This window comes from Myotis myotis, unplaced genomic scaffold (genome assembly GCF_014108235.1).
Source record: "Myotis myotis isolate mMyoMyo1 unplaced genomic scaffold, mMyoMyo1.p scaffold_m19_p_1, whole genome shotgun sequence".
Classification (NCBI taxonomy): Eukaryota; Metazoa; Chordata; class Mammalia; order Chiroptera; family Vespertilionidae; genus Myotis; species Myotis myotis.
This window is the reverse complement of record NW_023416313.1, coordinates 72,132,752-72,421,109: the sequence shown is the minus strand read 5'-3', so window position 1 is coordinate 72,421,109 and position 288,358 is coordinate 72,132,752. Positions and strand designations below refer to the sequence as shown.

Below are 288,358 nucleotides of genomic sequence, written 5' to 3'. Positions count from 1 at the left end.
AACTCAGGAGGCAGGAGTGGGGTGTGGCCTCTATTCTCCTATGTGTGAAGTCTTTGCTCAGCCAGTAACTGACTGCGTGACCCCTTGCCCTCTCCTGACCTTGTTGGGGAGCACACGAGACTTGGTTGGAAAGTTTGTAAGGAGGACATTCTGAGGAAAGGGAAGTGTGTGGAAGGCTGCCTGCCCTGTTTATCAGAATTCCACCTTAGGGGAGACTTAGGGGAGTGTTGAAGGCGGTGCCCCTAAGTGGCAGGGGCTGTGCTGCTCTGCAGAACAGTACCACCAGCGCTGCCCACGCTAGAACAGAAGTTACTTGATTTCACCGGGACAATTGGCCAATGGCCAGTTTTCCTTCTCCTGTGCCTGTCCCCAATGAACAAGTATTCTTTTACAATCTTAAAAACAACAACAACAATAAACAAACAAAGGAGAAAGCTGAGACTCAGAGAAGTCAGATGGCTGGCCCAAGATCACACAGCAAGCCGGGTACCGGTCTGGGATTGGAACACAGAGCTGGAGCCCCCTCTCAGCCCTGGGCTTTCCACAAACGCCCCAGGAACCCAGGTCTGTGGACTCTCCTGCAGGCCCTGTTCACGCTAATGTGCTGCTTCTGATGAGACTGGAAAGTCAGCTTCTTATTGGAACCCCTGTGGGCTGAGCACATGAAAGGGGAGAAGGAGCCCACTGGCCCTGCAGCCTCCACAATACACTCAGCCCCTGGAAGAAAAGTAATTAAAGTTATGAATCCTGGGAACAGTGGCGGCATCACCGTTCACACTAGCTCAGCCCCCACGAGATCTCTCCCGGGGCCACCGGACAAGGAAGAGCTGATTTGCAACCCGGCAAAGACTACTTAGCTTTGGATTTACAGTTTGATAAGAGACCATCCATCACGTTTATGGGGAGATAATCACCTACGAGCACCAGGAATAGCAGTCTGAGTCACAGCTGGAGGCCAGCCCAGCCAGGCCTGGGGACAGGCCCTGATGGGACCATCTCTGGAGGCAGAGAGAATGACCATGGGGCAAAGGCCACCTGGGGAAACGGGGAGTAAAAGCCTCCCCCATTCCCCATTGGTCTGTCTCCCAATAAGGCATGCTCATGCTGAATTCATTCCCCCACAGGAGAAAGAAGTCAGGGGGAAATTAATCAAGCAAGGAACACGTAGGAGAGTAACCCCTATGTTCCCAACAAAGGAGAGGAGAACTCAGGAGGCAGGAGTGGGGCGTGGCCCCTATTCTCCTATGTGTGAAGTCTTTGCTCAGCCAGTAATTGACTGCGTGACCCCTTGCCCTCTCTGGACCTTGTTGGGAAGCATGGGAGACTTGGTTGGAAAGTCTGTAAGGAGAACATTCTGAGGAAAGGGAAGTGTGTGCCTGCCCTGTTTATTGGAATTCCACCTGAGGGGAGACTTAGGGGAGTGTTGAAAGTGGCGCCCCTAATTAGCCCCTAATTATTCCTTGACCTTTCCAAACAAGTCTGTGCATGTGTAGACCCCCGGGTGTTTACGGGAATCCTTATGCCTTATCTTTGGGTGTCCTTGCCTAGAGGACAATGCAAACTGCAATAAAAGCCAAAGAGGCAGGCAATCGGGCCTGCCTGGTTCCTTTGGCCAGGCCATCCCTTAGCCCTCTCTTTCACAAACGCTGTAAATGAATGGAGTAATCCATTCAACCATCACTCAGGGTCTTCTGGTCAGCTCTGGCAGGACCTCATTTATAGAGTGACCAGGTCAGACCACGCTCTGACACGCTGTCACTCTGAGGCCACAGCAGGAGAGCCGGGTGCTCCAGAGGGAGCAAGGCCCCCGCTGGCAGGTTAGGCCCTGGACTCCAGTGCAAGGACAGAAACGGCACCAGGGCCTCCACCCAGCCTCCGAGGGGTGAGGACAAGAGCATCACGCCCCCTGGGAAATGTCCCTTTAGGCTCTGGGCTTATTTGGGGCTAGAAGCACGGGAACCACAGAGGGCTCTGGATGCCAGTGTGGGGCACTTCAATTCTACTCCTTGTGAAACTGGGGACTGGCTTTCTGAAGGCAGTGACACCATCCTGCCCGTTTCAGGATGGTTGCAGCAGGAAACTGGGGGAGAAAGGATCCAGGCTCAGCCCTTTCCAAAGGCGAGGGATGGAGACTAGAGGCCTCTTGGAGCCCCTCCAGTCAGCCCTATTCATTCCCATTAAATTTGAAAATTTGAAACTGCCTACGGCTTATTATTCTTGTTATTTTTTAGCCAATTTTAAAGACTGAAAGGCTTGAAGAGCTACGGCGCAAGAGAGCACAGAAATGTGCGTCCGGCAGAGGGAGCTCCATCTGTCGCCCTGAAACCTCTGCTTCGCCTTAATTAGAGGAGCCCAGACATCACCCTTCAAAACCTGGCTCTTCAGCCAGAAATGCCAACTGCTCAACCTTCCTTGGAACCGGGCTGCTGGCCACCTCTGGAGCCAGAGCCCTGGGTGGCGAAGTGCCCCAGCCACGCGATTGAAATATCCATTTGGTGCCACTTCTGCCTGTTAACTGCCCTGTGTGGAGTGCTCCTTGCTGGCCCTCCCATCCGTCTGCTCCAGGAGCGGCCCCTCCTGCGCTCCTCCCTGGAGCCTGGCTGGCTGAGCGGCTGCCCCCGGTGCCAGGCACCGCTGCCGCTCCTGTCCTGCTTCCAGCAGTGGCATCTGGATCTCGGTCTGGCTCCTGTTCCGTTCCGTGGCTGGCTCCGCTCCTGGCAGCGCAGAGCAGAACAGCTTGGGACGCCTGGGTAGCAGGTGGTGGCAGCTCCGGCACTGGCCCCCCAAGCAGTGACCTCCTCTCCCGCTCAGCTGCACGTGGGTGGTCTGAAAGCAGAGGACAGCACAGGGTGGCCACCAGGGGATCCTGGCTACTTTGAGCTGCCAGACAACATGTGATCTCTGCCCGTGGAGGGCAGGGGAGGAGAACCTTAGGATGAGGCTGCCACCACAGAGGACTGTGATTTAGAAGAAGAAATACATATTTGCTCCTCTCCCAGTTGGAGGCACAGAGCTCAGAAAGGCTAGGAATTTTCTAAGTGAAGAAGTCATGAAGGGCTCTTTGTTATGTTTATGTAGTGGCTTTTGGAAACCCCTAGGTAACCGAAGGGTGGGGGCTGTTGCCAGGGGAACCAGTGGCTGGAAGGTTGGAACTTCCTGTCCCACCAGTGGCCGATGATTTAATCACTCATGCCTAAGTAATGAAGCCTCCATAAAAACTAAAAGTGTAAGGTTCCGAGAGCTTGCAGGCTGCTGAACACGTGGAGGTTTGGGGAAAGTGGAGCACCTGGAGAAACCGTGAAGCTCCGTGCCCTTCCTGCGCATCTTCTCCACCTGATGGTCCTGAGTTCCATTTCTTCATAATAAACTGGTAATCTGGTAAGTGTGCTGTTTTCCTGAGTTCTGTAAGCTGCTCTAGCAAATTAACCGAACCCGAGGAGCGGGTCATGGGAACCTCCCATCTAAAGCCGATTGGTCAGAAGCAGACTTTCTACTGACATCTGAAGTGTGTGTGTGTGTGTGTGTGTGTGTGTGTGGGCGGGGGGGGGGGGGGGGAGTAGTTGTGTGGGGCCCAGTGAACCCTTAACCTGTGGGTTGATGTTATCTTCAGGTAGAGAGTATCAGAATAGGGTTAACTGCTTGGTGGTGTGGGAGGGGAAAACAATGAAATGGGTGTCAGAATCAGGGTTGTTTCCCCTGGAGAAGAGAAAATGAAAGGGACAGACCTCCAGCTTCCCATGAGAACTTTGGCATGGTAGGAGGGATCAAAATGACTCTGTATTGACCCTGAGAGGTGGAGCATCTTGGCGAAAGCAACAGAAAGACAAATTTCGTTTCTATAAAGCGGTGGTGGGGAACGTCGGCCCGTGGCCTTCTAAGGCCTATAAAATCATTTGGTCTGGCTGCCAAAGCATTAGTGGTGAGTTAATGAAATGTTTGATCAAATATAGCAGGCTAATTTTTAAGTTGATAATTTTGTATGGTCCTAGAATGATGTTATAAATATCCAAGTGGCTCTTGGCAGAAAACGGTTCCCCATCCCTGCTATAAAGGAAAGTCGTGTTAACACAGGTGTGTGGGATGCCTCTGCAGATGGTATATTCCCCACAAAATTGTCAGAGGAGGCCAGGTACCACTGACAGGGTGTCAAAGGACAAGTCCACCTCATTTGAAGACTCTGAGTGCTGACTGGCCCCCAAAGTGTGCCTGTCTGAACAACTTATCCTAAAATTTATATGGAACCACAAAAGACCCCAAATAGCTAAAAAAAATCTTGAGAAAGAACAAAGTGGGAGGTATCACACTCCCTGAAGTAAAATTATACTACAAAGCTACAAAGCTACAATAATCAAAACAGTATGGTATTGGCATAAAAACAGATATGTAGCTCAATAGAAAAAAATAGAGAGCCCAGAAATAAATCCTCAATTATAAGTGTGTTATTTTGGGAATCAGCGAGCTAAACAAAGCACGCCTTCATCAGTAAGCCAAATTTGGAGTCTTTATTATGCCAGGGTCTCAGAGGAGTTGCCTCTCAAAGTCTGAGCAAAATAACATGTAGAAAACTTTCCCTTTATACTTTCCTAGTGTCTTTGTCTCCCAAATATGGGATGGGGCTTCTGGGCCTTTCCAAGGCTTTGCAAAAAGCCCTATGTGCTGGGATGAGGGCAGTGAGACTATACCTCAAGGCCTGGCCTGGTGCAAGTATTAATAACTCTGTCTGGGGGTTGTGTATTGTTCATGATTTATGGCCTCTCTAAAATGGGAGTAGTACTTTGGGTAAACATGTCTTTCAGGACCAGATAAGTGAGCTCATTTTCCCTATTATTCAAGCAAGCATGTTTCCAGAAGCCAAGAATATCAGAGTTAATTCACAGAACAGAGGGCCATTTTAGTGGAAAATTTCAAATAGTAGTTTTTACAACATAAAGGTTATGGGAACAAGATGGAGTGCCTATGCTTCAAGTGATGCTGGCAAAACTGGACAAATACATCCAAAATAATGAAATTGTACCAATTTCTTACACCATATGCAAAAATAAATTCAAAATGAGCTAATGACTTAAATGTTACGCCTGAAACCATAAAACTACTAGAAGAAAATGTAAGCAGTAAACTTTTGACATTGTTAGCAATATCTTTTTGTCTATATCTTTTCTAGCAAAGGAAACAAAGGAAAAATAAACAAATGGAACTATATCAAACTAAAAAGTTTTTGCACACTAAAGGAAACCATCAATAAAACCAAAAGACAACCTACTGAATGGAAGAAGATATTTGCAAATAATACATCTGGTAAAGGGTTAATACCCAAAATATATAAAGAATTCATACAACTTAACACCAAAAATCAAACAATCCTATTTTAAAATGTGCAGAAGACTGAATAGACATTTCTCCAAAGAGGAAATACAGTTGGCCAACAGACATATGAAAAAATGCTCAACGTCACTATCCAGGAAATACAAATTAAAACCACAATGAGATAGCACCTGTAACCTGTCAGAATGGCCATCATCAATAAATTAAAAAATAAGAAATGCTGGCAAGGATGTGAGAAAAGGGGATCACTTGTGCACTATTGGTGGGATTATAAATTGGTGTAACTACTACAGAAAACAGTATGGAGCTTTCTCAAAAAATTAAAAATAGAGCTTGCATAAGATTTAGGAATTCCACTTCTGGATATTTATCCGAAGAAAACAAAAACACTAATTCAAAAAGATATGTGCATCCCTATGTTCATTGCAGCATTACTAGCAATAGCCAAGATATGAACGTAACCTACATGCCCATCAGTAGATGAATAGATGAAGAAGAGTTTGTAAGTATATATAACAGTATTATTCAACAATTAAAAAGAAGGAAATTGTGTCATGTGTGACAACATGGGGGGGACCTGGTGGCTATTACACTAAGTGAAATAAGTCAGATAGAGAAAGACAAATATTGTATGATCTCACTTATATGTGGAATCTGAAAAAAAACCCCAAAATCAATTAAAAAAACCCAAACACCCAGAACCATTGATATAGAGAACAAACTGATGGTGCCAAAGGGGAGAGAATGGGGGATAAGAATTTTAAAAAACTGGTCTTAAATATATAATAACATTCAAACAATCCTTGTATTCTAAAACCAATTCAGTTTTTTAAAAAATATTGAGCGAAACATGACATAAAAATAATAAAAATAGGAAGTGTGCCTGCCTGCAATGTGGAAGGGACTGAATGAGCAGGGGCTGGAGATTCAGATGGGATGATTCCACTCCCAATTCTGCCACTAATTTGTTGGCAAATCATGTCATCTCTCCGAGCCTCAGCCCTCTCGTCTGTCTGTAAACCAGCAGGTCTCAGAGAAGACCACTTCTGAGTATTTCCAATCTTAAGCCTGGCAGCGCTGCCTGGCCCCAACCGTCACCCCTCTCCTATGGCCAGAGAAGAGCTGGACATGGGGCCCTTCAGAGCCAAATTAATGGAAGAAGGCTTCACAAAGTAACCCAACGCCAGGAAGGGCAGGGGTGCAATGTGGAGAACTTTTTGCAGCATAAGGTCAATGTTATGCTAGCAGAGAGGCTCTGAGGCTCACATGTGAAACCGATGCGGGCTCATGGCAGAAATCAGCCCTTGCAATTTGAGATATATCAGATTGGTTTTAGGAACTTAAGGTAAAGAAAAGGAAGAGACGGCTGCAACTAAGAGCAGAAAGTTACCACCGCCCCACCCCTTCCGTTCCACCAGGCACAGAATGGATGGTGTGTCCAGCTCACATGGTACCCAGTGGCGGTAAATGCTCACGTGATAGTAGAAGAAACTTGAAATGTCTCAAATTCTGGTGGAGGCTGGGGGTGGGGTGTGGAGAAGGAGTCTTGGGGAAAGAGGAAGGAGTTAAAAGTGCAGAAAAATTGTGTGGGAAGGAAATAAATAGCTAGTAGAGCAGAGAGGATGCCACATGCTGACCAAGGGGACCTCCATTGGGGTCACCCCAAAGGTCTGAGCCAAGAAGATGCCCTCTCAGATGACAGAAAGGTACAAGATTGCTACGCAAGGATGGAGTATGGGGAGCAGCCACCTTACTCCCTCACATGGCCTCTGTCCATTTGTTCTCCCCAAAAGCTGCCCAGCCAGCTTTCCCGACTCCTGCTTGGCATAGACCGGGAATTAAAAAGAATTCCCTGAACACATAAACAGACGGTGTGATGTTCCCAGAAACCCAAAGGAGGGGAGTCTAATGAGTGTTAAATATGACACAACATTTACAACCACTAATTAAAAATCCAATAATAAAAAAGAACTTCTTATTTGATTACTTCTCTTGGAGAAATCACTTTGAAATAAATATTTTGATAAGTCACTCATGTGAGTGACGTAATTATCAGAGATGACTGTAAAACTGTCTTTTATGGAAAGTGGGTCCAGGTAAGCCCGTAACCCTTTGCTTCACGTTGGTCTATATGCTTTGGTGCAACTTGGGGACTAGAAGCTGGGCAAAGCTGCTTTGCTATACATGAACGAGGAAAGGACCCAAGTCAGGCACTGCCTGGGGGTCAGGAAGTAGAAAAACTCTCAGAAGATTCTAGAGAAGTGAACATCTAAAATGAGTCTTAAAGTAGGTAGCTGTGATGTAAGCCCCTGTGTCTGCCTCCCCAGTGAGAGCCTCTGTAAGTCCTCCTCTCTCACTACTGCAATGGTGGGAAGGCATTCCTCCACAGTCTGCTCCCAAGTGGTGCAGGATAGAAACACAGGCACTGCCAAGGTCAGAGGACGAAGGACAGCTGACATCTGGCCCGAGTGGATGGACCATGGAGTCAGCGTGCTGGATGCGACCTGAAGACGTCCTCCGGGGGGGACACGGGGCTGAGAGAGGCAGGATTGCGGATGTGAAGACCGTGGTGGGCGGGTGTCCATGGGCAGCAGCTGATGGAACCCCAAAGGCACGTTGACCTGTCAGCTACCAAGGCCACACCTGCCTGTGCCCTGTTTTCTCCTTTTGTGCCAAAATTTTTTATTCTCCTAAGTCAACAGGCCAACAAGGCATGGGGAGGGCAGGAAACCAACACCACAAGGACGCAAAGGAAGCTTTGTCATGGAAAAATAAATAAGGGTGGGCTTTTACACCAAGCACCGCTCTGGGAACCCAACTGTTCCAGCCATATTTGACGTGTACGTTTACTAAAAGAGAGAAAAAATAAACCAGATAAAAGCAATTGAAATCCTCCTGGACAGAAGGCTGCCCCCGCTTGGACCCAGCGGCCACTTCGCCCTATGGCTCTCTCGAGCTTCCAACGGCTAGCCACAGAAATGAAGACTGTAATTAAAACAAGGCTGCTGATGCTGCTGCTCAAATTAAACTCCTTACAAAAAAAAAAAAAAAAAAAAAAAAGAAGAAGAAGAAGGAAACATGTTCGATAAAGAGAGACTAAACTCAGCATGCTTCCTTACTGTACTATTTTTCTTCCAGGAGGATTAGCAAATCTGAAGTATGGGGCCTTATAATTTTGATCAAGCAAAGTGTTTTAAATGGTTTTGTTTCCTTCCTCTTTCATTAAAACTGCACTACTGTGGTTCTATTCTGTATGTAACAGGGGTTTAGACATGCATGCTGTGGCGCTCCAGCACCGTGCAGACAATAGGACCCTCCGCAGGAGCTGATGTCGCTTTAGGATCTGTTGGGGAAAAGCCATAGGTACAAACATATAGGTGAAAATGGTCTTAGATATAAGTATGTAAAAACAAGTGCTTATTCCATTGCCCAGGTGGTGGTTTTGAACTTGGGAACACAAGAAAAGTACATTTATTAGCTCAAAGAGGCAGATCTGCATGAGGGAGTGTGTCCTATGGGGGCCGGAGAGAAGGCTCCCGAGGCCCCTCTCCCAGCGGCTGACCTGAGAGGAACTGAACCCAGGGCTGCAGAGGAGACCAGGAGGGAGGATGCTGATTGCTGCAGCCTGGAGCGCCTGCTCCCAGTAGTCCACCTCTCTGCAGCCCAAAGACTAGAAAGGAAGGAGGGAGGAGAAAAAGAGAAAGAAGAGGAGGAGGAGAGGAAGAGAGAGGCAGGCAGAGAAGGAAGGAAAGAAAGAAAGAAAGAAAGAAAGAAAGAAAGAAAGAAAGAAAAGAAAGAAAGAAAGAAAGAAAGAAAGAAAGAAGAAGAAGGAAGAAGAAGAAAGAAGGAGACGGGGGGGGGGGGGGGGCAGGGGGTTTGCAAGGGGCCTCTGGTCCCAAGTTAGAGAAACCAGGTCAGCCAGCGTGAGAGAAAAAGGGTGGGTTCTAAAAACAGAGGGGGGAGGGGCCTCTTGGACATGCACATAGGCGGGACTCCGGAGAGTTCTGGGACAAGGGCTTACACAATCTTCAGGGAACAAGGATGGATAGAGAGTGGCTCTTGGGTTTATCTACCTGGAGGTCAGGAGAGCAGTTTCTGGGGCCTGGAAGGCTGGCAGCCAAACCTCTGTAGGAAGGGTGGGGAGGGGGGAGACAATCCTGGCACATTTGGGCTGGGAGGGGAGCAGAGGGAAGAGTCCCAACTGGGAAGTCTAGGGATCCCAAAGGAGCTTTTTAAGAGGGAAAAGGTTTGAATGATGTTGGAAAAGAGCCAATAGAGAAGGGCACGGCATTCAGAGGAGGCAAGAAAGAGAAGAGACAATTCTTCCATTTCAGCACAAAGGACGCAGGAAACAAAGAGCCATCAGAGCCTATAATCAAAGCGGTGGAGCCCCAGCCAAGGGCTGTGTATGGGACACGTTTGCAGAGGAGGAATATGTTATGTAGATCATGAGTGTAGGTGGGATGGATGAGTTAGTAAAAAGAATGAACTGATGAGTGAATACCCAACACGTTTGGCAACAGACATGCAGGGCAGGCCTGCTGTTTTTGTACAAGGTCTGTCCTCAGATAGCCACCTGGTCCCCTTGGCCATTTGGTGCCTAGACTAGCAGACAGGACCTTCCCATCACCACATGGAAACAGGCCATCAAGCTGCCCACAGCCTAGCCAAATATCCCCCAGGACACTTTGGATTAACTGTAAAAGCTGAAGGAGTGTGATTTAAGCCCCGAAAGCTGCAAACCACAGAGCAGGCACGGACTGATGCCTGGGCCTATTTTAAGGGCCATTGTGATGAGCAAAAGCAACTGGCGGGGTTCCTCTCCACAAGGTTTCTCCCCCTCCCTCCCTCCTCACCTTCCTGCCATTGCAGGTACCAACTGCCACAGGACGCCCCACTTGTGGGCCCTGGGGTCCTGCGTAAAGCCCACTAGAATAACTGGGCCATTGAGTTTCAGACTAAATCGCCCCCACAGGCCCTCCTCCTCCCGTTACTGGGCTCATTAGAGCTCAGAGAATGGAACACCTCCTCCCGCTAATGGCCCATGAGCAAGTGAAGGAGAGAACCAGCCCCTCTACTGCGCACTAAAGAGGAAGCGGGAGGAAAAGGTCACTGGCTACAGCCCCGAAGTTTTTAGTGCTTCAGGAGAACTTTCTCCTGACCATGAGAGATCTGGAGCGTGAAGAAAGAAGTTACTGCGACGTGCTGGTTATAAGCAGAACAGACACCCTTGGTGCTGCCAAGTGGCCAAAGTCCAGAGTTCTGGAATTTATCATTCGAGAAGCTTCCATGCCTGTCTCACCGGTGGGCAGGGGGCCTTCAGAAGCTATGGGAGTGGTGCACAGAGGAAAGTGAGGTCCGCTAGGAGCTGCCTGGTTTGTGCTGACTCCTCCCACCTGAACAAGGGCAGCCCCTCCGGGGCAGGAGAGAGTTTCCCGGGGCAGGTGGAATACAGAAGTTTCCCAAGATGCACCTAGCATTTAGCCACGTGGGCAGCGCTGGCCCCACATGTGAGCAGCTGCCGGTGAACAGGCCACATTCTGGTCTAGGAGCACCTCCCGGCCAGGGCTCCACTGTGCCTCTGCCAGGGACCGTGCCAGGGCCCGCGGGAAAAGGCCGTGCTCCTGTCGCCCACCTGTCCCACTCTGAGCCCTGCCCGCCTCTAGCCACGTTTGCTTGTCTAGAAATCAACTGACTTAAGAAAAGTGATTGCTAATAACTCAAAGGAATTGGGTCTGGGGTCCCAGCCACAAGAAAGCTAGAGCAGCTGCTGATTGCATGTGGACCCGACAGACTTTCCTTAAAGGACAAGAGCAGAATGGTCATCATCACAAAGGAGAGTGGTCACGGCCTTGCACACACAGGTGAACTGTTTCTAGCTGGCCCCCTTAAAATCACTAAAATTAATAGAAACAGACTCATAGTTCCAGGCCTCCCTAACCCACCAGTCAGGCAATCGTTTCCAGGTGAGTGACATCAGGAATAGAGGATTGGGACTCAACCAAATTTCACTGCAATCTCTTTGCTGCTTATCGCCATTCTGAGGTGGGGGTGGCTCTTTGGGGCCAGCTGAGGACCATAAGCAGGTCATTACTTGCTGGCCCCTCCCTCCCAGCTTCCCATCCACTAGGAAACTGCAAAGGCACTGCCAAGAATGCCCACAGTCTGCCATTGGAGGAAAGGGGATTTGTGGGGTGTGGGGTCGCAAGTGGGACACACGAGTTTCACATCTGCTGTCTGCAGATGTCCCTTGAAAAGCTGATTTGAAAAAGCAGATCTGATGACAACATTGTCCCGTGGAGGCTGCAGAGGGAGCTAAACCGGAGGAATGCAACTATGGCCTTGGTGAGCTCAGCTACATCACAAGATAGAGAACCATCACCATGGCAACCAGAGGGAACACAGTTAGGGACCAGGAGGGCCCTGTGACACGGAGGTCTCCTACTGTGCCACTCTTGTGGATCCCCTTACAGCCACCAGGCAGGGGAGGCAGGCGGGGGGCGGCAGGCGGGGGGCGGGGGGCGGGGTGGGGAATGGGGGCACTGAGCGGAGACTCAGCAAAGACCTTCTTCCTCTTGTTTCCTGGCCCCCACCACCCACGCTCACCCATCATCCTACTCCCCCCACTCCATCTCTCCAAAACCCTAAGGACCTCTTGAGGCCCCGTCACCCAGCTGAAGGAAAGTGAGTGGTTAATAAATGATGTTTAGGACAATATGAGAAAGCTAGTGTTTGTTGAGAACCATCTTTGTCCCAGACACTCTGTAATCCCACACAGATTACTTCATGCTCAAGAAAACCCCAGTGATTTGGCACTGTGCTCATTCCCATTTTATAGATGAGGAAACTGAGGTTCTGAGCAGTGAAGCAGCTGCCAGTATGTTAAACCCAAGCCATCTGAGCTTTCATTCTTACCCTTTCTCTTCGATTTAGCTCCCAGGAGCGCTTGAGAACTAAACTTAGACACTTAGGAAAAAGACAATGCTTAACCCCAAGCCTTAATCACCACCGTGAAGGGCACCTACATGAAGACATATTTTGAGAGAGAACCGCTCTGGAATCACTCCCAGGTAATCACCTATTGCCCCCATTGCTAATTCAGAAGGATGAAAGGGGATTCAACTAACCTCTTGCTTCATTCTTTCATTTTTTTAGCTGTTCCTTTTCCAGACTCCCTGCCCAAAGTCACACAGGTGGCCTGAGCATGGCCAGGCTGACGGCCCCCCCCCCCCCCGCCCCAGCAGGCTGCTGCCAGGTGGCCCCACACCCCATGTCTGTCCCTCAGAACCACAGTCCTGCTTGCTCTGACCCTCCTGAGCCATTCTGCCCTGAGCTGAGTGGGACAAGTGGAAAGGGAGGCCCCCATCACCTCTCACCCCACCCCCAACAGCTGTCCCCAAGGAGTCCCGGCCCCGCTAGTGGGGACAGGGCCAGGGGCTCTTGAAGCCAACTCAACAAGGCTAGGCTCTGCTCTGTCTCCGCCTTATGAGACAGCTTCTAGGACCATGTTGTCTGCAGATGTCCCTTGAAAAGCTGATTTGAAAAAGCAGATCTGATGACAACATTGTCCCGTGGAGGCTGCAGAGGGAGCTAAACCGGAGGAATGCAATTACCTGCTTGGAGTGAGTCCGAGACATCAGCTCCCACAGAGGCCATAGGACTTCAGAAGCAGCACAGGGTGGCGCCGCCAGCAGCCCAGCTCCCCAAAATCTGAGCAAGGAGGGGGAAGCATACAGCCCCCCCCAGCTGCCTGTCCTGGAGGCACTCACCTCTGCACCCCCAGAGCAGAGTTGGGGCACATGGCGTACCTGGACCCAAGCCTCACCGGTGGGAAGGACCTCTGGGAGCATTTTGGTGCTCGGTCCTCAATGCACTTGACTTTGAAAAAGGGATTCAGAGGAAGCAGCTCATGGCCATGGAAGGAGTGGGGGGTCTGGATTCCGGCTGAGTCTCCTGGCCACGATGAAGAGGCAACGTCACACCTCATGAAGGGCAAGGCTGTCCCTTCTTGTCCAGCTCCCTGCCCTCAGCTTTCAGTTTATGGCCAGTGCCACACTGTCCTCGCCTGCCTGGGGAACTAGGTGGGACAGTCTGGTTCATAACCAGGAGGCAGGTTTGAATGCCCCCATGTGGAGAGCTCTGTGCTCCTGTGTGGACCCTGCCCTGGGGGACCCTTGGCAGTGGGGACAATGGACTGAACACCACCTACTGACTGCAGGTCAGACTGTGATCCAGGCATCTCTGATGGAGGAGCCTGAAGACATGATTGCTCTGCCCAGGGGGCTCTGGGAGATTTCACGGAGGAGGTGACCTAGGAGCTGGGAATATGGAGCAGATCATTAAGAAATGGCAGCCCAGGCAATATAGCTCAGTGGTGGGGCATCGACTCATGAACCAGGAGGTCACAGTGTGATTCTTGGTCAGAGCACATGCCAGGCTGTGGGCTCGGTCCCCAGTAGGGGGCGTTCAAGAGGCAGCCGGTCTCATTGACATTTCTATCTCTCTCTCTTTCCCTTTCTCTCTGAAATCAATAAAAATATATTTTAAAAAAAGAAAGAGAGAGAGAGAGAGAAGAGAAGAGAAGAGAAGAGAAGAGAAGAGAAGAGAGAGAGAGAAAGGAAGAAAGAAAGAAAATGGCAGATAGCTCTCCAAGTAGGCTGGAAGCAGTTTTCAGCCCCCACAAGGCAGAGGAGCTTGTCCGCAGACTGGGCCTGGCTCCCTGGAGCCGGGGTCATGCCAGGCCACATCCCTGGCAGCATGCTGACGGGCGTTCAGGAGCTTGCCCTCTACCGTGCCCCGCCCTCTCCCTGGTGCCGGGATCCAGCTCTGATTCAGTCATCTTTCCCTCCTTCATCCCCCCGGCAGCAATGTCGCCCCACTTGAAGCACATTTTTAAAACATGCACAAAGTAGAGAACATAATGCACCCCTATTATCACCCAAGTTCAATTATTTTTCAAGTCAGTCTTCTTTTATCCATACCCCCTGCTTCTTTCCCCCCACCTCACCCCAGACATCATATTTCATGCGTAAACATTTCAGGAGGTATCTCACACAGATCAGCGTTTTCCTAGCACACAGCCACAGTATCATTGTCCTTCCTTCAAAAGTGTTATCAATTTCTGAACATTATCCAATATCCAGCCACTGATCCCGCAGCCTGGATGCTGCGGAATGCATCTCCGAGATAACACTGGATATGTTCCCTGTCCTTTGAATTTCCTGTAAAGAGATATTTAGATCTAAAAACTTAATCCGGGTCAGTACGATTATTCCTGGCAAGAAACATCAAAGGTGGCCGAGTTCCTTCCCTCGGAGACACGCGGAGTCTGGCCGCTCTCTGTGACTTCGGTAGGCGCTGATGACCACTGCCAGACCCAGCCAGCCTTCAGAGCGGCCACTTGGTGATGTCCTCCTTCTGGAACTCTTTCGTTTATTGGCTAGAATGCTTCCAGAAAAGAGAAACTTCTTAGAAAAAAGAAACTTGATTCTTTCCCTTCTTCTACCAGTTTCCCAAAGAATGAATTGCTTCCGTTCCATTCTCCACAAGTGACCAATGAGAGCTGTGTTTTTGCATCATTATAAAGGCTTGGGTGTCAACATATTTGACGTGCTTTCATCCACTGCAGTCGATCTCTTGCAGCTATTATCCTAATTGATGTTTGAATCCCCTTGTCTTTGGCTCACAGGAGCCACTTTGCCCGTGTCCACTCTGACAGCTCCCTTGCTTTCTGGTGTGACAACATGTTCCAGCTCATCTTGCACATTCATCTCACTCTTGTTTATTTCAATAGCAGGTCCCCTGACCCCACCTCCCATCTGTCTGTCTTCACGGCAGCCAGATTGATCTTTCCTTAAATTAATGGTGGCTCTTTTTCTCTTCTTGGGAGCAGGGTGAGACAGGGAGCAAAGATGAGCTTCGGAAGTTGGGAGAGCTGAATTTGAAAACTGCCCATGCCAGTGACAAGCTGGGCACCCCTGGGCTGCTTACATCATCTCTCTGGGCCTCCACTGCCAAAATAGTAATATCTTACTTTAGAGATCATGGTAAAGATGACATGTAAAGCACTCGCTTAGAATCTGGCAAAAGTGAGTGCATGTCAATATCCATTCCTTTTCTTCTTGTTCTTTTCTAGAAACATCCTAGTGCCCTCCCTATTGTCCAAACTTTCTAGCCCCCTCTAGTCTGACCACTTTATCCACCAATCCTAGTTCTGTGCCTGTTCTCCCCAGCCACCTGCCACTCTGGTCCCGCCAGCCTGCTCTCACCCGATCTACTAACTCCCTCACCATCCTCTATGTACCCTGCCCCCATTTCTTACACGCCCACGTCCTTCTATTTATTCAAATCCTACCTCTGTATGAAGACCCAGCTCAGTGCCTCTGTTTCCCCCACCCCTTCAGCCCTCATTTCTTCCCATCCCATGAAGCCTGATGGGGCTTCCTGCCCCTCAGGCTCTGAATCATAGAAACCTGGTGGCCCTGACCCCCCCACCCCCCCACAATAGACTTCAGGCAGGATGTGGGAGGACCCTGGAACCTGATCTTTACAGAGACCTGGGGGGGCGGTGGGGGGGCTCAGTTTTCTTGACCAGAGGTGGCCCCATCGGAAGGAGAAGGGCCCTAAATGACGTCCCCTAGGGAACGCTTCCCTGTCCAGATCTGGCAGCTGGGTCTGAAGCCAAAGCACCGAACTTTCCAGGGAACAGCCGTCCGCAGTGGCGATGAGTGGTGACACTCAGCAGGATGGCCTCTGTTCCCCGAGACAGGACTTGACAAACTGCCCCCAGCACCACAAAGTCCAGGGAGGCAACCATGCCACGTGATGTCCACCCATGGCCTTCCTGACCCCCAGGGCCGGGCTGAGGATGGAGCCCACAGGCAGAGCCCAGTCACTGCTGCACAGAAGGAAGAAATGCTGCTCCAGTGAGATGCAAATGCAGCTCAGGGCCAGTGGCCCTGGGTTTCCGAAAACAGCCCTCCCTGGGCTTTCTTGGGTCTTTGCATTTAAATGAAACCCCTGCTCCTTCTCTCAAAAGGCATCACCCAGGTAAAGGGGTTTGGCCAAGCTGGGGTCAAAGCTCAGCATAAAACAGCAACAATGATCCAAGCAATGGATGTCCCCAAGGACTGGAGGGAAGGGGAGCCTGGGACAAAGATGGGCTGGACAGCAACCCAAGAGGAGCTGGCCAGGGAGGACATTCTGGAAGCACTGGCAGGGCCCCTCTGGACAGGGATGGACCTTTGAAGTGCCCACCTGTCAGCTCTGCACTGTCACCTCCGCTGCCCCACCACCAGGGCGCACACCTGGGCTGATGTGCTCTGGGCACGCGGGAGGTAGGCAGCGTCCGGGCTGGTGGCTCTGCGCCCAAGGCATCAGAGAAGCCGGCGGTGAGCCGGGTGGCCATCGCTGGAGCAGAAGTGAGACAACCCCAATTATTCTGGAGCAAAAGTGGCCTGCGGCACAAGTGGGGTGCGCTCTGCTCTTTCGACAGTGGGGTAAATGGGATCGCGGGTTGTTTTAGGAGGTGTTAAGGGAATGGTGTCAACTTCCCCTCAAAGGGGAGGGGTGCATGGGGACGTGTGTGGCCCTGCTCTGGTCTGAACCCACCTTAGGGCTCTGTGCCGGCTGAGAGCAGGAGGAGGTTCCCAGTGGGGGACGCGGCTAATTACCTCTTGCCATCACCTAATAAATAACACTTAACAGCAGCACAGACACCCCAGGCTACATTCCAACAGTGGCTTGAACATGCCAGCCCCCTCCCCTCACAGGCTTGTGGCAGGAACAGCACCTGGGAGTGTGCAAACACCCCTGCCCCGGCTCCAGAGCCGCTCCCGGAGGCCCCACACCCAGCCCTGCGGCGCTATACCAGGAGGGCTGAGACAGATGCCGGTGCACGTGCCTTTAAAGAAAACTGGGACCTCCCTCTACTGCCAACGGTATAAATAGGATGTGCTCCGTGTGTCTTTCCGGAGCAGGTCACATGTGCAGGCGCTCCTCCCTCGGCCAGCCCTGCACCCGCCTCTCTCCGGGCACTGGAGTCACTTAAAAGAGGAAGCCTCAGGGCCAGGCCCCCGCAGGCTCTGACCTGGGGGTCCTTAGAGCTCTTCTCCCCTCGGCCAGCCCGGGAAATCAAGGGCTAGAACGGCTGCTTAGGGCACCCTCGCTGGGGTTCCAGGAAACTGGTGCCAGCTTGCTTTGTATTTCAGCTGTCTTTAAACACCCCTCTTGGGCTCGCTCATAAGGCTGTGCTTGTCCACAGGAATGCCGCTGCCCCCCCATCTCCCGCCCCTGGTTACCAGGCCATCTTCCCCTCCGGGGAGGGCTCACAGCATCCCAGAAAGGGCCACCTGCCATCTCCAACATCACCTGAGCAGGATGGCCACACTGAGCCCAGAAGCAGGGTCGTGACTAGGGTGAGACAGGGACCTCACACTCACTGGGCACAACTCTCAGTGCTGCCTGGGTCAGCACCTCACCGCCCTCACCGGACAGCCCTGCTGGGAAATGAGCCTGTCTTGTGCTGCGTCATCCATAGGTTCTGGAAGTTCCCCCAAACATCCACTGTAAACTCACCTGCTTCTAACTGAACAGGCTTGTAGCTCTTGTTGAGAGCAAGACGGACACAGAGATCACAGAGACCTGCAGACAGGGAGACCGAGAGGCTGCCCCACTCTGCCCGATGCCCTTCCTGCCTCACACGTGGCACGTGGCAGCTTTCTCCTCAACCCAACTTTCAGTCCTGACCTTTCTGCTGGATCTCTGCACGTCCGTCAAGCTCTGCTGGCAGGATGAGCTCCGTGAACCTGCCCACGAGCATCCCCATCATCATGCGTTTTATTCTCCTTATGCTGTAATCCCTGAGTCCCTTCCCTCATTCATTCGGCACCAGGCACAGAAAGTTGGAGCGGGCAGGGTCAGTGAGCTGGGCATCATGACATCCGAATGATCCTGGGGTTTCTAAAAGTCAGAAGCTCAGAAGGGACACAGTTTGCTGGATCTATCTGTCGCCAGGACCTGCCTTTCGGACCATAAGGAGTGGAGGAAACAGCACCCTGTGGGAAGGTGTACACACACAGGAGGTGGAGAGAATATAAAAGGTGCATCGGAGAGAGAGAAAAGTCTCAGGAAATAGTGAGTGGCTGGGAGGGGCCCTGGAGTCCTGCCTGTGCTGCTGTGTCCAGTGGGTTGGGCCTTTTGTGCACAAGGACCCTCGGATTCTACAGGCCAAGCTGACTGATCCCCTCCTCCCAGGGGGCACCTCTGACGCTCCAGCTCTGGCTGTCTGAGGAGGGGCCATGAAGGAGAGGTTGGGGGTTCTGACTCTGAAACCAAAACTCTGGGAACAAGCCAGGATGGGGATTCAGGGCCAGAAGAGACGGGTGAAGGCAAACGCATCTCTTTAGTTAAGAAAGCCCTTGGGCGGCCTGGCCAGACTGTCTCAATAGCTGAGCATCAACCTATGAACCAGGAGGTCACGGTTCGATTCAGGTCAGGGCACATACGGGTTGCAGGCTTGATCCCAGTGTAGGGCGTGCAGGAGACAGCCGATCAATGATTCTCTCTCATCATAGATGTTTCCATCTCTCCCTCTCCCTTCTTCTCTGAAATCAATAAAAATATATTTATCTATATATATAAAAAGCCAACGACTGGAACGACTGGTTGCAATGACACCCACTGCGGCCAGCGAACCCAGGCCAACTTCCCGTGGCCTCTCCCCCTGCTGGCCCCACCCCTGAACGGCCTCTCCAACCCCAATTGAGGGCAGGACAGCTGGCCAACCCTGCGGTGGCCCCTCCCCCTGACCAGCCCCACCCCTGATCAGCCCCTTACCCCAATAGGGTGTGGTGCCAGCTGGCCAACATCCTTCAGCCCCTCTCCCTAGCCACCACACCCCAGATTGGCCCTCTACCCCAATCGGGCAGGGCTGGCCAGCCAACCACCCATGGCCCCTCCCCCAGCCACTGGCCCCCAGTCAGCCCCCCCCCAATTGGGGGCAGGGCCCGCTGGCCAACCTCTGGCGGTCTCTTCCTCCCGACAGGCCCAGCCCTGATCCGCCCCCATTGGGGCCAGGCCGGCCGGATGCCCCCCCCCCCCCGCACAAATTCATGCACTGGGTCTCTAATATATATATTAGAGAAAAGAATATATATAAAAGAAAGCCCTTGGGAAGTTCTGCAGAAGAGACTCAGCTCACACCACCCTCAAGGAGATAAGGGACTCTGGGCATGAGAAACCCAAAGTGGGAGTCAGGCCCAGTGTGAACTCGGGCGCATATACCACCAGTCTGTGCGGGGCCTCAGCTGTGACTGGGGCCGCCGTGAGCATTAGATCACATCTCTGGGTTCTAAAGTAAATGTCCTCTGCTAGATAGGAAGGTCCTGGAGAGGGACTTTGTCTTTTTCTTTTTTTTTCAAAGTGTGGTAAAATACACAGAAGATAAAATTTACCATCCTAACGATTTTTTTTTTTAAAGAATTTTTTTATTGATTTTGAGAGAGAGAGAGACATTGATTTGTTGTTCCACTTATTTTTTTTTAATATTTTATTGATTTTCTACAGAGAGGAAGAGAGAAAGATAGAGAGTCAGAAACATCGATGGAAGAGAAACATCGATCAGCCGCCTCCTGCACATCCCCCACTGGGGTTGTGCCCGCAACCCAGGTACATGCCCTTGACCGGAATCGAACCCGGGACCCCTCAGTCCGCAGGCCGACGCTCTATCCACCGAGCCAAACCGGTCTTGGCCATCCTAACGATTTTTAAGAGTACAGTGCAGTGGTATTCAGCACATTCACATTGTTGTGCAACCATCAACACCACCCAGCTTAGAACTTTCTCATCTTCGTAAACTGAAACTCTGCACCCATTAAACAATCACTCCCTATTCCCCTCCCCCCAGGCCCTGACACCCCCATTTTGCTTTCCATCTCTGTGGATTTGAGTATTGTAGGGTCCTAATATAGGTGGACTCATACAATATTTGTCTTTTTGCAATGGTTTATTTCACTTAACATAATGTCCTCAAGGTTTATCCATGTTATGATATGAGTCATAATTTCATTCTTTTTTATGGCTGTATACTATTCCATTTTTGTATAGGCCACATTTTGTTTCTTTATGGGACTCTGTCTTTTCTGTCCACTGCTGTGCTACAACATATAGAACCTTACCGGCATATAACAGCTGTTTAAATGTGCATTGAAAGAATGACTTGCATGAAATAACTCATTAAAGTACTTCTTTTGAGCACATCGTAAACTTTCTGAAAGTATTAGCCATTGTTGTGATTTAGCACCTTTATCCTAAACTCATCTGTATGAATATAACACGAAAGAGAGCAGGTCTTAGCACTGCCAGGAAGTGGCTCCATTTCCTCACTGCCACCATGTGCACACACTGAGCGAGGCAGCAGAAGCCATGAGTTGGAGTGAAACATCACCAGTGCTTTTGAGCTTTCAAGTTAACTGGAAGTTCTACCAGCTTCTGCCTGGGGAGGCACTTCCTGGTCCTGGCCACCTAGGCAACATTTTTCTAGGTACACACTCTGGTGGGAGCCCCTGGTCGCTGCCTTCTGTCACCTCCCATCCTTCTCAGGGGCCGCTGCTTTCCTCATAGATGAACTACCCTTTCCCGGAGGCCCAGTGTAGCACAGAGCATGCTCTCAGCACTCGTTTTTTATCTAATCTTCACCCAAGGAAATGGTTTTGATTTTTTAGAGAGAGGAAGGGGTGGGAGGGAGAGGGAGAGAGAAGCAGAAACATCGATGTAAGGGAGAAACATTGATCAGTTGCCTCCTGTAAGAGCTCCAACGGGGGATGAGCCTGCAACCTAGGTACATGCCCTGACAGGAATCAAATCCACAACCTTTTGTTGCAGGGAGGATGCTCCAACCAACTAAACCACCGGTCAGGGCTGTCAATACTCTTGAACAACAGCGAATGAAGCGGCTGAGGCATGAAACCATGGCACCCTTGTTCCCCAGGTGCTATGCCTGAAGAAAAGCTGGGGGTTTGGGTTGGTCACTTTCCCTTACGGGGAGAGAGGAGCCCTCTGCACTTCCTCCTTGAACATATCTGATACCGACTTCTGCACATGGGCCATGAAGTTTCAATCGCACTGTACGTGCACGCCCGCATGTGGTATTTTGTGGAAGAGCCACACTCACGGGGCCAAAGAGCCGCATGTGGCTCGCGAGCCGCAGTTTGCCGACCACGGTCCTCGGAGATTCAGATTACTTGTCCTGAAGAGGGTGAGCGAGCAGCCCAGGCCATCTTTCTTGTCACCGTTTAGGCCCCAAGATGATGCCATTGTCTGAGGCCCCTGCTCCAACGCTGGGCAGGTGAGAGCCAGAAGGGAGCATGGGAAAGAGGCTGCTATGTCTTTACACAGAAAACTCCAGAACCGTCAACCCTCCACTGGAGCCTCATGGCCCGGAGTTTGATGGGGGCCCCTCCACCTTCTCCTGTCAGATTTGGACAGTTCAGCGTGGCGGCCTTTTGACATGAAGTAATAACTGTCAGAGAGGGTCAGGGCTGCTCCGGCGGGGAGAACGCCAGCGTGACCCTTGAAAGGAGCGCGGGCCCTGCCAGGTCGGGATGCAGCCCATTAGCGGGTCAGAGGTTCGTCCCCGCTGACACGGCTGCACTGCCGCCTCAGGAAACCTGACCTCCGCGCCGCCACAGCCCTCCTCGGAGTGGCGCTGAGCAGATGGTTTTAAACATCATCATAAAAACACAATCGCAGGCATTTCATGGTTATTGTTACCATAATACAAAAGGAATAAGTAATCCTAGAAATTTTGGAGATTACAGAAGAGTAGACAGATGGAGTAAATTGTCTATAATTTCACCCCCTAAAAGATTAAATGAGATCTGTTGCCACTGTGGTGTAGAATCCTCCAGTCTTTGTCAATGCCTATGTGTGTGTGAGGTATATATGTATGCACATGTATGTATATGTATGCGTGTGCATGTATATATGTATATGTGTGTGCATGTGTGTACAGTATATATGTGTATGTATGTGTATGAATATACAGCCATCCCCCTTTATCTGCAGGGCACACATTCCAAGACCCCCCCAGAGGATGCCTAAAATCCAGGATAGCACCAAACCCTATACAATGGGTCCTCAAACTACGGCCCGCAGGCCACATGCAAATACAAATATTGTATTTGTTTCTGTTTTGTTTTTTTACTTCAAAATAAGATATGTGCAGTGTGCACAGGAATTCGTTCATAGTTTTTTTTTTTAAAACTATAGTCCGGCCCTCCAACGGTCTGAGGGACAGTGAACTGGCCCCCTGTTTAAAAAGTTTGAGGACCCCTGCCCTATACTATGATGCTTCCTCTGGATACATACCTTTGGGAAGGTTTAATTTGTAAATTAAGCACAGAAGAGATTAACAATCACTCATAATAAAATAGAACAATTATGGCAATACACTGCAATAAAAGTTACGTGAAGGTGATTTTTTTCCTCCAATAATTTTTATATTTTTCAGTCCAAACCTACTCCTGAATCTGTGTAGCCTTCCCTTACTTGCAGTAAATGGCTTGCCGTCACTCATTTCAGGGGGTCCTTGGCTGACATCTTCATATAAGCTCAATGCTTTCTGGCACAACGCGGTGTTCTAGCAAAAATAATTCCAAAACATTCACAACATTGTTGTGTTTGGCTGTTCCTCGATGCATTTAGCAAAGTAAGTTTGCAAGCAGAGAGGGAAGGCCACGCTCTGATAAGGCAAGCCACTCTGCCTGTGGCCTGCAATTGAAATGGACCAAGCAGGTGGCAAAGCCAGCTGCCTCGGGCCCCAGCAGCAGTGGGCCCTGCAAGCTCAGGGCACTTCTCAAAGGCCGCCTACAGGGACTGCGCAGCAGTCAGGTGAAAGGCATTGCTTTCCACTCAGATTTAACATTTCAGATACTTCAGGAACGCCACTGTGCTTTGGCAATGGAAACTGTTACATAAGAGAAGAGCTAGCCCTAGCTGGTTTGGCTCAGTGGGTAGAGCGTCGGCCCACAGTCTGCAGGCTCCCGGGTTCGGTTCTGGTCAAGGGCACATGCCTGCGTTGCAGGCTTGATACCCAGTAGGGGCGTGCAAGAGCAGCCAATCAATGATTCTCTCTCATTGATGTTTCTATCTCTCTCTCCCTTTCCCTTACTCTCTCAGATCAATAAAAAAAATACATTTTTTTTTTTTAAAAAAAGAAGAAGACCTAGGGCAGGCTGAAGGACTGTGTCAAGGAGAGATTTTTGAGTAGACGTTCCACCATGGAATGAACCAGAAACAAACTGAAAGTTTGGGGTGGGGGTTGACAAACTCACTCTGACAGAGAGCCCACACCTTCTCCCATTTATGGATGTTACTAATACATGGCAAAGAGCTGCAGCTTTGTTTTACTCTGCTCTCCAAGTCAAGCTCTTCAAATCAAATGTCTAATGAAGGAATGTTTACCCACATGTCTTCGAGGAGGTGTTTCTGGTCTTAAAGACAAACACGTCCCACAGCCATCGAGGGCTGATGGCACACGGCAGGTGTAATTCCTTTAGTTCTCACAGCAGCCTGTGAGGGGCCACTATCCACATCACCTTTTACAGGTAAGGAAATTGGGGTTCAGAGAGGTGAGGTCAATTTTCTATCATTCATTCCCTGAAGTAGCCCTCAGATGCCCAGCCGGCAGCAGGGGGAGCTCTTCATTGCGGCCCTTTGGCATGATGTCAGCATCTTAGGAACCCCCTGCTCTGTGGTACCCACAGCCTGAGCAGCCTGAGCGCAGCGTGAACATATCCCATCCATAACTGGGAAGAACCCTGCTTCTCCGGCGGGAAACGGTTTCAGATATTTAAACACACTGATTGGGTCTTGGGAGTGTTCACTGTCTCCAAGCCTCTTAATTGGACAAAACCATAAAATACTTTTCTTTTTAAAGATAAAATACAAGAGTTCCTACTAACACCTCTCTGTCTCTCATCCTGTCTCTCCCCCTTCCACCCTCCCTCCTTTCCATTCTCTCTCTTTTTTAAAAAAATATATTTTATTGATTTTTTATAGAGAGGAAGGGAGAGGGATAGACAGTTCGAAACATCGATGAGAGAGAAACATCGATCAGCTGCATCGATCAGTTGCCTCCTGCACACCCCCTACTGGGGATGTGCCCGCAACCACGGTACATGCCCTTGACTGGAATCGAACCTGGGACCCTTCAGTCCGCAGGGCGATGCTCTATCCACTGAGTCAAACAGGTTAGGGCCATTCTCTCTTTTAAAAAAGCAATGGAAAAATATCCTCAGGTGAGGATTCACACACACACACACACACACACACACACACATGCCTGATACCACCACAAACAATAGAATTAGTGAATACAGTTTTGAAAAATGTTTTACAGTTCTTTTTGACCTCAGAATGCAGCCTAACTCAGGATGTCGAGTTAAATTATTGCATTTTATAGTCACTTGACACAGTATCTCTCTGGGTAAGTTATGCTACTGGCTCAATACCCAGTTCAGTTCACTTGTTTCATTTTGCTTTCAACAGTAAGGAGCTACTTCTTAAAATTTAATTTTATTTCATAGATACATAAACTATACGGTTCCAAAGTCAAATAATACAAAACAAGGTGAATTTAGTGGGCTGCCCTTAGCAGTTGTGGGCCCTGGGACAAGGTTACAGACAGGGGCCCATGTCCCACATAGACATGTATTTTAAAGTTCCAAAAGCCAACAAAATCTTAAATAGAATAGGTCCTTTCCTGCTCTTAGACAAGTCCTTCTTCACATGGACCTGGACGTGAGAGTCCAGTTTAGAATCCTGGGCTCCTGAGAGTTCTCCCCTGAACATAAGGGCGTGAGAGAGCCTGCCCTCCTCCCCCTTCTCTTCCCCTTCCTCACACCCCCCCCCGACCCCCACCCCGCGAGGGGCCGCCGAGGGATGGGGCCTCCCACATGGGCTTGGGGCCGGGCGGCAGGAAATCCCAGAGTCCCGCGATCCGGAAAGGAGGGCGCTGTCAGCTCCAGGTGCCGAGGCCCCTGGGACGCCTCGCCCAGCGGGAAGGCGGGCGGAGGCGGCCAGGCAGCCCTGGCGGAGAAACGCGCTTCTCCTTTGTCCTCTGCACCTGCCAGGTTCGGCCTCTCGTTCCTTCTTACACATACGAGTAAATTGTAGATGTAAGTATACTGATGTGCACACACCTTTACGCACAGACCCTGTCGGGAGGGGTCGGCAAACACAGGGTCACACCACCAGCGTCCTGTCTGAGCAGCCCGGGAAGTGCCCTGCGGAGCCGGCAGCAGCCATGGGCCGGCCGGCGGCCAGTGGACACGGGACTGCGTCCTGTCGCGTAGAGGCCGTCCTCAGACACAGCCCGGTTCCCTTTAACCCGCAGGAAAGCACCGCCTCCACAAAACAAGACCCGTTCAGGCTCGCGAAACCACAGCGCCACCACCTTGAACTGAACCGCTGGCGGGACCATCTCCTCTTGTCCCAAATACCTACGTGTGATCACGCCCCTGCCCTTTCGGGAGGGGGAAGGAAGCTTCTCCCACCGCCCTCTGCGCTGGGTTGGCGGAGCGGGGGGCGGGGGGGGGGGGGCGCGGGGGGAGGGAGGGAGGACCCTGACTCGTTCACCCCACCATCCGCCCTCCGCAGCTCCTGGGTTTTTTCGCCGATGCAGTCCCATCGCGCCCCCTGGGTTCCGAGCGGAGCTTCGCGGCGCTGCAGCTGCCCTTCCCTCCGCTGCAGGGAGAGACCTTGCACTCTGCCCGCCGAGCGAAGGAGCGCGCAGATCAACGTCTGCTCGAGTTAGGACGATGGAACCAGGAAAACATAACTCAGAGCCCCAGGCGTGAATCAGCCGTGAGACTTTCTAGAACCAAAAGGGAGCGGGACCGGTCCGGGACAGCCTGGGGGGAGGGGGCACGACTTCCCTGGGACACCGTGACTCATGAGGCGGCCACTAGGGGGCCTGTGGGTCTCCCCCAGAAAAGCGGAACCAATAAATCCACGAGCCAGTGGGTTCTTTTTTTCACTCTAAATAAATAAACATATATATAATTTTAAACGTACCATAGGTTATATTGATAAGAACAATGTAGTGCCCACTCACTTAAAACTCTACCTGCAAACCACCACCTAACTTTATTTGGGGTTGAGATCTTTCCAAATTATTTTAGAGTTAGAAATATGAGAAGCAATGTTCACTCCATATTAGCCTTACAGGAAAGAGGTCTCCTTAAATAATAATTAGCAGAACTTTGCTGGAGGCTCTCAAAGTCCCTTTCCTGAAAGAAAACCAACAGCCCCTCTGTGGTGGGCTCTTGTCCCCCAGCTTTTGTCTCTCCATTTGTGCAATTAAAAATAAAACCTACATGGAAGCAGCCAGGTGCCATGCCCCGGTCATGACCAGCTACCCAATCAGGAATAAGGTTCACCTCGGTTACCACGGGCAACCACCACTTGTCCCTCCCTCTCTCAGGCCTTGTCACAAACACCACACTGAGATTGAGAACATTTTCTTTGTTAAAGAAGGACTTCCCTCCTTCATACCTTCAACTCCATCCTGACACCTCAGACCAATCTGCTTTCTTTCCTTTTCAAATACGCCAACGTTTTATACAGACCAGCGGTGGAATATAAATGATTCCACAGCGAGGTCAAACCACAGGGCTGCTGGGCTGGGATGTTAGTGTTATCACTTGTAGAAACAACTTTGTCTACATCAGACAGATGGTGAAAAGAACCTGTTTGCTCTAAAGATGATATCACAAGCTAATCTTAATCCAAAATACTCTGCATGGAGATGGGACTCTCAAAAATAAATTCCAACAAAGCTACAGCATCCATTCTCCATTTCCTTCCTCTTTACCACGGTGGCTACATGCCCGGCACCAGATAATGAACCATAGCAGTCCTGTTTTTTGATTTCCCAACTTCTCTCACAACTAAAGGTGGCCTATGACCACTTCTGGCCAATGAGATCTGAACGAAAGTAGGTTGAGAACACCCAAACATTTACTTTTCCTATTAAAGGGACAGGCATGGCTGGTTCTACTCCTCGCCTCCCTTCTTTCGGCCTTGAACACAGACAGGTGTCTGGAGCTATAGCATTTCTCTTGCAACCACGAGGCAAAGAAAGAGCTGGGTAAGCATCAGGGATAAGCAGCACCAGCTGTGGCAAATGCCTGCCTCCGGACACTGACAAGAGCCTTTATGCTCAGCCATTGAAGCTGGCTTTCTGCTACTTGCAGTTTAACATGATTCTAAGCACGGCGCACCATGCTTGGCACCCTTGCCGTCGATTCTGCTGGCCCTGAAGGACTCTGAGGCATAGGGGCAGAATCTCACCCACCTCCGCTCTCCATCACCTCCCCTTTGCAGGGCAAACCCACCAACACCCAAGCTGGGTCGATGCGATTGTGAGATGTTCCCAAGCCAGCTCAGGGGTTTTCCTTGGACTTATATCAAAGATGATGTTAATTAAAGGGCCAGTCTGTTCCAAGGCTGAGACATCTACATCCTGGGTGGGAGCGACCCCTGGGAGCCAGGAACACAGTGCCCTGACCAGCTACCCTCCTGACCAGGTGGCAGCACCCGCCCAGCGGCCCCAGCGGCAGCACCACAGGCCAGCAGGTGCTCTCTGTGAGGAGAATACGTTTGAATGGGCCTGAGTGCATTATTTTGAAGAAATCCTCAACATCACCTGATCCCAGCAGCTTATTCAGCCCCAATTTCAGAGCTGTAAGGAAAAAGGGGTAAAAAAGTCCTGGAATTTATGTAGCAAATCATACCCATCTATTATGGTTTCTGATGATATAACCTCCTGTGGGGGCAGCCTGGGTTATTATTAATCCCACTTACTGACTTCTTACAATGAGGGTCATCGGTGTCTCTTGACCAGGAAGGCATCCGTGTCTGTCTGTCCACTGGCATCCCACTGCACTCACCGGGCTCTCTACACCACTGAAGCGGCCAGATTCCAGGACACAGACCGGGCCAGGCTGACCAGGGGCAGGACGGCTGGTTTAGGGTGTGTGGCATCCTTTCCTCTTCCACTCCAGCCAGCCTGTTCCCTGATCCTTCTCCCACACGCTCCCGTGGGCACCCCAAACACCACCACTTCCTCTGAGTGACATGACAAGATCTGAGGTGTGGTGTCTCTGTCTAAGATGCTCCTCCTCGTGTCTTCACATGGTCTTCCCTCCGTGCGTGTCTGTGCCCTAATCTCCCCTTCTCAGGCGGTGGTACTGGATTAGGGCCTATTCTACTGACCTCATTTAACCTTAATTGCACCTTAAAGACGCTGTCTTCAAATACAGCCACATTCTGAGGGGTTAGGACTTCAGCATGTGAATTTTGAGGGGGCACAATCCATCCCAGAATAGTACTCATGTGATTACATTGGCCCCACCCAGATAATCCAGGATAATGTCCCCATTTTAAGGTCTATATTCTTAACTATACCTGCAAATTCTCTTTGGCCTTGTAATATAACACCATTATAGGTTCCAGGGATTCGGATGTGGACAGCTTTGGGGGCGAGGCCCTTCTGCTTTCCACACTGTGCTGAGTGCTTTACATAGGTTATCCTGTTATCCCCAATTCACAGCTACACCAACGACCTGAAGCAATTACGAATGACCCAAAGTCGCAAGGTTGGTCAATACTGGGCTGTGGTGCGCCCCTGGCCGAAGACAGGGCCTGCCCGTTTTAATGGCCGCCCTGTGAGGCCTCACAGCAGAGCAGCTTCAGGTCCAGAATCTGAGGGTGGTTCTCCCCCAGCACAGACGTGGGGTAAGTGGACACACTCCTCCTCGCTCCCTCCGAGACGGGCTACATCGGTCTCCCTGTAGCCAAAGTCGTGGTTCACAGCATAGATCTGACCTCATCACTCCTCTACTTAAAATCCTTGAATGGTCCATGGCCCTCAGGTGGCGATGGTCTGAATGTGTCCCCCCAAATTCATAATTAGGAAATTCTAACCCCCAAGGTGATGCTACTTAGGAGGTGGGGCCTTTGGGAGGTGATTACTCATGCAGTTGGAGCCCTAATGAAGGGATTCGTACTAAAAGAGGCCTGGGAAGCTCCCTCATCCCTCCCACCATGTGAGGACACAGCATGAAGTCCGTGACTTGGCAGAGAGTCCTCATCCAACCATGCTGGCACCTTGATCTTGGACTCTCAGCCTTCAGAGCTGTGGGAAATGCATGTCTGTTGTTTCTAAGCCACCCGGTCTCTGGCATTTTGTTATAGCAGCCCCAATGGACTAAGACACAAAGACCAAACCATATGCTGCTTTTGTAGGTGCTCTTTGATTTAAAGCTATGAAAACCCAACTCCACTGTGGAAAACAGTATGGGAATTCCTCAGAGAGTTAAATACAGAGTTTCCATATGACCCAAGAGTTCCACTCCTAGGCATGTTACCAAAAATAATTAAAAACATATTTAAACAAATACATGTACACACATGTTCATAGCAGCATTACTCACAACAAGTGAAAACAACCCAAGCGCCCATCAACAGATGAATGGATAAGCAAAATGTGATCTATACATACCATGGATATCTTTCATTTATAAAAGGGGATGAAGCACTGACGTATGCTACAATGTGGATGAAACTTGAAAATATTGTTTTCAAGTGAAAAGAATCCAGACACAAAATGTCATGTATTATATAATTCCATTCATTTGAAATATCCAGGATAGGCAAATCCAGAAGGTTGTTTAGTTCACAAGGGCTTGGGGGAGGGGAGAACTACTCAATAGGGACAAGGTTTCCTTTTGGGGCGATGGGAATGTTTTGGAACTAGTTAGCCGTGGTGGATGCACACACTAAGAATGTTCTAAATGCCCTGCATTGTTCACTTTAAAATGGTGTGTGAATTTTACCTCAATTTAAAAACAAGCAATTGAGAGAAGCAGGAAGGAAGGAAGGAAGGAAGGAAGGAAGGAAGGAAGGAAGGAAGGAAGGAAGGAAGGGAGGGAGGAAGGAAAGAAGGAAGGAAGGAAAGAAGGAAGGAAGTGGGGGGAGGGAGGGAGAGGAGGAATTTATTGGCTCTTGTCACTGTGAAGTGAAGAAGGGTGCTCAGCTGAATGATGGGCTGAAATGGTGCATGAGGGCGCTCCATCCTTGTGCCCTGTCTCTGATGGCCCCGTTCTGCCTCAGCCTCCACTGGACAGACAGGGTGACCAGCCTCCAGCCCCAGGCCTGAGGGCTCCCAGCTCAGAAGTCCAGCAGAAAGACGCTGTTTCCTGTTCCCTCCCTGTGCCCACCGTCGTACTCCAAACACCCCAATGTGCAGTCAGGGAGAAGTTGGGGGGCTGTAGTTTCTTTGAGGGTTTAATTTCTTTAAAGAGGGATTAATTTTGAACTTTCATTTTCCTGCAGTAAAGGGAGGAGTATGCATGCATCAAGGTCTGGTCAGAAGAAACACAGCCGTGGTCATTGGAACTGGGGAGATTTAACGTAGGGAACTGACCACTAAACTGGTAGAGGGGGTGAGAGAGGACTGATGGGGGTCCAGAGTGGCACGTGCATGGGCGTGGCTACTTCTCAGTTGAGGGAGAGTGGACATAGGACTAGCAGAGAGGCCAGCACACCCAAGGCCATTCTGACCTCTCCAGAGATGCCAGGCTGCGGGCACAGGCTGAGACAAAGGCGCTTGCGGGAGGGGCAGCTGGCCTAGGCCCGCGCTAAAGAAAACAGCAGCGCAGGGCACAGCCCGAAGGGAGGCTTCTTCCTGATGCCCTGGCCTCGCGGGCCCTCTGTTGCCCTCTGTGCATGAAGCCTGCCCTTCCTCCAGCCAGCAAAGGAGAAATGCCCGCAGGGCCCAGCCCGTGTCCCAGTCAGAGAAAGAAGGACGAGAGATGATCAATTAATAACTGAGACAGGTGATTGGTTTGTGGGGCCTTTGGTCTCCCTGGTCAAACAACGAGACGGGTTCCTCCTGCTTGGGCTCTTTGGGGACCTTGGATCTGGGCTGCAAACAGTCATGGTGTCTCTCTCTCTGGAAAGGCAGGTCGGGCATGGAGCCGGGCAGGGGGTTTGAGGGCCGGATGTAAAGGGTGTTCTTAGCTTTCATTCATTCCCACTCTGACCTACTTTGGAGGGACGGGAGCTGAACTTCTCCCTTCACTGCGAAGGAGATAGGGATTGCAGAGTACCGGAGGCGGCAGCGATGCCCCGTCCACCAGCCTTCTAGGGAGAGGGATGCTGAGGAGCGCACACCGGCTTCACGCCGACCGACCGGACCGCGTCTGCTGCGGGTGGGCTCCCTGTTTGTGTGGCCCCCGGCGCACCGTTCGGCCTCCTGTGGGTCAGGGTCGCGGCCAAGCCTAGGACCGTGCTCTGCTCTCCTCTATCAAGCCTTCTGGCTGAGCTCTGCGTTGGTCTCCTGCACGAGGCACCGGATAGAAGGGGATAAGTCCCTTGTTTTCAGTTTGTGGCTACAGGGAAACGTCTCCTGCAGAACCCAGCCCAGCTCTGTCCCAGTGGTGCCTGCTTCCCCCTCACTCCTGCTCCATGTCACCACAGCTCTTGTGAAGCTCGCGGCCAGGATGGAGCGTCCCTGAGTTCCCTTCACCCGACAATGGCCACCCTGATGCTTACGCAGCTGCTGTCCACAGACCCGGTTCCAGTCTAACCTTCAAGAGGCCAGGCTCCAGAGCGCGTGCCCTGTGCTTGGAGGACGAGTGCGTTTGCATTGCAGTTGCATCAGCATTTCCGGGACACAGGATGCAGCATGGTATTAGCACACGCCCGGCCCTGGACTTGCACAGAGGAGGTCCTGTGGAGAGCAAACATGGACGGGGAAAGAACGAGCATCGGGGCGCCGGGGGTGCTGCCCAGCGTGTGCCCAGGCTGCTGGAGCTCTGAACAAAAGAGGAACCACTAAGCCTCCATCCATCATCCAGGCAGAAGGCAAACCGATCTTTTCCCCAAACAGCACTTCTCTCCAACAAACAGCGGCCATAAAAGCAGAGGCTCCAAAACTTTAAGAGGCCATAAACCTTTTGGCAATGGCACAGGCTCTGAGAATGCACACATGAATAAATAAAAACCCAAAGCTGCCGCTGAGACATCGCTGCGTCTGGAAGCACACGGATCAACAGACTCTTAGAGGAAAGAAACACAGGCCGCTCCGCCTGACAGCATTTCACATGAGCCGGGGAGCTGCCCTCCAGGCACTGGGTCCCCCCAAGCCGCGAGCCAGCTGAACAGGGAGGACGCATTGCGATACAAAATCGATGCCAATTTTTGGTGGCCGAATAGAGACCTCATTGAATGACCCGTAGGCTTGCAGACACTCTGCTCTGGGGAGGGAGAGAACAGCCGTCTGTGCCTAAGGAGGCAGACACACATCACCCTGAATTACCAGGTTCAAGTTCACATTCAGCCTCCCAACCAAGCGCTTCGGGGCAGAGAGGCCCGCGTGTCAGGCCCTGCATTCCGTGGTGTGCGTGGGAAGGCTTTCCACGTGGAAAGGCGGACATTAAATGCTGGTTTCTCCTCTGAGAGCCGTTACGAAGACCCTGCAGCCTGCTCGCACCAGGTTTCATCCTCGATTTAAAAACGGTCTTTCCCTGCGGCCCTCTGAGCGGTGACTGGGAAGAATGACAACGAGGCCCTTGGGATCAGGTAGAATTCATCCGACTCGCTCCTCCTGCTGGTTTTCGCCGGGGCACTCAGCACCCAGGCGGCATCCATGCTGCCCCTTCCCCTGGACCGCTTGCCACGGCTGTGAGCTCCGTCCAGCTTCGGGGCTAATTTGTAGTGGAATTAGAGTTGAGGGTGTTTTCCTGGGAGTGGGGGGTGGGGTGTCTTTCTTTTCCTCGTCTTCTTCTCACCTGCAAGCACAGCTTTCCAATCAAGTGCCCAAACACACGTATCAGGGCTGAAAAATGCACATAAGCCAGGACTTGGAAGAGGCTAGACAGAGACTCCATTAAGCCCCTGGAAGGAGGCAGAGTGTGGCAAGTGGGAATAAGGCAGCATGAGAAATGAACCTATTAGATAGTTGCTCTTGGTCCCCAGAGCACTTTTTATGTGCCGGTGCCATGCTGGGTGATGGAGACATAGCAATTCCGGGGCAGAGGAAAAAAAGACAGGAGGCGTTGGAAGGCAGTTGTGCCCTTGGGATGATGGACTGGCCTCCTCAGAGGGGTGCGTATGAGGACAGGCCTAATCCTTCACCTTCTGGGTGAGGAAACGGATGCACAGAGACAATAAATTCAATGTAGCCTTTCCAAAAATAAGAATGAAGCCTGTGACTGCAGAAGCAGGACTACTATGTCTGGGTTCAAATGAGCCATGTGAACTTTCTTAGGCCAATCAGGCTGCTATAACAAAAATACCATAGGCTGGGTGGCTTAAACAGCATTCGTTTCTCACGGTTGTGGAGGCCAGCAGGTTCCATGTCTGCTGAGGGCCGACATCCTGTTTGCAGATGGACACCATCGCTGTTCCTCACAGGGTGGCCGCGGGCAGGGGGCTCTCTGGGGCCTCTTTAATAAGGGCACTAATCCCATTCATGAGGTCTCCACCCTCATGACCTGTTCACCTCCCAAAGGCCTCACTCCCAAACATCATCACACTGGGGATCAGGATTTCAACATGTGAATTTTAGGGGGACAAAAACATTCAATCCAAATCATGAACCAAATAAGCAGCATGGCCTAAGGATCAGCTGATGAAGAGAGGAGAGGCTATTGTTTTTTGCGGGGAGTCAGAGAAGTTCGGGGGTCCTGTGATATCTTTTTTTACATCTGCTGATAGAAACAAGCCATCTAATTTTTTCCTACTCATGAAAAACTCCCACTTTTCCCAAATAAACACCTTCTCCCTTATTCCAAAATAAGTCCACTTACTTGTTTTAACGCCTCCAGGCACCAAATGCTTTCTATGTAACCCTCACAACACTCCTGCGAGGCTGGCATCCCATTTTGTGGGTGAGGATATGGAGGCTAAATCACCTGCTGAAAGTCTCACAGCCAGCCATGATCTAGCCATGATCTAGCCATGATCTAGCTATGGTCTAGCCATGGTCTAGCCATGGTCTAGTCAACTCCAAACCAGACGTGTGCCCCTTTCAGTATCCGCAAAACTCAGATTCATTTGCCGCAATGAGCAGGCTCTCTTGTCTCCTTCCACAACCGCAGGAACACAGGGAGCCGATACATACACTCAACTCACTGGCTTTCTCTGGCAAGGCTGCCCTCAGAGACCGGCCGGAACAAGCGATTCCCTGCTGCACACAGGAGGGGCCACGGTGGGGCAGCAGCAGCCCCCTCTGACGGCCGCACCCAAAGGTGGCTCAGACTGTGAGACTCCAAGGGACCCGGAGACCGAGTGGAGGGATGGCAGCCACCGTGTCCGGGATGTCACAGGCTCCTTGTAAATGCCCAGCCTCGTGTTCCCATAGGATGGGGATGGCATACCTGAGTTGATCCCTGTGCACCTCCCCCAGGGTACGTCTGCTCAATGCAGTGGGTCTCATCAGTCACTGGTGTTGAGCTGACCTCCATCACAAGCGGACAGCAATGTATGTTTATACCCCTCTACCACAATCCCCTGCTGTTTCTGCCCTAAAACCTGGTGGCAGAGCCGACTTAGAGGAATCCATTCATTCACTCATCAAACACTGAGGGGTCCCCTTTAGACAACCTGCTGTTGATGTGGTAGAAATGTTACGGGCTTCCAAGAAAGACTTGTTTTCAAACCTTGGCTCTGCCACAAGATGTGTGACCTTGAGAAAATTACATACCTTTTCTGTGTCCTCTTCAGTATATCTTCTGCATGAGGCTCTGACGGAATGAAATGGCATAGCACCTAGAATGACAGGTGGTATGATGTGTTCAGCAATGGGAATGCTCCCACACTCCCCCTGGGCAGGGACCCCCCCCCCCCCCCCGCCGCCACCACCACATCCACATTAGACATGGACCTCCGGCGCTTCAATTCTTGGCCAAGAGTTTAAGAGTTGTGACATGTGTGTAAAACAAGAAGACGAAAGTACACCAAACAAACTAATCATGTGCACCCCTCCCTCCATGAAAAGAGGGAAAAGAAGGGCGTTTCCAGGGAATGAGACATTTGCAGGGCGAGAATGGGAGGGCGTTCTGTAGGGAAGTTTCCAGACAGAGCAGTTTGTGGACCTGAGGGGAGAGCCTCCCTGTGGCTTTGGAACCTGAAGTGAGCAGAAGCGGAAGGACTGTGAGAAAGTCTCTGTGAAAACTGAAGAGCCTTGAAAAAAACTACCTTTCCTTTGAGATATAGATGATATATAACATATTAGTTTCAGGTGTACAACATAATAATTCAATACTTGTATATATTGCAAAATGATCACTGCAATAGGTTTAGTTAAGATCTGTCACCATGTATGTTACAATTATTTTTTTATAATGGGAACTTTTAAGACCTACTTTCTTAGCAGCTTTCCCACATATAGTATAGTACTGCTAACAATAGTCACCATACTGTACACTATATCCCAAGACTTATTTATTTCATAACTGGAAGTTGTACATTTTGACCTGTTTATAGAAACACTAGAGGCCCGGTGCATGAAATTCATGCACTCAGGGTGCGGGGGGTCCCTCAGCTTGGCCTGTACCCTCTCGCAGTCTGGGAGCCCTCGGGGGATGTCCGACTTATGGCTTAGGCCCGCTCTGGGGACATTCTTAATGCTCCTGCCACTGCAGCCTAGCTCACCAGCTGTGAGCTCAGCTTCTGGCTGAGTGGCGCTCTCCCAGTGGGAGCACACTGACCACCAGGGAGCAGCTCCTGCATTGAGAGTCTGCCCCCTGGTGGTCAGTGTGCATTCATAGCAACCACTTGTTCTGCTGTTTGGTTGATTTACAAATTAGCCTTTTATTATATAGGATGATTGTCATTGAGGAAACCTCAGGTAAAGGCTTAAAAGAAAAAGAAAAATCTCATTGGACACTATTGTGTAGTAGTGGCAGAAAGCTGACCAACACAGTTGCCTGAAAGTAAAAAGAGTACCTTACGCACAAGGTGATTTGGCTAAGGAGAGGGTCCAAGCAGAGCACTGAAGGTGCCATCTGATTTCTTCTTGCTGCTGCTGGTAAAGGTGAGAAAAGAGAGATAGTTTAGGAAGGACTGTTAAACACAAGAGAGCCAGAACTCTCTGGAAACTCTTAACCTCCCCAGATGGAAAATGATATTAAAATCAAGAAAGGGCTTCCAGGCAAGAATCAAGTACATGGCACTGTCAGAAAAACCTGGTTTAAATAAGAAGCCAAGGGTGCCACTGGGTCTCAGCCTGCTTGAACCATCATAACAAGTAACAAATGCCACAGGCTGTGTCGCTTAAACCACGCTCTCCTCTGCAGGGCTTATATGGAAGCCACTTGCCACTGAAGCTTTTTCCTAATGGAGGGAGCCCAAGGTTTTTAAGAAAGTTACACCAGAAGAAACATTGCCAGCTTGCGGTGAAAGCGACAGACAACACAAATAGAAAAGATGATTTTGGAGTCAGAAACTTCTGTAGGCAGGAAGCAGGCTGAGAAAATGACACAAACACAGGAAAAGGAATGGTAGCTCAAAGGCTGGAAACAAAAGTCCATGGAAAAGCCGAGAACCATGACAAATTATTCTGAAGAACTGTCAGTTTGTACTCAGCTGGATTTCAGAATTGCTATGAACCAGTGACCAGTGCATCCCTAATTTCCACCCTTGTGGAACAGGAGGGTCTACAGTAATTATCCTATGCTTGTCCTACAATTGTATGTTCTTGGGGGGTAGGGGAAGATAACTAGTCTCTCTAGTTCACAAATTTCTGATAAAAAAGAGCTGGATTTGAAGACTCAAAGAGCCACACCCAGGGAGCTTCAGCAATAATATATGGCCCAGGTTTGGATAATGAGATTCTGGACCTCAAACTGATATTATATTGGGGTGAGACTTTTGGGGGCTTTGGGAGAGGCTGATCACATGTCATGTGTGGGAAGGACGTGAGTCCCTGGGGAACAGAGGGGGGGCTGTGGTAGCTAGTTTCCAAGATGTCCCCTAGTGACCCCCACCTTCTGCTATTCTCTCCTTTGTGTCCTCCTTCCCACACAAACTAGAATTGACCCACGGAACCAATAGGATGCTGAAGAACAGAAGGATGTGACTTCCAAGGTCAGACATTGTGGCTTCCTCGCATTCTCCTTTGGGTGACTTGGTCTGGGAGGAGCTAGTTGCCATGTCATGAGGATATTGAAGCAGGCCTGTGGAGAGGCCACGTGTGAGGAGTGGGGCCTGCCGCTCACAGTCCTGTGAGGGACCATCTTGAAGCAGACTCACCAGCCTCCTTCATGGGCTGCAGCCCTGGCTGACCTGTTGTTTGTAACGTCATGAGAGCACCTAAGCTAGGTCATCCTACTGAAATGCTCTTAAATTCCTGACCAACAGAAACTGTAAGGTAACGAATGTTTATTATGGGTTTAAGCCACTAAATTTGGGGGTAATTTGTTACCTGGCAATAGAGAGCAGTGACAGGATTAGAATGAGCACATGTCAAAGATTTCACTCAATTCATTAATTAATGATGGAAATAGAAATATAGTTCTATTTGAGGAACTTGACATTTATTGGCAATTTAATGAAGAACATTTAGAATTTGAGTGTTAGGTTAATATAAAATAATAAAAACTGGTTAATGTCCTACAAGGTAATAAACCGCAACCTTTGGGTTATCTATTCTACCAGATAGAAAGTATGTTCATCTCCATCAGTCAAAAATCTAAGTTCTCACAGAACTTCTAGGACCTCTAAGCAACAGTGCCGGGAGTGGAATAATTCTGTGTTGTGAGGGGCTGCTCTGTGCTTTGGGGCAGGTTTGGCAGCATCCCAGGCCTTTGTCCACTAGTTGTCAGCAGCACCCCTTCCTCCCCACCAGTCACGACCATCCAGACATTGCAAGTGTCCCCGAGGGCCCCAGGATTGTGAACCACTGTCATAGGTAATTAAATAATCCCTGGGCAGACCTATCAAAGGATGCCCCTTTGACACTAAAAGGACATGCCAATCACCCTTTCCTCTCATTTTTATCTTAACAAGCATATGAACCAGAAACTGAGAAAGGGAATTCCCTCCCACGTGGCTGACTTGCTTCCAAAAGAGGGGGCCCTGACAACTGCTGCCACATGGGCTACACCCAGGCATGACCTCCCTCACCTCCGCTCAGAGACGATAGAGGTGAATGATGAAGAGGAGGCAAACGTGGCTGGAGTAGCGCATGGGGTCAGAGCGGTCCCAGGGCAAGCAGCAGAACAGCCTATAAGGACCTGTCACAAAGCGGCTGGCAGGATGATGGGTTGTTAGATGGTAGAAGGTAGGCGAGAAGGACAGGTGGGCAGGATGCCCAAATAGCATCCCAGGCCCTAACTAAGATTGTGAGGGTTTTGTTTGTTTTGTTGCCTTTTTAAAATCATTTTAAATGTGCAAGAAGTATTTATCTAATAAAAAGAAGAAATCAAATTCACCTTTGGGGCAGATTCTTTGTTTTGAGAAGAACCACTAAGTAAAAAAATTACTAAATATGAAACCAATACTCACATGGTTCTTGTGGAGTCCAGTGGCCCCAGTGCAGACGTATGGGGCTGAGGAGCTCCATAGTCTGTGCTGAGTAAATGGCAGAATCAGAACTGTTTCTGAAAAACAAATTAGTTGGTGGCTAAGGGCTCAGGAATGGGCTGGCAGTGGCTGTCCCCGCAGCCAGGGGTGGCGTCTGCAGCAGGCCAGGCTGGGCGGGAAAACGCCACCCCAAAGGAGGAGGGGGATCCAGAGCAGGGCTCCGGTGGGGCCTTCACGGTGCTGTGGCTTCCAGCTTGTTGCTTCAGGCTGAGGTTTGGTGAGTGCTCATGCTGGACAGTCATGGTCTAATGGACCAGCCTCGCCAGGGACCAGATGGCCAGGGAGCACTCCTGAGGTTAAGGAGGTAACTCCCCAACATGGGCGTATTCTGTTCCAGTCATCCTGTAAGGCTGGTCTCCAGACAGGAAGCAAAGATGGGGGGGGGGGGAGCGGAGGGGCGGGCTCTATCTGGGCTCCCAGCAGCTGGGTAGGACCCTGATCAGGGACATGCACAACGCCTTCACGGAGGCCACCTGGAGGCTAGGTGAGGAGCCCCGCAGAGGACTCCAGGGAGAGCCACATCCAGTCGGCCTCTCAGGTGCCTGAGCTGCACGTCCTCCCCACCCCCCCTTCTTTCTCCACTCCTCCTCCACACAGTCTGTTTCTGTTGCTGTTTAGGGAAAAGCCTGCTCTGTGCCTGGAACACCAACATGTTGGTCAGGACAGGAGCCTGAGGGAGGGGTGGCAGCCCAACTCAAGTACAGAGCATGCATGAGACATCCCAACCCCCAGCCCAGGCTCAGAAGGACTGGGATCGGGCAGGGAGGGCACCCAAACTTAACAGCTCACAAATTAACAAGCATCTCAGAATTTCTCCTGTTAATCTGCCTTACATCCATTTCATTCTTATACCCAGCTGAAACCCAAAAAGGGGAAAGGAGAATTTTTCCTCCCCTACAATGGAAGGATGGATGGATAGATAGACAGACAGATAGATAGATGTTAGATAGAGGATGCAGAGAAAGAAAGAAAGAAAGAAAGAAAAAAAGAAAGAAAGAAAGAAAGAAAGAAAGAAAGGAAGGAAGGAAGGAAGAAAGAAAAAGGGAGGAAACATTTATTTATTATATTTCTAAAATGTGGACAAGGGGCAAAGAAAGGTCAGAAAACATAAGTGAATGAGAACCCAGAATGCAACTTACTTGCTTGAGCTCATCGTGCTCCAGGCGAAGTTTAGAGGCAAAGTTCAGTGGTCCCAGTTTCCCTCTGTCCAGATACCTGTGATGGGTGTATCATAGCCATTTCACCCAACACCGACCAGGAGATCAGACAGCCTGGAATAGAACCCCGAGAAGCAAAAAGTGCCCATTATTGCCCCCCACATCACATAAAAAATGGAAGAAAAGAAAGTTGTCCTGAGGGGCGTGGGGAAAAGGCTGGTTCTCGAGATGTCACCTTGAGCTCCCCACCCGCAGCCATGTGGCTCCCTCCGTCTGGCTCCTGTGTCCCTCACTTGGCCCATACACCGGGTGAAGGGTGGGATATTTTGCCTCCTTCCTAGGGTGTGTCAAGCAGCTCAACCACTATTCCAAAGAATGTGATTGTTTGGGGGTCACGACCCCATCCAGGACTCACCACTGTCAATGAATAACAGCCCAGGGCTCCCTGAAACGTGACAGCCAAATCGATTCTGTGGGAGCAGGCGATGAGATGGAGCCCGCTGGGACGTGGGAGTCTAATCCTCTGTGAAAGCCTCGCTGGGAGCCCAGCCACATCCAATGTGCGTATTTTTCTATGCTTAAAGCTGATTATCCACCATGACCTGGGAACAAAGAAAAATTATTTGTAATTATTCTAGACTGAAAAGTAGTGGCTTCTGGACGTTTTTTGATTCCCCTCCTACAACTCCCATTAATGGATATGAAGAGGGAATAACACCACATTGATTTAGAATAATGCAATAGATCAGAGCGTGATTCGCGTCTTAGGAGGCAGGCAAGAAGGATCTACCTTTAAAGAACTCCAATTAAAGTAATTACCATTGTTACAAAAATTAGTGTTTTTAAAAGACTGAAGTCTTCTATTGGAGAACACTTCAGACAGCTGGGGGGAACCTCACATGACCGGCAAGATGAAGGAGAACAAAAGCCAATCATTGTTTAGACGGAGCTGCTTAATCCTCCCGTGGCGGGAAGTCATCATTCCTGAAAGCTCGTCAGACGTTCAGTTTCCAAAGAGCTGTCAGCGTGTTCCAGGGGGACAGGGGGACCGCCACGTGAGCGCTGCTGCTCGTGGAGGGCGACGGCTGTCACCTGCTTCTCCTTCTGAACTTATGGCCGGCAAGGTGGCATCCTGCGGCTCCTCATGGTGCACCAAGGAGAGGACGGACCACGGCGGGGGGCCGGGTTGGAGACTTCACACTCAGCCCAGAAAATTACAGAAGAAATAGTAGCAGGCAGGGCCAGCAGCCCTGCGGGGGTGGGAGCACGGAAGGTGGTCCCAAGTCTGTCTGCATAGCCTGTGTGCTCTCGGCTGGATGCTGCAAAGACCTGATTGTGGGTTGATGTTGGTGGAGATGCTTTCAAATTAAGAGGGGACGAACTGTTAGTAAATTTTTTTTCAGTATGCTGCAGATGGATATATTTTGTAAAGCACCCTAAAAATGAATTACTAAAAACATTAACTTTATAAAGAATTATGAAATATTAGAAGCCCAGAGCGTGAAATTGTGCGGCCCTGCCCATCCGCGCCGGTCTTTGGTCATTACAGCGTTAGGGCCACTGGGTTTTTATAATATAGATAAGCCCCATGACTTTTCTAGTAGGCTCAACAGGCAATAAAAATTACTCTGCCCAGTAAGTTTAACTGTTCGGCTATAATTAGCTATAAACGTTACTAAAAGCTTACTCTCTGCTTCTGTACTTGCATCTTTGCAGACCACCAGTCCACATTTTAAGCATCTCTGGTCGATAACAGCATATCCCAAAGTTGTCACCAGAATGACTAAGTTACCAAAGTGCTCACAAAAAAATGGTTCTGATGGTCAAACAAGGTTTGGAAAAAGCTACAGATCCTTCTGAACATTCACATGCATGTTAAAGCCTATGAGACATTCTGTATTGAAAACAAAGCAAAAAATGACTCACTTTTATTGAACTCAGTTTTCCAAATTTATTTGCATTCTCTCTCTCTCTCCTTTTCAATTGTATTTGTTTTCTTATTAATTTGTTTTTGCAACATTTGCCCAACTACATTCCACCAACAGATGGTAAGAAATGCTTGCCCAGGGTCTGCCCCCAGGACTCGGCATCACGGGGGAGAAGTCGGTCAGTAGTGCTGGGCCCGAGTGGACGGTCCCCCGCATCAGCAAGCCTCTGCCAGCCTGAGTTGCCCTGCGATGGTGATGCTGGACCCACCTGCAGACCTTGCCAAACGACCCAAGGAATTGCTTCCAGGGACACTCAGGTGCCTCTTTACTTGTTTAGCTGCAGCAGCTAAGAATCCAGCTGTCAGTACTGCTGCACTTTGGCAATGCCCTGCATGCTGGGACACGGCAGCCTTTCGCAGACGCCTGTGCATGGAATAAACTCAATCAACTGGAAGGAGACTCCGAGCTACACTGGGAGCTCCAGGCACCAGCTGGGGTGACGCCATTTACCCTGTCCTGGGCTCACTCGTGTGAGACACAGAACGCGTTTTCCTAATTAGTTGGCATCAGGCACACATCCCGTGGTGCAATCCATGTCCTTACGGGAGGCCCTGGAATACTGCTGGGAAGGCCATTAGCGTCACCAAGCCTCCCGATTCCCCTCCAACAAAACAATTCCAGTTTCTGCACACAGAGTCCCACGTGCTGTTCACATTGGGGCAGTGGAAGGAGGGGTCTGGTTGTATCAGAACTCGACTCGCCATTGGTCCTAACAGTCTTGGAGGCAACTGGCTACTCCAGTCAGTCAAGGATACAACTGTCTTTCAAATATTTAGGGTTTCCTGCTCTTGTATCACACATCAAAGGCACGCCAAAGTCCAGGCCATGTTCTTGTCCACTCCCCAGTCTCCTCACTGGCCCTTGACTTACTAATTCTATTTTGTATCCCCGTGGGATTAGCACTTTGCAGTCGGCCTGATAGACGCCATCCTGAGTGGCAGGAAAAATGATCCAGGCCTGGGGGTTTTCCTGGTGACCACAGAAAATATTTAGTCAGAAAATGTAGCCACTTGTCCGCATGTTACACCAAGTCCGACAGGAACTGCCAGCCACTGCAGGCACCCAAAGGCTGGTGTAGCTAGGAGGCCCCCAGACTGTGTCACAGCTTCTTGGACACGCCTCCCAGGGAAGGGCGGGGTCCAGTTTCCCTCCCTATGACTAAGGGCCAGCCATGGGCCCTGATTCAAGCGGCAGAAGAGATGGCTGCCCGTCTCAGAGGCGAGGCCAGACAGGAGTGTGGTTCCGTCCCGGTTGTCTCTCTGAAACACACGGCTTTGGAACCTGAGCTGCCACCTAGGAAGTTTCGCTCCCGAAGTCATCGTGCTGGGAAGACCATGAGTGAGGCCACAGAGAGAGAAATGCCTGAGGGTGAGAAGCCCTTCCTATTCCAGCCCAAGAACCAGGTCTGGGCATGGAGAAACCTTTGCAACATCCTCAGGCTGCTCCTGTCTTGTGAGAGGCAATGAATGCTTGTGGTCAGCCACTAATTTGAGTGATTTGTTACCCAGCAGTAGATGACTATTACATTTCTTAAATGGGGTACGACTGGAGCCCTTTCTACTTCTGGACTTCCCAGCACACCCCATTGGCCTCTTTCAGACTCCCAGCTAGTACGGCTCACATACAAAGCACAGCTGGTCTCACAGAGTAGCCCGACCCCTCACACCTGGCTTCTGGCTGCTCATCTCCTCAGTGCTGACTCCTGTCCTCTATTGTAGATGCTTCTAGTTCAGAAGCCCGCTTGGTCACTTGGTTGCTAACCATGGGCACTCCATTCTCTTGATTTATTCAGGGCAGATCTCCCATGCACCTACCATGAGAGATCTGGTGGGTGGATGTTCCTCACCCTTGGGCGCACCCTGAGGCCGCATTCCTTGGCTTCTCCCTCATAGGAAGAGGCACTGTTGGACCCAGACTTGTGGCCGTCCCCTACAGGTTCCGCATGCTCACTCACTCACTCACTCACTCACTCATGTATTTATGAAGCATCCGTGGAGCTCTGGGAGCAGAACAAAGCTGATAATCGCTCACTCTCTGTAGAAGCAGGGAGAGCACTCCTGTCTCCATTAACAGTGGAATGAGCCAACACCAGCCAGGGCATTGTGCAGCTAGGACAGAAAGTTTAAACAGGAAAGATTTTTTTCTGCTGTTGTGAAGATGTGAATGGGCATAACTACTAATTTTCTTAGAGTGCTTTTGTGAGGATTAAATGACACAACACAGGTAAGATGCTTCCTCCAGTGCCTGACATATAGGAAGAGCTCAAGAAAGGTAAGCTATTCTTACTGCTATTACATATCATTGAGCTTAATATGCCCAAGACTGAGCTCTTCACATTCCCTCTGCCCCTCCCACATCTTCTCCATATATGTTATCCTTTGAGTTACTCAGAAAAACAAATAAAACAAGCAAACAAAAACCAATAAAACAACCTAAAGTCGTCCTGTCTCCTTTCCCTCTCTCTCATGTCACACCCAGCCCAGGGGCCGGGCTTTGTGGCCTCGCCTTTAAAACAGATGCAGGACTGGCACTCCCACCCCTCATGCTCTCTATGCACGCTCTCATTGCCGCCCCTCAGCACAGCCAAGGTGTGCTAGCCCCTCTGCTGCCGTCCACCCTCCACCCCACATCACCCTGACTGGCTTTTCAACCAGCTGCCAGGAGAATTGTGTTTAAAGAGAGGTGATAGCAACATTTTTGCTCAAAATCCTAATGACCTCAGGCTCTAACGATCTGGCCTGGAAGAGTCAGAGCAGAGCTGGAGGTCAAGTCTTTCTGGGATGCAGTTCTTAGGGAGGCCCTTTAGGTGGTCAGTGGCAGGTTTCCATTTGTTCCCTACCGCTGGCTTGCAGTGGGGTACACATGGGGTGTGCACATTTCCCTGACAGTTAAAAGTCATGTTAAGCTGGAGGGTGGGGGGATGGCAATAGGATATGAGTTTTAGCCCCGGCTCCGCTATTGACAACCCAGAGGAGACCGCTCCACAGCTGAGGAGCCTACCAGGAAATGAGTTGCTCTCTACCTGCTCGGCAGGCTCTGAGCACGGCCGGCTCCGCAGCCCCAGGCGTGTTTAGGACAAGAGCGTTTTCCATCAATGGTGGGAAAACAACCAGAGCATTCGTGGTGACGCCTGCTTCATGTACAATAGCTTTCTCCTTCTTGCTTCTCTTGTTTCACTCACTCATTCATTCAACAAACACTCAGTGAACATCCATCTAGGCTACAGAAGTAAACTGGCGATGGGTCTTACCTCCAAAGGGCCCTTATTTCCTCTGTGTCTCAGCCTCATTTTTCTTTCTCCCTGAGCTATACTAGTATACCTTAGGCCAGTGATGGCGAACCTATGACACGCGTGTCAGAGGTGACACAAGAACTCATTTTTTTGGTTGATTTTTCTTTGTTAAATGGCATTTAAATATATAAAATAAATATCAAAAATATAAGTCTCTGTTTTACTATGGTTGCAAATATCAAAAAAATTCTATATGTGACACGGCACCAGAATTAAGTTAGGGTTTTTCAAGATGCTGCCACGCCGAGCTCAAAAGGTTCACCATCACTGCCTTAGGCTCTTAGGATGAAGCTCAAGGCCTCAAAGGCAAGAAAGGTGGCTGGTTCCTGTGCCAGGTGGTCAACACGAATGTCCTCTCTGGGGAAGTTATAGCCCTCCCAAGGCCAGCTGGTATCTGCTGGCAGCCCCCAACATTCTGCAACCCCATAGGCGCAAAAAATGGGTTGAGCAACCTGTCTCAATGTGGACTTCAGAAAACACTTGAGAAGAGAGCAATGGGGGATGCAGGAGAGCAATGACTACAGGTTTACTGGAAACAAACATGTCAGGAGCTGTGGGTTCTGCAGGGATGGGTTTGTCAGAGTTGGCATCTAGGACATGGCACAAGGCCCAGGCATAGCAGGTGGCCTAGACACAGCCTTAATTGATAGCTTAATTAAGGAATTCGGTAGGTTATAACTTCCAACCTACAGCTTGGTTTAGCGAAATTTTGTCTTCCTTTCCCACAGAAACACACACACAGAAGTGAATGAGGAGCGGGTGTCATTGCCTGTTGCTGACCTGGGTTGGCTACCAGCGTGCACGAAAAGGAAGAAAAGCAACGTGCGCTGGAGAAAACGTCCAGAGTCACTTCCTCCACCTGCCGGGAGCTGCTCCAGGAAACCCCAAGGGCAGGATTTACCCTTTTCCCATAAGAACTTGCTGAATGGAGATGAGAAACATCATCTCCAACAGCCAGGCGAGCGCTCTCACACAGTCCAGGCCTGTGAAATAAGTGGTCTGCCAAGACACGGAGGAAGAAGGCGTAGAGCCATTTCATTTCTGTCCACAGCTCTGCAGAGGCAAACTGCTCCGTGCTTCAGGAGCCACACTGGGTGGCTGGATGGCCCCAGGAGGCTGCGTGGCCTCCAGCATGGGCGTGGTGGGTCTCGAACTTCCTTTTGGTTCTTTTCAAGGAAGCCTGGCTTTGATCTGTGATGTAGTGTGGACCTGTCCTAACAGCATCAGCATCACTGGGGAGCGTATAAGGACTAGAGAATCTCCGAATGAATCACAAGCTGATGGGGTCAAGTCTGCATTTTTAGCAAGATTTCCCAGGTGATTTCTAGGCACATTAAAATTTAAGAATCAGTGACCCAGAAAACTAGATAGTACAGTCCAACTTCTAGTTAAAACAAACCCTTTCCTTAAAAAATTCTGTGTAACTTGTAACTAAGAAGAGCAAGCTCTATGAAAATCATAGGCCACTGGATAGAGACCCATGACCGAGATGTGACACCCTTCTTTAAATCTAAATGTGATGCTGGGGTCCTAAGAGAAGTGATAGCCAGGTGGTAAGAGTCTTAATTAGACATGGGAGTATACAAGAAAGGAGTGGGACACTGAAGGCTTTGTAATTCTGCCACCAGTAGGGTGGGCAATGTCCCCATGGGCTCCCCCTGGGAGGGCTGGGGGCTCTGGATGCTACTAAGACCTGCAACCCACAGAACTTAGAGACCAGCTGTACCCCTTTGTGGATCTCTTATGCCAGCAACGTCCCTTAGTTATTGTCACACAAACATCCAGCTTTGCTACTCCCACACCCACCACTGCCTGAGTTATTTCCAGGGAGGCCCTGGGCCACTGGAAGCAGAGATAGGAAACCCCGCGAGGAGGGCACTGATGTCACGGACAGCTTTGAAGGCCAGCTGAGTGACCAGGGCAGCCACTGAGCTGTCTGAGCAGAAACAGGGCATAACCCACGTTGGGCACTGAGGGTGTGATTGGAGATTGTGCAGTGGAGTAGAAAGTGATGGCAATAGTCCAGGCAAGTGTTACTGAGGCCTTTAATGAGGTTTTTTGGTTTTTTAATTGGGGTTGTAGTGAACAAATGTAACATTATCCTGACAGACACTTACGGTCCATCACAGACATTCAGTAACACCAGACTAGGTGAACGAATGTGACATCATTACACAGACCAAGCTACACAGTAACGCAATTAAACCTTACATTTTGTTGAGCTCTGTTCACCTGTGTGAACTGGACCAAAATACCATTTCTTGAATATCTGCACCTGGTGGTTGGTGGCTTTTCCATGTCACGAGGTTTTTGTCGCCTTCCCTCCCTCTCAGGTGAGGGCTGTCCGGCTGCAGGCAGCTGCACAGAGTGCCCACCTGCCCCTTCGAGGGGCTGTGCAGTCTGCTTGGGATGTAGCACTGGAGAAAGGTCAGGGCTGGCTCTCTGCTCAAGGCCAAGGCACTGGACGATTCTGGGCTCTTTTCTTTATCTATAAACTGCCCACCAGGAAACGGAGAGAACTTTAGAAACAGCCCAGCTCGGTCCACTGGAGACACGAATGAGCCTGCGGGACTGAGGTGTGGTCCGTCCTCCCGAGGGCTTCCCCGACAGGCACAGCGCTGGGCTCTGCTGCCCTAAGCGTGGGACGTCCACGTGGCGAGGCCAGGGCCCTGTGGCTTCTCCTCCTCAGGCAAAGCTGCCAGGTGCCCAGATTCTGGGTCGGTAAGTTGTCCCTGCTTCTCATCGACACACTTCATCGTAAAAGAACATCTGGTTTTCTTTGCATGTGTCATAACTCCTTGTATCAGCTTCAATTAGGTCCTACTTTCCTATAGTTCACTCAGCTTATCTCACACGTAACTCAAAGATCACAGTGGATTTTTAAACACATTGCACACATTCTATCTCAGGACTCTGATTAAACTCACACTCTCCATCTGGCGTCTCAAAAGCTGTTGCAAGCATGGAGTCCTTCTCTGAGGTTATTTGCCAACAATCTACCCATAAATTAATAGTTATGGTATGTTTATTAGTCTCCAGGACTTTAATAGTTTATTGATTCTGGCCAGAAGGTTAGCATCTGGTTTGGCTAAAGACTTTAATTTTCTACAAACCACACAATCTAATCATATCATCTGGTATCGAAACAAACACTAATTCAATGGCTTTTAAATGCTGATGTGTGCACCAGGGCTGAGCCATGCGGAGTTGTCACCAGTCCGCCATGAGGTGTTTACAAAATAAAAATTAAAAGGTCAATATAGTGGATTTTTTAACATGGTAACTCTTCAATTTAAAGGTTGTCCATTTTTCTGAGTTGATGCTCTTTCTTCTTTTCATGTGTACTACCTACCAGTCTTCAAAATATTTTTCTTTTAATAAATGTATTTGACAAAATAAAAATGGACAACTCTGTGATAGTGCCTCATATCTTAAAGGATATTTTACTCATCCTTGAAACCCAAAGGAATAGGCTATCCTGGCCTAATGGAGCATCCAGTGATTTTTAAAAGATGGGACAAATCCAGATTTAAAACCTGCTCCACCCCTTTTTGGTATCAATGAACACCTGCCGCTGTTTCTGATCAGGGCCGGCCAGACAGGCTCAACAACAGAAGACCAAGTCTAATATTGACTTAGTCAGCAGGAAGGGAATATGAGGCGAGTGACCCCCCCATGCCCCACCCCACCCCACGTTCCCAGGTCTTCATATTTCTAAATAATTTTCAAAAAGAATTATTGCTGCCCTGACCGGTGGCTCAGTTGGTTGGAGCATTATCCTGTACACCAAAAGGTGGTGGGTTTGATTCCCGGTCAGGGCTTGTATAGGAGGCAACTGATGGGGGTCTCTCTCTCTCTCTCTCTCTCTCTCTCTCTCTCTCTCTCTCCTCTCTCCTCTCTCCTCTCTCCTCTCTCCTCTCTCTCCTCCTTCCTCTCACTCTAAAATCAATAAACATATCCTCGGGTGAGGATACAAACAATTCATTGCTAACTTTCACTCACTGGGCATTACTGACCTTCAGCGTCACTGGTAAAAGTAGGACTGCACCTTCATCCCAGGCCGCACCAGCCGGCCACCAGGGCAGGCCTGCTACTCACTGTCCCCGGTTTTGGCGACCAGCCTGTGACCAGCTGCTGCCTTTGGAGGCTGTCCCCAGGAACCTTTCTGATTTCTTACCCTCCTTCCTCCCAATTGATAGCATTGGAAGGAAATAAACAAGGCAGTTCAAGAGGAGGGAACAGCAGCGGTTTGAGTCTGTCCACTGAGGACCTGCAAAGCCCTGTCATGCTCGTTCTTGGTTAAAGCCTGAACGGTGACCCAAGTGGGGAGTGTATGTTCGCTTCGCTCCCACCTCCTAGTCCTACCACCTGGGACATGCCCTGCCCTCACCTCAGGGGTCCTTCTCCTCCTCACCTCCCTGTTTAATTTCAACATGGTGATCCTTACATGCCAGATGCCTGCATGCAGTTCTAAAACCTTCGTCACTGCATGAAAGGCTGCAAAGCCTTCATGTAAACAGAACTGCCACGGGCTCTTTGACAGCCCAGGGTTCCTAAACCCGTGGTTAGCAACCCCGTCCCCCACCCAGCCATGGCCTCCGCCACCACATTGCTGAATCTAGCTGCAAGGCTGGTCTGGGGGAAGCAGGATTAGAATGCCAACCAAGGGCTGTGTGAGTACTGCTTTGCAGCTTTTTCATTTAACAATAAGTCAGAGACATCTTTCCATGTCAATCACATGGGTGCATTTTTAAAGGGTGAACAGGATTTTTTTTTTTTTTTTAACCTTCACCAGAATATATGTTTATTGATTTTAGAGAGAGGGAGGCACAGGCCATTCATGGTTTTCATCAAAGGTTTCAAGGCCAAGGCTCTGATTTCTTGTAGGATATTCCTTTACAATTGCTTTCCATGGTTAGGTTCTAAGGGACAGATTTCAGAACCATGAAATGTTGGCCTGTGTAAGTATTTAACTTAAAAAGTACAAACCCGCCTTGACTGGTTTGGCTCAGTGGATAGAGCGTCGGCCTGCGGAATCAAGGGTCCCAGGTTCGATTCTGGTCAAGGGCATGTACCTTGGTTGCGGGTACATCCACACTAGGGGTTGTGCAAGAGGCAGCTGATCGATGTTTCTCTCTCATCGATGTTTCTAACTCACTATCCCTCTCCCTTCCTCTCTGTAAAAAATCAATAAAATATATTTTAAAAAAAAGTACAAACCCTGCCCTAGCTGGTTTAGCTCAGTGGGTAGAGCATTGGCCTGTGGACCGAAGGGTCCCAGGTTTGATTCTGGTCAAGGGCACATGTCCAGGTTGTGGGCTCGATCCCCAGTAGGGTGCATGCAGGAGGCAGCCAATCAATGATTCTCATCATTGATGTCTCTTTTCTCTCTCCCCCCTTTCCTATCTGAAATCGATAAAAATATATTTTTTAAAAAAGTCCAAACCCTAATTCCTGGCCCACCCCAGGAGATTCCATCTTAATTCATCTGGGGTGGGTCTGGGAATATTTTGGCAGCTCCTTAAGTAATTCTTATTCACAGCCATGGTGGGGACCCACTGTTTTAGGTCATTTCCATGACCCTTTCTAGCTCTGATGCCCACATTTCACAGCTGAGAAAACCGAGACCCAGAAAGGGAATGTGACCTGCCCGAGGTCACCCAGCTGATGACCAGCAAATGCAGCCTACAGTGCAGGTTTGAAGGCCTCCAGTCCACTCTACCAAAGGGCCAATGTCCAGGGAGGGCCACGGCTGTCCTTCCTTTTCAAAGGCAACTCAGCTAATTCATGGGTACTATTCATGGGTGCAGACATGTCTTCATGTTAGCGATTCCGGCTATTTGTGCCAATATTTGTTACTCTGTTTTCTTTGCTCCCAGGCTGCACTGAGAGTTGCTGCACCCCCCAAGTCTGTGAGCGGTTTCCTTTGCCCCTTATCAGGACCCACATCTTCCTCATGAGCGTCATCTTCGCGCACGCCACTATCATAGGTGCTAGTGCACTGGGTCCTCCTCCTAGTCCTGGCCAGCATGTGGGTCATGTGTGTTGGAAACCACACAATTAACATCAGCCTTCTCCACGGACTGTCCACTCCATGAGACCAGGGGCCATCTGGCCTTTGCTCACCTCTGCTTTCCTAACACTTGACATAGGACAAAGCACAAAGACAAACAGGCCTTCGGTTGTGAGACTCTCCCCTTAAGAGTTTGGGCCAGAAGCCTTTACAAAACTACCCTCTACCTCCAGAATTTACAGATCAGAAAATGTGTCCCAGACAGAGCCCAGGGACCTGCCCAAAGTCACACTGTGAATGTGTGAACACTGAGTTAGCGTTTGAGGGTGCAGTTTGTTGCTGAGAGAGAAGCCAGCCTCTCCACATATGCTACTTCTGAATCACACTTCGTTAGCGTACATCATACGAAGCAAAACTTAAATACGTGCTCATCAAGGTCAGTGATGAGCAGGCACAGCATTAATAGTTTTCTTGATGCAGCCTGCTCTATACTCAGGTCATGCTGATTTTCCTCCAAGTTTAAGTGAGAAGTCTGAATTGCAGAAAGTTTAATAATGGGTGTTTTAATACTCATCAATACATAAAGTAACAAACTGGAATAAAACCAAGGGCTGAACTGCAGAAAGATTTGAATGTGTTTGAATGGTCAAAACTGATTTCTAACTAGCATTACTTTTTCCATGTAAATACATCTGCTCCCCAACTCCTGCCCTCATCCACCTTCCCTCCAGCTCCTAGTCAGTAACTGCCCATCCTGTCTCACTCACACGGCCGGAGAGCTGACCACCTCCCACTGGTGCCTGTGCCCACTATTATGCTCTAAGGACAGCAATGAGCTCCTAATTGTCAAATCCAAACCGTCTTTTTAGCCGTAGTTGCTGTGTTTTACACTGTTGATCACTTCCCTCTTCTTGGAACTCCTCTTCCTTCAGCCGCCCTATGTGCCTTCCCTCTCACCTGCCACGTGTGACTACTGCCTGTGTTCCTCACCATGGAGTCACGGTCCATGCCCTCTTGCTCACTAGGACCTGGCCCAGTGGAGGAATGTGAGTCTAGTCAATGTTCCAAAGCATTACTGTGTGCTGATGCTGTGTTGAACACTTCACACAAATTAATTCATTTAATCCTCACCAACTCTCTGAAATAAAAATACTACTGTCTGTCTCCCTTTTATAGTGGAGGAAAAAGATCAAAACGTAAGCTCCTTGAGGACAGGGATTTTGCTGTCCCTTACATCACAATTTCACCAGGACCAAAAATAGTGGCTGGCCCATCGATGCAAGGTTCAAACTGGAGTCTAACTCCAGAGCTGTCCTCAATCACTGGGCATTTAAATACTGTGGAACCAGCCCATGACTGCTCCCCCCGAGTTCTTCATGCACTCCTTTCCCTCTGGTACCTCTTAAATGCCGGAGATCCCCTAGGCTCTCCCCTTCCTCAGCTCACTCCTCTTCTCCCTCAACAAGTACTCTCTCATGGCTTTGCCTCCTACATGCTGGCAAACCTTTCTGGAGTTGCCAGCTGCCTGTCAGACACCATCTGTCAATAACGAGTCCTCAAATTCTACATGTCAAAACATGCCATTGCCTCACTATAAACCTATACCTTCTCCTTCCCCGAATTCCAGGGGGTGACCCCACTATTTACCCTATGGTAACCCAACGCGAGAATTGTACAAATCAACCTTGATCCTTTCTCTCCCCTCAACAGTACAGATTAATGTTTAAGCACACTGGCTCCAAAGAAAACAATTCCATTCACAGAGCAAGAAAAATAAAATACTCAGAAATAATTTCAAGAAAAAAACGTCCAAGATATATACTAAAACTACAAAACATTGCTGAGAGAAATTAAAGAAAATAAAAACACATGGAAAGATATTCTATATTTATGGATTGGAAGACTCATATTTTTAAGATGACAATTCTTCCAAAATTGATCTGTAGATTTAAAACAATACCTATCAAAATCCCAGCATTTCCCCCCAGAAACTGATAAGGAGGTTCTAAAATTTACATAAAAATGCAAAGGACCCAATAGCCAAAACAATTTGGGGGGGAAAAAAAGTTGGAGGCTATGTACTTTAGGGGAAAGTGTGGTCTTTTAACAGAATGCTGAGACCACTGGATATCCACATGAATTTAGACCCGTACCTCACACCATATGCAAAAATTAATCTCATAGACTGAAATGTAAGAGTTAACAGTATAAAAGTTCCAGAATAAAACAGGAAAAAAATCCTTTGTGACCTTGGGTTAGGAGAGAAACAATACCAAAAGCGTGATCCTTAAAGAAAAAAATTGAAAAATTTGACTTCATTAAAATTAAAAACACTTGTTCCTTAAAAGGCACCATTAAGAAATTGAAAATACAAGTCACAGACTAGCAGAAAATATTTGCAAATCATGTCTTACAAAGGACTTGTATCCACAATACAGTAAAAACTCTTACTATGACATAAGAAAACAACACAATTTTAAGTGAGCAAAAGATTTGAACAGACATTTCACCAAAGAAGATATACAAATGGCCCATAAGCACATGCAAGTATGGTTGAGATCATTAGCTATTAGAAAAATACAAATTAAAGCCACAATAATATATCATTTTACACTCACTGGAATGGCTATAATAAAAAAAATACAAACAATAAGTATTTATGTTACTGGTGGGAATGTAAAATGGTGCATTTTGGAAAAGTCTGGTGGTTTTTCAAAAAGTTAAACATAAACTTACCATAAAAGCTGGCAATAGCACTCCTAGATATATGCCATGGAAGTGAAAGCCTGTGCACACAAAGACTTGAACACAAATGGTCACAACATGCAGACAGTCCAAATGTCCATCAGCTGATGAGTGAATACGCACATTGTGATACAGCCACACAATGGAATACGATTCAACACAAAGGAAAGCACTGATACATGCTACAACATGGACAAGCCTTACAAACATTATGTAAATGTGAAAGAAAGAAGCAAAAATAAACCACACATTACCTGATTCCATGTTTATGAAATGTCCAGAAAAAGTGAACCTGAAAGATAAAGTGGATTGGTGGTTGCCTGAGGCTGGGGGCAGGAATGGAGAAGGAGTGCAAATGGGCATAAAGTATCTTTTTGAGGGGATGGAAATGTTCTAAAATTGGGCACAACTCTGTAAATTTCCTAAAAAATCATTGAAGTGTACACTTAAATGGGTAAAATGTTACGGTGGTTACATTACTCCTCCTATAACCTTATTGGTGTGTGTGTCTGTGGGGTCGGGGGGCGGGGGGCGGGTAGCACAGGCTCTGGATTCAGATCACTTGGATTCAAGTTCTGGCTGTTACCTACCACTGTGTCACCAAGTTACTTCAACCCATTTGTGTCTTAGTTCTCTCATCTGCTCACTGGGAATTACAATAGTACATACGCCACAGAGTTGTTGGAAGAATTAAATGAGTTAATATGGGTAAAATGCTTAAGCAAGGACCAGACACATAGTAAGTATTCAGTAATATTAGCTACTTTTCTTATGATTATTATGATGACATTCAAGCAGTTATTAAGTTTTGCCCATTTTACTTAATAATTAGTTCCCAAGTTAATCACCTTTTCTTTGAAACTTCTTCCCTGGCCTTCAGCTCTGTACCACCTTTAGAAGAGCACTTCCTTACTTCCTTTAGGCTTGTTCCCTCACAGCTAGCCTCCAGCGCTTCTAGGGGCCACACAGGTAATGTAAACATACCCAGGGAAAAAGCCACCTCAGGACTAAGTTCAATGGCATACAAGGCCCTCCAAAATCTGGTCTCTCAAAACCCCACACCCACACATCAAAGTGGCAAACTTTCCCCCACAGACCATGCAGTTGCTCATGCCACGCTGGGGAGAAATGCCCCCTTTCCCTCCCTATTTCCTGTCCTCTCAAGAATCCTCCCAGGCTCAGCGGAGGCACCTCCCCCACAAGCCTCCCCAATCCTTTCGATCTTCGGCCTGCTGTGCCTGTAAGAGTCACCTGTGCGGGTCTCCAACACTGCCTGGAGACACGGATTATAAAACACGTCTCTGTTATTGAAATATGAGTCCCTAGGACAGCTAGTCCACTGTGCTCAATTAAGTGCTGACCGGCCAAGCGACTAAAGCATTTTCTCAGCCCCTCACATAGAGAAATGCATGCAGGCTTCCGGACAACGTAGGCCTTTGTTTAGCATGTCACTTGACAAAAACGAGAGGTTGTCTAGGGAAATGGAAATCTTAACAGGGCACTAGCTATTTTGTACAACTGTTGCCAGCCCTAGTGAGAGACATTACAGGGTCATGCGCCTTTCCATCAGAAGACATTTATACTTTCCACCACTGTCAGTTCATCAAAACTTACAGATATTCCTGGTAATGTTCATCTTTCCAGTGGAATTTTTCCTAACTTACTCAAACTGACCTGTTAAAAATATTTGGGACAGCTCATAGTGAGAATATAAGACAATCAACTTTAGAGGGATTTTTGGAAATAGCTTAACTGACAGAAGGGAGGAAAATATAAGCACCTGATACCTGGGATCCACCCCAGCCATTCTGATTTAAGGGGCCTAGAGTAGGAACCAAGGAAAACATTTTTTAAAAGTTCCCCTGAAAATTCTAAAGCGCAGTAGGGGTCAAGATCCACTCCTATGAAATCTAAAATTTGCTCCTTTCTCAGTGTTCTCATCTATAAAATGGTGACACGTATCCTTAGATTTATGGTTAACTGAAACTCTTTCTGAAGGTACAAATCGTAAATACATATTAAATAGAATCCTTCTTCCTAATCACAACCCCTTGATTATAAAAGTAAAGTTTGATTATTAAAATCACCTTGTCCATAAGCATTAATATCCATATTAGAAATGGACATGTACAATCCATTAAAGGACAGTTAAAACAAAACAACAAAATCAGATCTCAAAACCATAGTCTTAACCTACAATTAAGGGCATACTAAAATAAAGTGTGAGTATAAAAGATAATCGAGAGCACTAATATTTCCGTTAGACTAAGGTTGGGTGTGCTGTGAATAAGTCCCTATTTCTGGACATGGCATGTTTTGCTCTAATCATGAAAATAAAAGAGATCTCAGCAAAGTATTGAGGAGGTACTGTTTTTGTGCCTGAATCATAATAGGTCCTGAGAGGGGGAGAGAGAGATCTTGAGATAACTGTAGGCATTAAACTCAATCTTAAAGTTACACTAAGTATGATATAAAATCTTCTTAAAATGAAAAAAGTTAAAACAATCATTCTGTAAACATCCATTTTTCTTCTCCAGAAATGTCCTATTGACTAAATTTTTTTCCCCCAAGAAACACTCTTTGATGCTGAGGGTATCAGGACATGCTACCCCAAAATATGCCACTTTGGTATAAGAAAAGTTTTCAGCTGAAGGCATTTGAGTTCCCCAAATCCCTTATCTGTCTAAAGCAGAACCTCCCCCAAAGAATTCAATAGTCATAATCCCCTCCCTGGGCAACTCTCATCTCTTCTGGCACCACACCCAGACTTGTCACAAACTATCATATCTCTTGTTTATTTCCAAAAGGTCTATTTATTTACCAAAAAGTAATTTACTTTTCCACAAGGGCCTTTCTCCCTCTCCCTTCCCCACTAAGTAAGGTACCATGACCCACACCTGCCCTTCTTAGATACTCATCACTGGATCCTCTCATTAGAGTGCAGGATGCAGATGTCAATAAACTTGTCTTTTCCTTGTTCACCTGTCTTTTGTCAGTGCCTGGCCAGAGAACCTAGAAAGGTAGGCAGAAAATATTTTTTTCCTCCCTACAGTTGATATCTGATTTTACATATATCTCCCAGCTTTAAAAAGCTGTCATTAAAAAAAAAAATCCTATTAAAAAACGTAAGCACCGGAAAGAGTTAAAGTTTAACAATCCTTTGAGACTATGGTTCTAGTTTCTTTAACCTTTCAAACTAAACATTAAGAAAATATATAAAAACTATACCAAAGTGCTTAGTGTTTTAGGCAAAACTGCTATGAAGACTTTAACAAAACATTTACACCAAGTACATGCAGTTACAGAGTAAAATCAGTCTTCACACCATAAAAATTCTTACCAAATGTTTTTCATAAATATATTTTAACCCACTTTACCAATATTATTTCATATTTTATCACTATTTCATTATTTATCTTTAGTGAAAGATAAATCTGAAAGCGTGAAATTGTATGGTGGCAAAACAACTTCAAATAGAATTTTCCTACTTGAAAACCTACCACAGCTATACATTATAATGGGGAAGACTAGAAATAATATCTTATTGCTATTAATAATGACAGATTACATAAAATAAAGGTGCTGTAATTCTAAACACAGTACTACAGGAAATTAATAACGCATGTAACATAGAACTTGAGTATATAAAGCCATGTCAGCAAACACTGGCAGTATCTACTCAATTAGAAGAGAGTTAGCTTTAGAAGGCTCAGGTATGCAACACTTCTGCCATATGAAAAAAAAAGCACATAAAAGACACAAAACAAAATATATGTATTACTTTTAGCATGTTAAAAACAATCACATCAAAAAAAGTATACAGATAAAAAATGTCATAGATGACATAAGAAAATAGTGTGTGTGTATACATATTTTGCATACATACATATATATATATATAAATCTACAGTATTTACCACTGTTGATATATAGATTTTGGAGCAGCTCAGATGCTGCTATCATGAACTAAATTGTACAGCTTGATTTATTACAAGTCACAGAATCATGATTTAAAAATTAGAATTAATGTCCTCAGCTACATTTTTACATACATTTATGTCCAAGCTTCATATGATCTGAATCGAGAGCCCAGTGACATCAGGATTTTGTCTGAGCTTCCGTGTAGTGCTCACCTGCTAATACACTGCCTTTGTTTTGTCATTTAATAACATCATTACCAAGATGATTAAGATTACATTAGACTCATTATATACATAAAAGTTATTGTCACATTCACTAGCTAAACAAATGTTACTTTCATTTTAAAAGACATACTTCTGTACCTTGAAAGCTTAAAGCCACAACTTGCAACGAGAAGAACCCTCAACGTTAGGTTTTCCACTCTATTGTTCAAATGTGAACAAATAATGTTGAAAACAAGCTCTCCAATTAAACACAAAGTCATATTTTCTTGGCATGCTCCAAACTTTGTCAGTGTTTTGCTAACTGTAGTGTAAATAGAATATTGTAAAAGACATTGCTAATTTTTTTTTTTAACATGGACCTGAATTTTTGTCCCTGAAAAAGAAAAATATTTTTGAAATTATGAAAGTCACACTATTAAAAAAGGCCATAATTCAGATCATTTTTACAATTTTACATGCTGATAATTTAATGGCCTAAGCGGCAGCAATATCCATTGACTATATTCTTGAAAGAAAAGAGTGCCAGGAAAAAGATCATGTAAAGGACCACCCAGCCCTTTGTAGTGAGGCCCTGCAGGAAATGAGGGGCAGAAGAAGCAACCATATTGCTAATCCTGCTTTCAAAGGAATTTCCGGGAGTGCGCTCTGCTGCCCCATGGGAACTTGCTGCCTCTCCCACGGACACCCACGGGACAGCTGCAGCCTGGGCCACCGCACTCCCTTCACATCTGGCAGGAGCATTCTGCTCTGAGCTTTGTGAGCAGGCCAGAGCAAGGGCGCAGAGGCAGGAACAGATCTCGGTGCCCACGGATACACTGAGCCTGCACCTCTGGCCACATGGATACTTACACCTGTGGCCTTCAATTTACTTTCACTGCCACAATTTTTAAGCACCATTAAGTGGTTAGACTTTGCCTCCAATGTCTTTAATTTTCAGATTGAAAGAAAATGGCAGCAGAAAATGAGTATTCTGTGAGATCTGAATTAATCACCTAAAGGCAAACCCTTACGTCAATTTAGGACCTGGGTTAAAAAATATGAGGGGGTGGGGGGACTTGACTTAAAGACCAGTTAAAGAAAAAAAGGAGGATAAATTATTTCATGGATCTAGATTAAAGCAGGTTTTTTAATGTTTCATTAGTTCTGTGTTGAAGTGTGTATGTGTAGATGTCTATATCTATTTAAAGACACATACTCTACATAGAGCCTTAAAAATGTCTACTATTCATAGACAGTTTTTCAGTACTTTGTAACATTACTCAAAGTAAAATGGGCTAATAGAGTAAAAGTGTTAGGTGTTGAGAAGTTATAAATGGAACTGAGTAATTAATTTATTTTGTGTGCATCCCTAAATGCTATTGCTATGTTTCCACGGTAAATTAATAGATTCAGTGATGATGCAATTACAATGCTCATCTTCAGCAGCATCTACATGGGGATGAAAACACTCCCATCTATTCTTATTACTAACATGAGAATTGTGCGAGTTGTTTACAATGGTACAAAATACTGCTTTGGCAATTACAAACATAGCAATGTAGATTCTGGGAGATTTCCACTCTCGTCTCCAGCAAGTATAGATGAATTCTCACAGCAATACCGATTCTTGAATAGAAAGTCCATCCCGCTTTCTGTAGTGATACACTGGAGCCGAGGGCCCTGAATACTGATACCCAGAGGAGCTGGCATCTTCTAAAGCCGGGGAAGTTCTATACCGCACTGGGCCATCCACGGAAACTGGGGGGAGACCATGGTCCTGAAAGGGTACATGTTGAAAGGCAGAATATTTTGTTAAATTGCTTAAGTGGCTACGGTTAGCATCCCGAGTCCATGACTGTTCAGGCATATCAGGTCTGTATGTGTAACTGACTTCTGACCATTTTCTGTTATCTGGCAAATAATCCACTGGAGGAATGAGGAATTTTCCATTCTTTGGTGACCCTGAATTGCCCGAATATCCCCCAGCACCAATATCAATGGGAAGAACTTCTATGCGACTAGATGGTAGGACAACAGGAGCTGGACGGCTGTGAGATTTCTCTGGAGAAACATTGATGGAAAGAGTGGAACCATGAGGTCTCCTGGAAGGATTCATTTGAGCCCCATGGCTAAACTGTGGTGACACAAAGCTGCTGTTAGTGGTGGGGATGTGCTTTGGAGAATTTCCGTGGTAAATAGGGGGATTGCTGTAAGATGGGGGGTGCACGGGCCCTCGATCTTCCCCATCTAGCTGAGCTGGATATTTTGCATAACTTGGAGGCTGCATTTTAAAAGTAAACTTGTTTGATACTTTTGATGGACTAGAACTTGGCTCAGGATGCTTCCTTGGACTGTGCGTGTAAACAATATTCCTCGGACTCTGAGAGTAAGCCCTTTCTAGTGCCTCTTCAACAGATGGGCCATTTTCATTTTCAGGTACATTATCATACTGTGATGCATTCGAGCCCCGTTTCCCTTCATCGGCATCCCAGACCTTCATCTTCTGCCTTGCATTTGACACCCGAGGATCTGCAGAATTCGGGATGGTGACTGTAAGCGTGGGGTGTGCAAATCGACTCTTGCCTTCAGTGGCATATCTGGCAGTTCTTTCAATAGCTGAAACATCTGATGGTTTATTCCATTTGGGCACAAATTCCTTCCTGATATTTGAAAGAGCATTGCTATTTTGGTTAGCAGATGCATGGTCATATTGCCTAGTATTGTCTTGTGGACCTGATGAAGGTTTTCTTTGAAAGTCTGCTTCATCTTTAAGCTTTTTACTGTCCTCCTCCACTGATGCCCGTCTTGGCTGCCTCGCTCTTTCTGGTGTACCAATTCTGCCTTGATGGTGAGGGGAATGCTCGGGCTTTCTGTGAGGCGATGAGCCACTCTCTCTTCTGATCTTATGGGGACTTGATCTGCCAACACTTTGTCCATTGCTCAGGTAACTAATGCCAGCTGACTGAGGTTCAGGTGGAAGCTGTCCCAAAGGCTTCTTTGGAAATTCATCCTCTTTACCTAAAGGAAAGATATATTTATGAGTAACATTAACACATGAGTAAACAGTACCAAATATAAGAACCATGCTATGAATAATTGTATACTTTTCATATGTGTACTCATACACATGCACACAGAATTATAGTTACAAGAGAAGCACTTTTTAGAGAGACTGACTGTAAAACACACCAAAATTCAAAATCTTATTAGGCAATGTGCAGGTGGTGAAAATATTTTATAACCTTATGTGTAACACATGATTCTTATATTTTGTTAAGACATATTGTTACATGCTTTTTTTTTCTTCAAGAATGAAAGGCTGATAGTCTCATTTCTATTCCTAAAACAATCCTGCTGTTCAATGTCTTACCATCACCTTCACTTTAACTTACTTGAACTTAACATGGCTTTGAAATCTCAGTAAAACTTTTCTTATCAACTTCAAGCAGATCTGCCAAATTTAAAAGCCAGCTGTGATCTAAAGTTGTCCCCACATAGTTTATTATTAAGCACCTTTCACCATATTACTGCAAAAAAGAAACAGTACTCTCTATTTTAAAGCTAATATTCTAAGAGGATCCTACTTTAGAAAAAAAAAAAGAAAGAAAAAAAAAAGAAGGAAATCACATTGGGCACTTTTAGTTTTATATTTTACTAGAGGCCTGATGCATGAAATTCGTGCACTGGGGGGGAAGGGAGGGGTCCCTCAGCCTGGCCTATACCCTCTCACAGTCCAGGAGTAAGCTGGCAGTCAAACATCCTTAGCGCTGCCGTGTAGGCAGGAGAGGCTCCCACCACCTCCACTGTGCTCACCAGCCCTGAGCCCGGCTCAGGGCTTCTGACTGAGCAGCGCTCCCCCTGTGGAAGTGCACTGCCCACTAGGGGGCAGCTCCTGCATTGAGTGTCTGCCCCCTGGTGGTCAGTGCATATCATAATGACTGGTCGTTCTGCCATTCAGTCAATTTGCATATTACCCTTTTGTTATATAGGATTTTATTTTGGAGACAATATTCTTAACCCAGCCTGTTTCTGGTTTCTCTCAGTGCCCTCCTTCCTCAAAGCTGCAGTCTTCTGTGTTGTTGATGATGACAGTGATGCCAGAAATTCTCCATCAACTTGAGTTTCAGGTTGAAGTTTATGTAGGAACTTCTCAAAGTCATCTGCAACTTCGTAAGGTTTCTTGGTAGCCTTTGTTGGAATCTAGCAACCTCTTTGTCTATTCTTTCCTGCTGCTATCTTAGGAGTTCATTAATTCTGTGCTTATCCCAGTCCCGCTGTGACCTCTTCTGTAAATCCTTGGTTATAAGATCTCTCTTCAGCTAGTCTTCAGTTGGTTATTCAGGATGATTGTTCTATATCTCAGTTGTACTTCTAGTCTGGTCCTGGAAGGAGATGAGTGTAGCTTCCATCTACTACTCTGCCACCATCTTGGATTGAGAGTTTTATGTTTTAAATAACTAACATTAGAAATGAATGAGGAATTAAAGGAAGGTGCAATAAATTTGCCATTTAGCAGACACTGTGTAAACATGACCTATTACAATATCAACATTCAATAAATATCATCTTGAAAAAAAAACAACTTGTAAAAATTCCATGATTTAAGATGTGTTTTCACTAATTATTACAAAATATATTCTCCCTTAAAAATAAGCTGCTGCTCACTTCAACTATCCACTTGTCCATCCAACAAATATTTATTGAGTAAGCTCTGCTTTGGGACTGTGCTAAGCAATGCACACATTAGTAGTGAGTAGGCAGACCTGGTCTTTGTTTTCATGTAGTTCATTGTTGATGAGGACAATTCTGTTATTTACCTACATATCTTAATTTTCTTTAAGACATTTGAAAAAATAGTCAATGAGCTTTCCTTTGGGAGGGGAGGGTGCAGAGAATGTGAAGAAACAATATGCTTTAAATAGGTAAGCTGCCAGAATCAATTAAGCTAAAGATAGCCTTTGTGCTCTTCTAATTTGGTGGGTTTTTTTAAAGAAACAGACTTTTTTTCAAACCAAATTTCATATGAAACCCCAGTATATAAAGGAAACCTAAACAACGCTGCTCTAGTTGAAGTGGAGGGGATCAGGTGCCTCCCCTCACCCTTTTTCCCACTTCCCTCAGCGGGGCAGCTTCTCAGAGATTTCCAACCCTGCCTGCATTTTATAGGCAGGAGAGCAGTCTCAGAGAAGCCAAGTGATCTTTAGGGGCAGGAAGAGAATGAGAACCAGGACCCAGCATTTTCACTCCGGGTCACTGTTTTCTTCCACCCTGCCATGTTCATTAAATTCCAGAGAAACTTTGGAATGGTTTTAACCAAATTTAATTTTACTTTGTCAATATTTGTGCAAGCTCTTTATTTTATACATGTGAAAGCACACAAAGTATTAGGGTTGGGAATAGTTTGTTTCATTCATTCACCCATTCAACCAATAGCTATAGAGCAACTACTATGGACCAGGCACTCTCGTTGCTGGTGATGCACAAACAAAACAGGGTGAAGCCCCGTCCTATGGAGCTGCTATGCTAGCTGTGCAGGGCTGTGAGAAGAGCACCAGGACAAGGCAATCACAGTGATTTGGGTGTGGCGGGGCAGAGCAGGGAGAGTCCCGGCAGGAACAAAGGTGCCTGTGCCAGGTGGAGAATGGCTGGGGACAATGAAGAGTCACATCACACAGGGCTTTGAAGACTACAGTAAGAACTCTGGATTTTTTTTCTTTTTCTGAGTTTACTATAAACTACTGAAGGCTTTTCAGCAGGAGAGTAACATGATCTGATGTCTATCTTATAAAGTTCACTTTGAAAGGTGAGTTGGACTTAGATTGTATAATAATTAATGAAAGTAACAGTAATAGCTAACACTCATTGAGCCCTTTTATGTCAACACTGCTCAAAAGCTATACATACAGTATCAGCAATAGGCATATAACATAGCTTACTACTACTGTTCTCATTTTATAGATGAGAAAACCAAGGCAGACGCGTCCTTGCCCAAGGGCTCATAGCTAGGCAGTGACAGATGGAGAATTCAAACCCAGAGCTGATTCCAGAGCCTCTTCTCTTTACACTTACACTAAGTGTGAGGGAAGCTGTGAGGAGAGGTTGTGCTAGGATATGCCTTAAGGCAGAGCACAGACACTTGCTCTTGTGCTAGGTGTGACCTGTGAGTGATGAGCGGAGTAAGGTATGGCTCCTGGTTTAAAGACAGTTAACAGCTCGGTGGGTGTTGCTCAGTGGCTGAGCATCTACCTATAAACCAGGAAGTCAGGGCACATGCCTGGTGGCAGGCTCAATAACTAATAAGGGGCATGCAGGAGGCAGCCAATCAATGATTCTCTCTCATCATTGATGTTTCTCCCTTTTCCTCTCCTTTCCTCTCTGAATCTATAAAAATATATTTAAAAAAAAAAAAGACAACAACAACAGACAGGTACTACTCAGGAACAGTAGGCATACCACATTGTTCTGTGTCTTTTCATAATGAAGACATTTTATAATAAGTGACAAGTGATTATAAGTGATAGCCCAAATTTTAAAATGCTTGTCACTGGGAAAAGTTTCCTTTGTTCATGAATGCTGCGTGTAAAGTAACCCTAAGTATTTCAGTTTAGCTCTGACTAGTCTCATAGGAAATACTGAAATCAGGGCAAGAGAGTTGACTCAAAGGCAGCCCAAGTCAAGAACTTTCACAAGTAATCAGCCTCTCTGGTTAAAAACTAACAATAAAAATTAAAATCTATTTAGTGTCCCCAAAATGTTTTTATCAGCTCTACAAATAATGATTCATTAATTCCAAAAATATATGAATTCCTTCCTACAGGCAACTGACCCCAACAAACACAAATTATCAAGAAGATATAAAGACCCATGTAATAGAAAAACTGAATCTAAGAATTTTCGTTTAGTCCTCTGGTCATTTTCTAAGGGCATGCAACTCAGTTAAGTGACTGGCTAAGTCAATGGCTGGTTGATATTCCTTCAGATAATAATATCAGTCAATCATCAAAACACCCTTTTCAGGTTGGTGCATGGGAACCTGATGAAAAACATAACCATTAAAAAGAAAAGGAAAACAGTGGCGCCCAGAGAGTGGTTAATTTGTGCCTGCAGATGCACTGTTCCAGAGACAAAACTGGATCAGTTGTAGTGATCGTCATGCTGAGCCCTTTAAGCTGCCCTGCTTCTCCAGCATTCAGTGGCTTTTAGCAGCCTGCAGAGAGAGCCTCGTGCATAGAAAATAATTTCAAATATATATTTTAAATTCTCCATACCAGTATTGTTAAGAAAAAAATAAAAGAATTGCTGCTGCAACTTGCATGTGTACTCCCTAGAACTCAGGCTGTTGGTGAAAGCTTCTCTTAGTCCAGACTGTGGCTACTCAGACTGTATCAATTCACAACTCATGAAACCAAATCCACTTGGAACTGGATTTTTCAAAGATTAGCTAACTACTGTAGATTGAATGTCTGTGGTTCACCTCCGCCCCCGAATTCATATATTGAACTCTCAGTATAACGTTAATGTAATGGCATTTGTAGGAGGGGCATTGGAAGGTAATTAGGTCACAGGATAGAGACCACATGATGGAATTAACATACCAACACACTCAGAGTGGAGTACAGATAGGGCCTCAAAGAGAGGTGTGATCTGCCCAGTGTTCACTTCCCTGCCTGTGAAGGCTTCTAAAAAGTAGCCATGTTGCACCACAGGGACTGTAGCCCTCAAGGTCCATGAGTTGTGGTCAGTAGTGGGGTGAGGGGAGGCCCTGGCGGAGCAGGGAGGAGCACCCAGTTGGAGAAGTGGTCAGAAAGGGAGTGCTGGACCTCGTGGGGACAGCCATCTTTTTGCCATCACCTCTTCTCAAGTACACAGAGAGAGGCGACACCTAAGAGGAAGGAAGGCTGTTCCCTGACTAATGTGTGGAGTCCTGGGCAGTGACTGGCACAGGGTGGCCTCGGTAAAGAGCTGCACTGCCTGGGTCCCATGGGTGGACGGGGCACTAGAGTTGGTGATGAGTCACCTGAGAACAAATTGGTGTTTTTCCTCTTCTTCAGCAGGGACTGTGCCTAAAACCACCTCATTGTTACGGGCTGAATTCTGTGCCCTCGGAATTCGTATGTTGAAGTGGTAATCCCTAGTAACTCAGAATGTGACCGCATTTGGAAGTAAGGCCTTTACTGAGGTGAGTAGGTTAAATGAGGTCACTGGAGTGGGCCGTGAATCCAATATGATTCATGTCCTTATAAGAAGAAGCCATTCGGACACAGAAAGAAACAGAGACAACCACGTGAAGATGGCCATTTAAAGCCAAAGAGAGAAGAATCCAACTCTGCCAACACTTTCGTCCTGGACTTCCAAGCCTCCAGAATTGTGAGAGAATAAATTTCCATTGTTAAAGCCACCCAGTCTGTGGCGTTTTGTTATAGCAGCCTGAACTGACTAAGACAAGACCCTTAGGTCTACATCCTAAATCTGAAAGCTGACTTGCTTTATTAAGCACCCATTTTATGGATTGCTTTTTTTCTGTTAGTAGCATGCTGCATATTTCATTATTTATGATCATCTGCTTTTATGGTCCTAGCACATTTTCAATGTCCACAACTATAGTAATTAAAACTTATTTGACATACCACATCAAAGAGGCAACTGAACAGAACAAATGTGGAAGGTGGACGTAAGCGGTACCACATCCAAAGGGCAACTAGAGTTCCATTACTTTGCAGATTCCTGTATGTCATTTTCTAGTCACCAACTTATTGCTCAAACAGTCAGTCTGGGGTTGGCATCCATAAGCATTTTCCATAGACATCAGTTCCAGCTACTTATTGACACTGATGAAGATGAAAGGGCATCCTTGTAAGTGTGGTGCCCAGAATTTAAGCAATATTCTAGGTTTGGACTAACTGAAGCAGAATAAAATAGGGTATAAAAAGGAGCCAATGAGGGGAAAGAGGTTTTGAAAAACACTTTAAAGTAGGAGTGGAAGGAAGAAAGTGGGGAGGAAAGAGAACTAAGGGAGAAAACTGAACATCTTTGGGAAAAATAATACCATTTCACATACTGTTCTTATTCTAATATTCACGGGCTTTTCATTCTGAAATACTTTAGATACATAAAAGGCACACATCGATAAAAACTAACAGGACACACAAGTAAAGTGTAGGATAGGCATGTATTTCTCAGGACAAGCAATAGAAGAACTGAGAAGGAAGTAATGGAGAGGCTGAGGTGATAATTTCATGCACGAAACAAAATGGAAAGGTATGCATCATACCCAAGTGGGAGATTTAATTTTTCAATATAAACGGTAAGAAAAGTATTTACCTTATACTTAACACTACTTTATATTCAGGTCAATACAGAAATTTCTCTTAGGAAGAGACATTAATACTCTATGCATCTACACATCATATTAGAATAATAAGAAAAAGTTAACATGTTCCATTTACTGAATAGGCAAGAGGCCAAAATCCACATTGGGGGAGAAATCTGCCACTATTCTAAAATATCCAAAAGGCAGCATCTTCAAGTTATTTCATGCAATACATTTCCCTTTTCGACTAGACAAAAACCTACTTAAAGTGACTTTTTGTACTCTTTCCTATAATATCTAAAATAATAACAGAATTGTGTGTAAGGTGTTGACAAAATGCCCATTGGTATGTAGTAAATATACATTATAGTAATGACACACTGTTCATACATACACTACACATGGTTACAAATACCTAAGATCTGCATAGCCAAGAAACTAGGTATAGCAGGGTTTGTAGGGAAAAAAATTCAGTGCAAACAAAATGACACTGTATCTAATTACTTTCTAAATGTCAATCTCTTGTTAGGAACTAGAACTCTATAAGAGGTACATGGTGAATACCTCAAATGTATAAAGACATTTAAAGACTATGGTCCTTTGCCCCCATAAAGATTTTCAATAAGTACAGAAGAAGATAAAGCAATTTAAAAAGAAGTAGTAGACAACAATGTAAGAAAGACCCTCCTAAAATGTAAGTGCTTAAAAACCCTAATTCCGCCTGGCTGGTGTGCTCAGTGATTGAGCATCAACTCATGAACCAAGAGGTCCCAGTCAGGGCACATGCCCAGGTTGTGGGCTCAGTCCCCAGTAAAGGGTGTGCAAGAAGCAGCTGATTGATGTTCCAGTCTCTCATCAATGTTTCTATCTCTCTTTCCCTTCCTCCTTCTCTTAAAAAAAAAAAAATCAATAAAAACATTTTTAAAAACCCTAATTCCTCCCCTTCTTAAAGATAGTAATACCAGTTAGGCTAGGAGGCCTTACATGATAGGGGTGAGGGCCAGACCAATGTGCTGGGATTTGCTTAATTTAAAGGTGTAGGTCACATCTACTTTCTATAATGATTTGTGACCAGGGAACAGACTAAAGACTAACAAGAGAAACTAATTCATGGCTCAGGATCCCGTCTCGACATCTATCTTCCATAAGTATTTGTTGACTGATAACACTGTTAGGTTATGCCATGTACAAGTTACTCTCATTACTGACCCAACACCTCTGAACAGTGTAAATTCTACATACATTGTTGGCACTTCAGCAAAGGCCCTGGGGGGCCCTCAGGACAACCTCATTTGTGGAGAACCGTGTCTCTCAAAAGATGAGGATGAATGAAAAGTGGTGGAAAGAAGTGACCAGAGAAGAAAAGAGGGGAAGAAAGAGAAAGAGAGGACAAGAGTGGGCGATTGTGGTAGGTGAATCATGGAAATGACCGAAAGGAAAAGAAAGGAAAGACGGCAAGGGGATCGGGAAGGCAGAAAGTGGAGATGGCCACAGGGAACCTATGAGGGAGCTTCTCCCGCCTGAGAGCAGGCTGTAACTCCCAAGTCTGAGTGGGGACTTGCTCATGTTACACTGGGCGGGGCAGAGGCCTTTGAACTCCAACAGCAGTACCAAACTCAAGGACTCTGTGCCCGGGCAATCTGACCTTTGCAAATATGAAATTAGGAAGACAACCTACTTGACTTTGTTATAAAGGCGATTCTTTTAAGAGATTAATTATTCAACTTTCACTGAGCTAAAGATATACAGCATAGATCCTGTGAGGACAAATGCCATCACTAGCAATATTTTCATACGCTACTAAATGTTCTCTGCCCTTTTTTCCACAAACATATATCCAATTAAGCATTAAACATTATTGTATAGCCTCTTCTTTGATCCACTGTAACCTACTCGAGCACACACACACACACACACACACACACACACACACTGCTGCACTTGGCCTTTGTTTGTATTAACTCTCCTTTCACCTCTAAGCAATTGAGTACAATGAAAGATTGAAACATAACTGATGTCAAAACAGATGACTAAAAATAGGCAATAAGTATTAATATTTATAATCCATACTTTCATTCTAGACTTCTTTTCAATAGGCATAGCATTGTTTTGCTCACCCCATAATAGCTCCATGCCTAAAATTTTATTCTTTCCTTCTTCCCCCCAAACCACAGGAGTTTTAATGAAGAATTACCGCCCTACTCCTTAAAGGGTAGGAAAGCACCACAATTCTCATCAGATACAACAGGGGATGTTTTTGTGAAAATATCACATTAATAATATTTTTCGCTGCTGTTGTCATCATATAAACGGTAAATATTTTTATGCCAGTGCCAACAATTATGATATTCTACTCAAAAAGGGAGATATAACTTGATATATTTAAGAATAAAGGCAATAATATTTAGTAGGTTTTTTAAGCCAACAAAAAGAATACTCTAACCATCCTTAAAAATATAAGGGAAAGAGTCCCTCTTAAGTCCCTCCAGGCTGGTCCATCTTTGATTTTATTCAGTCTCTGTCACCACCCAGTGGACAGCACACTCAACTACAAGCCTTGAGATTAATTGCCTCAGAAGGCATTAACAGGTTTTTGCACCCAATGAGACATACAATTACAGGAAAGTGCTCTAAGTGCTCTTTCTTGTGAGCAACATTTTACTTTTAAATTTCAACAATAGGAGAATATACATATTCTGACTGTTCTAACAGTATTCACTAAGAAATGGTGGGGGCCACTGTCAGGAAAATTATCCTCAGAGAGGCATCTCATTCCCTTCCAGATCAAATATAACTCAGTCCAACTGAGTTTTAAATTACAGTCACAAAATTCCTTTTAATATACTATCAGCCAAAAGAATATGCAATTCAAACACTATTTTAGCCTCATAACTGGTGATCAAAAGAGTACAGTTTGCTTTCTAAATTATTGCTAGGCTATTTTACAAATTAAAAATAAATTATTGTAGTTAGGCTTATGGATTGAATTCCCCATGCTCCATCATATTAAATCTGAAATATAAGGGAAGCAGAAAGAAGACAATTATTTAAACATTTATCATTTATACACCTGTTTAACACCACATAAATTCAATAGATTTTTGTGAAAACAATAATTTTTAAAATCTGCACTTTGTGTTTCCCAACATTTCAATTCACATACACATACATTAAAATTGTTGGACATATGTGACTAACACTAATTTCCATTATGTAAATAAATAAAAGTGAAAACACACTCAAACACTCAAAAAGTGGGTCAGAGGTTTCTCTTTTATAAACTAACAATAAAATGGGCTTATCTCTCTCTCTCTGTGTATGTATTCAATCAGGATACAAAACAATTCCATCACTTCAAAAAACGTCAGTAATGCATTCTGTCCTTTGCATTTTATTTTTGTAATGGTAGTAATAAACTTTGCAACATATGAAGAAAATGTTTGTAAGCTGAATTAATAAATTTAAAGAACATTAGTAAGCAAAATACTAATTTCACAAACCTATATAATGCTGTATATGGAAACTTATCCTTGGGGATACTAAAAAACAAACAAATTTACATTGACAAATGCCTTATTCCAAAGGGCTGCTGAAAAAAATAACTGAAATGTGTATGTAAAGAAAGCATTTTGTAAGGAGTCTATTATAAGACTCAAAATTTGCTGTTACTATTACTCTTTAAAAGTGGCCAGGAGCAAGAATATCCCAAGAAATCAGAAACACCAATCAGAAAGAATATATGCACCCCTATGTTGATAGCAGTGCAATTAACAACAGCTAAGATTTGGAAACAGCCTAAGTGCCCATCAGCAGATGAATGCTTTAAAAAACTGTGGCACATCCATACAATGGAATACTACGCTGCTCTAAAAAAGAAATAACTCTTACCATTTGCAACACCATGGGTGGACCTGGAGAGCATTATGCTAAGTGAAATAAGCCAGTCAGAGAAAGATAAGTATCACATGATCTCACACATTTGTAGAATACAATGAACAACATAAACTGATGAACAAAAACAGATCTAGACACAGAGAAGCATCAAACAGACTGTCAAACCTCAGAGGGAAGGTAGGGAAGGGTTGGAGAGGCAGGTAAGAGATCAACCAAAGAACTTGTATGCACATAAGCATAACCAATGGACACAGACAATAGGGGCTGAAGGCCTAGGCTGGGGGGCCGGGGTAGGCTGGGAGAGGACAATGAGGTAAAAGGGGACATATGTAATACTTTCAATAATAAAGAATTAAAAAAAAAAAAAGTGGTCAAGAGGTGGGATGGGTTGAAGTAGGAAAACAAGCGGGCCAAGGGAGTCTTATCTGTCAAACTAAGGAGTTTGGATTTTCTCCAATAAGCACTGAAGCCTCAGAAGGGCTGGCTGTCCTACAAAATCACTCTGGTTCAGCAAGGATGTAAGCAACACCAGCACCAGGGCTTCCAGTGTAGCCAATGTGGCTCTGTGGTTGAGCATCGACCTCTGAACCAAGAAGTCAGGGTTCGATTCCCGGTCAGGGCACATGCCCGGGTTGCAGGCTTGATCCTGGGGGGCGTGGTGGGAGGGGGCGGGGTGTGTGTGCAGGAGGCAGCAGATCAATGATTCTCATCACTGATGTTTCTATCTCTCTCTTCCTCTCCCTTACTCTCTGAAATCAATAAAAATATATTTTTAAAAAAGAAAAAGAAGCACAGAACTTGGCAACTATATGCAATAGCTAAATGGAGAGCCATTGGTGAGGGCAGCAGTGAGAAGGAGATTTTGGATAACTAAGAGGATGAGTGAATGCTGAGTACTTTACCATGATAGGAAATGCAATGCAGAGGAAAAATGGGAAAAGTTAGAGATGGGACAGGAATTTAGACATTAAGTTTGAAGTATCTGAGGGGCAGGTAGGTGAAAGTGCCCGTTTACAGGATCAGTTAAATGGGCCTGGAGCTCAGAAATTCTAGTACAAAAATCTGGGTGGAGGTTCTGAGCTGGATGTCCTTGAAGTGACTGCATACCAGGGAAATGATGAAAGCACCTGGGGTAGTGTACAGAATGAGAAGATGGCAAGAACACAACCTCCCCGAGGTCATTGCAAAGACCAGCCCAGGAAAAGGAAGCCGTGGAGGAAAAAGGAAGGAACGGTTGGAGAGGCAGAGGGGAGAAAGTGAAAAATAGCAGTTACCTGGAAGTGAGCCACAAAGAACTCCAACTGTAACCCATACAAAGCCCTGCTGGGGCCACGTACAAATGAACATTTTCTTCCCATGTTCCAGCAAAAAATCTGGACTGATACCACCAAAAAGCAAACAAACAAACACACAAGAAAACAATGTAATGCTGAAGCTGGAAAAGTTTTCTCTAGATAAAGAGAATAAAATTCACAAATTACTCTAGAAAAACACAGGTCCCAGAGCTAAAAGCAATAAATGTTTTCTTTCTTAAAAAAGGTTCCTTCAGTTTCCTATTTTCTCATATCTAAAATAAAAGATAAACTTAAAATGGCCCTCTCAATTATTCTCAGAAAAAGTCTCTCTCAATTGTTCTATATAGGTCATAAGCTATAAATGTGGACCAAACTGACAGCCATAGTAGATCAACATAGGCTTTCTAATCAGAATGACTTCCTTAAGTGACAAAAATCTCTGCCAATGGCTTTATTTGAATAGAAGATAGCTGACAAGAATAGAGGGATATTTCTGTACAAATAATCACTAGTCAATGGGGTATGCAAGACACCATCTGAGTCATTTTAATACTTCACTTGTCAAAAGTACTTTTATTTAAATTGATGTCTTCATAGTTGATTCACTTGAAGGGATGGAGAGCTAAAACATTATATCTACTTACACATGTTTATTACTAGTGGCCAAAAAGAAGAGCATTATAGAATTAGTCAATAAAACAGGAAAATGGTTGAAACAGGACAGAATGGTTGAAGTCAGATTAGGAATATAAAGGAAAGGTTTGATACACTCACAATAAATGAAGACTAAAAACACAAATAGTGACATAAGGATAAAGTGTTAGCAAATTAGGATTAGAATGGAACATTTGTTGATAAACGCCATCTACAAAAAAGCTACATTCACTTATGTAAATATATGAAAAGGTTTAGAATATGCCCCAAACTACTGGCCAGTAATTTCCTTTGAAGGAAAGAACAAAAGTATAATGAAGTAATGGGAAGCCTTCATACATAACTCAGCATACTTCAATGATTGTCCAGAGTTCACATGTGGGTATATTTGTGTATTATTTGTGCAATAAAACTTGAGGAATGGGGGATTTTTAGGATAAGCCCAAGATATCTTGTTGCACATGAAAGCAAAGAAGTATTCTAAGTCTACTAGTGTTGGATCAAAAGGACACAGGAATCAGTTTAAGAGAGATCCCGATGACCAAATGTACAACAATTTGAACAATAAAACAATAATAATTATATCTAATTGAAACATTTAGAATAAATCAAATTCCACTAATTCACAATGAGAAAGCAAATGAAAAGGTCATTTGTTGCCACTGAACATAATCTAGAATATCAACTTCTAATTTTGAAAACTGACAAAGAGAAAGCAAGCATTTATTCTGCCTTTTTAGTAGGAAACACATCTATAATAATAAAAGCATAATATGCAAATTGACTGAACTACTGAACAACAGAACCATTCGGACAACCTCCGGCACGAGGGCGTGAGGGCATGACGACTATTTGCATACTAGCTCTTTATTATATAGGTTAAGCAAAGCCGAGCCTTTACATCCTTCTTTAAACAAAAAATAATTCTAGATGGTTAAAGAATCAAGCAAAGACCTGGCTGCTAGGAACTGTGTCATTGATGACACACTTCAAGTTAAGATACAGACAATGTCCTCTCCAGAGACTTGTTCCCCATGGACTATCATTGTCGGGGGGACAATGAAAACAGGCCAGTACAGTGGATGGCTCTGGAAAGTCTGGCTAATAATGAGTTTTCCAGTGCTAGTAACATGTGGGCCTTCAGACTGACACTGTGAAAGCTCATGACTCTGGGCCAAACGCCCTATGTGGACATTGACCCTTTTGAGATGACTGTGTACCTGAAAGACGGTTATGAATAGTCCAGCCTATTAACTGTCCTGATGAACTATTTGCTGTGATGGCTTGTTGCTGGGCCTTGGATCCGGAGGAGAGGCCCAAGTTCCAGCAGCTGGTACAGTGTCTCAAGGAATTCCACACAGCCCTGGGGGCCTACGTTTGACTTTCACATCCCACAGTGTCCAGGACGGATGGTGCCCACCAGGCTCACTGGGAGCCAGTAATGGATGTTCACCCATCCTACGACGTCAGCAGAAGCACATTCGTCTTCTAGAACACTGTGCCTTAGAAATGCGTTAGAATCTGAACTTTTAAAGACAGGCCTAATAATGCGGAATATTTTTTAGATATCACTTTTATTAGGTTGAACTGAAAAGGTTTTTGTAAAGTTTTTGGCCAAAAATTTTTAAAACATAGTTACTTTGGACTAGAGGTAACTTCTTACAAAATAAACAAACAGTTTTTAAAATTGTTTTAAAAAAAGAATCAAGCATAAAAAATAAAAATGTAAATGCTATAAGATAGAATAAAGGTAAGTAAAAAAAGTTTTCACTCACTATGTAGAAAATCCTTTACAGAAGACATAGAAGTGAGATGCCATAAAGAAAAACAATGGTTAAAATTTTTAAAATTCTATATGAAAAGCATCTGCAATGCATATATTAAACTAGCCAATCTCTTTAATGTATCAACAACTTGTATAAAAAGGCCAATAGAAAAATGGGTAGAAGATGAACAGGGAAGTTTACAGAAAATAAATAAAATGCCCAATTAATACATAAGAAAGATACTTGATAAAAATGAAAGAAATGCAAATCAAAACAATAATGCAATACTCTGTCCAACCAGCAAAAAAGTTAAAAATTTAATAGTGCTATCTTGTGTTTGTGTGGGTCTAAACAGGCCCCATCACACATTACTGGTGAGAGTTCATAGTAATGCAGTACAAGGAGCCAAACAGAAATAACATGCTCACAAAGGTTTTTAAAACTATACATATGGCACAAGAACAGACATATAGACCAATGGAACAGAACAGAGAACCCAGAAATTGACCCAAGCCATTATGCTCAATTAATATTTGACAAAGGAGGTAAGAGCATACAATGGAGTCAAGAGAGTCTTTTCAATAAATGGTGCTGGGAAAATTGGACAGATACATGCAAAAAATTGAAACTAGACCACCAAATTACACCACAGACAAAAAATAAACTCAAAATGGAAAAAGAACTTAAACAGAAGGTGGGAAACCATAAAAACCTTAAAAGAATCCATAGGCAGCAAAATATCAGACATATGTTGTAGCAATATCTTTACCAATACAGTTCCTAGGGCAATGGAAACTAAGGAGAAAATAAGCAAGTGAAACTACATCAAAATAAAAAACTTCTGCACAGCAAAAGAAACCATCAACAAAACAACAAGAAAGCCCACTGCATGGGAGAACATACTTGCCAATGTCATATCCTAATCTCCAAAATTTATAGGGAACTCATACATCTTAACAAAAGGAAGTTAAACAATACAATCAAAAAATGAGCAAAGAACTTAAATATACACTTCGAAAGTGGACACACAAAAGTCCAAGAGACATATGAAAACGCTAGTGGCCCAGTGCACGAAATTCGTGCACATTAAAAGGGAATTAATTAGAAGAAACATTTTAATATTGCTATTTGCCCTTTATAATAGAAGTGTCAGAGATGAAAGAAAATTAGTGAAATGTATATGAAAATAATATGTACACATATTAATAAATAAACATGACATAACAACAACGAAGACATGATATGAAAACAACAAAAACATGATATAAAAACATTGATACAAATGACTGATAAATTAATTAAACTTGTTCTAATATCTCCCTGTATACCACATTAAAAGTAAAAACACTTTCAGAGTGCTGACTAATTTCCCTTGTGATGGAGTATTTACAACTTTAACTTTAATGTCACACACTGTTTGAACTCGAGAGAAAGCAACATATAACTGACCATGTCTGAAAACGGGATTCAGGTAGGAATATTCCTACTCTGTCTAGAATTTGTCCTTGTGATTTATTAAAAGTCATTGAAAATGCTGGCATCATGGGAAACTGTCTTTGGATTAATATAAATGGGAGGCGTCATATGGGGACAAATCAATTCTTAGAATCAGAACGACCTCTCCTGCAGATCCTGTTAATACTTCAGCTTCGATTATGTTAGGTTGCAATCTTTTGATAATCAATCTAGTACATTACAAAGACCCCATTTACTGTTGAGATTTCTCAATAGCATGATGATTACACCACTTTCAATTTTAATTTATGACATGGCATTCCTGAAGGAGTAATACTATTAAGGAATTCGACGGGAAAATTTTCCTTTTTGGCATCATCTGTTGAATCAATGGAGTCATCATTCAAATATGTGTGAAAATCTCCATCAAGTATATCCAAAATTTCTTCACTTAATTTATGAACGTGCTCATTTTTTGGACAAAGAATCACATGTTTAGATATATTTTAATATTATCTACAGATACAGTATTTCCAAAGGTAGCTTCAATAATAGATCCGTTACAAATCATTTCACAGGGGATTTCAATAATATCCATTCCTAAATGAAAACTGCTAGCAAGTTTGCCATCTCCAAGTTTTACTAACCATCCACTATAAGCAGAATCCTCTGATCTCATATTTGTTTTAAGAAATAACTTTCTGAAACATCCCCAACCACTACAGTACTTTAAACTCATTTGTACTATGGCTGATCGCATAGCATGCAGCACAATACTGAGACAGTGTCGAAAATCCCCTCCAATAAGGAGAACTTTCCCACCAAATGCAACATTCAAATTCATAATTTCTCTTAGTAATCTGTCTATGTTGTTTATAGCGTGACTGGATGCCATGGTGCATTCATCAATAATGAGAAGTTTGACCTTTTTAATGGTTTTAGCAACTTCTCTCTTCGTATTGAGTCTAGAAATTGAAGCTTCATTTAATGGAATTGGTAATTTATATTGGGAATGAAAGGTTCTTCCACCGAGAAGTAAATTTGCAGTAATTCCTATGGACGCTGTGGGTAAAACAGTACCTCCTCCCTACTGTCAGGGTCAGGAGTGGGGGGGGGGGGGCACGCGCAGGGCTGGTGGGGGAAAGGGCCTATCGGGGTTTTCCTTCCCCCGGCTGCCAGAAGCTGGCCCCACCCCTGAGGCTGCCACTGCTTGCCATCTGTGCGGCGTTGCCCCCACTCCACCACTGGTTGCCTCCCTCTGCGGGCAAAAGGCATAGGGTGCCATCCTTGGCTGGCCTGGGCCTCCGTCTGTGGAAAGATAGCTGGCAGGCCCCACCCATCTGCCACAGTGTTGCTGGCAGGTGACCTGGGCCTCCCTTTGTGGGGCGATGGGTCACGGAGCCCCCAGATCAATGCCCCACAGAGGGAGGCCCTTTCCACCTGGCCTGGGCTCTGCCATTCATTGCCACCCACAGAGAGGCCCTCCCCACCAGGCCTGGGCTCACCATTGATCCCCACCCTCAGGGAGGCCCTGCCCACCCGGCTGGGTCTCTGTGATGGGCCTTCACAGCCTTGGCCGTTTGCCTCGGCCCTCGCAGCCACAGCTTTGTCCAGAAGGTCATCCAGAAGGTCTCCCGGTTTAATTAGCATATTACTTTTTTATTAGTATAGATGCTCAAAGTCACTAATCATTTGAGATGCAAATCAAAACGACAATGTGATACCATCTCACACCTGTCAGAATGGCTATCATCAACAAATCAACAAACGATAAGTGCTGGTGAGGATGCGGAGAAAAAAGAACCCCTGTCCACTGTTGGTGGGAATGCAGACTGGTGCAGTCACTGTGGAGAACAGTATGGAGTTTCTTCAAAAAATTAAAAATGGAACTCCCATTTGATCCAGTAATCTCACTTCTAGGACTATGTCCCAAGAAATCAGAAACACCAATCAGAAAGGATATATGCACCCCTATATAGCAACACAAGTTACAGTAGCTAAGATTTGAAAACAGCCTAAGTGTCCATCAGCAAATGAGTGGATTAAAAATCTGTGGTAGGTATATCTACACAATGGAATACTATGCTGCTGTAAAAAAGAAAGAACTCTTACCATTTGCAACAACATGGATGGACCCAGAGAGCATTATGGTAAATGAAATAAGCCAGTGGGAGAAATACAATTATCACATGATCTCACTCATTTGTGGAATATAATGAACAACATAAACTGATGAACAAAAACAGATCCAGAGACAGAGAAGCATTGATCAGACCATCAAACCTCAGAGGGAAGGTAGGGAAGGATGGGGGTAAGGGAGAGAGATCAACCAAAGGACTTGTATGCATGCATGTAAGCCTAACCAATGGACACAGACACCAGGGGGGTGAGGGCATGAGCGAGGGGGTGGGAGAAAAGGGGGGGAATAAGGACACATATGTAATACCTTAATCAATAAAGAAAAATTTTTTAAAAAGTTAAAAAAAAGATCATAGTGAAATGATTCTAGGTAACACTGTACCATAATATAAAGCTATAGTCAATATTAAACTCTTCTTCTGATTAGAAATTACATTTATTTTTGCCATATGATTCCTTTAGCTAAAAATTTTCTGAATTTTGCATTCTTGGTTATTTATAAAGTGCTCAATTACTTTCTAAAAGAAAATCATATTTTTTTTGTTAAGAGAATTACAGAATCATAAAAATAAAAAAATCTCAGAAATAAACAAAAGAAAATTAAATGATTTAGTCATACCACTGTGAAGCTAGTAAATCCCATAATCTGGGATTTTTGTTGTAGAATTTGAGGCTCTTTCTACTATATTCCTACTGCTGCTTCCATCATTAATATTGTCAGAAATTTCAAGGGATGTTTAGAAGGAAGTAATTACAGAATACAAATCAGTCAGAATAAGAGTAAGCAATGAAATCTTACCTTATCCAACATTTCATTTTAACCATCTATACCAGTGATGGCGAACCTTTTGAGCTCGGCGTGTCAGCATTTTGAAAAACCCTAACTTAACTCTGGTCCCGTGTCACATATAGAAATTTTTTGATCTTTGCAACCATAGTAAAACAAAGACTTATATTTTTGATATTTATTTTATATATTTAAATGCCATTTAACAAAGAAAAATCAACCAAAAAAATGAGTTTGCGTGTCACCTCTGACACGTGTGTCATAGGTTCGCCATCACTGATCTATACTAATAAAAGGGTAATATCCTAATTAGACCACACGTCTTCCGGACGTCCTTCCAGACAAAGCCACAGTGGTGAGGCAGAGGCGGTTAGGGGTGATCAGGCTGGCAGGGGAGAGCAGTTAGGGGGATCAGACCAGCAGGGGAGAGCAGTTAGGGGGATCAAGCAGAGTGGTTAGGGCAGGCAGTCACGTGAGCGGTTAGGAGCCAGCGATCCTGGATTGCGAGAGGGATGTCTGACTGCCAGTTTAAACTGGCAGTCGGACATCCCCCAAGGGGTCCCGGATTGGAGAGGGTGCAGGCCGGGCTGAGGGACACTGCCCCCGCTCCACCCCATGCATGAATTTCGTGCACCTGGCCTTTAGTTTTCAAATAAGTATAACACTAAGAAGTGTGATGCCTTTATATGACAACATAGAGAAGAATGTGGACTGATACCCACCAAGTTACTGATGATGAAAAGTTGCACTGGTGAGTAGAGAACTGTAATGTTTTACCCTGCATATTTGGCATGGCTTGAATCCTAAATAATAAAAGGCTAATACATAAATAGACCAAATGGCAGAACAACCGGTCGCTATGACGTGTGTGGACCATCAGGCGCGTCAGCAGGTGCAAGCAGGGCCCAGCGCCATCAGCAGAGGGAAGCGGCAGCAGCCAGAGTGGGGCTGCCGGCAGACAGGGAATGGGGGTGGGGGGGAAGGCCACAGCAGTAGGGGCTGGGCAGGGGCACGGAGGATGGGCTGAGACCCGCCCCTGTGCCCACTGTAGCCTCGTGGCCCACAGATTCTTTCAAAGTGCACAAATTCATGCACTGGGCCCCTAGTTTTTTTTTTTTTTTATAACACCTGTGTCTTACTTTTGTAATTATGTCAACTTTAAAACTCATAGACTTCTGAGAAGATTTTTGCTGTTTTTAAACTGTTTAAATTGTTTTTGTTAATTTCCAAAACCAGGAAAATAACAACACACACAAAAAAAAATACATAGAGACAGAGAAGCATTGAACAGACTGTCAAACTTCAGAGGGAAGGTGGGGAGAGGGAATGGTAAGAGATCAACCAAAGGACTTGTATGCATGCATATAAGCATAACCAATGGACACAGACACTATGGAGGTGAGGGCATGTGCTAGGGGGTGGAAGTGGCTGGGGAGAGGTCAATGGGGGAAAAAAGAGACAAATGTAATACTACATGTAATACTTTAAACAATAGAGATTAGAAAAAAAACTATACATGTGATACTAAACTTTCTTGTTATAATGTTCATCTAATTATTTTAATGTTCCATTTTAGCTTACAAAAATGTAAACAGGTAACAATAGGCAGGCTTCAAGACAAAAAGTCCAAAAGGAAATGTTGTAGAAGTATAGGTGAAAGAGAGATTGTCGTAGTAGAAAGTGCACAGCCACCTGACCATGTTCAGCCTTAACTGCCAGCATGATCAGAGCAAAACAGAGCCAATGTTTCTGGTCTTATTTATCTATATCTCTCCCTTAACCCCCTGTCCCACTCTCCATCCCCATTCTACCATTTCCTAGTAAGGAAATCTTAGAAAGGACTGCAAGATTCCTCATGTGTAAAATGAAGACAAATACTTCCTTTTAAGTTAGGTTTAGGGAATAACTGAGATAGTCCATGTAGTAGGTGGAACACAGTAAGTATTCAATAAAGATTAGCTGCTGAATTACACAGATTTTGATATTTCATTCCCATGTTAGACAGTTCTACTCTATGCATTTTTCTCTATATTACTTTTACTAAAACTTGCCTTAAACTCTTTTTAAAAAGTAGGCAAGATACTTAAAAATAAATGTTAAAGTAGCAAGGATGTAGTTAGTAATTGTGTTCCAAATGCATTCCTGCTACAAGGAAGAATCAGTAGAAACTGGACATTATCATACTGAACAAGAGAGGACTGACCTCACTTAGGAAAGGTGATGGTTTCTGTGCCCACACTCCATTATTGCTGTAATGTTTTGTTTCCCACTGAACCTTGATGACCCAGACAAACGTCAGAGAAACACTAATGATTAGACCCCTTTAATAACTAAAAGCAGAGCATCTTGGTTTTCACCAAAGGAGAAAAGATATACTTGTTCATTAATATATCTCTGCTTTTTCTGTACACACACATCCAAGGAGACATCCAAGTATGGGTCGTCACATTGATTGGAAATGCTAAATCCAACTGCACCTGAGGTCTTAAATAACTGACCACATTTACTTTTTGTCTATCACCATGGTCTTTCACTTCCCGGCTCCCTTCCCACACCCATCCATGCAAAAAAGGTAAGGAAAGGAAAGGGCAGAATAACTTATTGTCAAGCAGTATCTAGTCAAAACTCTTAAAAGTTACTCCTACTGTGATAGCTCTGCATTTCCTTTGTTCTTCCCACTCATCCTCCATTCCCCTTCCTCGGGGCCTTCCCCATGTATCCTATACAGTGGGGCCTTGACTTACGAGTGTACCGACTAACAAGTTTTTTTGAGATACGAGTCGTCTCTCGGCCGATTTTTTGCTTTGAGTTGCGAGCTCAAAAAAATTCGGGTTATGAGCCAGCTTCAGATACCCCACTGCTAGTTGGCGCAGCGAACGTCACAGTGATTTGACATACGAGTAATTCGAGTTATGAGCTCCGTCACGGAACGAATTAAACTCGTAAGTCAAGGCCCCACTGTATTTATCTAGCTCTATTATTACCCCTTCACAATCTATTTATCTTTGTGTAAATCCCATCTCTCCTGTGTGTACCCTGAAAGCAAGAAGCATGTCTTTCTTTTCAGTTGTTCATCCCTCATAGCACCTAGCAGGAAACCCAATAGGAGGTACTAGAAGATGTCTTGAAATCTATAATAATAGAAGTGTAATATGCTAATTAGACTAAACAACCTTCTGGATGAAGTCACAGCGGCGGAGGGGCTGAGGCAGAGGCAGCCGCGGTAGTGGCAGGGGCCAAGCCCCTCGCACAAATTTCGTGCATTGGCCTCTAGTAAGTAAATAAAATATATCATCTTACAGTGTAGTACACTGCAAAGAGCCCTGGATTAATAGTCAGAAAACTTGCACTCTATTGTGAATAATGCTCTCTGCTGGTCCTGTAGCTTCATTTATAAGCATTTTAGTATCAGTTTCCTCTTCTATAAAACTGGACACTTACTTGCTCTGTAACTGCATACGGTTTCATAAATTGAAATGATGAAAGTAAAAGAGCTTATTGTTACTCTATTTTAAAGCTATATGATTATTTCTGTTGAATAATATTACTTGTCAACCAAACTTGCTAAATTTAAGTAGGGATAGTACAGTTATTCTATTAGGAAATGCAGATTTAATTAATACATTTATTTGCTTTTTCTTAAAATAAAGTCATAAACAGCTGGTAAAATACTGATTTACAGTACATCATCACAAGCATGTATAATAATTATGTTTGAAACAGAAATGGCCCGTGTTAACTGTGTCGTATTTCCCAATTATAATTATGATTTGGATAAAGTGTTTGGATATTTCTTACCAGGTTCTGGAAGATCTAATTTTGCCCGCTTTAGTTCTGCCATAGAAATCTGAAGTTGATCTATTACAAAGTCATCTTCAAAGAAAAAGTCTTTTGCCAAGGTCTCCTGAAGAAATTCTACAAGTTCTTCCATAGACAATTTCATTAAATGTTCTAAGAAAAGACAAAATAAAATACTATGTCAGCAGCTACTTTAGGTTGAGAAGATAATGTATTCTATTCTGGTGTAGTATTTTTTTTTAAAGGGGCACAACAAACAAATTAAATATGGTATTGCGAATATCACTGAAATTCAGTATGACAAAACAGTCACAGAGAAAAGCAGGTACTCTTAGTGTGGGGGATGAGGAACTGCATACTACTAAACACCTTCTCATTGGTTTAATAGTAACCATACCTAAGCATTCATAGTAATCCAGAGCAAGAGCTTCTTAGATACAACAGACATAGACCACCTACGATGACATGAGATCTTTCTGTTTTATTGACATGGAGCTCCAAACTCACTTTTAGGTCTATAATTTTACTGTTTCAGAATTTCAAAAAAATATGGATTACTAATTTTACTTATATTTCTACTTATGAAATTAATTTTATAGGAGAAAACTCAAATTACAGATATAAAACAAAGTAAAAATGACCTAAGATCCCATAGCAACTGCCCTACAAGAAGATGTGTATACATGTGTATCAATTTAAAAAGTAAGTAACGCCACCTTGTTTCCCCCCACTCAATAATCTATATCACAGATATCCCTTATTTCAACAAGTATAATTGTACACCATCATTATTACTGTGTGAATGTACTATAATTTTTAATATTGGGCACCTAATAGTTTCTTTTTTTCTCTCTCTTTTTTTTTACTGTTAAGCCCACTGTGTGGTGAACCTCCAGGAACAATGTCTCAATAGTGTTAAGGCAACTGGGAAATAACCTAGAGAAAATGTTGGGAGCTTCAACTAACTATTGGTTAAGGGCCCAGACACAGTTTTTGAAGCTTTATATGGCAGTGAATGAACTTCCTGTAAGTCTTTGAGCTTTCTCTTCCTAAGAAAAAATACACAGTAGCAGACAGACTTCTTTCCACAGCTTTAGACTACTGAAATGATAGCACAGTAAGTAATTGTTACACTTAAAGTTTACTTACAAAGGGTGACGAAACTTTTTACTTATGAAAATTAATCAAGAGACATATAAATAAAACATACTTTAAGAGGGAGAGGAGCACTATAGAGAAATACAACTTCATATTTCTACTCCTCATGTTTAGGGAACATTAAACTAATAAGTAAAAATCTTAATAAAAAGTTTACTTTTGTTTTATATCTTGGTCAATTCATAATACAGAAAGAAGAAAGGGAGAGAGAGATTTAGAGAAACTGAGGGAGACTGATTTCCTGTGGTTATAGGAGAGTCTTGGAGACAATTCATTGTCAATTGTTTTGGTTGGTGCTGTGGTTTGTGTGTTGGGGGAGTAAGGTTCTGGGTGTAAGAGAAACAAAACCGCAACACTTCTGAATCCTTTTCTTTCAGAGTAAACAATACAAATGTGATTTTAAAGGGGATTTCCATTCCTGTCTAAAGTTTGGATAATCTGGTGCTCATGAAGTTTACGCTTTTCAGGTAAGCAAACAAACAATCTTATATTAAAGTATCTAACGTGTGCTTAGAACAATGCTAAGCACAGCATGGGAAAAACTACAAAACATGACCTCAAGTACTCAATCCTTTATAATAAAAGGCTAATATGTAAATAAACTGAACCGGTTGCTATGATGTGTGCTGACCACCAGAGGGCATGCGCGGAACATGGCAGGCATCAGCAGCAGGCTGCAGAGCGTGGAACATGGCGGGGTGTTGGCTGTAGCAGGATAGTGGAGCAGGTGAGCAGGGGCACCAGGTGGAGCACCGTCACTATCATCGGGGCGAGTCTCTGCTGTTTACTGAAAATTCTTTGCTCCTGTGCACCTTGGTCCCACTGGTGCTTGCATCTGCTGCCAGTGCCGGCCCTGGCCCCGCTCAAACCTGCTGCTGGCCCCGACTGCTAGGCACCATCAGCAGGTGCGAGCAGCAGCTGCTGGCCCTGACTGCCCCTCAGGGCTTCCCTACCTCCCCTTGCTCCTGAGGGGAGATTGGGGCAGCATCCACCACTCACACCTGCTGCTGGTGCTGGCCCCTCTTGCACCCACTGCTGGCACCAGCCCCAATTGCTCCATGCCGTCAGCGGGTGCAAACGGGGCTGACACCGTCAGCTTGTGGGAGTGGTGGAAGCAGGAGTGGGGCTGCCAGCAGACAGGGAGCAGGAAACTATGGCAGAAAGGGCCGGGTGGAGGCACAGAGGATGGGCGGAGACCTGCCCTTGTGCCCACCGCAGCCTTGCGGCCCACAGTTCCTTTTAAGGTGCACAAATTCATGCACTGGGCCCCTAGTTAGATTATAATTTAGTTGGGAAGCTAAACAGATGAATCATTTGAGAACAACATATGAGAGTGAATACAATGAACATAAAACTATGTTGTGTGGCCTAATTAGAAGTGCACATGCAATTCTAAAGTTTTCAGTGGTTCTCTTCTCCCCAAGTTACAAAAGGAGTCATAATTTTTAAGGTTGAATTGAGACATTAAGATGAATAAGGTTCTTCATTTTATGAAGAAAAACTCTCATTTCTTGATTTTAAACAAGGCATAGCACATCAAATTTACTGAGCCCTAGAAATATTGCAGCTGCAGACTTTTTAAAGCCTTGTTGCATTTAGGCAACTATAGACATGGGCCATGCTTTCCCCAGAGGCCACAATGCAGCCAAGCAGATAGATGAGCTGGAGTGTCCCCATCTCTTGTCTACACCTAGGAGCTGGATGCTTTTCTTCCTGGATAAGAGAAAGAGTAATGGAAAATATCCTCTCTAGACCTTTAGACTAAGGCGCCTGGTTTCTTTGGTCTCCCTCTTCTCTTATTACAAAGCTGAGATTCAGACTGATGAAAAGAACAGGGTCCCAGTGAAAACAAATACTTAATAAGATTATTAATTAATTAAGATTAATTAATTAATCTTAATTAAGATTATTAATTAATACTAATTATTAGTATTATTAGCAAAACCAGCACATTGTATCCTACTGTTTAAGTATGAAAATGAAACTGATATAGAGAAAAGAATCAAAGACCTTTGCAATGAAGTAAACTTCTTCATAAAAACCAATGAAAGTAAATTATCAACTGAAGATAATTTGTTCACTGATTTTCAGGAATTTTTAAAAATCACTACTAAAAGAAAATGAAGTTGAGTAGGAAATGAGAACTCAGAGTTAAAACATGACTAGACTTTTGTGAAATCTTTATAGTTAAACTTTTTCTTACTTTTGTGTAACTTTAAGATTGTATAAGACATAGCAGTAAGAACTCGTTCTCCTTCAAAGATGTAGATATCCCATATTCTGAGGTTTAGCGTAAAGGGAGTCTATAATTAAAAACGAAAAAGAAATAAGATTAATAGTTTGCCCTGTCTGATATTTATAATTTCATGATTGGGTTTTGTAAATAAATACTCACACGATCAAGGAAACATTGAAAAAACCATTTCATTGTGTAAAAACTTGTGTAGATTTCTTGAGAATCCTGAAAAAACAGAGACTTCATAATTTCTGGATTGTAGCAAACAAAACATGACATATAACACTAAAAGTTACAAAAGCTGTAGGGGGTTGGCTGTCAAAGCTACACATAAAACCATTTCATTACAAATCTTTTTTCATGTTGCTGGAGGATTTCTATTTTTCCTCTTTTTGTTTCCTCTCCTCTCTCATTTTTTACTTTTGAAAATCAAATGCTTCTTATGACAGGATTGTAATACAACATTTTGATTCTCTTTAATATAGTTTATAGTGAAGTATCTTTGCTTTAATAAACTACTGTTTTTTATCATAGATCATATATATGGTTCACTAAGGATGAGTTTATATGACCTTTAAAATATTTTTTGTGCAATAAAAACACCTTCAAGCCCTGGCCGGTGTGGCTTAGTTGGTTGGGTATCATCTCGTTTACTGAAAGATTACTGGTTTGATTCCCGATCAAGGCATATGCCCAGGTTGCCATTTCAATCCCTCCTAGGGGGCGTGCAGGAGGCAGCCAATCAATGTTTCACTCATATCGATGTTTCTATCTCTCCCTCTCCCTTTCTTTCTCTCTAAAATATCAATAAAAATCTTTTTAAAAAAATACCTTCAAAATTACTGAAATATCATAGCTTCAAAGAAGTTTGAGTGAGGGCTGTGATAGTTGATCAATATTGAATTTCACAAACCCAATGTTCTTTAAACAATTGGGAATTATAACTGCATACTAAATGAAATGGACAACAACATAAATTGATAAGGTAATTGGGACCAAAGGCTGCACTCAATTCTGCTAGCTTTATTGTTGGTGTAAGTGGGTTTAAGTCAATGTCACGTCTACCTACCAAGTGTTGCTTAAGCTTGGACAGAAATTTATTCAGTATTTTTTCATGATGTTCTTGAAACCTCAAGAGTTTAGGAAAACCATGGACAAAAAAGCCTAGAATACAAACATAAAAATAATATTTCTTAAATAAGACCAATAAAAATTCCTATTTTAAAATACAATCTTTTTTTCATTTTTAACTGTCAATAACAAAAAATAAATCCAGTAGTTACCAAAATATTTTTCCTCCCCACCAAAAAAATAATTGTGTATGAGCTTTGATTAATAAAACCCTGTAGCATAGTATTTGTTTTTTAAAGATCTCCTATAACCTAATAAAAATATAAAAGAGAACAGAATATTTCTGAATTAAAAGGAAAACGAAGAAGCTAAGAAAAAATGAAAACTGAAGTCATTTATCAAGATTATTTGTTCTCTTAAAGTATTGGGCCATATCTTTAATGTACAAATTTTTATAGGTTATTCTAACTCTGATTTCTTATCATTTTGTTTTATTGTTAATATATTACACAACAAACATTTCATTACTTTTTCAAGATTTACTCTTAACAATTTAATTAGTATCATGCTTCCAAAATTTTTAACACTTTTAATCTTTTTACAAGTGATATTTAACAGCAGATAAAAACATTGGCACTATGTGATCAATGTTATATCAAAAATGGAATTTTATTCCAACTGATTATACAATACCCTATATAATAAAACCATAGTATACAAATTATCCCCTCAACTGAGAGTTTGACTAGGTGGTGGGGCTGGCTGGGGGAAGGGAGGAAGGCCCTGGCTTGTGGCAGGCAGCCGGGGGAAGGGAGGGAGGCCCCAGCCGGCTGCCGCCAGCTGCTAGAGACCCTACTAGTGTACAAATTTTGTGCACTGGGCCTCTAGTAATGTATAAGATTTCTAGGTGGCAACTAATTGTAAACAGTAAGTCAGTATTAGTTTTGTGTATTTAATTCATGGAATCTTACATCTATTTTTATTCACAAGTTTTCTTTTAGATATTCTACACATTCCATTAAAAAGGATATACACTTAATGGATTCACAATTTTTCCATATTTGTATTTAACAACCTGGGTATGTAACTTTGAAAGATGTTAATATTGTTTTTGAAAAAAGAATCCAGGGCAAATACTGTGTGTTACATATGCCCTCCCTAGATATCCCTGATGTATGAGCTTCTTAAAGTTTCTCAGTTGTTTTATAGACTACAGAAACATTTTTCTTTGCTTAACTCAGTCTCCCAGACTTATTTGATCTTGAAAACCGCTTTTACCCCACAAAACATCTGTTTCCCCAAGTAAAACCATGTTCCTCACACACTTTTGGGAAACACTGCTTTATATATTTTGGGGGCTATTTCATAACTAATTCTGTTTGCTAAGGTGTGTGTAAAAATTTCCACAGAGATTCTATTCCTTCCCTAGTAATATTTTCCAGTGAAATGATTTCATTAAAAAATCCATATCTCTGTCTGTGCCACTTTCATGGTCAATTTGATAGTGATGGAAACTGGAAGAATCTCAAGAAGTCTGTATTTTAAAAGTACTGCCCTTCAATAACAAGCACTAGCAAAGATACCTAATATTCCTTCACTTTTCAGTGATATCCCAGACTTGATATTTTAAATCTCATTTCTTCAGCCCTCACTTTATTGTATATATTTATAAATGATACTTCCATATATGAAATGCAAAAAAATAACTTTTCTAAAATAGGGCAGTCTTCTACATATTTAATATACTTAAATTATAACATTCCACTGTATCTCAACATATATCAGCAACACCATCTCATGGTAAAGCAAAATAAAGACTGACAGGCAGTTATTTTTCCTTTAAGATGCTTTTTAAATCATGCTATTGAAAGGCATTTAATGTAATATGTCAGACTTTTGGAGTCTGTTCATGGGGTGCAGAGTGTCCAGAAACAGTTGCTATAAATATAGTATTTATCTTTTAAAAATTCACAAGGAACACTGAAGGAAATAGCCAAATGCTAACACACACGAGTGTACATGTGCACGTACACACACATACAAAATACACCCCAGCCAACCACATAGTAAGAATGTGAGATTTAATAAACTATAAACTATGGGAGGTCATGTGAGATTTAATAAACTGTGAACTAGGGAAGGTCATGTTAAAATGTCACTTTAAACATGTGGCAGGTTCCCCAGAATATAGGTTTAAATATTCACCAACAGAACTTACATGACCCATTCTTGGAGTGATTGGTGTTAGATTTTGCTTTTATTTGGTATTATCAAATGAATGGCACTGGGAAAATAATTTTGCACTATTTGGGACATATGTCACTTTTATTTCCAAGACAAGTTGGGATCCAAATTCTTAAATAAAATTCATTGCATATGCTTCACAAAGAAAAGGACATGGTTATTAAAATCAATCTTCTAACTTAAAAAAAAAAAGTATCGAGAATGTGTTACCAACCTTTTATGTAAAATGGAATCAATTTTACAGCTGAAAAAACTAGAACATACACTTGTTACAAAACTACTTAGTTCTTATGTACCTTTTCTTTAAACACTTTAAGCACCATTTTTCAATCACTATTCTTTGACAAAGAGTTATATATCACAATATCCAGTCAATAATAAACAGTTCACTGAAATGATATTTGTATGACTATTTAAAAGTTTTGATCAAAAGGCATCTTTTATTTCTCCCAATAATACAGCTTTTCTAAATTCCTCCAAACATAAATTAGTTTATTCTGATTGGAGGGGCAATTAAAAAAAGAATTTTTAAATGCCAACAATATACTCTGGGGTAAACACAAAGGAATATAAATGTGAACAGAAAAAAATTAGAAGAGTTCAATAAAGAAGAGTGAAATAAAAAATTAGTAACAAACACTAATTAACTGAATAAGCCCCCAGAAGTAAGTTTTTGTACTTAACTCTACCAAGCATCTTCCAAAGTTTGTGCTTTAATTTACTTTCTTTCACTCTCCCTTGCTTATTATTTATGACTAGAGGTCCGGTGCATGAAATTCATGCATGGGGGGGGGGGGAGAGTGTCACTCAGTCCAGCCTGCACCCTCTCCAATCTGGGACCCCTCGGGGGACATCCTTCTCAGAATCTGAGACTGTTGGCTCCCAATCGCTCGCCTGCCTGATTGCCCCTAACCGCTTCTGCCTGCCAGCCTGATAACCGCCTAGCCACTCCCCTGCCATATGATTGCACCCAAATGCCCTCCCCTGCTGGCCCGATCGCCCCCAACTGCCCTCCCCTGCCGGCCTGGTTGCCCCCAACTGCCCTCCCCTGCCAGCCTGGTTGCCCCCAACTGCCCTCCCCTGCTGGCCTGGTCCCCCCCAACTGCCATCCCCTGCCGGCCCAGTCCGCCCCTAACTACCCTCCCCTGCTGGCCTAGTCACCCACAATTTCCCTCCCCTGACGGCCATCTTGTGGCTGTGGGCGCCACCATCCTTGCAAGGTGGGGCAGTCAATTAACATATTCCCTCCTTATTGGCTGTGGGCGCCACCATCTTTGCAATGGCATGAGGGTCAATTAGCATATTCCCTCTTTATTAGATAGGATAACTATGGGGCTTTCTTACCATGCATGGCATGTTTGGGGCCTGAGAAGAGTTTGACCAGGGCCCAGAAGGCATCTTCTTCATTCATATACATAAGGAGTAAAGCTGTGATCTGGCTCATCCCCTGACAGTATCCAACTTCCTGAAGAGCAAATGAGAACAAAGAAACTGGGAGTTTTAAGATCAAATTACATGCATTTGCACATATAAAACTGACTTATAAAATAATCAGAAAATGCCTAAATACATTATTGAATGAGCAATTCTTGAATGAGAAAAATATTAAAATCTTCATAGTACTGAGCCACATACTATGAAAGAATAAAATTGTGTTCAAGAATAAATGTAGAGGTATGAACAAAGTCTCAATCTAATTTTTTTAAAATGCCAACAATATACTCTGGGGTAATACTGTTCAATACTGTTATACCTTGTATAAAAAGCACTAGCAGTGTTTTGTTTTGTTTTTCTTTTTATGTATGATTCTCAGTTCAATATTCCTCTTCTTTGCTCAGATGCTGGCAAATCTCTCTCCTCCTACAGTTCCCAGTTCACTGTCTGGCCTTCTCTAGATTTCTGGACCTTTATGTACACACATTTGCAGCCTGTGCCCCTCTCTGAGAACTGCCTACTCGCCCCATGTCCCCTGCTCATCAAGTGACCGTAGGTGTACATGAACCAAAGCTGATGGAGCAGAAGAGGACCTCTGACCCCAGGGGAACAATTAATTGGCTGCACTGGCTAATCACAAACTCTTTCCAGGAAATCTGAATGAAGCCAGAGACTGTAACCAGATGGTAGTGTGTCCTTGAATAGAGTGGTCACGGTGAGTCTGTGGATGCAATTTTGGCCATGGAAAAACTGATAAGTAGGCAAAGAAAGCAACTGGAGAGAGAAATACTGAAATAAACAGTTTACAGAGGTAATCAGTCAGCTCAAGAGGAAGAGAGAAAAAGTATAGCTCTTTCTCACCGAAAGCTTCGCACCAGCTTCAACACCCAGGAGGCCCAACTACTGCTTCATTTCTATGAGAAGTCCCTTTAATAAACTCCTTTTTAACTTGTCCTAGTTTGGGATTTCTGTCCCTTGTAAATTAAAGGTTTTCATTATAATAAAAACTAGAGGCCCGGTGCACAAAAATTTGTGCACTCGGGAGGGGGGGAAGGGGGGGGCCCCTCAGCCCGGCCTGTGCCCTCTCGCAGTCTGGGACCTCTCGGGAGATAACGACCTGCTGGCTTAGGCCTGCTCCCCGGTGGCAGAGGGCAGGCCTAATCCCTAGGTGCAGCCCCTGGTTGGGCTCAGAGCAAGGCCAATTGGGGAATTGGGGCACCGCCCCCTGTCATGCACAGAGCAGGGCGGATTGGGAGGTTGTGATGCCACCCTCAGTCACGCTCAGGGTAGGGCCAATTGGGGGGTTGGGGCACCGTCCCATCACACTCAAGGCAGGGTCAATGGGGAGGTTGCGGCGCAACCCCGTCACGCACAGAGCAGGGCCCATCAGGGGGTTGGGGCGCTGCCCCCTGTCACCCACAGAGCAGGACCAATCAGGGGGTTGGGGAGCTCCCCCCTGTCACGCACAGAGCAGGGCCGATCAGGGGGTTGGGAAGCTCCCCCTTGTCACGCACAGAGCAGGGCCCATCAGGGGGTTGGGGAGCTCCCCCGTCACGGACAGAGCAGGGCGGATAGGGGGTTGGGGCGCCGCCCTCTATCACCCACAGAGCAGGGCGGATCAGGGGGTTGGGGCGCTGCCCCTGTCATGCTGATCCCGGTGCCAGGAGACCTCGCAGCTCTGCTGATCCCAGTGCTGGGAGGCATATTACCCTTTTACTATATAGAATAGAAGTCTGGTGCATGGGTGGGGGTTGGCTGGTTTGCCCTGAAGGGTGTCCCAGATCAGGGTGGGGGTCCCCACTGGGGTGCCTGGCCAGCCTGGATGAGGGGATGATGGCTATTTGCAGCTGGTCACACACCCTTCAGGGTGGGGGTCCCCACTGGGGTGCCTGGCCAGTCTGGGTGAGGGGCTGAGGGCTGTTTTAAGGCTGGGACTGAAGCTCCCAACTGCTCCTTTTTTTCTTTTTTTCTTTTTTATTCTGAGCCAGCTTTAGCTCTGAGGCTCCAGCTCTTAGGCCTCTGCTCCTGAAAGCAGGTATCTGGTTTGTTTAGGTTCTACAATCGAAACTCTGTATCAACTCCAGGTCTGAGATCCCGGCTAGCTTAAAGCTGGTCTCTGGGGTTTTGTTTAGCTTCTATTTTTGTAACTATGTTTCAAACTGCAGGCTCAGAGGCCTGCAGCGGCAGGCGGGGAATGCTGGAGTCCTCTGTCACTGAAGCAAGCAAGCCTCATGTTAGTTTCAAGCTGCCTGGCTGCCAGCCGCCATCTTGGCTGGCAGTTAATTTGCATATTGCCCTGATTAGCCAATGGGAAGGGTAGCGGTCGTACGCCAATTACCATGTTTCTCTTTTATTAGATAGGATGACATATCTCAATGTCTAAGGCTGTCCTGCCTGAAACCTAGTCAACAAGCATTTACTTAACATACAAATTAGGCTCAGCCTTAATTGATCTTGCCTAAAATTATTATCTCCCCCAGAATGATAAATATCTTTTAAGAACAACATGTTCCATTACCAGAAAGGTTAGTCTTAGCCTGCTCTTTAGAATAGCAAGTAGGCACAGGCAGTACTGAATGTATAAAGTGCAAAGCAAAAATTAATCTAGCTACCAACTTCCTGTCCTTCTACTGCTGGTCATTCCCAGTCCTGTTTGCTTAAAATAAAAACAAAACAAACAACACAAAAATAATAAAACAAACAGGCTGGAGAAAGAGGGAAAAAGTGAGATTCACTGATATGCTGTGATTTTTCCCATTTCCAAATCAGCTAGACCCAGGGTCATTGTAAGGAGCCCTGAAGAGATCCGCAGAGATCAAAGGCTGTGGAGACCATCTAGTTCTGACATGAAGAAACTCAGCACAAAGGGCCTTGTTAGGAAGGGAGTGCGGAAAGATTCTCCTGTTCCTCAGAATACTCCCCAAAGAGCTACAGGCAGGCATGCTCCAACTTACCGTATTATAAATAGAATATGCAGCAAGAACATGGAACAGGGACTGTTGCCTAGAAGGGGGGGAAAAAATCATAGTGAACACAACCTAGTTATTTCACACATTTTAAAAATTATAAACTTAAAAAAATAGGTTGACTGAAAACAGATAATCCACATAAAATTACTAATATAATAAAGAAATGATCCCAAGCTCAAATTTTAACAATTTCTATATGGTATAAATTTGAGGTTAGATAACATTCATTTTGATAGAAAGAATTTATGCCAAAAAACACAATAGGCTTCACAATTACTTAAATTCGTTGCCTTCTTTCACTGAACTATTCTCACTATAAAATCATCCCCATGGAAGCAACAGACCCTACAGAGCCATGGAATGGCCTCAGTTACAGTGCCAGCCAGCTAGGTGTACAAAACTGTAAGGCTGAGCAATGTCTTCCAGGAGGTTGTATATGCTTTAAATCAGCCTGCAATATATGGTGCCGTCTCCCATAGCCAGGATCCAGGGGTCCAAGCCTGAAGGGGTGGAAGTGGGAAGGGCTCCACCCACTATTATCTCTGGTATTTTACTAGCAAAATGTTTGTTTCTCTTCCCATCAACCTTAGGCTCTCTGGCAGTCTAAAGGTCTTAGTTTCAAAGAGAGGAAGTCTTCTACCAGGAAACACAAAGATTCCACTGAACTGGAATTTGAGACTGCCACCCAGACACTTTGGGCTCCTCTTGCCTCTGAATCAAAAGGCAAAAAAATGGCTGGGATGACTGATCCTGATTATTGAGGGGAATCTGAGTTGCTACTACATAATGGACATAAGGAAGAGTATGTCTAAAATACAGGACATTTAGGATGTTAGCATTACCAAAACTTGTGATTCAAGTCAATAAAAAACTACAACAATCCAATTCAGGATGGGTTGCTAATGGTCAAGACCTTTCAGGAGTAAAGGTTTAGGTCACCTCACCAGGTGCATAACCACAGCCAGGGGAAGTACTTGCTGAGGGAAAAGGAATTAGGGACTGGATAGTGGAAAGAGTTATAAACCAGCTCTGACCACATGCCCAATCGCAGATATAAAGATTATAAATTAGTACATTTTTCTTATTTTGGTATATGTTTGTATATGTTAAAAATATTTTTTCTTCCTTCTCTTTTTCCTTGTCACCGTATGAGATATAGTAACAACAGTTAATTTTATATCATAGTAATTAGCTGATAGAATATTAAAGCAGAACAGTAAACAGACATCCTTTTTGGGAAAAGAGTTAACATATTCAGTCATAAGCAGTCAGGGCAAGGTATAACTTTGTTATTGTCTTTATATGGAAATTAAATTGACAAGGGTTGACTGTGATGGTCAACTTTGTCAACATGGTGAAACTACAATAGGTGTTGCTATAAAGAAGGTATTTTGCAGATGTGGTTGAAATCTATAATTGGTTGACTTTAAGTAAGAGCAGATCATCTTTCAGGGGTGGGCAAACTTTTTGACTCGAGGGCCACAATGGGTTCCTAAGCTGGACCGGAGGGCCGGAACAAAAGCATGGATAGAGTGTTTGTGTGAACTAATATAAATTCAAAGTAAACATCATTACATAAAAGGGTACGGTCTTTTTTTTCAATAGTTTTATTCATTTCAAAGGGGCCGGTTCCGGCCCGCGGTTGATAGTCTGGGTGGGCCTGATTCAATCAGCTAAAAGGCTTTGAGAGCAGATCTGTGGCTTCTCTGAAGAGGAAATTCCTCCTGTGTCAACAGTTTCAGCTCATGCCCAAGAGTCCCAGCCCGCCCTTTGGACCTCAGACCTGCCTAGTCAGCCCCAAAGCTGTGAAAGCCAATTCCTCACAATAATTCTCTTTAATATATAGTGCCCCCCTCCCCCAAATATGTACACACACTTTGAATAATTATAAAGACAGTGTTTATTAAAATACATTTCATTTTCAAAATTGAACTATCAGCTGTTAAAGTGTATATACATTTTTGGGGACAACCTGTATATCTTTTATTGGTTTCTGTTTTTCTGGTTGAACCCTAACCAATATAGAGGTCAGCAAAACTATACCTTTCATTCATAACTGTCATAGTCATTTCATTCATTCATCTAACTAAAGTCTTTTTAGTTTCATCTCCATATGAGGTCATGGTTATAGGGATATATTTATCACTGACACAGTTCTCGAAAAGCAACACAATCTATCATTTCTTTTCTAAGACTTTTAATTAAGTGCCATATTTTTAAGAATTCACACATCATAAAATGATTCTTTAACAATTTTATAGCACCAACTATGCAAAAATTTAAAAGTTTAAGTTAACTTTGAACCTAAGTTTCACACAACATGAACCAAATGATCTGCAAAGTGTAAAACTTCAGGACCTGAATGAAGATTAGTCTTTAGGAGGCATTCTAACACTCACATTTTAAGTTAATAAAGATTTTGATTCAGACTACTTACAAAGGCTATTTACCATGCATGATATTAAACTTTACTTACTTAACACCGTATCTGTCTCTAAACATAATATGGTCCCTAAATGTGCGGTTGACATCAAGGTCTATTTGTCTGATATCAGGTGAACAACCACGTGCTCTGAGTTTTAATTTCTGAAGAGGAAAAAAAGGGGGGATAAAAGCACATTTTTATGAAAATCAGCTTTTGAAAAGTCTATGACAAATATTAAATGATTTTCATTTTAGAAGTTCTTTTGGTTTAGGAAAATCATTCCCATTGTTCAAACATGAAAAAATATAAAAAGGTACACAATGAAAAGTTTCTCTCCCATTCATGCCCCATCTCTACTACTCCCATTTCCTCTTTTCCCATCCCCTTTTTCCCTCCTGTCCTATCAATAGAGGTAGAAACTAATTTTGGATAGAGAACTTTTTGGAGTTTGCATTGCTATGTAAAAGCTCTTCATAGCTAATCCATGTAGTCCACTATAATTTATTTTTTCTTTCCAACACAATATTCTTGTTTTTCTTGGAGCTGATCATTGCATTATTTTTTGATTTGCTTGTCCTCTACACAGCTGTCACTAACTCAATCCCAAACTCACTTTAAGTTGCATAAATCTCTTCTGGTGATGCTCAAATAGAAGGTGTATTTTCTCAATTTCAACTGTTTGCAGACATCACTCCCAGAGCCTTCTGACCTGCTCTAGTTGGGGCTACTGCACTATCCTTGGGATCTCCCTGTACCATCTGCTAGGCATCTCTTTGCTTGGGTCCCGTTTCCTGCATTTCACATCTTCTTTCCTGGTTTATTTCCTTGTTCCGGAGGACCACATCCTCCAGTAGCTCCTGTGAAAGGTGTATTTTTTGAAACTTTGAATGCCTGCTAGCTACCTCCTTTCTTATTTGGCCATTTTAAATTTTAAATTGGAAAATATTTTTGCTCAAAAGGCATTGCCTTCATTGTCTTCTAACTTCAGTGTTTCCATTCTAATTCACGCTTCTTTATATGAAGTCTATTTTTTCTTTCTAGAAGCTTATAGGAGTTTCTCTCTCCAGGTCTGAAACTTCACATTTTTGTGCTTGGTTTGGATCTATTTTTAGCCACAGGATTGGGCATTTGATGGATCTCTTCAATCTTAAAAACTCATCCATCTCTCAGTTCTGAACAATTTTCTTCAATAATTCCTTTGTTGATTTCCCCAGCCTCTCCTCCCACGACCCCATTTTCTCTTTCTGGAACTCTTATTATTACAGTGTTGGATCTCCTGGGCTGTCATTTAATTTTCTTATATTTTCTCTATTATTTTCCATCTCTGACTTCATAATCTACTTTCTGGAAATTTCTTCAATTGTTATTTTCAACCCTCCTCTAGAATCTTTCATTTCTATTATCATTTTTATAATCCTAAACTCTTTGCTGTTCTCAAATATTCCTTTTAAGAGCATTCTATACTTGTTTTACGGATGCAATATCTATTTTTATCCTTCTGAAGATATTGATAGTTTTTTTGTTTTCTTCTGGTCTGTTTCTTGCAAGTTCCTTTATTCCCATTTCTCCTCATTTCTCTTTCATATTAGCTCCTTTCCTCAAATGAACAGAGATATTTCGTTGTCTCTTATATTTAAAAGTAGGAGACTAACAGCTGGTGGAAAGCTCTGTGTGCAGAGGTGGGGATTCACAACTGTTGTCAGTGGTTGGGCAGTTTCACTGGGGTTCCCCTAAGTCAGTATCTTTGGGTTCATTTTCTTAGGGTGGTCAGATTCCCCAGAGAAGGCACTTCTGATCTGCCAAAAAGACAAGCACCCAGCAGTCGATGTTCTGGGAGCTGAGTGGAAGGAAAGGCTGCAATGCCCCAAATTCAGGATATTCAATTCCTCCGTGCTTGCACCACAGCAGCTCACCCTCAGCAATGCCTGTGTTCTCCAGCCCAGAGGCCCTCTGTTTTACCCTCTCCAAATGGTGTACCTCCAATCTCCTGCTTGGGTTGGGGAAGGAGACTTAAGGGCTCTAACTGCTTCTGCAACAGACTGTTAACCACTTCTACTATGTTTAGCTTCACTTCTACTTCCAGAGGTACCTGGAATTAAGCAATTATCAAAACTTTTGGAGATTCTGAAATATAAATCAAGTGCTTCTCCAATTTCTCACTACTAGTCTATGATTAGTTTTCTCAGGTTTGCTAAGACTACAAAGTATCTGTCTGAATTCTGGTTTTCAAAAATTGGCACCTGTTATCTCTTCTCCTATTTTTTCTTCTTTGTGGGTTTGCTTTTTAAAACACTCTCTGCTGTCAATTTAGTGGAATTTCATCCACATTTAATCAGATGGGAGATTAAAATTTATATAATTTATACTTCCCCATAAGTCTCATTAAGCCATCTACACTAATAAAAGACAAACATGCAAATTGACTGTACCTTCACTACACATTAAGCCACGCCCACCAGCCAATCAGAGCGACTATATGCAAATTAACCCAACCAAGATGGCGGCCGGCAGCCACAGAGCTGGAGCGAGCAGGAGGCTTGGTTGCCCCAATGATGAAGGAAGCCAAGCTTCCCGGCCGGCTGCTACCTCCTCTCAAGGCAACAAAGTTTCAATTATAGAAGGTAAATAAACCCCAGATACCTGCTTTCAGCCAGCATGGCCATGGAGCTGGAGCGAGCAGGAGGCTTGGTTGCTCCAGTGATGGAGGAAGCCAAGCTTCCCGCCTGCCGTGACCAGCTCTGAGCTCCACTCAAAGCAACAAAGTTTCAATTATAGAAGATAAATAAACCCCAGATCCCTGCTTTCAGCTGGCTGTGGCCACGGAGCTGGAGCGAACAGGAGGCTTGGTTGCCCCTGGCGATGGAGGAAGCCAAGCTTCCCTCCCGCCCACCCTGGCCGGCTCTGAGCTCCTCTCAAGACTACAAAGTTTCAATTATAGAAGATAAATAAATCCCAGAATTAAAAAAAAATAAAAAAAGAAGAGGCTGGGAGCTTACGTCGCCGGGGGGCTTAGCCAGCCTGAAAACAGCACTCAGCCCCTCACCCAGACTGGCCAGGCACCCCAGTGGGGACCTCCACCCTGAAGGGGGTGTGACCAGCCTGCAAACACCCATCAGCCCCTCACCCAGGCTGGCCAGGCACCCAAGCGGGACCCCCACGCTGATCCAGGACACCCTTCAGGGCAAACCAGCCGGCCCCCACCCATGCACCAGGCCTCTATCCTATATAGTAAAAGGGTAATATGCAAACTGACCTTAACAGCAGAATGACTGGGAAAGACTGGTCACTAGGACACACACTGACCACCAGGGGGCAGGCGCTCAATGCAGGAGCTACCCCCTGGTGGTCAGTGTGCTCCCACAGAGGGAGCTCTGCTCAGCCACAAGCCAGGCTGATGGCTGCCAGTACAGCGGTGGTGGTGAGAGCCTCTCCTGCCTCCTCAGCAGCGCTAAGGATGTCCGACTGCAGCTTAGGCCTGCTCCTTGCTGGCAAGTGGACATCCCCCGAGGGCTGCTGGGCTGCCAGAGGGATGTTTGATTGCCAGCTTGGGCCCGATTCCCCAGGGAGTGGGCCTAAGCCAGCAGGTGGACATCCTCCAAGGGGTCCCAGACTGCAAGAGGGTACAGGCTGGGCTGAGGGACCCCTCCTCCCCCCCCCGCCAAGTGCACAAATTTCTGTGCACCGGGCCTCTAGTGTATATATAAAAGCCTAAGCAACTGTCTGACTGTTCGCCTGGTAGCTATGATGTGCAATGACCACCAGAGGGCAGACGCTCTGACAAGTAGAGGAGGGAGCCCAATTCATCGTGCAATCGGCCATGGGTTAGGTTGCTGCTAGGTCACTGCTGGCCCTGACTCTGCTTCTCCCGCACCCCGGACCCACAGATGAGGGAGGAGGGAGCCCAATTCCTCACAGAATCAGCTGTGGGTTAGGTTGCTGCTAGGGCACTGTTGGCCCGGAATCTGCTTCACTCGCATCCCAGATTGCAAGAGGGCTCAGGCCAGGATGAGGGACCCCTCCAGTGCATGAATCTGTGGACCGGGCCTCTATCATATAATTTCAAATGATGATACGAATACTTTACATCACCTTGAATGCTTAAAAAAATGAATTTTACTTTTGAATTTCAAAATAACAGGTTGGCATCAGATACTCACATTATAAAGGTCCCTTGTATCTTCTTTCATTTTTGGGATCTCAAGAAGTAGAGCCCAGACTTCACCTCGGAGCTGGAGTGGGATCCCTTTGTAAATTCTCCTATGAAACTTATTGAAAGGAAACATTAATTGAAATTACAAACTGACAAAAGCTTAGACTGGTCCCTTAAATAAAATTAATTAATATTTGTTAGTCTTTTATTTACATAGTATCCATAATAATTAATAACACATTTTAACATGGCACATTTGGATATTATCATCTCTACATTTCAGATTTTAATACAGAGACATAAATACAGAAAGTAATAAAATGTTAAATATGCCTAGTACATTAGTATTTCCATACCACTCATAACAAAGGTGTTCCCTAAGTAGCATGAAAGCATAATCAATGCTTTTTTAAAGTTGTGAACATCTGATTTATACATTCCCTATATATATATAAAATTGGTAATATGCAAATTAGCCGGCGTCACGATTAGCTCAGGAGGAGCTGTGTGCGCAGATGGGTGGGAGGGGACTGTGTCCAGCCCCCAGCCCCAGCGGACACACACCAGGGTTGGGGGCGTGCTCCATGGAGCCGCAACTGGGCTCGGAGTATGCCCCTGGTGGGTGGCGGCAGCGGCCGGAGCAAAGCAAGCCCCGGTTCCAGATGCTTGGTTGCGGCTGGAGCAAAGCAGCCCAGGTCCTGGGTGCCTGGCAGTGGCAGGAGCAAAGCAGCCCAGGTCCTGGGTGTCTGCAGTGGCAGGAGCAAAACAGCCCGGGTCCTGGTGGGTGGCGGTGGCAGCCAGAGCGAAGCAGCCCGGGTCCTGGGTGCCGGAGGGAAGCTGGTGCTGGCAGCCAGGGGAAGGAAGGCCTATTCTTGCACGAATCTTCGTGCATCGGGCCTCTAGTTGATATATGATTAACGAATTACACACTTTCTCCCTTTTAATCCACACACCTAAAAGGTTCCAAATAGCAAAAAGGTTTCCTTGTGCCAAAAGTGTCTTCATGAAGTGTAAACAGTGCTGTTAACCCCTACTCTCTTTTCCACAATCTTCTCACCTTCTCTCTGGGCTCTTTATAACAAAGCAGGCCCTTACGTCTCATAATCTTAGTTAATTCCACCCACAACCTTCATTATCCTCTTCTCCCCCACCCTTTCCTCTTCTCTTTTAAATTCTTAATAATTTCTTCAGGAAAACCTTTTTCCTTCTTAGTGACACAGATCCTATCTAATCAGACAAAAGTAGTAATAAATCTCCATTAGGAAGGAATACCATCACTTTTGAATGAAATTATCCATAAAACATCAGTATCATCAACTCTTTGGTTCCTTGAAAGTATACTGCTAATGCTCTAAGAATCACTCAATTTTCCAGTCTTGTAATTATATGTTTTTCCTCAAGGCTAATTACTCAAAATAACATACAAATCTATTATGGTCACTATAAAGTTTGCATAATAAAACCTGGAAACTTATATCCTTATGATCAAAATAATGTATTTAAATAGTATGGCTAAGAAAATAAGATGCAAATTTTAATAAATGAAATGTTGGTGAACTATGAATAAACAGAGTTCAACTTCCACCACTACGTTACTTACATTTTTTAAAACTAAAGCTTTAAGAAACTTTGATTAAATGGTTTAAAAGGAGTGAAACTGCAGAGCAACTTTTACTATGGAACAGTGAATATTGTGAAATCGATTCAATTAGATAATTACATAATTTCAGTTTTGTTCTTTGGTATAAACATAATATGCCCCAAATTTAAAATTTCAGCAGATAGTGACTAAAATCATAGAAGTTTTAATGCATGCAGCAGCTCTAACTTGAAGAATATAAACAGAAAGGCTTTGTGTAAACTAGACTCTGCTACTTGTAACATTTCCCACGTACTAAACATTTAGCACCCTTAGCTGCAAACTGAATGTGGTAAAAAAGCAAGTGATTTATTTTCTTAAAAGAAGTTTGTCATCTATATTCACCTCAAAATCATAATATACTTTTTAAAGATATATCATCCACTAAAAGTTACTTCAAATTATCTCCTAAATTTCTAGAGTAAAGATGCTACACTGTAAGTATCCTATATAATAAAAGCCTAGTATGCAAATTGTCCCCTCAGGTGGTCATTCGACCCTGAGACTGGGAGTTCAACCGCTTGCTATGATGTGCGCTGACCACCGGGGGGGGGGGGGGGGGGGCACGAAAAATGGTGGGCGTCAGCCACACGGCGCTGGCAGCGGGTGGCAGTGGAAGCGCTGCCAGCCCTGATGAGTGGGAGGATGGCTGAGCAAGTGAGTGGGTGCAAGGTGGGTGCGAGCAGGGGTCCAATAGCCCCGTGAATAGCCCTCCAGATGGCAATCAGCAGTGGCAACAGCAGGGGGCAGGGCCGCTGCCTGGCTCCCAGGCACTGAGAGAGCCAGGTGGGACTGGTCATGATCAATTGTCCCATAGGTGGGATGGTGGAGCAGGTGAGGGGGTGGTGCCAAGCCAAGGTGGGGTGCCAGGTGGGGCTGCAAGGCTGGGGGCTTGAGCTGGGGCCCGATCCCCAAGGCCACCCTGAGGGACCTCACTTGTGCATGAATTCATGCACCAGGCCTCTAGTCTGATATAAATATCAGAAAGTATGGAAATTATTACAAATGTAAAAAATGGAATTTTAATAGTCAAGTAGAATATAATGGCAGGTAAACAGATGAACTTTGATAGACTTGAATCTCCATTAAGCAGATATTTTTCAAAGAGTAAAATAAGAGCTCCGACATGTACTTCTTAAACTATATTACTTAAAAAGCCTTTTGACATTTGATTGTTGTCACTCAAGTCTGTGTTCAACAATCATATATAAATTACTGTCTATTATTAATCCTAAAGTTTAATAGAAATTTAGAAAAGAACCCATCAAATTCTATGATAAATTGGGGAGAAATAATAGAGAAATATCAGGTAGCAATAAAAAATTAACGGCCCAGTGTTACTACAGGGCTAAAATAAACAATTAATCACATATGGAAAAGGTTGCAAAAAGAAATGTTGGTACATTATCATTATCATCATCAACAGTAACAATTAAAGTCAACTTTTTTTTTTTTTTTAAATATATTTTATTGATTTTTTACAGAGAGGAAGGGAGAGAGATAGAGAGTTAGAAACATCGATGAGAGAGAAACATCGATCAGCTGCCTCCTGCACATCTCCTACTGGGGATATGCCCGCAACCCAGGTACATGCCTTTGACCGGAATCGAACCTGGGACCTTTTAGTCTGCAGGCCGACGCTCTATCCACTGAGCCAAACCGGTTTCGGCTAAAGTCAACTTTTAATGAGCATTTATTATGTACAGAAAACTTTTAAAAGTTATTTACAGATATTTATCTCATTTAATCATATTGACAACTCTATGAGAATTATTACCCCAATTTTATAGATATTGAAAGTAAATCACAAAGAGGCTGAATGGCTTGACAAACAGCACACATAAGATGTTACCAGTTAGTAAAAAATACTGATTTTACATTTTATAAAAAACAAAGACTATCTTTCAAGACCACAAATAGTATCCATTATTCTGCTCAACAGTACTTATTTACTAAAATACATGGAACAGGACAATATTAAGGAAGTCCAAGAGCAAAAACTATTAAAATAATGGTAGTAAAATTGTACCTAAAACTTAAAAGTAACATAAAATATTAATCTGGAGTTTAAGCTGTGAGGGGTAACGAAATGAAGCATGTGCAAAAGTCATATATAGATGGGAAAAAAATACAGATAGAGAACAGACTGGCAGCAGCTAGAGGGGCTGGGTGAAAAAGGTGAAGGAATTAAGCAAAAACAAAACAAACAAAAAACCCTTAGACACAGACAACAGTATGGTGATTACCAGAGGGAAAAGAGGGTGGAGGGAGGTGGAAGAGGGATAGTGGGGGATAAATGGTGACAAAGAAGACCTGATTTTGGGTGGTGAACACACAATACATTATACAAATGATGTATTATAGAACTGTACACCTGAAAACTATATACTTTTATTAACCAATGTCACCCCAATAAATCAAAATTAAAAAACCAAAAAAGAAAAGAAATTATGAGGCCCTAAAATAAGAATTTTTAATTATGTTTATTACTTTTCAAATATTTGTACTGTTACATGACAGGCTGACTTATGATTATATATCTTTCCTCACAAATTTTCAACTATGATAAAAATTTTGTAAAACAGTAGAAATTACATCAAAGCACAGGAGTTGTAATAAAATTTGCTTATTCTCCAGAACAATAGTCCAGTTTACATCTGTTAAGAATCATTCAATGGACAAAGTAGTGTCTCATATTTTCTAGAATAACTCAGGAAATCAAGGTACAGAGAAGTGGTTCGCCTAGGTTAGAGAATTATCTTCTTACTCCTACTTCAAGGTATTTCTGCACCATCTCCTAGAAATTACAGCTTATTAAAGTTGCAGAATTTATCAGGTGATAGCTGATTGTCCCAATTCATAAATGAAAATCATTCGTTCATTCATTCGAAAAAGAATGCCTGCCTGCCTGATCTCCCCTAACTGCCTCTGCCTGCCTGCCTGATCACTCCTAACTGCCCTCCCCTGCCGGCCTGATTTTGCCCCCAAATGCCTCTGCCTGCCTGATCACCCCTAACTGCCCTCCCTTGTCGGCCTGATCTCGCCCCCAACTATCTCCCCTGCCAGCCTCGTTGCCCCCAACTGCCCTCCCCCGCCAACCTGATCTTGCCCCCAATGGCCCTCCCCTGCCAGCCTGATCTCGCCCCCAAAGGCCCTCCCCTGCCAGACTGATCTCGCCCCTAACTGCTCTCCCCTGCCGGCCTGATAGCCCCTAACTGCCTCTGCCTGCCTGATCGCCCCTAACTGCCCTCCCTTGCTGGACTGATCTCACCCCCAACGGCCCTCACTTGCTGGCCTGATCACCCCTAACTGCCCCTGCCTTGGCCCCCACCACCATGGCTTTGTCTGGAAGGAAGTCAGATGTCCGGAAGATGGCCGGTCAACCTGGTCTAATTAGCATATTACCCTTTTATAAATAGACTAGAGGCCCAGTGCACAAAAATTTATGAACTCGGGGGGTGGGGAGGGGGTCCCTCAGCCCGGCCTGTGCCCTCTCGCAGTCTGGGACCCCTCAGGGGATGACCACCTGCTGGCTTAGGCCCGCTCCCCGGGGGATTGGGCCTAAGATGGCAATCAGGCATCCCTCTGGCAGCCCGGCAGCCCTCGGGGGATGTCCACTTGCCAGCAAGGAGCAGGCCTAAGCTGCAGTCGGACATCCTTAGCGCTGCTGAGAAGGCAGGAGAGGCTCCCACCACCACCGCTGTGCTGGCAGCCGTCAGCCTGGCTTGTGGCTGAGCAGAGCTCCTCCCATGTCTGAGCGCTCTGACCACCAGGGGGCAGCTCCTGAATTGAGCGTCTGCCCCCTGGTGGTCAGTGTGTGTCATAGTGACCAGTCATTCCCAGTCCTTCTGCTGTTAGGGTCAGTTTGCATATTACCCTTTTACTATATAGGATAGAGGCCTGGTGCACGGGTGGGGGCTGGCTGGTTTGCCCTGAAGGGTGTCCCAGATCAGGGTGGGGGTGCCTGGCCAGCCTGGATGAGGGGATGATTGCTGTGTGCAGCTGGTCACACCCCCTTCAGGGTGGAGGTCCCCACTGGGGTGCCTGGCCAGTCTGGGTGAGGGGCTGAGGGCCGTTTTCAGGCAGGCGGGCAACTGAAGCTCCCAGGCTCTTTTTTTTTTCTTTTTTTTTTTCTTTTTTATTCTGGGATTTATTTACCTTCTATAGCTGTCACTGGAGCTGAGAGCTGGCTCCAGCTCTGAGGCTGTTGCCAGCTCTGAGGCCATGGCTGGCTGAAAGCAGGTATCTGGGTTTGTTTAGATTCTATAATTGAAACTCTGTTGCCATCACTGGCGCTCTAAGCTCTGAGCCTGCTGGCTGAAAGCAGGTACCTGGGGTTTGTTTAGCTTCTATAATTGCAACATTGTTGCAACCGGAGCTCAGAGCTGGGCTGCAGCAGGCGGGGAACCTTGGCTTCCTCCATCGCCGGGGCAACCAAGCCTCATGTTTGCTTCAGCTGCTTGGCTGCCGGCCGCCATCTTGGTTGGCAGTTAATTTGCATATCTCGCTGATTAGCCAATGGGAAGGGTAGTGAAGTTAAGGTTAATTACCATGTTTCTCTATTATTAGATAGGATTATATAGGATAGGATTGCTTAAATGGGGTGGGGGGAGCCTTTTTCAGCAGGAGGAGATGCTCTTGGCAGACAAAAATACATAATCCCTACATCTGGACTGATAGCCAGCCATATGCACTATACTGCCAAACCGGTCATTAAAAACTGAACTGCTTTCTTACACCTTACACCAAACAGCTGCTGCCCTTTAAACCCCTCCTCAGCCCCCACCTTGGGTTCTGCCTTTGCAGTTCACCCAGATTAGGTTCTGATTGGTCAGTTTCTATACCAGAGAGTGTCAAAAGCTCAGCCTCCTAGGCAGTCATTGGCTCCTCGCACTTCACCCAGATTTGGTTCTGATTGGTCAGTTTCTATGCCAGTCAGCGTAAAATCTTTAAGGAAAAAATAAGTAAGGTTGTCTGAAATCTACCTTTGCTTTCAGTATATCTGTTCACTGGTCAATACAATCAAGCAGTCTACTTTAGTCAGACAGATACATTTAAAAATCCATCAACTAAAAAAAACAATTCCATTAACTCGCCTGATGTTTTTCAATACCCTTTTCAAACTTGAGTGATTCTGGAACAGTGTTAAGTGTGCCGGTCCATGTCATCATGGCTGCCATAGAGCAAACCTGTAAGCCCAGCAAGTTTAACTCAATTCTGTAGGACTTTCACAACTGCAGTGTACACCATGAAACACAAGTTTATCCTCAGAGCTGCTGATGCTCCTCATTACCTCCCCATTTCCTGTAATCATCCTTGCTCCACTGGCTCCCTGATCTCTTCCTCCAAATAGGCACGAGGCTCCATAGTTGAATCTGAAAAAGTTTTAAACCATCCACAGGCCCTCCTGCCTTTTATAACTGCCTCTATTTCCCTCTGACCTCTTACTGACAAACACCAAAAGGAAAAGCTACTGTAAAAGATGGTACAATGAACAAGCCCTGAAGTCTGGCCATAGGATCTCCTGCTTAAATTTTATTTCTAAATGTGATGCCTTCATTTCACATTAGTAAAATAAAATGTTGGCTAAGATGAATCCATTAGTTTTTTGACCAACAAAGGTCCATTCAGTTATTTGATCAAGAGAAAAATATATGTATCTGTAGTAGGTACCCTGCTGTGACTTAAGACACTTACATCATGACTAGTTAAATCATAATGGGTTCCACTTAACAGAGATAACTTCCATTAATAGACTATACTTCAAAAATACATACTATTGTACATAGGGAGCAGTCACTGTGAGAACACACAGGCAACACAAACAGCCTTACTGGAAACTTTTTCATCAATGCTTGTATCCTAAAAATCCAAATATTCTCTATGAGAGCTATATTTTTATTTCAAGATATTTCTATGGCCCTAGCTGATTTGACTCAGTGGATAGAGCATCGGCCTGAAGACTGAAGGGTCCCAGGTTAGATTCTGGTCAAGAGCACATACCTTGGCTGCAGGCTCTTCCCTGGCCCAGGCCCTGGTCAGGGCTTGTGCAGGAGGCAACCAATCAATGTGTTTCTCTCACATCAATATTTTTATCTCTCTCTTTCCCTTTCTCTTCCACTCTCTCTAAAAATCATATATATATATATATATATATATATATATATATATATATATATATATATAGTATATATTCATGTTCTATGAATTTCTTTGTTTACTACTTTGTAAGTACGGAATCTGTGGAAAGAAAATTTAGAAGACAAGAAAAACACATGCTACTTTTTTACTTCAATGCAATTTAAAACTAGGTATGATTTGAAAGCAGTGATTCTTTTAGAAGGTGCATTCTGTTCACACTAAATTGGACCATATATGTCATCCAATAACTCTATCATTATGGTTGTGGGAAAGTGCTTTAAAATTATACGTCGAAGAAATAGTTCTGTTAAAATCTCTCTAACTGGGAACTAAATTAGCCAGAGTTGTTGTGCAGAATGATAGCCTAGTAGAATTTCTCATTTTACAGAGGCTTACATACTATCATAGATATATACTATATACTAGGCAAGAAAATAAAGCCCTACAACTCTACAAATATTTTATTAGGCCGAATGTGAGATTAAAGCACAGGTGCAATGCACCAAAATTTATCCACTTGAACCATCTTTCCACAAAGACAAAAGGTAAAGTATAATTGTCAACTTTGGGCCGATCTGAGAGATTCAGCAAAATATTAAACAAGAGCACAGGCATTGTAACAAATCCTCTACTTTGAACTGGTCCTCTTAAAAACATCGTGACTTCCAACATAATGCTAAAACACACAGATAATAAAATCAGCAAGGTACTCACTGCTGATGAAAATATAATAAGAGTCTAAACTTTAAATAAGAATACTTAAGATGCTAAAAAAAAAAAAAAAAAAAAAAGTGACATGGGCATTGTGATATACCCCAGGACAAAAAGATTTCCATGGTTAAATAAGTTTCGTACAATTTAAGTTCCCTCTTAAAAATTCCCACATGTTATAGTTTTAAAGACTCTCAAAAGTCCTGTAGTAAAGAAACACTGTTTAACTATGTTTAGCTCTGATTTTCTCTACTTTATTTAGCTATAGAGCCTTTTTTCATGCACTAATAAGTAACACTTACTGACTCTGTACTAAGGGTGCTTTATAGGAATTAACATTTAATCCTCAAAACAACTCAGAGGTAAATTCTTATTATTATCTCCATTTTGCAGATGAACAAACTAAGTCAGAAAAAGGTAAAATATCTTCCCCCAGGTCACACAGCTAGTAAAGTGGTGGTGCTGGGATTTGAAACCAGGATGGCCTGGCTTCAGAGTCTATTACTAACCATTAGGCATACTGTTTCTATGTAATATTCATTAGAATCTAAGAGACTGATTTCTTTCCCTGGAATTCTTATTAACAAATGCTGACATACAATTTGTATCTATGCAAATAAATAAATAAATAACACAGAAAAAAAGTGTGAGGAAATAGAAATCCTAATAGTTAATTCAGTTGTATTTTCCTGTGAGAGTATGAAGATTTCTTTTTTTGTCCAAATTCCCTTCAAAAAACTAACAGCAGTAACGAATATTTACTGAATACTTACACTCTGCAAGGTGTGTACTAAGTGCTATATGTGCATTAATTGCTCACTTTTCATCCCTTTGTAATGGGTATGATTATCTCCATTTTACTATGAGGAAATCAATGCAAATGTTAGCTGTTCTCAAAGCACGGTCCATGAAGTCAAAGCTGTTCTCCTAATAATACTAAAATGTCAGTTGCCTTTTTCACTATACTGCCTTTTGCACAGTAGCAGAAAAGCAATGGTCATAAAACTACTGGCACCTTCACACAAATCGCGCAGTAGCAGCACTACGCTAGTGGTCACTATATTCTCCACTCACAGTTTAACACAAGTCTGTTTTACTTTACACGAAGCTGTAGAAATTATTAATTTCATGAAATCTCAACTCTTTTTTTTATTTTTTTATTTTATTTTTTTATTGCTTAAAGTATTACAAAGGGTATTACATATGTGTCCATTTTATCCCCCCGCCCTAGACAGTCCCCTAGCCTCCCCTATCCCCCAATGTCTTATGTCCACTGGTTATGCTTCTATGCATGCATACAAGTCCTTTAGTTGATCTCTTACCCCCCTACCTCCTGCCCCGCAACCCTCCCCAGCCTTCCTGCTGCAGTTTGACAATCTGTTCGAGGCAGCTCTGCCTCTGTATCTATTATTGTTCAAAAGTTTATAATGGTCTCTATTATCCATGAATGAGTGAGATCATGTGGTATTTTTCCTTCACTGACTGGCTTATTTCACTTAGCATAATGCTCTCCAGTTCCATCCATGACGTTGCAAATGGTAAGAGTTCCTTCCTTTTTAGAGCAGCATAGTATTCCATCGTGTAGATGTACCACAGTTTTCTAATCCATTCATCTACTGATGGGCACTTAGGCTGTTTCCAGATCTTAGCTATGGTGAATTGTGCTGCTATGAACATAGGGGTGCATATATCCTTTCTGATTGGTGTTTCTGGTTTCTTGGGATATATTCCTAGAAGTGGGATCACAGGGTCAAATGGGAGTTCCATTTTCAGTTTTTTAAGGAAACTCCATACTGTCTTCCATAGTGGCTGCACCAGTCTGCATTCCCACCAGCAGTGCACAAGTGTTCCTTTTTCTCCACATCCTCTCCAGCACTTGTCGTTTGTTGATTTGTTGATGATAGCCAGTCTGACAGGTGTGAGATGGTACCTCATTGTTGTTTTGATTTGCATCTCTCGGATGATTAGTGACTTTGAGCATGTTTTCATATGTCTCTTGGCTTTCTGAATGTCCTCTTTTGAAAGGTGTCTATTTAGGTCCTTTGCCCATTTTTTGATTGGATTGTTTATCTTCCTTTTGTTAAGTTGTATGAGTTCCCTATAAATTTTGGAGATTAGGCCCTTATCAGATATGACATTGGCAAATATGTTTTCCCACACAGTGGGTTTTCTCGTTGTTTTGTTCATGGTTTCTTTTGCTGTGCAGAAGCTTTTTATTTTGATGTAGTCCCATTTGTTTATTTTCTCTTTCGTTTCAAGTGCCCTAGGAGCTGTATCAGTGAAGAAATTGCTTCGGCATATGTCTGAGATTTTGTTGCCTTTGGATTCTTCTAGAATTTTTATGGTTTCCTGTCGTACATTTAAGTCCTTTATCCATTTTGTCAACTCTTGAATACATATCTTATTAATATTCTGAGCGATGGCATGGGAAGTACACATTGAGAACTTTTCTGCACATCCAAGTAGTACAATGATGGCCTCAAGAAAAAGCACTTACAAAATTGTTTGAATGATGACCTGATTCAACTGCTTTTTTCATGAAATATCTTATTACTTGAAAAAACTACTGAGTAATCCAACTATAGTTATTCAGATTTGGGTATTTAACATTTTCTCAAAAATAAATGAAGCCTGCCCTAACTGGTTTGGCTCAGTAGATAGAGCGTCGGCCTGCGGATTGAAAGGTCCCAGGTTCGATTCCGGTCAAGGGCATGTACCTTGGTTGTGGGCACATCCCCGGTAGGGGGTGTGCAGGAGGCAGCTGATCAGTGTTTCTCTCTCATCGATGTTTCTAACTCTCTATCCCTCTTCCTCTCTGTAAAGAGTCAATAAAATATATTTTTTTAAAAAAAGAATATGAATGTAATAGTCTTATAAATAAATAGAAACTTTTACTGGGAAAATCCACATTGAACTTATATAGTTTCACCAAGAAGTAACATTATTTTTAATTACCTTTTCAGTGTTCTTGTATTTTTCCCATCCTTTTAGCATTTTCAACCACTTAGCAGTTCTTTCAATTTCCAGGTGCTTTTGCTAAAACAAAATTGAAATTTATTGTTACTATTTGTTCAAGGCTTCTTTACTTACAAATTTCAAAACAATGTCTAAGAAAATGCTGCTAAAAAAGAACTGCTGAAAGATTATGCTATATTAAATAGCAAGTATTCTATTATTAAGTTGTATTAATAATTTTACAGTTGTATCAATGGAATTCCGTAGCGAAAATTAAAGCTACACAGGAGGTACTTCACTGGGATAGGTAAAGAGAAGGGAATTGTTGAAATTTTCCAATATACTCTATTATACAAATTTAAACTAAAAGGAAATTTAAAAATATTGTGAACTATCTTTTAACAACAAAAACACAACTTCAAAATCTCATTTTCTTCCCTTTCCCCACCCCACACATTTCACTGAGTTCTAGCTTTGTAATGTTTTCAGTGACAGAATTGCTTTTTTAAGGAATTGGGTATTTATTGATTCATGGAGTGATTAATATTTAATTATCACTATGCTACTGAAAAATTATACAAAAGTAAGTATCACTTGCTACTGAAAAAGAAAGTTCGCCATTTGCTCAGGGTGACTCATATGGAAACATGCTGTGACAGGTGCTGTTACACAGTGTCGGGAAGGGTAAGAGTAAGGTCATGGTGGAGGGAGAGGTCACACCCGCCCGATGGATGGCAGAAGATGAGCCTTTCATAAGGTATGGAAGGATTATCAGGATTTTCATCAAGTGCAATGTGGGGAAGAATACTCTAAGAAGCATGAGTGGATGGAGTTCTGGGATAATCAGCATTCGGTGAGGCTGAATGGAAACATAGTCTTTGTAGGTCACACTAAATAGGGGCCTGGAACAAAGCTGGGGAATGGGGAAGGTGGCACAGAAAGTGCTTCTTCCTCACGTCTTTGATTGCCAGGAGAGGGATATTGTTTTCCTAAGGAACTGGGCCTGCTGTCCAATCTCCTACTAGCTCCTAAGGTGGTAGAGTGACTATGTGGTTAGTAAATTTAGAAAAAGAACTGGGCGTACAGCCCTCAGTCCCTATTCTTATAAGCCAACAACTCTCAGAAAGCATGTTTGTTCTCCATCCTTTCAGGCAAGAAAAAACACCCTCCTCGGCCAAGAAGTCTGTGGTGACCTTAGCCTATGACCAGGTGAACAAGCCTGCCTCCTTTTAGGGGTCAGTACCAGGTCACCTGCACACCTAACCCACGCTCTTCCCTAGGAAAGTTGCTGGGATGTTTGCTGTTTCCCCACTGCCCAGATCAGTGCTAGGCACAGGGTAGGCACTTAATTATTTCATTTTCATGAGAGCAACACCCAGCATAATTTTCTCTTATAAGTGAGCTGAGATTCTGCTATTTGTTCCTTTTTCTCAATCCCTACATTTTCTTTTTTGCAGGCCTCTGTAAGTATAATAAGCATAAGAATAAAAAGCAATGGAAATAAAAGATTCACAGGAAAGAAAATTATTCTATTTGATGCTCAAAATGTATGCTCACTACAACCCTATGAGGTAAGCATAGCCATGCCCATTGTACAGATAAGGAAACAGAAGCACAAAAGGGTTAAGTTACTGTCCAAATTCCCCCATCTAGTAAGTTCAAGTTTGAAGGGGGTTTGAGTTTGGACAGCTTGGCTGCAGGACCTGCACTTTTAGCTCCACATCTATTTCTTGCTTCCAACATGGCCCTGCTCTAGCTCAGGCAATGGCACTCCTGGATGAAGGCAATAGCTCCTACTGACTGTCTATATTCCAGCCTCAAACAGGCAGGTGGCACATGCCCACCATCAATATTTTGAGACTTAAAATGGGCATAAAATCCCAAAGGAGAACAGTGCACCATATACTTAATATATGCTTCACCAAAATCCACCCTGAATTTAGAAAAAGATTCTCACCAATAAGAATATTTTCTAGAATTTTAGTTTTAGGCATATTTTTAAAACTCTTTAATTACTTCTTAACTCTATAAAAATTTTGATGGGTTTTTCTAATAAAAGATGATCACTTGTGAGCAAAAGGTATCATTATAAATTCCATTTTTCAAAAGACTAAGCATATCCTTCATTATATTAGTGATAAAATGTTGCAGATGGTTCTAGAAATATGTTTAATTTTAAAACTCAGTGGGGCACTGAAATCTAATTAATGTTTCTGCTCAATGTGACTTTAGAGAAGGCGAAGCTATGAAAAATTAAGACTGATCTAAGCTGCCATTTGGGGTTTTTTTGCACTTCCTTTCCTGACTTATTCAAAGCATGTCTTTTTCTCCACCAACAGGAAAGCACCACATAATTCAAGCCAACCCAAGAGTGTAACAACACACTTTGCCAGGAACAACCCTGCTGAGATCTAGCCTGTCTCTTGCTATCTTTCATTTTTATGACTATGAATTATCAATTAATCACTTTAAGAAGTACTCTTTTTGTAATGGCACTCTTTGGTATTCTAATGCTTATCATATATATAGATAATTTTAAGTGCTATAAATTCTCACATGCAAAGACACCACACACACACACACACACACACACACACACACACACACACAAAACTTTTAAGAATCATGAAGCATGATTTTCTTTCCCCTGTAGCAAAAAACAAAAATAATACACCTTGAAAAAAGCTCCCATGCTATAGGATTTTTAAAATTATATATCAGTAGTTGAATCTGGTTTAAATGTTAAGTCCATGATACCGTCAGTTCAGCTACACCAGACTTGAATGCATGTGAATGTCTTTCTCCGACCCCAACTCATGAATTTATAACTTATGGATAAAATATACTTTATCACCAAACATGCTACAGCTGACTATTCCAGAATTAATCGAAAACCATGTGACAAATGTGAACTCAAGTGCTCTAGAAAAACAGGCTGAGGAACAGCATCTTGCCATGAACTAGATTAACACCAACACAAACTAGAACATAACAGCAAGCTAGAATTTCAACCTACAAGTTCAGCAAATACTTGAAATTCAACATATCCAAAACCATTTACTTCACCATGCTATTACTCTCCTCTTTCCTATCATAAATTAACAGCATCACTATTCACTAAGTCAAACAAACTAGAACCTTAAGTTGTTCTCAATCTTCATTTTACCTTCCTTCCCACATCCAAACTACACTCCTCTGGTCCCATCCATGTCTCATGTTTCCATCATGTCCTCTGCCCTAATTCAGGTGATCCCAATTCCTAGATGAAAGCATTAACTCCTTACCCATAACCCTGATGCTCTTCAAAAAAGCCTCTACACTGCCACCACAATTTTTAAAACCTGTCCCAGTTTAAAATCCATCATTGGCTACCCATTAATCATCTACAAAAATGTTCCACGTGGATGGGTCTTCACAATATGGCCCCAACTCACCTTCTTGCTACTTTTCTGATTTGGCATCTTGAACTACTTGTCATTAACACATAATGCTATTAATTGGAAAATCTGTTCCTTAACAGCTCTACTCAGTGGTCTTACCATATACTGATAATCCCTGTCTGAATCAATTCTGATTCTGATAGTGGTAAATGATGTTTGTTTTTTCTAATTCTATGATTCCTTCTATATGATTAACTGACATTTTTCTATTAAAAAGGATTTCCTTCCTAGCTCCTCCACATTTTTTAATATCACTATGATACAAACGGCTATTTTACCAATGTATTGTAATCTACTATCATTATTCTTGTTGAAGTTCAAATTGTCCCAAATTTAGCTGACCCCTCTTATTTGGATGGAGATTTCTCCCTTCAAGTGGATCCTTAGACATACCCTATCTGGCACAAAATAATTCAGGCTCACTTTATACGCTTTTTACCTAGACTTTCAACAGCCATTTCTTTTAAGAAACAGTGGTTCTTTTTAATGGGAAATGATACTCAAAAATTAAGACCTGGGTACTAGATATGCTCATCATTGCAATTTTTAAAATCATATAGGAGACTGGGTATAAGAAACTTCTACTCCCCTAAGGATATGACATGTATCAAAAGGAAAATTATGCTGAGGTCTTAGTCTCCACCCTACGTTTTCTATTTCTTTCCATTAACTCCACTGACTACAAAAATGGTACACTGTTGTATACTCCCGCCACCCAAGGGTTGTTAGCAGCAAAGGACTAAACTTACATTTGAAGTGTACATTCAATTATCTTAAATTGCCGTCCCCTATGAGTCACAACTGCCCCTTCTCCTACTTGAGCAAGGAGGGTATAAAGACTAAAACTGGACCAGCATCTTGGTTGTTACCGCTCAACCCCTATATATTTTTAACCATATGCGGACCAGTAAGCACTTAACAACTGTTGATCACCCACAGAAGTATTAGCTTCCCTTCTATCTGGTCCAAGGCTCCTCCCACTATTAACATGATTAATAATCCAGATAGTAAAGGCTAAACATACACACAATGCATGAATGGATATTAAATAGCCTTCTCTTCTAGAATAAGAAATCTTAGGGCTTTAATGAAGTTTATGTCTTCAGATATTTTTTTGTCTCTCCTGCATTAGGATAGCTGACGGGATCAAGTTGACCAGAGACACGAACACCTACACCTCACCAGCAGAGGTCAGGAGAGGACAAGAAGAAGGAAAGCTTTGTGTTTTGACAGAATAACATTGAGAAATCTATCAGTCGTGTATTTTAAGATTTCAAACCACATAAAATTAAAATATAGTTTCAAAAGATATGAATAGGCTCCCATATTTTGTAAGCCATGCAAAATATTGCACTACATAAAGGAATAGATGAATCCACAAAGATGCATAGTTTTACATATCCTTTCTCCTTATTAAAAACATCAATAAGCTCAAAGAAACAATGTAACTCATTATTAATATTGTTCTCTGTAGAATAAACATAGTAAGTGTGTTTGTTTATTTGTTTAATTACCTATTTGAAGGAATCCAAAGCACTTTGTAAATATCAACACTAATCCTTGTATGTGGGGCTATCCTTATTTTATACAAAATATCCTTATTTTAGAAAGAGAACTGCCTTCCATAAAATACTGTATTGGCAAACTTGAAACTAAAGCCATGATTAATGTGTTGTGTACAGCTTGACTATGTGTTAGTGTACAGCTTCCCAAGAGACAATAAGTGTTTGCTTCAAGTGTATGCTTTCTAGTGATTAATAAACACCTTACTAGTAGACGTCAGCAAGGCTATATCATTTCCATTGATTTTATTCAACAAAGTCATACATGTGAAATTTTCTATTAATTTCCTCGAAATGGCAGAGTTTGGCCATCAGGACTGGGCAGTTACTGAAGAATATATAAACTGAAGTTAGACCAGAAAAATTGGAGGAAATCCTGATAAACTAAAAAGTCTGTAGCCTTATATTGCTCTGCCCATGTCTAAAGTTCCCCCAAAATGGTAAAAGGCAGGTCATGCAATATGAGAGCAGTTTATATATGAAAGGCACAATGGAATCTCAATCAGCAGTCTCAGAATTCTGCCCCTCTCTCAATATAAGACTGACAAACGAATATAAAATTACATCTTTGTTAAATTATTAAGGAGTGCATAGGTCATTTTTTAGTGATTTCCTGTTATATTAAACTCTTGAAATTAAACAACCAATTAATTACAACCTTGACTGCATTGTGCAGGCAAATATATTTTAAAAGGGGCTCCTACAATGTCAACACTAAAAAAATTTTAATTTAAAAGTAATATTTTTTAAAGCCCACCTAAAGTATGCATCCTCTGAAATACAACTTTTGTCTTATATTTCTTCTTTTTTTTACTGTCACATTTCTGAAATCTAAATCACTGGATCCAAGACTTTTGGACTTTCTGGACCAGAAAATTATTTTTAAAAAGAGAGGGGGCAGGCATTGCAGAGAGAAGTCAATATTGAGTTGCCAGGTTTCTCTTTTGCAAAATACAGGTATATTTTGTTACAAGATACCTTCCAACTCTTCTCTCCATGATTTCTCACACAAAGGGTATTTAACATTCGAAGGGACAATCTTGGCAGTCTTTAAATCAACATATTTAGTTGTAAAACAGTTATACCATTCATCTGGTCATTCACTCAACCACTACTTACTGCAACACATACTAACATACTATGTGCACTACTCTAGGTTCTGGGGATACAGCAATGAACAAAGAGGTTAAAAAAAAACCCCACCTCTTATTACATCCTAGTGAGGAAACTTATAAGTAAAAAAAAAGTAAAATATTTATTTTGAAATAGTAAGTGCTAAAGAGAAAAATAAAGGAGAGAAGAGAATAATTAGTATTGTGGGGGACAGTTCCCAATTTTAGAATAATGGCCAGGGAAGGAATTTTTCTGAAGGTGACATTTGAGACCTAAAGTAATGAGGGACCGAGACTTGTCACTATCAGGGAGACGAGCATCCTGAGAAAGGAAGCAGCCAGTGCAGAAGGCTGATAGAAGGAATGTGTGGGGCATGCTCAGGAAGCACTAAAGAGACCAGTGGGTGAACAAGGGAAGGCAGTAGGAGATGAGAGACCTCACACAAACCAGGGCATACAGGGCTTTCTGGCCATTATAATGACTGTCCCTCTTCCTGTGCTTCAATTAGAGAATGACATGATCCTACTTATTTTAACAGGCTCATTCTGGCTTTCTGGTGAACAGAGAGACTCTGCGGGGGGAGGGGGGGGGGCGGGGGGGGGGGGGGAGAAGGTGGCAGAAGTAGGAAGTTAGAAGCTCCAGAAGAGATGCTGCAGTGGACCAGGGGGCAGAAGTGGAGCTGGTGATCAGTTTCTGAATACATTTTGAAGGCTAAGAGATGAAAAGAGAGGTAAGAAAAAGTCAAAGCTAACTCAGAAATTTTTACACTGAACAACTAGAAGAATGGAGTTCCCATTTACTGAGATAGAGTTTATCAATAGAAAGAATTTGAAGAGAATAACAGAAACCCCAGTTTGAACATTTATCAGACACCTAAATGTATATAGTCAGTCAGACATCTAAGTCTAAACACTGAAATGTATATACAAAAATAGACAAGTCTGGAATTGAGGGAGCCAATCATCAACATACCGTTGGCATTTAAAACCAAAAGCTAGATGAGATTACCATAGAAGAAACACAGCTAGGAAAAAGAAGTTCAAGGCTGAGCCAGGAGGCACCCTGAAGTGTAGATCAAGGAGGAGAGGAAAAGGAAGCAGAGCAAATTGAGAAAGAGTAGTCGGTGAGGAAAGAATATGTGAGTTCTGAAGTCTAAGCAAAGAGAGTACGTCAGAATAGACAGTAACCAATCATGTCAAATGCTGCAGCTAGGTCAAGGGGAAGTCTAGGGATTGACTAATGGATGTAACAGTATAGAGGTAATTAGAGACCCAGATCATAGCAATGGGGTGGGGGTGGGAATTAAAATCTAATTGGAATGGGTACAAGGAAAAACTGCAGGAAAGGAAGAATATAGAAACCGCTTTCAAGAGTAAGGGCAACAGAAAATGCTGTAGGAATCAGAGCAGTAGCTGAGGAGGAAATAGGGTCAAAAGAAGATTGGTGTTTTTGTGGGTTTATTTTTTAATGGCAGTAATAATAGATTTTACTCTAATGGAAACAATTAAGCAGAAAAAGAAAGAATTCAGGAGAGAGAGGGAAGAATACCTCGAATGATGTTCCTGAATGAACAACATATACATGCACAGGAACTAGAGCTTTAGGCACAAATGATGACAGGCGGGTAGGTGTGGCTGTGCAAGCCCAGGGAAGTTCTCTTTTGGTTGCTTCTGTTTGCTTATAAGAAATAAGCAGCAAGGCCATTAGCTGAGAGAGGATGGAGGAGTACTGGAGGTCTGAGGGGGGAAGAGAAGGCTCCAATAGTTGAAATGAGAGCAGACATTCATTCACTAGGGAGGAACAGCGTGACTTCCAGGCAGTGCTAATGCTCCAGCTGAGGTTTGTGATCATAAACGTAAAGTAAAACCAGCCGGCACAGCTGTCTTTCCCTAGCTGCACTTTGTCCTGCAGGTGCAGGCACTGCGGCAGCAGAAAGTTGGTTTTAACTAAGGCTGTAATTTAGCCCAGAAGAAGCAAGAGAGGGAGGGAGGCTAAGGTTTATGCAAGTGACTACAGAATTGAGCTGGGAAGAGGGGAATGAAGACATGAGTATAGCGAGGGGCAATGAAGCAGTGCTGGTATCACTGGGGTCCAAGGATTAGTGTAATCTGGGCACTAGGCGAGAAGAAAGGGCAGAGAGTGAAAACAAATCCTTATGTTCCCATTTCAAAGGGGACTGGTAAAAAGTTCACTAGAGGCAGAATTTAGAAATTGCTCACTGTTATTCATCACTTCCTTCTCATTCAGTCCTTAGCCACAGATCTGCCTTCCCCACCACCAGCCATTTCATTTCACTAATACTATGCTACCGAAAGCCACCAATAATCAATCAATCTCTCACATATTGCCTCACTTGACCTTCCTCTAGTCACTGGGCAGACAGTGAGCATCTCAAAGGCAGAAGCTATGTCTTTTTGATCCAAATATTATAGGCAATACCTAGTCCAGTGCTCTGCAAGAATGTAGCTATTAAAAAAAAATTCCTGCTCTTCCCCAAAGCGGCCATAGGTGACTTCTGAATATGGTTCGCTATTCACTAGACCCGGAAAACCCCACAAAATCAATCACACCAATCAAGAGGCTCAAATCTCCGCATTCACTTTAAGAACACTCGTGAAACTGCCCAGGCCATCAAGGGTATGCATATTCAAAAAGCCACCAAGTATCTGAAGAATGTCACTTTATACATACATACATACATACATACATACATACATACATACCCTTGACTGGAATTGAACCTGGGACTTTTCAGTCCGCAGGCCGACGCTCAATCCACTGAGCCAAACGGTTAGGGCAAGAACGTCACTTTAAAGAAGCAGTGTGTGCCATTTCGTCGTTACAACGGTGGAGTTGGTAGGTGTGCCCAGGCAAAACAGTGGGGCTGGACACAGGGTCGTTGGCCCAAAAAGAGTGCTGAATTTTTGCTGCGCATGCTTAAAAATGCTGAGAGCAATGCTGAACTTAAGGGTTTAGATGTAGACTCTCTGGTCATTGAGCACATTCGGGTGAACAAAGCTCCCAAGATGTGGCATAGAACCTACAGAGCTCATGGGTGGATTAACCCATGCGTGAGCTCTTCCTGCCACACTGAGATGATCCTTACTGAAAAGGAGCAGACTGTTCCTAAACCAGTAGAGGAGGCTGCACAGAAGAAAAAGATACCTCAGAAGAAACTGAAGACACAAAAACTTATGGCCCAGGAGTAAATTCAGCATAAAATATATCTAAATAAAAGTAAAAGAAAAAAAAAAGAAAAAATTCCTTTGCCAAAACATCAAGGTCTGATACTGAGAGAATCAGGAAGTCACAAGAGAATTCAACTGTATGCAGTACCTATAGGGAACTCTCTCTTCTATATATGTAAAATGGCAATTTTGTCTACATCTCAAAGTTAAGCTACAGTATTTATTTTCAGAAAATTTTGATTTTGGAAGATTTTCTGAAATATTTTTTCAAATTCCAATTTTAATTTTACCTCAATTATATGAAACTCAGCCTCCTTCCTCATCAAACAAGGAACAAATAGGAACAAACCCAATCAGTAGCCTCTTTCTCATTCTACAATTCACTTTTTGGTACAACACACACACACACACACACACACACACACACACACACACACACACCAGAGAACGGAAGAGAGATTCTGACCAACTTTAAAACATTCAGTCCCTGGTCTCAGCTATGGAACCAGTTCCCTGTCCAAATATAATGAAGAAAGGGGAAACTCCCGAGCTACCAAAAAAAGTGACAGTTTACTATATCTAAGACTTCCCTAAGTCCTTAAAAAGCTAACATCTCTATTTGACTACAGCAAACTTTGTTGTTATTGGTGGGAAAGTTGTCCTGCATGAGACAGCCCTAACCGTTTTGGCTCAGTGGATAGAGTGTCGGCCTGGGATCTGAAGGGTCCCAGGTTCGATTCTGGTGAAGGGCATATGTCTGGGTTGTGGGCTCGACCCCACTGGGGGTGTGCAGGAGGCAGCCGATCAATGATTCTCTTTTATCATTGATGTTTCTATCTCTCTCCCTCTCCCTTCTCTGAAATCGATACATACACACACACACACACACACACATATATTTTTTTTTTCTTTTTTAAACAACAAAAAAACCTCATGGGACAGTGATGTTCCAAAGAGCTACTGTTTTAGAATAGTGCTCCCTCAGCCACAGAACACATGAGAATCCCTTGGGAAACCTTTTACAAATTACCTGCCAGCCTCCTGCCCAGAGTTTGACTTGACAAATGAGGTGGGTCCGAAGCAACTGTGCTCTCTAAAGGCTCTGCATTAGGAAGCACTCCTAGAGTGAGAACTACCTGTCTAGAATGCAAATCTTTACTGCTGCCTTTCCTTTATTCAAATATCTATCAGAAGTCCCAGCAATCTCCTGAAATCATTTCACCATTAGTTTAATTACTTTTTTATAGTGATATACTTAGGGTCGAATTTTCACAGTGACTGCCCCACTTATATATAACATGGCAGTCAGAATCAGGAAGGTGGTAGATTTTATTCCGCTGATAAACCCAATTCACCAGTAATGGTCAGTAAATGCACAGCTGGCCTTACCCGTTCCACTGCTGCATTATGATATGGGAGCTCCTCCTCACTGCAGAGAAAAAAAAACAGTACATGTCAAATAGTCGCAGCAAACTTTGAAAAAATTATAAACCAATTGTACACCACTGGGATGTTCTTCCTAGGTAATTAGGTCAGCAGTGACACCTTGAATGGTATTTCTGGGGTAAGTGTACTGCCCTGGGCAAGACCAACCTTTTTTACAGCTGATTTGAGCTGATCCTGACAACTGTTTATTTGAACATTCCAAACTGCAAATGAAGTGCTACCTATGGCTGCCCATCACAGGAGAAGTTTTTTGAAGTTGCTGGGTGAACTTCTTTGGTATCCTCCTATTTACTAAACAAGACTGACAGAACTATTCTCAAACCTGGTTAGATTTCCAATTAACCAAATATTTCACATAATTTCCCTGTGCAACCCCACCAGGATCTGGTTGCCTATCCACTCCCCATATCATGATACCCAGTTACTGAACTCCTACTATCCAAACATTTTTTAATGTTCATTTTAAATTTTATTTATTTAAAAATTAAGACACAATTGACATATAATAATGTGCTCCTTTTAGGCTATAATATAAGGATTTGATGTATGTATATATACTGCAAATGATTATATTAGGTTTAGTTAACATCCATCAGCAACCATGCTTACAGATTTTTTTTCCTTATGATGAGAACTTTTAAGATCTACAATATACAATATAGTATTGTTAACTATAGTCACTATGCTGTATATTGCATCCTCAGGACTTACTTATAACTAAAAGTTTATACTTATTGAACATCTTCACCCATTACCCCCAACCCCCAGACATATGTCTTTGACCAGGAATTGAAACTGCAACCTCCTGGTGCATGGGACGATGCCCAACCAATTGAGGCCACACCAGCCAGGGCCCCAACATTATTTACTGAAGAGACTACTCTTTCCTCATTGCATATTCTTGCCTCCTTTGTCATATATTAATATGTAGGTTTATTTCTGGGCACTCTATTCTGTTCAATTGATCTATGTGTCTGTTTTCACACCAATACCATAATGTTTTGATTATTATAACTTTGTAATATAGTTTGAAATCAGGAAGTGTAATGCCTACAGCCTTGTTCTTGTGCAAAAAAGAACAGCCTTGTTCTTTGGTAATTTGGGTTTTTTTGTGATTATATAAAAATTTTGTAATTGTTTATTCTATTTCTGTAAGACAAGCCATTGGAATTTTGATAGGGACAGCAGTAAATCTGTGTATTGCTTTAGATAGAATGGACATTTTAACAATGTTAATTCTTCTAATCCATGAGTATAGAATATCATTGCACTCATTTGTATCTTCTTCCATTTCTTTCATCAATGTCTTACAGTTTTCAGAGTACAGATCTATTACCTCCTTGGCTAAATTGATTCCTAGATATTTTATTCTTTTTGATGTAACTGTAAATAGAATTGTTCTCTTAATTTCTGTTTCTGATAGGTTGTTACTGGTATATAGAAACGCAACTAATTTTTTTGTATTTTGAGTCTGTATCCTGCAACTTTACTGAATTTGCTTATCAGTTAACTGGTTTTTGTTTGTTGTTGTTTTTTTTGGTGGAGTCTTTAGGCTTTTCTATATATAAGATTATATTATCTACAAATAGAGACAGTTTTATTTCTTCCCTTCTGATTTGGATGCCTTTTTTTTTTCTCTCTTGCCTTTTTGCTCTGGCTAGGACTTTCAGTCCTATATTGAAAAGAACTGGCGAGAGTGGGCATTTGATCTTAGAGGAAAAGCTTTCGGTTTTTCCCCACTGAGAATGATCTCAGCTGTGGATTTGTCACATATGGCCTTTATTATGTTGAGATACAGTCCCCTCTACCCATTTTGAGAATTTTTTCATGAATGGATGTTGAATTTTGTAATAAGCCTTTAGAATTCATAGATGGATGACAGAGCTCAAGAATTTGGTCAATCCACATGGATTTTCATGCATTATTGCTCCATACTTAAGAGCTTTTATACAAAATCTGCTGTGCGTACAACACTCAGCTCCAAAAAACAATTCCTCCTCAAATCTCTGTAGCGGCATACATTGATTTCCACAGCCTCCCAAGGAGAAAGCAGGGGAATACTGACTTACCAATAGCTACACACAGTGTCTAGATATACATGTAAAGCACTGCAACCAGCCTCAGGCACAGGTGCTGACATATTAAAGGAACACACAAATATTGCTGAATGAATATATGAAGGGGAGGATGAATGCATGCCTGTATGCATGTGAGCATTTTTACCTTGTCACCTAAATATCCTTCAAGTAGAAAAAAAAAAGGACCAAAATCTGGGTGAGTGGACTATTCCTTTAGGTCAGCAAACTACAGGCATGGATCAAATCCGGCCCACTGCCTGTTTTTGTAAATGAAGGCTTATTAGAACACTGACACATTCATTTATGTATTGTCTGTGGTTGTTTTCATGCTACAATGGTAGAGTTGAATAACTGTGACAAAGAGTCCATAAAGCCAAAAATATTTCATACCTGGCTCTTTACAGAAAATGATTGCCTCCCCCTGCTTGTTCTTAAAAAATATGTTTTTAATAAATATCAAGTAAATTTAAAAAAAAATAGTGTCAGTATGAGAATTCTTATCAATTGGCTTCATTTTTAAAGAAGTGATGTAAACAAAAGTTTATGCTCTAAGGCAGTGGTTCTCAACCTTCCTAATGCCGCGACCCTTTAATACAGTTCCTCATGTTGTGGTGACCCCCAACCATAAAATTCTTTTCGTTGCTACTTCATAACTGTAATTTTGCTACTGTTATGAATCGTAATGTAAATATCTGATATGCAGGATGTATTTTCATTGTTACAAATTGAACATAATTAAAGCATAGTGATTAATCACAAAAACAATATGTTATTATATATGTGTTTTCCGATGGTCTTAGGCGACCCCTGTGAAAAGGCCGTTCCACCCCCAAAGGGGTCGCGACCCACAGGTTGAGAACCGCTGCTAAGGGAAAGAAGCACCTAGAAGCTGCTCAAAGAAAACACCAAGCTGACAGTAAGAAGCTATGCCTCACAGAAACACAGTAAGTAAAAACAGCAACAACATAGTCACCCCTGGAAAGAGAGGAACTTTAACTGGATCTATCTTTTCATCTGCTATTAAATATAGAATTACTAATTAGAATATATGTGTCTGTAATTTTTCAATAGTTCAGAGCATTTCTATAACTTGAAATAAACTTTCATTTGGAAACTTAAAATTTAGCTTGTTAGAATCAGTTAAGCTGAATATACTGACTAAATGTTTTTTCTATTTTTGTAGTAGACTTATTCCAGTCAAAATTATTAGTTGAGTAGAAAGAATTCTTAAGCCCTTGTCATCATTGTCATCAAAAGAGATACTTTTTAAAAACAAAAACACCTTTATTCTGGCTTTCCAGTATTTATATAGACATCATAAACTACAATCAGTTAAATTTTATAAACGTATGCTAGTACATTTTGATAACTAGTTGAAAACCTGAAGCTTGGTATTAATTTTATCTTTATTTTTGGTACATTTTCCTTCTAATTCTTCTATTAATAACTTGTGACCTAAAAACATTATCTATCATTATTCAAATACCAAGCATTCTTTGTGAGCAGAGTAGCACTGGCTATTTTTGATAAAAATGTTGAAAGTTCTCTAACTTTTTAAATAAGCTTGATTTCTCCACTCTCAGATACAATGCAATCACAGCATACAGACTAGGGATAGCACCCCATTTCTGAGTACTTAACAAAGATATTCTTGTTCCAGCACCAAGCCAAGCTGGTTTGGCAACAGTTTTCATATTTATTGTGAAATCTTTTATAAAACCAAGTTATTCCTGTACTGCATTTGTTAATTACTGTCATCCTTCCCCACATATCATAACAAGTAATTTAACTTACTAAAACTATAATTAGATATGAAGTCAGCAGCCTTCAGAGAAGGCTACAAAGTTAGTTTTTGCTATTGCATTGTATTGACATTGACACTTAAAACCCAATTTCATTAGAGAACCAATCAAAAATTTCAAAGAACTAAGACAGCAGAAAGAAATGCTCTTTTGATCAAGTTGTGAGAGGAAGCAATATCTAAACACCTAGGCCATGTGACTTTATTCAATAGCGCTCAAAAAACTCTAGTTTACAGTGACAGCAATAAAAGCCACCAGCAGCGACCTCTGTAGAAAGCGTTTTACTGAAATTAGACATTGTAACAAAAATCAATGACTTCGGTGAAATTTAATAAAGTCTAACATTACATTAAAATCCATTTCTATGCTTCATTATTTTCATTTCTGCTGCCTGGCTTGGAACTGCATCGTAAAGTTTTAAAAAATTACTATGTCAGTATGAGAACTCGTATCAATTGGCTTTGTTTTTAAAGAAGTGATGAGCTTAGCTATCTGAGCATAGCTCAGTACATGTGATCAGTTCAAACAGTATCCCTCTCTTAGGCACCCTTTTTTTCTTTCTAGGCATTTCAAAGCCTTCTACTAGGTTTCTCTTATTAAAAACACAGGAGAGCAGAAAAGACAGTGCAATGCAGAAGTTCAGAACACAGGCTCTGCTGTAGGACTGCCAAGGCCCACAACCCAGATCTGACACTGTCAGCACGACTTGGGCAAGCTGCATGACCTCTTTGTGCTTCATTTTCATCTGAAAAAAAATGATAAAAAAGAGTACCTATCTCACAGTTTTTTGAGAGAATAAATTAGTTAATCCATGAAAAGAGCATAAAATAGTACCTGTTACACAGTAAGGGCTCAATAAATATTAACTAATATTATTAAGACAGATTATTGACTGACTTTTTCTCCACTAGTGCCAAATGGACCGCAGCACAGAGAAAAAAACAACAACAAAATAACTGAGTGCAATTTTTAGACTGCCAAGTACAGGCCAGAAACTCACTCAAGATGTTCACAGCAATGAGAAATGAGAATTTAGGTAATTACTAGACCCTTTCCAGGAATTCACAGGTTTTTCTTATGTATTTTGTACTATATTAGACCATTTTATGATTAAACCATCTCTTGGAGTGGTTCACTCCCATCAGAGGAGGTCAAAATCAGCTGAGTTGTATTCCACCTACTATATCAAAATATGGGATCGACCCCAGAAATCTATTTTAAAAAAATAAACAGTTCCCAGCTGACTCTAATGTGCAGGCAAGTTTGGGACCCACTGATCTTGACCAGGCTAAATGATCAATTTGTCCTTCAAAACTCCCTCACATACCTCAGATCTGCCTGTTAACCCACACAAATGTATAATCATTTCCTGCCACATTGGTGGCCAACCTTGATTTACTTAAAAAAAAAAAAAAAAAAAAAGTGGAAGTGGAGGGTTAATTTAAGAACAGTATTTTCATCATAGTTAAATTCTACTCTGTTACTCTGCTGAAATTCAAAGTCTTCTAATTATAACTACTCAGGAGAACATTCTGGGTCTGCTAATGTCATGTCTTTAAATATAATAACAACACCTGATATTTGTCCAGACCTTTATGGAGTATTCTATCATTTTATGTCTTCAAAGCTTCCACGACACTGTCAGCACGCAGAGTAGTTTATATGAGGTATGAATGGTTAACTAAGCCAGGGAAGACACAAGAAAAGCATATATTCTCTAACTTTCAGAACTGTTCTGTTTATCTATTTGCTTATTTTTCCCTGAGAAAAACTTAAGACAACCAAATACTGTCTAAATGCAAGAAGACTAAACAGAAGGAGAGAACAAGTTCTGAGTACTATAAGTTTCTGCTATGAACTATACAAAAAACTGTATTTTTCCTTCAACATTTAATCATATATCATAAAATAAAAATATCTGGCTTCTTCCTATTTATAATAAACAAGACTGAAAAAATACATCTGAATGAGAAGTTAAACACTGAACTGTATGGAACCAAACACACCACAGAAATGAAAAGAAGTATCCAGTCTATGGGAACCTGACTAGACAATGCCAGAATCAGAACAGGCAGATTCACATCATTAACAGGATGTTTCTAAGAGTCAAAATCCTTTTAACCACTCTATTTTGTAATGGTCTACCAGGGGTGGGCAAACTTTTTGACTCGAGGGTCACAACGGGTTCTTAAACTGGACCGGAGGGCCGGAAAAAAAGCATGGATGGAGTGTTTGTGTGAACTAATATAAATTCAAAGTAAACATCATTACATAAAAGGGTACGGTGTTTTTTTTTGTTTGTTTTTTTTTTAGTTTTATTCATTTCAAACGGGCTGGATCCGGCCCGCGGGCCGTAGTTTGCCCAGGCTGGCAGTGTTTCTCAACCTTCTGGCCCTTTAAATACAGTTCCTCAGGTTGTGACCCCAACCATAAAATTATTTTCGTTGCTACTTCATAACTGTAATTTTGCTAGTTATGAATTGTAATGTAAATATCTGATATGCAGGATGGTCTTAGGCGACCCCTGTGAAAGGGTTGTTCAACCACCAAAGGGGTCGCGACCCACAGGTTGAGAACCGCTGGTCTAGACCGCTGTCAACTCTTTATATAATATATTCAGGATGAATGGAATTAATTTTGAGAAGCAAATGCCTAGCTGGTGTGGCTCAACATCAACCTATGAACCAGGAGGTCAAGATTTGATTCCAGGTCAGGGCACGTGCCCAGGCTGTGGGCTCGATCCCCAGTAAGGGGCGTGCAGGAGGCAGATGATCAATGATTCTCATCACTGATGTTTCTATCTCTCTATCCCACTTCCTTCCTCTCTATGAAATCAATAAAAAGTATATTAAAAAAAATTTTTTTGAGAAGCAATAACATGAATACATTAACATGAATACAACTATAAGGAAGATCAATGGCATATTTTTTTCATTGCTCAATTTCAGGATGCATAACACTAAATTTCTAATAGCTAATTATTCTTAAAATGCATTTCTATAAAATAAAATGTTTTATAATTATTTTTGAAATACAAATATTTATTAATTTCCATTTAATTCTGGTAAAAGTATTAACCCAACTCATTTATTGCACTAAATGTTCTTACTAAAATGTAACAAATAGTGATAAAGATTGTATTCTTACAAAATAGTTAAAAATGTCAGGAATGCAGTAACAAAAAGCATGTTGCAGGACCAGTCTTGGAATCTTATTCACAACAGTGCTAGTAAAAATAAATAAAATATAACAGGTGTCTGCAAAAGCATCATAATAAAAAGATTAGCTTTCAATCTATGCAACTTACTGTAAAAAGCCAAATCTATCCGTGACTTTGTAAACAAGGTAATCAGCATCTTCCCAAGGTTCAATCTCTGCACCTTCTCGTCCCTATAATAGTGAACAAAGAAGGGTGTTATTAGAAATCTATAAACCTGAGTAATTTTTCAAAAAAAATACCAAAATCAAGGAGTTCTTTTTTTTTATGTATTAACAGTAAGAGCTAGAAATGAGGCACTATCCACTTAACTTTAAATATATATATATATATATATATATATATATATATATGCAATATAATCACTATTTTCTAGTTACAAACTTTGGAAGATACTATATGTAGCTAACATGTAAGTAAGTTTTGTTGTTTTTTTGTTAATCCTCACTGAGGATATTTTTCCATTGCTTTTTAGAGAAAGTGGTGGGAGGGAGGGATGGAGGGAGATGAGAGAGAGAGAGAGAGAGAGAGAGAGACAGAGACAGAGACAGAGACAGAGAGACAGAGAGAACACTGATGTGAGAGAGAAACATCGATTGGTTGCCTCCTGTACATGCCCCGACAGGGACCAAGGATCGAACCTGGGACCGAGGTATATGACCTTGACTAGAAATTGAACTCTTCAGAACGTGGGCCAACACTTTAACCACTGAACACACTAGCCAGGGCACATGTTACTAAGTTTTAATCAGACTTGGGTTCCTGTAAATACCGGGAAAGGAGGGAGCAGCAGAGGATAAGAAAGTCACTCAAGAATGAGCCATCAAACTTTAAAATTTTAGAGTGAACCTGTCTTAGGAAAAAAAGTATTTCTTGTCTTTCATCCAAACTTCTCACTAGAGTGGGCTATCCACCTTGTCTCTCTACTTCTTTACTTACGGATACATCAGCCCAGAAGTTATTCCTGCCAAAGTCATAAATAATCTCCCACTGTTAAAACCAGTGGACACTCTTCTAAGGGAGTTTTTTGAAGCAGTTTGCAGTGTTGCTCACTCCTTATTCCTCAGCCTCCATGGCACCACCTCTCCTGGTTCTCCTCATGCCTTTCCAACTCTTTTTTGGTGGCTTTTTCACAGTATCTCTTCACTGTTGGTGTGGTCATAACTTTGTCCTCAGCCACTGCTTTCTCATTCTTGAAGCTGTTAGCTAGCATTGTTGATGCAGGAACCCCAAATGTAGCTGTCTATACCAATGTTGTATGCGAGCACACAACAAACAAAGAAAGTATAATATACTAGAGGCCCGTTGCACGAAGATTAGCGCAATAGGCCTTCCTTCCCCTGGCTGCCGGCACTGGTTTTCCTCCGACACCCAGGACCTAGGCCTTTGGTCCGGCTGCAGCAGCCACAGCGAGGCTTGGCTTCTCCTCTCGGGCTGCAGCAGCGAGGCTTGGCTTCTCCACTTGGGCCACAGCGAGGTTTGGCTTCTCCGCTCAGGCTGCAGTGGAGAAGCCAAGCCTCTTCAGTCTTCGCTCTGGGCCTGCATATGCAAATTAACCGCCATCTTTGTTGGGTTAATTTGCATACTCATCCTGATTGGCTGGTGGGTGTAGAAGAGTGACACCAATTTTCGTGTTTCTCTTTTATTAGTGTAGATCAGGGGTCCTCAAACTTTTTAAACAGGGAGCCAGTTCACTGTCCCTCTGACTACTGGAGGGCCAGACTATAGTTTAAAAAAAAACTATGAATAAATTCCTATGTACACTGCACATATCTTATTTTGAAGTAAAAAAACAAAACGGGAACAAATACAATATTTGTATTTGCATGTGGCCCACGGACCGTAGTTTGAGGACCCCTGGTGTAGATAGTATGTTGATATAATAAGTGCTATGGTGAAAAGTAAATAAGAAAAGGGGATATGGAATATAGAGGGTTTTAAACAATATGGTCAGTGATTTCACTAAGGTAGCATCTGGGTGATGTCTGAAAGAGGTAAGGTGAAAGAGGCATGAGCATGGTCAGGATTTGTGTGTTCTCAGAAGAAGAAATAGCCAATGCAAAGGCCCTGAGTGAGAAGCAAGCCTGGTGTATTAGAAAGCAGCAAGATTTTGGAGAGGTGGTGCAGAGGGAAGGGAGGAGAGAACATTTGGAGATGAAGTCAGAGAAGGATGACCTTAATGGTCACATGAAATAAACAAACTGGTTCTGTAATTTAAGTGCTCCAAAAAGCAAATCCTTCTCTATTTATATGTTGTTTTTATTAATAAAACTTACTCAAAGAGTAAATATGAATACTTACTCTGTCATATTTAGCAACTATTTCAGCTCGCTCCTGGGCAAGTTTGAGTGCTACATCCTGGTCTGAATCTGTGGAGAGATCAAATTTAGATGAACTATTATTTAAGGAATCATAAAGTTAATTAATTATAAAACTGACAAAACAGATACAAATAGAAGAAATCCATACTGCCTAAGATGACAAATCAGCAAAAATCAAATAAACTTAAAAGGATGAGTTAAGTATCTGTAACTACAACCTTAAAATATCAACATATATATCATTTCAATATTATGTATAATATTGAAAAAAAAGCAACTTTGTTATCATAGCATTAACTTAGGGCAGTGGTTCTCAACCTTCCTAATGCCGCGACCCTTTAATACAGTTCCTCATGTTGTGGTGACCCCCAACCATAAAATTTTTTTCGTTGCTACTTCATAACTGTAATTTTGCTACTGTTATGAATCGTAATGTAAATATCTGATATGCAGGATGTATTTTCATTGTTACAAATTGAACATAATTAAAGCATAGTGATCAATCACAAAAATAATATGTAATTATATATGTGTTTTCCGATGGTCTTAGGCGACCCCTGTGAAAGAGTCGTTCAACCCCCAAAGGGGTTTCGACCCACAAGTTGAGAACCGCAGACTTAGGGGCTATGATAAATCTTATCCCTCAAGATTCAATTTTGGATCTAATTTCAGATAAATGAGTATTAAAGGAGAAACTGAAAGTAAAAGCTCTAAGTTTTCAGATGAAGCCATGTGGTAAGAGCATTCAAGGCTCTTAAAAATTATTGGAACTCATCCACAAAGAAAACTAAAGCAAGTTATACTTCAGGAGTTTTTTAAAAAGAGTATTTCCCTTACATGATGAAAATAATCATTTCTTCATTTAACCTCTGAAGCCCTCCCCCCCTTATCAATGTCCCAAATACTATGTGATAATCTTCAATTTTACCCTCCTCTCCGAAAATACACACACACACACACACACACACACACACACACACACACTCTTCTTTATTACCATCAGGTATCTTTCAAAAACACAAATCTGATAACAAAAGTAGAGATCATAACATAAAATAGTATGAATATGACTATGCATACCAAGTACCATGAATAAAAATAAAAGACCAATGACAGATTACATAAATGGTACCACTGATCAATAAGAAATCTTCCTTGATTCCAATGGAAGATTGGGTCAAGGTTATGAGCAAGAAATTCACAAGAGTAACAACAGCAGGAACAACTGTAATATTTGTAATCCTACTAAGTGCTAGTAGAGAATAAGATACTGCCAGACAGCAGATGCTACTGTGAAGAGCACTTCATAACCCTTTAAGATAGGTATTCTATTAATCCTATTACACAGATGAAAAATTAGGTTTAGAGATTTGAACCAACTTGCCTAAGGTCTCAATGCTAGTTAATAGCAAAGCCAAGATTCAAGTCCAGACAGTCTTCACTCCATATAAACATTACTTTATAAAAGTGATGACTAAAGAGAAGAAAAAGAACTTCCAATTAAAGATGGCAGATGGAACACACATATCCATTCCTCCTAAAACGGAACTGAAATGACAATAGAGGATTCTTTAAAGTCCTTCCCTCAAAGGCTTAGAAAATGGTAATTCCTGAGGAGAACAAAGGGTGGGGTTAAAGGCATCAACTCTCTGAGAGTTGAAGGGATGTGCATATACGTACAGAGGTTGGGAGCACAGAACCTCACCCTCCATCCAAAGCATGAAACCAATAGATGTCTAAAGCTGCAGAAGCAGGAAGTGGCAATAGACATGTGTTATCTTGCACTATGGAAGTAAACACAAAAGAATCAGCTAAGGGAATAGGCAGTGAGGAGGAAGGGGTATGGAGTCAGCTATTTTTCAAAATAAGTCTTACAGACTGCTGAATCTTTAAACCAAGTATAGCTCTGATAAAAATAAAATCTAAATTTAAAAGCCATGACACGGGGGGGGGGGGGGGGGGAGGGCAAATCAAACTCATTAAAAACTAAAGATACACAAGTTTTAAAATATACCTTTGCACCTATCTCAGACTAATCAAAAATGCAATGATATTGCTCAATGCTGACAAAAATGTGGGCAAATCTGAAGTATTTTACACTGGGGGTAGAATTATAAATGCATAAATCTTTCCAGAAAGCAATTTGATATCATGTATCAAAAATCTTGCCCTAACTGGTTTGGCTCAGTGGATAGAGCGTCAGCCTGTGGACTCAAGGGTCCCAGGTTTGATTCCGGTCAAGGGCATGTACCTTGGTTGCGGGCACATCCCCAATGGGGGGTGTACAGGAGGCAGCTGATCAATGTTTCTCTCTCATCGATGTTTCTAACTCTCTATCCCTCTCCCTTCTTCTCTGTAAAAAATCAATAAAATATATTTTTTAAAAAAAATCTTAAAAGCAGGCATATCCTTTACCCAACAATTCCACCTCTAGGGATTTATGTCAATAAGATCATCAAATGAGCACAATATTGTTTATAATAGTAAAAATAGCAAAATGGGAACCTGTAAATTTTTAAAACTATATTTAGTAAAAAATGTTTATGCCACTGTTCTTCTTGGTTATATTATAAAATGTCAATATGCCATCCTTTGGGGAAAATGTGAATACGCAATATAATGGTTTGAGAAAATAAAAATGCAGACTAGTTTAGATATTCATAGTAAACTAATGCAATCAGAAGTGTGGGATAATCAACTGTTATATACATACTAGAAGCCCAGCGTGTGAAATTGCGTGGCCCCGCCCATTCACGCAGCCCCACCCACCTGAGCCAGTCTTCGGTCGTTACAGCGTTAGGGTCACTGGGTTTATATAATATAGATTCTTTATCCTATTTTAGATTTCTTAAACTTTGTCAATTCCTCTTTCCCTCTTCTGTTGCCCCCCTTTAAACATTACACTAACACTTCTACAAAAGGGAAGAGAAAGCAAATCAATAGAAATTAAACACAAACTAGAAAACTTGACTAGTTACTAAGTTGCATTTCCATGAACAGAACAGCTAAGCATGAATTTCTATCATGATTAGGCCAATTCAATGGATGAGCATTTTCTATGAATGTATTTTTTTTAATATACAGTGGGGCCTTGACTTATGAGTTTAATTCATTCCGTGATGGAGCTCGTAACTCAAATTACTCATATGTCAAATCAACAGTGAATGAGTGAGACACGTGATACTGGGCTCATGTTGTGGCGTTCACTGTGACGTTTGCTGCGCCAACTAGCGGTGGAGTATCTGAAGCTGGCTCGTAAACCGAATTTTAGCTCGCAACTCAAAGCAAAAAATTGGCCGAGAGACGGCTCGTATCTCGAAAAACTTGTTAGTTGGGACACTCATAAGTCAAGGCCCCACTGTATTTTTATTGATTTCAGAGGAAGGGAGAAGGAGAGATAGAAATATCAATGATGAGAGAGAATCATCAATCTGCTCCCTTCTAGGGGAACTGAGCCCATAAGCGGGTATGTGCTCTCACCGGGAATCAAACCATGACCTCCTGGTTCATAGGTCAACACTCAACTACTGAGGTTTACCAGCTGGGCATCTGTGAATGTATTTTATACCAGTCCTTTATTCCTGCTACCAGTCATAGGAGTCAAAATTTATTTACAACTTAGTGACGAAAAATTTAAAATAAAGGCAAAAACGGGAAACAGCATGGAGTTGGGAACTGATGCAAAGTATCCCAAGAAACATCAGTGTGGCAAACTGAATCATCTCCAGTCTAGAGAATTCCAGGAAAGAAAACCTAACCATATAATAGGCTGTATTGGAAATGGATGAAACTGTATCCTAATTTTATTAAAGAAAGATGATATACTTTACTAGTAAGATGATTAGAATAGTTAATGCTAAATCAAATACATGTTCTTTAAATTCCTTTAGAAATTCCTTATCTTAGTATTTTCCCATGGGGAGAAAATTTCATACTATTAATGAATATATTCTAAAAAGAAAGCAAATTTAAAGTCAAATTAATTTTATAAAATACAGTCAAACCTGCTTCTTTGAATGAAATGGACATGCCAATCTTTTCTAATATGGAGTTTAAAGACATCCTATATAATAAAAGCCCAGGGACCAAATGGAGGAATGACCAGAACGACTGGTTTACCAGTCGCTATGACGTAAACTGACCACCAGGAGGCAGACGCTCAACGCAGAAATTGCCCCCGGTGGTTAGTGCACTCCCAAAATGGAGGCCAATCCCTGCAGGCCACACACCCCACCAGTGCACAAATCCTGTGCACCGGGCCTCTAGTTATTTAATAATCTGTACTGTGAAACAGTTATCTTTAGAATAAGAAATAGCATCCTTAAGCTTAAGCCTGCTATAGTTAAATTGTGTTTCATACTGTCTGATCTATAGTTGAGAAGTTATTAAGAATTACACTCAAATACTTCCTTTGGTTTCATTCTGCTTGCTTACTTAGAAATTGCATTGCAAGAACAAGAGTTTGCCCGAAAACACTGACCACAGGGATATCAACAGCTGTCTCGTGTCTGTGTGCAAGTGTATACAAAGTTCCAGGCACCTCTTAAACATGACAGCTGTGTCACTTAGTACTTACATCATACATCATTCTCAAATTCAAAAAATCTATTACATTATTCAAGCCAAATTAAATCAAATTTAATTCTTATTGACTGTATACCCTATCTAATAAAGAGGGAATATGCTAACTGACCCTCACCCCATCACAAAGATGGTGGTGCCCACAGCCAATAAGGAGGGAATATGCTAATTGACAGCCCTGCCCTCAAAGATGGCGGCGCCCACAGCCAATAAGGAGGGAATATGCTAATTGACTGCTACGCCCTCTAAGATGGCGGCGCCTACAGCCACAAGATGGCAGTGCCCAGTCCTCTCAGCCCCGCCAGGGCGGCAGGTGCGTGGCAAGGCCTGCCTCCAGAGACCCCCAGTCCCCTCAGCCCCTCAGCCAGTCAGGGCCTCCCGAGGCTCAGGTAACCAGGGCTGGCCGAGGCTTGTGCTGCAGACAGTGGCAGCAGCAGAGTGTGATGGGGCATTGCCTTCCCCTGATGGCCGGGTCGCCTCCCGCCCCTGAGAGCTCCCGGACTGTGAGAGGGGGCAGGCCGGGCTGAGGGCCCCCCCTCCAGTGCATGAATTTTTATGCACTGGGCCTCTAGTCTAATATAAAAAGGTTTCAAAGTTTAAGAGGCAAATTTTAAAAAGGATAAAAGGTGTTTAGATTAAATAATACTCAATGATACATGAAAACATCTCTGAGTCCAGATTTATGAAAGAAAATGACAACGATAGCATCTTAAGAAGTGTTTTATAACATTTTAAGAAGACCATTATTTCACTTAAACACAAAAACTGTTAAAAAATCAAGTATCCTCCTGAATTACATTTTTTAAAAGCAGGCACTGTAACTCAGTATTACTCAAATTCAAATAAACAAGTCATTCAAAGTTGTTAAGTTTCAAATTCAGTCCCATAAAACAAAATTTACAGGAAACTATTTTCTTGGTGTATATTTTGAAAGATGAACATTGAGTATATATAAATCAACAATTTTAATTTAAAAATTACTTTACCGTTTGTTAGATACCCATTCTCGCCTTGGGAATTAACAACAGCTTCAGTCCTCATCGAGTAAAGTTATCTATTCCAAGCTTTCATTATTAGTTTATAATTCTAAAGCACACCAAGAGAGTTAGGTGGTACCCCACACATTCTGCAACAAACTGAAACAGAAAAATGGAAGGCAGCTCTGCTTTACTGGTGAAACAAGCACAAGAAAGAAGACATTTCAGATACATTCTAAAAGAGAAAAAAGACCTTGCTGTGGTTACACAAACCATAGATATTCAAACAAAGATGATATTTGTTGAGGGTAAAACATGTCTTTCAGGCTAGATCCCAAGTATGAACCACACCAGCCTACACCCAGCATTCCATCTAATAACAAACAGGGGCTTTAAACAAGCAGCTTCAGAATATTTCTTACTCTTGTAATTCAAAACTAGCCACATTCTTATTAATTTTAATAAAGTTTGCCATAGAGTAACAAAGAAAAATTTTATTTAAAACATTAAAGCTAAGTAGAAATGCTCTCCTCCTCAAATATATTTTATATTGTAACATAATCTTAATGATAATTTTTAAAGTGAAAACTGCTGTTTCAGGCACTGAGCAAATATATGCTAAATTCTGAGATGTTTTGTACTTTTTAACATACCACACGTATACAAATGAAACATGTTTTATATAACCATATATAACTATTGTAGATAGCACTGTGAAATTTTCTATTCTATTTGTTCTTTCCTCTTCTCTCCTTTGCTTCCTTCTTCCTTGCTTTCTTTTAAAAGGGTAGGGACCTACAATTTGAAAAGTAATAGCCAGATTAGAGGCATGCTTATGAACATTAATTACACTAAACTGGAATCTTTAGAATAAGAAATAGCATCCTTAAGCTTAAGCCTGCTATAGTTAAATTGTGTTTCATTGTGTAACGGCTGTGTTTTCTAGGTTCCAGTAACTTTCCAATCTTATCACACTACATGCCGTGCTGGGCATTTAAATGAATAAGTTGATGCTCAGCTTAAGCCAGTTGTAACATTCAATATATGCAAAAAAAAAAAAAAAAAAAAAAATCTCAGAAGTTTAGAGAGAGGGAAAAATGTCAAGTCATATACCACAGCATAAGAATAAGGCTGGCAGCAAACTTCTTATCAGCTAGAAGATAATGAAGCACTATTGTCAAAGTTCTGAGAAAAAATGATCATGAACTTAGAATTCTATACCAAGCCAAACTATCAATTAAGCATAAGGAAAAAATAAAACCATTTTTAGATATTACAAAATAATGTAAGCTGAAGAATGACCCCCAACAAATGTCCACATCCGAATCTCTGGAACCTGTGAATGTACCTCATATAGCAAAAGGAATCTACAGATAGAATTAAGTAGGGATCTTGAGATGGGGGGATTATCCTACACCATGCAGGTGGGCCCAATGTCATCATAAGGCTCCTTATAAAAGGGAGACAAGAAGGTCAAAGGAGCAAGTAGGAGATGTGACAATGGAAGCAAGAGGTTGCAATGATGTGAGGAAGGGAGGAGTCCTGTGGCCTCCAGAAGTCAGAAAAGGCAAGGAAACGAATTCTCTTTTAGTGGCTCCAAAAGGAACCAGCCCTGATGACACCTGACTCCAGCCCAGTAAAACTGACCTCAGACTTCTGGCCTCCAGAACTGTAAGAAAATAAATTTATAGTTACAAGTCTCCAAGTTTGTGATAATTTGTTACAGCAGCAATAAGAAACTAATACAAGAATTCAAAGTTTACTGCCTTGCAATGTTTCTCTTAAGAAGGCTTTGAGAATATACTACAGAAAAACAAAATAACACCAACCAAGAGAATTGACAAAGACTGTCTCCTTGTGCAAACATCAACCAGGCTCCACAGAGCCCTCCTCTCAAGTAGGCCCCAAACTTGGTCTCCTGTTCTGTAATCCACCGGCCTAGCCCAATTTTAGCAACAATCCTGCTAAGTCAGTTGAGTGAGAGTCGACCCCTCCTCCCCCCACAACCCTTGATATCTGATCACCTTTGATACCTGGTCAGAATCCTCATTCCCCACCCTTAATATTTGATCACTCTTGATATCTGGTCAGATTCCTCACCCACCACCTTTAATATCTGATGACCCTGGCCTGCCTTTATCAATAATCCTGTTAAATCAATTTAGGAAGAATCTCCCTGTCCTTGATGTCTCCTCTTAGTAATTGTGCATCCACCAAATTCTTCGCTTTGCTTGTTGGCTATAAATCCCCACTTGTCTTTATTATATTCGAAGTTGAGCCCAACTCTCTCCCCTGTTATTATAGTTTTGATACCTGATGCAATATTCCTGGGTAAAGATTTTTTTACTGTTAACAAGTGTCATAATAATTTTTCTTTAACAGATAAAAGAGGGGCAGACACAGGATCCATAAAATCTCAGAAAGCTAAAATTAGACATTTCCAGATGCCAACTGTGTAATTGCCTAGAGCAGTGGTCGGCAAACTGCGGCTCGCGAGCCACATGCGGCTCTTTGGCCCTTTGAGTGTGGCCACAAAGTTTCAATCGCACTGTATGTGCGCACCCACACGTGGTACTTTGTGGAATAGCCACACTCAAGGGGCCGCAGTTTGCCGACCACTGGCCTAGAGAGTAACCAGCCTATATTAAAATAGGAAACACAAAGTTTCTCAATAAAAATGTGTATTCCAGACAACATAGATCCTGGATATTATTAATGATACAGTAAAAGCTTACATATGAAAAACACTTAAAGAAGATGAGGGGACTATTAGAAATCTCATAACAAGCAAAACAGTGTTAAGTCAATCAAATATGACGTAATGTACAAAGGGGCATGGCTGTGAATCTGATGGTATATGAAAAAGTGAGTTCATTTTTCAATATTAGGATTATATTTCCTTCCTATATACCTCATCATAATATTTAAAGTTAAGGTAAATGATATTAACATTATTGTTAGAATATCATTAATATGATTACTGAACTCTGATCTGCACAAATACACACACCCCACTCCAAACCTAACCCTCCATCCTAGAAGCAGCCACTTTTGCCTACCAAAAGCACTCTCCACACCACACACGGACCTGCATGCATGCAGGCGCACACACATATATTTAAATCTCTCTCTTCCGCTCAAACACTAGAATCATCTTATAAGTAATCCAACACCTTACTCTCTTTTGCTTAACAGTACATCTTGGAGATTGTGCACTTCAACACCTACAGATCTCCCCAGTGGTGTGCCAATAAGGGTTTAGCAACTTCCGTGCTGTGGTATTCCCCTATGATGGCCAATACCAAGCTACCAAGGTGATGTCACTGAACAGAAAGTTCAGCTGGTTCCAATACATCAGTGTTTCTACCTCAACCTTCTTGATAGTTGTAAAATTTCCTGATACATTAACATAATTTATTCAACCAATCCTCTCTTAGGAATTTGAACTAGGATAAACTGAGAGAGTCCACTTGCAATGGGAGTTAAATGAAACATCAGGAGGTAAAAAGCACAATAGTCAATAGTGACCAAGACAGCTGAAAAAAATGAGAAAGCAGAAATGACCAGTAAGCAGAAAAAAGCAGCTGTTGCAGAGAGGAAAATAGTACCTAATATACAGAGCAAAGCAGAGTCATCACCAGAGAGACCCTTTTGCCTCAAAAAGAGTCAGCCCAGCCCTGAAGCCGCTTCATGCTTCAGTTCCTGGTAGCTTTCATTTCAAGTTCAATGTATTCACATGGCACATACTCATTTCCTGAAGTAATATGAATGAGTTATTCATGTCTGTGATTTGAGTTCCTTAATTCCATCTCATCTTTCAACCAAAAGAGGGTCTATGAATCAACAGTACCTAAGCAACGGTTTCAGTTATTTGGATTGCTTCCTCAATATAACACTAAGATATATCAACAATAAAGATTCTTTAATTTGGCTCAAATAAACTCACAAAAATTAAAAAAAAATTCTTTAAATTGTAAAATCTTAGTAGGCACCACTACTAAAACTTCAATGTTTATTTTGCTGTGCTCTAGATCCAGGCTGAAAGGAATGCTCAGAGGAGAAATAAGCAGAATTAAGCAGATCAACTACAAAATACAACTAAAAACAAACAAAATAAAGGAAGGTGCTACAGTCATAAGATAGCCTGAAATACCACTTATTTTAATAGGCCATTCTGTGCAAGATGAAATTAAATATGGGCACCTCAAAGTTACATATACCTGGTTCCCTCCCCCCAAGAAAGCTTATTCTTAAATAGCATCCTGGGATACTGAAGAAGCCTAAGCCAAAAGCAACATCTGTGGTCCTGTGAGAAAAACTGATCCAAAATCTCCTGTCCCTTTATTCCCTCCTTTGGGGTGGAGGTGGGGGTGTCTATAATCCAGTGCTCCTTTACACTCCAGCCCAGTCCCATTTATATCTCTCATAACTCCGTTAACTCTATGTTAAACAAATGTCTTATCAAAAAATGCACAACCTCAAAAACCCATTTATCTCCTTCCTTTCCCCACAGTGTAATAATCTTAGAAAACTCATCTGGCTTCCTTCCCTCTTTCTCATGTTCACTTGGTAACAACACAACAAAAGATTCTCATCATAGCTGCCTTTATAAAAACAGTATAAACAATCATGATCAAGGAGGGGAAAGCCAAAGGCTGAAAGCTAAATGCATGAAAGAACCAATGCCATAAACCCAACAATCCTCAAAGATGCTATCCTGAAATAGAATTTTTTAAAAAATATATAAAGTCCTAACCGGTTTGGTTCAGCGGATAGAGCATCAGCTTGCAGACTGAAAGGTCCCAGGTTCGATTCCGGTCAAGGGCATGTACCTTGATTGCGGGCACATCCCCAGTAAGAGGTGTGCATGAGGCAGCTGATCGATGTTTCTCTCTCATCGATGTTTCTAGCTCTCTAGCCCTCTCCCTTCCTCTCTGTAAAAAAATCAATTAAAAAAATATATATTTTTTAAAAAACAATAAAAGATATGAGAAAGCAAAGTATCTTTGGCAAAGATTCTTACTTTTTGCAGTGAATGTATATCTGGTAAATAGTATATAAATCCAATTTTAAAAACAAATTGATATATTAAGCACTTAACTGATTAATTCACATTAATAATTAATTTTGAGTAATTTTTCCTATCCTTTTAAGAAATATTTAGTGAGCATTTACCATGTGCTAGAGACACTATGATAGATCCTAGAATATAGATATCCCTTCACTGCAAAAAGTACACCTTTGCCAAAGATTCTTAGCTTTCTCATATCTTTTATTTGTTTTTTTAATTCTATTTCAAAATACCATTTAAGATTCTATTGAGTCTAAAATTCAGATATGAGAAGTCACGATCTATTTCTAGCACTTCTGATTATTTACTAATCCTTCATATCCATTAAGGAATGAATGGATGGATAAATAAGCAAACAGATGGAGATGAAGGAGTGAATGTATGTATGTCAGGGACTCTTAAATGATGCAGAAAACCAGAACTTGTTATCTCTACATTCTAATCCACTCTTCTCCACGTGCTTTCCCTTTACCTAGTTTCCAATCTACTCACAGAATTTCAGTCTCTCTTTCTGTTCTGGAAGGTCATGTTGACTTGGCCGTGTGCTTCCATCAGGCTTCAAGTAACTCTGAACTCTCTCCCCACTCTTCCCTTACTCCTCTCATGGGGCAGGAGTTGGGGGGTCAAGGAGTCTGAAAGGAGCACCTGAGCAAGGCTGAGGCCAAGCTCCAGCCCTTCTCTCTCAGCCACCCTGTCCCTGGGTGCAGGCCCTCTGCTCTGCTCTCCATGTAGGAAGGCAGCTGTCCTGAGGGGAGGCCTAGGGTTGCTTTTCTGGGGGTAAGTCTGTCTAAGTCAAGACGAGGTAAATAAACCCTTTCACTTCAGATCTAATGTCAAGTGTCCTGCAATCAGCCAAGAGGAGTCATTCTGATCTTTATCTGTCATTCTCCTGTGTCTTAGTTCTCAAAGAGAATAATTATCACTACTGGTTCCCTAGAACTCCCAATCAGACAAGTAACTCCTACATTTATGTGTAAAATGATTCACATAGGAAAAGGATATGAAGTGGTGTAATATTACTTAAATAAATACCATTACTACTGATGAAAAACTTAATTACTGGTTGTTGAATATAAGTGTAATTCCCATGTTGGGGGCAGGGTTGAATGATGATACAATTGCCAACAATAGATACTTAGAACCAAGACAAACATGAGTCATTTTACTCACTTAAACCTGCCTACACTTGCTGGCAAACTCGAGATTATACCCTAGCTGCAATTCCGCCAAGCATGATCGTTTTAATAGATGACACAAGACTGGTTTGTAACAACTCCTTGTTTGTGGATACTTTATAACCTGTTTCGTCAGAGTTTATTGCTGCCAGACACCGTGCTGGGCATTTATATACATAATCTCATAATCCTCACAGTGAACCACCTACTCTGTTAGTTTAATACTATCCCCAGTTTACATACTGAGTGAGGAGTCTGAGGAGTAGCGAGGTTATGTCATTCTGATCCTATGGTAAGTAAATGACAGAGCAGGACTTCAAAATTAGGCTTTTTAATTTCAAAGCCCTGTTTCTTACCACCAAGCCATTTCGCTGAAGTTTAAGTGAAGGATCCTTTTATATTTCCTCTTACTTCTGCTATTTCTTTTCTTAGAAACGCCTATGAATTCTTAACGGTTGTGTTTTCTAGGTTCCAGTAACTTTCCAATCTTATCACACTACATTGTCAATTATTTGTGCAAAATGGAGGCCAGTAGTGTTGTAGAGGATCCAACAGCCATTAATATGAAATACTTTTTGTAACCATAAGCAACTGTACTGGCTCTGTTACGTTTTAGGAAAGTTGTGTGTTTTAGGAAAACAACAGAAAATAATTGAGGAACATTTAAAAAATTGACAGAATATTCACCAGTGGATACTGATATTAACTTTACTAAAATATACTTTTACTTGATGATAAAATCAAATGCCTTTATTAGTAATTTCTATGATTATAGAAACAATTCTGTTGAATCCATATTATTTACTTAAATTTCATAACTCTTTCAACTGATTCACAATTATAAGCATGTACAGTTATATTCATTACAACAAAAATTTGTGTTGAAGTCAGCCCAAGGGGTTGAAGAATGAAGAAACGATACAAATGCAGCTAATTCTTATAGACCAAATATAAGACAAAAGGGATGAGAGAATTCACAGACTGCCCACCAGAACAACTGAGTAGCACACAGGAAGACTTGTATTAATACACTAGAGGCCCGGTGCATGAAATTCGTGCACTGGGGAGGGGGAGGGCAGTGTCCCTCAGCCCAGCCTGCACTCTCTCCAATCTGGGACCCCTCAGGGGATGTCCAACTGTCCATTTAGGCCCGATCCCTGTGGACATCCCTCTCACAATCCGGGACTGCTGGCTCCCAACCGCTCGCCTGCCTGTCTGCCTGATTGCCCCTAACCGCTTCTGCCTGCCAGACTGATCACCCCCAACTGCCCTCCCCTGCCGACCTGGTCACCCCTAACTGCTCCCCTGCAGGCCCGGTCACCCCCAACTGCCCTCTCCTGCTGGTCCAATCGCCCCCAACTGCCCTCCCCTGCCGACCTGGTCACCTCTAACTGCCCTCTCCTGTTGGTCCAATCATCCCCAACTGCCCTCCCTAGCCGGCCATCTTGTGACCACATGGAGGCCGCCATCTTGTGCGAGGGCGTGAAGGTCTATTTGCATATTGCCTCTTCATTATATAGGATAAACAAGTTCCTGAATGCCCTTAGGTTCAAATTGGATCAGAAGGTCATCAAAAACAAGCAGTTTAGGACATAATCAATACAAATGCTCATATCACACTGAAGCTGTCATCCATTTAATCATTTGAAGAAGAACATGAACTGATAACATTGAAAAAGAGTGCCCTAAGCTCCAAACACAACACCACATAATTCTCACAACATGCACTTGCAGTCAACATAGCTCACTAAACAAATCCTAACAGGGGTGGGCAAACTTTTTGACTTGAGGGCCACAATGGGTTCTTAAACTGGACCGGAGGGCCGGAACAAAAGCATGGATGGAGTGTTTGTGTAAACTAACATAAATTCAAAGTAAACATCATTACATAAAAGGGTACGGTCTTTTTTTTCAATAGTTTTATTCATTTCAAACAGGCCGGATCCGGCCCGCGGGCCGTAGTTTGCCCACGGCTGCCTAAGAACATTATAATGTATGTGTGTTTAATATAAGTATTCTTTACATTCTGTTACTCTTATTGTGCTAATAATATTGTGTTAGGATGACTTGGATAAGTAAGATTTATTTTACATTAACAAACATCAAAAGTGCAACACATATGTGGTGGTCTAGATGAATTAAGTACCAACTAGGGAGCTGGGCTCCTAAATCATAGCTAGCATTTATTTTGCATGATATAAATGTTTTATGTATAATATTTCATTTAATGCCTTCATATCAAAACTATGAGGTAGATATCATTATTGTTCATTTAGCAGATGAGAATTTGTTAAGTTAAATAGCTGGCAAAGATCACACAGCTTTGAAATTTAGAAGGGGCATCTGGAACAAGGCAAAAAGTCTCCAGTGCTCTTAATCACTCTACACGGCCTTTGAAAAAAATAAAATGGCAAGCAAATGAACGAAGGTTTATCAAGAGAATCTGTCAACGGGGATCCTCAAAGCAAATAAGGGAAACAGGCAGGGAAGTGTCCACCAGTCAATAGGAGGACAAAAGGGGTGTTTCTGAATAGAAAAGAGGCCAGAAAAGCTGTTGGGGAAAAAATGAAGGCTACTCGGGAAAAATAGTTTATTAATAGCTCACGTTTGTTTAACTGTTATGTGTCAGTCACTGTGCTAGGTACATACATTATCTTATTTAATATTCAAATAGCCCTACTGTCATTTACATTTTAAAAAAAACTTAGAAGTCAAGCAACTTGCCCAAGGCTATATTAGTGTGGGAGCCTCAATTCACACGGACATCCAGAAGGCTCCAAAGTCTGTCCTCTTGCTCACTATGCTGAGAGACAGACAGAGAGAGAAAAAGGGAGAGAAATGTGTCTGTGAACCTCTAAATTAATAAAGTGTAAGCTACCAGCTAGTGCATAGGAACCAGGAAGCAGGTGCGTGGAGTTCAGTGCTAAAGCCTCCATGCACTGGTATACTTCCTCAGTAATACCTACTCCCTCCTGACCCAGTACAAAGAGAAACCTCCCAGGTCTGCCAATGATGACTTCCCAAATTACTAATTCCTGTACCTTTCCAGATAGCCAAGTTCCCAAGGTTTTACTCCATTGACACCATAAAGCTGCCACAGAGTTTTAAGGATATAAAATAGATTTCAATAGTATCTAATTATTATGAACAAGCAAGCAAATATTTCCAGATGTTAAACTGGGACAACTATATATTGCTTTCATATATGACTAGGTACAATTAAGCTTAGTTTTTTATGCTATACTAGTTATCAACTGCCAGACCCTGGTCAGAAAACAGGGAAATGTGAGCTCCCGGTCAATGGATTTCAGTCTTTAACTTATACTCTCTGTTCAATATAACCCAGTCCCCACTCTTTATTTTTTTCAAACGCTTTAAAACCGAATCTTGCCGAAACCGGTTTGGCTCAGTGGATAGAGCATCAGCCTGCGGACTGAAAGCTCCCGGGTTCGATTACGGTCAAGGGCATGTACCTGGGTTGCGGACACATCTCCCAGTGGGAGCAGTGGGAGATGTGCAGGAGGCAGCTGATCGATGTTTCTGACTCTCTATCTCTCTCCCTTCCTCTCTGTAAAAAATCAATAAAATATATTTTAAAAAAAACAAAAAACAACGAATCTTTATTTTTTCTTTATATAACACATATGTTTTTCAGAGTAAAGATTCATCAACCCTAAAGTATATCAAACTTTAAAAAAACAGTATTTCCAACACTACTACTGGCAATTTGTTAACATATAATATTGTACAAAAACTTTAGTATTTTCCTGACAAAGAGGTCTTAATAAGACAAAGTTAATATTTTCACAAAAGCTAAAGGAATAGGGAGTAAATTTATTGCATCATTGCCTCAATGGAAGCACAGCTGTTTCACACAATGCACTTAGTAAAATTATTGTGTCAATTCGATTTGAATATCATCTTGGAACATAAATGTGCATAATTTAAATTATTAGCTTTTGACTTATACCAAAATATAAGTGAAAGAATTTTCAATCTGAATTAGAGCAAAATCAGCAGTGCAGCACATTAATACTGTAATATCTTCAATAAGTAACTAGGACCAATGAACAAGTCCTCTTCACTTTTGGCATTTTGTTAGTCAAGAACAGGTTAAGTAAGAAAGTTCCTTTAGCTTTATAATGAGACATTTGGAAAGTGATTATATAATTAGCCACCATTTTTGTAGTCATCTGTTTATTCAGAAGTGCTGATGGAGAGCCAGCCGTGTGCTCTGGACCCTTCAGTGGAGGGGACAATCAGGGAGCCTGCCCAAGGTAGCGGAGGACTCCAAACACCACATCATGATAAAGGCTTCAAGAAACATATACATACACTATGCTGTGAGAACATACGAGAGAGAACTGGACTCTGGTTGGGGGAGTTTGGAAAGACCTGAGAAAGGTAACCTTTAATTTGACATCTCAGCTGTATTTGACAATATAAAATATTTCCTTAGTCTTGAAATTCACTGCCTAAATTGTACAACGTCCCCTCAGTTCTCCTACCCTTGCTATTTTTCCCCTCAATATTCTGTGTTAATTCCTTCTCTTCTGCTTCTTCTTGAAATATGAGGTTCCCTAGGATCTGCTCTCTAAGAGTATCTCTCAACTCATCCTTGGCATTTGAAAATTTCAACATTGGAGCAACTCCTGAAGGCCATGACATGTAACAATTGGCAATCTTTTCCTGAGGCATGAATTTGATTCAAGGATTGTCAGTTTGAAAGCAGGTCACCTGCCCAGTGAGTGAGCCTAAGCTACCTGGCTCAAGCCTATCAAAGTAGCTTTGCTTTTTTCTCTACTCATTATCACAAACACACTAAGTACCATGGTTGGAATAAAACAAAACAAAGGAAAACATAAAATGTAATGGCCTCAAAAAGAAAATAAGTAATATTTTCTAAGTAGTTCTGAATTGAGGGATTTACTAAGGTAACGCTGAGGCAGTATATGAACCTGGGCCTGAGATCCCAAGGACACCAGATGGCCAGAAAAAACACACCAGATAAGCTAACCACAAGTATGTCACCACCCCTCTATTCCCTGCTCAAAAAATGCAAAATTTTATCTCCCTTCTAACCACTTGTTTCTCCTACCCAGACATGGAAAATTCCACAAGCCCACCTTTTTCAAAAGTCTCACTTTTTCATGCAAGTCTGCTTCATCCTCAGTTTATAGAAGCATCCAAGCAGAGCCAGCCCCATGGTCAATTCAGAAGACCTTCATTCTCTCTCTGCTGCCTCCCCTGTGCTTGAGCATAAGCTTAAAAAAATCTGTCCAAAAAAATTTCTCTGGGGTTTCCTCTTGATCTCTATCTGGGGAACCCAAGAACCCCAATGCCAGTAACAACACAACATAAGCCCTCTAGATGTGATCTACAGAGGTCTTAAGTGACAGATACCACCACAAGTGAGCCACCCAACACCTAGAATTACTCCAACACCAAACAATAAATCAAATACTATGCAAAACAAGACAAATAAACAAAAAAGTCCATAAACAAAAAAAAAAGACTGGAATGAAATACACCAAAATGTTAACAAACATTTTAACTTCCAAAAGGAAGAAATAGGAATAATTTTATTTTCCTTTTACATTTTTGTATTTTTTTCTGAATGACCAATAAAACATATATATTAATCTATCTATATCTATCTATATAAAAGCCTAACTGACCATTGCAACCAGATGACCAAACAGGCTGCATGGGGTGACCAGGCTGGCAGGAGGGTTAGTGAGGGGCGACCAAATACCAAGCAGTAGGCTGCATGGGGCGACCAGACCAGCAGGGGAGTGAGGGGCGACCAAACGACTGAGCAGCAGGCTGCGTGGGGAGACCAGGCCGCAGCGGGGTTAGGGAGGGGCGACCAAATACCAAGCAGCAGGCTGTGTGGGGCGACCAGGCTGTCAGGTGGGTTAGTGAGGGGCGACCAAACGACTGAGCAGCAGGCTGCATGGGGCAACCAGGCTGTCAGGGGGGTTAGTGAGGGACGACCAAACGACCGAACAGCAGGCTTCATGAGGTGACCAGGGCAGCAGGGGGATTAGTGAGGGGTGACCAAACGACCAAACAGCAGGCTACGTGGGGCAACCAGGCCGGGGGTGGGGGAGCAGTTGGGGAGTTGGGGTGATCAGGCCAGCTGGCAGAGGCGGTTAGGGGTGATCATACCGGCGGGGGGGGGGGGGGGGAGTGAGGGGTTATCAAGCCGGCAGGCAGAGGCGGTTATGGGTGATCAGGCTGCCAGACAGGTGAGCAGTTAGGAGCCAGCAGTCCAGGATTGTGAGAGGGATGTCCTGGATTGGAGAGGGTGCAGGCTGGGCTGAGGGGACCCTTCCCCCACCCCCACCATAATTTTGTGCACCGGGCCTCTCATTTTATTATAAAATGTATGTTTTAGCCCTCGCTAGTGTGGCTCAATTGGTTGGAGCATTGTCCAGTACACCAAAAGCTGGAGGGTTCAATTCCCGGTCAGGGATACAAGAATTGATCAGTGAGTGCATAAATAAGTGGAACAACAAATTAGTGTTTCTTTCTCTCTCTCTGTCAAAATCAATAAATAAAATAAAAATAATAAAAGCAATAATCTTACATGACCTAATACATGAAAGGAGAGGAAAGTGCTGCCACTGGGCTCCAGGTTCACATTTAGGATTCTTTACAGTAATTTATCCATTCCATCCCCATCCCAATCTCTCACCCTCAATTACCAGGCCAAAATCGTATACATAGGTTCAATCATTTTCTAAATCCATATTTTACACAGTAGAGTAAGACTCTTTTAAAAAAATCATTAAGAAAAAAAACGAGCCTCTTCCAGAATGATGTACTAGTATTTAATGAGTTATGCCAATTTCTGCATGAAATCTTACCTTATCTCAAGACGATTGACTATAAATAAAAACACATTTTACATAAGACAGCTGTCATCTTTCTCACTGTGTTAAACATTTCTTACAAAGCACTGTTTAAACTCACTGAGTGCACATCTGAAATTATAGAAGGTGTTTATAATAGCAACACCAATTCCTTCTTTATAAGTAAGGCCAACTTCACAGTGCAGCAGCAAAGACTGCAAACAACGTAAGTACACCAATTCAGCTATTAAAAATCATGAAGGAAAATTATGTACTGATTTGAAATTATTTCCAAGATATATTGTAAATAGAAAAAAAAGCAAGGTTCAAAACAGTCATACAACATATGGTCGGGGATTAGGGATGCACATAAATATACAAAGTTAATAGTGGTTATCCTGGGGGAGATCAAAAGTAGATAACTGAAATGATGCATTTTTCACTGGATACCTTTAGTAGACCTTCAATTTTTACCATGTATATGTTCTACCTAGTCAAAATATAAAAATCATTTAAACAATTGTAAAGATAATGTTAGGAGGAAAATTCCCTCTACAGGGAAAAGTTGAAGATTTAATACTATTCCAACATAGCTACTTCTACACAAGCAAATGGTTCCCTTCTTTACCACACCCTTCTTTTAGCCCCCAGTGATCGGGAACATTAGAAGGGTCAAGAATAAGCCACCTTAGCCCAGCCTCAACCCATGAACCAAGAAGTCACTTGTTCAATTCCTGGTCAGGGCACATGCCTAGATGGCGGACTCCATCCCTAGTAGGGGGGGCGTGCAGGAGGCAGCCAATTGATGATGTTTCTCTCTATCTCTCTTCCCTCCTCTCTCTCTAAAAATCAATAAAAACATATTTTTTAAAAATATAGAAAAGTAAAAAAAATAAGTCACCTCAGCCTTCTCTGATAGAATGCCTTCACCTTTCAGTTTTCTTTACTGCTCTAAAAGAAGGAAGGAAAGAATACAAATTCAATGAGACAGAAACTATGGCCACGTGCATAACTACTTCTTTCTTGTTACCAAAAGAAAACCAATTAATACTTGCTCTTCCATTCAGCAGACCATGTAGGCTGGGGAGCAGTGTGGTGCAGAAAGAGGAAATTAAGTGTCTATATTCTACATTCTTAACATGTGAATCAAAAACCAGGCCCAGAGAAGCATATCCTTACTCACTGCAATAATTTTCAAAAGTGTTAGCACTTTATTGAGAACTGCAAAAATTAAAGAATAATACAAATGGCCCTAGCTGCTTTGGTTTGGTGGATAGAGCATCAGCCTGTGGACTGAAGGGTCCAGGTTTAATTCCAGTCAAGGGCACATGCCTGGGTTGTGGGATCAATCCCCAGTAGGGGGCATGCAGGAGATAGCCAATCAATGATTCTCTCTCATCATTGATGTTTCTATCTTTCCTTCTCCCTTCCTCTCTGAAATCAATAAAAACAATAAATTTTAAAAATAATAATACAAATGCTAAACCATTACATTTTATGCTATTAAGGGCTGGTTCAAATACTTTAAAAATAAGTTCAACCAAATAACAAAGGTTACAGGAGAATCTGCCTCAGCAGATTACACTGCAACTTTCCTGATTAATTCACTTACTGCGATAAATCTGGGTTGTTTTAAAATGGATTTCTTACAGGACTTTGATTTAAAGCAGTTATTGCCAACTGGTGGTCCGCGTACCACTTATGGTCCGTGAGGTCTTAAAGCTTGGCTGATTTAAAGTGTTTTTGAAATGCCTTTAAGCCTTTTCAAGGGTATTTTTTCCCCTTTAAGTCATATTTTCTATAAGACATTGATCTTACCAAATGTAGTTGTGCCAAGAGAAGTCCTTTTCAAGAACATCTACACTAATAAAAGACAAACATGCAAATTGACTGTACCTTTGCTACGCCTTAAGCCACGCATGCCAGCCAATCAGAGCGACTATATGCAAATTAACCCAACCAAGATGGCAGCCGGCAGCCATGGAGCTGGAGCAAGCAGGAGGCTTGGTTGCCCCAATGATGGAGGAAGCCAAGCTTTCTGCATGCTGCAGGCAGCTCTGAGCTCCACTCAAAGCAACAAAGTTTCAATTATAGAAGGTAAATAAACCCCAGATACCTGCTTTCAACCGGCTGTGGCCACGGAGCTGGAGAGAGCAGGAGGCTTCCCTCCTGCCTGCCGCGAGCGGCTCTGAGCTCCACTTAAAGCAACAAAGTTTCAATTATAGAAGGTAAATAAGCCCCAGAATAGAAAAAAGAAAGAAAAAGAAAAAAAGGAGAGGCTGGGAGCTTCCATTGCTGGGGGGCTTGGCCAACCTGAAAACAGCCATCAGCCCCTCACCCAGGCTGGCCAGGCACCCCAGTGGGGACCCCCACCCTGAAGGGGGTGTGACCAGCCTGCAAACATCCATCATCCCCTCACCCAGGCTGGCCAGGCACCCCAGCGGGACCCCCACGCTGATCTGGGACACGCTTCAGGGCAAACCAGCCAGACCCCACCCATGCACCAGGCCTCTATCCTATATAATAAAAGGGTAATAAGCAAACTGACCCTAACAACAGAACGACTGGGAATGACTGGTCACTAGGACACACACTGACCACCAGGGGGCAGACGCTCAATGCAGGAGCTGCCCTCTGGTGGTCAGTGCGCTCCCACAGGGGGAGCTCTGCTCAGCCACAAGCCAGGCTGATGGCTGCCAGTACAGTGGTGGTGGTGGGAGCCTCTCCCGCCTCCTCAGCAGCACTAAGGATGTCAGACTGCAGCTTGGGCCTGCTCCCCGCCGGCAAGTGGACATCCCCCGAGGGCTGTCGGGCTGCCAGAGGAAGGTCTGACTACCAGCTTGGGCCTGATACCCCCAGGGAGCAGGCCTAAGCCAGCAGGTGGACATCCTCTGAGGGGTCCCAGGCTGCAAGAGAGCATAGGCCGGGCTGAGGGACACCCCCCCCCCCCCCGAGTGCACAAATTTTTGTGCACTAGGCCTCTAGTACTTTAATAAACTTGTGGAATACAATTCACAACATAAACTGATCTACAAAAATAGATTCAGAGATAATAGAATAGAAGCTTCGAACAGACCATCAAACCTCAGAGGGAAAGCGGGGCTAAAAAAAAAAAAAAAAAAGACTGTAAGAGATCAACTAGGGGACTTGTATGCTTGCATATAAGCATAGCCAAAGAACACAAGAGAGTGGGGGGGTGAAGGCATGTGCTGGGGGGTGGGAGCTGCCAGGGAAAGAGGTCAATGGGGGAGAGGGGGAAGGAGACATAGGTAATATTTTCAACAAGAATTTAAATTTTAAAAAAATGCAACTGTCTAAAAATTGTAAGCCCAGCTGGTATAGCTCAGCGTGGACCCAGGAACTAAGAAGTCACCAGTTTGATTCCTGGTCAGGGTATATATAGTATGCCTGGAATTGCGGGCTAAATCCCCTGTGGGGAGTGTGCAGGAGGCAGCAGATCAATGATGTTTCTCTCTCATCAATGTTTCCATCTTTCTATCCCTCTCCCTTCCTCTCTCTCTAAAAATCAATAAAAACATAAAATTAAATTAAATTAAAATTGTAAAACAGTTTCTGCCCAACTTGTAGAATTCTTGTGGCCATAACATTTAATCAGGCCTCATAAAAGCATTTTAAAACCTAAAGTACTATATAAACATAAGATATTTATTATTAATAAAGTTTTAGGGACAAAATTAATAAGATTAATTGTAAGGTATCTAAGAAGTAACAAGTTTTTTAAAAGTTAAAGGAATTGGAAGGAATATGAAAGTGTATCTAGCTCAACCTCCCACAAATGATGACATCTCTCATATCACATCCTTAGTCAGTGGTTACTTAGTTTAATGCTTCCAAAATCTCACAATTCAGCCCATTCTATCTTGAAATGTTCTAATTATTATTAGAAATGTCTTCCTTTTAGTTCTAAACAAAATTAGGCTTTCACATGACAAACCTATAAATAACAATCACTGAGGTATACTGCACAACACATGACATTTTATTAAAGTCCCCTCTGAAATCTGACACCCTAATTCAACATGATACCCCAGAAAAAGTCTGATGTGAAGAGAACAACTCTATTACCTCCCTTGATCTGCAACCAAACCATTCACTTTCCTTTTCTGACTGGCAAGTCCATTAATGGGCTCATAATTAGCATATACTTCATTGAAAATCTCTCAGTACTCTCTTAAGAGCTGTCTCAATCTCAGTGTAGAACTTAGCATTCTATCATTTGTAATTAAAACTGTTTTTCATTTTACTTCATTATTCGAACCTGTAAAGCTTTTCTAAGTCTGAATTTCAAAACCTTTCTCAAGCTATCTCTGTCAACTTTGGACCCTATCTCTTCCTTCATAAATCCAATTATCATAACCAAATTTTCATTCTAGCCACTGAAAAACTGTTGAATAAGCTAAGACCCTAAGACACACTAACAAAGACCTTCACTCTGACTGACAAAAATGTAAATATGGTCCATCAATAAATTATAAAATCCTTAAATGACCTATCACTTCTCATCTGTGGTGGCATCACAGAAGTTTATCGAATACCTTTCTAACATCTAAATAAAACCTATCTCCAACATTTCCACCCTGGCCAGTGTGGATGTCATCTGTGCACTGAAAGGTTGTCAGTTCAATTCCTGGTCAGGGCACATGCCCGGGTTGTGGGTTCGATCCCTGGTAGGCAATGTTTTGCTCTCACATCTCTCTCTCTCTTCCTCTCCCTTCCTTTCTCTCTCTAAAAAAATCAATGAAAAATCTTTTAAAAAGAACTTTTAGGATTTTTGTTGGAATTTTTCTATATCACGAGGTGGCAGCATTATGATTTAATTACAAAATTCATCACGCTGTGTGCTTTGAATGAGTTCACAGTATGTAAATATATACCTCACTAAATCTGAAAAAAAATTTTCATCATCTCACATTTTTAATAATCAGTCACTGTAAATTTTATTACACTAAACCTTGCTGCTTTTAGAAAATCTCTAAATTCATGCCCTAATTTGCCACTTCTAGGCTGTTATAAAAAATCAACAAAATTTATGTGAGCAGTATGAAAAATAATTATCAACAAGCTGAATGAGTACCTAAAGGCCTCTCTAAACAGCACACATAAGTTTTAATACACTGACTCTGGCATCTACTTTGCAAGCTATTTGCTTCCTTCAAAGTATTAAGTGACAGCCCTGGAAGTAACCATAACATCTAAATAAATAAGGGATCATTATAATAATAACAATGATACCAACTAACATTAATCATACACCATGAGTCAAGCACCACACAGATCATGAATAGCTATTTATCTTACTCTTCACAATCTGAAGCAGTACTCCTACCAGAAAGGCCTCCTTTTAGTTCCTAATAGCAACCTTTTTCTGTAGGTGCTTCAGGAACATCCCACATTCTATTCCTTCTGTCTGGAATTCTCCTTTCCACCCTACCCCTCTTCCCTCTTCCTTCCCATCTTGGACAAAGAGCTACCTGTTTAGGGAGATCCTCCTTTAGCTGTTGTCTTACATGGTGCCTTGATATCTTCCTTCACAAAGAATACTGTAATTTTAAATTATTTTATTGTTTACTTGTTTGCTTTCTGTCTTCGCCAATGGATCCACAGATCAGGCCATGTTATTCTATTTACCACTGTAAACTAGTGCCTAGTACAGTGCCGGACACAAAACTGATGCTCAGTAAACTTAATGAATGACTAAATGAATGAATAAAAATTTTCTAATGTAATCCTAACACAACCCTTGTGACACAGGTATCACTGTAGAGATGAGAAAACTGAAACATAAACATAGGTTAACTTGGCCCAAAATTGCACAGCCATTAAAGTGGTGGTGCCACAAATCAAACCCAGGCCTCGCTGTCTCCAAATCTTGTGCACACAACTGTGTTAATGTCTATATGCTATTGTAATCAACCTAGTTATTAATAACAGGAAAGGAGCAAAGGGAACACGAAATATTATAGGTATGTGATTTATACGGCTTTGCCAGGAAGCTGCAGTTAACATTCCCCAGGGGTCCACTGGTCTATTCCCCTCAGATCCTGGAGGGGAGGGACAGGACAGGGAAAGAACAGACACATACCCAGTAAAGTCTGGGTGATGCAGGGAAGGTACGGGTCTGTCAGTCAATCTGGGAACAGGTCATTGGCCAGAGCAGACAGCCACTGCAAGCGTGGGAAGATTGGAATATTTAATCTCCTAAACAAAGGAGTTCACTTTTTTGTTTGCTCACACTTGACGGCTGGCTTGCAGAGCAACTGACAGGCCCAAACCTTCCGTGTGTCACCCAGACTTTACTGAGCATGTGCCTGTTCCTTCCCTGTCCTGTCCCTCCCCCCAGGGATCTGAGGGGAACAGACTAGTGGCCCCCTGGGGAGTGTTAAACTGCAGCTTCCTAGCAAAGCTGCATAAATCACATGCCTACAGTATTTGGCCTTTCCTTTGCTCCTTTCCTGTTATTAATATGTAGGTTGATTACAAGAGTATCATATAGACATTAACACACTTCTGCACTCACCCACATGGCCCACATCTAAATGGACCCCACACAATGGACTGATGGACTGCAACTAGCCTGATGCTGTACCGGACCCAACTCTACCAAGGAGTGGAAAACCTCTGGACACAGGCTTTGCTTCTAGCTCTGCTGAATCCCCAGATGCACCTCTTCCAGGACTGGATTAAGGGAAATGTGACTTTAGAAACCAAGGGATGCAATTCCACGAAAATAAAGCTTTCTACCGCTTCTCATCCTTCCAGGGGGCTTCTAGAAATGCTTATTCCAGAGGTGCCCCAAGGACCCTACTCCTACTAGCAATGGAGAAAGACCATCCAAGCTTTTCTCTGATAACATAAACATAGTGCAGCAAAACTCATTAAATTTAAGTCCTTGGTCTGATCCTATTATAAACTCTAAGGACTATTTAAAATATTTCCCTGAAATTTTGCTTGATCAAATATTCTTGGAAATAATTTGGCCAGCTCAATTGTTAAGCAGAAATATTTACTAGGCCTGATGGCTTTAATTGGGTACAACAAAATTTATAGTACATTTCTAAACAACAGATGCATGTTTCCACTAAAGTAAATTATGAAGTATTTATACATTCATCTTATTAACAAAGAGCTTGTTGTCTTACTACTCTTACACACTACTAACTCTCACTACACTTCCTGCCAAGACTAAACAACAAAATGCCAGCCATCATAAGTAAAAGCTTTGAATATGCCTTGAGGCGTGGCATATACACACCAATTAAGAAAAAAACAAAGGATATATTCAGCAATGTGAGACTCACTATAGCAATTCTATTCATTGGGAGAAAAAAATAAAGCCAGGAAAAGAAAGGCAGAATGAAAGAGCTTTTGAATGACAGTGAAATTCAACAAGTGAGTCAGGATAATGAGTCATTCCCAAGTGTATTCCTCAAAAATGTGAACAGATACTACCATAAATCCCAGATGCTAATTATAATCTGTGTCAAAATAAGAAAATAATGCTGCTTTATGTTGAATTACTGTTTTCAATGGGGTCATAGTTTTGCCACATACATAAGAATTATATTTTAAGACCAGTCTCTGAGATACTGCCTGGAGATAGGGGCAGCTATAGAATATTATAAGGGTACAGCTGCAAACAAAGTAAAGTTCTATAATATCCTTTACAGTCGGAAAAGGTAAAGAAATCCTTTTATATTGATACTAGAGGCCTGGTGCACAAAAATTTGTGCACTCGGGGGTAAGGGGGGGGGCCCCTCAGCCTGGCCTGTGCCCTCTCGCAGTCTGGGACCCCTCGGGAGATAACGACCTGCTGGCTTAGGCCTGCTCCCGGGTGGCAGAGGGCAGGCCCAATCCCTAGGTGCAGCCCCTGGTCAGGCTCAGAGCAGGGCCGATTGGGGAGTTGGGGTGCCGCCCCCTGTCATGCATAGAGCAGGGCGGGTCAGGAGGTTGCGATGCCACCCCCAGTCACGCTCAGGGTAGGGCCGATTGGGGGGTTGGGGCACCGCCCCCTGTCACACTCAAGGCAGGGTCAATGGGGAGGTTGCGGCGCCACCCCCTGTCATGCACAGAGCAGGGCCAATCCGGGGGTTTGGGGCGCTGCCCCCTGTCACGCACAGAGCAGGGCCCATCAGGGGGTTGAGGAGCTCCCCCCTGTCACTCACAGAGTAGGGCCCATAGGGGAGTTGGGGCACCGCCCCCTGTCACACACAGAGCAGGGCAGATCAGGGGGTTGGGATGCCACCACTCTCACACTCAGGGCAGGGCCGATGGGGAGGTTATGGCTCTACCCCATCACACACAGAGCAGGGCCCGTGGGAGGGGTGGGGGTTGTGGCGCCGCCCTCTATCACCCACAGAGGAGGGCAGATCAGGGGGTTGGGGCGCTGCACCCTGTCACACACAGAGCCGCAGGGCGATCAGAGGTTGGGGCGCCTTCTCCCGTCACAAAAAGAGCAGGGCAGATAGGGAGGTTGTGGCCCCACCCCCTGTCACACACAGAGCCGCAGGGCAATCAGGGGGTTTGGGCGCTGCGCCCTGTCACACTGATCCCGGTGCCGGGAGGCCTCTCGGCTCCGCTGATCCCGGTGCTGGGAGGCATATTACCCTTTTACTATATAGGATAGAGGCCTGGTGCATGGATGGGGCTGGCTGGTTTGCCCTGAAGGGTGTCCTGGATCAGGGTGGGGGTCCCCACTGGGGTGCCTGGCCAGCCTGTGTGAGAGGATGATGGCTGTTTGCAGCTGGTCACACACCATTCAGGGTGGGAGTCCCCACTGGGGTGCTTGGCCAGCCTGGGTGAGGGGATGATGGCTGCTTGCAGCTGGTCACACACCCTTGGGGTGGGGGTCCCCACTGGGGTGCCTGGCCAGCCTGAGTGAGGGGATGATGGCTGTTTGCAGCTGGTCACACACCCTTCAGGGTTGGGGTCCCCACTGGGGTGCCTGGCCAGCCTGGGTGAGGGGCTGAGGGCTGTTTGCAGCTGGTCACACATCCTTCAGGGTGGGGCCCCCACTGGGGTGCCTGGCCAGTCTGGGTGAGGGGCTGAGGGCTGTTTTCAGGCTGGCGGGTGACGGAAGCTCCCAACCGCTCCTTTTTTTCTTTTTTTCTTTTTAATTCTAGGCCAGCTTTAGCTCTGAGGCTCCAGATCTTAGGCCTCCGCTGCTGAAAGTAGGTAATCGAAACAATGTATAACTCCAGCTCTGACTCCAGCTCTGAGATCCCAGCTCACTGAAAGCTGGTTTCTGGGTGTTTTTTTTTAGCTTCTATATTTGTTAAAATGTTTCAAACTGCAGGCTCAGAGGCCTGCAAGGCAGGCAGGGAACGTTGGTTTCCTCCATCACTGAAGCAAGCAAGCCTCATGTTAGTTTCAAGCTGCCTGGCTGCCGGCCGCCATCTTGGCTGTCAGTTAATTTGCATATCTCCCTGATTAGCCAATGGGAAGGGTAGCGGTCATACGCCAATTACCATGTTTCTCTTTTATTAGATTAGATTATACAATTTACATTATGCAGAGAATTAATACACATCAAAGAGGGAGCATACCAACTAAACATGTTTTCAATCTTAAGTAATGAAACATTGATTTTCTTACAAGAAACCCTGTCCTAATTTGCCTTTTACAAACAACAGCATCACCATGACAGACCTTCAATTCAAAAGCTTAGTGTCATTTTTAACAGTTTTTTTCTTTCAACCCTCTATATGTAATTTCTCACTAATTTCTGAACATTTTTTCAATCATCCCTTACTTTTTTTATTTCTCCCTTTACATTGATCTATAATCATATTTTGCCCATGGAATTATATTTGTGGAATGGAAAAAAGGGTATTGTTTCAAGACAGTGTACAGTAATTCCCAAGTATGGTCTATTGGGATCAATTGGTAGGTATGTCATAAGTAATTTGCCAATAATAATAACTAAAATCATTTGTATTCAAGTCTTCCTCTATAGTAACATTCGTCTCATTAACTTGGATTTCCATGTTTTCTTGTGTGGGAATTAAAGTAATGGCATTTAGGCAAGTATGGGAGATATAATACATAAACCTTCAATGAAACCATTCACTCAGTGAATGTCAATTATTATCTACAAGAGGCCCGGTGCACAAAAATTTGTGCACTCAGGTGGGGGGGATGTGGGGGGGGATGGGGCGGTCATTCAGCCCGGTCTGTGCCCTCTCACAGTCTGGGACCCCTCAGGGGATGTCCACCTGCTGGCTTAGGCCCGCTACCCGGGGGATTGGGCCTAAGATGGCAATCAGACATCCCTCTGGCAGCCCGGAAGCCCTCGGAGGATGCCCACTTGCCAGCAGGGAGCAGACCTAAGCTGCAGTCGGACATCCTTAGCGCTGCTGAGGAGGCAGGAGAGGCTCCCACCACCACCGCTGTACTGGCAGCCGTCAGCCTGGCTTGTGGCTGAGCAGAGCTCCTCCCATGTGAGAGTGCCCTGACCAGCAGGGGGCAGCTCCTACATTGAGCGTCTGCCCCCTGGTGGTCAGTGTGTGTCATAGTGACCAGTCATTCCCAGTCCTTCTGCTGTTAGGGTCAGTTTGCATATTACCCTGTTACTATATAGGATAGAGGCCTGGTGCACGGGTGGGGGCCAGCTGGTCACCCCAGCCTGGATGATGGCTGTTTGCAGCTGGTCACAGCCCCCTCAGGGTGTGGGTCCTGCTTGGGTGCCAGGCCAGTCTGGATGAGGGGCTGAGGGCCGTTTTCAGGCTGGCGGGTGACTGAAGCTCCCAAACTCTCCTTTTTTTCTTTTTCTTTTTTATTCTGGTATTTATTTACCTTCTATGGCTGTCACTGGAACTGAGAGCTGGCTTTAGCTCTGAGGCTCAGCTCCAGCTCTGAGACCTCGGCTGTTGAAAGCAGGTATCTGGGTTTGTTTGGGTTCTATAATTGTAACACTGTTGCGGTTCTGCTACCTCCAACTCTGACGGCTGAAAGCAGGTTTCTGGGGTTTATTTACCTTCTATAATTGCAACATTGTTTCTTAGACTGCAGCACAGAGGCCGGCAGCAGCAGGCGGGGAACCTTGGCTTCCTCCTTCACTGGAGAAAGCAAGCCTCCTGTTCGCTTCAGCTGCCTAGCTGCCGGCCGCCATCTTGGTTGGCAGTTAATTTGCATAACTCGCTGATTAGCCAATGGGAAGGGTAGCAAAGTTATGGTTAATTACCATGTTTCTCTATTATTAGGTAGGATGTCACAACTATATAAGACTAAAAACCAATTACCTTTAATACATTAGTGTTGAATGTATGCATATGTAAATTTGCTCTATTAATTAGCATTAGATTTGACTGGGTAAGCACAAAACTTAAAGTAGCAAGGCTAAAACAGGAGAAGATGTTGATTTCTCTCCAGATATCTAGGAAATCTAGATCTAAGTCCTCTAGGTCTGATATGAGGACTCTAGAGTCGATAGGATTCCAGGCTCTTCAATCTTTCTTCTCTAGAATCCTCTTGAAGACTTCCATCCTCAAGTCAATTCATGGTACAAAGATTGGCTATTGGATCTCCAGCCATTACATTTGTATTACATACAGCAAGAATAAAGGAAGATGGGTGGCAAGAGTGTAAGAGGGAAAGAGTGTCAACACTGCCTACCCCAGATAAAAACTGCTAAGAGGAAGAAAACTCAACCGTTTTCACTGTCTCCCAGGGCTGGGAAGACAAATACTGGCACTCAGGGCACTTAAGGCAGGCAGGGCCTGAAGGCCACGATCCCCAAAGAAAAGAAAGCAAAGAGAAGTCAAACTAAAACCTCATTGCTAACTCCGCAATGTTTTGCCAATTCATAAGCAGCACAGACTTCAGGAAGCCAAATAGAGACTAGCAATAGCAGTTAAAAAGCTAAACCGAATTTCTGGCAGTCCTGGGAAGATAAAAATTGGAGTTCAAGACCCATCCAGGAGGCATGCCCCTGGTAGGCACCCCAGATTTTCAGCTAAGATCCCTGAATGACTACACCCTAGGATTAATGGAGAACTAGAAATAAACAGAGCCTTTTAAATACTAAAACTCAGACTTGCAACAGCTCAAACATAATGAACAAAGTTGCTCTGTCTGTTCTCTAACTGCCTGCCAGCAGCTGAAAATTTATTCAAAACCTCTACAAATTTTTCATGTATAATAGTTGCCATCCAATAAAAAGTTTGCAGGCTTACAAAGAAATCATGTCAAACTTAAAGAAAAAGAAAAAAAGATCCACAAGGTAAGATAGATTCTGCAGTATCTGACAGAGAATTTTTATAATTAACATGTTTAAGAAAACTGATGACACAATGTAGATTCTCACCAAAGACTTGGAATCTTTAAGAATATGTAAATTCTAGAATTGAAAAATACAATCACTGAAATTAAAAACTCAACAGATAGCCTTAACAGATTAGACACAGTTAAAGAGAGGATTAATTACTAGAAAATCTCTAGACTAAAACAAGAAAAGAAAAAAAAAAAGGATAGAAAGTACATGAAAGAGCATAGGAGACTTATGAAACACAAGGAAATGGCCTGACACACATTACAATTGAAGTCACAGAAAAGGAAAATTGATATAATGGTGTGGAAGCAGTTTTAAAGATCTAATAATCAAGAATGCTAACTCACAGATTCAAAAGGCAAACTAAACCTCAGGCAGGATATATACAAAGAAAAAATCCACCAGGGCACATAAAAGTAAAAACTTCTGAAATTTAAAGACAAAGAAACTTTCAAAACAGCCAGAGGAAAAAGACATATAACCTTCAAAAGAACAGCAATAAGACTACTACAATTTTCTAAACAGAAATGATTATAGTTGGAAGACAACCAATTAACACTTTTAACATGCATGATGAAAATAACCAGCAACTTAGAATTTTAAGAAATTTAAAATACATCCTTCAAATTGAATTAAAATAATACGGATATTTCCACACAAACAATATCTGAGATATTTAATGGTCAGCACACATACACTAATATAAAAGGGAGTTCTTCAAGCAGAAGAATATGAGCACTGGTAGAAGAACATACATGAAGGAAGAAATAAAGAGTAATGAAAAAAGATAAATATATGGATATTAAATACACAGGGCTTAAAATATTTGTAGAATTAAAATATACATGAACAATACCTAAATGCAGGAAGGATATAGATAAAGGTCCCTAGATTTTTCTGATAAACGGGTAACTGCACTAACTTGTATTTTCTAATAAGGCAAAGATGAATAATGCAATCTAGGGTAACACTAAAGAATAGCAAAATAATTTATAACTAACAAGCTAATAGATCTCATAATGGATAGTGAAATTCTTTGAATAATCTAAAATATGACAAGAAATGACAGAAAAAGAATTTAAAACCGGTGGGAAGATATAAACGAAGTCAGATTAATTAGACCTATACATAACAGTAGTACATGTAACAATAAACTGAACACTATAATTAAAAGAAAAAAAATTATCGAATGAAATATAAACATATATAGAAACATCTGAAATATATTAACATAGAAAGTTTAAAGGGGAAAAGAATAAGAACAGCTATACCATGCAAACATGAATATAAAGAAGGTGACATAATTGTATTCTTATTAGACAAAATAGATTTAGGCGAGAATAACTACTAGAAATAAAAAAAAAACACACACACATTTCATAGCAACAAAAGAATCAATCTATAAGGAAGACATAAGTATAAGCCTAATAACATAATCTCAAAATATATAAAGCAAAAATTGGCAGAATTCAAAGGAAAAATAGACCAAATCACAGTGAGAGAATGTAATATAGAGAGGTATCAGGAAGAGTATCTCTAAACCTCTCTTTAACAACAAATCAATCACATTCAATACTTTGAGCCTATCAATGTAGCTCTCAATTTCATTCAGAAGAACTTTGATTTTATGTTTCTTGTATGAAAGAAAAAAAGCCGATTGATTACTTCCTTTCGGGTCATAACTAGAGGATTTTAAAATCCTCTAGGAAATTCCATGTCCTCAAAAGAATTTTTAAGAGATTAATAAAAGCTAATGCATACAACTCATTGTGAATTATGGCTGTCATTAACTACACATCAGACTTGCTATAATGTTTTCTGTCTGTACTAAACTTCCTGCATGCTAATTGTTTTCATGTTCACTCAGCTCCGTTTTTCATTCACAATTTCATTCAACACATTAGAGAGAAACTTGAAACCATCTGCTTAATCAAAACTAGACAATTTTTAGTCATAGAAAAGACTGAGGAATAGTCACACAAAAAGACATATGGAGCCCAATACTACAAAGCCAACAAGTATGATACCCAATATTTAACAAGAGCAATTAAAATGTGTTACCATTTTAGCACCTTTTTTATAATATAAGCAAACCAACTAAAGATGGATGGTAAAGTGTACACATTTCTTTACTTGGCATAAGAATTTAACGTGGTGTCAATAACATATTCTAATTCAAATAAGATTTATTATTTTAAAAGCAAACTTTAAAGTGGATTATCACCCATGTTAAAGTGATGGGGCTGAAAGTCTGACTTACATGCTTTTAAAAGGAAATGGAAGCAGAGAAAGTAAAGACAGTGAGTACAGACAACTACTTCACTGCAGAGGGGAATGGAGAATCGGAATGGTTGCTGTTAAAGTGAGTAGAGTCAAATGCAGTATTGTTTCATTTGATTAATGATGGGTATGAGCCAACAGAGGAGGAAAACTGATGACACGAGAGAAAGAATAGAGAACTGATTGAACAATGTTTTGGGGAGGGTGAGAGGACAGAGAATTTAGTGCACAAGGAAAGGAGCTAGCATTACATAGGAGCAGAGAGAGTTCATCTATATTAGGAACAGGCAGACTACATGGGTTCAGTTACTGTGATGTAGGTAATTGACACTACTAGTCCATTGAAGTAATTAGCTTCAAGTTTATCAGTAAAGAAGGAAGCAAGATTATCAGCTGAGAATTGGATATGGGGAAGAGATGTTGAAGGTTTGAGAAAAAGGGGGGAAACGGAGATAGTTACTTTCATGAATTAAGTAGGATAATGTAGTATGACTCCAGGCAACAGTAGAAGTCCACTTAAAGATCAAGATCATGCCGAAACCAGTTTGGCTCAGTGGATAGAGCGTCGGCCTGCAGACTGGAAGGTCCCAGGTTCGATTCCGGTCAAGGGCATGTACCTGGGTTGCAGGCACATCCGCAGTGGGAGATGTACAGGAGGCAGCTGATCGATGTTTCTCATCGATGTTGCTAACTTTCTATCTCTCTCCCTTCCTCTCTGTGAAAAATCAATAAAATATATTTAAAAAAAAAAAAAGATCAAGATCATGAATTTAAAGTACAACTAGTCAGAAGGTTATGGTTTATTCTCAAGTACCAACATCTAGCTGCATATGTACAAACAAAACGGGTATAAAGTTAGCAAGAGCCTGTTGGGAGGTAAGAGGTCAGTTCAGATACCAAAAAGATTATGAGGTCTTGGCTTCTGCCCCGCCCCCCTCCCCCCCTACTAAATTCCACTCCAACAAATACAGGTGTTAATGCCCATGTACAGAAGAAGACCAGCATCACAGGGATCTGTCTCCTTTTCTAACAGCATTCCCTTGGGTTCTCTCTCCTTCTCTTCTATCCCTGTCTTCAAGAAGTTCTCCATAAGTGATTATACCCATTCCCAAAATGATGAAACGTATATCTATATTGCTCCACCCTATTCTACCTGAATGCAAAACTCATATTCTGCTGCTTTCTGGATATCTACATCTGGCTATTTTGAGGATAAATCCCAATGTTTCTGAAACAATCCTTGATAATCTGGTCCTAGTCTCAGGTTGTGAAACTCCAAACATCTCCTACCACTCCCCATCCTCAGGCCTATAATCACTGTACTTCTTCCCCAAACACACCCAACTCTATAACTACTGCACACCTCTACAGAGAGTCACATTTAATTACCTCATTAATTTTATATAAACTATTCTATATATATAAAAAGCCAGCGTCCATAACGACCGGAACAAATGATGACCAGTTGCTATGATGCCCACTGTGGCCAGCGAATTGGCCTGATCAGGGGGTGAGGCCAGCCGGCCAACCTCCTGTGGCCCCCTCCCCCCTCCCCCAGGCCAGCCCCGCCCCTGATCGCACTGCCCACCTCAACAGGAGGTGGGGCTGGCCAGCCAACCTCCCACAGCCCCTCCCACTGGCCATCCCCGCCCCCTATGTGCCCCCACCACCCTGATTGGCCCACAGCCCCTCCCCCTTCCCGGGCCCACCCCTGACCAGCTCCCCCACCACAATCAGGGACTGGGCCAACTGGCCAACCACCCATGGCCCCTCCCCCAGATCAATGACCCCCAGTCATCACCCTCCCATTCAGGGGCACGCCTGGCTGGCCCACCACCCACAGCCCCTCCACATGGCTAGCCCCAACCCCAATCGGCCCCCCAACCCCAATCAGGGGCCGGGCCTGCTGGCCAATCGCCATCTCCTCCTCCTGCCATCTCCCACCATCTCCTCCTCCCAACAGGCCCCGCCCTGATCTGCCCCAATTGGGGCCAGACTGGCTGGACCCCACCCATGCATGAATTCATGCACTGGGCCTCTAGTGTCCACATAATCCTAACCAAATTGCAAGTTACATCATACTGAAGTTATATATAAATATGTAAAGTACTCAAACAGATCTACCCCTCCTCTGTTACAAATATACAGCAAATACAGTGAATTTTTTCTGGAATGTTTTTGACAATGTTTGAATTCAAAGTATAATGTCTAAAGTTAACCATAGCTTATTTTGTGTAATATTAGTATACTAGAAGCCTGGTGCACGAAATTCGTGCACTCAGGGGGTTGAGGGGGGGTGTCCCTCAGCCCAGCCTGCACCCTCTTGCAGTCCATGAGCCCTCGGGGGATGTCCAACTGACAGTCCAACAGTCCGACATCCTTAAGCCAGCAGTCTGACATCCTTAGGGCTGCCATGGAGGCAGGAGAGGCTCCCACCACCACCACTGCGCTCACCAGCTGTAAGCCCAGGTCAGGGCTTCTGGCTGAGCGGCGCTCCCCCTGTGGAAGTGAACTGACCACCAGGGGGAAGCTCCTGCGTTGAGCGTCTGCCCCCTGGTGATCAGTGCATGTCATAGCAACCAGTCGTTCTGCCATTCGGTTGATTTGCCTATTAGTCTTTTATTATATAGGAAGGATATTTTCTTTAATTTCTATTTTTAAATAGTTTGTTGATTTTTAGGAAGGGAAGGGAGGAAGGGAGAAACATTGATGTATAACATCCATCGGCTGCCTCCTGTACTCCCCCTACTGGGGATCCAGCCCTCAAACTTTCAGTGCACTGGACAATGCCCAACAGAGTCACACCAGCCAGGGCTAACTTCTCTTTTTATTGTTGTTGACCTTATTACAGATGCCCCCATTATCCCACTGCCCCACTCTACCTCCCTCCACCTAGCCCCAGCCCCACCACCCCTGCTGCCCATGCTTTTGACACTTTGTTGTCTGTGTCCATGGCTATGTATATATGTTCTTTGGCTAATCTCTTCCAGTCCTCCCCATCCATCTCCCCTCTGAAATCTGTCAGTCTGTTCCATGCATTCATGCCTCTGGTTCTGTTTTGTTCGTCAGTTTATTTTGTTCATTAGATTCCATATATAAGTAAGATCATGTGATATTTGTCTTTATCTGACTGGTTTATTTTACTTAGCATAATAATCTAGTACATGTTTTATAATTGCCTAAATGATACATTCATATAAACTACTAATTTTTTTTAATTCTACTTCTGAAAATAATCATAAAAAAGCAATAGATGGGTGGTGGGCACATGGTGCAATATACAGATCTTGTAACATAGGAACCCACACCTGAAACCTATATATGTTCAGGTTGACCAATGTCACCCCAAAACATTTAATAAGTAAAATTTTAAAAAAACAACAATTCAAGCCATTCAGTCAAGTTTGGCTACATACTTCTATAATCATGACAGTATAATTTTCAAAATACAGGAAATAAGAGGCCTCCCAATTCCCTAAGATAAAGGTCCAAGTATAATAAAGCAATGAAGGCAAGTCCCCTTAAGGAAACAGATTTGTGTGTGTGTTTGTGTGTGTGTGTGTGTGTGTGTACCGAAGGTACTATGTAGGCAGTATACAGAGTGTAATATAAAAACTAGTTTTTCAGGGAGTTTCTGAAGATTATAAATAAACTAGAGGCTCGGTGCATGAATTTGTGCATGGGTGGGGTCCAGCCAGCTGGCCCCAATGGGGGTCAATCGGGCTGGGCCGGCAGGGGGGAGGGGCCGTGGGCAGTTGGCTGGCCAGCCCCGCCCCCAATGGGGGGGGGGGAATTGGGACCCCAATCAGGCCAGTTGGTGCTGCAGTGCGCGTCATAGTGACTGGTCATTCCGGTCATTCTGCCGTTCCAGTCACTTGGCTTTTATATATATAGATGTGTAAATGCTTTAGCATGTTTAAATTAAAGGCAATATTTACTGACCCAAATAACAATTTCTACTTCTTAATGACACATGAACAGGAAAATTAGAATTTCAAAACGATTACAAAAATAAGAATTACCTTAGCCATTTTTTAGTGCAATAAAAGAGCAATTTTAAAATAATTTTACAGCCTTGGCCGAGTAGCTCAGTTGTTTAGAGCACTGTCCCAATATGCCAATGCTGTGGTTCGATATCCAGTCAGGGCACATACAAGGAGCAACCAATGAATGCATGAATAGGTGGAACACCAGATCAATGACTCTCTCTCTCTCTCTCTCTCTCTCTCTCTCTCTCTCTCTCTCTCTCTCTCCCCTCCCTCTTTTTCTCTCTCACATCAATCAATAAGTAAATATTTAATTTAAAAAATCATTTTCCAAATTACTCAGTAATTCAACATCCGAGTGAACACATAATGCATCCAAACACTGTTGTAATAAAACTCTACAGCTTAGAGAATATTAGTACAAAATCTCACTTTGGCTTCAATCATACAATTTAACATTGATGGGGCTCAAAACATGCATATCATCTAAGTAACATTAAACTATAAAAATACATGGAAAAACAATGTACTAAGCCCAAACCTAGTTTTCTTTCTTAAACAATCACAACGTAGAAGCTACTAAACCTTGATCAACAGCTTAAAACACAAATTATTTTAAACTGGTTCTGGAGAAAATTGATTTCAACTAGGCAAGGAGGAAAGCCCTGTCTAGTTCCAATGGGGCATCAATCCTGATTATGAATACCACCTCTAACACTTCTCAGCAATTTGATCTTAACCTCTCTCAGCCTCATTTTCCTTACTTGTAATTGAGATTTTACCACACCATGCAAGGTTGTCTTAAGGACTTGAGACCAAGCCTATAAAACAAGTAGCAATTGCATATGGGAAAAAAACTAGAATGATATACAATAAAATATTAACAGAGATCTTTCTTGAGTAATAAAATTACAAAGAATTTAAAAAATCTTCCTTTTGTGTATTTTGTATTGTCCAAGTTTCTTGCACAAAGAATAATAATTCTATAAAAATAAAATAATAAAGTATTGTTTTATTTTAAAAATACAATACATTATGCAAATCTCAAATTTCACATTATCTTCTACAGTAAGTCACTATTTCTTGTTTTTAATATTTTTATTGACTTTATTGGGGTGACATTGTTAATAAAATTATATAGGTTTCAGGAGCACAATTCTATAATACATCATCTGATTGTATTGTGTTTACCACCCAAAGTCAAGTCTCCTTCCATCATTATTTATCCCCCCCTTACCCTCTTCTATCTACTCCCATGCCCCTTCCCCTCTGGTAATCACCATGCTGCTGTCTGTGTCTATGAGTTTTGATTTTTGTGTTTTTTTTGCTTAACTCCTTCATCTTTTTCACCCAATCCTCCAATCCCCTTCTAACAACTGTCAGTCTCTTTTCTGTATCTATGAGTCTATTTCATTTATTTGTTCATTAGAGTTTCTCCAGGTCCAGCCATGTTGTCACAAAAGTTAAGATTTATTTCTTATTTGCAGCTGAGTAGTATCCCATGTATAAATGTACCACAGCTTTTTTTTATCCAACAGTCACTATTTCAATAGTTGCTGTGTGCCAGAAATTATTTCACTTACTGCTAACAGTAATCACTGAATGTGCCATCCAGACAATTACAAAATATGTACTAATATTAAGCAAAAGACGATTTTAAATGTAAGAAAACCAAGGATCAGAATGGTCACTCAGCTAGTACATGACAGCACCTGTATTCAAACCTGTCTTATCCATGTGGTATAGGCACAGTATTACACAGGGTTATTATTAAGTTGTCAACAGAGGTGAGAATCATCTTACCATTAAGAAATGGGGGGAAAAACGCAAATATTCGAATGTTCAGAGGCTTTTTTTCTTACATAACCCTGCTCTAAAACATCCTGTCACTTTTCTTTACTACAGTAATAAGTTTCTCTAAAAGAGAAAGCCACACTGTTGGGTTCTATTTTTAAAAGATTCCTAAGTTTAGTGAACTCCACATATAAAGCCATTTCAAATTACTAAACCACAGCTGAGACTCAAAGGTAACCAAAGAAGAAGAAAAAAGGCCTCAGAACAATGAAAAATAAATGTTCAAACAACAAATTAAAGTTTGTGTACTTTACCTATAAAGTCTCTCAAAACCTTCATTCAGACCTAATTTGTCCTGTTTTTATTCAGAACGATTTTTAGACAAAATTAAAACCAAATTGATGGCTGCTTCATTTCCAAGTTAAAGATTAGAGCAGGAAATGAGAAATGAGACAGACTACTAGAGACAGATACACTGATAATGTATAAGAAATAACTACCTGCCTGAGTCAGAAACTTAAAAAATTGATAAGGAAGAGTTAAAAGGCATTTCATCTAAATCTGTTTTCATATTCAGCAACCCTGAATGCCCTGAATACCTCATCAGGACCAGAGTTACCAGAAAAAACATTTAGTATACTCTATAACATAAAATGGCAAAATAAAAATTTAAGTAGTTTCATCCAGATTGTTAAAATATACAACTTTATGCTTCAAGCACTCAAAAAATAAATCACATTGTAGAATACTTCATTTTCTAACTGAATAGCTATAATGTGCATGTAAAATATTCAAGCACTACAGCCGCTTATTAAAAAAAGTGAAATCTCTTCCCCAATATCCCTTTTCCTAAGGGATATCCCAATGTTAACTGGTTTTGGTGTGTTCCCATAACGTCTTTCTCTTCTGCATACTCCAAAACATATATAGTCATATCACACACACACACACATGCACAATATAAACACATACCTATGTAATGAAGGGCAGGCAATAGAACCATACTGTACATACTCTTCTGCAATTTTTTTCTACTCATATATATTTCATGCCTATTTTCTAGGTCTGTTCATATAAGTCAAGCTTAGTATTTTCAGTGGCTGGCTGTGTGTATCCACTCTAAGGATGCCGGGAGCCGGTCCATGCTTGCTGTTTCAAGGGACCTGGCATATATGGCATACTGTTCTTAATATGTTTGCTCACCTTCTTGGCACTATGTGTTTTAACCAAGGTCTCTGAGAAAGGTTGTTTCCCCAGGTAGGGATTTTCCCCTGAACTTAGGGAGGGAATAAAACCTCTTAACTAAGTGCCAGGTGGGTAATTAATCACTTTAACTACGAACAATCATGCTTAAGCTACATAATCTTTACTCCCTGGAATGGAGATAAGAAACGCCCTAACCTTTGAAATAGAGATTGATAGGATTGGAATCAACTGGTATAAATACAGATGTAAGAAGACAGAATGAATAGAAGACAGAACGTACAGAGGAACCAGAAGACAGAAGAACTTCGCTGGAGAGAACATGGCAAAAGATCCTGGATTGAACCTGACTACAGAAATTGGTAAGAGAACCTGATTAGAACCTGGTGACTGAACCTGGCTGGAGAACCTGGACAGAACCTGGCTGGAGAACCTAGCAAGGGTACATGGCTACAGAACCTGGCTGGAGAACCTAGCAAGGGAACATGGCTACAGAACCTGGCTGGAGAACCTGGAGAACCTAGCAAGAGAACATGGACACAGAACCTGGCTGGAGATCCTAACCAGAACTTCGCTGGAGATCCTGACCAGAACTTGGCTAGAGATCCTGGCTAGGCTGCTGATCAACTGAACGCTGTCTCTGTGTCATTCCTTCTTCGCCGACTCCATCCACACCTTTGGGGACCCCTGGACCCGCTGGGGTTGGACCCCGGCATAAGGATATATAATAACGTATTACCCTTTTCTACTGAAAGCTGGCTAGTTAGTTTCTGGTGGTTTGATAATACTGCAAACAATGCTACAGTGAAGATCTCTGTGCACACATGGAGGAACAGTATTTCTTACAGAAGAGAGTGTCTCGGTTTCATGAGGCACTAGTAAATAAGTTTAAGAGAAATAACAGCACCGGTCTCTTGGCAGGTTTCTTTTCTTTCTTTTTCTTTTTTTTTTTTTTTTTTCGATAGTTGGATGGATTTTTTAAATTTAAATTATTTATTATTTAAAGTATTATATTTGTCTCCTTTTCCCCCCATTGATCTCTCCCCAGCCGTTCCCACCCCACAACACATATCCTCACAATCCTGTCTATGTCCATGGGTTATGCTTATATGCATGCATACAAAGTCCTTTGGTTGATCTCTTACACCCCCCGCCCCGCCTTCCCTCTGAGGTTGGGCAGTCTGTTCGATGCGTCTATGTTTCTGGATCTATTTTCTGGCAATTTCTTTAAAAACAAAACATCTATTTACCATTCAATACACAAATCACATTCTAGGGTATTATCCCAGAGAAATGAAAATCTTTGTCCACACAAAACCTGTACATGCCCATGGCAGCTTCACAAAATAGCCAAAATCTTGAAACAATCCAAATATCCTTCATACTATAGGATACCACCTCAGCAATTAGAAGAAACAAATGATTGATATATAAAACAATCTGCATGGAAACTGAGTAAAAAAAGCTAACTCCCAAAAGGAAGATGATTCCATTTATAAAATATTCTCAAAATTACAAAATTATAGGAACAGGAAACAAATTAGTAATTGCAAGAGGTTAGGGAAGGGCAGAGAGGGTGAGTCAAATGGGTGTGACTATAAAGGGGTAGCTTTGTAGTTGATGGAACAGTTCTGTATCTTAAACGCAATGGTGGTTACACGAATCTATACATGATAAAAATGCATAAACCACACACACACACACACACACACACACACACACACACACACGAGTAAAACTCGCAAAATCTGAATAAAGTCTGTGGATTGCACCAATGTCAATATCCTGGTTTTGATATTTATCTATATAACCACTGGGGGAAATTAGAGGAAAAGTACATGGGACCTCTCAGTACTGTGCTTCACAACTTCCTGTGAATTTATAATTATTTCAATTTTAGTGTATGTGCTGCCAAAGCGAGCAATAAAATTATTTCAAAATAAAAAGAATACTTGATCCTATTTTTGAAAACACCATAATCAATATACCCTTTCCCAGTTTTCAACTTTCTCCCAGAAAAGTCTGGGTAAACTTTTTCTTCCTTTCACTTCCACTCCAAACCCCACATTTCCAGTCAAGGTTTCACATGATAAAGTCACTGCTTCTGCCACCCAATTCTGCACACAGGCAATTCTTAGACACTGAGAATTCAGCCCAAAGGACAACAGAATCCTATCTAATAAAAGAGAAACATGGTAACTGGCGTACGACCGCTACCCTTCCCATTGGCTAATCAGGGCAATATGCAAATTAACTGACAGCCAAGATGGCGGCCAGCAGCTAGGCAGCTTGAAACTAACATGAGGCTTGCTTGCTTCAGTGACGGAAGACTCCAACGTTCCCCGCCTGCCTTGCCGGCCTCTGAACTTGCAGTTTGAAACATAGTTACAAATATAGAAGCTAAACAAAACCCCAGAAACCTGCTTTCAGCTAGCCGGGATCTCAGAGCTGGAGTTGATACAGAGTTTCGATTATAGAACCGAAACAAACCAGATACCGGCTCTCAGCAGCGAAGGCCTAAGAGCTGGAGGCTCAGAGCTAAAGCTGGCCCAGAATAAAAAAAAAAAAGAAAGAAAAAAAGGAGCGGTTGGGAGCTTCCGTCACCCGCCAGCCTGAAAACAGCCCTCAGCCCCTCACCCAGATTGGCCAGGCACCCCAGTGGGGGCCCCCACCCTGAAGGATGTGTGACCAGCTGCAAACAGCCATCATCCCCTCACCCAGGCTGGCCAGGCACCCCAGTGGGGACCCCCACCCTGATCCAGGACACCCTTCAGGGCAAACCAGCCGGCCCCCACACGTGCACCAGGCCTCTATCCTATATAGTAAAAGGGTAATATGCCTCCCAGCACCAGGATCAGTGGAGCTGCGAGGCCTCCCGCCTCCGGGATCAGTGTGACAGGGGGCAGCGCCCAAACCTCCTGGTCACCCTGCGGCTCTGTGTGTGACAGGGTGCGGCACCCCAACCCCTCTCCCCCCCCCACGGGCCCTGCTCTGTGTGTGATGGGGTAGAGCCATAACCTCCCCATCGGCCCTGCCCTGAGTGTGACAGTGGCGGCGCCCCAACCCCCTGATCTGCCCTGCTCTGTGCGTGACAGGAACCCCCTGATTGACCCTGCTCTGTGCGTGACAGGGTATAGAGCCCCACCCCCCCGATGGGCCCTGCTCTGTGAGTGACAGGGGGCAGCACCCCAACCCCCTGATTGGCCCTGCTCTGTGCATGACGGGGTGGCGCCGCAACCTCCCCATCGACCCTGCCTTGAGTGTGACAGGGGGCGGTGCCCCAACCCCCCAATCAGCTCTGCCCTGAGCGTGACTGAGGGTGGCATCGCAACCTCCTGATCCGCCCTGCTCGGCGCCCCAACTCCCCAATCGGCCCTGCTCTGAGCCTGACCAGGGGCTGCACCTAGGGATTGGGCCTGCCCTCTGCCACCCGGGAGCAGGCCTAAGCCAGCAGGTCATTATCTCCCGAGGGGTCCCAGACTGCGAGAGGGCACAGGCCAGGCTGAGGGAACTCCTCCTCCCCCCTGAATGCACAAATTTTTGTGCACCAGGCCTCTAGTCTATATATATAAAAGCCCAGTGGCCAGAATGGTGGAATGACCAGAGGCTATGACATGCACTACAGCAGCCAACCAGCCTGATCTGGGCTCCAATCAGCCCCCAACACCTCGATTGGGGGAGGGGCCGCCAGCCAACCACCCACGGCCCCTCCCCCCGGCTTGCCCCGCCCCCAATCAGCCCCCAACACCCCAATCGGGGGCAGGGCCAGCAGCCCCTCTCCCCTGCTGGCCCGGTCCGATGGGCCCCTATCGGGGTGGGCCAGCCGGACTCACCCATGCATGAATGAGTTAAATTATAACCATCCCAAAAGTTTTCACTGGCATTTTCAATTGCTCACTCTACAGAAAGATAAGGGCTTTCCCACAATTATTTAAAGGAATACTAAAATGTTCTTAAATAGTAACTAGATTAGCCTAAATCAGATTTTCCAGGAACAGCATCTATATTGTGTTGAATGTTTTTGGTAACTTTAGTGATGAAACATAACAGATGTTCAGGTTAACAGTCATTAAAAGCTCTCCATGACTAAGTAGCATAATGAACTTTATTAATCACTGCATCTGGTATCTACTAAATAAGAGAGAAACAATACTCCAGCAGCCTATTTTTAAAGGGTAACAAGTTATCTGAACAAGACACTGCAGAACTTTCAAATTATATTTAAATTCTATCAAGATAGTGGTACAAGCATTTCATTCCAAGAGTAAAATAACTCATGGCAAACCTAATTGTTCTCTAGAGAATGTTTATAATATCTACTGAGCAGTCTGTTTTAGTAATAAAATAACAGAGAGTAAAAACAGAATCCCCTCATTAATTAGGTAACTGATTAAATAGAACAATTATCTCTTATCCATATGTGCATTCATCACTTTGATGATAAGCTGTATAGAGAAACAAATACCAGGCAAGCTCATCAACCACTGCATTCTTCAGAATGTTTTTTTAAAATATATTTTTATTAATTTTAGAGAGGGAGAGAAACCTCAATGATGAAGAGAATTGTTAATTGGCTGCCTCCTGCACACCCCCTGCAGGGGAACCCGGGCACATGCCCTTGACCAGAATCAAAACCGGGACCCTTCAGTCTATAGGCCAACGCTCTATCCACTGACTCAAACCAGCTAGGGCCAGAATTAACTTTTCTTCTAAATGGTGAATGAATTATGGCCCTTGCCCTCAAGAAGCTCACAACTTAATACTCAGAACTTTAAAAAGGAACCGTAAGTATCTTTACTAATAACAGCCTAGGCGGCGTCACGTTGTCACAAGATGGCATCACAAGATGGCATCACAAGATGGCCGCACGCACAGCAGAGGCAGGGCCCAGCAGCCACTCTGCACGGTGAGGACTGGGGGTCCTGTGGCTCTGCATGGCACGGAGGAAGCCAGTCCCAGCATCTCCGCCGCCTTGCACAGAGGAAGCGCATTGCGGCAGGGGAGGACAGTTGGGGGCGATCAGGCCGGCAATGGAGCACAGTTGGGGGCAATCAGGCTGGCAGGGAAGGGTAGTTGGGGGCAATCAGGCCAGCAGGAGAGGGCAGTTGGAAGCAATCAGGCAGGCAGGGGAGCAGTCAGGCATCAATCAGGCTGGCAGGCAGGCAAGTGGTTAGGAGCCAGCGGTCCCGGATTGTGAGAGGGATCCCAGATTGGAACGGGTGCAGGCCGGGTTGAGGGACACCACACCCCCGTGCACAAATTTCATGCACCGGGCCTCTAGTATCCTATATAATAAAGAGGTAATATGCAAATTAACCCTCATGCCCTCACAAAATGGCTACCTACGAACAGGCCGGCAGCGGGGTTAATGAGGGACAACCAAACGACTGAACAAGCAGGCTTCATGGGGCAACCAGGCTGGCGGGGGGGCCATGAGCGGTGACCAGGCCAGCGGGAGGCAGTTGGGGGCGACCAGACCAGCTGGGGGGGGGGGGGGCAATAAGAGGCAACCAGGCTGGTGGAAGTCAGTTAGGACCGGCCAGGCCGACAGCGGGGGGCAGTTAGAGGCGACCAGGCCAGCAGGGGGGGCAGTTAGGGGGAGCCAGCAGGCAGGCAGGTGAGTGAATAGGAGCTAGCAGTCCACGATCCTCAGGATAGGCCCTAAACTGGCAGTCGGGCATCCCCCGAGGGGTCCCAGATTGGAGACAGTGCAGGCTAGGCTGAGGGAACCCCCCCGACCCATGCAGGAATTTCGTGCACTGGGTCTCTAGTATGTTATAAGGGAGTAAGTAGAGATACATGCAAAGAGCTATTCTAAATCATCATTAAATAGAACCTGGTACCCATGTCCTACCAGTTTCCAACTATCCTCCATGCCACCTCTAAAAACCCTAAGGAAACAACACAGGATGTTGACTCAGTGTCTCAGAGAAGATGTCTCAGTATCTCTGATTAATCTGAAAGACGATACATAAACTTGATTCACATTACTGGTTTTATAATATCTACTAGAAGCCCAACACATGAAATTGCGCAGCCACGCCCACCTAGCATGCAGCCCTGCCCACTCGTGCTGGTCTTTTGTTTGTTACAGCGTTAGGGCAACTGGGTTTTTATGATATAGATTCTTCTCCATCAAGACAATAACAAGATAACTTGCACAAGATATATTTGTGACAGTATGTGCAATCTAAAATGCAGACATCCATAGATATTTATGATTTGGCCACTGATATTGTTATCTATTAAGCAACTTATAACAAACGGGGATTCTGTATGGTCTTATTACACCAAAGGCATACACTGTTCTACAGAAGTTTACATTAAAGTTTTTACACTTTTCTTCATATGGAGGAGATAAGCCTGTTTAAAGTGAAAAAAAAAAAGACCTAAATTTTACTTAGATATCATTAGTATAGAAACATAAAAATTAAGTTTTGATTGTTATATTGGATGGTATTTTTTCCTTTTGATTGACTTGTTTCCCTTTGTTATATTTATATGATAAAGATGTGAGCATAATCAAAAAATAGAAAACAGAGAGAAGCAACAAACAGTAAAGCAAAGAATATGGGAGATAATTTAAAGTAAATCAAGATCCTCAATCAGCATCCTTTAAATATGTGTCATCCAGAAAATCACCAAATGGTGATTTGTATGTCACCATGTTATAGGGGTTGTACCCTACAGTGATGAGAACTATTATCCATACCCCTTCCCAATGAAGCAAACATGCACAAGTAGTAGGGCCTTGAGAGAAGCAACACAATTCTGATACACACACAATTCTGACATCACAAATGGTGGAATGGGTTTTAAATTTCTTTTACTGCAAAGATTATTTGAACAAACCTGTTTTAATATTAATAAAAATACTCAATGCATTTCAAAAACTGAAGATTCTGCCCTAATCGATTTGACTCAGTGGATGGAGCGTTGGCCAGTGGACTGGGGGGTCCCGGGTTCGATTCCGGTCAGGGGCACGTACCTTGGTTGCGGGCACACCCCCAGTAGCGGGTGTGCAGGAGGCAGCTGATCGATGTTTCTCTCTCATCGATGCTTCTAGCTCTCTATCCCTCTCCCCTCCCCTCTGTAAAAAATCAATAAAATATATATATTTTTTAAAACTGAAGATTATTTTATTCAACAAGCATACACTGGGCATTTATTAAATGCACAGATAAAAATACTACACATTCTGGGAGAGTTCATATACCCTTTGAGGAGATGAAACCACCATTAAATATTTTTAACAACAAAGGTACTGATTAACTAAGCAATGGATAAAGGGCTAGAATTCATGGCAGAGTGAAAAATGAATTGGGAAGGGCAGGCTTGAACTCCCAAAATGACTGACAAAGGAAACTGCTTCACCCTGAAGGCAGTATACACTCACAATAAATTTTTAAAGCTAGAGTGCATAACGGAAACATTATTCTAAATTGTGGCCAAATATAAAAATGAAAAATGCATTCAAGCAGATTGGTGTATATAATTTTTTTTCTCGAAAGGGCAATAAAGATAAAAAAGGACAAAAAGGTAATTACTAGATATTAATAAATTATAGAACATAATAAATCTCAACACTATGCACACTTATTTACTTAACAAACACTATGTGCCAGGTGCTATTCTAAGCACTTTACAAATGTTGACTCGTGGTCACATCATGGCTGCTACTACTCTAGGAATCTGACAGGAAAACATGCCCAGAAATCCCCAGCAAGGTTTGCTTACAACTCAGGAAATAGACTTTGTTGGGTTTTTTGGTGAGCTTTTTGTTTTGTTTTGTTTTTTATTGATTTCAGAGAGGAAGGGAGAGGGAGAGAGAGAAAGAAACATCAATGATGAGAATCATTGATCAGCTGCCTCCTGCAAGCCCTGACCTGGGGACTTGAGCCCACAACCCAGGCATATGTCCTTGACTGGAATCGAACCTGGGACCCTTCAGTCCACAGGCCGATGCTTTATCCACTGAGCCAAACCAGCTAGGGCTGTTGGTTTGTTTTTTAACTGAGCACAGTAGCGCCCCAAACAAAATCAATGTTATTTTGCTCCTAGTAAAAAATTAAGGGAGAATGGATATTGGATGGGCAAGTGTTTGTTTACCACAAGAAGCCATTTCTCAACTTCTCAGTAAATAATTCATATCATATTATCTTCTTTTTCTGGTCAAGATCATTAAAATTTTTATGTATCAGAAAGAACTTCAAACAACTGAAGTATACTAGATACTATGACTTCAGTTTCTGAAGCTTAAATAGTCAACATGTATAGCAAAATATGGATATGTTTTAAATATAAGATGAAAGCTATTATCTTATCAGACCATTACAAAATCCCTCAAAGGGCAATCAAAAATTTCCCTGTCCATTATTTGTTATTAGCTGTATTACTTTACTTATTTAAGGATTAGTTTATGACACTTTTAACCATCTAAAACACAGCTAAAAACAGAATGGAAGCAAAAATGTTCAATAAGCCAAAACATTTATTTAAATTAACATTAATTGGTCAATTTAATAAATATAATCATAATACATAATATAATTTTAAAGGTATAGGATTAGAGATAAAAGTAAGATGCTAAGAGAATACAAAGAAAGGAATGATTAACTCAGACCTAGAGCAATGATTTTTCACTCTTTTTCATCCTATGGCACCCATAAATTAATTACTAAAATTATGTGGCACACCAAAAAATATATTTTTGGAGATTAAAAATGGCAGTGGAGTAAGTGGATGCTGCACAGGCATGCTCCCAGGACCAAACTGGAATTACAACTAAAAACAGAAAAACTTCCTGAACAGTTAACAGAAGACTTGCTGGAGAGAACCCTGATAACTGAGGACCAAAGGGGGAGACTGCACAGAGACTGATGGGGCAGAGGCAGGAAAGGGCTCATGGGCTCCCACAGACAGCAACTGAAGTTTTGGAAAAATATCTCAACTGTGAGGGGTTACCACTAAGAACTCTGGGGTCTAATCCCCAAGCTGGGCCCCCCAGCAGAGAGTACCAGAACTGAGAAGGGTACACACATAATATCTTGCTGTAAAAAGCAGCAGGGTTGCTGCCAGCCAGGGAGAGACGGCTGGAAATTCAGGCACCCTCTGAAAGGGCCAACACACAAAATTCCCTGTGGAGCCACCCACTTTGTGCTCTGACGGAGGGCAAAGTGCACTGAAGCTGTGTGAGCAAAAGCCAGGATCAGGGGCTCTGGGGTTAGAGCTCAGAAGGCAGACACCCTAGTTTCCTGTGCTGAATCATTTCCTCACATTGCAGAGGTCATCTTTCTCACACAGACATTGGCTATACAGGTGACCTTGCCTGGGGGTAAGACAGCTGATGCATCCTATTTGAAAACACCTTGCCCCTCCCTGCAGAGTTGCTCAGGCCCATTAAGAGACTGAGAATAGCAATTAGCCTCCAGGCAGAAGCAATTGCCCCAACTATTGGAAAAAACTCTTGCCACACCTGTGGACAATTGCACGAGGGCAATTCAAGACAAAATCCTATCAGTTGTAGACAGAGGTGGTCTCTGGAGGCTTTGAATCTTTGCCTGATCTAATTAGTCAGAAACAGCATTTGACACTGTCCTCCACTAGAGATTGAGATGCATAGCAGACCTACCTAATACATAGTCACAAACTCAAACAGGCAGCCAAAATGAGGAGACAAAAAACAACCCCCAAATGAAAGAACAAGAGAATTCTCCAAAATAAGAGATAAATAAATGGAGATAAGAAATTTATGTGATACAGAATTCAGAATAATGATGGTAAAAATGCTCAACAGCATGAGAAAAGATATAGTAACTAGGAAAATAGAAATAAAGAATGACATAGCACAAATAAAGAACACATTGGAAGGAATACACAGCAGATTAGGGGAAGCTGAGGATCGAATCAGTGAATTAGAAGACAGGGTTGAAAAAAATCACTCAATCAGAGAACGAAAAAGAAAAAACAATTTTAAAACAGGAGGACAGCTAAGGGAGCTGTGAGACAATGTGAAACATAACAATATTAGAATAGCAGGTGTGCCAGAAGGGACAGAAAGGGAAAATGGGATGGAGAACATGGTTGAAAAAATAATGACAGAAAACTTCCCTAACCTGGAAAAGGAAAAAGTCACACAAATCCAGGAGGCACAGAGAACCCCAAACAAGAATAACCCAAACAGGCCCACACTCAGACACATCATAATTAAAATGTCAAAAATTAAAGACAAAGAGAGAATCTTAAAGGCAGCAAGAGAAAAGAAAACTGTTACCTACAAAGGAGTTTCCATAAGGCTGACACCTGATTTCTCATCAGAAACTCTACAGGCCAGAAGGGAAAGGCATCAAGTACTCAAGGTAATGGAAAACAAGGATCTCAAACCAAGATTACTACATCCAGTAACGCTATCATGCAAAATAGACAGTCAAATAAAGAGCTTCCTGGACAAAAAAAAAAAAGGCTAAAGAAGTACATCTCCACCAAGCCAGCATTACAAGAAATGCTAAAGGAACTGCTGTAATGAGAAGAAGAAATAGAGAGAGAAACCTAGACATACAGAAGTAAAATGGCAATAAAAAAAGTACCTATCAATAACTTTAAATGTAAATGGATTAAATGCTCCAATCAAAAGGCATAGGGTAGCTGAATGGATACAAAAACATGATCCAACTATATGCTATCTACAAGAGACCCACCTCAGAACAAATTTTCCATGCAAATGAAAAGAAAAAAAAGCTGAAATAGCAATACTCCTATCTGACAAAAAACAGGTATAATTTTGGTTTACAAAAATAATAATAGTAATTACCTGCCCCTTTTGCTCCAAAAGTTACTTTTTAAAAAATCAGGTGCCTATTTATAATAATAAAAGCATAATATGCTAATTAGACCAGACAGCCAATCAACCTTCATTCTGGATGTCCTTCCGGACGAACCCGCGGTAGCAGGGGCCGAGACAGACATGGTTAGGGGCATAAGGCAGGCAGGCGAGCTCTTAAGGGCAATCAGGCAAGCAGGCAGAATGGTTAGAGGCAATCAGGCAGGCAAGCAGAGTGGGTAGGGGCAATCAGGCAGGCAGGTAGAGGTGGTTAGGAACAATCAGGCAGGCAGGCAGAGGCAGTTAGGGGTGATCAAGCAGGCAGGTGAGCGGTTAGGGGCGATCAGGCAGGCAGGCAAGCAGTTAGGGGCGATCAGGCAGGCAGGCAAGCAGTTAGGGGTGATCAGGCAGGCAGGCAAGCAGTTAGGGGCGATCAGGCAGGCAGGCAAGCAGTTAGGGGCGATCAGGCAGGCAGGCAGAGTAAATCCACTTATAAAAAGTTATCTTGCAGACAGAGCTCTGTGTTCTAAATAAAGGACATTCATTCACTTAGCACTGTTTATAACAGCAAAAGACTAAACAACCCACAAACCTATCAGTAAGGTTAAAACTAATAAATATATGTTTCAGCCATACATTAGAAAATAGAGCATTTTAAATGAATAAGATAAATCTACACATACCTACATGTTAAAATCCTCTGACATATCCTATCTAATAAAAGAGATACATGGTAATTGGCATACGACCGCTACCCTTCCCATTGGCTAATCAGGGCAATATGCAAATTAACTGACAGCCAAGATGGCGGCCGGCAGCCAGGCAGCTTGAAACTAACATGAGGCTTGCTTGCTTCAGTGACGGAGGACTCCAACGTTCCCCGCCTGCTGCTGCAGGCCTCTGACCTGCAACTCTAAGCAACTATGTAACAAATATAGAAGCTAAACAAAACCCCAGACACCGCCAGGCTTCAGCCAGCAGGATCGCAACATTGTAAACAAAGGCCAGAAACCACTTTCAGCAGCGGAGGCCTAAGAGCTGGAGCCAAGCCTCAAAGTTAAAGCTGGCCCAGAATAAAAAAAGAAAAAAGAAAAAAAGGAGTGGTTGGGAGCTTCCGTCACCCGCCAGCCTGAAAACAGCCCTCAGCCCCTCACCCAGACTGGCCAGGCACCCCAGTGGGGACCCCCACCCTGAAGGATGTGTGACCAGCTGCAAACAGCCATCATCCCCTCACCCAGGCTGGCCAGGCACCCCAGTGGGGACCCCCACCCTAATCCAGAACACCCTTCAGGACAAACCAGCCAGTCCCACCCATGCACCAGGCCTCTATCCTATATAGTAAAAGGGTAATATACCTCCCAGCAACGGGATCAGCGGAGCCGTGAGGCCTCCCGGCATCGGGATCAGTGTGACAGGGGACAGCACCCACTCAGCACCCTGATCGCCCTGCGGCTCTGTGTGTGACAGGGGGCGGGGCCACAACCTCCCTATCCGCCCTGCTCTGTTCCTGACAGGGTAAGGCGCCCCAACTCCCTGATCAGCCCTGCTCTGTGCCTGATAGGGGGGAGCTCCCCAACCCCCTGATTGCCCTGCGGCTCTGTGTGTGATGGTGTGGCGCCCCAACCCCCTGATTGGCCCTGCTCTGTGCGTGACAGGGTACAGAGCCCCAACCCCCCTGAAAGGCCCTGCTCTGTGAGTAACAGGGGGCAGTGCCCCAACCCCCTGATTGGCCCTGCTCTGTGCATGACAGGGGGTGGCGCCGCAACCTCCCCATCGACCCTGCCTTGAGTGTGACAGGGGGCGGTGCCCCAACCCCCCAATTGGCCCTACCCTGAGCGTGACTGAGGGTGGCATCGCAACCTCCCGATCCACCCTGCTCTGTGCATGACAGGGGGCGGCGCCCCAACTCCCCAATCGGCCCTGCTCTGAGCCCGACCAGGGGCTGCACCTAGGGATTGGGCCTGCCCTCTGCCACCTGGGAGCAGGCCTAAGCCAGCAGGTCGTTACCTCCCGAGGGGTCCCAGACTGCGAGAGGGCACAGGCCGGGCTGAGGGACTCCCCTCCCCACCAAGTGCACAAGTTTTTGTGCACCGGGCCTCTAGTCTATATATATATAAAAGCCCAGTGACCGTGATGGTGGAACGACTGAAAAAAACGGTCACTATGACAAGCACTGACCACCAGGGGTAGATGCTCAACACAGGAGCTGCCCCCTGGTGGTCAGTGCACTCCCACAGGGGTGCCGCTCAGCCAGAAGCCGGGCTCACAGATGGGGAGCACAGCGGCGGTGGAGGAAGCCACTCCCGCCTCCACAGTAGCTCTAAGAAGCAGTGAGCCAAGCGGTATGGAGTGAGCAGGCAGACAGTAAGGAGTGAGCAGTTGGGCAGATAGGAGCAAGCAGGCGGGCGGTTAGGAGCAAGGGGTCCCAGATTGCAAGAGGAATCCCTGGATTGCAAAAGAGTGAAGGCCGGGCTGAGGGACACCCCTCCCCTGCACAAATTTCATGCACCGGGCCTCTAGTTAGGTGAATAATATAATTTGCATATGCAAATAATAAAACATTTACGAAAAGGATATGTTTTGATATATGCCTGTAAATTTACAGAAAAGTTTGTCAGAATAAGCACCCACTTCTGAACACTTCTTTTAAGACAGTGGTTCTCAACCTTGGCTGCACATTAGAATCACCTGGGAATCTTTTTAAAATCCTGATTTCTGGCCTCATCCTCCGGAAATTCTGTTTCTTTGTTAACCTTGGCTGCACATTAGAATCACCTGGGAATCTTTTTAAAATCCTGAATTCTGGGCCTCATCCTCCGGAAATTCTGTTTCTTTGTTATGGGGTGGGACCACAACATTAGTAACAAAGAAACAGCATTTCTGGAGGATGAGGCCCAGAAATCAGGATTTTAAAGATTCCCAGGTGATTTTAATGTGCAGCCAAGGTTGAGAACCATTGCTTTAAGAAGAGGAATAGAAGAAAGATTTAGGTTTGGAATTTGGAGGTTTTTTTTCACTTTTCATTCTAACTTTTTGTAAGAAAAATGCATGTACATACAGTATTACATTTGTAGCTAATAAAAATTACACACAACAGTATGGTGATTAGCAAAGGGAAAGGGGGTGACGGGAGGTAGTAGAGGATATGGGGGGAGGTAAATGGTGATGGAAGAGTATATTGTATTGTATTCACCAACCTTGGGGTGGTGAATACAATACAATATGCAGATGCTGTATTATAGAATTGTACAACCAAAACCTATATAATTTTATTAACCAATGTCAACCTCAATAAAGTCAATTAGAAAAATAGTAACTAAACCAAGTGAAACCAGGTTCACTAAAGCCTTACTTGGGAACTGTGCTACTGAATGATGCCCAGAAAGGTAAAAGCTGCCACTCAGAACACATGTAGTATCTGTACCATTTATATATACTGCATGTGTGTGAGTGTGTGAGTGTGTGAGTGTGTGTGTGTGTGTGTGTGTACGCGCCCCTGTGAACAAGCCAAATTCTCCCAATAACCTGAGGGTCATGTAGGACAGGCACACATATTATTCACATTTAAGGTGTTTCTTGTATTAACTGAACTCCTGAGAGGACAGGCCTGCCACAGACAAAGTTAAGGCTAGTCAGGTTACCAGTCACCACGTGCTCCCCAAGGAAGCGCCAGCATCCAAGCACGAGCAGCGGAGCTGAAACAGACTTCTTAGAATTTCTCCAGGAAACCGTCGGCTGCAGTGGAGATACAGGTGCTTAGTCCAGCAGCTACTTCCCAACCTACTGTGGTGTTTGAGAACATGGCTTTTCCTTCCCAGAAATGAGCCTCAATCCCTCTAAAGCTGCCCCACAGGCAGAGCCCAAGCCCTCAGCAACGCAAAAAGTAGTGGAGCCTGGGCCAGACTCGGATATGGGGGCAGCTCTCCACCTTGTCAAGGCAGAAGTCAGAGCTGCTCTTGGTATCAAGTCAAGACCAGGAACCTGAGGTGAGCTGGGCTTCAGGGCAGCGCCCAGAGCCACTAGGAGAGACTGAGCAGGAGTCACATTCTCACCTGGTGTTGGTGAGGTGGGTGTCATCTCTGCCGGAATCACAGTCATTAACTGAAGTGTCTCACAGGTGCTGCTGCCACACCAACTGCAGTGATGGCGAACCTTTTGAGCTCGGCGTGTCAGCATTTTGAAAAACCCTAACTTAACTCTGGTGCTGTGTCACATATAGAAATTTTTTTATATTTGCAACCATAGTAAAACAAAGACTTATATTTTTGATATTTATTTTATATATTTAAATGCCATTTAACAAAGAAAAATCAACCAAAAAAATGAGTTCGCGTGTCACCTCTGACACGCGTGTCATAGGTTCGCCATCACTGGCCTAGAGGCTCCGTTCTCCCGGGCCTTCCAATGGCTGGGATGGGAGGTGGGCTGGCATCCCTGGGTTCTCCTGCTGGCACCCATACTGCTGATGGCCACTGTGGGCAGTGGCTTGATTTACCAGCCCAAGGATGAAGAAGAGGACCCTGAGGAACAGTATACCCCAATCGGGAGCCCAGGCAAGGCTAAGTGAGGCTTTGTGAAGGGCCATTTCACACCACTGACCACTCTTATCCCTTCTCCATCTCCAGGAAGAGCACCAAGGTCAATTTTGCTTGGATCCTAGTGGTTTCCCACACTGTCTCTCTGCCATATTGCAAGTTTAGTTTTATTCCATTAACTATAATCATTTTCCCGTAAAGTCAACACCTATTGTTGCTGCAAGGTCTGGGTCAAAAGTATCATCTGTGAACCTCAAGAGCAGGCTACCCTTGCCCAGGCCACTCTCCCGACGGATAAGGATCTTCAAAGTGGCCAGCACACTCCTTGTCCATCCTGGCCCTTCTCAGCTCCAAGCCCAGCTGCTGGTCTGGCTCTCAATCCTTCACTAGGGAGAGCTGCCCCTGCATGAGGCAGAGGTCCCATGAATGCGCTGGGGACCCAGGTGCCAGCGCAAAAAGTAAGGGGGGATGACCAGGGAGTGCACAACAGATGGGGTAGAGAGTGCACGGGCACCCTTCAACCAGTGCCAAGGGGCTGAATAGGGAGTAGGTGTCGCAGCAGCTGAGGCATCAGGGAGGTGCATGGACAAGCTCCTGTCAAGGTGCCAGCCTCAACCACAAGGGGGTGGGGGATGGGATGGGCGGGAAGGGGTCGGGTGTGTGGATGCCCAGGCCCAGAGGAGGGTGGTGGCCAAGAAGCCTACAGCAAATGGAGGGTGGGGGTGGGGGTGGGGCAGGAATGGAACACACAGCAGGAATGAGTGTATGGGGGAAAGGGGACATACTAGGGGGGCTAACAGGGATGGGGTGTGTCAGGTGGACTCACTGGAGTCCAGGAGCAGGAGACAAAGGAGAGGGGGCCTGCAAGGAGCACAAGGTGAGGGGCGAACTACAGGGGGCATCATGGGAGGGCTTGTTGGGGGGTTGGAGGCCGTGGGGGTGGGGAGTGGAGGTGGAGGTTTCATCCAAAGAAACATGAGGCTTTTATTTTCTTTTTTAACGTGAGACTTTTAAGAACACCAGGCTCTTAGATAATACACAGCTACAATGATTACATTTGTGCCTAATGTACATTTGAACAGATTGTATGGTTTTACAAAGGTGTTTTCCCTTCCTAACCTAGTCAAGCTGGGCCCTTGAGATGCAGGCTAACTAGGACATTACAGAGGAAAACTGAGACAGTTTATTTTTCCATTTGGCATAGAATCACTGATCCCATTCCTTCCCCTGGTCCACAAGATTAAATTGCTTTAACTCTGCCCATGATGACCTCATGGCAGAAGATATGACCCACTATTCTGCCCAGAGTATAATACCTCTTAGACTAGACTATCTTAACACATGTACCTGCTGCCTTTCTTTCTTTCCTTCTTTCCTCCCATTCTCCCTCCTTCCCTTTCATACATAGCTGTGTGTTCCAGGCATAAACAGGGATCGTATCTTATTTTCTATCCCCAGTGACTAGTAAAGATTGAACACCTAAATGCATATATTTATGCACATTTGACCCTGTCGCCTACAAGGCAAGGATACTTTTCCAAAGACCAGTTATCCTGTGCCTAGTGTTCCTTTATTCTGTCCAAAATTGTATTACAACACATCTATTCCAATCCATTTCACCTATCTGACAAATGTCAATCATTTCCATCAGTTCCCCACTGCATCATTAGAATAAAGAATGTGAGTCCACTAAAATTATCCTTCAAACAATGTTATTAGTTCTCTCCCTTTCTTAGCTAGCTGTTGCAAAATTCTAAGTTTCTTAAAGAGCATTGACATGAACTCTTAGCACTGGATTTCACTAAGTGCTGAGTAGGTTGGGATACTTAACTTCAATGACAAAAAGACAAAGCAGTGATTTAGCAGATATTCTGAAAATTTTAGGGAAAACATTCTTTAATTTCCCTCCTTCCCCAAAGTAATTCTTAACCATACTTTGGGTCCCACTTATAATACAGTATATCAAGTTTGTTTATTACCTCATATCAACAAAAACTAATTAATAAAAACTTTTCAAAAAATTTATCAGATTTCATCCCCAACTTTGATACTTTCCTTCACAAATCAATTTCCATACTATTTATTAATAGTCTAATATTAAATGTGAATATAATACATTGAAATGTTGCTCTCTATATTCATCAAATTTATACTATATTTTCAAGAACTGAGTCAAAAACTTTTCGTATTCTTTGTTTTATATATCTGTAGGACTTTGCCATTTATTAATATTAAAAACTGGTAAAATGTAACAATATTTTGCAAAAGGATAAAATGGTAAATAAGTTACCTAAATGATTAAAAATACTATTAGAATAGGTTTAGAAAACAAGTGTCTTAAAAAAAAAAACAAAAACCTATGTATAAGTGACTGTTTTCCCAGGTTACAGAAAATTCTATCTGGAAAATAATAAAAATAAATATAGGACCAAAAGCTGTTCTACTGCTTTAGTATACAGTATCATTTAGTATTATTTTTCTATATTAATATGGCATTTCCCAAAAGTAATTACACTATCCATGTATGTGTGTGTGTAAGCACATTTTATTTATTTTTTTAATATATTTTTATTGATTTTAGAGAGGAAAGGAGAGAGATAAAGAGATAGAAATATCAATGATAAGAAAGGATCATTGATCAACTGCCTCCTGCATGCCCCCTACTGGGGATCGAGCCCACAACCCGGGCATGCCCTGACCGGAACTGAACCTGGGATTCTTCAGTCTGCAGGCCGACGCTCTATCCACTGAGCCAAACCAGCTAGGCTGTAAGCACATTTTAAAAGGCAAGAAAAACCCAGCCAACCTGGCTCAATGGTTGAGCGTCAACCTGTGAACCAGGAGGTCACAGTTCAATTCCTGGTCATTCCACATGCCCAGTTTTCAGGGTCAGTCTACAGCGGGGGTGTGCAAGAGGCAGCCAATTGATGATTCTCTCTCATCACTGATGTTTCTATTGCTATCTCCCTCTCCCTTCCTCTCTGAAATCAAAAAAATATATTTAAAAAATAAAAGGCAAGAAGAATATCATTATTCGTTTCTCTGGGTATATTCCAACTAATCATGATTGTGACTGTAAACATAAAGTAGAAAAAATATTCCAACAAACAAATTCTGACCGTAAAGATGAAACTGTATGAATCTGATCATTTCAAACAGATTAGGATTAAATTAACTAATTTATACTACCCTGAAATAGTAAAAGGAGTAAGCTTTTCAAAAAATACCTAATTGTTTGAATCCTGCTATTCAGAGACAGGAATGCAGTCTTTGGAGGAAATGGAAGGAGGAATAAAGTAGAAAACAGGAGGTAAATTATGTAATGTGTTTTCAAAGGTAAATGACAATAGTTTCTGTGCTTTTGAGATGCATTTTTGTTCATGTATCATATTTCCCCATAAAATGAGGATAGACAGGAAGATTTCTAAGCTTTCTCTCAGCTATAATATTGTTGGTTGATTATACTATACTAGAGGCTTGATGCACAAAATTCGTGCATGGGTAGAGTCCCTAGGCCTGGCCAGTGATCAGGGTCAATCTGTGGGGCTACTGGCAGGGCAATCGGGGGGCCCCCAGTGGCACCCACCTTGGCAGGCCTGGTGCCACCCACTCGCCGGCCCTGTCCCCCACCGCTGCCGATTGCCTCCCTCTGCAGGGTGACCAGCAGGGCCTTCGGGGGCCCCCGCTGACACCTGCCTTGGCTGGCCTGGGGCCTGCAGGCTAGGAGCAGCTCCTGGGTTGAGCACCTGCCCCCTGGTGGTCAGTGCACATCATAGTGACCAGTGGTCCCACCAGTAGTTCTGCCGTTTGGTCAATTTGCATATTGGGCTTTTATTATATAGAATGTCATATTATTACTTCATACCATCACTCTAAATTTTTTTACATAGGACTTAAGGAATCTCATAAGCTTTCCTTTAAACATAGATAATATCAAGCTTTTAAAAATCCAAATAACTTATATATCATCTGAGTTATGCTATTCAAATACATAAAGACAGAAAAGTATATTTACATATATAAGATATATAGTAAGTTTATCAATTAACTGATTTTAACGCATAGATTAAATTAGTAAAATTGCCAGTATTATAAACTTAGTTGCTGGCCTATATTTTTTAAAATCAATTCCTAATTGCCACTTTGGAGATTTACTATTTCAAATGTTTAAAAAGCAAAGTATACAAGTATTTCTTCCAAGATGTATCTGCATTAGTTCATTTTAAGAACCATAAGTCAGACATGCAATTAAAAAAAAGATTTTGAAAATGTATTTCAGCATATCTCAAACTGAGACAGGAGTATTTGAAATAAAAACAGCATTGATTAAGCCTATAATCATAAGCAGAAAAAATTAATTATTCACTGAAAATGCAATAAAATCTACCATTCACTATTTCGTATTTATAACTACTAGTTTATCAGCTATTCACAATAATAAGAATCATCTAGTTATTTTGCCCTGCTATCGGCAGAATCCTAGGATGCTCCCTTCTGGTTTCTACCATAAACACTTATACTTTAAAATTAAAATAAAAGAGAATTATATAAATTATTCTTCTCCCTCCAAAATACATAATGCAAGAGTATCTTTACAATGTGAAAAATACTGTTGCAGCAGATATGTCATAACCTCTCCTTGCTCTTCATATCTTTTAATATAATAATATGTTGCTAATGTGTGGTCTAAAAACAGTAATAATAAGGCATGTTAACATTTATGCCATAACCTGATTCTTTCAGATACCATAATATATCAGAAGCACAAAAGCATACACAATAACTCAAACTCCTTTTTTATATCTGTTCCTTCGGTCCATATTTGTAAAAATCTGAGTGGTACCTTAAAGTGCTCCGATTGTTCATTCTAATACTGCGCCTACCTTCCTTTGCTGTGGCGGCCTTTTGCCTCGATGGTGTCACCAGCTCCTTTACAATCTGGAAGACTTGAATCATTGTTAGTTAACAAGCCAAAGACCCCAGCTGCTTCCTCCAGAAATCCAACAAGTTTCATCAGCAAGAGCTCATGGCATTTCTGCTTTCAGGAAGCTCAGGAACGAACACAGTTCAACTTCTGAGAAATAAATGCTTTACTTAGCTATCCATGACGGCTCTGAAGCAGTTAATAAGAAACAACGAAAAGATAGGCTGTATCTTCTTGAAATGATGGATTCAACGTGATTTCAGCATATGTGAAAACCAACATCCTCAAAGTCCCAAAGGTATGACTTTGCAAAGCAATAACAGTTATAAACAAAACAAAACGTGGGTAGTCATCTGTAAATCACTAAGCAGAGTGAAAACATTTTCTCACAAAAGTCATGACAGAAAAAATAAAGTACTGTGCTGTAAATTCTCACATAGCGGATCACAGATGCTATGTGCAAGTTCTTAAAAACACACTCAGAAGCAGTCAACCAAAATACCCTGCACTGTCAAAGCCTTAATACTTTTTTCCAATTTCTCAAAAAATCTCGTATTTAAAATACAGAAAATAAAATATGGATAAAAATAAAACTCTATCTTGCTAACTCTATGTTCCCAGAACTGCATAAAAGATATGATACCTCAAAATATATCCTCTAAATTCCTTGCACCCTACACACACACACACACACACACACACACCTGACATTCTAGTAGATGAAGAGAAGTCTAGGTTGACAATGCACACTAGAAATCCCCTAAGAGGTATGTAAATTCACTGATCTCACCATTAGACGCATGGACAAGAGAATTTCAATTCCAGTATAACCACCATTTCTGCCATGAGTTTTAACAGCCAAGTTTTAACAATGCTCAATTAATATTTAATACCTCTTTTTACACGTTCTATTTTTCACATAGCAGCCCTTTTCAAAGTAAATCCACAAAGTTAACTAAAAGAGAAAACTGACAGTAAGGTTAATATGATTAAATGTTATGATTTACTAAAGTGAATTTCCATTAGCAATTTGTTCTCCTTACTGTGCTGCAAACTTCCCTCTCTGAATTATCTTCTCATTTATTACTTCGATATTCTTAATGTATCATAAAACAATGACTCCCAGAGCAAATCAAAGGTAGTTCCTTTGCCTCCACACAGTTAAAGGCTTGTTATTTTCCCATTTTTCAATTGGACTACTGAGGCACATAGCAAATCAACCAAGGTTGGAAGTAAAACATAGGATCCAAAATTCAAAGGCTTCTCCTGCTTTCTCTGACACTAAGCCTCTTCTGTAAAAATGTACAGGGTGACGTTTCCAGCTCTTCAAAGAAGAGGTGCTATAATGTGTGCATATATATCCACCGATAATATATTCTCCATATGGGTGTTAATTTAAGACTTCAGTACTACAGATCTATGGTAGTGCGAAAATATTTGCAAATGGAGGACAAAACAGGGCATTTAACCTAACTACATATTACCTTTAAAGACCACGTTTGTACTTGCAAACTAAATAAAAGCAAGAGTTAAGATGGGTCAAAGACCAAGTTTTAAACCTCAAATCAAAATTGTACTCTTTAACGAATACCTATGAAGATTTGATATAGACAAATCAACATTTATTTTTTATTCTCACCCAAGGATATGATTTTTATCGATTTTAAACAAGAGAGGAAGGGAGAGAGTGAGAGAGAAACATCAATGTGAGAGATCATCTGCCTTCCGCACACTCCCTGACCGGGAATTGAACCCTCAATTTTTTGGTGTACAGGATGACGTCCAACCAACTGAGCCACCTGGCCAGGGCTAGACAAGTCAACCTTTTAAAATCAAACTCCTCAAATCAAGTTCCCCTAATTCTTTATAATCCCTGTTCTGTTTCCCAGGGCAGTTCTGAACACAAAATAGGTATTGTATCTCTGCATTTTCCAGTTCTTTGCATTTCCAGCTCCTGAGAAATTACTTTTACTCTTCTGGAAAATAATAATAATAATAATGTCTTTGAGAGGTACTTTTCTGTTAGCTTTGCTCTCTCCCAGAGTATTTCTCTTTCTATGCAAGGAAGGGGATATATAGGACATAACCCTCTCAGTCAACTCTACGCTCCATGTCTTATAAGTAAAGAGAGGAATATTTTATTCATGTTTCCATAAATCTTAATACTCATCATCATCTATCTCACTGATATCAGTGCTGGTTTTGAAAATGAAAATCGTCTGACTGGCATGGCTCAGTGGTTGAGCGTCAACGTTGACCTATGAACCAGGATATCACAGTTCAATTCCCAGTCAGAACACATGCCCTGGTTGGGGGGCTCGATCCCCGGTGTGGGGCGTGCAGGAGGCAGATGATCAATGATTCTCTCTCATCATTGATGCTTCTATCTCTTTTTCCCTCTCCCTTCCTCTCTAAAATCAATAAAAATATATTTTTTAAAAGATGAAAATCATATAGTAATCAGTTTGGACACACTGTTTCAATCCTTACCTTCTGCTAAGCTAAGCAACCAACAGCTTTTCTTCTCTTGTTCCCTTCTCATTGTTTTATCACACACTGCATCAGTAAAAATATTTGAGCACATATTCTATTATATGTAACTGAGCTGTGCTCTAAAATGTCAAGATCATGAAAGGCAACGAAAGACTAAGTAACTATTATAGATTAGAGGAGAGTGGAAAGCACAGAGTTAAGATAACTGAATGTAACACATGATCCCAGATTAGATATTGGACCAGAAAGGAATGAGGGAAAATGTATGACATTTTGGAATAATTGATAAAATTAAAATACAATCTATAGATTATCAGTGTTAATTTTCTGACTATGAGCATTACATAGTAGTTATATAACAGAATATCCTGTGTTTTAAGAAATATACCCTGAATATCAAGTATTTAGGGGTCAGTACTTAAATTCACTCTTTAATGATTCAGGGGAAAAATAATACTAATATAGAATGAGAAAGCAAATGTGGTAAATGTTAACATTTGGAAAATCCAGGTAAAAGAATATATGAAAATTTGTGTTATTCTTGCAATAATTCCTAAGTCTGAAATTATTTCAAAATAAAAAGTTAAATATTGACTATATATTCCAATATGTATACTTATTTAAGAAAGATATAGAAATATCTACATAAGTTTAATCATACAAAAGAGTAATTTTAAAGGATGAGATAAATATAAAGAATACACATGTGCATATATGAGGTTTCAGTTAACTGTGTACAAACACATATGCACTCTCATATTTGCTTCCTTCACCCCATAGGTCACTCTGATCCCTCCTGGAATGAAAATTCCAAAGGCAGACATACCTCTGGGTTACTCTGACATGGATAATTTTAAAAGAATTCATATCCAGCATTGGCCAGTTTTACACAGTGGTTAGGGAGTTGGCCCGCATGCTTCAGGGTTGCACATTGGATCCCTGGCCCTGGTCGGGGCTCATTAAGGAGGTAACCAAACAATGCATCTCTCTCACATCTATGTTTCTTTCTTTCTCTCTCCCCCTCCCATCCTCCCTTCCTTCCACTCTCTCTAAAAGAACAATAAAAAAAAAAATACCCTCAGGTGAGGACTAAAAAAACATAGAATTAATTTCCAGATCCTTAACTTCCATATATTAAGGATTGCTAAAGCTGACCTGCTTGAGAAAATGCCTGCAGCAGGAATCCTCCATTCCCATCTCCCTTCACAATCTTCTTTCTCCAACTTTATAAGAAGGCCAATCCTTGCCCTAGCTGATTTGGCTCAGTGGATAAAGCGTCAGCCTGCGGACTGAAAGGTCCTGGGTCAAAGGCACATGTCTGGGTTGTGGGCTTGATCCCCAATAGGGGGTGTGCAGGAGGCAGCCAATCAATGATTCTCTCTCCCTGTCCCTTCCTCTCTAAAATCAATAAAAATATGGTGTGTGTTTTTGTGTGTTTTTTTTAAAAGCCAACCCTCATTCATCTTACTATGGTACAGTGCTCCACAGGGTAAAAACATGGGAGGTGGGGGACAATTCCTTTAGTCAAGGCACAATAAATAACAGTCCATTCCCCTTATAAAAATATGAGTTTCTAATAAAACATTACTTTATAATAAATATTTATCAAAATTTATATTTGTTGTTTTTACCAATGGCATTAGGATAAACCTCTGTGAGGAAAGTGGAATAGATGTATAATTTCAGAAAAAAAAAAAGTATGCAAAATCTCTGGCTACTAAGAAATAGCTTATTCATTTTTTAAGTGAATGACACTGTGATACTTAAATGTACCTGGATATACTTACAAGGAGGATGAAACTGTTTTTGATTGTTTTGGTTTTTTTTTTTTTTCTCTTTATTGGGCCTCTGGAACAAAGAGCTGGTTTAATAATATTGCTTAGTTTTTATCATTGATCCATGCACAGCCCAGCTTTATTTATTCACTCAACTATTTAATTATACTTAAAAATTTATCAAACACCAGAAAACAATTACCCAAAACAAAAACTAGGACCTTAAACATAAGCTACATTTAACTTACAGTCCTGCCAACCCCATTTCAACCCAAAGTAATAATCATCCTGAATCCTATACATACCTATCATTCCCTTTTTCTCCTTTATTATCTATATATCTATACCTAAAAATGTGTGCGTGTGTCTGTTCTGAACTTTATAAAATAAAGAATGTCATGTTTTATATAATATTTTGGTAATTGTATTTTTCTTAAAAATAATTCTATTATATTCTAGACCAGTGGTTATCAATCTTTAGTACACACTGAAATTGTCTGGGAAGTTTTAAAAAGTATGATGCCTGGGTCCATCCACAGGAATTTTGACTTCTTTGTCCTACAGTGCAGCCTGAGCACTACAAATTTTAAAAGCTCTCCCAAATGATCCTAACATTCTGCCAAGGTTAAGAACCACTATTCTAGAAGAATGATATAGGAAAAGCTAATTACATGTGCATAAGTAAACATAAAAGGTACAAAATATTATGATTCCACTATTGCCATTTACACACACACACACACACACACACACACACACACACACACGGGTGCACAAATAAAAAATATTAAAATGTTGCCCTAGCCCATTTTGCTCAGGGGATAGAACGCTATACTTTTCTACAGAGAACAAATTTTATTAATTCTTTAAAGATATTACATTTTGGTTTTATAAAAAGCTGTATCACCTCACCAAATATGATAGATAAATGGCAACTAAGCATATGAAAAGAGGCTCAATATCTTAGGTCATTAGGGAATTTCAAACAATGAGATACCACTACACAACTACTGGAATGGTTAGAATCCAAATGCTGTTGAGCAACAGGAACTATTTCATCACTGGTGAGAATATTAAATGATACACCCACTTTGGAAAAGTTTGGTGGCTTTGTACAAAAGTAAACAGTTTACCATACAATTCAACAATTGTACTCCCTGTTATTTACCCAAATGAGCTGGAAACCTCTATCTACACAAAAACCTGTATATGAATGTTTATAGTAGTTTTGTTTATAATTGCCAAAACTAGTCAGCAACCAAGATGTTCTTCAGTAGGTAATGGAATAAACTGTGGTATATCTAGACAATGAAATATTATTCAGCAATAGAAGAAAATAAGCTATCAAGCCAAAAAAAGACATAGAGGAACTTCAGATCTTGCTAAGTGAAAGGAGCCAATCTGAAACCATACATACTGCCTGATTCCAAGTATATAACATTCTGGAAAAGGCAAAACCATGGAGAGAGTAAAATGACCAGTGTCTGCCAGGGGCTTGAGAAAAGAGAGAGAAGGATGAGCAGGTGGAACACAGAGAATATTTAGGGTGGTTAAACTAGTCTATGCTATTGTAACTAGAGGCCTGGCACATGAAATCATGCGTGGGTACCGTCCCTAGGCCTGGTCTGCAATCAGGGCCATCTTCCCCGGAAGCCCGCAGGGGAAAGGGACTGAGAGGTGGTCACGCCTCATAGTGACTGATCCAGTGGTCATTCTGGTCGTTCCGCTGTCGGAGTCAATTTCCATATTACCCTTTTATTATATAGGATAGGATGGTAGGTACATGTCCATTATACATCTGTCAAAAGCCATAGAATGTACAGCACAGAGAATAAAACCTAATGTAAAATATGGACTTTAGTGAACAGTAATGTATCAATATTGGCTCATCAACTGTAGTAAATGTACCACACTATTGCATGATGTTAGTAATAGGGGAACCTGGGAAAGTAAAGAGTAGTATGAGGGGGTATCAGGGAACACGTGGTACTTTCCACTCCATTTTCCTATAAACCGAAAACTGTTCTCAACAAAGTCTTTAAAAAATAACAGAGGAATTCTATAATATATATTTAATCTATATCCTACTCTTCAGACTTTATATGAAATAATAAAAGATAAATTAAAAAATCGAGAGTTTTCGCCGAAACCGGTTTGGCTCAGGGGATAGAGCATTGGCCTGCGGACTAAAGGGTCCCAGGTTCAATTCCAGTCAAGGGCATGTACCCTGGTTGCGGGCACATTCCCAGTAGGAGATGTGCAGGAGGCAGCTGATCGATGTTTCTCTCTCATCGATGTTTCTAACTCTCTATCCCTCTCCCTTCCTCTCTGTAAAAAACCGATAAAATATATATTTAAAAAAAATCGAGAGTTTAACTGGAGAGAGTGCTTAAAACAAAAATATTAATTGCCTGTATATACAAGAGATCCAACATGGCTTGGTGAATAAAATAATGTTATAGTTGCCCTTGCAATGATCTGCCTGCAAACAGCTGTGATCTAATTCTTTTTTAAAAATATAAAACTATTTATTGAACACTGTTTACCAGTATTTACAATAAAGTAAACAATATACAGTTGGATAACATTCTGTTTACTACAAAGCTATTGTTTTTCCTGGCTCTGTTGAACCAGTAACCCAAATACTGGGGCTGAGCCTACATGTAAGGAATGAGTTGGAGTAAAGAGAAAACATGCAGGTCAAGAGTTTAGATTGCAAAAGTTTGTTCAACCATTTATTCCAGCAGGTCCTAAATTGCCAAGGTCTCTAATGATCTGATTAGAAATCCATGAATAAAGTCTTACACATTTCATGGTCATAACATTTTAGTTAATATAGTACAGGGATTTCAACCTCTTGTAAAGGGACAGTCTACTAGGTGAAACCTTTTTATAAGTATTGCTTGCCTAATGAAAACACATGAGGGAGACACCAGAGACATGGGACCTGGATCTGCATGGAGGTGGTTAATAATAACTCTTCAAGTCTGCAATAAAAAATGGCCTCCAATAAAACTACATTACAGGGAGAAACTAAGATGGTGACATAGGGAAACACCGAAATTGCTGCCTCCTACAACAACTTCAAAACACAATAAAAAGACAAAACGGACATCATCCAGAACTTGCAGGAAGGCTGGCAGAGTGGAAATTCTACAACTAGAAGGAAAGAGAAAAGCACATTGAGGGTCAGGAGTTGCGGAAGTAAAAGTGCAAAGGTACGGAGGCTCGAGAGTGCCCGGAAAGGGGCTGGTACCTGAGGACGTGGCTGTCTTTTTGAATCAGGAGGGAGTCACAAGCTCCCGACTGCTCTGAACTCCAGGACTCATATGGGGAGAAACTGGACTGTCTGGCAGCGGGCAGAACTCGGAACTCGAGGGCGGCTTTCCCTCAGAGGTGCTTGCAGCAATTAAATTATCAGGACACTGAGACTCGCGCGGCCCCTTAGGGCAGGGCTAAGAATCCCCCATAGTTCCTTGCTCCGCCCTTTGATTCCCTGAGACCCCACCCCACCCAGGCTGCGGCAGAGGCTTTTGCATATGAATGCCCTGGCCCTTTGCAACCTGAAAATTACCTAACAAACTGCAGCTGGGCCACAGACCCAGAACTTCCAAGAGAATGCCCAAGGCCCCACAGCAGCTTGCATTGCTCCACAGCTGGGCCTCATCAGGGCACCTCCAAACTCCAGAAAAGGAAGGGGAATCTGCAGTTCTCTTCATAGCTCCTGCTGGATAACCTCCAAGAGCCAGTGTACCCAGTGGTCAGAGGGGGACCATCCGGATTACAACTCCTCAGATCCATAAGGGACACACCCAGGGGGCAGACTCAGTGAGCACCAAAGCCCCACTGAAGCAAGTCTTGCCCCAGAAGGGTGTCTTCAGCACAGAAGTTCTCCCACTGCAGACACAGCCGATTCTCACTGCCAATTGGCCTGGAGGTCAACTCCTCCCAGTGATCCTACAACAATCAAGGCATAACTACAATAAGACTGTGCACAAAGCCCACAAGGGGGTGCACCAAGAGTGTCCACCGCAGGTAACAGGGGAGGCTGAGCCACTGGGCCCTACAGGACACCTAGCACACAAAACCACTCTACCAACACAGGGAAGCATAAAAAATGCGGAGACAAAGAAACAGGTCACAGATGACAGAAATGGAGGAAAGCAAACGACTGGATATAGAGTTCAAAACCACGTTTATAAGGTTTTTCAAGAATTTTATGGAAACTGCCGATAAATTTAGTGAGACCCTCAAGAAATCTAGTGAGACCCTCGAGGATATGAAAAAGGACCAACTAGAAATTAAGCATACACTGGCTGAAATAAAGAATAATATACAGAGATCCAACAGCAGACAAGAGGATCCCAAGAATCAAGTCAAAGATTTGAAATACAAAGAAACAAAGAATACCCAACCGAAAAAGAAAAAAGAAAAAAGATTCCAAAAATATGAAGATAGTGTAAGGAGCCTCTGGGACAACTTCAAGCGTACCAACATCAGAATTATAGGGATACCAGAAGAAGAGAGAGACCAAGATATTGAAAACCTATTTGAAGAAATAATGACAGAAAACTTACCCTACCTGGTGAAAGAAATAGACTTATAAGTCCAGGAAGCGCAGAGAACCCCAAACAAAAGGAACCCAAAGAGGACCACACCAACACACGTCATAATTAAAATGCCATGAGCAAAAGACAAAGAGAGAATCTTAAAAGCAGAAAGAGAAAGACAGTCAGTTACCTACAAGGGAGTACCCATACGACTGTCAGCTGATTTCTCAACAGAAACCATGCAGGCCAGAAGAGAGTGGCAAGAAATATCCAAAGTGATGAATAGCAAGAACCTACAACCAAGATTACTTTATCCAGCAAAGCTATCATTCAGAATAGAAGGTCAGATAAAGAGCTTCACAGATAAGAAAAAGCTAAAGGAGTTCATTACCACCAAACCAGCATTATATGAAATGCTGAAAGGTATCCTTTAAGAAGAGGAAGAAGAAAAAGGAACTCTTACCATTTGCCACAGCATGGATGTAACTGGAGAGCAGATAAATACTACATTATCTCACTCATTTGTGGAATATAATGAACAACATAAACTGATGAACAAGGACTGATCCAGAGACGGAGAGGCATTGATTGGACTGTCGGGCCTTGGAGGGAAGGTAGGGGAGGGTGGGGGTAAGGTGGAAAGATCAACCAAAGGACTTATATGCAAGCATATAGGCCTAACCAATGGGCACGGACAACGGGGTGTGAGGGCATGAGCGGGGGGGGGCGGGGGGGGAGGGTAGGGGGTAACGTGGGGATAAGGACACATACGTAATATCTTAATCAATAAAAAATATATTTAAAAAAAACAACAAAAAAAAACTACATTACAAATATGGGAAACAGAATGGAAAGAGTAAAAAAGTAGAAGAGGCAGAACCTGATGAATTTGTAGTGAAAAAGTATTGGCCTGATGTGTAATAAATGGGAAAGTGGAGTGTTTCCTGAAGTGGAAGGGATTCATAGATGCTGACAATACTTGGGATCTAATTCTTTTTTAAACAGAGAATTCTTAACTCAATCTTATTTCCTACATTTGTATTTTTATTATACATGGCCACCCAAAAACCACTAACTTTTGGCTAACCCCAAAACTGCTGACTTACGTTTCGTCCCTATCACTTCCAAACTCAGCATTCCCAAAGTAGAACACAAGGGAGAATGCCTATAAGAGAATAAAAATGAGACAACAAAGAGAGAAATGCAACAGGCCAGGAAGCATTCCCTATTGTCCACCTATCTGGACATTGCAACTTATGCCATTCTCCTTTCTCCAAATTAAAGAACTTCTTTCAGATGAAAAGGGGTCAATAACAGGACTTACATGAACAAACAGCTAGGTAAAGGAAGAAAATCAACTAGGTAAAGAAAGAAAATCTTTTCCCACCAGTACTCATGCTCCAAAAAACAAAGAAGGAGGGAAGGAAGGAGGGAGGGAAGGAGAGAGGGAAAGAGGAAAGGAGGGAGGGCGGGAGGGAGGGAGGGAGGGAAGGAGGGAAGGAGGGAGAGGGGAGGGAGACGGGGAAAAGGAGGGGGAGGAAGGAAGGGGAGAAAAAAAGAGGAAGAAGGAAAGAACCAGATTGAATTTAGTCTCATTTGTATTCTTTCTCTCATTCATTTAATAAAACCATGAACAAGTTCACTGGAGCATCCTGTTTAGCCCTAAGTGTAAAGGCCAAGACAATCAGTATTATTTTAAAGCAAAATCATACTACCACTCATAACAAAAAATGTTAGATAATTCAATCCAACTCTTAACTTCCTAGAATCTTAAAGAAATACAAACTAATTTCAAAAGTATATTTTCTTTTTTTTTTGTCAAGATATATCTTTAATAGTTTTCCTTATTAAAAATAATGCATGTTTACTATAGAAAATAAGTATCCAAAACTTTGTCAACTTTTGGTTCCCCCAAAAGTTAACTCAATTGTCCCTTATTCAAAAGTAAATAAAAATTTCTCTTAGGCTCTAACAACCTTTTAGATTTATTCATGTACTTTTTTGCTGATTTTTTAAAAAATGGAGTATTATTATGCATACAGTGGGGCCTTGACTTACGAGTGTCCCGACTAACGAGTTTTTCAAGATACGAGCCGTCTCTCTCTCTCGGCCGATTTTTTGCTTTGAGTTGCGAGCTAAAATTCGGGTTACGAGCCAGCTTCAGATACCCCACCGCTAGTTGGCGCAGCTAACAGTGAACGCCACATCAGCCCAGCATTACATGTCTCACTCGTTCACTTTTTGATTTGACATACGAGTAATTTGAGTTACGAGCTCCGTCACGGAACGAATTAAACTTGTAAGTCAAGGCCCCACTGTACTCTTTTGGAAGTGTATGCATTTTTCACATTTTAAAATATTTCATCAACATCTTTTTTATACAATCAACACAGACAAGGGTACTTGCATTGTGCTCTGCATCTACAAAAACTTGTTGATCATATGAATAACATCCCAACATCTTCTCATTCTTGGCATCAATTTAGATTTTTTTCTAACCACTTTTCAGAAAATTTGTTTTGACTTCCTGGAAATATGTTTTAGGATAAAAGTGCTGTCATCATTTTTCAAGACATGTAGATAAATGAGAAGGAAAAAATGTGAGAGGCCACACTTTCTGTGACAAAAATAATCTGTAAATATTCCAGATGTCAGCTGGCCTGAAAATAGAAAAGATTACTAAATATTAAACTATAAACTCACTTCTGACTGGTCTTCTCTTGGGCTTAAAACAAGTTAATATACTTAATTTCTTTGTCAGTCTACTTAAATTTTAAGGGTGGGATATAATCATTTTTTTTGTGGAATTTAAAAAATCAATCGCTACAAACTCATCAATATTAAATACATAAGTTTGTTACTAAAAAAAATGTTATACATTCTTTCTACCTAAAAGCTATATTATTTTCTGTTCCAATAATGTTCAGGTGCTTGTACAGTAATTCCTAATAATTCATAGTGGGTATTTAAAAGTTAACACTGTCAAAAGGTAATCAACTAACTCATAGAATTTTTTTCATAGAAAAAAACTAAAACCAAACAAAGAAGATATGAAGGTTAAATGTCCTGAAATTGTAGGATGTGGAAAGAAGCACAGAGTATGTGTTTATGGATGACATTATCCTTCTTTCACATAATCTCAAAGCATATTATTAGATGTTAGTGTTTATGAACAAAAGTACCTGTATTGATGTAATTAAATCAGCAGTTCTTTCAAAACCAGTTTTAAAAAATACTTTACCAAAAGGCAATTCATTTTGCTTAGAAAAAAACAAGCAAGAAACCTCTCAACTCTGCAGCTCAGAGGAAACTGTTATAAATATGTGCAAAATATGTTTCACGAACATGGGAAATAAAAATATATTATCCCAATGTATCTTCACAATATCTAGAAATTCTTAGTGTATTGATTACATGAATATGATAAGGCAATGAAATTAGGTTCATCCATTCAAAATGTATTAAGCACTTAATATGTACAATGCTTATTAGTAGGTACCTAATAGGTACAATGCCAGTTGAAGGTTATAACAAGGGTGATCAACCTCCTTCCATGCTACGATGAGAAACTGGCATGAAACACACACAAAATTAATTAATAAATTACAATTGAGAAGACTCCTCCAAATAAGTATAGGATGACAGGAGAATATACCCTTAAGTGAAAAATTAGTGTGAATTAAAGGCCATACATAGTACAGTTGACCTTAACGTGGGAGGTTAGGGGAGTCAATCCTCAGTCAGTTGAAAATCTGCAAATAATTTTTGATTCCCCCAAAAGTTAACTCAATTGTCCCTCAGTATCTGAGTGGGATTGCTTATAGGATCCGTGCTCATACCCTCTCCAACCTCTTTTAAGAAAGATAGGAAGACATAGGCAAAAACATTTCCATACTATAAACCTATCCTAAGGAATTATTTCTGGTTTGGTTTTGTTTGTGTTTTTGTTATTACTTTTTTAAAGGACAGCCCTGGCCAGGGAACTCAGTTGGTAAGAGGGTTCTGCCAAGGTTGTGGGTTCGATCCCTGGTCAGGTCACATACAAGAATCGCCAATGAATGCATAAATAAGTGGAACAACAAATCAATGTCTCTCTCTCTCTCTCAAATCCATTAATAAATAATAAAAAAGGGCAAATTCACCAGTGATAGTCATTCTGTGAATATTTTTTTTAATTGAACCATCCTAGCCCAACCAGCATTGCTCAGTGGTTGAGCTTTGAGCTATGAACCAGGAGATCAACGTTTGATTCCTGGTCAAGGCACATACTTAGGTTTCTATCTCTCTCTCCCTCTCTCTTCCTCTCTGAAATCAATAAAAATATATTTTAATAATTTAAAAAAATTGAACCATCCTAAATAACCAAAATATAGGGAAATGATGCATCATTGCCTTTAAGTAATATAGTAATTATGTATTCTAATTATGAAAAACAATTACAGAAATATAATTGTCTAAGCACAATTCAATGTTATAAATCCAAATATAAAATTGCATATACACTATGAATTCAATTATATAAAATATATACTATTTGAGCAATACCAGAGGGTCATATGCAAAAAAGCAAACAGTTGCTTTAATACAGTGGGGTTACAATGACTCCCCCCTCCCCCATTTCAAAGTGTGCTTATTTTAAAATTATGGTTATACTTTTAAAACAACAACAGAAAGAGGTTGAGAAAGATGAAGAGACTAGATTAGTTTAGATGAGTTAGATAAAATTATGTATAAAATGGAGGAAAACAGTAGAGTGTTTAACTAAACCAAAGTTATAAACTTAATCTCCTCCAACCACCTATTTCTCAACCAATGCTGAATTTTCCTTAATTTCTTCATCTTAATTTCAACCTCTTAACTCCAGGTCTTCAAACATGTTATTCCCCTGCTTAGAACCCTCTCCCTTTTCTTCTTTACTTAGCCAGGCAGCAACTGAAATGATTTCCTAATGGTGGTCCTTCCTGCCCTCTCTGCAGATCGGCTCCCTTGCTCCTGCAAACACTGTATTTCCCTTTTTGCTTTAATAATACTGTGCTACTCGTGCAGCATCAGTTTCCCAATAGTTGTATGTTCTATATGAGGCCAAGAACCATAACTGTCTTGTTTTTGTCTATATCCCCAAAGACCAACACAGCAGAAGTATACATGGAGGTACTCAAAAAGTATCTGTTAGTACAACAATAAAATCAGCCCCTGCTGGGTGGCTCACTTGGTTGGAGCATTGTCCCAGGCACCAAAAAGATTGCAGGTTGGATTCCTGGTCAGGGCACACAACTAAATTGTGGGTGAGGTCCCCTGCTGGGGCGCAGGCAGGAGACAACTGTTCAATGCTTCTCACATTAATGGTTTCTCTCTTTCCCTTCCTCTTTTCCTCCCCCATCCCTTCCTCTCTCTCTAAAATCAATAGAAACATATCATCAGGTGAGGATTAAAAAAATTATTTATTCAAAATCATATAATCTCTTTCTTTAAACAATTTAAAATCAGACTCAAATATCACTCTTAAAACATTTTAAGAAACTAATGTATAGCATCATGTGTCTTAGACTTGTCTATAAAACAATATTTCAATCACTTACACTTTGCATAATATTCCAAATCAATTTTCTAGCTTTCAATACACCTTGCAATTATTAAACTTTTAAGAGTCATAACTATGGATGGTAAGTATCCTGACATTTTACATTCTATATAACAGTGGTTCTCAACCTTCCTAATGCCGCGAACCTTTAATACAGTTCCTCATGTTGTGGTGACCCCCAATTTCATTGTTACAAATTGAACATAATTAAAGCATAGTGATTAATCACAAAAACAATATGTAATTATATATGTGTTTTCCGATGGTCTTAGGCGACCCCTGTGAAAGGGTCGTTCGACCCCCAAAGGGGCCAGGACCCATAGGTTGAGAACCACTGCTATATAATAAAAGGCTAATGTGTAAATCGACCAAACAGCAGAGTTATAAATGGACAAAATACAAACAATTGGTAAATCAGGATAAAACGCATTTGGGAAATAATTTTGGATACTATTTTTACAGCTTTTCTTGTCATTTTGAAAAATATGAAACAAAATATGTAAAATAATGCAAATCATCTCCTAACAAGAACTTAAAATATTATAACTGAATATACTCTATATGAAATGCTTCGCCCTAGTTGGTTTGGCTCAATGGATAGAGCGTCAGTCTGCGGACTGAAGGGTCCCAGGTTCAATTCCGGCCAAGGACACATGCCTGGGTTGTGGGATCGATCCCCAGTAGGGGGCGTGCAGGAGGCAGCCAATCAATGATTCTCATCATTGATATTTCTCTCTCCCTCTCCCTTCCTCTCTAAAATCAATAAAATATATATTTTTTTAAAAAAGAAATGCTTCATTAAATTCATATTGAATTCCCCATAGTATCAAACTAAGAATTATTCACTTTTCTGCAGTAAGTGGTCAAAAAGAAAATAAATTAGCTAAAAATAAAGTATATTCCATTTTAAATGATCAATATTAATACAATGAAAACTGCTCTAGTAAATTTTCTGAGAAGCAGTTTTTGCTGACATTCTTTATCACCTTACCCACATTTTATTGCTGCCATGATTCTGATAGGCTATACACAGTGTTTCTCAACAGAGACTGTTATGCACTCTACCTGGCCCCTGCCCACAAAAAGGCAATGGGCTCCCCCAATAACTATGACAACCAAAAAGTCTGCATACATTTCCAAATTCACCTCCCCCATTAAGAATCACTGATTGTATATTCATTTTAAGAATGACTGACATGTAAAACTTTATATTCCAAAATCTAAATTTATCAAACATATATGGGTCCTAACAAATTGATACTTTTTATAATTCACAGGGGGGATTCTTTAAAGATTCTGTTAAATGCAGATACACCAGTATTTAAAACACAATTAATTCAACTTAAATTTTCTTTAATTTCTGCCAACTTCTGAGGTACAAAGCTATTCAATAAAACAGAATATATATCTAAATAAGCTATTGTCCTAGACAGAAGTTTTAGCCCATACCTAGGGGAAATGTTTTTATAACTTGCTGGGAGATTTTTCTATTTAGGAAGACGCAGAAGAATCCCTCAACCACCATTAAAGGACTTAGCAATCTACTCAATTATTTACAACATTGAGCGTTATAGTAAATATTAAAACAAATTGTTCTTCACTTCAGTATGAACTCTTAGTCTACTACTACAGTAGATGAAGATATTTACTCCTCCTCTAATGGGAAGCTACAAATACCACTACATTACAAATTATCCACTGCCATTACTTTTTCCTCAGCTCAATGAGAAACATTTCATACCCAGAAGTGACCTCAAAACACTCACTCCATTAGACCAAAGGGCAGGATCAAACAATCCAACATAATAGATTCCCTCCTGAAGTGCCCAGTAAGAAGAGAATTAACATCCAGAAAGACTCTCTTAGGAAACATGTCATGTAATTAGTTACAGAACAAAACTTGCTTGAAGATTAAAATTTTAAAATAGAGCAAATAGGCTTTACTTTCTTTTAACTTAAAACTTGGGAAAAGAAAATTAAGTAGTAACCTAAGTAATCACTTTTGGTTTTGGGGGCTATTAGGGGGCTTTTTAAAAACATATTCCATCAAAATGATCACCTACATATGATCTGGCATTACATCAACTACTCTTGTTGTTATCTCCCTTAAAGATCTAAGAGGTCCACTTCTAATTACAGGCATGCTTTAAATACATCATTTCATCTTTAGCACCACCTAGTAAAACAGAATTTTGAATATTTCTGATTAATGCTAAGCATTGCAAAATATGCAAATACAGAAAAACAAGAACTTAAAGAATGAAAATCAAAAGGCTTTTTGTAGATTGTAATAAAAATAAAGTTAACAATTCACAATGAAATGACCACATCATAGCATCATATGATACATTTTTCATAAAAATTCAGCTTCAGAATTTATAAAGATCTAGACTAAAAGCTGAAAAACATCCTAAAGCATTTAACAAATTCTCTAGACCTTATAGTTGAGACATCCCAACTAGTGTTTCAGGGTGTGTGGAGAAAGTGATCCCCTCTGCTGTCAAGGTAGTTGGGCACAAAGGGCAGCTTTGCCTGAGGTGTCAACGTCAGTGGACTCCAAGTTTCAAACAGCTCTATCAGTTTATCCCACATGCTTTCTCTGTCTAAGCAGTTCATGACATGGGAAGGGTTAGGAAATCCTGCAGAGATAAATCCCCCCAGACATACAAATATCCAACCTTTCTTCTACTCTATAAAGAAATACTGGAAATTTTAGTTACCCATCAATATCACCCAAATCTAGATTTGGAAATTCTATCTAGACATTAATGACGTATCTTCCTGTTGTTTTTTTAAACCTCAACCTAAGATATGGTTTTTTTTATTGATTTTTAGATAGACAGGGGGGGGGGGGGGTAAAGGGGAGGGGGGAGAGAGAGAGAGAGAGAGAGAGAGAGAGAGAGAGAGAGAGAGAGAGAGAGAGAAAGAGAGAAAGATCCATGTGTGGGAGAAACATAGTTCAGTTGCTTTCTATATGTGCCCCAACCAAGGATCAAACCCTCAACCTAGGTATGTGCCCTGACCAGCAATCAAATCCGCAACCTTCTGGTTTACAGACAACGCTCCAACCAACTGAGCTACCCGGCCAGGGCTCTTTCTAACTTTTAAATATTGCTTCTCTAATATTTTTTAGAACCCCTTTTTTTTTTTACTTTTAATATATTTTACTCAATCTATCCAAAGTATTATCATTTCAACATATAACCTATAAATTTTTAATTGAGGGAAAATTGTTACATAACATTATATTAGTTACATAATTATTAAAAAACATAATAATTTGGTCTTTGTATATACTACAAAGTGATTATCACAATAAGTCCAGTTACCACCTGTCACCATATAATTGATCCCCTTCACCCATTTCACCCATACAACCGCCTTCTTCTCTGAAAACCACCAATCTATAAGTTTTGTTTTGTTTGTTTATTTGTTTTTAATTTTAAATAAAGTGAAATCATACAGGATCTGTCTTTCTCTGTCTGACATATTTCACTTACCATAATACCTTAAGGTCTATTCATGTTGAAGCAAATGGCAAGATTTTATTTTTATGGCTGAACAGTATTCTATTTTGTATGTATATACGACATCTTATTTATCCATTTATCTATCATAGATCAATGGAATGGAATAGAAAGGCCATAAATAAATCCATACATATATACTCAAATAATTTATAAAAATGGAGCCTAGAATATACAATGGGGAAAAGACAGTCTCTTCAATAAATGGTAATGAGAAAACTGGTCAGCCGCATGCACAATAATGACACTAGACCATTATCTTATACCATACACAAAAATTAAAATGTATTACAGATTTGTATGTAAGATGTGAAACCATAAGACTCCAAAAGAAAACATACATGGTAATAAGCTCCTTGACATTGATCCTGGCATTGATTTTTTAGAACTGACTCCAAAGACAAAGGCAACAAAAGTAAATATAAATAAGTGATACTACATCAAACTAAAAGGCTCTGTATAGTAAAGGAAACCATCGACAAATGGGAGAAAATATTTGCAAATCACAAATCCAATATTCAAAATATCTAAGGAACTCATACAACCAATAGCAAACAAAAATTTTTTCAATTAAAAAATGGATAGAGGATCTAAACAGACATTTTTTCAAAGAAGATATACAGATGGCCAAAAGGCACATAAGGTGTTCAATATCAATAATTTCAGGCAAATGAAAACAAAACCACAATGAAATATCACCACACCGGTTTGAATGGCTATTATCAACGAGACAAGAAATAACAAGATTGGAGAGGATATGGCGAAAAAGGAAACCCTCATAAACTGTTGGTGGGAATGTAAATTAGCTTCTCCAATATTTCTTTATCAAAAACAGGAACGCTGATAAATTCAGTTCCCACTCCCTGGTAACTGCAGCATAACGTGACCACCACAACATGCCCTCACCTTGAATGGTCCACTCAAGGATGACTTACATCACTAGGCAAAATCATCAAATTGGCAAGAACAAGAAAGAGAACTTAAAGTCTATTTCAAAGGGAGACTGCAAAGAGCTGAAAACTAAGAACAAAGCTAGAAAAGGCAAAAACTGCTTATAACTGATCTTTTTAGTTTACATCTAACAAAAATGTCTACTTGTCAGAATAATTTTTCCAGAATGAAACCTTAAAGTGCTTTCCTCATTGAAATCCTTAAATAGCTCCTTAAGCCCTACAAGATAAATTTCAAACTTCCTGGAATGTACATGGCCTGGCCTTTCCTATCTCTAATCTCCAGAATGTTCAACTACTTGGTAACAACTACCAGTAGTCAAACTTTCGTATAACTCTCACACGGCTCCAACTACTTGGAATGCTTCATCCTGTCTCTGTCTCTCTCCCTCTCTCTCTCTCTCTCTTCCCCGCCCCCCTTTCTTTCTCTCTCACTCTCTGTCTCCTTCTGTCTATCTCTGTCTCTTCAGGGCAATAGCTCAAATTTCACCTTAAAATATGTGGAATAACTACCACATACAAAGGACATTACTTAGAAACACCAAAATCTATGCACTATTTATTGAACACCATTAAGTACCAGGAATAGTGTTTAGCACTAGGAATAAAATTGTGCCCTCAAGAATCTATAGACAAGATAAGAATGAATGAGCAGGTGATTTTAATACAGTATGATAGGTACCAGAATGAGGCAAGCAGAGTGCTATGGAGAAGAAGGGCAATGGGACTCACCTAACCAGCTGAGTGGTACAAGGATGACAGAGAGGAACTCTAGGAACTAGGGAACTAAGCAGAAACTGATTTTTTTCTTTTAATCTTAAATGTGAAATAAGGACATTGGGCTTTATTTGTTGACTTGTTAATCATCACCAGAGAATATATTTATTCCATTGGTTTTTCAGAGAGAGTGTAAAGGAGGGAGGGAGAAGAGGGACAGAGAGAGAAACATCGATGTGAGGGAGACACATCAACTGGTTGCCTCCAGCGAACATCCAGACCAGGGGATGGGAGTGAACCCAAAACCCAGATACATGCCCTTGACTAGGAATCGAACCCAAGAGCCTTCAGGTCACAGTTTGACACTTTGACCACTGAGCAACACTGGCCAGGGCTTTGGGGCTTATTTTAACACCAGTGGCATTGTTCATTCTTTGTGGCTCCCCTGTCTTGGCAACAAACAGAGAAATTCCAGATAAAATATAAAAACAAATCATCAACATACCTACATCCCAAAACATGTTAAACATCTCTATGGATCAAAAATCTAACAGGAACACAAAGTGTGAGCCAAGCTGAAGCCAGGAGGCCTCCTGGGCTCTGGGCCCCAAAGCAGGAAAATCAGCAGGAAGTTGATTCTAGGGTAATCGTAAATACAAGGGTTCCATATAAAGCAGGGTAGTAGCCAAGCTCTTAGATTAAAACCAAGGACAGGGTGGCACTTCTTGATTATGAAACCAGACTGAAAAAGACTTCTGCTAACTGCACTGAGGCTACAGCTTAGGATGCTGCTGACCTAATGCCAGCTGACTCAGTGACTGAGTCTGTCATATCCCCAACGTCACTATGGGGCCAAGCCCTGATCCACTAACACAAGACCAGATTCTGATCTGGGAACACCGAAGCCAGACAAGAGGCAACTATAAGTCTGCTAGACCAATCACAAAAAGAGATAGACAGAGAGAGAAAATAAGAGAAAGAAAAAGAATCCTCATCAAAATGTGCCTGAAAACTTATAGAACATAAAGAAAACACCAATGATATCAACGTAAAAACCACAACATAAATTCACTGGACAAAAAATTTAAAAATAATCCAGTGATCTAAAAAAGACTTTAAAATAAACATGTAAAAGGCTCACAATGAGATGAAGGAATAAAAAAGAACCAGAAAATTAAAAAAAAAACAAAAAACAAAAACAAACAAGGAGAGGTGAGAAAACAACTAGTGGATCTAAAAAAGAACTGATAAAAAAATCTTACAGCCCTGGATAGTGTGGGACATTTGTTATGACCTCAGTCTCATGCACCAAAGGTTCTCAGGCTCAATTCAATTCCCAATCAAGGGCACATATCTGGGTTACAGGTTCAATCCCCAGGCAACCAATTGATGTCTCTCTCACATCCATATTTCTCTCTCCCTATCCCCCTCCCTCCTTTCCACTCTATCTAAAATCAATGGAAAAATATCCTCAGGTGAGGATTAACAAACATACCAAAAAATCTTGCAAATGAAATATAGCCATTGTAATTTACATATAATAACAGGGCTCTGCGTTCTTAGAGGCAGCTGTGGACAAGACATTGTTAGACACTGAGACTCAGAAAGGAAAGATAACTGGTACCTGAGCTCAAAGAAGTAACCATATGTAACAGTGATACTAACAGAACATTAAGATTACAGAGTAAAACAAAATTTAGTTAAATTTCAAAAATGTAAGTATTTTTTAAGTTAAAAGGCTTGACATTTCTAAGTTTCACAAACTAATATCACCACATTTATTAGAGCTGGCACTTTATATTAGATCAGCGATTTTCAACCTTTTCATCTCATGGCACACATAACCTAATTACTAAAATTCTGCAGCACACCAATATTATATTTTTTGCCGATCCGAACAAAAAAAAAAAAAGTAGGTATAATTTTTATTCATTTATACCGAATGGCTATTGTGTTGGCTGCTATCATTTTTTTATTTGACAATCTAAGGGAAAAGATATCAGTGCCCCTGACTAGTCAGGCATTGCATGTTTTAAAAACTCTTGCAGCATACACTTGAAAATCACTGCATCAGATAAACATTCTCACAAAACTTCAGATGAATGGAGCTGAAATAACAAATGCAGCTTCTTTCTTAATCTGTATTTGAACTCATCTGGCAACTATCCTTGTGTATCCAAAGTGCACCACTGTGAAAATGTGCACACTAGAAAGTCTAAAAAATCAAAGACTACTTCTTGCAATATTATTCTTAGTAGAAAGCACTCAAAGATACCACAGTAACAACAGCTTCATTTTCATTTATCAACTAGAGGCCCGATGCACAAAATTCATGCAACGGCCTTGGCCCCCTACCGCCACCACCATGGCCGCCTCTGCTGTGGCCCCCGCCCACTGCAGCTTTGTCCAGAAGGAAGGACGTCCAGAAGGACATCTGGTCTAATTAGCATATTATGCTTTTATTATTATAGATTGCCTAATTATTTAAACTGTTGATAAGAAAAGGTACTCTGGTCAATATTAAGGTAAATACAGGGTGGGGCAAAACTAGGTTTACAGTTGTGAGTATGCAAAACACAGAGTTTAGTCTTATATTATTATTTAACTAGAGGCCCGGTGCACAAAAATTTGTGCACTCGGGGGGAAGGGGGGGTCCCTCAGCCCAGCCTGTGCCCTCTCACAGTCTGGGACCCCTCAGGAGATAACAACCTGCTGGCTTCGGCCTGCTCCCGGGTGGCAGAGGGCAGGCCCAATCCCTAGGTGCAGCCCCTGGTCAGGCTCAGAGCGGGGCTGATTGGGGAGTTGAGGCGCCGCCCCCTGTCATGCACAGAGCAGGACGGATCGGGAGGTTGCAATGCCACCCTCAGTCACGCTCAGGGTAGGGCCAATTGGGGGATTGGGGCACCGCCCCATCACACTCAAGGCAGGGTCGATGGGCAGGTTGCGGCGCCACCCCGTCACGCACAGAGCAGGGCCAATCAGGGGGTTGGGGCGCTGCCCCCTGTCACTCACAGAGCAGGGCCCATCGGGGAGGTGGGGCTCCATACCCTGTCACGCACAGAGCAGGGTCGATCAGGGGGTTGGGGAGCTCCCCGATGTCATGCACAGCAGGGCTGATCAGGAGGTTGAGGAGCTCCCCCGTCACTCACAGAGTAGGGCCGATAGGGGAGTTGGGGCACCGCCCCCTGTCACACACAGAGCAGGGCGGATCAGGGGGTTGGGGCGCCGCACCCTGTCACACTCAGGGCAGGGCCGATGGGGAGGTTATGGCTCTATCCCGTCACACACAGAGCAGGGCCCGTGGGGGGGGGAGGGGGGGTTGGGGCGCCGCCCTCTATCACCCACAGAGCAGGGCCCATCAGGGGGTTGGGGCGCCGCCACTGTCACGCTGATCCCGGTGCCGGGAGGCCTCGCGGCTCCGCTGATCCCGGTGCTGGGAGGCATATTACCCATTTACTATATAGGATAGAGGCCTGGTGCACGGGTGGGGGACGGCTGGTTTGCCCTGAAGGATGTCCTGGATCAGGGTGGGGGTCCCCACTGGCCAGCCTGGATGAGGGGATGATGGCTGTTTGCAGCTGGTCACACACCCTTCAGGGTGGGGGTCCCCACTGGGGTGCCTGGCCAGTCTGGGTGAGGGGCTGAGGGCCGTTTTCAGGCTGGCGGGTGACTGAAGCTCCCAACCTCTCCTTTTTTTCTTTTTCTTTTTTTATTCTGGGATTTATTTATCTTCCATGGCTGTCACTGGAGCTGAGAGCCAGCTTTAGCTCTGAGGCTCAGCTCCAGCTCTGAGGCCTCCGCTGCTGAAAGCAGGTCTGGGCTTTGTTTAGCTTCTATAATTGAAACACTGTTGCAACTCCAGCTCTGAGGCCTGGCTGGCTGAAAGCAGATTTCTGGGGATTGTTTAGCTTCTATAATTGCAACATAGTTGCACAGAGCGCAGCTCAGAGCTGGGTGGCGGCAGGCGGGGAACCTTGGCTTCCTCCGTCACTGGAGCAAGCAAGCCTCCTGTTGGCTTCAGCTGCCTGGCTGCCGGCCGCCATCTTGGTTGGCAGTTAATTTGCATATCACCCTGATTAGCCAATGGGAAACATATCGGAGGTACGGTTAATTACCATGTTTGTCTATTTTTAGATAATCCTATCTAATAAAAGAGAAACATGGTAATTAGCCGTAACTCTGCTACCCTTCCCATTGGCTAATCAGGGCTATATGCAAATAAACTGCCAGTCAAGATGGCGGCTGGCAGCCAGGGAGCTTGAAGCGAACAGGAGGCTTGCTTGCTTCAGTGACGGAGGACTCCAACGTTCCCCGCCTGCCGCTGCCGGCCTCTGAGCTTGCAGCTTGAAACATTGTTACAAATATAGAAGCTAAACAAACCCCAGAAACCTGCTTTCAGCCAGCCTGGATCTCAGAGCTGGAGTTGAAACAGTGTTTTGATTATAGGACCCAAACAAACCAGATACCTGCTTTCAGCAGCGGAGGCCTCAGAGCTGGAGCCGAGCCTCAGAGCTAAAGCTGGCCCAGAAAAAGAAAAGAAAAAGAAAAAAGGAGCGGTTAGGAGCTTCAGTCACCCGCCAGCCTGAAAACGGCCCTCAGCCCCTCACCCAGACTGGCCAGGCACCCCAGTGGGGACCCCCACCCTGAAGGGTGTGTGACCAGCTGCAAACAGCCCTCATCCAGGCTGGCCAGACACCCAAGTGGGACCCCCTCCCTGATCCGGGACACCCTTCAGGGCAAACCAGCTGGCCCCCACCCATGCACCAGACCTCTATCTTATATAGTAACAGGGTAATATGCAAACTAACCCTAACAGCAGAAGGACTGGGAATGACTGGTCACTATGACACACACTGACCACCAGGGGGCAGACGCTCAGTGTAGGAGCTGCCCTCTGGTGGTCAGGGCGCTCACACATGGGAGGAGCTCTGCTCAGCCACAAGCCAGGCTGATGGCTGCCAGTACAGCGGTGGTGGTGGGAGCCTCCTCTGCCTCCTCAGCAGCGCTAAGGATGTCCGACTGCAGTTTAGGCCTGCTCCCCACTGGCAAGTGGACATCCCCGAGGGCTGCCGGGCTGCCAGAGGGATGTCTGATTGCCATCTTAGGTCCAATCCCCCGGAGAGCGGGCCTAAGCCAGCAGGTGGTCATCCCCTGAGGGGTCCCAGACTGCGAGAGGGCACAGGCTGGGCTGAGTGACCCCCCCTCCCCGAGTGCACAAATTTTTGTGCACCAGGCCTCTAGTTGTATTAGATTCCATGTGAACAACTGTAAACTTCATTTTGTCCCATCCTGCATAATATGAATATGTGAAGAACTTTAAACTCCCTAATATTATAATAATAAAGAAATGCTCACTCCTTCCCAAAATTTTCATAATCGAAAAAGCTGTCATATATCAAAGTTATCAGGGTTATGATAGGGTAAAATCTGAACTCTGTCCTCACTCTCTAAAAGTAAACAGTTAACACAAAATAGTAATATCCAGTTCTCCTATTCACAAGCAGAAGTGGCTAGAAATGACAAAAAACATTACATATACAACTGAGAAGATAAAATCTACATCAAATGTGGTTTAAGTCTATAGAATAGACTTGGTACCTTGTTCCATCAAAGATGTTGATAAAGAGAACTTTATTATTCTTTTTTGTTTAATTTTGTGCTTGAACATAATATCAACCCATGTTACTCAATAATCAAATTTCACACAATAAAACATCTGCTGATTAAGGTCAATTGCAATTTTCCCTGCTTCATATTTCTAATGAGTCATTTTCCAATAGCTAGTCAATAAAAAAATTATAGATAATAGAATCATAAATCAGCCAAGAAGCTAATAACACAGATTTTCTTACCACATCTAACTTCTTAGAATAAATCAAACATCAAAAAGCAATTCCTTGTTTAAATAGAGACAAGTGCACAGTACTGGGCTAAAACAGATTATCCAATCTCTTGGATGAAGTGACATAATTCCAATTTGTCCAGTAATAATTTTTTTCTCTTTTTATATACAGCATTGCACATGCTCCTGAGACCATTGAAATGAAATAAAGAAGGACACTTACTCATGACTGGAAATGTCTCTGTATGTTGCCCCAATCAGATATTAAGCCAAAATCTGCTGTCCAAGATTTCTCGGAGGAATACATGTCCTAGTCAAAAAACATAGAGAAATAAGTCATATTTTGTGAAAGTATTTAAAATTAAGTTTTCTAAATGGAGATGAAAATAATTTAGTTTAAAATTTTCTATGTCCAAAAGAACCTCTTGGTGTCATCTATAATAATAAAAGCATAATATGCAAATCGACCAAAAGACCGAACAGCAGAACGACAGTCGGGACGACCTTCCAATGACCACACTATAACACCCACTGGTGCCAGACCAGCCAAGGCAAGTGCAACGTGACTGGTTGAGGGCCCGGCCATGACCCCATGATTGCCCTGCAGAGGGAGGACCAAGCCACCAGCCAGCAGGGCGATGGATCAATTCGGGGGCTCCACGATCGCCCAAAAGAGGGAGGCCCAGGCCACCAACCGGCAGGCTGTGGCGAGTGGGCAGGGCCTCCCTCTGCGGGGGCAATCCATCGGATCCCCAGCTAAGTGGTTAGGGCCTACCTCTTTGGGGTGATTGATGGCGGAGCTCCATGATCAATCACCCCAAAGAGGGAGGCCCTGGCTACCTGGTGGTGGTGCTGTGGCAGGTGGGCAGGGCCTCCCTCTGTGGGGGTGATTGATTGTGGGGCTCCTGGACTGTGAGAGGGCACAGGCTGGGCTGAGGGACCCCCCTCCCACCCCCCCGCCGAGTGTACCAATTTCATGCACCGGGCCTCTAATCTAAACATAAAAAAATGCCAGTCTATCTTTAGAACATCATGATCCCATTCTATTTTTCTTTTTCTATAAGAAGTTACCTCAAATGTAAATAAAATGTATAAAGTAATTACCATACAGAAACTCAGTAAGGTGATCTTTGTCTTAATATTAAACAAGCACTCCAGCTAGAGTAAATACAGCACAGCACACCTGCTAAATTTACTATGATTGCATACAAATTATTTATATACACGACTAAATAAAGCTTATCAAAGTTATTGCTATAGATTTTCTCTAAAAATGAGCATTTTCCTCACTATAAAAGTAATATGGTTTCACTGATTTAAAAAAGTTGAAAACAATACCAAAGTAGAAAAAATTATATCACAACACCACACTGCTATATTTAGGGTATATTAGGGGTATATTTCTTTTCAAGGCATTTTTTGTAACTATTTCTTCAATATAATTTATAAACATTACATACAAAATTTTGTATTTTATTCTTTTCACTTGGGTATAACATAAAGCATCACCTTGTATTAGTATAAATATATTTAACCTTTTGCTAAAATTTACATTATAAATTTCCTTTCTGCCCAGCCAGTGTTGCTCAGTGGTTGAGCATTGACCTGTGAACCAGGAGGTCATAGTTCACGGCACATGCCTGGGTTTTGGGTCGATCCCCAGTAGGGGGCATGAGGGAGGCAGCCAATCAGTGATTCTCATAATTAATGTTTCTATTTCTCTCTCCCTCTCCTTTCCTCTCTGAAATCAATAAATAAATAAAAAATTTTCACAAATTTCCTTTCTTGATTAATGTATTTTTAAATGAGGCATAAATTAATATTAATGCTTCATTTAAATATACCAATGGATGCATAAATACCTCCCCAAATCTAATATATGAAATTCCACAGATAAGATCAAATTAGATACAAAATGTACTAGTATAATTGTGCTACCTGATATGTAGCTTCCTTCAATCACAAGAAATGATGGTTACTTTATTTGCTAAATCAATTAAGAAAATGGAATAATACTAAGGACCTCTGCTTCTAAAACAGATAATAGATAAAGTTAGGATAACGGGTCCTAACAGATAAAGTTAGGATAACATTCTTTGAAGAAATAACGCTTGCCCCATATATACACTTTATTCATGTGTGTAATATACATGGAAAGTATAAATTTACAAACTGACCATTCTGTATGAATAGTATGGCTCCACTACTGTAATTAACAGTGGCATACAATCATAGTGCTATCACGTAATGACCTGACCCTCATCCCACATGCTTTCTTCTTTATCTATACTGTAGATACTATTAAATGATTTCATTTCCAGATAATCCAATTACCACAAAGGAAATGAGAAGTTATATGGAAAATCTGAAGCTTATCTACATGTTAGTTTTAGAATACATGATGGAAGTTTCTCACTTCAATATTCTTTATGAATGGTGTTTCGCTGAGTCTATTAGATTTGTTTGCCCTCCCAGGAACTATGAGGTTGAACATGCTGAATGATGACACGGGAAGGCAATCCCATGTTAAAAATACACAAAGTAAATGAAATGTTCACAGATGACCCAGGAGTTTGTTTACTTACACTTGTACAGTCTAATCTCCTTGCCCAGAGACTTTTCTTTTTATTCATGTTTGGATCAGATTTTTTAATCTTAAACTTAAAATACCGAAATGGCAACATCAAAGCACTTTGTACTAAGCAGCATGCCTCTTCGTCAATAATCATAAGCTGCCAAATAAATAATTATTTCTGGATTGAAGTTCCTAAGATATCAAGAGTTGTTTCAGCACTGGCTGGTGTAGCTCAGTTGTTGGTTGGGCATCTCTATGTTTTTATTAATATTTTCATCTTTTAACATACTTAAATTCTTTGTAGAAGAAGGAAGGCAAAATAATTCATTCTCATAATTTTTAACTTCATAATCAGTTTCTACTTGAGAAACTTCTAGCACTCTACTATGAATTTTTCAATTTTTATCATTCAATTTTTATCATTCAAGATAAGAACATCTCCAACTAAAACTAAAGCTATCAGAAATATCAGTTTCCAAGACTTTTGTGCCCAAATGGTTTGTACACCCTCTTATTAGATGGCACCTAAAAATGCTTGATAAGATATAAGAATTAACCTTTTAAATGCACAGAAAAGCTCACAAGAAGCTCAAAGACAAAAATAAATAAAAAGAAGCACAGAGAGTATAGGCAATGATGCCAGCAACTGCCCTTAGAGACATTTGACAATCTCTCATAACCAAGCTGCACTGTCCAATACTGTAGCCACTAGGCACATGTAGCTATTTAATTTTAAACTAATTAGTTAGGTAAAATTTTAAGTTCCTTTTCTTTCTCAAACTAGCCACATTCCAAATATGGCTATAACTGTTGTATTAGCACAGATATATAGTATTTCCAGTTACAGAAAATTCTATTGGACAATGCAGAAGGGCTTTCAGAATTAACAGTTTGCATAGGATAAAGCCAAACCTTTACACTATATAATATGGGAAGTCAGACTACAGATAAGCACATAATAAAGCCTGGCAACTAAAGGACTAGATCATCAATAAAAGTAATAAACTATGAAAAAATAAATACCCCAAAGGGATGCTATAAGGAAAGTTCTGCCAAGTCTAGGTTTATTCATGTTTAGGGAGGGGAAAGAGAGTATTCCCTGGAAATCTATAAACAAACCAACCTTCACAAGGGCTTCAAGTTCAAGTTCAAACTACTTGTATGTTGAGAAAATCTTAAGCCTAGAAATTAAGTGGCCCTGGGTTGACAGTGTCCTCAACTGCAAATTCCCCCTGGGAGAAAGTAGTATTAACTCAGTTCTCATAAGCATTTCCATAATTGAAAGCATAATAAAAAATGAGCTCAAAATGTAAAACTATGCATAATAAGCAAAATTCAACAAAAATAAATAGATTACTCAAAAAACCTTTTTAAAAAGAACAGCAATGCTTCCAAATACAATATAAAATGGAAACTATGAATAAAAAAGAAGGAAACAGATTTGAAGAATCAAATGAAAAATAGAGACTGCCAAACCTGTCAGTTAGAATTAAGTGATCATAGTGGTACACCACTGAAATTTAGCAGTTGTTTGTTACACAGCAAAAGATGGCTAATGCAGAGGATAAATGTTAATTTTAAATGCAAGTTAATTTGTGAGTTTTAATTTTACTAAAATATTTTACTCACTAAATTTGTGAATATATACATACACATACATAATACCATTTATATAGTTCCAAACTACGTAAAATTAGCAATATGTTCTTTAGAGACATATGCCTATTCTAACTAGTAATAGACAAACATGGTAATTAAACATACCTCCGACATGCTTCCCATTGGCTAATCAGGGTGATATGCAAATTAACTGCCAACCAAGATGGCGGCCAGCAGCCAGGCAGCTGAAGCCAACAGGAGGCTTGCTTGCTCCAGTGACGGAGGAAGCCAAGGTTCCCCGCCTGCCGCTGCCCGCCGCTGAGCTGCACTCTAAGAAACAATGTTGCAATTATAGAAGCTAAACAAACCCCAGAAACCTGCTTTCAGCCAGCCAGGCCTCAGAGCTGGAGTTGCAACAGTTTTTCAATTATAGAAGCCAAACAAACCCCTGATACCTGCTTTCAGCAGCCAAAGTCTCAGAGCTGGAGCCGAGCCTCAAAGCTAAAGCCGGCTCTCAGCTCCAGTGACAGCCATACAAGGTAAATAAATCCCAGAATAAAAAAAAAAAAAAGGAAATGTCGGGAGCTTCAGTCACCCGCCAGCCTGAAAATGGCCCTCAGCCCCTCACCCAGACTGGCCAAGCACCCCAGTGGGGACCCCCACCCAGAAGGGTGTGTGACCAGCTGCAAACAACCATCAACCCCTCATCCAGGCTGGCCAGGCACCCAAGCGGGTCCCCCACCTTGATCCGGGACACCCTTCAGGGCAAACCAGCCGACCCCCACCCATGCACCAGGCCTCTATCTTATATAGTAACAGGGTAATATGCAAACTAACCCTAACAGCAGAAGGACTGGGAATGACTGGTCACTATGACACACACTGACCACCAGGGGGCAGACACTCAATGCAGGAGCTGCCCTCTGGTGGTCAGGGCGCTCACACATGGGAGGAGCTTTGCTCAGCCACAAGCCAGGCTGATGGCTGCCAGTACAGCGGTGGTGGTGGGAGCCTCTTCTGCCTCCTCAGCAGCGCTAAGGATGTCCGACTGCAGTTTAGGCCTGCTCCCCACTGGCAAGTGGACATCCCCGAGGGCTGCCAGGCTGCCAGAGGGATGTCTGATTGCCATCTTAGGTCCAATCCCCCGGGGAGCAGGCCTAAGCCAGCAGGTGGTCATCCCCTGAGGGGTCCCAGACTGCGAGAGGGCACAGGCCAGGCTGAGTGACTCCCCCGCACCCCCAAGTGCACAAATTTTTGTGCACCGGGCCTCTAGTCTGTAATAATAAAAGTGTAATATGCTAATTAGACCAGGTAGCCAAACAACCTTCCGGATGACCTTCCAGACAAAGCTGCGGCTGCAAGGGCCGAGCCCCTTGCACGAATTTTGTTTATCGGGCCTCTAGTCTATAGTAATAAAAGCGTAATATGCTAATTAGACCAGATGTCCTTCCGGATGACCTTCCGGACAAAGTTGAGGCTGTGCGGGAAGCCCGGGTCCCGGGTGCCAGAGGGAAGCCAGTGTTGGCAGCAGGAGGAAGGAAGGCCTATTCTTGCACAGATATCGTGCATCTGGCCTCTAGTATAATTATAACTATGAACAAAAGCAAGAGTTGACACTGATGGCTTCCTCAGGAAAATAAAATGTAGTAGTGTGGAGATGTGCTCCAAGAGGTACTAGTAATATCACTTAAACTGAGGGAGGGGATAGTATGGACATCAGTATATTAGATTGTATAACACATATTACATATAGTTTTTTGTATAAATGTAATATTTTAATATAAAAAAGTGAAAATTTTCCAATAAAATTCAGAAATAAAATGATTATAAATAAAAGTAACCTAATATATGTAAATGTCATAAAGGAGTTAAGTGCACTTATAATCTTTAAGCCATAATTAAGAGGAAGAAACAGCCCTAACCAGTTTGGCTCAGTGGATAGAGCGTCGGCCTGCGGACTCAAGGGTCCCAGGTTGGATTCCGGTCAAGGGCATGTACCTTGGCTGCGGGAACATCCCCAGCAGGGGGCGTGCAGGAGGCAGCTGATCGATGCTTCTCGCTCATTGATGTTTCTAACTCTCTATCCCTCTCCCTTCCTCTCTGTAAAAAATCAATAAAATATATTTTTTTAAAAAAAAGAGGTAGAAACAGATGTGGTAACTCATTTACTCTTTAAAAGTTAAAGACAAATACAAGTGACAGCTAGTTCCACTACAAATTGCAAGATGGCTTTTCTGTGCAACACATTATCCACATGTAGAACCAGCTGGCCTACCCAAAGAGCTGTCCCATTTGTGACGTCTGATCTCAGCTGTCTAATCACTGAAGCTTCTGATCTCATCTTCACCACTGTGTAATCCAAATTCATTTTCTAGTAGAAAATCCTAGATCCTTTTTTGCTAAATTGCTATTTGTTGAACTGACATTCCAAGAGAAAGCTTAAGAAAATTCCCTTCATTGAAGCATTTGTAATCGCAAAAAAAATTATAAACAATTTAAATGTACAATAATAAGGGATTGACTAAATGAATGTTAATTTACACATAATGGACTATCATGCACAATTGTAAAATGTCTCACAGAAATCTGACAATGAATGTATGCTCTGCAATGTGCTTTATGCAACTTTCTCACAACCAGCAAGATGTAATAAAAAATTGTGCCTCAACCAATTTAAATTTATTTACAAAAGACTTATAAACCAATACTTAAATGATTAATGTTCAGTGCTTAAACTTAAAAGACAGATAACATACAAATTTACTATCATTCAACAAGTATTTGCTGAGCAGCTATTATGAGTCAGGCAGTGCTCTAGGCTCTGAAGACACAGCCATGAACAAAATAAAGAACCTGTTCCCCATGGAACTTACATCATAGTGATTTTAGTGCCTTTTTTTCTTAATTCAGATACACAGTTTATTAGTTCAAATATATTATGTCAGGGCAGAGTCCCAGGTAACATATTCTCATTCCAGATAAAGAAATAACCTTAGTTAATATTAAGGTCATTCTTTATTGACATAGAAGGTCTCACCACTGTACTTTCACAATTCTTGAGCTTTCTATTAAAAAATGCTTTTTCTGTAATCTATACTCCCTGAAACATAATGCTAAATTCCCACAATTTTAAGTATTTTCCCAGCTCAAGAGAAGTAAAGCAAATCTTTTATTGCTTCAGTAAAAGGTTTGTTTATCCTATTCACTAAATCAACAAAATACTTCCTGCTAAAAAGATCAGAGAATGAGATGGGCAAAATGAGAAATCTTTTGGTTTCCTCAGTTTGTTTACACGTGTATGTTAATGAAGCATCAGATAAGAATGAGGTCTAATTTCCCCATCTACAGGTGGAATTTAAGTTAGGTTTCCAAAAGGACTTATCAAATTCTGGTAGCTTTAGGCTAGTCAACATGTCAACTTCTAAGTAGTTAGGAAAACAAATGTCCCTTCTAAGGCCTCCTTACTTATCTGTTACAGAGGCGGGATCTTTTAAAAGTGGCTTAGAATTTGTTTACATGTCACATTTGCCTAATTCTCTCGATATATACTATCAGAACTGTACATAATTCCTGAGCTCTACAGATAAAAGTTAAAGTGAAAGATACAATACCTCTGATTTTCAGGAGCTGACATCCTTTTAAAAGTGAGTAAAAAATTACAGACTGCCAACTACAATAGTATGCACTATACCTGACACCATGAGACATATAAAGAAAAGCAGACCTGATCTCTAGCTGGATTCTTAACACAAGACTGCATCCATCCATTCATTCAGGAAATACTAACTCAGGCATACAATAATGCAAAAACTTCTCAAGGGGCTTCAGATACAACAATCAAGAGAAACCTGTATAGTGATTACCAGAGGGAAAAGAGGGTAGTGGGAGGTAGGAGAGGGTAAAGAGAGGATAAATGATTATGAAAGAAAACTTGACTTGGGATGGTGACCACAAAAGACTATATACAGATAATGTATTATAGAATTGTACCTGAAACCTATATACTTTTATTAACCAATAAAATGAGAGAGAGAGAGAAAGAGAGAGAGAGAGAGAGAGAGAGAGAGAGAGACCTGGTTCCAGAATCCTGGGCTAACAGAATACATTCAGGACAGAAGTACCAAGGGAAACCAGAGTGAGATGAGAGTTAAGAGCTTCAGCTCATGCAAAGGCCAAAAATACACATATTTACAGTTGAAGAGAGGAAGATTCATATAGGATGTCAATAAACTTGAAATTCAGCAAGTTGATGACAGACCTTGTTAAAAAAAAAATTAAATCACGCAATATATAGGAAGTCCCAGATACATATAGACCAGCTCTGCCATTAACCAGTTCTAGAAATTCAGATCAAGTCACATCACTTCTCTAACCCTGTTTCTTTATCTATAAAATTACAATTAAAATTTCCAACCTGTCTACCACTCAAAATTATCATGGGTTATGCATAAAAAATGCTTTGGTAAACTAAATATCTTATATATTTGTCATATGTATTAATACTGATCCATTTTTGGTCTTACAATATAAAATAAAGGAGTTGAAATACAATTTTAAGTTCTTGTTCTAGCACTGAAAGATTTATGACCTAAAAACTTATTTTAATTCACTGGGTAATTAAGAAAGAGTCTAGCTTCCTTAGCATTATAAACAGGATCAGTTGATCATAACCAGATATGAACTGAAACAAACTAATCTAAAATGTTGGTTATTTTTAAAAATGGGCCCGATTTAAATGACACTTAGAAGAGAGTCAAAATGGCTATTAACAGTGAAATAATCAAAGGTAACCCTAAGATTGAGGGGAGAACCTAGATGGCATTCTGCTGGCAATCCTGTGACAGCAAATCATCAACTTTGGAGGAAAACTTTTTTGTAATAGAAAAATATTTCCCAAGCAAATCTGAGGAAGGAGCTTAGAATTCAAAATGGTAATAAAAAGCTGGGTCAAAACAAAGTGTGATATAAACTGATGAAGAATGGGGCTCAAGCACCCCAAAAGCAATTCCTTAAAAATTCTCTTAAGCAATTAATGTAGATAATCGGCTAATGGTAACTACTCTTAGCAGCAATTTGAATACATATTCTAAAATATTACTTTTTTTAGTCTACTACTTCACAATCAGACTCTTCTACCTAGTCTTTATGTTCTAATAACTAAGCATCTAACTGGGAAAGTAAAACACAAACACATGAAAAATTGCATAAAAGGCAAGATAAGGGATATGCATTTCCAACAAAGATAAACCAGGTATTACAGATCAACCTTCTTGCTTGAAAAGAAAGCTAGACCAAAAAAATATATACATTAAGTATATTTTTAAATTGTTAAAAATATCAGAGGGTATAAATTGGTACAACCACTTTGGAAAACTGTTTGCTAGTAACTGTATTTATATTTATATATTTATTCACATTTTCCTATTACTCAATAATTCCATTCCTAGGAATATATCCAAAAAAAGGGAGTACATATGTTCAACAAAATACATACATTATATATATATATAAAAATGTTCTTAGAAACTTTATTATAATAGCCAAAAACTGGAGACAATTAAATGTCTATTAAGAGTAGAATGGACAAATAAACTGTGACACAATCATGTATTAGGCTACCTCTAAGGCGGAGTGTATTTTCCAACAATGGTCACTGCATTATTTCTGGTCTCACATGATGTTCCAGAATTATGCCTCTCCCCAACAGGAGGCAGAATCCATTTTTTTATCTCTTTAAACCTGGGTAGACTCATAACTGCCTCAAAGAATAGACTGAAGTGGAAATAATACTGAATAAGCTTCATATAGGATGTCAAGGCCAAGTCACAGAAGCCAAAATAGCGTCTGTCTGGCTCACTGGCTCTTCGCTCCCGTTCTCACCACATGTGGGTGGGACGCTTGCCCTTGGAACCTAGCCACCACGTAGTGAGCATGCTCAGGCCACATGTAGGTGTTCTGTCATCAACCACCAGACATGTGAGCAAACCTTCAAACAATACTAGACTCAACCTTCAAGCAAACCTACTTGAAAGCAAATGAAACAGAGGTGAACATTGCCCAAACTGTAGATTTATAAGGGGGTACAAAATGTTTTCATCACTGAAGTCACTGAGGTGTGAGACAATTTTTTAGGTGCCACAGTGCCCAGAACAAGTTCAGAGCAATAAAAAAGAAACACCACTGCTACATGCAACAACATAGCTGAATCTCACTGACACAATACAATGTTGAATGAAAGAAGGCAGACATAAGATACTACATACTGTATGATACCATTCTGATGAAAAACTAGAAAATGCAAAACTAGTCTATGGTGACAGAAAATTGAGTAATTGATACCTGAGGCAGGAGAGGAAGGTAGTATAATTGGGAAGGAGTGTGACAGAGCCTCCTGGGGTGGCAAAAATGTCCTATATATTGAAGTGGGCATGGTAATATACACTTAATTACATTTATAAAAACTCCTTAAGGTATACATTTAAGATTAGTACATATTTTTATATGTTTAATATACCTTCATTTTAAAAAAAGGGGGGGGAGGGGACACAAAGACCTAACAATATAATGAGGAATTACCAGCTACAGAGATAACAGGAATCCAGAATGGGGAGCATAGCATTTTACTCCTGGGATTGTTTGCCTAATCAAAACAGGTGCCTGAGAGGCTAAAATGCACTTAGGCAGACTTACAGGCTAAGAAGACAAAATATCAGAGTACAAGATCCACCAAAGGAACCACTCCCTGCTCTCAAATGAGACCTTAAAAAGCCGAATCCCAGAAGAATGGACAGCCCAGAAGTAAACTAAATAACTCCTTGTACAGACTCCCAAAAAAATCTGTTTGGATAAAGGTGATCCTAAGTGCCTGGCAAAAGTCTTACTAAATCTATAATTACTTTTAGGAATACTTTTTCAAATACAATAAACAATACATAACCATAGGTAAGCCAGCACATAAGGAGATTAGCTCCTCGTGAAATAACACACCACAAAACAAACAGAAAACCTAGAAGACTCTGAGGTAGAGCTGCCATGCTTACTCTGTCCAAAGAGATATGTGCAAAGCTTGAAATTTTCTTAAAATATATTTTTTATTGATTTTACAGAGGAAAGGAGAGGGAGAGAGACAGAAGCATCAATGATGAGAGAGAATCATCGATGGGCTGCCTCCTGCATGCCCCACACTGGGGATCAAGCCCGCAACCTAGACAAGTGCCCTGATGGGTAATCAAACCATGACCTCCTGTTTCATAGGTGAAGCTCAACCACTGAGCCATGCAGGCCAGGCAGAGCTTGAAAATTTTGACGGGAAATTAGAAACTATTTCTAATCTGCTAAATTAGAAACTATTATAGCAGATTTTTAAAACATCAAATTGAAACTTTAGGATGAAAAATACAATAACCAAAATTAAGAACCCAGACAATACATGTAAGAACAGGTTAGACCAGTGGTTCTCAACCTGTGGGTCGCGACGCCTTTGGTGGTCGAACGACCCTTTCACAGGGGTCGCCTAAGACCATCCTGCATATCAGATATTTACATTACGATTCATAACAGTAGCAACATTACAGTTATGAAGTAGCAATGAAAATAATTGTATGGTTGGGTCACAACATGAGGAACTATATTTAAAGGGCCAGAAGGTTGAGAACCACTGGATTAGACAAAGACGAGGATGAATTTAGTAAAGATAGGCCAGAATAAAATATCCACAACAAAAAAGAAACAAAAGAACAGAAAATATAAAAAACAGGTGAAATACATAGAGAATTCGGTGAGATCCAACACTGAATATAACTGACACCCTAGAAGGATAGATCTGGGGAAGAAGCAATATTTGAAGAGATGATGATTGTGAACTATAAAAAACTGGTGAAATACATTAAGTCACGGCATCAAAAGGTATTTATCCCAAGAGAGAAAAGAAAATAGAGAAAATCATCTGAAATCAGAAGAAGAAAATCCTTAAAACAGTCTGACAAAGAAACAAATTATAAACAAGAAAGCAATAAATTGCAGCTGACTTCTCAATAGAAATAAAGTCAAATAGTTTAGAATAATCTCTTCTCCAAAAATAACACATAAGGATATGTATTTATAGATCCCCAATCCAGAATTTTATACCTAGCTAAATGTATCTTTCAAGAATGTAGGTGAACTAAAAAACATCCTCAGACAAACAAAAAGTTTGAAAATCTGTCAATACTAATCCTCTTTAAAGAAAATACTAAAAGTATTCTTCAGGCAGAAGAAAAACTATTCCAAATGAAAGGTCAGTAATACAAAAAGAAATTTTAAAAAATACAATAAGTCTAATTGAATAATAACAGCATAAAACAACAGAAAAACTTCTTTGGGAATTAAGTATACAATACATATATGTACGTATGCATATCTATATAATAAAAGCCTAAGCGACCATTACGGCAGAACAACCAGAACGACTATGATGCACACTGACTACCAGGGAGCAGACACTCAATGCAGGAGCTGCCCCCTGGTGGTCAGTGTGCTCCCACAGGGGGAGCACCGCTCAGCCAGAAGCCGGGCTCACCACTGGCGAGTGCAGCGGCAGCAGGAGCCTCTCCCGCCTCTACAGCAGCACTAAGGAGCAGTGAGCGGAGCAGTAAGCAGTGAGCAGGTGGGCAGTAAGGAGCGGAGGATCCCAGACTGTAAGAGGGATGTCCTCTGAGGAGTCCTGGACTGCGAGAGGGCGCAGGCCTGGCTGAGGGCCCCGCCCCACCCCTCCAGTACACAAATTTCGTGCACCAGGCCTCTAGTATACATATATGCACTTGAGTGTCTGCTCCCTGGTAGTCAGTGCACATCATAGCGACTGGTCGTTCTGGTTGTTCTGCCGTAATGGTCCCTTAGGCTTTTATTATATAGATATGCATATGTACATGGTAACAACGAAATAGGTAATAAAAGGACATTGGCTTTAATGTTTTTATCTGCATTAAAGAATGCATTATCTGAAAAAAGGGTGAAAGTTTCAATTGATGTTGCACTGTGGTAAGTCAAGAATACATTAGAATTTCTTAGACAAACACTGAAAGAATAGTAATGTATATATATATATATATATATATATATATATAATCCCAAGCTAATAAAAAATGAGGAAGTGAAATAATTATTTTGAAAAAATCAACCCAAAACAAGACTATAAAGAGAAAAAAAGAACATGAAACATGTTGAGACAAATAGATTTTTTAAAATTTTTTTAATTGATTTTAAAGAGGAAGGAAGAGGGAGAGAGAGGCAGAAACATCAGTAATAAGAGAGAATAACTGATCAGCTGCCTCCTGAAACCCGGGCATGTGCCCTGACCAGGAATCAAGCCGTGACCTCCTAGTTCATAGGCCGATGCTCAACAACTGAACCACATGGCTGGGCAGATTTTTTTTAATTTTAAACATTAATGTCAGTAGTCACTGTATGCCACTTCATTAATTTTTATAACAAACACTGGTAAAATACACAGAAATATTTAGCCCACACACAAATACCTAATCTTAATTTCAACCTCCTCATCTATTTGATTTTTTTCCATTGTGACTAACTTTTCAAAACCTTATCTTTTCTTATGTTACCACAGATAGGCTATTGAGCATTAAAATGTCCAAAAACGAAACAGGAATAAAAAGCACCAAGAACTAACTGGCTTATAAATACTGCATTAATTCCATAATAAAATATTAATTTGCCTTTACTGATCTATATAACATTGCTAACTGAAATTCACACATTAAGAAGCTTAAAATGATATCCTCTCACTTATTTCATGAAAACATTCCTCTAATATTTTTAATTCACTTGCTAATTCAGTGAAAGGAAAATTCCAGGATAAAATTTTACCTTTTTCTACACTCATCAATGTTAGCAAGACACAGGTGCAACGTGTACCTCTATCAGAGAATATTTAATGTCTTTAGAACCAAAAACACTTAAGCAAACAAGACATGAAACTCCAGTCACTCCTGATCTTCCTAGAAGCAAATTAAACTCCTGTTATTTACTAATTTTATTTTATTTTTTAGGGTAGATTGGTATTCGTATTTTGTGAGTAGATATTCTAAATAAGGTAGTCTAAGCTCTTCTAAAGAAAAATGCCATCAAGGTTAAATCAAAATATTATACTGACATCAGTATATAATACTATGCTGATATCAGATGACAGTATCTCTGTAAGGACATTAAAGAATCTTTTATTTAACATCTAATTCCAGTTTTAGAGATATAAAAACTAACAAGTAGCGGTGCCAGAGTTATGACAGTAGACACCAAAGTGTGCAGTCATTTCCAGTTCTAGTGCAGTTAGAGTTCACTAGATTGACGGCCTTTCTATAATTGCTATGGAACAAGATGATTAGAGTATGGTGCCAAGAACCTTCTCTATACAACTAACAGTGGTTGCTTCCGTGCCATGTAAGGCACTAATAAACACGCATTCTTATCTAACTTTCTCAACAGTTTCTTCAAGGGCTGTATACGTGCTCTTCTCTCATCCTCAAAGGGTCCCACCCACCCACCTCCCCTTTGCAACTAGCATATCTTTCTCATCCTTCAAGTCTGATAAGTCACTTCCTCAGGATAGCTTCTCCTGACACCTCCAAATCAAGTCAGGTTCCTTACTTACATGTCAGAACTCCCTGTACTCTACTTCAAATTTTCAAAAGACTTATGTACCCTATTGCTAAAAACAAGGTACCTTGAGGTCTTGGAGTATGTTAAAGGCACTCAAGAAATATCTGTTCAATAAACAAACTTAAATTTATGTTCCCCAATTTTACAAAAACAAAACAAATTTGAAATGTAAATTAATTGCATGAAGCGAAATAGCCTGGAAATGGCACAGACCAGTAGAGAAACCAAGTGTTTGTGACTCTAATTCCCATGCTCTATTCCCACATGCTATAATGAAGTGTGCTAGAAGGCAGAATTCTTTCAGGTTAGTATTATCTTTGTATTGACTTCCACTGTAAAAATTGAGACAGTTTTTAAAAGGGAAAAATATGAATCTCTAAACATAAGTAAATCACATCTAAGAAGACAATATGCCTTCCAAAAATCACACTGAAGGGACAAATTATAACTTTCAGGTAATAAACAGTCTGAGTATTGTTTATAACAATATCACTGCACTAAAACAAGAATGGTTAAAGTGAAATTGCAAACATAAACCACAAAATGTAATCTCTTCTCTCTTTCTCTCTATCTGAAGCAGAAAGTATTGTTGCTAAATCTTTTGCCAGCTTCAAACTGTCTTTTCATCGCTAGCACTTTGTAAGCAAAATAATTTTTTCAATTTGCCACTAGCTTGAATTTACTGGCCTCTTTTTCACCCATTTCCACTGGCTACAAAATGTAACAGTAACTTGACATAGATAAGCACATGTTGGCAAAGATTGGCCAGTGTAACCTCTGCTTGGCACTGGAGGCCCAGCCCAGTCTGGGTCCACATGCCCGGAAGTTGTCTTGGTTCCCAATGATGCTAAAGGATGACCAGTCCATTAACGGATGGTGTCAAAGCTGTCACTTCTTTCTGACTTGTTTAACCAATGGCAGTTGTCCTTACTAGGAGCTATTTCATGTCAAAACACTGTTCAAACTGGTAATGGGATATCCTTACCAAAAACAAGTTACAAGAGACTGACAAGTCCAGTTAAAACCAATAAGGAGGCACCAACACCAACCAAGACTTAATGTTTGGCACACAATGCTCTTTGAATGCCTTTGTGACAACTCAAAGGAATTTCTGTTAACTCGGGAGACCTCTACTTGAAATTAAGACTATGGTTTTCCTTTAAAAATTAATTTCTACTTTTATTAGCATAATTTTTTTTCTTTTGACATATTTCAATTGTCTATGTAGCATACAACATAGGATTAACATCCATTCTGAGTAATAAACTAGTCTATCTTTACGAACTTTATTATAAAAGAGAAGCAAACTCAAATATATTTCTTAACTTTCGGGTCTGATGGAATGAGAAATAAAACCAAATAAACCACCCTGGACGATGGGGCTCAGTTGGTTGGAGCACTGTCCCCTACACCGAAAAGTCCCTGGGTTCGATTCCCAGTCAGGGCACAGACCCAGGATGCGGGTTCATCTCAAGTGGGGTGCCTAAGGAAGGGAACCGATCCATGGCCTCTCTCTCTCCCTCTCCCTCACTTCCTCCTTCTCCCTCTAAAATCAATGGAAACATACCCTTGGGTGAGGATTAAGAAAAAAGAAGAAAAAAAGGCAAGTCAACCACTGTTTCCTTGATGCTGGCTAATTTTAATTCTCATGAAGGTGACTTCATGAAAGAAAAAAGGTACCCTCATTTCCTCCAACAGAACTTCCCTGAGGTTCGACCTATGAGGGAGTCGACCAAGGCGCTCTTTAAAGTTCTGTCCAACTTGGCTGAGCTACAAAATATTAAGTATCTAACCCAAAGACTTCATTCTCTTTAGAGATGGGTTAAGATAGAGCTGAAACCACTTTCTTCCAGCCAACGAAATATCCAGGGTCGTGTCCCCACTTTTCTTTTCCACTTGTGTCACGTTTTTCCAATGGCTGGGCACTGCCCATTCAAAAAAACCTTTCCCAGCCGCGCTCCCGCTGAAGCCCACGGACGGGGAAGCACCTGCACGGTGAAACGGGAAGGGGCGGGGGAGAGGAGCTCCATCTCCCTCGGTCAGCCGTGCCCACGGGCGGGTTCACACGCCTCCCGTCTTCAGGCTCTGAAACACCTGCGAGCGGCCATCCCCACGCCGCAGCCACGCCAGGCCGGCGCGAGGCGGTCCCCGCGACCTCTCCCGCCAGCTCCGCACCGAGGCACCGATTTCCAGGCTCGGCGCGTCCCGCCCGCCCCGCGCCCGGTGGAAACAAAGTTCCCGGCGAGAAGGCGGGCGCTCCTTTCCATGCACGAAGTTTGCCTCCGTCCTGCCCGCTGGGGCTCCGGGGGCCGCAAGTGAAACTTGCCAGGGAGACGCGTCTCGGGGGCCGAAACTTGCTCGGGGCGCAGCGGGCAGCGGGTCTCCCTCCCCGCGACCCCCTCGCCGCCCGCAGCAGGTCGCCCCGCGCCGCCCCGGCGGACCCGCCACGCACGCCCCCGCGCCCCGCGCCCCCCACCCGGCGCCCGCCTACCTGTCAATCACACCCGGGGGACCCCACAATCCTGGTTCCGAGGGGGACAAGGGCGGCCCCGCCAACGTTTGCGGAGCCCGCCCCCCGCGAGCGCCCAGGGGCGTCCGCCGCGCGCGTCCCCCTCCCCCGGGTCCGAGAATGGCGGCGTCCGGCTCCCCGGGGCCAAGTCGGATCCCTGCCCCGGAGGAAACCCGGGAGACGCGCGGGCGGCAGGCGAGGGGAAGGGAAGTTACCTCCGGACGGTCCCGGCGGAGGCAGCGGAGGGCGCGGAGCAGGGCGTCCCGGTGGCCCAGCGGGTCTCGCGCGGCGGCGGCTACCGCAGTGCCCTCCGCCCCATTGTTTCCCTTCCAGGAGGATCCCCGCGAAGCCGAGCCCGGGAACCAGGAAGTTCCCGACCCGACACCTCCTGCCGCCGCTATGGAAACGGCCCCGCCTCCCGGGCCGGCCCGGGACCCCGCCTCCGCGCAGCCGCCCCGCCCGCCTCACGGGCCGCTGCCAACCGTCGCCGCCGCGGCCGCGGCTGCCGCCATCTTGGCGGCCCCTTCCCGGCGGCCCCAGCCGCCCCGCGTTCCCGCCGCCGGGGGCGCGCCCGGCTCCCGGCGGGAAGCCCGGCGCTGAGGCTCGGACCCGGGCGCGGAGGGAGAGGGCGGGGCGGGGGTGCCCGGGGGGCCCTGGAGGCGCCGCGGGGATGGGCAGCCGGCACCTGGGGCCGGGGGAGGACCGGGGGGGGGGCGGGACCGCGGGAGGTCCCCGAGGAGTCCCGGAGAGCGGGGTCCCCGCGGCCGATGGCCTGGGCTTTCCTTCCTGAGGCCACTGCTCAGCCGCGCCCCCCCCCCCCGCCCCCGAGGCCACGGGCTTCACGTCCCGGTGCCTCCGGTTCCCTCTGAAAGTGGCGCAATGACAGCGCCCCCGGGAGGGCTGTGACCGGCCCCAGCGCAGCGGCACCGCGGGGCAGTGCCCGGGGACACTCCGCTCAGCCGACGGCATGGCTCTGGCGGTGCCCAGTGCTCTCCTTTCCCAGCACCGGCATCTCGGGGTTCCGATCGACGCGGCTCTGGGGAGGCTGCTGTGCAAAACCCCGTTCTACCTGCAAGGTCTCAAACGCTCATCCTTCGTCCCCTCTGTCTCCAGGTCAGCTTTCCTTTTTAATTCCACGGAAGCTGTCAGGAGTTTTCATCTCCAGAGCTCCCCTGACGAGGTGCCAGGAAGGGTGAATGCTGTCAACTTTCCAGCACTGGAGGTGCTGCAGTTAGACGGTGGATCCGATAGGAGCTAGAAAAGTTGGGCTGTGCGAACGGGAAGGCTTCCTGTCCTGGTTCCGGGGACGGGAGGACGGGAGCTGGCCGCTCCGCCCGGTGCGGTGCCCTCCACTTCCCCGCAGGTGAGACTGGCACTGAGACCTGGGTGCTGGGTGCCACGTGGGCGAGGAGGGACGAAGGAGGTCACATCTTGGCAGACTTGAAGAACTATACGGAAGACTAGGTCTCAGGTGGTCCCCAAGGCTCCTGGCTCACACGTGTGATCTTATTTGGACACTTTTAAGAAAATACAAATGTATACTTCCCTTTGGGTCTTTTTTTTTTTTTTTTTTCATGCATTTAGGCCAGATTTGTGAAGACTGGTGTTTATTTTTATGATCCTGATCCAAAAATAGCATAAACTGTTTGATCTATGAATTGAGGTAAAAACAGATCAGGAGTTGGGAAGACATGGGAAACATTTTCAGCATCCAAATACTCTCCAGGAGGCAGGGGGAGGGGGATTCACCAAAGATCTTGTGAAAATATGCTTTACCTATGGGCACAAATAGGGTGGGGAAGGCCTGGGGAGTGGAAGCCTGAGGGGGAGGGGGGTGCAGAATGGAGGGATTAAAGGGGAACATCTGTAATACTCTCAACAATAAAGATTTAAAAGAACAAAAACACTTCTTATGGAATGCTCTGATTAGCTGTCACCAAAACTGGGCTCTCCTGAACTTCTGAAAAGCAGAGGCCCCACTCACACAGCTTTGTAGTCCCACTGGACCCACAGATTTCTTTGTACATGGTAGGCCCTCAATAAATGGTTATTGGATTAAATTGCCAGGTTGTGGTTCAGCTCTCATCCTTTAAGGAGACCTTGGGAACCACTAAGTCATGCAAGAAATGTTACTCAAGGGACATCCCTGCAAACATCATAAACAAGAATCCAAGTCACTAGTTAATAATGAGATCACGGGAATTTGGATGATTGACACTGGCCACAGGTTAATTTGCAAAATGAAGTAGAAATTTCAGGTATGTTTTTTCCATAAATTATACAAGTAATTTTTTAAATTTTATTTGGGACTTCATGAGCACCATTAATTCAATTTTATACTTCAATAATCACAGTCTGACACTAGTATTTTTAAAAATATTTTTATTGATTTCAAAGAGGAAGGGAGAGAGAGATAGAAACATCGATGATAAGAGAGACTCATCAATCAGCTGCCTCCTGCACACCTCCTACTGGGGATCAAGCCCACAACCTGGAATCGTGTCCCAGACCAGAATCAACCCAGGACCCTTCAGTCTGCAGGCCGACACTCTATCCACTGAGCCAAACCAGCGAAGGCTATAGTACTAAAATTCAGAAATTCCCATATCTTTTCCCAAGTCAAAGTGTGTGTCATCACTGAGTCATGTCACATCAATATAAAACTTGATTTTGTTTTATTAGGTATAACTTCTAGGGCTTACCATAATTTTATTATTAAGCCTCTTAGAGGTATTGTTAAACTATAAACCCAGATTTTTATCTTTCTTGTTTACTAAGATATCTCCAGAGTAGTGCTTGACATGTGATAGGCATGAAACTTCACGTATCTGTGGCATTTTAACAAATTTTAAATTTATGTCAATGATTTTAAAGAAAATATAGACTCGGTTGTCTACACCAGAATGAGCAAATTTTTTCTTAAAAGGGAAAGATAGTAAACATAAGAGCAGTCATAGATAGTATGTAAAATAATAAATGTGGCAATGTTCCACTAAAAATTGTACCTATAGAAATAGGTGGTTTTGACTCACAAGGTCATATATTACTAACCCTGAAATAATTATATTCACTCCATGATTATATCCACTCCAACATTAAATGCCAGATATTAAAATACCCTTTAACTGGAGAAAGGGTAAAAGCTTGATATCAATAAAGCACTGAAAGTGAAAATAAAAAGGGGGGGGCAGAGTAAGAGAGAGAGACATATGGAATAACAATTTCTGCTACCAATTAAAATATTTCCCAAATACCAAAAGTTCAAAACTACAACCAATGCAGTACTAGATAGATGGACACTTGCATTTCACTTTTACAAAAGTTATATGTTATGCAAATGAAAAGAACTTAAATGTTGCCAAAAGTAAAAGTATATGTTTGAATCCCCCACAAGGATGCCATAATAATTAAGGCCAGAAGTACAATTTGTGGTAAGAACATAAAAACAGAGGACATAGAGCAAAAAATTCTACAAAGCAAACCATCCATCCTTCACTCTCATCTTCAGAATATGGATGAAAGGGTAAGCCCTAGAGTCTCCTGTAAATTGAGACTTCGAAATGTAAATCCATGGCTATCTTTAATTTTTTTAAGAGGGGTAAGCAGATAGCTTCCTAAGGGAGAAATTTTTTTTTTAATAAAGCTATGGGAAGCCTTGCAGGGCAAACTTCACCCTCACAAGCAGCAGTGCTTTCTGAAATTTCATAAGGAACCAGTGCTCCTCCATTGGTCAGGAAGCTGGTTCCAATGACACTGCACATAGTTGTTCCTCATGGTTGGAAAGAAAAAACAATAGTCAACATCTATGTACTCAGTATAATTGAAAAAGTAATGAAGAACCAACAGCCACATCCACACTGGTCATGTTAAAAAGTCATCCTGCTGCCGAAATCGGCTTGGCTCAGTGGATAGAGCATTGGCCTGCGGACTGAAAGGTCCCAGGTTCGATTCCGGTCAAGGGCATGTACCTGGGTTGCGGGCACATCCCCAGTAGGAGATGTGCAGGAGGCAGCTGATCAATGTTTCTCTCTCATTGATGTTTCTAACTATCTCTCTCCCTTCCTCTCTGTAAAAAATCAATAAAATATATTTAAAAAATTTTTTAAAAAGTCATCCTTTTGCCCTGACTGGTTTGGCTCAGTGGATAGAGTGTCGGTCTGTAGACTCAAGGGCCCCAGGTTCGATTCTGGTCAAGGGCATGTACCTCGGTTGTGGGCACATCCCCAATGGGGGATGTGCAGGAGGCAGCTGATCGATGTTTCTCTCTCATTGGTGTTTCTGACTCTCTATCCCTCTCCCTCTCTGTAAAAAATCAATAAAATATATTTTTTAAAAAAAAGTCATCCTTTAGTTTAAAAGAGAAGTTATTCATTGCAGAGCTAGAAGACAACTCCATGGGAAGATTGTGAACCCCATAAAATTGTATGCAAGATGTGTATGCGGTTTGTTACTTATAACTATCTGAGTTTGTCTTGTTTATTTGTGGGTGTATTATTTTGTTGTTGTTGTTGTTGTTGTTGCTGTTGTTAATCCTCACCTGAGGATTTTTAGAGAGAGTTGAAGGGAGGGGGAGAGACAGAGAGAGAAAAACATTGATGTTAGATTTATTCAATGGTTGCCTCCCGCATGCACCCAGACTCAACTGAGGTACATAACCTTGACCAGAATCAACCCACGACCCTTCAATCTGAGGGTCTACGCTCTGTCCACTGAGCTAAACCAGCAAAGGTTGGTGTATCATTTTGTTCTTTTTTTCTTTTTTTTCTGTCTCCTTATCTTAAGAATGTACCTGCCATGAAATTGGGAAATTTATCTTCTTCCCTAATCTACCCTGTGGTCCAGATCGATATCTGATACAGAATTAGCTCCTATAAATAATTGTACAAGGAATGAAGGAAGAGGAAGAGGGGAGGAGAAAGAAAGATAAGGAGGAAAGAATGCAGGGAGAAACAAAGGAATACAAATACCATTTTAGGGGAAAAAATTCTAACTTCTCTCATATACTCAAAAGTATCTGTGACTCAAAAAAAAAAAAAAGCAGGAATGACTAGTTTTCAACTACAAAGGCTGCCTTTCATTATCTACTCTGCCTTTTTGCTTACAAACCACCCATCTCCTAATTACATACCAAAATGGGTATCATGGTTTCCCAAAAATCTATAATGATGCCTTATCATTTGAAAAGTGTCTCCTTATGTTTTTATAGCTTTCGAGAATTCCTTCTGCCTGCTCAACTTATAGCTGAGAACCTCTACATTTGGCCACTTCTTAAATGTCATGCCATTTATTTATAATTTGTCTCATCAAGCAGAGGTGTATTAAAAGGTATTGTAAGATATTTTTAAAAAGTGAAGTACAAGTTCAAGGCATTTTTATCTCAGTTGTGGGGTAATAAAAATTTGCCTCTATGTAGATGATTTTAAATTAGCTTTTAAACTCTTGTGCCCATCCTATATAATAAAGAGGTAATAGGCAAATTGACCCTCGCTCTGTCACGCTGTCACAAGATGGCTGCACCCACAGTGGAGGCAGGGTTCCTATAATGAGCTGTAATGAGCGATCAGCAGGGACCTGAGGCTGCATGCACCTCCTCCACACACACCCCCCCCCCCCCCCCCCCCCGCCTAGCGGGACTTGATGGGGTTGGGGCTGGCCAGGTCTAGATCTCGCCCAATGGGGGTGGGCCAGCTGGGTCTGGGTCTCATGCAATTTCGAGGTGTGTACAGGTTGCCGGGGACTTGACTCTGGATCCTGCGGTGTGCCCCATATTCTGACAGGAGGAAGATTTTCATATACATTTTACTAATTTTCTTTAATCTCTGACACTTCTATTATAGAGAAAGGGCAAATAGCAATATTAAAATATTTCCTCTAATTAATTTCCTTTTAATGTGCAGGGCTTTTGTGCACCAGGCCACTAGTATCTATATAAGTTGCATGGGAGCAAGTTTTCAAAGGTGTCCCCCCTCCACCAGAGAACATGCCTCCAATATTTACATCCTTTAGTATCATCCTCCTCTTACTAGTAAATCTAGAACAGCCCTGTGACTTTTGGCCAAAAGGACAGGGTGGGAGTGATGCTACTGATATTTCTAAGGCTAGATTGTAAGAAGTCTTGCAGCCTCTGCCCAGGCCTCTGGAACTCTAACCCTCCCAGAACTCAGCCACCTCACTGAAAGGAGCCCCAGCCCCATGTAGAGGCCACCTACAGGTGGTCTGAATGAACCTTTGCTGAGACCTTGGTAAAAGCCAACATTGACTGCAGGCCACATGGGTGAGCTATCTTGGTGTCCAGCACAGACAAGCCTTCAGATGCCTTGAGCCCCAACCATGTGACCCCATGAGAAACCCCAAATGAGAATGTCTCAGGTGAACCCAGTCAACCCATGGAACCATGAGAGTAACAACAAATTGCTGTTTTAAATCACTGAGTTTGGAGTGGTTTGTTATCCAACTACAGGTAACTGGAATAAGTTGATTAAAAATAAAATGTTAGAGAACCAAGATGGCGGCATAGGTGAACACCTATACTTGCTGCCTCTCACAACCACATCAAAATAACAACTAAACGGCAGAACAACTACCACCCAGAACGGCGGGAGAGCTGGCTAAGTGGAAGTTCCACAACTAGAGAGGTGAAGAAAGTTCACTGAGACTGGTAACAGGTGCGGAGGCAAGGAAAGTGCTGGCACCTGTAAGTGCTGCTCTTTTAATTGGGAGGGAGATACAAGCTCCTGCTTGCTCTGAACTCCAGTTCCAGGCGAGACTCTGGGGGACATACAGGCACATACAGGGAGAAACTGGACTGTCTGGCATCAGGACAGGAATGAGAGGGCAGCTTTCTCTCAGAGGTGCTCGCAGCGATCATTGTTCCTGCATTGGGGGGGAGGGGGGCGCAGGACATGGAGACCTGGGGACCTCTCTGGTGCAGGGCTGACTGGCGGCCATTGCTTTTTGCTCCATCCTGGTGATTCCCAGAGACCCCTTCCCACCCAATTTACAACCCCACCCAAGCTGTGCACAGCAGCTTTTGCATATGAATGGCCTGTGCTCTCTCCACCTAAAACCTGTCAAACTGCAGCTGGGTCAGAGAGCCCCAGAGCTTCCAAAAGAAGGCCCAAGGCTGGCGGCAGCAGCCTGCCTTGCTTCACAACTGGGCCTTGTCTGGGCACTTCCAAACCCCATACAAAGAGGAGGAATCTGCAGATGTCTCTGTAGCTCCTGCTGGGAGGCCCCAGACAGTGGCTGACCTTGCACCTCCTTAGAGATCCAAGAGCCAGTGTACCCAGTGGTCAGAGTGAAACCATACTGGATTACAACTCTTCACATCCATAAGAGACACACTCAAGGGGCAGATTCAGTGAGCACCAAAGCCCCACTGAAGCAAGTCCTGCTCCATAAGGGTGTCTCCAGCACAGAAGTTCTCCTATTGTAGACACAGCTGGTCATCACAGCCAATTGGCCTGGAGGTCAATTCCTCCCAGTCATACCAAGAGTAATCAAGGCTTAACTACAGCAAGACTGTGCAAACAGCCCACAAAGGGATGAATCAAGAGCATCCACCTCAGGTGACTGGGGAGGCTGAGCCACTGGGCCCTACAGGACATCAACCACACAAATCCACTCTATCAACTCAAAGAGACTTAGCAGATACCCAGTACATAGAAACAAACACAGGGAAAGCAGCCAAAATGCAGAGACAAAAAAACAAGTCACAAATGAAAGAAATGGATGAAAGCAAAATACTGGATATAGAGTTCAAAACCACAGTTATAAGGTTACTTAGAATCTTCTAGAAACCTCCGAGAAATTTAGTGAGACCCTCAAGGATATGAAAACAGACCAATTAGAAATTAAGCTTACACTGACTGAAATAAAGAATAATATACAGAGATCCAACAGCAGACTAGAGGATCCCAAGAATCAAGTCAAAGATTTGAAATACAAAGAAACAAAAAACACCCAACCAGAAAAACAAAAAGAAAAAAGAATCTAAAAATATGAAGATAGTGTAAGGAGCCTCTGGGACAACTTCAAGCGTACCAACATCCAAATTATGGGGGTGCCAGAAGAAGAGAGAGAGCAAGATATTAAAAACCTATTTGAAGAAATAATGACAGAAAATGTCCCCTACCTGGTCAAAGAAATAGACTTACAAGTCCAGGAAGCACAGAGAACCCAAACCAAAAGGAATCCAAAGAAGATCACAGCAAGACACATCATAATTACAATGCCAAGGGCAAAAGACAAAGAGAGAATCTTAAAAGCAGCAAGAGAAAAACAGTTAGTTACCTATAAAGGAGTATCCATACAACTGTCAGCTGATTTCTCAACAGAAACTATGCAGGCCAGAAGGGAGTGGCAAGAAATATACAAAGCAAAGAATATACGAAGCAAGAACCTACAACCAAGATTACTCTACCCAGCAAAGCTATCATTTAGAATTGAAGGTCAGATAAAGAACTTCACAGACAAGAAGAAGCTAAAGGAGTTCATCACCACCAAACCAGTATTATATGAAATGCTGAAGGGTATTCTCTAAGAAGAGGAAGAAGAAGAAAAAGGTAAAGATAAAAAATTATGAACAACAAAGTGATAACAAATACATATCTATCAACAAGTGAACCTAGCCCTACCTGGTTTGGCTCAGTGGATAGAGCATCGGCCTGCAGACTGAAAGGTCCCAGGTTCGATTCCGGTCAAGGGCATGTACCTTGGTTGCAGGCACATCCCCAGTGGGGGGTGTGCAGGAGGCAGCTGGTCGATGTTTCTCTCTCATCGATGTTTCTGACTCTCTGTCCCTCTCCCTTCCTCTCTGTGAAAAATCAATAAAATATATTAAAAACACACACACAAAAAAAACACAAGTGAACCTAAAAATCAAATGAATAAAAAACCTGATGAACAGAACAGACTGGTGAATGTAATAGAATCAGGGGCGTGGAAAGGGAGCATGCTGACAATTCTCGGGGAGGGGATGGGATTGCAGGGGGTGCGGGAAAAGATTGGACAAAGAGCTTACACCTATGGAGGTCAGTGTGGGGGGGAGAAGGCCTGGAGTGGGGTGGGAACCAGGTGGAGGGGAGCAATGGGGGGAAAAAGAGGAACATCTGTAATAAACTGAACAATAAAGATTTTTTAAAAGTTAAAAAAAAGGTTAAAGCTATAGTTAGCTACATTTTAGCTAAAATCTTAAGAAATAAATCACTATAAAAACTAACACAAATGCTGTATAAGCAGGTCAAGTTATAAAAGAACAAGGGGTATATAAAAGTCTAATTACTATGTTGTTCACCTGAAATATAATATTGTATGTCAACTATAATTGTAAAAACATTTTTAAGCCCTTAAACAGTGTCCCCTCCCCCCAAAAATAAGGTAAACTTTAAGAAATCCTAAGGTATTGTTTTTCAATATTAATTTTTAATATTGCTATTTTCCCTTTCTCTATAATAGAAGGGTCAGAGATGAATGAATATTAGTAAAATGTATATGAAGATCTTCTTCCTGTTGCTGTTTCTGCTTTGGTGGATGATATGCTGGGCCTTGTGGAACAGCATGATGGCCTTAACCTTAAGGCATCTGCAAAGTAAATACACTTGCAATTACATTAGACTTAAATAGATAAAAAATAAGTCCTCACCACATGCTTTGGCTATAAAAGGAGAGGAGAACTGGTCACAAGTAACCTGACTAAAGATTCAATGAAGATAAAAAGCAACAAGAAAAAAATATTTTAAAAATCCATTCAGCCTCTCTTTTCTATTTTCTAATACGTCATGATAATTGCAGGCCCATAATTCCTAATCTGCAATTCTGAAATCCACCAAGCTCTAAAAACCAAAAGCTTTTTCCCCTATGTTTGGCATCTACCTCACTTGGTAGCAAAGGAACTGTCCTTTGTTCATGGTCTGTACCTTATTTAACATGAACACTCATCCAGTCACAGAACTGTTAGTGGGTTTGATGACAAGGTCCTGTCCCAGATCCCTTCAAGCTGCCCCACAGCTAACATGCAGTGTATGTGCTGGGTCCTCCTTCTAAAAATCGAAACCCCTGAGTTCCAAAAACACTCTGGTTGCAGACTTGAAGCAGACTTTATTGCAGACCTGAGTAAACATTTTTGTGCAGGGGGAAGGGAGTAAGGGTGGAGTCACCAGACACTCTCTGTATTCAGGCAGCCTGCATTCAAATTCCCACTCCACTGCTTGCCACCGCTGAGACCTGGTAAGAGGTGGCAAGTCACCCTCTGCCTCAGTTTCTTCCTCTGCAAAAAAAAGCATGGTAATAGAAACTACCTCATGGGTTTTTTTAAAAAATATATTTTTTTTATTGATTTCAGAGAGGAAGGGAGAGAGAGATAAAAGCATAAATGATCAGAGAGAATCATTGATCAGCTGCCTCCTGCACGCCCCACACTAGGAGCCCACAACTGGGGCATGTGCCCTGAATGGGAATCAAACCTTGACCTACTAGTTCATAGCCTGACGCTCAACCACTGAGCCACGCTGGCCAGCCTTTATAGGGTTCTTAAGAGAACTAAATGAAATTATGTGTGTCAAAGCTTTAGTCCAATGACTAGTAGTTAGTAAACACTCAACAATTGTTAACTCTTTTGTACTATTATTAAATGTAAGCTTTTATGAATTCAATAAAACTAATATCTCAGTTATGGTTCAGTGAGGACAAAAGAAACTACTCAGGTATGACCAGCAGAAAGGTATTTAATATAGGGAATCGGATGCATGCAAAGTCTTTGGAAGGAGAAGAGGGGTGAAGGTTGAAAAGGGACCCCCACTGACTCTCAGGTTGTGCCACATCAGCGTGGACATCAGGAAGCTGCGGCAACCAGTATCAGACACTGCAGGAAATGGCAGGAAATCACTGCCAGTGTCACAGCTGCCCTGCAGCTTAGAAGCTGGATACTGCCAGGGCGCTCTGGGGAGTCCAACTTCACTGCAAACATTGATTATCTAGCCCTAACCAGTTTGGCTCAGTGGATAGAGCATCAGCCTGTGGACTGAAGGGTCCCAGGTTCGATTCTGGTCAAGGGCATGTAGCTTGGTTGTGGGCACATCCCCAGTAGGGAGTGTGCAGGAGGCAGCTGATCGATGTTTCTAACTCTCCCTCTCCCTCTCCCTTCCTCTCTGTTAAAAATCAATAAAATATATATATTTTTAAGAAATTGATATCTGTCAAACCCTCATGTCAAGCGCAGTTCTGGAGGAAGAATGACACACTCCTTATGCTGTCCAAACCCCATGAGTGCGTCTCACTGGCAGAACCTACACCTTATCAGAATTGTGTGCAAGTGCAACCCCCGTGACCCAGAAAATAACCAACACAAGTAATTTAATAATGTAAGTTCCATGTGTACAATAGTGAGGTAGGAACTGCAGCATAGAAGCGCTTAGTGGTGTGCCCAGAGCTGCACAAGTAGAGCAGTGAGAGTCAGGTCCTCACACCATCCTGTGTGTGTTTCTTCATGCCAGTGTGTCCTATTTAATCATCTGAGTTCTACTTGACTCCCAAATCCTGCCATTTACATTATTATATACCTAACGTTTTTCTTTAAGTGGGCTCACATTTAAACTTAGATCAATTTAAAGAAGTTTTTGCATCAAAATCTAAATTATAATGCACATCATTTAAAGTGGAAAACAGATGTCATGAAACATAAACAAAAGATACAAGTAAAAATGAATGCACTGAAAATGAAACAGTGGTATTAAAACCACTTACATAGTGTTGCCCACAGAGAGCTCTGAGCCTGGAGCCTGATCTCTCTTTGTTGGAAAAGGAGATTCGTGTATGTTAGAGATATTAAACATACTATCAGCTAACATCCTAGCACAAAATTGAGACTTTCACTGATGCATTCACAGGGACTAAAAGGTGACAAAAATCTCTGAAAAGAAATTAAATTTCTCACTATGGGAGGCAATGTTATTTAAAGCCTTTCCCATCTGACCTACCATCATTAAAACACATCCCACACTTTGGCTAACACTGATTTCTGCCACATCATTTTGAAAGTTTAGTTGAGAATCAGTATTTACTAATTCAATTTTTAAAACTCTTGATAGCTGAGTATTAAATGCATGCCAGTATGTTTTGCTCATATAAGATTTTTTTTGTTGAAATGAAATTCATATAATATAAACTTTAACCTTTTAAAGTAAACAATTCAGCCCTGGCCCCTATGGCTCAGTTAGTTGAGCATCATTCTATGCACCAAAAGGTCCCAGGTTTGATTTTCAGTCAGGACATATGCCTGGGCTGTAGGCTCAATCCCCAGTAGGGAGTGTGTGAGAGGCAGCCGATTGATGTTTTTCTCATCGATGTTTCTCTCTCCCTCTCCCTTCCTCTCTCTCTCAAATCAATTTAAGTAATATTTAAAATAAAATAAACAATTCAGTAGTACTTAATGCACAGTGTTGTACACCCAATATCCATCATCCCAAAAAGAAACTATGTACCCGTAAGCAGTTATTCTCCATTTCCTCTCCCCCAGCCCCGCAAACACTAACCTCCGGTCGGTCTTTCACTTAGCATAACGTTTTTGAGGTTTACCCATGTTGTAGCATGAACCAGTACTGCCTTCCTTCTTATAGCTGCATAATATTCCATTGTTTGGATATACCACATATGTTCACCCATTCAATCATTGATGGACTTTCGGGTCATCTCCACCTTTTGGGTTCTGAGAATACTGTTACTATGAATGTGTGTGTACATGCATTTATTTCAGTACCTGTTTTTTAGTTAGTTTGGGTATAGACTTAGGAGGGGAATTGTGAGTCATATGGTAATTCCACGAGATTAGCTATCTGGAGATATTAACTTACCCAAAGCATTTCTGTGAAATTTAGAGTATGTACTAAAATCTCAATTTTATTAAATGTAACCAATTCAAACTAAGCTAAAACTGAATATGAAACAAAATATAAAGGTAGTAGTCTATATGAAATCTTGAAAAAGAAGAATCAAATGGCAGTATTTTGTCATTATTCAACGTTCCCCATCAAAGGTAAATATTATACTTAGTAGATATGAATATTTCTACAAGAAAAGGATATACCGCATAATCTTATAGAGATCATTTGCCAAATTCTATCATGGCTTGGATATACCATCATTAAAAACCCTTTTACTCCCTTTACTATTTCCATGTTCTCCAAACAAGTTTCTTATTGCTATTAGGCTCCTCAGGTAAATTCTTAACAACATAAAAAGAGTGTTCTGAATGGGAGACAAAGGAGTTTAAACCAGTAAATATTTTACATGTGCATTTTAAATTAATACAGGATACTAACAAACAAGACAGTTCGTCAGTTAGCCAGCTGTTACAATACTGAGACCAAGAGTCAGATATCGAAGTCTAGAGTAGTGTGTGGAGTTAGGCCATACCTAGTAGTCCACATTGAGAAGGCATGCTGGCATGAGGGGCAACACTTAAAAAGAGGGTGTGAGCAGGGAGTCATTATGTGGCTACTGTATAAGCTACCAGCCTCTGGTTTACACACAATACCCTGTTCGCTTCCATCTGCCCTCCCTTAAAATTGAGTACATTTCTGACAATGCCATCCTGTCTCAGCTGTGTGAAGCCAGGTTTGTTTACATTGGGGGTAGGATATTCATGGAGAAAGTCCCTGTAACCATGGTGGTGATAATGGTCATCACAGCAGAGAACCCCAAGGGGAAAGTGAAATGCCCTTGTTTCTCATGGGAGGTTGTTTCGTCCTGCTTCCTTGTCACATCTCCAAACCCCCAACACCTCCCTCTCTGATACTTCCCAAACCAAGAATTGAGGTGTTTTGTGGCTTGATTTAAAAGCAGAAATAACTTCCTTACCGTCTCTACAAGAAACTCCGAGACTTAAACGTTACAGGCTGGAAATAAGTTAGGACAGGAAGCTAGGCAGTACTCTAGTCAAGATACCAGTCGACACCCAGGGTGGGGTCCTGAGATAGAGGCTAAGTGGGTAACAGGAATGAGTGGGTAGAAGAGTGTGGCGGAGTCTAGTGCACACTCACCAGACCCATATCCTAATGTAGCACACAGCCACATCACGTTTCCAGCCTTGTTGCAGTCACGTGTGGTCATGTGACTGTGTTCTGCTCCAAGTGGGCAAAAGAGATGTGCACCACTTTCCGTCATGGCCCATAGAAACCTCCCACAGGCAACTCTCTATGCTTCTCTCCCGTTCCAGAGCAACTTTGGAAGTCAAGTGTGAACGATGGCCTGGATGGAATGAGCGTGGGTCCCTGCACCTCTGCTGGAGAACACAACCACCCAGTAAAAATACCCAACTGGTTTTTACCTTCATGAGCAATAAAACGTGATTGTGTTAAGCTACTGAGATTTAGAGTCATCTATACAGCAGCTCATTTTACCTTGCAATCACCTTAATAAATACCAAGGAAATAACAAGATGCCTAGAGAAGCTGGATGAGAGAGCAAAGGTCAGCAAGAATACATGTTGCAATGCAGCTGTCAGTGGCCTTACAGCAGAATCCTCTACTCTGCCTCCTCCTCCTCCAGGTCCACCCTTTATCTTACCTTCTATTCATAGCTGAATGTTTTGGAAGAGTACATTGTTTTCTTCACGTCCTCACTTCCCACTTTTTCTTCTTTCCATAAAATCTAGATCTGCCCCACACTCTGCTGAAGCTGCACCAATGACCTCCTAGCTGTCTATCCAACTGAATGCTTTTCAGTCTATATGGAGTGGCTTCTAATATGCAACAACATACAGACTTTAAAAAGATGTAATTGACACGTTTTCCCATCTAAAAAGTAATATTTGTAAGCTCCTTTTCCCACTAGAGGAAATCCAATCTTAACCATTATTGGGGTTCCTTACCCAGGTCCTGGGTCATCCAACGTTCAAGAGGGTTTTAGACAGCGCAGAATACTGGGGCCAGGGTCTTCAGTTTGTAAGAGTCTGGAGTGATGTGCTTCTTCTTCAGCCCCTACTCTTCCCTTGGGGACAAATGGCTGCCCTGCTTTTGTTCTCAGCTGTGCACAAGGGGTGCTGCTAGACTAGGAAACCTGGTAGACAATACACTCAGTCCCCACTGTCCCTGTGAGTCCAGGGCCTCAATTCACTGCCTTATTCTTCAGGACACTCTCTCCTACTTACCAGGACACATCCAATTTTTCAGTCTCCTTGGAGCCCTCCCTCTGCTCTCAAACAATTCAACTCTTTTTGACATCACCCCACTGCCAAGGTGGGCGGGGGTGTGGAATCCTTGCTCCCCAAACTCAAAATCCTTGCTTGGGCCAGGGAAAGGTGAACATATTTCCCACAGAGAATTCAAGACTCAGTAGATTATCTTTTGGCACTTGTCTTGCTTCAGTTGAGGTGGAGAACAATATTCCTCCTTGAATGTCTATTGAATTCTGTGAACATTCCTTCTGACTTTTTCTTCCTTCTTCCTGGTTATTCTCTCTTAGTCCTCTTTGCTCCGCCTAGCCCTAAATAAATGGTCTTCTTCCCTCCTCCCGGCCTCTTTTATTTTATTTTAAATCCTCCCCCCAGGAATAATATATTTTCCATTGATTTTTAGAGAGAGTGGAAGGGAAATGGGAGGGGGAGAGAGAGAAACATCAACATGAGAGAGACACACAACGATTGGTTATTTCCCTCTAGCAGGGGCTGGGGATAGAACCTGCAACCGAGGTACGACCAGGAATCGAACCTGTGACCCTTTGGTCCTCAGGCTGATGCTCTAACAACTGAGCAAACCGGTCAGGGCTTTTTCCCCTTTTTTTTATCCCTAAGAGTATTCTGAAAAATTATGTACTCTTCCTGTACATTTTTTTTAACATTCAATATGTATATATATTTTATTGATTTAAGGGAGAAAGGGAGAGGGATAGAGAAATAGAAACATCAATGATGAGAGAGAATCACTGATCAACTGCCTCCTGCATGCCCACACTGGGGATCAAGCCCGCAACCCAAGCATGTGCCCTGACTGGGAATCAAACTGTGACCTCCTGGTTCATAGGTCGATGTTCAACCACTGACCTACACTGGCGGGGCTCCTTGTACATTTTTAAGTTGAAATTTTAAAATTTTATCCTAAGTCTAAATAGTTGCAAAGAATATATTTTCTTGTACATCATAATTATCAATATTTTGAAATGAAACTTTTATAATGTTCTTTTAAATAAACCTAATGAGCCCTAACTGGTTTGGCTCAGTGGATAGAGCATCGGCCTGCGGACTGAAGTGTCGCAGGTTCGATTCCGGTAAAGGGCATGTACCTTGGTTGTGGGCACATCCCCAGTAGGGGGTGTGCAGGAGGCAGCTGATCGATGTTTCTCTCTCATCGATGTTTCTTACTCTCTATCCCTCTCCCTTCCTCTCTGTAAAAAAAAAAAAAAAATCAATAAAATACTTAATAAATAAATAAATAAATAAACCTAATGAAATCTACAAAACATAATGATATGCTATAACCCTCCATCATCCATATTTTAAAATATTTGAACAATCCTTTATTTAACAGTTGGCATTTTATATAATTTCTTTTTCCCCTTTGATATCATCATTCCTTTCTCACAGAATTTAACCCTAATGTAATATATTTTATAATTTATAGCCCTTATTGATCACTCTCTTACTTCTCTGGAAAACAAGTTAAAATTTAAATGTGTTTGTGTTTTCCACAGTCAGAAGCCTCTAAGTGTTAAAAATTTCTTCTGGATTGAGTTACATTGCAATGATTAATGGTACATAAGTGTTATACATTTTATAAATAATTATTAAACAGAAAAGTAGCTTTATTGAGGTATAATATAGATACAAAAAAATAACCATTTAAAGTATACATTTTGAAGAGCTTGACAATTGTGTTCAGTTATATAACCAACATCACAATCAAAATCAAGAAGATAGAAAACATTTCCTTAACTCCAAAAGTTCCCTCTTGCCTCCTAGCAGGCAATCCCCAATCCTTATCCCTGCCCCAGGTGACTGATAAACTGCTTTCTGTCTCTATAATTTTGCTTTTAAAATAATTTTTTATTGGACATTGCTATGGTCTGAATGCTTGTGTCTCCTCCAAAATCATATGTTGAAAACCTAACGCCCAGGCGATGTTATTTGGAGGTAGAGCTTTTGGGAGTGCCCCACCCTCATGATTGGGAATAGTGTTCTTATAAAAAGAGAACCCAGAGAGCTTCCTAGCCCCTTCCATCATGTGAGGACACAGGGAGAATGTGCCATCTATGAACCCGGAAGTCCTCACTACACACTGAATCTGCCAGCTCCATGCAAGATCTTGGACTTCCCAGCCAGAACTGTGAGAAATAAATGTCTTCTGCTTATAAGCCACCCAGTCTGTGGTATTTTGTTATAGCAATCCAAACAAACCAAGACAGAAATGCATCTCTTAATTTATCGGACTAAAGATATATAAATAGATATTTTCCCCTAGTTTAGTCATCTGTTGGTAAATATTATTTGTTGCTAAAATGAGACAGGGTTCAGAATCAATTCTATTCTCTTCCCGTCTTTCATTTTTATAGATGTAAGTTCTGAGAAACCTTATTCACATAAGTAAGTGAAGGAGAAAGGAAAATGTACTCATGCAAGAGTCATGTGTACATTTACTGCAAGAGTTGCAAAGTATACATGTGACTCCTGCAGTAAATGCTTGAATTTTATATAAATGCCTCTCATATCTTGGACCTCCTTCTGAGTTATGCTTAAAATCACAGAATGATCTAGAATCACAGGCTACTCATGATGGTTTAACAGCTACCAACCCAGTAAGTTTCACTTCAGCTCTGCCGAATGCAGAGAGTAGACACCACTGCCCGGCAGAGGTTCTGGGGTTTGGTCACTAGAGTCATTCGCTTTCTCAGAACCAGCACCAGTTTTTCCAATCGCCCCTTTGTTTGCCATGCTGGAGATGGTTTACCCCCAGGACAATGCAATGTGTTGAGATGAAGAATGTGCCTTTCTTTTTGAAAGTAGAAGAAAGGCAATTGCAAAAGGATAAAAAGGAGACACTGTCCACTCCCCAACCCATCACAGGCACATCTCAGACAAAGCAATTAAAGGGATGATTAGAAATGGAAGCTGAGGATCGAGAAATGGATTCCCTTAAAACATCCATGCTTGTGTAGCCCTTAGAAAGTCTTCACATGCCCCTAACAGTACTTTATCCCAGTTTAAAGACCTCTGCCTTAAATAGCTAGTGTTAATCTGAATTCAGCCCCAGGTCATCCTCATCTCCTCTAGTTCTACACATCCCCTTCTGCAACATTTCACCTTTGACTTCAACCACCATGAGAGGCTGCTAGCTCCCAAGTCTCTTCCTCCAGATCAGACCTCTATCCTGGGTCTAAGAACCATGTATTCAATTGGCTGTTCACCATCGTCACTTCTCACTCTTCTGAGTTTGATGTGTTTCTTATTCTATACTATTCTATACTAGATTTATGAAAAATACACAACCTCATAAATTAAATTGAGAACTAAGCAGCTAGCATTGTTCTATTCTTTTACTATTACCAAGTGCTCTCATCTATATACACATGCAATAATACAAAGTGTCTATGTGACTCTTGCAGTAAATGCTTGGGATTACAGATGAGCACACTGAGACTCAAGGAGATAAAGTGAAAAGTTAACTACACTCCAGAAACCAGGAAGGAAATAAAAGATTCAGTCTCTGCCTTGACTCAGTTGCAGAGAGATTTCACAGGAAGATATTAACAATAAGCCCAAGCCTGTGCGCAGTAGGAGCCAAGCAATGGCTCAGGTAGATGGGGCCAAGGATAACTTTTCAATAAAACACAGAATAGATTTGCAGTCAATGCAAAGGCACTGTATCTCATCTCCTTCTAGAAATATGAAAGAATTAAAAGTAGTTGGGAAATCAATTATGCTACTCATAGCACCTAAGACCCAAAAGAATTTGATGAATAATTTCAATGATTTAAGGTTGTTCAGCCAGAAACAGGAGGTGAGATGTGTCACTTCCTTGGCTTCCTTCCAACAATTTAATTCCTTACAAAAGGGAGAAAAAGGTTTTCCCATTCAGATTGTCTTCGACATAGTCATTCATTGAGTGTACATTTCCTGCCCCGAGTAAGTGTTTGTGGATTGTGGGGGAAGCAATGTCTTAGGCTCTTCATCTTGAACAAGGGTTTGTAGCAAAAAGGGGCATTCTGGCTTCACTCCCTAACTGCCCTTACTCAAACCAGAAACATAAGCTACGTGTCACCTATTCCCACCTTTAAATGAAAAATTAGATTTTAGCACCTCAGTGACACAAAAGTACCCAGGACTGACTAAAGTTACTGAATGTAATACATTTTGTCATCACAAAGGTCATGCTTATTGTAAACAATTCAAACACTACAGTGGTAGGCAGAATAAAAAGCCAAAGTTCCACTCCGCAGCTCCTTCCCCCGTAGGAATTCCCTGTTAGGAGTTTGAGGTGAATCATTTCATATCTCTTTCTATACATTTACAAACACACAGTATACGTTTTTAAAAGCCTAAGTGGTGCCCTAGTCATTTTTTCTCAGTGGTTAGAGGGTTGGCCCATGGACTGAAGGGCTGCAGGCTTGATCCCCTGCCCTGGTCAGGGCGAGTGCAGGCAGCAACCAATCTATGTGTCTCTCTCATATCGATGTTTCTCTTTGTGTGTCTCTCCACCTCCCTTCTATTCTCTTTTCAGTGCAAAAAAGATCTCCTTGGGTGAGGATTAACAAAAAAATACAAAAAATTTTAAAAGCCTGAAATGGTATACCACTTATAGTATTCTGAGATTTAGATTTTCATTTAACAACTAGAGGCTCAGTGCACAAAATTTGTGCACAGGTGTGGTCCCTAGGCCTGGCTGGTGATCAAAGCATGAGCGTCTGGCATGGAAGGACAGGTCCCAGCTGACCTACGGGTCCTAGGCAGCACCTGGACCCCTGGGCCCCTGTGCGCCACCCTCACGGCACCCATGTCCTCACGCACAGATGCAGTGGGCGCAGCCAGACGCTGCGGGCTGGGGCGCAGCATGAACCTCTGGGCCACCCAGCGGCGCTACACGGAAGCCAGGCAGGCAGCACGCTCTCTCCCTGCTAGCCTTGCCCGTGGGCTCCTACACAAACCCACGGGAGCCTGACTGGCCCCTGCAGTCCCAGCGGCTGCGGCCAAGCTCACCCAGAAGAGGCCGTGCGAGTGCGGGGCAGGCTCCTTGTGGGTGGGTGTCCAACACCTGAGCGCGGGGGCTTCCCCAGTGTGCGAGCCCTGGCGTCTCGGGGGAAGGTAGCAGGGGGAGTGAGAGCCAGCTTGGCGGACACCCTACATTCTCACCACACCTCTGTCCCCATCACCCCCGCCCCCAGATAGCTGGTGAGAGGTCGCAGCTCACCTCCCCAACCCCCCTCCCACCGGGAGAGGTTGGTCACAGCTACCCACCCCCAGGTCCCCATGCCAGCCTGGGGCCTAGCTCCAATTGGGAGATTAGGGCCTACGGCCGCTGGTCACTGTCTGTGGGGTGATTGGTCAGGGTTGGGCCCCCAACCCGGCTCCCTCAGCATCTGGGAGCCAGGCAGCAGCCCTGCCCCTTGCTGCCGCTGCTGGTCTCTGTCTGTGGGTCAGTCAGCAGGGCAATCGGGCCCCCACTCACACCTGCCTTGGCCTGGCACCGCCCACTCACCTGCTCCACCATCCCGCCACAGTCCTGCTCTTGTCTGGGCCCATCAGGGCCGGCAGCGCCTTCACTGCCGCCCACTGCCAGCGCTGCATCGTCAATGCCCACCATGTTCCACGCTGCCCCCTTTGGTCAGCATACATCATAGCGAGCGGTGGAACTCCCAGTTGAGGGGGCAATTTGCATATTAGGCTTTTATTATATAGGATATAATTTAGAGATCATTTTAATATAGATCAACTTTATTCTTTTTTAAATATATTTTTATTGATTTCAGAGTGGAAGCGAGAGTGAAAGAGAAATAGAAACATCAATGATGAGAGAGAATCATGGATCGGCTGCCTCCTGCAAGTCACCCGTGCACAAAGCATGTGCCTCCTGCACCCCAAGCATGTGCCCTTGACTGGAATAGAACCTGGGACCCTTCAGTCCACAGGCTGACACTCTATCCACTGAGCCAAACCAGCTAGGGCTAATTATCTTTACTGATTAAGGTATTACATATGTGTCCTTATCACTCCATAGCCCCCTCCACCCCTTCCCTGCTCATGCCCTCACCTCCCTGTTGTCTGTGTCCATTGGTTGGGTTTATATACATGCATACAAGTCCTTTGGTTGATCTCTCCCCCTTATCCCCACCCTCCTCTACCTTCCCTCTGAGGTTTGACAGTCTGATCAACGCTTCTCTGTCTCTGGATCTGCTTTTGTTCATCAGTTTATGTTGTTCATTACATTCCACAAATGAGTGAGATCATGTGATATATATCTTTCTCCAACAGACTTATTTCACTCAGCATAATGCTCTCTAGTTCCATCCATGCTGTTGCAAATGGTAGGAGTTCCTTCCTATTTACAGCAGCATAGTATTCCATTGTGTAGATGTACCACAGTTTTCTAATCCACTCATCTGCTGATGGGCACTTAGGCTGTTTCCAAATCTTAGCTATAGTGAATTGTGCTGCCATGAACATAGGGGTGCATATATCCTTTCTGATTGGTGTTTCTGATTTCTTGGGATATATTCCTAGAAGTGGGATCACTGTGTCAAATGAGAGTTCCATTTTCAGTTTTTTGAGGAAACTCCATACTGTCTTCCATAGTGGCTGCACCAGACTGCATTCCCACCAGCAGTGCACGAAGGGTTCCTTTTTCTCTGCATCCTCACCAGCACTTGTCATTTATTGATTTGTTGATGATAGCCATTCTGACAGGTGTGAGATGGTACCTCATTGTTGTTTTGATTTGCATCACTCAGATGATTAGTGACTTTCAGCATGTTTTCATATGTCTCTTGGCCTTCTGTATGTCCTCTTTCAAAAAGTATCTATTTAGGTTCATTGCCCATTTTTTTTATTGGATTGTTTATCTTCCTTTTGTTAAGTTGTATGAGTTCCCTGTAAATGTCGGAGATTAAACCCTTATTGGAGATAACATTGGCAAATATGTTCTCCCATGTAGTGGGCTTTCTTGTTTCGTTGATGGTTTCTTTTGCTGTGCAGAAGCTTTTTATTTTGATGTAGTCCCATTTGTTTACTTTCTCCTTAGTTTCCATTGTCCTAGGAGCTGTATCAATGAAGATATTGCTTTGGCATATGTCTGAGATTTTGCTGCCTGTGGATTCTTCTAAGATTTTTATGGCTTCCCATCTTACATTTAAGTCCTTTATTCTTGTTAAGAGTTGCATGATATTCTTGATTTACCATAATTTATTGGACTATTCCTCTATTGGTGCACATTTAGATTATTTTCAGCATCCTGGTATTGCAAACAAAGGGGCAAGGGACAGCCTTGTACACATTTTTGTATACATCTGCCAGAATTTCTCCAAGATAGATCCAGTAAGGCCCATTGGACACTGGATTCCTGCATTTAAATTTGAATTAGAATCACACAGCAATTTATGATTACCTTTTCTTTTTGGTCTTTCTTCTTAACTCACAAAATTTGATCATGCACATTCAAGTTGGGAGAGACCATGACAGTGTTGGGAGAGGCCTTTGGCATCTGGGGTGTCTTAGTCAGTTCAGATTGCTATAACAGAACTACCATAGAATGTGTGACTTAAACAATAAGCATTAATTTCTCACAGTTTTGGAGGCTAGGAAGTCCAAGATCAAGGCACTGGTAGATTCAGTGTCTGGTGAAAGCCTGCTTCCTGGTTCATAATACTGTGGCTATATCCTAATATGGCAGAGGTGCGAAAGCTTCTCTGGGGGGCCTGTATAAGGGCCTTAATCCTGTTCATAAAGGCTCCAGCCTCATGATCTAGTCACTCCCAAAGGCCCCACCTCCTAATACCATCACCTTGGGGATTAGGTTACAACATATGAATTTTGGAGGACACAAAACTTTCGTCTACAGCAGGGTGGGACAAGTCTTCATTGATGGGACTGTCCCACCAATTACAGGCCATTTAGCATCCTAGACTCTGCTTATTAAAAGCAAGTCACACCCTGTAGGAGTTATCTATCACTACATAACGAATCGCTCCAAACTTAGCCCCTGAAAGCACTAATCATTCATTATCTCACAGTTTCTATAGGTCAGGAACCTGGTTTGCAGGATTCAGCTCATCACCCCATGGGCCTCTCTGTGAGGCTGCTCATGGCAAGGCTTTCCACGGAGCAAATAGAGAGAAAGAGATAGACAGACAGACAGACAGAGGGTTCAAAAAGGAAGCTGCAGTTGTCTTTTCTAACCTTATTTCAGAAGAGGTGGATTTTCACTTCTGCTGCATTCTATTGGTCACACAGATCAATTTTGTTACAATGTGGGAGAAAATACAGAGGGAATCTTGAAAGCTGGCTACCATATACCTACAATCATTGCACACAGCAGAAATATCCCACACATATTCCAACCACTCTTCCCTCTTGAGTTAAAAATATCACCTTATTTCATGGCAAGGAAACTGAAGCAAGAGAGAGACAGTGGCTTTGCTTAGGTTCAACATTGGCTAGTGGCAGCACTCCTGCACCACAATGGCCTCTCAGCAAATGCATCTGTGGATAATGGTTGGAAATCATGTGTGTGCATTCAAGAAAAAAAAGACATTATGATAATAATCATATTAGGTTAAAAGTAGGTTTTTTCCCCTGTGCTTAGAAATTTCAGTATTTTTCATATGGGATAAACTAAGCTAAAAATTTAAAACTCCTCTCCAATTTTCTCAAATATGGTTAAGACTCAGTCTGCTACTATAATTTTAAGTATTGGCCAAACATTCATGAAGTATTTTTTCATATGCCAAAGAATTTGAATCTTGCAAAGAGCTCTTCAATTTGGGGTGAGAGGAGTTGGGAGGGTGTGATAATGGTCATAAGCCTACTGATACTGATGATGATGAGTCCATGGCTTTATAGCATTATCTCATTTAATTTTCACCACAATCCACTGGAGGTGGGTATTATTATTCTTTATTTTCCAGGTGAGGAAACTGTGATCAAAAAGGTCTAGTAATTGCTAAGTCATAGAGCCTGGACAAAGGCCAAGTCTCCTTCTGTAATCTTTGCCCTTGATTATTAGAACTGAATTCTTCAGACTTAAAACAAAGAGTAATAGTAAGTTTTTTAAGAAAGGCTAAGAAGAGAAGCTATGAAGAAGACCAAAAGAATTATAATCCTCAAAAATGAGAGAACTAATTATTTTAATCACTGGAAATAGACTATATACTTAAGACTGTCCCTAAATTGATAATGAAATTTACAAAATGATGTGATTATGAATAACACTGGGTTTCTGGATAGTCAGGGACAGGTATATTACCTTGACACAAATACAGTGAGACATCACATTCCATGTCAAACTTTTAGAACTGACAATAATCTGGATACATAAAATCTGAGTAGTCCTGACTGCCAACTCTCACTCTTTGCTTCATTGGTCCATTTTGACACGGCCATCCCTATGTTCACAGCCATCAGTCATCTGAGCCTTATGTAATCTACCAGCATTTTAAGTTCCACATTTACTCTACTCCTAACTACCTAAAACTGACAATAACCACTACTATTGAACACCAAGTGTGTACCAGACACAGTTTTAGGCATTTTAGATACATGGCCTAATTTAATCATTGTAATACTTCTCAAAAGATAAGAAATCAAAGTGATTCATTTAAATAATCTTCCAATGTCAAAACTAGTGAACACATCAATCAAATTTATAGTCATCTGACTCCAAAACCTAAGCTCCTGTAACATATCACACTGCCTCCCGTTAGGGCTCTGATGTGGAAAGGTTGGTACATACATTCCTTGGGCAGTGTTGACACCTTATTTTGATCAATGGTGAATTAGTATACTTCTCCTTTCTCCATTTACCTCCACCATCCAATTTTAGTTGATTGTATTTTTTCTGTGCTTTTCTTTATACCTTTAAGAATATGTGGGCCATATGAAACCATACCATAGAGATGAGGGTCTTGCAGTAATTTGATTGGAGGAAAATTGTGGGAGAATTGAGTCATCAAAATACACATGGTAGGAAAAAAAAATACACATGGTGGTATAAGTACACAAAACTCTAAAGAGCGTGCCCCAGCATTCAGCTCCCTATTCACAGTGTAACTGATGTAGAGTAAAAATTCCATGATGAGAACACCCACCAGATCATATAGTGAACAATCAACAAATAAACTTTGTTAAATGATACATAATTTTAATTGTTGCCCTCATATTTGCGATACCCTACTAGATAACCTCTTTTAAATAATGGATAGAGGATATAAAATAAACTTTGCTAAACAAAGACCATGACAATTACTCAACTGGTGGGCATTATGCTCAAAATCAAAATAACCAAACCAACAAGTGAAATTTCAACCATATAAATAGATTTTTTTTGCTATTAACGCCAATAGCAATGATAATTATTTTAACAAAACAATACCATCTGTCACACTGAATGTCAGTTTCTAATTATATGAGTTTTGTAGTTGTGCTAGTACTTAATATGCATTGATTTTTAGCATTGTATAAAAGCTATACATATAGTTTTCTATCTGGATTTAAATGTTAAATGTATTTATCATCAAAAATATTTCTGTTGTGAGAAAAACATAAACCAACCTGGTTTGTGTTCATCTCTCAGAGCCCTCCTGGCTCTAATATTTTTTAGCCATCTCTTCACGGGAAATATACACAGTACCCACAGTTCTGTCCTCAGTCCTTTCTCTTTCTCTGCACTTGGATTTGGGAGAACTCACCCACTCATGCAGTTTAATATTGTGAAGTGACTCTCTAATCTCTACATCACTATCCACGATCTCTTCAAACCTGCATTTCCACTTATCCGAGGCACAGCTCTACCTCCGGTGTGATATAACAGACACCGATGAGACTCCCTATCTTTCTGTCTGTCTCTCTTCTGTCTCTTTCTTTCTGTTTTGTTTTAAAATAAGATTATTTTAACTATAATAGGTTAAGGCCACTGTTTCTCTCCTCTTGGATTTTCTCTCCACCATCTTTCCCTTTGCACAGACATCACTAGAATGGCTGTAGCATTCTGCATTCCAGCTAAGGGGACGCTGAGCTGGAGTGCATCTTACTGGGTTTGGTGGCGCATATCCATGAGGTTCAATCACGTGAGTGTATGATACTTGCCAGCCACCCTGCTGTCAGAATAGCTGCTAGGATTACTCCTACTATCCATTAGGCTGATTCACCAAGAAGTTATGTTGTGATATGATATGCAAGTGTCCTACTGCACCCAGCCCTGAAAGGATACAGGTACTGGAAGAAAAACAAGTTTAAAATATGCACTAGGCTCTCACTAAAACCCAACAGGAAAGAAGTCCTCTCCTGGCAAGAGTACTCACTAATTCAGCAGGGTCATTTTCAGTGCACTGCCCCCCCTGTTTTTTGACAGGAATCATGTAAAACAGGATGATCATAAATTCTGTGTTTATAGGACACATATTGCAAAAAACCTATACACAGCAAGTACATCAAAAGCAGTTCATATGTGAAAAAAGCCATCTACATGTCCAGAATAAAAATCTACAAAGTAAAATATGAGAAATCTATGAAATAAGAATGTTTTGTCTCATATATTACCTTATTTGATCTCTATTGCAGAAACAGAGCAGGTATATTTTCGCCAACTTTCATAGGAGACCCAAAGAAGTTGTCTAAGCCTGAACGTGCACCTGACACCCCTGCTTTCTCACAGCACAGAAGGAACCTCAGCCCCTGGCCAGCTGGTCTACCAATCTCAGCCTCAGCTGCTCTTGTTAGGCGACATTGGGTACAGGTGCTGGTCTTGCACCGTTGTCGGCTGTCAGTGCTGCTCTGCTCACCATGACCAACTGTGCTGCTCACACAGACCCAGCAGATGTGTGGATGGCATTGAAGTGCCAGGTGCCAAGTGCGCTGCTTGAAGGGTACTGCCAACCCGCCAGAGAGGCTTTCTGCCCTCGATGTGCTGATGTTCCTTCCTGATATGTGGCTGTAGATAGAAAACATTTCCCCCTAACATTTTATTTTTTTAAAAGTCTCACCTACAGAAAAGTGAAAGAATAATGTAAGAATAGCTATATACTCATCACCCAGACCCAAACAATTGTTATCATTATGTCTATGTGCTCTCTTGCCCTCTCCCCTTCTTCCCTTGGCCCACTACTCACCTTCCTTCTCTACACCTCTCTCCCTCACTCCCCTTCCCCTTTCTCCTCTCTTTCTCTCTCCATCTCTCCCTCTCCCTTTTGTTTGAAAGTAAGTTGTGGACATCAGGGCATTTCACCCTAAAATCTTCTGCATGTGTCTTATAAGAGGAGAGACATTCTACTACACAACCATAACCAAAACCCTAACCAATAACATATCACACCCAAGAAATGTAAAATACACTTAGAGGTATCCCTACTCTGTTCATATCTGTGCCCTCTAGGTGATCATTTTCATTTGTTTCGGGTTTATCTTTCCAATGATTCTTGTGAAAACAAGACACACACACACACACACACACACACACACACACACACACACACTTCCCTTTCCCCTTATCTTACCCAAATAGTAGCCTGTTTTATATATTGTTTTCTTTTTTCACTTAATAATATAGCTTAGGCATTCTTCCAGTTCTTAGCGATTCCTTTATTATTTTTATGACTGTATAATACGCCATTCCTTGGCTATTCCATGATTGACTTAACTAGTATTTTATGGATGGGAACTTTGTGCTTTCAACATTTTGTTATGGTAAGGAACACCACAATCAGTAACCTTTTCATACATTGTTTTGCATTTCAAGGGGTGTTTTTCCAGAGCAGAGTCACTGAAATTAGGTTATTGGATCAGCCCTGAAATTAGGTTATTGGATCAGGGAATGCAGCCCTGCTGACACCTTGACTTCAGACCAGGGAGACTCATCTGATGTTGTCTTATTAAATGTTGCTAAATTCTCCTCCTGAGATGAACTGCTTTGTACTCTTGCCAGCAATGCCTGAACAGTCCTCCTTCAGATGTGGAAATGCTAACATAGGGAAACATACCTGTTGCAGATGCCTAAGATTGGAGGGTTTATTCTGTGTGTGTTGCCTGTTGCCAGAAAGCCAGTCATCTAACTTGTATAACCCTGAGTTTGCTGTGTTTGTGTGTCCAACAAGGCTGAAATGAGAGTTCAGTTAGGCAAAGAGGAGGCCACAATGAACAGCAAAACCTTTCATGATGAATTAGATATCAAACCACCTTTAAGGAGAACCCTAAATATAGATTGTGGAGGTTCCAAAGCACTGGTCTCTCAGGAAACCTATTAGAACACAAAGTGAGAATCACAGACACTCCATCAATCAAGGAATTAGGGTTAGAGCAGCTCCAGGAGGACCAAGGTAAAAATAATAACAACACCACATCCACAGCACACAGAAAGCAGGTGTGAAGGCCTGGCCTCTGCTTTAACTAGCAAGCTTTTTAGCTAGAATGAGGAAGTTGAGTAGCTTAATTAAAGCTCTCATGAGTAGTTTATAGATTTAGCTTTAAATACAGTATTCAGGGTAATTAGAAACAACTGCACGTTTTGAATCCAAAATTTAGCTAACAGCACCCCAAACTCATAAAAACCCAGTGTATTAGTTTCCTATTGCTGCTATAACAAGTTACCACAAAGCTAGCAGCTCAAAAGAGAGCAAATTTATTCTTTTAGTGTTCTGGAGGTTAGAAGTCTGAAAGAGGACTGACTGGGCTAACATCGGGGTGTTAGTAGGGCTTTTCCAGTATCTAGGCTGCGGCATTGTCTGGCCTGTGGCCTGCTTCCATCTTCAAGTGGCCAGTCAAGTCTTTCGCACGTGGTACTCTCTGACTCTTCTGCCTACCTCTTCACCAGTTAAGAACTCTTGTGCTGACAGATAACCCAGGATAATCTGTTTATTTCAAGGGCAGCTCATCAGCAACCTTACTTTCACCTGCAAACTTAATTCCCCATTTCCCCCTAACCTGACACATTCATGAGTCCTGGGGATTAGGATGTAGACATGTTTGGGGGCTGTTATTCTGCCTACCACACCAGATAATACTGGACTTTCTTATTCCTACGTCCCAACATAGTGTAACATTCAAAATTCTACAAAGCCTTGAAAACAAAGCGGATCTTCATTAAAGGTCCCTCGAGGACACTGAGACCGGAGTTTCAGCTCTTCATGCAGTCAGTCCTCTTTAGACATCTCTTCTTCCTCCTCCTAAGTTTCTTCCCAGCGTTCCACTCCCCTCTGCTCTCCTTCCAGACCTATTTTTCCTTCTCAGTATCACCCGTACCTCCCTTTTTTTCTTAGAGAAACTCAGCCCACACCCGTTCTCAGCCTCCCCATTTGCACCCCCATTTACCCCACATAACTCCCTGTAGAGTGCAGGGCAGTTGGATGCATTGTTTGCTCCTCCAGATCCAACCTCCCCCCTCTCCCTCTATTCTCTGTTCCTGGGAGGCTAGTTTTGACCTCTGGCTCCTGGTTGGTTTGGGTAGCGCAAAACACCTGCACAAGATCGGGGGTCTAGAGAAGAGGGAGGTGGGGGGTGGCCTATTCTCCCCTTTCCCCAAGGCTCCAGCTTCTGTCTGGTGGCCCTATCTCCAGCTACAATTCTTCCTCCAGGTTCTGCTAATCATCACCCCTTCTTTTCCCTTCAGGCCTTGGAGTGTACCAGCTCCCCATTGTTGCTAGCTCTGGGGGGCTTACACATCCCTTGTTGATTTTCTTGAACCCTGCCCACATCCTTATAAATAGTCCCTTCATTAAATTCTGCTCAATATCCATGTCAATATTCCAAACCATGTGTTTCCTGCAGGGACTCTGACAATATAGTGACAGTAGTTTTATTTGCAATTTATTACAACACACATATTCACAAATTTCTGACTCGTGTTACAATATAGATGAACCAGGAGAACATTATGCTAAGTGAAATAAGCCAGTCACAAAAGGACAAATACTGTATGATTCTACTCATCTGGGGTACCTCAAGGTAGTCAAATCTATAGAGATAGAAAGTAGAATGATGGGGCCAGGGTCTGGGGGAGAGGGGAATGTGGAGTTTAGCTTAAAGGGCACAGAGTTTCTGTTTGCAAAGATGAGAAAGTTCTGGAGATGGGTGGTAGTGATAATAGCACAACAATATGAATGTACTTAATGGCACTGCACTGCACACATAAAAATGGTTAAGACAGTACATTTTATTATGTATATTTTCACCACAATATTTACAACTATAAATATTCCTGTCATGCACACCACAGGAATCTCACCTTGAGTACAGACTACGACTGTTGCCTATGATGGGATATACCCAAGTAAGCTCTGATAAAGTATTGGAATGGCCTGACAAGAGCTTACCTGTAAGAGGGCTGAGAATTCATTTTAAAGGAGGAAAGACCCAGGCATCATGAGCCTGGCCCAGAAACACTGTCTGGCTCATCAGAGTGTTAGAGCAAGTTTCCAATTCAGGTAGGGTCCCCTTAATACACTCTCACACACCTTCACAGTCTTGATAGCACTTCCTGTAATTACAACCAAATAGATATTCAATGTTTCCCCATGCACTAAAAGCTCCATGAATGGGCCTTTCTTAGTTCAGAGTCCGATAACAAAAATACCATGGACTGGGTGGCTTATAAACAATAAACATTTACTTCTCACAGTTCTGGAGACTAGAAGTCCAAGGTCAAGCTTACAGGCAGATTCAGTGCCTAAAAAGGACCTGCTTTTTGGTTCATAGACAATTGTCCTCTTGTTGTATCCTCACAGGAAGGGATGAGGGAGCTCCTTGGGGTCTTTTTTATAAGGACACGAACCCCATTCTTGTAGGCTCTGCCCTCGTGACCTAATTATCTCCCAGTGGCCCCACCTTCAAATACTGTAATGAGGGCTAGGACTTCAACATACAAATTTGGGGAGACACATTCAGTCTATAGCCAGGGCCATGACTTTGTTCATGGCTTTGCCCCCAGCACCCAGCTTAATCTCCCTGGCAGTAATACCTGCTCATTCCATAGCTGAATGAAGAGTGAATTATGAATAAAGTATGGCAGTTGTTAGCATCACCTGATCCTCCCAGCTCAGGAAATGCATAGGGTTACAGGACTGTAGTTAAAATAACTGTTGCTGTGAACTCCATAAAACTCTAGGGGCATAAGCAACATCAATTAAGACCTTTAGAGAACATGGCAGTAGATGAGAGCTATCAGGATGAGCATGAGCCTCAGAATTTCAGAAGTCACAGCAGCATACCACCTGGCAATGGATCATGGTCAGTCATACTGACTTTTCTTCTTTTTTTTCAAATCCAACCTCAAAATAGTCTGATGTGAGCCATCCCAAAGCTCTAAAATAACCTTTCTCTCTTTATTATCAATGTTTCAAAGCCACATTAATCAAGCTAATTATATTTAACTTTAATGGAATTTATAACTATTAATATAATTCTTGAGATATTTTTGCAATATTCCCATCCTGCTCATATATTCCTCATTTAACATTAATGCCAGTGGCTTTCAATCTTGACTTGAAACATGGTGAACTGTTTCTGTTGTAATATCGTAACTTGGTTTACATTGGTAGCTCTTGGGAAGGGTTCTGACCTCCGCCAGGATAAAGGAAAACCAAGACACCACTTCCTGTTTCTCTCACCACACATACCTGCCAACATGTACTCCCAGCTGTGTGCCTATTGGCTCTCTGTCTTGTTAGGGCCTCAGGCTACAATTCTAGTTAGTCTGGAAACTGTCTCTGTCTCCTTTTTAAAATTACTTTTTATTTTTGAAAGTATTACAGAGGTCCCTGCCCGTCCCCGCCCCCCCCCCCCATTGACTCCCTCCACCCTACACTCCCCCTCCCAGGCCTTCACCACACTATTGTCTATGTGCATGGGTTATGCATATATGCATATAAATTATTTGGTTAATCTCTTCTCTTCCCCCACCCTCCCAACCTCAAAATAGTCTAATGTTAGCCATCCCAGAGCTCTAAAATGACCTTTCTCTCTTTATTATTAATGTTTCAAAGCCACATTAATCAAGTGGTTTTGAAACATCCTATCTAATAAAAGGGTAATATGCAAATTAACTGTCACTCTGTCACAAAGATGGCAGCGCCCAGTCCTCTCAGCCCTGCCGGAGTCCCCCAGTCCTGGGGGGGGGGGGGGGGGGGGCGCGGGGGGAGCCGCTGAGAGCAGGCAGTGTGAGCAGCCTGGTGGAATGCCTCTAGGCAGCGGGCATGGAGCGGTTGGGGGAAGGGGGGGAATGCTTGCGTCGTTGCTCAAATTTCATGTACCCAGCCTCTAGTTAATAATAGAGAGAGAAAGGTCATTTTAGACGCCCTACACCGCCCCCCCCCCCCCCCCGCACCTTCCCTCAGAGATTCTTCAGTCCGTTCCATGTTCCTGTGTCTCTGGATCTATCTTGTTCATCAGTTTACTTTGTTCATTAGGTTCCACATATGAGTGAGATCACGTGATTTTTGTCCTTCTCTGACTGGCTTGGTTTGCTTAGCATAAGACTCTTCAGGTCCCTCCATGCTGTCTCAAAGGGTAAGAGATCCTTCATTTTTATTGCTGCATGATATTCCATGGTATAAATGTACCACATCTTTTTTTTATCCACTCATCTACCGATGGGCACTTGGGCTGTTTCCAGATCTTAGCTATTGTATATACAGCAGCTATGAACATAGAGGAAACTGTCTCTTCAACGTCTTGGGTTTTTGTCACCTCCTACTTGAGAATATACTTTTATTTTAAAAACCCAACTCAATATAGTTGTTGCCTAATGCTTTCTTCTCTGGGTACTTCCAGATTCCCAATAATGACACAGTTTCCTCCTTCTTCCCTCCTTGTCAACTAAGACTGGAACTGAAATACGCAGGCGTGGTACACTTCATGCTGCTCCTTTCCACAGAAAGACCAGAGGGGAGAAGCGAGCAAGGGACAAGAGGCAGTTGTTTGGGAGCATTAAGATTTGCCTGGAGAGATTTTCTGGACCAGGCCCCTCCTGAATGCTGGAGTTTTTGTTATATCTCCTGCAGGTGTAGTTAATGCTCCTCAATATGATTTCAGCATTATTCTTAACAAAGGCTCACAATGTATTTATTTATTTTTCCAGCATCCAAAATCTCCTTAATAACAAGGTAGGATCTGGGGTTAGTTTTATAGCCATTGATGGCCTGTGGGCCTCCTGTGTGCTAGAACTTGTGTGGCTGTGAGGGGTCCCAGGGCCTCCCCGAAATGCAGGGGCACCTCTGGGCCCTGGCGAGGGCTGGAAAGCAGCACGGTGCCACAGCCCTGGGGGTCCAGGGCCAGCAATCCAAGGGGAGGATTTTCCTCAGCTCCATCACAGCTGCTCACACCTTCAGTTTGGGCGCCTCCTGGATACGCCACATCATCGGTTCTAGTCCCACAACCACAGAAGGCTGGCCCTCCTGGCCAGGAAGCTTCATCTCCCAGATCATCCAGGAAAGGGACCCAGGCGGCTGGTTGGTGCAACTCAGGAGCAGCCTCTTCAGCTCCATGTGGTTGAAGGTGGAGTTGGTTCTTCTGGCCAGAAACCTGTCCAGCTTGACCACCAGCCTGAGGCAGAGGTCCTGCTCTTGGGCTCCTTGCCCCAATCTTTGGGTCTTCGTTGTGGCAGGTGCATGATGGCACCTAATGCTCCACCAGGTCGGGAAAGCTCACCTTGTATTTCAGTAATCTATTACTTTGCATTCTCTTCCGTGTGATGTATTTTCTTATTCATGGCCTCTGACTCTTGCCCTTACCCTTATCTGTGCCCTATGGACACACTAAATGTCTGACACATTCTACATGAATGAACCTCGGAAACACTGTGCTAAGTGTAAAAACCAGTCACAAAAGACCAAATTTTCTAAGATTCCATTTATGTGAAATGTCCAGAATAGGCAAATCCACAGAGACAGAAAATAGAATAGTGGTTTCTAGGGGTTGGGGAGGGGCGATGGGGAGTCAATAATAGATGCAGGCATCCATTTTTAAAAAATATATTTTTATTGATTTCAGAGAGGAAGGGAGAGGGAGAGAGAGATAAAAACATCAATGATGGGAGAGAATCATTGACTGGCTGCCTCCTACTTGCCCAACACTGGGGATTGAACACGCAACCCGTGTATGTGCCCTGACCGGGAATCAAACCATAACCTCCTAATTCATAATTCTACGCCCAGTCACTGAGCCACACTGGCTGGACTCCTTTTTGAGGTGTGAAAATGACCTCAAATTGATTATGGCAATAGATACACAATTTTGTAAATATACGACTAACCACTGAATTGTACACTTGTGAATTGTATGGGTTGTGAATTATACCTCAGTAAAGCTGTCATCAGAAAAAAAAACTCACAATGAGGGGAAAGAAGAGAAAAAAAAGAAATTGGTCTTAGAGGAAATGAACAATGACACTTAGAGAAATCAGAGGGAGATAATGAGTGGGGTTTTTTGCCCTGGGTGGTGTGGCACACTTGGTTGGGTGTTGTCCTGTGCACAAAAGGGTTGTCGGTTAGTGTCTCATTCAGTCCAGGTTGCAGGAGATTCCCCAGTCAATGTTTCACTCTTTTCTCTCTCCCTCCCTCTCTCTCTCTCTCTCCCCTTCTCCCTTTCCCTTCCTCTTCACCTAAATATCATTTTTTAAAATCTTTTTTTAAGACAGTGTGTCTATTTCCTTAAGAGAGAGAGAAAAAAAGTTCTTGTAAAAAAATAGAGAGAGAGAGAGCTTTTCACCCAATTCTTGACATGTTGTTCCTAAAGGATGTTCTGGAAACTGCAGGAGGGGGAAAATACCTGGGTCATTGCAGAAGTGAAGACAAAGGGCAAAGCTAACAACAGGATCAAACACACCAAAGCCAACAACAGCCTGAACATCAGGAAGCAGAGCAGAAGAGATAGCCCGGAACAAAGCCACAGGAAAAAAAAATTTTTTTTGAAATAAAAATTAAGTTAAATGGGACAAGAGAGCCTACTTTCTTTTTCCTGGTCTGTTTTTTTTTCTTCTTCTTCTTCTTACTCCACCCCCATCCCACCCCCCGCCCCCACCCCCCCCACACACACCTACTCACACCACCCATAGCTCTCTTCCTCTCCTCCAATAGAGTCCCCATTCCAGCTCTGTTCACAACAGGCTCAAGCCAGTCGCAGGCCTTGGGAACACACAGGATAAGCCGGGGCACGGCTGGCCTGAGCTTCCACCAACACCCAGCTCCTGAGCAGCAGTGTCCTGGTCCCTACCAGAAGGCTACTCATGAGCCAGGAAGAACCCAGCTTCACAAAGTAGCGGGGAAAGTCCCTTGATGCTAGGCCAACTGGCCACTTGCAAGAGCAGACAGTTTCTTGGAGCTGGTTCCTTCTACTTCCTCTCTCACCAAGCAGCTGGCCCGGGCACTAGACCATGAGGCAGGAAGTCCTGAGCTTTTTTAAGCTGTGACATTCATTTGGGGGGGAGGGGGGGGAATGGGGGGGGGGTGGCAAATCCTTTCTATTCTGTATTTATGCAGCTTTTTCTAATGGGTCACTTAGGGCAGCGGTTCTCAACCTGTGAGTCGCGACCCCTTTGGCGGTCCAACGACCCTTTCACAGGGGCCGCCTAAGACCAACCTGCATATCAGATATTTACATTATGATTCATAACAGTAGCAACATTACAGTTATGAAGTAGCAACGAAAATAATTTTATGGTTGGGTCACAACATGAGGAACTGTATTTAAAGGGCCAGAAGGTTGAGAACCACTGACTTAGGGAGACAGACATTATCCTTGCAGATGCTATGACTCCCATCTTACAGTTCTGAAACTGGAACAGGGAAACAGCAGTCCCCATGTCACAAAGTGAGTCACTGGGTCAGGCCAGAATTAGAACGCCCCAGGCCCCAGAGCCAGGTCTTATCAACCAACAGGCTGGGTGTTATTGTCAGGCCGGCGCTCCGATAGAGCCTTGTGAGGGAGAACATAGAGCTATATGAGACAATATATTAGTCTACTCACACATTTCTTTTTTTCATGTTATTTCACCTCTTTTACTGTGAGAAATCTGAAGCTTAGAAAAACCAAACAAAAACCCCATAGCCTTTTCTGATTCTAAACCTATATACCACCTCTAAAACATTTAGCTAGTCTTGAAATAAAGTAATACATACATCCACATTCCTCCCTAACGTGTGTCATGCTTTTAAAAAATTATTTAAATTGTGTAAACTTAAACAATACTAAATTGTAGAACGTTGCTGTTTAAGCAGAAAAATCTGTCACAAAGCTAGGTGCTCTGGCCATATAAAGACTTGAGGGAGTCTGGGAGGGCAGCGGGAGGGGAAAGGCTCTGAACTCTTCCTGTTTTATGTGGTTCAGGATGACAAGTCTCCAAAGCAGACCTGCAATAACCCGACGCCAAGAGCAGGATGACCTCACCTGGGTTTGTTCAGATCCGTGCACAGAAACTCATTCTGGGACTAACCATGACCTGGCTTTGTAAATATGAATCACATTTCCAGAACTACGCATCAAATCAGACTCTCTAAGGAACCTGCATGTGAAAATCAGAAACTGAACCCCTGGGAAGAGCTTTTAATAATAATTACTACCATTTTACCCATACTCCCGCAGCCTTCTACCAAATTCAAGAAATGCATAAATGAATAATCTCCTGTAGTATTATACCATCAAGAAGTATTTATTAAGTACCTAATTGCTTATGGTTCTGGGCTAAGCACTGTATAAAGGGATTTGCATAAAACAGGTCTCTCTCACACTCTCTAGTTTTAAGACCTTACCATGTAAGGTAGACAGCACTCACCTGGACAAACAGGTTCTGGACACAACAACAACAGCTGGGAACTTGAAAACATACCAGTGACTGGTCACTGAAGCATTCATCTGGTCACAGTCAGTGCATTTTCGGGGTGGGGAGCCAGGAAGGGGCACAGGAGGAGTGTAGCTGTTGGGTTTCTAAGGGCCGCTTGGGCTCAGTGGCAGACACCACCCAGGCCTCGTAGAAGACACCAACTCCACCTCCTAGTAGGTAGAGAAAGCCTGGGGATTAGATTCCAGACTGTGGGGAGGAGGTTGGGTTGGATTAGGAGGAGGCAGAGGGCAAGCAGCAGGGGTGTGGCCAGCAAAGAACCATGAAGCAGAGATGGCTCTACTGAGTAGAGCTAGGCAAGGGGAACCAGCCAGAGAGCAGCTGTAGCTGGCAGCCCCACCCATGGCTCCAGGCCAAAGGGGTTTCCCAAGCCTTCCATTGTGCTCAGGGACTAAGGTGATTCTAGGATGCTGTGGTTGGTGGGAATGGGGAAACGGAGGGTCTAGGTAAAAGTTAAAATGTGTTTTGGAAGTCAAGGGGTCAGGGCATGAAAACATGTCCTGCTCGGAGGAAAGTCCTGCTCAGAGGAAGTGCTAGTAAGTGACAAGATCAGTCATACCTGGGAGAAGGACATCCTTAGCCAGGCCCTTGAGGATGAGAAGACCTCAGCAAAGCCCTTGATATTTCTGCCGACTAACAGCAACCACACAAAAGGGGGTAATCAGGGGCCATAAAGTTCCGGTGGGCCAGCCGACTGTCCTGTAGAATCAGGCTTTGTAAAGGAGCTATGGGCGAGTAGTAAAACCTGACTCAGTATCATAAAGCCCCAAAAGTAAAGGGAATTCTGTCAGTAAAAGCCACTGCACTTACTAATTAATAACTGTAAGTTTTATAAACCATTTTAGGTCCAGACCCCAAACACAGATACTGCATCTCACTCCCATGAGAGGGGCCAGGTGCTGGATGATGCTGGATGACAGCGCTCCATTTCAACCCCCTCCAATGACACACATCTTTCTGTAATGATGCATGCACATATTTGTTAAAAGATACGTCTAACGCATCGTAATGAGAAAAAAATGATGGTGGCAAGTGGCTAATAAATTTCCTCCACCCCCAATAATGCTCAGAAAAATTCAAATTATAACTGACAGTGAGATATGTCTTTGCAAGACAGAGTTGTAAAAAATCAAGGTTGTCCATAACCCAGGTGGAAAAACAGATTCTCTCCTATACACTGGTGGTGTACTGATACCACTTTACTGGGGATAGCAACTTGGCAGTATTTATTTTTATAAAATGCCCATGACTTTTAACCTTTAAGTCATTTCCAGGTGTCTGTCCCGTTTTCCATCTGTCCTAGAGAATTGCTCAAGTGTGTGCACAAAGAAGGAATGGATGTTTATAACATTTAAAACAGAAAAAAAAAATGGAAACAACTTAAATAGCCATCATTAGGGAAACTGGTTAGATTTTGGCATACCCATGAAATACAATATAGCCACAAAACAATAATGTAGTAGATTTATATGGAAAAGATCACATAAAAATCTTATGGGAAGACCTCAAAGACGTCATTTATTGGAAGCTGCAACAGAACACTAAGCATGGCATTATTTATGTAAATACACCCACAAAATGATATCTTTCTCTATGTAGATATGGTCATGCCAATGCATACAAGAAAATCTGGACAAATTTATAGAAATTACCTCTGGGGGAGGAACTAGGCTGGGGGTTGGGGGACTGAAGGGGATTTTTGTCTTTCTCTGTTTAGAATTTTCTTTTACAATGAGAATAGAATGTATTCATGTGTTACTTGTGAAAGTAAAAACAAATCTTAAAAGAATGGAGGAAAGGGGCAGAGCACTGTCTTCATTAGCCAGAAACATAAACAAACAGATTTGACTGACGAATTGTGAGTGTGATGAATGGAATTTCTCAAGGAACTAAGCAAGAGGACTCTTCATCCTCTCCCTCGTGCCCTTGACCTCTGGAGTTGACTGTTGGACACACAGGTCCCATGCCTCTCTCTTAGCTGGGTGGCCACAGCAATTTATTCTGAAGCGTGTGGTACCCCACACCACTATCCCACCCCCTCAGAACAATGGTTGTGGGAACTAAATAGCTAGGGACCCCACACCATGTGATCGCCTATAGCTCCCAAACTCACTGCCAGGCCAGAGCTTCATTACACAATGAATTGATGACCACACGGCTCAATCTTAGTGAGTCTGAGTACAGTTTTGAAAGGCACTGGTACAGTTTGAATGTACTGAATTGGCATTTTAACAAGTAACACACAAGAGAACTGCTGAGTGGCAAGGGTGACAAGAATATAGCCTCTCCCTAGCCTAAGAAGTGACAGACATAGAAAGCAGCATTGGGTCAGACCTTAAAGACTGAAAAAACAAACAAAGAAACAGCAACAAAAACAACCTAAAACGGAACTGGGGAAAGGAAGAAACCTGGAAATAAAAAATAATGAAACATCAGGTTGGTAGTTTCATTTTCCTCAGTATTTTCACCTTCATACTTCACTCTTGCTTTTTTCCTTTTTCTCACATGGGAGGTTAAAATGGTGAAGCACGAATGAACCCTTCATCCTCAGAGAATATTTGGCATAAAATATTAACCACATCAGCCTTTGTTTTCTTTAGAGAAGAACAAAACAATATTTTTCATCTCAACCCAGCTAACATGAACATTTAAAAAATATTTTGCTGGCAAAGATTACAATCACAGATGTACTGAGCCAAACAGCATCACATTGCCTTCCTCATTAATTTAATGAATTGTGACTTCATATGGAGGTTCATACTCAAGGACTTAGCATACTAAAAATGGTATTACTGTCTTGACTCTATTGAAATTATAATGAGAAAATATGATCATATGTTGATTCTGAGGTCTATTTGGAAAAATATTATTCCACATAGATAATGTGCCTACTGTAACCCACTAATTCTAGGAGCTTGGAAGATGAAATAAAACCCAATTAAATTCTGTTGTCTTAGTTGTTAAATCTAGGTCATTATATACATATACATATATACCAGTACACACAAATATACACACATGTATATGTATGTAGTAATATTCTGTTTTTCACAAATTTATGTAGGTTTGAAATTTTTCATAATAAGAATTCTGTTGTCTCTTTCAAAAGCTCTCAGATTACCCTTTACTATCACCTTGTTCAGACCTTCACTTGCTTGTGGGAAATGACTTCACAGGAGGTTTTTCTGACTTTCTCTGATTCCATTTTGCAGCCCAGCCTAGATATAGGAGTCATATGACTCCTCTAAAAGAGACTCTGTGCTCTTCCTGCTTGACAGACAGCAGTGTCTTCCTGCGCTGTGCTAGCCGCAACCCTGAGACACAAGGATGAAGGCTGGAGTGAATGGATTTGACTGTACTGGGGGCCTGGACTCCAGGGCTGGTTTTAATTCTGGCAAAGTGGACATTGCTGCCATCAGTGACTCCTTAATTGGCCTCAACTACATGGTCTATATGTTCCAGTATGATTCTATTCATGCCAAGTTCAAAGGCACAGTCAAGGCTTAGAATGGGAATCTTGTCATCAATGAAAAGTCCATCTCCACTTTCCAGGAGCGAGATCCTGCCAACATCAAATGGGGAGATGCTGATGCTAAATATGTCGCTCACCACCTTGGAGAAGCCTGGGTTGGGCTTCTCACCAACTCTGTGTCTATGCCCATGGGGCACCCCGCCCAGAATGTGCTTCCTATTGCCTTCACTTACCTGAAGTTCAGCACTGGAATCCCATCCTAAATCCTGCTTCCCCCACTCATTCCCTGGTCTTCAGCACCTGAAGTGTGAACCATTATCACCTGCACACTTGGATGCAAATTTAGCATTTCTGTTAGTGATTCTCTCTCAGCTATTTAAAAGAGAGGAAACAAAAGGAGCAAGCACCAACTACCAGATGTTTATAGATAAATTATTTATCAATTTCAATATAATGATGCTTCTAAAGGTAGACAAAAGTAGAATCGTTAACAATAAAAATATGCGCTCCAGCTGGTTTGGCTCAGTGGATAAAGCATTGGCCTGTGGACTGAAGGATCCTGGGTTCTATTTCAGTCAAGGGCACATGTCAGGGTTGCGGGTTCGATCCCCAGTGGGGGGCATACAGGAGGCAGCCAATCAATGATTCTCTCTCATCATTGATGTTTCTATCTTTCTCTCTCTCTCTCTCTCCCCCTTCCTCTCTGAAATATATATATGACTGGGCCATGCCTTAGTTCAACACATATTATTGAGTATCTTCCATATGCAGGCATTTTCTGGGTACTTAAGATACATCAATGAATAAAACATTGGATATATATCCTCATTAGGTGTATATTTTTGTAGAAGCAGAAAACATAACTAATGTATAAAATAAATGTGTGCCATATAGTATATTGGAAGATGGCAAGTGCAATAAAAAGAAAAAGTTGGAAAGGATAAAGGAAACTTGATAGTACATGGTGGGGAATGTGCAATTTTAAATAGCATGGTGAGTGTCTTAGTCCATATGAGGGGCTATAACAGGATACAATAAATTGGGTGGCTTATACACAATAGCCATTTATTTCTCAGCTTTAGAGGCTGGAAATCCAAAATCAGGGGGCCAGAAGATTCGTTGTCTGGTGAGAACACACTTCCTGTTTCATACATGGCAGTCTTCTCACTGTGTCCTAATGTGGTGGAAGAGGCTAGGGAACTCTCTGGAGTCTCATATAAGAGCGCTAATCCCATTCAGGAGGGCTGTACCCTCATGACCCAACCATCTCCCAAAGGCTCAATCTCCACACACCATCACTATTAGATTTGAGCAGAGCAAGGACAATGGGCCAAGTACAGAAACTCACCAGGGCAGAAAGCCCCGGATACCTAACATGGGGTTAAAATGGGGAAAAAAGAACCTGGCCCAAGGGTAACCTATCCTCCCCTAGCATAACACTGGTCATGTGGTTTGGACCCCTCATATCATTGGTCAGGCAGTTTAGAACCCCTGACCATTTCCTCCCTAAAAATAATATCTAGGCCTCAATTGTATTTCAGCTCTAGGCCCAGAAAAGCAGCAAAACCAGACAAGTGGTGCTATTGCTGCTTCAAGACCAGCTACATTGACTAATGACCACCCCCTCCTCCCCCCCCCCCCCCCCCGGCCTAGCACTGACCAATCAGTGGAGACTACCATCCTGAAAGTGCACACCTGGAAAGCTGATGAATATTCTATTAAGCCCCTCCCCTGAGACCTCCCCTAATATTTCCACCTGCAAGAAAGAGATAAATGTGCTCAGGACAAAGGACCCATCACACACTCTTTCTCCAAGGAGCACGCCCCTGCCATTCCCTTTCCACTCCCCTTCCCCCACAGGCGCAGATCCCCCTAACCTTCAAAGGACCCCATGAGACTTGTAACCAGGGGAGCAATGGACAGCATCAGCTCGTCCCAGGCTAATAACCCCCTGAACCTGTCTCCAAGGGCCCCTTTTCTCTGACTTCTCAGTGAGCCACAGCAGCCCAGCCTAGACTCTCCTATTGCTTCTTCTATGCTCTTCCTTGTTTCACTGTCCTAAGTATGTTTTTGCTGCCATCATGGACCCAATACCCTTTGGCTCAGTGCTGTGTAACCCTTCCCTTTGGATACCTCCACTCCTCAGCCCCTTTTCCTTAAATAAATTCATTTTCTTTAATCACCGTCTGAGATGGCTATTTAGCCAGCCCCCCACACCACTCACTTTAGTCTTTCAATCACCTTGGCGGTTAGGGCTTTAACACATGGATTTTGGGGGAGACACAAAATTCAGAATTTAGCAGATAAGGAGGCCACATTGAGAAAGTGACATTTGTAAAAAGACTTGATGAATGTGAAAGAGTTGGCCATATAGATATTTGGGGGAATAGCATTCCAGGCAGCCACACAGAAGAAAGCTAAGCAGGAATGAGCCCAGTGAATCTTTGTCATCTCTCGATGTAACCACTCAGCACCCCAAACCAGAAAACACGAAGTTTCCTAACTGACCTCCTTCTTTCCTTCCTTCCTGATACTCCGTACTTCAGTGTGTCAGACTTTCCAGCTCCAACAACCATCGGCATTACATATGACAAATATCCAATAAATATTAATTAAGTAGGGAGCAAAGAGATAGTGCTATACCTTTATAACTCTCAGTCATTTAATAGCAAGGATCTCAAAGAGGACTCTCAAAACACATTTGTTAATAAATGGCCTGATTCATTTGTTAATGAATGGCCTCCTATTTTACCAAAGTTTACTATTATTTTGGAACCCTTTTCTTCAATCGACTTCATGTTGTGTCCTTTAGAGACTTGTAAATAAAATTTAGGACACGATAGGAGAATGAAATATTTCACTCTAACCCTCTGATGGAAACCGGCCAAGTCCATGTTTGGGAGAAAGAATGGAGGCAAGAGGCGGAAGGGATGGAAAGAGGGAACTGCCAGGCCTTTCAGAAGCACAGGTGTGGCCTTCCTCTGGGAAACCCAGTCGGTGAGTTCAGCCTCATTTGTCCAGCATCCAGGGAGGCCCCAGTGCTCAAGGACAACCTGGCTTAATAGGAAGTCTCTGCAAAGTGAAAATAATGAGGCATACCTGCCCAGAAAGCTATAATTTATACATTTTAACTTAAAAACACAAGCAATGAATCATGTTTATCCCCATATGGAAGTCATTAGGGAAAGTGGAGTTGGATAAAAGTGAAGAAACGAAAATTAGGATTTCACCTGCCCTTCCTTTTAGTCATTTATCACCCAGCTATACACACACTTTAAAAACCACAACAAGCACAATTACCCAACTAGAAAACACCTTGTCACTTTAATTAGATCAGATCTTATCTTAGCCATGACAGAAATAGTGATTTTTCGAACTAGAATTTAAAAACCACCTCTCTCTTTGGGAGTTACACTTCTTGACACAGATTAAGGCAGGCAGGCTATTTATTTCTTTATCTCACCCTGACACTTCTGTCGTCTTCTGCAGAATAATCGCTCCAGGTATAACACCAGCCCCAGGCACAGGGGTCCACACGGTCATTCGTCCATCCATATACAGCCCTGTGCCACAGTGCTGAGCAAGACAATGTGGTCTCTGCCCCAGGGTACTCATCACCTGGGAGAGACACAGACATTAAATGGGAAAAGTCACAAATAAAGCTTCAATTACTTAAATTATTTAAACTTAAAAAATATATATATATATTTGTTTTTATTTCAGAGAGGAAGGGATAGGGTGAGCAAGATAGAAACACCAATGATGAGAGAGAATCAGTGATCCACTGCCTCCTGCATGCCCCCCCGCCCTCCCCGCCCCCCCCCTGGGGACTGAGCCCACAAACCAGATATATGCCCTGACTGGGAATCGAACCGTGACCTCCCGGTTCATAGTTAATGCTCAACCACTGAACCACTCTAGCTGGGCAAATTATTTAAACTTTTAAATTTAAATTATAGCTATGACTATATAAGGAACTCATACAAATTAACAAAAAGACAAACAACCCAATTAAAAGATGGGGAAAGGACCTAAATAGATACTTCTCCAACGTGGACATACAGATGGCCAGGAGACATATGAAAAAATGCTCAAAGTCACTGATCATCAGAAAGATGCTAATTGTGGCCTCACCCCATAACAAAGAAACAGAATTTCCGGAGGATGAGGCCCAGAAATCAGGATTTTAAACAGATTCCCAGGTGATTCTAATGTGCAGCCAAGGTTGAGAACCACTGGTTTAGAGGGTCTTTGCCTAGATAGTGGGGATGGGCGTGCAGAGGGGTCAGGCTTTCTTAAGGAAGTCATGCTTAGGCTGACACTTGAGCCTTACATGGTGGAAGAGGCTAGGGAACTCTCTGGAGTCTCTGGTATAAGGGAACTAATCCCATTGATGAGGGCTCCACCCTCATGACCTGGTCATCTCCCAAAGGCTTTAGTGAGGACACAAAGCAGGGGAGAAGGTTCCCACAGAGGAAAGGGACTTGGTGCTTTCAGGGAACTAAGAGGTCAGGGTTGCTTCAGAAAATTACAGTGGGAAGGGATTACATTAGTCATGGTTCTCCAGGGAAACAGACCAATAGGATGTATATATGGAGAGATTTATTATAAGGAACAGGTTCATGTGTTTATGAAGGCAGGCAAGTCCCAAGATCCGCAGGCGAGTAGGCAAGCTGGAGACCCAGGGAAGCCGAAGGTGTATTTCAGTCTTAAGTCCAGCAGACTTGTGACCCAGGAAGAATTAGTGTTTTAGTTTAAATCCAAAAGCCGATGTCCCCGCCCAAAGGCTGTCATAGCAGCCTGAACAGATAAGACACAGTCCTTTACAGAAAAAAAGTTGCCAGCCCTTGACTAGAAGCCAGAGGGAAGGTGGTGGACAGGTTGGAAACCCAGGAATGGAACAGGGGAGAAGAGGCCCAGGGGCGATCCCTCCCACCTTCATCCAGGACTGAGAGCACGTTAGGGAAGGCCTCTCAGGGCAGCAGGTAGGACCATACAATGCCTTGGTTGTTCAGAGCCTCGGGGAGGGGAAAGACTCCCAACACACCTTCGAACATGTCAGCACGTTACAAAGAGATTCACATTTGGATGGTTGTCTCATTTTATTTGTACTTGTGTGTTTTCATATTAACTTTGAAAATGTTCCCTTAAACAAAAATCCATTCTGCCTTATAGAGCCTGGCTGCCCGCCCCAGTGCTAGGTACTGATCGCAGGGGCAGAGTGACATTTTCCTACAAAGCTGGCTCATTCTTTGGCTTCTGGAATTGCAAATCCAAGAACCAAATGGCACAGTCTGAATACATCGGGGGCGTGAGGGGGAGTCCCACCAGAGGTGCCCTGAAACAAAGGAAACAACCTCAAAACCACATCATGCAATCTGGACCTGTTACAGGACAGATGGGTCTCTGAATTGTTTGATTCCACGAGCAGAACAGAGGAAGGAAACGTTTTAAAATGAGATTATGTTATTTTCCCCAGCGCTTATTATGAAACCTTCCTGAAATGAACTTTAAATATCGGCAGCCCCTTTCAGGGGAATGAATGGGATTCAGCCAGCAGGGGTTTGCAGGGAAGTGGTTCCATTATGAAAGATGTGGAGAGGCAGAGGTTGAGATGAATAATGGATCCCTGTGGGGTCCTTTGGCTGGGTGAAAAATCAGGCTCTAAAACACAGCAGCCTGTGTGAGGAGAGGACGGGTATCTTTGAAAAAGCTCTGTGCCCCATAAACATTAATTAAGGGGTCCTTTTTCAAAAGACAGCAATTGTAATGAATAAAAGGACTCTTGGATTCTTTGCCCTCAAAAGAAAAGTGATTGACAATTCGTTATTGTATAGAGGAGAAAAAAATCCTGCAAGTTATGAAAATCTCCCCCAAATGTAATCACACAATCATTCTTTATAAGGCTAGGCTGTCTATACAGAATTTTCTAAAGCAAGTTGTCTGTATTAGTCAGCCCCAAACCCTGCTGAATAATAATGATAATAATAGTAATAATAGTAATAATAAAAATAATAAGGCGTTCTGCTAGCATTCTCTAGTCAGTGACTCCCAGGACTAGCCAGGGATTTGTCTCCTTTGCATGGGTGTCCGCCTACACACACCTCTAAATGTTATTACCTAGTTCCCCGAGACCTTCTGAGTTGGAGCCCACATCCAGCTTCTTACCTAACATTGTCACCGAGAAGTTTGGAACATCTGAAATTTAATGAGCTTCCCCATCCTCCTCCCAGTCTTCACCAACTCTGTAAATGGCACCCACATCCAGCCAATCACCACGCTAGAAATTAGGATTCATCCCCTGTTCTATTCTCATCACCGAGCCCTCAGACCATTCTCTGCAGAGTTATGAAGAATGCCTTCTCAAAGCGTAAATAAGACCATAGCACTGCCCTGCTTAAATCCTTCACTGAATTCCCATTGCACTTAGAATAAAATTCAAACTCTTGCCATTAGCCTACAAAGCCTGCATGGTCTTGTCTGGGGATTTCTCAAGCCTCTTCTCAATCACTTTTTCCTCACTCACAATGTTCCAACACCACCAGGGCTTTTCGGTCTTAACACTCCTGTTCCTTCCACTCTGAGCTTCAGTGTTTCCTGTTGGCTGTGCCTGCAGAATTCACCACACAACATCTCAGACCACCACTTTGAATATAGCACAACCTCCTTTTTCTTTTCATTTCCAGGGTTGGGGGCTGAGCTATTACTACTGGAGTTAGAGATGGTTCTCCAAATAGCACCCTTTTTCTCTATCCAAGTTCTAAGCCTTTGAGAAATAAGTCAAAGAAGCCAAGCAGATGGAGACAAAATATCACTGTTATTATGACTGACAAAAATGAATCTTTGAAAATGTGGTTTCTAGTATCTGCAAACTAGTGGCTTCCTAACACTAACCTAGGTTCAAAGCGACCCGCCCACCCATCCTAGGCTGTGCTGGGTCGGGCAGACCCTCACCGGGCGGGGGTCTTGCCCCTAGAATGTTACAGCAGGGAGGGGCAGAGCAGACGCGTGCTGGCTGCAGGCAGGCTGGCTCTCCTAGAAGAGGAGGGACTGGATCTGCAAACCCAGGTTCCCTCTCCTGATGCAGTTCTTCCTCTAGGAAGTGACATGACAGGAGGAAACCAGAGGGTTATGCTAGCAAAGCTCCCTCTACATGGAAGAAAACCCTACTGAGCTGCCCTCACTGCCTCCCAATGTCACCCCAGAAGTGATCCCTCTGACTCCCCTCCCCTGAGCTGGACTGAGGGTCTTCATCTGGCTCTCCTGGCACCCCCAAAATGAGAAACAGCATGAAAACCCCCAGCAGGTGGGCACAGGCCCTGATGCTCCTTTCCATAGAGAAGGGAAGTCTGCCCTCCTCACACAGGGCTTTGCAAGACTATTCTTCTTAACATTCGTAAGACAGAAAAAGGGACCGTCAGACAGGCCGCCCATGACTCTGCGGTTAAATGGTTCCATCCATGGCTCAGTGGTTTGACTTCCTGGCAACAGCATGGGCTCTCACAGATTAAACTGGTCTTTTAAAACCAGGCCGGCTGCATTTGAAGTCTTTCTTCCAGGGAGATTTAAGCCGCCCCCATGTGGGGTACAAGACGGATGCGGCTCATCCTTCTGCAGGCATTACAGAGAAAGTGGTGTAATCACCACTTGCGATCTACAACCTGTCCAACACTGTGCTGTCTCACTCTAGCACTCACATTCTTCTTTGCAAAGGGTAAATATTTAAGCCTGAATGGCTGCAGAGAACGAGGAAGAATGTGCTCACATGTAGGGCAAGCAGCCCGTGGGGGAAGGCTGACCTCCCAGATTGAGGGCAGGAGAAACAGAGTTATTAATATTGAAGTCACAACCTAGATGAGACACGGCTGTTCCCAGGACAGAGGAAAGCTTAGCCCTTCCCCAGCCCCCACACTAGGGGACCCTGTGAGCCAGAGGACTAAACAGAGAGGACTAATCAGAGACCCACCTCTGTGTGTATACACAATAGCACTGAAGACAGGGACTCAACCAGACATGTGTGCACCTATGTTCCTAGTAGCACTATTCATTGCTACTGAGAAAGCCCCAACACTGCACAGATAGACATACACTTACATCTAGGCATGTCAATTTGTACAATAAATCCTTAAAGAGCAACTGCCAGCCCACATTGTTCCACAGGCACCCTCCAACCAAGCAATCCTTTAGTGACTTTCAAACAGGTCTTGGTGATTCTGTTAACCATCAGCTTTCCACAACTGTCCAACTGAGGAGGGGATGGATGCCCAGGGAGACTTAACCGAGTCTGCAGCCTTCATAGGCATGACCCTGCGTCTAAAGCAATATTAAAATCGTGCCTGCACTTCACCTGGAATGCCATTCCCTGGATAATTTGTCAGACATTTCTGAGCTCTTACTCTGCCAGGCCACACAGAAAGGAGCAGATCCTTAAAGCATAAATTGGATGAGGTAAATATTAGAGGGATGGTTTGGGGGTGGCAGGCGGATGGCATTCAGAGGGGACCACATGAGCGAAGGCATTGAAAGGGAAAAACTGAAGTTGGTTCCATAGTGTAATGGTTAGCACTCTGGACTCTGAAAGGGAAAAACTGAGCAACTATGTGGAAATCGCAAAGACCGGGATGTGCAGCCAGGCCAGAACTCAGTCTGTACCCTACAAGCAGTGGAAAGTGACAAGACCTGGGGCCAATGGGGAAGCTGGACTTGCAGGAACCAGGACAGGTGGCACAGATATTGGTTGGAAGGCTGTCTCTGCAGCCAGTGTTCCAGGGAATCCTTGTAAAGTGAAAGGTTTAGGCTGGTTCTTAAATGATCCAGATCAAATAGGCAGTGGCAGAGGAAAATGAAAAGGCTTATTTGGGCTCGGCTGGTGTGGCTCAGTGGTTGAGCATCGACCCATGAACCAGGAGGTCACCCCCTAGTCCAGGCACATGCCCAGGTTGCAGGCTCCATCCCCAGTTGGGGGCATGCAGGAGGCAGCCAATCAATGATTCACACTCATCATTGATGTTTCTATCTCTCTCTCCCTCTCCCTTCCTCTCTTTGAAATCAATAAAAACATATCTTTAAAAAAAAAAAAAAAAAGGCTTGTTTAGATTGAGTGAGGACCCACCCAGGGAGTGGGCTTGGGGTCTCATCTGTGGGCCTGGAGACACGGGGCATAGTAAGTAGCCGTCTGAGGTGGGGACAGACAATTGCAAACAGACTCCTACCTCCATTATATCTATTAATGTTCTTTTTTAAAAATAAGTCTTTATTGTTCAGATTATTACAGTTGTTCCTCTTCCCCCCCCCATAGCTCTCCTCCACCCAGTTCCCACTCCACCCTCTGCCCTTACCCCTCCCACTGTCCTCATCCATAGGTGTACGATTTTTGTCCAGTCTCTTCCTGCATCCCACACACCCCTTTCCCCCCAAGAATTGTCAGTGCACTCCCTTTCTATGCCCCTGGTTCTATTATATTCACCAGTTTACTCTGTTCATCAGATTTTTTATTCACTTGATTTTTATATTCACTTGTTGATAGATATGTATTTGCTGTTCATAATTTTTATCTTTACTTTTTTCTTCTTCCTCTTCTTAAAGAATACCTTTCAGCATTTCATATAATACTGGTTTGGTGGTGATGAACTCCTTTAGCTTTTTCTTATCCGTGAAGCTCTTTATCTGACCTTCAATTCTGAATGATAGCTTTGCTGGGTAAAGTAATCTTGGTTGTAGGTTCTTGCTATTCATCACTTTGAATATTTCTTGCCACTCCCTTCTGGCCTGCATAGTTTCTGTTGAGAAATCAGCTGACAATCATATGGGTACTCCCTTGTAGGTAACTGACTTTTTTTCTCTTGCTGCTTTTAAGATTCTCTCTTTGTCTTTTGCCCTTGGCATTTTAATTATGATGTGTCTTGGTGTGGTCCTCTTTGGATTCCTTTTGTTTGGGGTTCTCTGTGCATCCTGGACTTTAAGTCTATTTCTTTCACCAGGTAGGGTAAGTTTTCTGTCATTATTTCTTCAAATAGGTTTTCAATATCTTGCTCTCTCTCTTCCTCTGGCACCCCCATAATTCGGATGTTGGTACACTTGAGGTTGTCCCAGAGACTCCTTACACTATCTTCATATTTTTGAATTCTTTCTTCTTTTTGCTTTTCCGGTTGGGTGTTTTTTGCTTCTTCATATTTCATATCTTTGACTTGGTTCTTGGGATCCTCTAGTCTGCTGTTGAATCTCTGTATATTATTCTTTATTTCAGTCAGTGTATGCTTAATTTCTAATCGGTCCCTTTTCATATCCTTGAGGGTCTCACTACATTTCTCAGAGGTTTCTAGAAGATTCTTGAGTAACCTTATAACCGTGGTTTTGAACTCTTTATCCAGTAGTTTGCTTTCCTCCATTTCTTCCATTTGTCACACGTTTCTTTGCCTCTGCATTTTGGCTACTTCCCTGTGTTGATAGAGTGGCCTTATGTGGTAAGTGTCCTATAGGATCCAGTGGCTCAGCCTCCCCAGTTACCTGAGGTAGACACTCTTGGTGCACCCCTTTGTGGGCTGTGTGCACAGTCTTGTTGTAGTTAAGCCTTGATTAGTGTTGGTATCACTGGGAGGAATTGACCTCCAGACCAACTGGCTGTGAAAACCAGTTGTGTCTACAATGGGAGAACTGCTGTGCTGGAGACAACCTTATGGGGCAGGACCTGCTTCAGGGGGGCTTTGGTGCTCACTGAGACTACCCCCTGAGTGTGTCTCTTATGGATCTGAAGAGTTGTAATCTGATGTGGTCTCACTTTGACCATTGGGTACACTGGCTCTTGGATCTCCAAGGAGGTGCAAAGTCAGCCACTGCCTGAGGCCACCCAGCAGGAGCTACAGAGAGATCTGCAGATTCCTCCTCTTTGTTTTTGGTTTGGAGGTGCCCAGATGAGGCGCAGCTGTGAAGCAATGCAGGCTGCTGACGAGCCTTAGGCATTCTTTTGGAAGCTCTGGGGTTCTTTGACCCAGCTGCAGTTTGTTAGGTTAGGGTGCAAAAGGCCAGGTTATTCATATGCAAAAGTCTCTGCGCACAGCTTGGGTGGGGTTGTAAATTGGGTGGGACGTGGTCTCAGGGAATCACGGGGCAATGCAAACAGCAATGATTGCCTGTCAGCCCTGCCCCGATAGGTCCCTGGGTCTCTGTTTCCCGAGGCCCTGTGCAGGAACAATGAACACTGCAAGCACCTCTGAGAGAAAGCCGCCCTCGTGTTCTGGCCCAATGCCAGACAGTCCAGTTTCTCCCCATATGAGTCTGGGTCCCCAGAGTCTCACCCCGAACTGGATTTCAGAGCAGTCGGGAGTTTGTATGTCTCTCCCGATTGAAAAAGACCACAACGTACCCAGTTGCCAGCCCATTTTGCACAACTCCGTACCTCCGCTCTTCCATACCTCTGCACCTCCTACCAGTCTAGATGTGCTTTTCTCTTTCCTTCTTGTTGTAGAACTTCCACTTAGCCAGCCTTCCCGTGGTTCTGGGTGATATCCATTTTGTCTTTTAGTTGTAGTTTTGATGTGGTTGTGGGAGGCAACAAGTACAGGCATTTACCTATGCCGCCATCTTGGTTCTCTCCCTCTATTAATGTTCTTGAAAGTCAAATCTGCTAAAGAGGCCTAACCAGTTTGGCTCAATGACTAGAGCATTGACCTGTGGACTGAAGGGTCCTGGATTCGATTCTGATCAAGGGCATGTACCTTGGTTGAGGGCACATCCCCAGTGGGGAGTGTGTAGGAGGCAGCTGATCGATGTTTCTCTCTCATCGGTGTTCCTAACTCTCTATTCCTCTCCCTTCCTCTCTGTAAAAAAAAATCAATAAAATATATTAAAAAAAAATCTGCTAAAGATGGTTCGAAGGATAAAGGATCCACTTCTGGGTGTATACACAATAGCCAGAGGCAAAA

General features: G+C 42.5%; 1 protein-coding gene, 1 long non-coding RNA gene and 1 pseudogene across 10 annotated transcripts; 1 reads left to right on the top strand and 2 right to left on the bottom strand.

Annotated features, from left to right (window-relative positions):
• Nucleotides 1–34,900: 34,900 nt before the first annotated feature.
• LOC118656053 lies at nucleotides 34,901–40,731 on the bottom strand. 2 transcript variants are annotated; one of them, XR_004967486.1, is made up of 5 exons: nucleotides 40,549–40,731; nucleotides 40,116–40,247; nucleotides 38,899–38,993; nucleotides 36,340–36,418; nucleotides 34,901–35,160 (listed from the first exon to the last, which is right to left on the bottom strand). It is a non-coding gene; the product is annotated as an uncharacterized LOC118656053 (long non-coding RNA). The 2 variants fall into 2 exon arrangements; XR_004967481.1 differs by having other exon boundaries at nucleotides 36,349–36,418.
• Nucleotides 40,732–57,926: 17,195 nt separating this feature from the next.
• Nucleotides 57,927–237,315, bottom strand: USP6NL (USP6 N-terminal like). Of its 8 annotated transcripts, XM_036341238.1 has the most exons (17): nucleotides 236,168–236,306; nucleotides 218,840–218,926; nucleotides 152,256–152,305; nucleotides 132,674–132,741; nucleotides 130,463–130,545; nucleotides 128,747–128,836; nucleotides 123,219–123,258; nucleotides 112,527–112,607; nucleotides 101,088–101,195; nucleotides 96,982–97,091; nucleotides 94,491–94,539; nucleotides 91,447–91,567; nucleotides 87,857–87,951; nucleotides 86,947–87,012; nucleotides 86,755–86,854; nucleotides 83,394–83,546; nucleotides 57,927–61,313 (listed from the first exon to the last, which is right to left on the bottom strand). In XM_036341238.1, the coding sequence occupies exons 8-17, from the start codon at nucleotides 112,563–112,565 to the stop codon at nucleotides 59,905–59,907; spliced, it is 2,250 nt and encodes a 749-aa protein (XP_036197131.1). In that variant the 5' UTR covers nucleotides 112,566–112,607; nucleotides 123,219–123,258; nucleotides 128,747–128,836; nucleotides 130,463–130,545; nucleotides 132,674–132,741; nucleotides 152,256–152,305; nucleotides 218,840–218,926; nucleotides 236,168–236,306; the 3' UTR covers nucleotides 57,927–59,904. The 8 variants fall into 8 exon arrangements, with proteins under 8 accessions (XP_036197131.1, XP_036197122.1, XP_036197113.1 ...); XM_036341229.1 differs by lacking the exons at nucleotides 128,747–128,836; nucleotides 236,168–236,306 and adding an exon at nucleotides 237,022–237,315; XM_036341220.1 differs by lacking the exon at nucleotides 128,747–128,836.
• On the top strand, nucleotides 121,163–121,863 carry LOC118671996 (annotated as a pseudogene).
• Nucleotides 237,316–288,358: the final 51,043 nt, after the last annotated feature.

What these genes read in the sequence shown, in the direction of transcription:
- USP6NL (XM_036341186.1), bottom strand. Translation starts at nt 138,315, where the DNA reads ATGAGGACTGAAGCTGTTGTTAATTCCCAAGGCGAGAATGGGTATCTA. An exon ending in ATACAAGGGACCTTTATAAT is followed by an intron (nt 97,092 to 101,087) that starts GTGAGTATCTGA and finishes TTTCCTCTTCAG; the next exon opens with AAATTAAAACTCAGAGCACG. An exon ending in ATTAGATCTTCCAGAACCTG is followed by an intron (nt 61,314 to 83,393) that starts GTAAGAAATATC and finishes TCTTTCCTTTAG; the next exon opens with GTAAAGAGGATGAATTTCCA.